Source organism: Aotus nancymaae, unplaced genomic scaffold, assembly GCF_030222135.1.
Source record: "Aotus nancymaae isolate 86718 unplaced genomic scaffold, 86718_ANA_hifiasm-v0.15.2.pri h1tg000007l, whole genome shotgun sequence".
Lineage (NCBI taxonomy): Eukaryota > Metazoa > Chordata > Mammalia > Primates > Aotidae > Aotus > Aotus nancymaae.
The window spans coordinates 54289044-54577401 of record NW_026988418.1 but is presented as its reverse complement, the minus strand read 5'-3'; the positions used below and the strand labels follow the sequence as shown (position 1 = coordinate 54577401).

Here is a 288358-nt window from a genome sequence, read left to right as displayed (position 1 = left end):
AATTTCAAATTACTCATTTATAAAAAATATACTCACCCTCAAAATACTTTTATAAAAAATATACTCACTCTCACACACTAACGGATCTTAGTCACTTTATTGTTTTTCCCGTAAAACACCATCCAAACACAGAGAGACTTAAGTAGACGCACACACACACACACAGAAATAAGGAAACCCGGACACATCCAACAGTTGTGGGCAGCTCCTGAGGCTACGGGGTTCCACTCTCTGCTGGGAAGCCCATCGTGGAGAGAGCAGCCCCACAAAACACAGACTGGCGGTACCTGGAAATCCCATCTGGGACAGTTATAAAGGAGACGCATCCTCCACAGCATCTCAGCAGGCCTGAAGCATCCTGGGGATCCTTCGGGATCACCCTGGGCATCCCCAAAGCTCCGCTTCAGCTTTTCTCAGCCTGGATCCGCCCTGCACAATTCTTGAAATCGGGGATCCTGGCAATGATCCCGGGAACGGGGGACCATCACCCAGTGCTGAGGCACAGCCACAGAGGGCCTCTGCTTTGCCAAGCCACTGAGACAGTCGTTTCCGCAGCCACGGGGCCGGTCACTGTGACGCGAGCCCCGGGTGGGCGCTCGCGCTTGTGCCTGCGCCGCTTGCGCATGTGCATTGGCATGCCAGGCTGGCCAGGGGCAAGGTGAGTGCTCTGCTGGCAGCAGCATCAGAAAGTGCTGGTGGTGGTGTCTGAGGTGGCCCTGGGAAAGGAGGCTATGTGCCACAGGCTGCATAGGAGTTCAACCGTCCTGACTTTCCTGTTCGGGGCGGTCAGATAGGGAGGGCGCTTGAGACCATGAGGTGGGGGCACTTGGGACTGCTCTGCCCAGTGGATTCCAGATCAGACTGCGTGGGCAGGAATTGGGTCCCACGGGGCTGGAGATTCAGTCTGGTGAGGTGTGGTGGGGGTCAGTGAACCCCAGAAAGAGGCCTGAGCACCTCAGGGAGGGTGTCAGCAGAATGTTCCCCGGCTCCATGAGCTCACTACCCTGCTTCCACCTGGGCCACCCAGCAAGGGGCCCTGCCTTGGTCTCCAAGACCTGGGACCACTGCTTCTCAGCACTGCTGTCCGGAGAAGGTGTGAAGAAAGACAAAGTGGCCAGCAAGCGCGGCCAGCGGCAGAGGCGGCCACACCAGAATCTGGCCTCCCCTGGGGGCAGATCGGGTGGAGAGAGCGTCTCAGAAGCTTTCTGGGGTGAAGCCAAATCCCGGGGCAGATGTCCAGGCATGCTGCTGAGGACCCCCAGGAAAGCCAAGCACAACATACTAATGGATCTTAGTCACCTTACTGTTTTTTTCAGAAAACATCATCATCTGGCTACAAAGCGTTGCCATCAAATTGCTTTGATGACCTACACATGGAGACCCGTTGTCAAATTGTCCTGTCGAGAGAAAACAATTCCTGGTGTTAGAAATGCAGATTCTCACTCTTATGGACACCTAAGTACAGAGTGTAACGGTGTGTGTGGGTTAATCAGTGGATGCAATCTGTTTCTGAAGGACTGTTTCCACTAAACCATATTTGAAGGAAGGTCCTACCCTGCCATGTGGTTTTCCATTTTTCCTGTGATGAGCAAATCAGAAACATGGAACCTTCATCCTCTCCAGACAAGCTTTTAGCATCCAACTTACCTGACACGATTTTCATTGTGTCCGGTTAACCTTCAAGTTGCACATTCAGTTCTCTAGTCTTCAGCCGAGGACTTCTTTGCAACACAGACCGTCTTTGTCTTTTCTCTCTAGGAACTCTTTCATGCCAGACAATGGCTGCAAATAGAAGAAAACAGGATAAGCAGATAAGGGAAATGATTGGAAGAAAGAAAACTTCTAAAGGTAAGGCTGTGGAAAGCTGCATAACTCCTTCCAACCTCATGTTCTTCTCCCTCAGCAACAAAGTTTTGTTTTCCTCCTCTGGTTCTCTGGGAAATCAACAACAATAACACCACCACCAACAACAAAATTCCAGACCATCCCCAGTGTGTTACTAAAGATAAAAGTAAGTTTCCTCGGTCAAACATGGTTGCTTTAGTTAGGCTCTTGAATAATTATCTATTTCTCTTTAACACTTAATGGGCCACTGTATTTTATGACCATTGATGCCATAGGAAATAAAAAGGAACAAATTCATTGTACTTTGTACGTACTTTCCTAAATGTCTGTGATGAGGTTTTACTCACAGTGTGTCAGATTTCCTACCTTGTCAGGTGTGACTTCTGTAGCTGAAATGCTCAATCTGGGATGGTCATACACACTATTTTCCCACATGTAGGCAAGTGCATTCATCTTTATGGAAAGAGATGAGTTTTCAGCAGCAAAAGAAGAGCAGAAGGAAAAGGTCTCACAGCTCCCAAGTCCTAGCTCATAACAAACCAGTTAGAATGCTGTAGAAAAGATCCTCGTCAACTAATTCAGCTAAAATTCAAGTCCTATAGTTCAGATTCCATTTGCCATTTCAAGGAAGGCATACAGATGATTAAAGGATCTGTACGTACCTGTGTATTTGTGGCCAAAATGTTAGAAATCTCCACCAAATCACTACATAGCCTCTGTGGGATGTTGCCATTCCCACATGCAGACTACTGTTCCTTAGACACTGGAAGATAAAGGAGGCATTGCTCCCCAGAATTACTGGGACAGCTGAGATCAAGGATCATTCCCAAGCTAGAGTAGGTACCAAATCATTCTCAACACAATGACATGACACAATAAATCCATTAATGTTTCCTCACATTACTGTGATTTCAATTCTTCATGCTACCAAACCCATTGTGGTGATATCCCAGGGATGCATGCAGACAGTTTAATCTGTCTCTACATAGGCAAAGAGTCCACTAAATGAGTCGTTCAAGAAAAGACAATTTAGGAACTATCTCTCTGTTTCCTTCTATATTGCCAATCAGTGTGCTTGAATTATCTGATGAAAGCAATTAGGAAGAAAATTGAAGACTGTATCCAGAATAGGCCTTTAAATGCAGACCCCACATCTACAATAATTACTTCCAAAGGACAATACTGAGACTTGCTCCTGGAAATATCATACATGACCCATAAGCACTGGTGTCCACTGAGTGCCTACTCAAAATAGATAATCTCAGGCTCACCCTGACATAGGAATGACAATTTTTTTTTTTTTTAACAAGAATCCTATGTAAGAAACCTCCACAACAGTGTAGTCCTCAAGGGGTCCTGAGGACAGTAGCAGCCCTACATGTGCCATAGGACCAAGGGCCAGTGGAAGAGTTTGGTTTTGGGTGTGCTGTGTTGGTCTTCTTTCTGGAGGATTGACCTTCTAGGGATGGGCAGGTGATTAGGAGGCCTGCGGGTGGGAGCCACACCCCCACTACACTAAGGTTTCTGAAACCGGGAGCAACACAAAGAAGGTGGGGCCCCAAAGCCCCTAAGCTGAGCCCAGGACAGATGGGCACCAGAAGTTAGAGCAACGACAGACAAACCACACTGGAGTATACTGGCCACACTCATGTCCAGCATACAGGGCTCCCACACACAAATGAACACACACAGGAAGATACACACATGGACACACACAGACAGACACACACAAATGCAAGTAGACACACACACACAGAAAGAAGGAAACACGGAGTCATCCAACAGTCACAGGCAGCTCCTGAGGCTATGGGGTTCCGCTCTCTGCCGGGAAACCCATCGTGGAGAGAGCAGTCCGAGACACACAGACTGGCGGTACCTGGAAATCCCATCGGGGACAGCTTTCAAGGAGATGCATCCCCAACAGCGTTTCAGCAAGTCTGAAGCATCCTGGGGATCCTTTGGAATTGCCCTGGACATCCCCGAAGCTCCATTGCAGCTTTTCTCAGCCTGGTTCCACCCTGCCCGATTCTTGAAATCGCAGGACCCTGGTGATGATCCCGGGAATGGGGGGCCATTGCCCAGCGCCGAGGCACAGCCACGGAGGGCCTCTGCTTTGCCAAGCTGCTGAGATGGTCATTTCCGTGGCCGTGGGGCTGGTCACTGTGACTCGAGCCCCAGGTGGGCGCTCGTGCTTGTGCCACACCACTTGTGCATGCGCATTGGCGTGCCCTGCTGGCCAGGGGAAAGGTCGGTGCTCTGCTGGCAGTGGCACTGGAAAGTGCTGGTGGTGGTGTCCGAGGTGGCCCTGGGAAATGAGACTACATGCCACAGGCTGCGCAGGAGCCTGACCGTCCTGACTTTCCTATTTGGGTCAGTCGGATTGGGAGGGCGCTTGAGACCCTGAGGTGTGGGCACTCGGGACTGCTCTGCCCAGTGGATTCCAGATCGGACAGCGTAGGCAGGGATCAGGTCTCACGGGGCTGGAGATTCAGTCTGGTGAGGTGTGGTGGGGGTCAGTGAACCCCAGAAAGAGGCCTGAGCCCCTCGAGGAGGGTGTCAGCAGAACGTTCCCCAGCTCCATGAGCTTGCTGCCCCACTTCCACCTAGGCCACCCAGCAAGGAACCCTGCCTTGGTCTCCAAGCCCAGGGACCCCTGCTTCTCAGCACTGCTGTCCGAAGAAGTTGTGAAGAAAGACAAAGTGGCCAGCAAGTGCGGCCAGCGGCAGAGGCAGCCACACCTGGAACTGGCCTCCCCTGGGGGCAGATCGGGTGGAGAGAGCATCTCAGAAGCTTTCTGGGGTGAAGCCAAATCCCGGGGCAGATGTCCATGCATGCCGCTGAGGACCCGAAGGAAAGCCAAGCACAACACACTAACGGATCTTAGTCACTTTATTGTTTTTCCCGGAAAGCATCATCCAGACACACACAGATGCAAGTAGACGCACACACACACACAGAAATAAGGAAACATGGACACATCCAACAGTCGCAGGCATCTCCTGAGGCTACAGGGTTATGCTCTCTGCCAGGAAACCCATCACGGAGAAGCCCCAGAACGCACAGACTGGCGGTACCTGGAAATCCCATCGGGGTCAGCTTTCAAGGAGACGGATCCCCCACAGCATCTCAGCAGGCCTGAAGCATCCTGGGGATCCTTCCGGATCACCCTGGGCATCCCCAAAGCTCTGCTTCAGCTTTTCTTAGCCTGGATATGCCCTGCTCAATTCTTGAAATCCAGGGACCCTGGCAATGATCCTGGGAATGGGGGGCCGTTGCCCAGCACCGAGGCACAGCCAGGGAGGGCCGCTGCTTTGCCAAGCCACTCAGATGGTCGTTTCTGAGGCCACGGGGCCGGTCACTGTGACGTGAGCCCCGGGTGGCCACTCGTGCTTGAGCCGCACCAGTTGCACATGTGCATTGGCGTGCCCACCTTGCCAGGGGCAAGACCGGTGCTCTGCTGGCAGGGGCACCAGAAAGTGCTGGCGGCGGTATCTGAGGCAGCCCTGGGAAAGGAGGCTACGTGCCACAGACTGCACAGGAGCCCGACTGTCCTGACTTTCCTGTTCTGGTCAGTCGGATTGGGAGGGCGCTTCAGACCCTGATGTGGGGGCACTCGGGACTGCTCTGCCCATTGGATTCTGGATCAGATGTCGTGGGCAGGGATCGGGTCCCACAGGGCTGGAGATTCAGTCTGGTGAGGTGTGGTGGGGATTGGTGGTCCCCAGAAATTTGTCTGAGCCCCTCTGGGAGGGTGTCAGCAGAACGTTCCCCAGCTCCATGAGCTCGCTGCCCCACTTCCACCTGGGCCACACAGCAAGGGGCCCTGCCTTGGTCTCCAAGCCCAGGGACCCCTGCTTCTCAGCACTGCTGTCAGAGAAGATGTGAGGAAAAACAAAGTGGCCAGCAAGCGAGGCCAGAGGCAGAGGCGGCCACAACCGGAACTGGCTTCCCCTGGGGGCAGATCGGGTGGAGAGAGCGTCTCAGAAGCTTTCTGGGGTGAAGCCAAATCCCGAGGTGGATGTCCAGGCATGCCACTGAGGACCCCAAGGAAAGCCAAGCACAATATACTAACGGATCTTAGTCACTTTATTTTTTTTCCCGGAAAACATCATCCAGACACACAGAGACGCAAGTAGATGCACACACACACACAGAACGAAGGAAACACGGAGACATCCAACAGTCGCAGGCAGCTCCTGAGGCTATGGGGTTCCACTCTCTGCCGGGAAGCCCATCGTGGAGAGAGCAGCCCCACAAAACACAGACTGGCGGTACCTGGAAATCCCATCGGGGACAGCCTTCAAGGAGAAGCATCCCCCACAGCGTCTGACCAGGCCTGAAGCATCCTCGGGATCCTTCGGGAGTGCCTTGGGCATCCCCGAAGCTCTGCTGCAGCTTTTCTCAGCCTGGTTCCACCCTGTCTGACTCCTGAAATCGCAGGACCGTGCCGACAATCCTGGGAAGGGATGGCCATCGCCCAGCACCGAGGCACAGCCACGGAAGGCCTCTGCTTTGCCAAGCCCCTAAGACAGTTGTTTCCGTGCCCACGGGGCCGGTCACTGTGACGCGAGCCCCGGGTGGGCTCTTGTGCTTGTGCTGTGCCACTTGTGCAAGTGCATTGGCATGCCTGGCTGGCCAGGGGTAATGTCGGGGCTCTGCTGCCCACCGGCCGGCAGTGGCAACGGAGCATGCTGGCGGCGGTGTCCAAGGCGGCCCTGGGAAAGGAGGCTATGTGCCACAGGCTGTGCAGTAGCCCAACCGTCCTAACTTTCCTGTTCCAGTCGGTCAGATCGGGAGGGCACTTGAGATTGTGAGGTGGGCACTCGGGACTGCTCTGCCCAGTGGATTCTGGATCGGATGGCGTGGGTAGGGATTGGGTCCCACGGGGCTGGAGATTCAGTCTGATGAGGTGTGGTGGGGGTCGTTGGGTCCTAGAATGATTCCTGAAACCCTCCATGAGGGTGTCAGCAGAACGTTCCCGGCTCCATGAGCTCCATGATAAAAAAATCTCAGTGGCTGCTTTAACTCCAATGACTTAGAAAATTGACTGCTAATGCAAATGTTCAGAGTTTAATAGTCTGGTGACATTACTGTGACTTACACAGGGGTTTAAAAGATATTATCCATCACATGGCAAGTAGCTGTCATTTAGTAGAACATAGGGATAAATATCAAATCAAGAATGAACTCCCAGAACTGAGAATTAATAAAAACCTGAGCATTAGTCCCCAGTTTCCTTCCATTCATGGAACTGGGTGATATACAATCTTAGTGTCATTTGCACAAGGCTCAGCCACCCTTTCGTGCATATAAGGCCAATCCCTGACTCGGTACATGAATGGGGGCTCAAAATGCCCCCACTGTCTCATTTTGAATGCAGGGTGGGAAAAGTTACTGACAATCAACTAGGATAGAAGTCATCTATTTGCAAAATTGAGTCCATAGGGTGCCTTTGGCTATGGCTGTTTTGGACAAGAAAGAGAGGGGAGAGAGAGACAGGGGAGAGAAAGAGAGAAGGAGAGGAGAGAGGAGAGAGATCAACTGGAAAGTGCTCAAGAACCAGGCAAACTTGAAACCCCTGCTCCCCAGGCCTGGAATTCAGATGGGATGTGTGCTGTCCCAAAGAAGAGGCTCATTTCACCACCACCGAGTGGGTTGACACAAAGGCTCCTGTATCTGCCTCCGAGACATTTTGCAAAGAGCCTCTTTGTCCCTGGTCACGAACTGAGATCCCTTCTATTGTCCGGGGCTCACCTTGGTCAATTTCTCCTTCCCTCTGCACTGTTTTGGGCCCTTCTCGAGCAGGGTGGAGTGGTGTTATATTTGGGAAATTGTAGATTCTTAGCTCCCACTGCTAAAAGGAAAATTACTGCTCTAAGCAGTCCCTGGTCACATTCCAAAGGAGTCTTGTTGCATTATTTAAATACTGAATTGTGATATTATTGAAGTTGGTACCAAGTTGCTCTTGGCACAGCCCTCTGGCTGGCAGGTGCGGAGCATGAGGGCTGAGCTGCTTCAGCTCACTGCCTTGGCTCCACTGCTCCCAGGAGCGGGAGCTGCCACCCTGGCTGCTGCTGAGGCTGCTTTTTCGTTTTTTTTTTTCCCCTGCAAAATGTACCCAATTCAAACACCCACTCCCTCAGCACCGGCCTCCCCACTGCAGTGTCTCAGGGGCTCCTTAACCAGGATTTCTCCCTGGATTCCCTCCCTTCGCAGGGTGCTTTCCCTCCCCCAGCCCTCTCTCTGGGCTCTAAGCTGCTTTAAGCACAATAAAAAGAAAATATGCCTTTGTCCAAAAAGCTTCTCACTCCTACTTCATTTTTTCTTTTCTCTCTTTTCTTTTCCCTCTAAACCAGCTTGAGTTTGCACCTTCTGGCTACAGAGAGTGGCACCCAGGTATTGGCCTTTTCCTATTTCTTTTTTGAAATGGAAAGCATCTGTCCAGCAGCCTTTTCTGCTACCCTTTGGGGGGGTAATGTGAGTTTTCCAGAACTGTTTGGAATGTCTACGATTTAGTATGCAAATGGGCATCACCATTTTACAAAACTGGCATGGGAGTATTGTTTTCTTCAAAAAAAAAAAGTTTAAAGCAATAGTTTTATGTCTGCCCTTAATGGCTTTCACTGCGGTCTTCTGGGTGAGTTGGGGTGCTGGGAGCATGAGGGGTGCTCAACTGGAAAGAGAGACAGGCAGGCATCCAAGCCCAGGTTGGACTCAGTGCCTCTTTCTGCAGTCAGTTCTCAGTCCAGAAACTTCTGCCGTGTCACCCCAGAGACTCAATTCCACAGCGTGGATGACTTTTTTCCCCCAAGAGCTTTAGCCCACTTTTCTAGTCTCAGCTTGTTGCCACACCTGGGAAGTCTGGGGCCACTGAGTACTGCAGTGGCCCCAGACTGAAAGCGGTCGGCATTTCTGTGGGCATGAAGGAGAGAGTGAACACATCCCTGAGACTGAAACAGGCACACGGACCTCAGCATAGCCCTTAGTAATCTGTCAGCACTCAACTCACCCATGGTAGCGAGGTCGGAGGGAGAAGAGGGAAGAGGAGGTCTTGGGAGGGGGAGTTACTAGTTAAAGTCCACTTTCCCACTGGCTGCTTGACCTTGAGTAGCTCACAAAATGCTCAGTCTCATTTTTCACTCTGCTTTCTTCTCTTCACTGCCTCCTTCCCTCCTTTCTTCCTTTGATCTTCTTATCTTCCTCCTTCATCATCATCATCATTGTCATCATTACAAAAGTAATACTCAGCCAGGTGCTGTGGCTCATGCCTGTAATTCCAGCACTTTGGGAGGCTGAGGCAGGAAGATAACAAGTTCAGGAGTTCAAGACCAGCCTGATCAACAAGGTGAAACCCTGTCTCTACTAAAAATAAAAAATTAGCCAAGTGTGGTGGCATGCACCTGTAATCGCAGCTACTGAGGAGGCTGAGCCAGGAGAATCACTTCAACCTGGGAGACAGAGGTTGCAGTGAGCCGAGATCACGCCACTGCATTCCAATCTGGGTGACACAGTGAGATTCTGCCTCAAAAAAAAAAAGTAATACTTACTTTTTATACAAATTTAAAGAAAATAAATATTCAGAGTAAAACCTGACATTCCTCCATCATGAAACCAACTGTCCCTGTCTGCACAGAGTTTGGTGTGCATGCCTCCATCTTTCTATGCATAAACAACACAAAGGCACACATGTGCAACCCAGAACTAACTGTACTCACATCAAAGGGTCACTGTAAGCATTAAATAAGGATGTGGAGGTAGAAGGACATTAACATCTATCTTTTCTGGTGTCTGATTTTATCCAATTTTGCTGACCTGCACACACGCATTTCATGTGGCCTGGCTCAGTGCAAGCATCCCACACACTTCTCTCTCCATTGGCTTCTCTGTGATCACATACCCTGACTCCAAAATGGTTGTTTGCTCTTTTGTTTGAATTTCAACAAACCAGAGCAGAGAGATAGAAATTCTTTCCTTCTAGCTCTTATGGTCTAAGGCTTGTGTCCGATACCTGCACTGTCTCTGAAGGAAACATCTGTTACCAAGGTCAGGTAAACACAGCAATTATTCTGTAACCCAATGAGCCACTACCTTCATATCTAATCACAGGGTCTGTCTTCATGCCTGTCTCCCTTGGAAGATAACATGCCTTCCTTTATCTCTGCTTGCATCAGTGATAAGGGTATTTGATGATTCAGATTGTCTCAGCTACATATAAGACAGTCATCTTTGCAAGTTTACTTATTCTGCAACTGGGGAAGGGTCTGTTTTATGTTTGGCTGTTTGAACTCCAAAGTGACCTGAGACTATCGGTCTTAAGGCATCAGCTGCACAGTTTAGGATGATATGAGATGGGGAGGGTAGAGTGAGAAGTGGCATGCAGTTAAAAGCACGAGCTTAAAGTCAGAGAAATAGACTGGCCATACAGAGTCAAGCAACCTCAGGCACAGACTGAACTTTTGCACCTTGCTTTCTTCAGCTGCAGAGGGGAATGATAATACCCATCTCACAAGTGTGCCATGAAGACTGAATGCAATGGTTGGAAGTAATTAAGCCAGTGCTTGGTACACAGGCACTGCATAAGGGCTCAATAAATGAGCGCTAACAAAAAAAAGGGTGATGCCATAATACATACTATGATGATATTATAGTATATATTATACAAATTATGTTATAGAACTTTATCATAATAGATGCAAATTATGATCTCATAGTATATTGTGATGTTATAATGCATATTCATTATGATGTCATAATATATTGTGATGCAATAGTGCATACTAATTATGATTTCATAATATATTGTGATGTTATGCCACAATAGATGTTATGCCATAATATAGTGTGATCATTAATACATACAAGTTATGACATCATAATATATTGTGATGTCATAATACATACTATTATGATATTAAACTATATATTATACAAATTATGTAATAGAAATTTATCATAATACATGCCAATTATGATTCCATAATATATTGTAATATTATAAAGCATATACCTTATGATACCATAATATATTGTGATGCAGTAGTGCACACTAATTATGATTTCATAATATATCGTGATGTCATAACACACTAGTTATTATGCCAAAATATAGTGTGATCAGTAATACATACAAATTTTGTCGTCAAAATATAGTTTAACATCATAATACGTACAGGTTATGACAACATAATATATTGTGATGTCATTATACATACTATTATGATATTATAGTATATATTATACAAATTATGTAATGGAAATTTATCATAATTCATGCAAATTATGATCTCATAATATATTCTGATGTTTCAATGCTTATAAATTATGATGCCATAATATATTGTGATGAAATAGTGCTTAGTAATTATGATTTCATAATATATTGTGATGTCATAACACACTAGTTATTATGCTATAATATAGTGTGATCATGAATACATACAGGTTATGACATCAAAATACACTTTGACATCATACTATATACAAGTTATGACATCATAATATATTGTGATGTCATAATACATACTTTTACGAAATTATAGTATATATTATAAAAATTATGCAATAGAACTTTATCATAATGCATGCAAATTATGATCTCATAATATATAATGGTGTTATAATGCATATACATTATGATGTCATAATATATTGTGATGCAATAGTGTGTACTAATTATGATTTCATAATATACTGTGATGTCATAACACACTAGTTATTATGTCATAATATAGTGTGATCTTAAATACATACAAGATATGACGTCAAAACTTACTTTGACATCATAATACATACAAGTTATGACATCATTATATATTGTGATTGCATAATAAATACTATGATGATATTATAGTATGTATTTTACAAATTATGTTATAGAAATTTATCATAATACATGCAAATTATGATCTCATAATATATTGTGATGTTATAATGCGTATACTTTATGATGTCATTATATGTTGTGATGCAATAGTGCATACTAACTATGATTTCATAATATATTGTGATGTCATAATACAATAGTTATTATGCCATAGTATATTGTGATCATTAATTCATAAAAATTATGACCTCAAAATATACTTTGACATTATAATACATACAAGTTATGACATCATTATATACTGTGATGTCATAATAAATGCTATGATGATATTATTGTATATATTTTACAAATTATGTTATAGAAATTTATCATAATACATGCAAATTATGATCTCATACTATATTGTGATGTTATAATGCATATTCATTATGATGTCATAATATATTGTGATGCAATAATGCATACTAATTATGATTTCATAATATAGTGTGATGTCATAATATACTATTATTATGCCATAGTATGGTGTGATCATTAGTACATACAACTTATGACATCATAATATATTGTGATGTCATAATACGTACTATTATGATATTAAACTATATATTATACAAATTATGTAATAGAAATTTATCATAATACATGCCAATTATATTTCCATAATATATTGTGATGTTATAATGCATATACATTATGACACCATAATATATTGTGATGCAGTAGTGCACACTAATTAAGATTTCATAATATATTGTGATGTCATAACACACTAGTTATTATGCCAAAATATAGTGTGATCAGTAATACATACAAATTTTGTCATCAAAATATACTTTAACATCATAATACATACAAGTTATGACAACATAATATATTGTGATGTCATAATACATACTATTGTGATATTATAGTATACATTATACAAATTATGTAATGGAGATTTATCATAATACATGCAAATTATGATCTCATAATATATTCTGATGTTATAATGCATATACATTATGATGCCATAATATATTGTGATGCAATGGTGCTTACTAATTATGATTTCATAATATATTGTAATGTCATAACACACTAGTTATTATGCTATAATATAATGTGATCATTAATACATACATGTTATGACATTAAAATATACTTTGAAATCATAATACATTCAAGTTATGGCATCATAATATATTGTGATGTCATAATACATATTATTATGATATTATAGTATATATTATACAAATTATTTAATGTAAATTTATCGTATTACATGCAAATTATGATCTCATAATATATTGTGATGTTATAATGCATATTCAATATGATGTCATAATATATTGTGATGCAATAGTGCATACTAATTATGATTTCATAGTATATTGTGATGTTATACCACGCTAGATATTAGGCCATAATATATTGTGATCAATAATACATACAAGTTATGACATCAAAATATACTTTGACATCATAATACATACAAGTTATGACATCATAATATATTGTGATGTCATAATACATACTATTTTGATATTATTGTATATATTATACAAATTATGTAATAGAAATATACCATAATACATGCAAATTATGATCTCATAATATATTGTGATGTTATAATGCATATACATTATGATGTCATAATATATTGTAATGCAATACTGCATACTAATTATGATATCATAATATATTGTGGTCATAACTCACTAGTTATTATGCCATAATATAGTTTGATCATTAATACATACAAGTTATGACATCAAAATATACTTTCACTTCAGAATACATACAAGTTATGACATCATATCATATTGTGATGTCATAATTCATGCTATTATGATATTATACTATATATTATACAAATAATGTAATAGAAATTTATCATACTTGCAAATTATGATCTCATAATATATTGTGATGTTATCATTCATATACATTATGATGCCATAATATATTGTGATTCAATAGTGCATACTAATTATGATTTTGTAATGTATTTTGATGTCATAACACACTTGTTATTATGCTGTAATATAATGCGATCAATAATACATAGAAGTTATGACATCAAAATATATTGCGATGTCATAATACCTACTATTATATTATAGTATATATTATCAAAATTATGTAATAGAAATTTATCATAATTCATGCAAATTATGATTTCATAATATATTGTGATGTTATTATGCATATATATTATGACGTCATAAAATATTGTGATGCGATTCTGCATACTAATTATGATTTCATAATATATTGTGATGTCATAACACACTAGTTATTATGCCATAATATGGTGTGATCATTAATACATACAAGTCATGACATCAAAATATATTTTGACATCATAACACAAACAAGTTATGACATCATAATATATTGTGATGTCATAATATATACTATTATGATATTTTAGTATATATCATAAAAATTATGTAATAGAAATTTATCATAATACATGCAAATTATGATCTCATAATATATTGCGATGTTATAATGCATACACATTATGATGTCATAATATATTGTGATGCAAGTTTGTGTACTAATTATGATTTCATAATATATTGAGATGTCATAACACACTAGTAATTATGCCATAATATAGTGTGATCATTAATACATGCAAGTTATGGCATCAAAATATACTTTGACATCATAATACATACAAGTTATGATATCATAATATATTATGATGTTATAATACATGATATGATGTTATAGTATATATTATATGAATTATGCAATAGAAATTTATCATAATACATGCAAATTATGATCTCATAATATATTGTGATATTACAATTCATACACATTATGATACCATAATATATTGTGATGCAGTAGTACATACTAGTTATGATTTCATAATATATTCTGATGTCATAACACACTAGTTATTATGTCATGACATCAAAATATACTATGACATCATTATACATACAAGTTATGACATCATAATATATTGTGATGTCATAATATATACTCTTATGATATTATAGTATGTATTATACCAATCATGTAATAGAAATTTATCATAATACATGCAAATTATGATCTCATAATATATTGGGATGTTATAATGCATATACATTATGGTGTCTTAATATATTGTGATGCAAGTGCACGTACTAATTATCATTTCATAATATATTGAGATGTCATAAAACACTAGTAATTATGCCATAATATATTGTGATCATTATTACATGCAAGTCATGACATCAAAATATATTTTGACATCATAATACATACAAGTTATGACATCATAATATATTGTGATGTCATAATACATACTATTATGATATTATAGTATATATTGTACAAATTATGTAATAGAAATTTATCATAATACATGCAAATTATGGTCTCACAATATATTGTGATGTTATAATGCATATATATTATGATGCCATAATATATTGTGATGCAATAGTGTGTACTAATTATGATTTCATAATATATTGTGATGTCATAACACTAATTATGCCATAATATAGTGTGATCATTAATACATACAACTTATGACATCAAAATATACTTTGACATCATAATATATACAAGTTATGACATCATAATATATTGTGATGTCATAATACATACTATTATTATAGTATATATTATAGAAATTATGTAATAGAAAATTTTCATAATACATGCAAATTATGCTGTCATAATATATTGTGATGTTATATTGCACATATATTATAATAGAAATTTATCATAATACATGTAATTTATGCTCTCATAATGTATTGTGATATTATAATGCATATACATTATTATCTCATTATATATTGTGATGCAATAGGGTGTACTAATTATGATTTCATAATATATTATTGCGCCTCAATAATGAGTCGAAACCTATCGGCACTTGCTTCATGGCACAGAACAGATCGGCGCAATGCTGCACAGCACGACAGGACAGCACAGATCTGCATGGTCTAGCAAAAGTCAGCCCAGCGCTGCACTGCACAGCCCAGGTTGGCACAGGTCTGCTTGGCACAGCACAGATCAGCGCAGGACTGCACGCACAGCACAGGTCGGTGCAGGACTGCCCGGCACAGCCAGGTCGTCGCAGTACTGTCCGGCACAGCACAGTTCAGTGCAGGACTACACTGCACATCACAGTTTGGCACAGGACTGAAAGGCATAGCACAGTTCGGCGCTGGACTGCACAACACAGCACATTTTGGCGCAGGATTTCATGGCACAGCTCAGTTCGGCACAATGCTGCACAGCACAGCACAGGTCAGCACAGGGCTGCACCTCACAGCACAGGTCAGCACAGTGCTGCACGGCCCAGCACAGGTCAGTGCAGTGCTTCACGGCACAGCACAGTTCGGAGCAGGACTGAAAGTCACAGCACAGTTCGGCTCTGGACTGCACGGCACAGCACAGGTCGGCGCAGGACTGAACGACACAGCACAGGTCAGCACAGGACTGCACGACACAGCACAGGTTGTCAAGTACTGCAAGGCCCCACACAGGTTGGCATAGTACTGCCCAGCACAACACACATCGGCTCAGTACTGCCCATCACAGCACAGGTCAGCGCAGGACAGCATGGCACATCACAGTTTGTCACAGGACTGAAAGGCACAGTACAGTTAGGCGCCAGACTGCACAACACAGCACAGGTTGGCACAAGACTGCACGGCACAGCACAGGACGGTGCAGGTCTGCCTGGACCAGCACAGGTCGGCCCAGTGCTGGACGGCACAGCACATGTTGGTGCAGGTCTGCTCGGCACAGCACAGGTCAGCGCAGGACTGCATGGCACAGCACAGGTCGGTGCAGGACTGCAAGGCACAGCACAGGTCGGTGAATACTGCACGGCCCTGCACAGGTCGTCACAGTACTTCTCATCACAGCACAGGTCAGGGCAGTACAGCCCAGCACAGCACAGGGTGGCACAAGACTGAACGGCAGGTCACAGTTCGGCGCAGGACTGAAAGGCACAGCACAGTTTGGAGTCGAATTGCACAATACAGCACAGGTCTTCGCAGGACTGCACGGCACAGCACAGGTCGGCGCACTGCTGCACAGTCTAGCACAGGTCGGCATGGTGCTACGTGGCAGATCACAGGTTGGCACAGGACTGAAAGGCACAGCACAGGATGGCACGGGATTGAACGGAACAGAACAAGTCGGTGCAGGACTGCACGGCACAACACAGATAGGTGCAGGATTTCACGGGACACCACAGTTCAGTAAAGTGCTGTACAGCACAGCACAGGATGGCGCAGGACTGCACGGGACAGCACAGTTCAGTGCAGGACTGCATGGCACATCACAGTTAGGTACAGGACTGGAGGGCGCAACACAGTTCGGTACTGGACTGCACAACACAGCACTGATCAGCACAGGATTGCACGACACAGCACAGTTCGGTACAGTGCTGCATGGCCCAGCACAGGTCGGTGCAGGACTGCAAGGCACAGCACAGGTTGGCGAAGACTGCACGGCCCTGCACAAGTCGGCACAGTACTTCCCGTCACAGCACAGGTGAGCGCAGTACTGCCCAGCATCACAGTTCAGTGCAGGACTGAAAGACCTAGCACAGTTCGGAGCCGGACTGCACAACACAGCACAGGTCTTCGCAGGATTGCAAGGCAGAGCACAGTTTGGCACAGTGCTGCACAGCACAGCACAGGTCGGCACAGGACTGCATGGCACAGCACAGGTCAGCACAGTGCTGCACGGCCCAGCATAGGTCGGCGCAGTGCTGCACGGCACAGCAGAGGTCGGCACAGGGCTTCAGGGCACAGCACAGGTTGGCACAGGACTGAAAGGCACAGCACAGTTCGGCACAGTGCTGTATAGCACAGCACAGGTTGGCACAGTGCTGCACGGCCCAGCAGAGGGCGGTGCAGTGCTGCACAGCACAGCACAGGTCGTTGCAGAGCTGCATGGCACAGCACAGGTCAGCGCAGGACTCAAAGGCACAGCACAGTTCAGTACCGGACTGCACAACACAGCACACGTCAGCGCAGGATTGCATGGCACAGCACAGTTTGGCATAGTGCTGGATGGCACAGCACAGGTCGGCAGAGGACTGCACAGCACAGCACAGTTCGGCATAGTGCTGCATGGCACAGCACAGGATGGCACAGGTCTGCAAGGCACAGCACAGTTCGGCGCAGGACTGCAAGGCCCAGCACAGGTCAGCACAGGACTGCACGGCACAGCACAGGACGGCGAAGGTCTGCATGGCACAGCACAGGATAGCCCAGTGCTGCAAGGCACAGCACAAGCCAACACAGTACTGCTCGGCACATCACAGGTCAGCGCAGTACTGCCCGGCACAGCAAACTTTGGCGCAGTACTGCATGGCACCTCACATTTTGGCACAGGACTTAAAGGCACAGCACAGTTCAGCACTGGACTAGACAGCACAGCACAGGTCGGCACAGGAGTACATGGCATGGCACAGGAGTGCATGGCACAACACAGGCCAGCACAGAACTTCACGGCACAGCACAGGACGGCCCAGGTCTGCATGGCCCAGCACAGGTCGGTGCAGTGCTGCACAGCCCAGCACAGGTTGGTGCAGTGCTGCCCAGCACAGCACAGGTTGGTGGAGTACTGCCCAACAGAGCACAGTTAGGCACAGGACTGCACGGCACATCACAGGCGCAGGACAGAAAGACACAGAACAGTTCGGTGCAGGACTGTACAACACAGCACAGGCCTTCGCAGGGTTGCACTGCACAGCACAGTTCGGCACAGTGTTGCACGCCACAGAACAGGTTGGCACAGGACTGCACAGCACAGCACAGGTCGGCGTAGTGCTGCATGGCCCAGCAAAGGACGGTGCGGCGCTGCACGGCAGATCACAGGTTGGCGCAGGACTGAAAGGCACAGCACAGGTCGGCTCTGGACTGCAAGGCACAGCACAGGATGGCCCGGGACTGCACGGCACAGCACAGGTCGGCGAGTACTGAACAGCCCAGCACAGGTCAGGGCAGTACTGCCCTGCACGGCACAGGTCAGTGCAGGACTCCCTGGCACAGCACAGGTTGGCGCAGGACTGAAAGGCACAGCACAGGTCTGCGCTGGACTGCATGGCACAGCAAAGTTCGACGCAGGACTGAACATCACAGCACAGGTCGGCACTGGACTGCACAGCACAGCACAGGTTGGTGCAGGACTGCAAGGTACAGCACAGGTCAGCAAAGGACTGAATGGCACAGCACAGGTAGACAAAGTACTGCACAGCACATCACAGCACAGGTAGACAAAGTACTGCACAGCACATCACGGCATAGGACTGCATGGCACAGCACAGTAAGGCATATTGCTGCACAGCCCAGAACAGGTCAGCCCAGTGCTGCACGGCAGAGCATAGGTCAGCACAGGACTGAAAGGCACAGCACAGGTCGGCTCTGGACTGCACGGCAAAGCACAGGACAGAGCAAGACTGAATGGTACAGCACAGGTCGGCAGAGGACTGCACGGCACAGCATAGGTCGGCAAGTACTGCACGGTGCAGTACAGGTCAGTGCAGTACTGCCTGGCACAGCACAGGTAAACACGGGACTGCACAGCACAGTACAGGTCGGTGCAGGACTGACGGCCCAGGACACTTCGGCACTGTGCTTCATGGCACAGCACAGATTGGCACAATCCTGCATGGCATGACACAGGTCGATATAGGTCTGCACAGCCCAGTACAGGTCGGTGAGTACTTCATGGCCCAGCACAGTTCGGTGCAGTACTGCCCGTCACAGCACAGGTCGGCACAGGACTGCACGGCACAGCACAGGTGGGCGCAGGACTGAAAGACACAAAACAGTTTCGCACAGGACTGCAAAACACAGCACAGGCCTTCGCAGGCTTGCACGGCACAGCACAGTTCGGCACAGTGCTGCACGGCACAGCACAGGTCGGCACAGGACTGCACGGCACAGCACAGGTGGGCGCAGTGCTGCACAGCCCACCACGGGTCTGCGTGGTGCTGCATGGCAGATCACAGGTCGGTGCAGGACTGAAAGGCATAGCACAGGTCGGCGCAGTACTGCACGGCACATCACAGGACGGTGCAGGACTGAACGGCACAGAACAGATCGGCGAGTACTGCATGGCCCAGCACAGGTTGGCTTAGTACCGCCTGGCACAGCACAGGTGGGCGCAGGACTGCCCGACACATCACAGGTTGGCGAATGTCTGAAAGGCACAGCACAGGTCGGTGGAGGACTGCAAGGCACAGCACAGGTCTGCGCAGTACTGCCCGGCACATCACAGTTCAGCGCAGGACTGAAAGGCACAGCAGAGTTTGGTGCCAGACTGCAAAACACAGCACAGGTCGGTGCAGGATTGCACGGCACAGCACAGTTTGGCACAGTGCTGCATGACACAGCACAGGTTGGCACAGGACTGCACAGTACAGCACAAGTCGGCGCAGTGCTGCATGGAACAGCACAGGTCGGCCCTGTTCTGCATGGCACAGTACAGGGTGGCACAGGACTGAAAGGCACAGAACAGGTTGGCAAGTACTGCATGGCCCAGCACAGGTTGGTGCAGTACTGCCCGGCACATCATAGGTCGGCGCAGTACTGCCCAGCACAGCACACTTCGGCACAGGACTGCATGGCACATCACAGTTCGGCACAGGACTGAAAGGCACAGCACAGCTTGGCGCTGGACTACAGAGCACAGCACAGGTCAGCGCAGGAGTACCTGGCACAGCACAGGTGGGCACCCGGCTGCATGGCACAGCACAGGTCGGCTCAGGACTGCACAGTCCAGCACAGGTCGGCACAGTTCTGCATGGCCCAGCACATGTTGGTGCAGTTCTGCATGGCACAGCACACATCGGAGGGGAGTACTGCACGGCCCAGCACAGGTCAGCACAGTACTGCCTTTCACAGCACAGGTCAGTGCAGTACTTCCCGGCACAGCACAGGTGGGCGCAGGACTGCAAGGCACATCACAGTTCGGTGCAGGACTGGAAGGCACAGTACAGTTCGGCGCCAGACTACACAACACAGCACAGGTTGGCGCAGGATTGCACGGCACAGCACAGTTCAGCACAGTGCTGCACGGCACAGCACAGTTTGTCACAGGACTGCACAGCACAGAACAGGACGGAGCAGTGCTGCACGGCCCAGCAAAGGTCGGCGCAGTGCCGCACAGCACAGCAGAGCTCGGCGCAGGGCTGCACAGCACAGCACAAGTCGGTGCAGGACTGAAAGGTACAGTACAAGTCCGCGCTGGACTGCAAGGCACAGCACAGGTTGGGACAGGACTGCACGGGACAGCGCAGGTCGGCACAGTGCTGCACGGCAGAGCACAGGTTGGTGCAGGACTGCACGGCACAGCACAGGTCGACGAGTACTGAACGGCAGAGCACAGGTCAGCGCAGGACTGATGACACAGCACACGTCAGCACTGTGCTTCATGGTACATCACAGATCGGCTCAATGCTGCATGTCACAACACAGGTTGGTGCAGTGCTGCATGGCACAGCACACGATGGTGCAGGTCTGCCTGGCACAGCACAGGATGGCACAGGTCTGCACGGCCCAGTACAGGTCAGCCCAGTGCTGCACGGCACAGCACAGTTTGGCTCAGTTCTGCTTGGCACAGCACAGGTCGGCACAGGACTGCACAGCACAGCACAGGTAGGCACAGGACTGCACGGCACAGCACAGGATGGTGCAGGTCTGCACAGCCCAGTGCAGGTCAGCCCAGTGCTACATGGCACAGCACAGGTCGGCCCAGTTCATAGCACAGCACAGGTCAGCCCAGTTCTGCTCGGCACAGCACAGGTCAGCACAGGACTGCACGGCACAACACAGGTTGGCACAGTACTGCAAGACACAGCACAGTTTGGTGAGTACTGCACAACCCAGCACAGGTCGGCACAGTACTGCCTGACACAGCAGAGGTTGGTGCAGTACTGCCCAGCACAGCACAGGTCAGTGCAGGACTGCATGGCACATCACAGTTCGGCGCAGGACTGAAAGGCACAGCACAGTTTGACACCAGGCTGCACAACACAGCACAGGACGATGCAGGATTGCAAGGCACAGCACAGTTCGGCACAGTGCTGTATGGCACAGGACTGCACGGCACAGCACAGGTCAGCGAGTACTGCATGGCCCAGCACCGGTCGGCACACTACTGCCTGGCACAGCACAGGCTGGCGCAGAAATGCCTGGCACAGCACAGGTCAGCACAGGACTGAAAGGCACAGCACAGGTCATGCTGGACTGCACGGCCCAGCACATGTTGGTGCAGTACTGCCCGGCACAGCACAGGTCGGCACAGGATTTCACGGCACAGCACAGTTCGGTACATTGCTGCATGGCATAGCACAGGTTGGCATATGACTGCACGGCACAGCACAGGTCAGCACAGTGCTGCATGGCCCAGCACAGGTCAGCAAAGTGCTGCACGGCACAGCACACATTGGCACAGGGCTGCATGGCACAGCACAGCACAGGTCATCGCAGGGCTGCATGCCACATCACAGGTCAGCGCAGGACTGAAAGGCACAGCACAGTTTGGCGCTGGACCACACACCACAGCACGGGTCAGCACAGGAGTGCAAGGCACAGCACAGGTCGGTGAGTACTGCACGGCCCAGCACAGGTTGGCAGTACTGCATGGCACAGCACAAGTCGGCACAGGACTGCACGGCACATCATAGTTCGGTGCAGAACAGAAAGTCACAGCACAGTTTGGCGCCGGACTGCACAACACATCACAGGTCGGCGCAGGATTGCATGGCACAACACAGCTTGGCAAAGTGCTGCACAGCACAGCACAGGTCAGCACAGGACTGCATGGCACAGCAGAGGTCAGCGCAGTGCTGCATGGCGAAGCACAGGTCGGCACAGTGCTGCACAGCAGAGCACAGGTCAGTGCAAGACTGCCTGGCACAGCACTGGACGGCACAGGTCTTAATGGCACAGCACAGGTCGGCTCTAGACTGCACAGCACAGGGTGGCACAGAACTGAACGGCACAGCACAGGTTGGCACAGGACTTCATGGCACAGCACAGTTCAATGCAGTGCTGTACGGTATGACACAGGTCAGCCCAGTGCTTCACTGCACAGCACAGGTCAACACAGGACTGCACAAGACAGCAAGGGTCAGTGCAGTGCTGCATGGCACAGCACAGTTTGGGGCAGGTCTGCATAGCCCAGCACAGGTTGGCACAGGCTGCACGGCCCAGTACAGGTCAGCACAGGACTGCACGGCATAGCACAGAACGGCGCAGGTCTGCACGGCACAGCACATGTCGGCTCAGGTCTGCTCGGCACAGCACAGGTCGGTGCAGGACTGCATGGCACAGCACAGGTTGGCTCTGGACAGCATGGCACAGCACAGGATGGCGCAGGACGGAATGGCACAGCACAGGTCGGCTCTGGACTGCATGGCACAGCACAGGTCGGCTCTGGACTGCATGGGACAGCACAGGACGGCACAGGACTGAATAGCACAGCACAGGTCAGCACAGGACTGAATGGCACAGTGCAGTTCAGTGCAGTGCTGCATGGCACAGAACAGGTCAACACAGGACTGCACAACACAGCAAAGGTCGGCTCAGTGCTGCATGGCACAGCACATGTCGGCTCAGGTTTGCTCAGCATAGCACAGGTCAGCGCAGGACTGCATGGCACAGCACAGGTTGGCGTAGGACTGCAAGGCACAGCACAGGTCAGCTCTGGACTGCAAGGCACAGGACAGGACGGCGCAGGACTGCCCGGCACAGCACAGGTCAGCACAGTACTGCCCGGCACAGCACAGGTCGGCACAGGACTTCCCGGCACAGGACAGGTCGGCGCAGGAATGAAAGGCACAGCACAGGTCGGTGCTGGACTGCATGGCACAGCACAGGTCGGCACAGAACTGAACAGCACAGCACAGGTCGGCGATGTGCTTCACGGCACAGCACAAATTGGCGCAATGCTGCCCGGTACAACACAGGTCGGTGCAGTGCTACAAGACACAGCACAGGTCGGCGCAGGTCTGCATACCCCAGCACAGACTGGCAAATTGGATAAAAAGCCAAAACCTATCAGTGTGCTGTATCCAGGAAACCCATCTCACATGCAAGGATACACAAAGGCTCAAAATAAAGGGATGGAGGAAGATTTACCAAGCAAATGGAGAGCAAAAAGAAACAGGAGTTGCAATTCTCATCTCTGATAAAATAGACTTTAAAGCAACAAAGATCAAAAGAGACAAAGAAGGACATTACATAATGGTAAAAGGATCAATGCAACAAGATGGGTTCACAGCCAAATTCTACCAGACATACAAAGAGTAACTGGTACCATTCCTTCTGAAACTATTCCAAATAATCCAAAAAGAGGGAATCCTTCCCAAATCAATTTTTTTCTCCTTTTTTTTTTTATTGCATTTTAGGTTTTGGGGTACATGTGAAAAACATGCAAGATTTTTACATAGGTGCATAAGTGGCAGTGTGATTTGCTGCCTTCCTCCCCTTCACCTATATGTGGCATTTCTCCCCATGCTCTCTCTCCCATACTCCCCACCCCCACTGTCCCTCCCAACTTCCCCCCAACAGACCCCAGTGTATAGTGCTCCCCTCCCTGTGCCCATGTGTTCCCATGGTACAACACCCGTCTATGAGTGAGAACATGCGATGTTTGATTTTGTGTTCTTCTGTCAGTTTGCTGAGAATGATTGTTTCCAGGTTCATCCCTGTCCCTACAAAGGACGTGAACTGATCGTTTTTGATGACTGCATAATATTCCATGGTATATATGTGCCACATTTTTCCTGTCCAGTCTATCATCAATGGGCATTTGGGTTGGTTCCAGGTCTTTGCTATTGTAAACTGTGCTGCAATGAACATTCGTGTCCATGTGTCCTTATAGTAGAACGATTTATAATCCTTTGGATATATACTCAGTAATGGGATTACTGGGACCAATGGAATTTCTATTTCTAGGTCCTTGAGGAATCGCCACACTGTCTTCCACAATGGTTGAACTAATTTACACTCCCACCAACGGTGTAAAAGTGTTCCTATTTCTCCTCATCCTCTCCAGCATCTGTTGTCTCCAGATTTTTTAATGGTCACCATTCTAACTGGCGTGAGATGGTATCTCAATGTAGTTTTGATTTGCAATTCTCTAATGACCAGTGATGATGAGCATTTTTTCATATGCTTGTTGGCCTCATGTATGTCTTCTTTTGTAAAGTATCTGTTCATATCCTTCGCCCATTGTTGAATGGGCTTGTTTTTTTCTTGTAAATCTGTTTTAGTTAGTTGTAAGTTCTGGATATCAGCCCTTTGTCAGATGGGTAGGCTGCAAAAAATTTTTCCCACTCTGTTGGTTGCCAATTCACTCTATTGACTGTTTCTTTCACCGTGCAGAAGCTGTGGAGTTTGATTAGGTCCCATTTGTCTATTTTGGCTTTTGTTGCCAATGCTTTTGGTGTTTTGGTCATGAAGCCCTTGCCTACGCCTATGTCCTGAATGGTTTTGCCTGTGTTTTCTTCTAGGGTTTTTATGGTGTTAGGTCTTATGTTTAAGTCTTTAATCCATCTGGAGTTAATTTTAGTGTAAGGTGTCAGGAAGTGGTCCAGTTTCTGCTTTCTGCACATGGCTAGCCAGTTTTCCCAACGCCATTTATTAAACAGGGAATCCTTTCTCCATTGCTTGTTTTTATAAGGTTTGTCAAAGATCACATGGTTGTAGATATGTTGTGTTGCCTTCAATGCCTCTGTTCTGTTGCATTGGTCTATATCCCTGTTTTGGTACCAGTACCATGCTGTTTTGATTACTGTAGCCTTGTAGTATAGTTTGATGTCTGGTAGTGTGATGGCTCCCGCTTTGTTCTTTTGGCTTAGAATTGCCGTGGCTATGCGGGCTCTCTTTCGGTTCCATATGAAGTTAAAGGTGGTTTTTTCCAGTTCTGTGAAGAAGGTCATTGGTAGCTTGATGGGGATAGCGTTGACTCTGTAAATTACTTTGGGCAGTATGGCCATTTTCACGATATTGATTCTTCCTAACCATGAACATGGAATGTTTCTCCATCTGTTTGTGTCCTCTCTTATTTCGTTGAGCAGTGGTTTGTAATTCTCCTTGAAGAGGTCCTTTACATTCCTTGTTAGTTGTATTCCTAGGTATTTTATTCTCTTTGTAGTAATTGTGAATGGCAGTTCGTTCTTGATTTGGCTCTCTTTAAGTCTGTTATTGGTATATAGGAATGCTTGTGAATTTTGCACGTTGATTTTGTATCCTGAGACTTTGCTGAAGTTGTTTATCAGTTTCAGGAGATTTTGGGCTGAGATGATGGGGTCTTCTAGATATACAATCATGTCGTCTGCAAATAGAGACAATTTGACTTCCTCCTTTCCTAATTGAATACCCTTTATTTCTTTTTCTTGCCTGATTGCTCTGGCTAGAACTTCCAGAAGTATATTGAATAGGAGTGGTGAGAGAGGGCATCCTTGTCTAGTGCCAGATTTCAAAGGGAATGCTTCCAGTTTTTGCCCAATCAGTACGATATTGGCTGTTGGTTTGTCATAAATAGCTTTTATTATTTTGAGGTACGTTCCATTGATACCTAGTTTGTTGGGAGTTTTTAGCATAAAGGGCTGCTGAATTTTGTCGAATGCCTTCTCTGCATCAATTGGGATAATCATGTGGGTTTTGTCTTTGGTTCTGTTTATGTGGTGAATTACATTTATAGACTTGCGTATATTGAACCAGCCTTGCATCCCCGGGATGAATCCTACTTGATCATTGTGGATAAGCTTTTTGATGTGCTGTTGCAATTGGTGTGCCAGTATTTTATTGAAGATTTTTGCATCTATGTACATCATGGATATTGGCCTGTAGTTTTCTTTTCTTTTTGAGTCTCTGCCGGGTTTTGGTATTAGGATGATGTTGGTTTCAAAAAATGATTTGGGAAGGATTCCCTCTTTTTGGATTATTTGGAATAGTTTCAGAAGGAATGGTACCAGTTCCTCTTTGTATGTCTGGTAGAATTCGGCTGTGAACCCATCTGGACCTGGGCTTTTTTTGGGTGGTAGGCTCTTAATTGCTGCCTCGACTTCAGACCTTGTTGTGGGTCTATTCAGGGTTTCGACTTCTTCCTGGTTTAGGCTTGGGAGGAGGCAAGTGTCCAGGAATTTATCCATTTCTTCCAGGTTTTCTAGTTTATGTGCATAGAGTTGTTTGTAATAATCTCTGATGATGGTTTGAATTTCTGTGGAATCTGTGGTGATATCCCCTTTATCATTTTTTATTACATCTATTTGGTTATTCTCTCTTTTCTTTTTTATTAATCTGGCTAGTGGTCTGTCTATTTTGTTGATCTTTTCAAAAAACCAGCTCCTGGATTTATTGATTTTTTGAAGGGTTTTTCGTGTTTCTATCTCCTTCAATTCTGCTTTGATCTTACTTATTTCTTGTCTTCTGCTAGGTTTTGAGTTTTTTGGATCTTGCTCCTCTAGCTCTTTCAATTTTGATGATAGGGTGTCAATTTTAGATCTCTCCTTTCTTCTCATGTGGGCACTTATTGCTATATATTTTCCTCTAGGGACTGCTTTAACTGTGTCCCAGAGATTCTGGTATGTGGTGTCTTCGTTCTCATTGGTTTTGAAGAACATCTTTATTTCTGCCTTCATTTCATTTTTTATCTAGTCAACATTCAGGAGAAAGTTGTTCATTTTCCATGAATCTGTGCGGTTCTGGGTTGGTTTCTGAATTCTGAATTCTAACTTGATTGCACTGTGATCTGCGAGACTGTTTGTTATGGTTTCCGTTCTTTTGCATTTGCTGAGGAGTCATTTACTTCCAGTTATGTGGTCAATTTTAGAGTAGGTGTGAGATGGTGCTGAGAAGAATGTATATTCTGTGGATTTGGGTTGGAGAGTTCTGTAAATGTCTACTATGTTTACTTGTTCCAGGTCTGAGTTCAAGTCCTGGATATCCTTGTTAATTTTCTGTCTCGTTGATCTGTCTAATATTGACAATGGGGTGTTGAAGTCTCCCACTATTATTGTGTGGGAGTCTAAGTCTCTTTGTAAGTCTTCAAGAACTTGCCTTATGTATCTGGGTGCTCCTGTATTAGGTGCATATATATTTAGGATCGTTAGCTCTTCTTGTTGCATTGATCCTTTTACCATTATGTAATGTCCTTCTTTGTCTCTTTTGATCTTTGTTGCTTTAAAGTCTATTTTATCAGAGATGAGAATTGCAACTCCTGCTTCTTTTTGCTCTCCATTTGCTTGGTAAATCTTCCTCCATCCCTTTATTTTGAGCCTTTGTGTATCCTTGCATGTGAGATGGGTTTCCTGGATACAGCACATTGATGGGTTTTGGCTTTTTATCCAATTTGCCAATCTGTGTCTTTTGATTGGGGCATTTAGTCCATTTACGTTTAGGGTTAATATTGTTATGTGTGAATTTGATCCTGCCATTTTGATGCTAGCTGGCTGTTTTGCCCATCGGTTGATGCTGATTCTTCATTGTGTTGATGCTCTTTACCATTTGGTGTGTTTTTAAAGTGGCTGGTACCGGTTGTTCTTTTCTATGTGTAGTGCCTCTTTCAGGAGCTCTTGTAAAGCTGGTCTGGTGGTGATGAAATCTCTGAGTACTTGCTTGTTCACAAAGGATTTTATTTGTCCTTCACTTATGAAGCTTAGTTTGTCTGGATATGAAATTCTGGGTTGAAAGTTCTTTTCTTTAAGGATGCTGAATATCGGCCCTCACTCTCTTCTGTCTTGTAGGGTTTCTGCTGAGAGATCTGCTGTGAGTCTGATGGGCTTCCCTTTGTGGGTAACCCGACCTTTCTCTCTGGCTGCCCTTAGTATTTTCTCCTTCATTTCAACCCTGGTGTATCTGATGATTATGTGCCTTGGGGTTGCTCTTCTAGAAGAATATCTTTGTGGTGTTCTCTGTATTTCCTGGACTTTAATATTGGCCTGCCTTTCTATGTTGGGGAAGTTTTCCTGGATAATATCCTGAAGAGTATTTTCCAGCTTGGATGCATTCTCTTCGTCACATTTGGGTACACCTATCAAATGTAGATTAGGTCTTTTCACATAGTCCCATATTTCTTGTTGACTTTGTTCATTCCTTTTTACCCTGTTTTCTCTAATCTTGCCTTCTCGTTTTATTTCATTGAATTGATCTTTGACCTCTGATATCCTTTCTTCTGCTTGGTCAATTCGGCTGTTGAAACTTGTGCATGATTTGCAAAGTTCTCATGTTGTGTTTTTCAGCTCCATCAATTCAGTCATATTCCTCTCTAAGTTGTCCCTTCTCGTTAGCATTTCATAAAGTCTTTTTTCAAGGTTCTTAGTTTCTTTGCATTGGGTTAGAACATGTTCTTTTAGCTCATGGAAGTTTCCTATTATCCACTTTCTGAAGGCTGATTCTGTGATTTCATCACTCATTCTCCATCCAGTCTTGCTACCTTGCTGGTGAGGAGTTGTGATCCCTTGTAGGAGGAGAGATGTTCTGGTTTTGTGTGTTTTCATCCTTTTTGCACTGGTTTCTTCCCATCTTTGTGGATTTATCCACCTGTCGACTTTTTAGTTGCTGACTTTCTGATTTTGGTCAGTTTAAGTCTGCAGCAGCAGAACTCATAACCCCCACCACCACCCGTTCTGTCCCAGGGAGTTAGGGATTTATGAGTTTCTGCTGTGCTGCTGCTATTTTTCCTCCCACAAGGAGGCAGCCTAGTCACTCTCAGCCTGCAGAGGCTTTGCTGAGCTGCTGTGGACTCTGCCCAGCTGCCATGTGAACTTCCCTGCAGTCCTGTTTATATGGGTGTAGTTAGAATTGCTTCCGCTATGTTGGCCCACCTCTGTAGTGACACACGCTTTGTAATGGCGGCTTGCCTTGGCAATGGCAGGTTGCCTTGGGAACTGCAGGCTGCCTGCGTAATTGCGGACGCCCCTCCTCCACATAGCTGGACCATCCCAGGTTCAGTTTTGCTTGCTGTGAAAGTCTCAACCCAGAGCATTTCCAATTGCTGTTTTTTTGTTTTGGTTTTTGTGGGGTAGGACAAGCCGGGCCATGTCACTGGGCTCCCTGACTCAGAGCCTTTTATTTTTTAGTTGAACGGTCGGCTCTCTACCAGGTGACCTGGTCGCCTGTTGAATAGGTGCCGGGATCTGTTTGGTTTCCCGTGCAGCGACCCACTACACCAGCTGAAACTGTGGCTCTGAGATTCATGGTACTTCTTTGCCTGGGAATCTCCTGGCCTGGCTCCCTGCTTCAGCTCCCCTTGCTGGCTAAGAGGGGACACAGTCTTGTTTACTCTGCACTGGGAGCTGCTGCACCAGCTGAAACTGCGGCTCTGAGATTCATGGTGCTTTTTTGACTGGGAATCTCCTGGCCTGACTCTCTGTTTCAGCTCCCCTTGCTGGCTAAGAGGGGACACTGTCTCATTTAGTCTGCACCGGGAGCCACTGTGCTGGTTGAAACTGTGGCTCTGAGATTCATGGTACTTCTTTGCCTGGGAATCTCCTGGCCTGGCTCCCCGTTTCAGCTCCTCTTGCTGGCTAAGAGGGGACACAGTCTCTTGCACTCTGCACTGGGAACCAATGCACCAGGGTGCAGACCAACCAGCTGTGCCAGCCAAAACAGCCACACTGGTGACCCATGGGGCTCCTCCACCTGTGAATCTCCTGGTCTGTGGGCAGTAAAAATCCATCTGGAAATGTGGCGTTCACTCACCCTCTGCGCTTTCACTCGGACCTGCAATCCTGAGCTCCTCCTAACCGGCCATCTTGGATCTCTCCTCCCAAATCATTTTACGAGACCAACATCATCCTGATACCAAAACCCGGCAGAGACACAACAAGAAAAGGAAACTACAGGATAATATCCATGATGAACATAGACGCAAAAATCTTCAATAAAATACTGGCAGGCCAATTACAACAGCACATCAAAACACTTATCCACCATGATCAAGTAGAATTCATCCCAGGGATGCAAGGCTGGTTCAATATATGCAAGTCTATAAATGTAATTCACCACATAAACAGAACCAAAGACAAAAACCACATGATTATCTCAACTGATGTAGAGAAGGCATACGACAAAATTCAACAGCCATTTATGCTAAAAACCATCAATAAACTAGATATCGATGGAACGTATCTCAAAATAATAAAAGCTATTTACGACAAACCAACAGCCAATATACTGAATGGGCAAAAACTGGAAGCATTCCCTTTGAAATCTGGCACTAGACAAGGATGCCCTCTCTCACCACTCCTATTCAATATACTACTGGAAGTTCTAGCCAGAGCAATCAGGCAAGAAAAAGAAATAAAGGGTATTCAATTAGGAAAGGAGGAAGTCAAATTGTCTCTATTTGCAGACAACATGATTGTATATCTAGAAGACCCCATCATCTCAGCCCAAAATCTCCTGAAACTGATAAACAACTTCAGCAAAGTCTCAGGATACAAAATCAATGTGCAAAAATCACAAGCATTCCTGTACACCAATAACAGACTTAAAGAGAGCCAAATCAAGAACGAACTGCCATTCACAATTGCTACAAAGAGAATAAAATATCTAGGAATACAACTAACAAGGAATGTAAATGACCTCTTCAAGGAGAACTACAAACCACTGCTCAGTGAAATAAGAGAGGACACAAACAGATGGAGAAACATTCCATGTTCATGGTTAGGAAGAATCAATATCGTGAAAATGGCCATACTGCCCAAAGTAATTTACAGAGTCAATGCTATCCCCATCAAGCTACCAATGACCTTCTTCACAGAACTGGAAAAAACCACCTTTAACTTCATATGGAACCGAAAGAGAGCCTGCATAGCCACGTCAATTCTAAGCCAAAAGAACAAAGCGGGAGCCATCACACTACCAGACATCAAGCTATACTACAAGGCTACAGTAATCAAAACAGCATGGTACTGGTACCGAAACAGAGATATAGACTGATGGAACAGAACAGAGGCATCGAAGGCAACACAACATATCTACAACCATCTGATCTTTGACAAACTCGATGGGTTCTCTGTTTAATATGTGGTGTTGGGAAAACTGGCTAGCCATATGCAGAAAGCAGAAACTCGACCCCTTCCTGACACCTTACACTAAAATTAACTCCAGATGGATTAAAGACTTAAACATAAGACCTAACACCATAAAAACCCTAGACGAAAATCTAGGCAAAACCATTCAGGACATAGGCGTAGGCAAGGACTTCATGACCAAAACACCAAAAGCATTGGCAACAAAAGCCAAAATAGACAAATGGGACCTAATCAAACTCCACAGCTTCTGCATGATGAAAGAAACAGTCAATAGAGTGAATCGGCAACCAGCAGAGTGGGAAAAAATTTTTGCAGCCTACCCATCTGACACAGGGCTGATATCCAGAATTTACAACGAACTAAAACAGATTTACAAGAAAAAAACAAGGCCATTCAGAAATGGGCGAAAGATATGAACAGATACTTTACAAAAGAAGACATACATGAGGCCAACAAGCATATGAAAAAATGCTCATCATCACTGGTCATTACAGAAATGCAAATCAAAACTACATTGAGATACCATCTCACGCCAGTTAGAATGGCAATCATTAAAAAATCTGGAGACAACAGATGCTGGAGAGGATGTGGAGAAATAGGAACACTTTTACACTGTTGGTGGGAGTGTAAATTAGTTCAACCATTGTGGAAGACATTGTGGCGATTCCTCAAGGACCTAGAAATAGAAATCTCATTGGACCCAGCAATCCCATTACTGGGTATATATCCAAAGGATTATAAATCGTTCTACTATAAGGACATATGCACACGAATGTTCATTGCAGCACAGTTTACAATAGCAAAGACCTGAAACCAATCCACATGCCCATCGATGATAGACTGGACAGGAAAAATGTGGCACATATATACCATGGAATATTATGCAGCCATCAAAAACGATGAGTTTGCATCCTTTGTAGGGACATGGATGAACCTGGAAACAATCATTCTCAGCAAACTGACACAAGAACACAAAATCAAACATCACATGTTCTCTTCATAGACGGGTGTTGAACAATGGGAACACATGGACACAGGGAGGGGAGCACTATACACTGGGGTCTGTTGGGGAGGAGTGTGGGGGGACAGCGGGGGGTGGGGAGTTGGGGAGAGATAGCATGGGGAGAAATGCCACATATAGGTGAAGGGGAGGAAGGCAGGAAATCACACTGCCATGTGTGCACCTATGCAACAATCTTGCATGATTTTCACATGTACCCCAAAACCTCAAATGCAATAAAGAAAAAAGAATATACTCACTCTCAATGTACTCTTTTACTTAGAATGTACTCAATTGCAAAGTACAACTTTATAAAAAATATAATCATTCTTAAAGTACTCTTTTATAAAACTTATACTCATTCTCAAAGTAGTCTTTTATTTAGAATATACTCAATCTCAAATTATTATTTAATAAAAAATATACTCACTCTCAAAGTACTCTTTATTTAGAATATACTCACTATCAAAGTACTCGTTTATAAAAAACATATTCACTCTCAAAGTACTATGTTATAAAAAATATACTCACTCTCAATGTACTCTTTTGTTTAGAATATACACACTCTCCATTTAGAATATACTCACTCTCAAAGTACTCTTTTATAAAACATATACTCACTGTCAATTTGCTCCTTAGTTTAGAACATAATCATTATCAAAGTACTCTTCTATTTTGAATGTACTCCCTCACAAAGTACTCTTTTATAAAAAATGTACTCACACTCAAAGTACTCTTTTATTTAGAATATATTCACTCTCAGTGTACACTTTTATTTAGAATATACTGACTCTCAAATCACTCTTTTATAAAAAATATACTCACTCTCAAAATACTATTTTATAAAAATTAAACTCACTGTCAATGTACTCTTATTTAGAATATATTCATTCTCAATATACTCTTTTATTTAGAATATACTCACTTGCAAATTACTCTTTTATAAAAAATACACTAACTCTCAAAGTACTCTTTCATTTAGAATACACTCACTATCAAGGTACTGTTTTATAAAAACATACTCTCAAAGTACTCTGTTATAGTAAATATAATCACTCTCAAAGTACACTTTTATTTAAAATATACTCACTCTCACAGTACTCTCTTATAGAAATTATACTCACTCTAAAATACTTTTATTTAGAATATACTCACTCTCAAAATACTCTTTTATAAAACATATACTCACTCTCAATGTACTCTTTTATTTAGAATATACTCCCTCTCAAAGTACTCTTTTATTTAGAATATACTCAGTCTCAAAGCAATCTTTTATTTAGAATATACTCAATCACAAACTACTCTTTTATAAAAAATATACTCACTCTCAAAGGACTCCTTTATAAAAATTATACTCTCTCTCAAATCACTCTTTCATTTAGTATATACTCACTTTAAAATACTCTTTTGTTTAAAATATACTCAATCCCAATTTACTCTTTTATATAAAATATACTCATTCTCAAAGTACTCTATTATTAAAAAAATATACTCACTCTCAAAGTAGTCATTTATTTAGAATATACTCTCTCTCAAATTACTATTTTATTAAAAAAACTCACTCTCAAAGTACTCTTTTATTTAGAATATACTCAATGTTAATGTACTATTTTACAACAAATACACTCACCCTCAATGTACTCTTTTATTTATTATATACTCACTCTTAAAGTACTATTTTATTTAGAATATACTCACTCTCAAGGTACTCATAAAAAATATACTCACTCTCAAAGTACTCTTTTGTATAGAATATACTCACTCTCAAACTACTATTTTATATAAAATATACTCACTTTCAAAGTACTCTTTTATTTAGAAACTACTCACTCTCAAAATACTCTTTTATTTAGAATGTACTCCCTCATAAAATACTCTTTTATAAAAAATGTACTCACTATCAAGGTACTCTTTTATTTAGAATATAATCACTCTCAATTTTCTCTTTTATTTAGAATATACTCACTCTCAAATACTCTTTTATAAAAAATATACTCGCTCTCAAAATATTCATTTATTTAGAATATAATCACTCTCAACGTAGTTTTATTAAAAAAAATACTCAAAGAACTATTTTATTTAGAATACACTCACTTTCAAAATACTTTTACAAAAAATGTACTCACTTTCAAAATACTCTTTGTTTAGAATATACTCACTCTCAAATTACTCTTTTATAAAAAATATACTCATTCTCAAAGTACTCTTTTATTTAGAATATAATCCCTCTCAAACTACTCTTTTATTTAGAATATACTCATTCTCAAATTACTCATTATAAAAAATATACTCCCTCTCAAAGTACTCTTTTATTTAGAATATAATCATTCTCAAAGTACTCTTATTTAGGATATACTCACTTTCAAATTACACTTTTATAAAAAATATACTCACTTTCAAAATACTCTTTTATTTAGAATATATTCACTCTCAAAGTACTTTTTATTTAGAATATACTCACTCACAAAGTACTTTTTTATAAAAAAATATAATCACTCTCAAAATACTCTTTTATAAAAATTATACTCACTCTCAAAGTACTTTTTTATTTAGAATATACTCACTCTCAAAGTACTATCTTATAAAAAATATAGTCTCTCTCAATATACTCTTTTGATTACAATACACTCACTATCAAAGTACTCTTTTATAAAAAATATACTCGCTCTCAAACTACTCTGTTATAAAAAATATACTCACTCTCAAAGTACTCTTTTATTTAGAATATACTCACTCCCGCAATACTCTTTTATAAAAAATATACTCACTCTAAATATACTTTTATTTAGAATATACTCATGCTCAAATTACTCTTTTATATAACATCTACTCACTCTCAAATACTCTTTTATAAAAAATATACTCACTCTCAATGTACATCTTTGTTTAGAATATACTCACTCTCAAATTACTATTTCATAAAAAATGTACTCACTCTCAAATACTCTTTTATAAAAAATATACTCACTCTGATTGTACTCTTTTTTTAGGATATACTCACTAAGTACTCTTTTGTTTAGAATATACTTACTCTCAAATTACTGTTTTGTATAAAATATACTCACACTCAATGTACTCTTTAATTTAGAATATACTCACTCTGAAACTACCCTTTTGTTTAGAACATACTCTCTCTCAAATTACTCTTTTATAAAAATGCACTCTCAAAGTACTCTTTCATAAAATATATACTCACTCTCAATGTACTCTTTTATTTAGAATATATTCACTCTCAAAGTACTCTTTTATTTAGAATATACTCACTGTCATAGTACTCTTTTATTTAAAATATACTCATTCACAAAGTACTCTTTTATAAAAAATATACTCACTCTCAATGTACTCTTTTATTTAGAATATACTCACTCTCAAAGTACTCTTTTGTTTAGAATATACTCACTTTCAAATTACTCTTTTATATAAAATATACTCACTGAAAATGTACTGTTTAATAAAAAATATATTCTCTCTAAAACTACTCTTTTATTTAGAATACACTCACTCTCAATGTACTATTTTACAAAAAATATACTCACTCTCAAAGTACTCTTTCATTTAGAATACACTCACTCACAAAGTACTCTTTTATAAAACATATACTCACTCTCAATGTACTCTTTAATTTAGAGTTCACTCACTCCCAAAGTACTCTTTTGTTTAGAATATACTCATTCTCAAAGTACTCTTTTAAATAAAATGTAGTTACTCTAAAAGTACACTTTTATAAAGTCTATACTCAATCTCAAAATACTCATATTTAGAATATACTCACTCTCAAAGTACTATTTTACAAAAAATATACTCACTCACAAAGTACTCATTTATTTAGAATATACTCTCTCTCAATGTACTCTTTTATTTAGAATATACACACTCTCAAAATACTCTTTTATAAAAAACATACGCACTCTCAAAATACGCTTTTATAATAAATATACTCAAATACAATGTACTCTTTTATTTAGAATATACTCACTCTGAATATACTATTTTATGAAAAATATACTCACTCTCAAGGTACTCTTTTATAAAAATATACTCTCTGTCAAAGTACTCTTATTTATAATATACTAACTGTCAAAGTACTCTTTTATGTAGAATATACTCACTTTCAGTGTACTCTTTTATTTAGAAGATATTCACTCTCAAAGTACTCTTTTAATTAGAATGTACTTCCTCACAATGTACCCTTTTATAAAAAGTATAATCACTCTCAAAATACTCTTTTATTTACAATATAATCACTCTCAAAGTACTCTTTTATAAAAAAATATACTCTCTCATATACTCTTTTAATAAATATATACTCACTCTCAATGTACTCTTTTATTTATAATATATACACTCTCAATGTATTTTTTGTTTAGAATATACTCACTCTCAAATTACTCTTTTATATAAAATATACTCACTCTCAAAGTACTCTTTTATAAAAAATATACACACTCTCCAATTCCTCTTTAATAAATAATATACTCACTCTCAAACTACTCTTTTATTTAGAATATACTCACTCTCAAATTACTATTTTACAAAAAATATACTATCAAAGTACTCTTATATTTAGCATATATTCACTCTCAAATTACTCTTTTATAAAAAATATTCTCACTCTTAAATACTCTTTTATAAAAATATACTCACTATGAAAGTACTCTTATATTTAGAATATAATCACTCTCAAAGTACTCTTTTATGAAAAATATACTCACTCTCAATGTACTCTTTTATTTATAATATACTCACTCTCAAAGTACCCTTTTATTTAGAACATAATCAATCTCAAAGTACTCTTTTATTTAGAATATACTCACTCTCATAGTAGTAGTTTACAAAAACTATGCTCAGTCTCAATGTACTCTTTTATTTATAATATTCTCACTCTCATTCTACTCTTTTGTTTAACATATACTCACACAATTTACTGTTTTATATAAAATATGCTCACTCTCAAAGTACTATTTCATAAAAAATACTCTCACTCTCAAAGTACTCTTTTTTTAGAATATACTCACTCTCACAGTAGTGTTTTACAAAATTATCCTCACTCTCAAATTACTCTTTTATAAAAAATATACTCACTCTCAGAGTACTCTTTTATTTAGAATATACTCACACTCAAATTTCTATCTTATAAAAATTATACTCACTCTCAATTACTCTTTTATGAAAAATATACTCACACTAAATGTACGCTTCTATTTAGAATATACACACTCTCAAATTACTCTTTTATATAAACGAAACTCACTATCAAAGTACTCTTTTATAAAAAATATACTCACTCTCAAAGTACTCTTTTATTTAGAATATACTCACTCTCAAAACACTATTTTACAAAAAATATACTCACTCTCAGAATACTTTTTAATTTGGAATATACTCACTCTCATAGTACTCTTTTATAAAAATATGTACTTACTCTCCATGTACTCTTTTATAAAAAATATACTCACCCTCAATGTATTCTTTAATTAAGAATATACTCACTTTCGATGTACTCTTTCATTTAGAATGTACTAACACAAAATGTACTCTTTTATAAAATATATACCCACTTTCAATGTACTCTTTTATTTAGAATATAATCACTCTCAACGTACTCTTTTATGTAGAATATACTCACACTCATATTACTATTTTACAAGAAATATACTCACTCACCATGTACTCCTTTATAAAAAATATACTCACTCTCAAAGTACACTTTTATTTAGAATATACTCAATCTCAAAGCACTTTTTATTTAGAATACTCACTCGCAATGTAGTCCTTTATAAAAAATATACTCACTCTCAAAGTACTTGTTTATTTAGTATATACTCAGTCTCATAGTACTCTTTAATAAAAAAATACTCACTTTAAAACTACTGTTTTATTTAGAATACATTCACTCTAAAATACTCTTTTATAAATCATATACTCACTCTCAATGTACTCTTTTATTTAGAATATACTCATTCGCAATGTAGTCCTTTATAAAAAATATACTCACTCTCAAAGTACTCTTTTATTTAGAATATACTCACTAGCAAAGTACTCTTTTATAAAAAAAAAAAACACTTTCAATGTACTCTTCTATTTAGAATATACTCACTGTCAAAGTACTCTTTTGTTTAGAATACACTCACTCTCAAATTACTCTTTTATAATAACATATACTCACTCTCAATGTACTCTTTTATAAAAACTATACTCTCTCTCAAAGTACTCTTTTATTTAGAATACACTCACTCTCAATGTACTAGTTTACAAAAAATATACTCACTCTGAAAATACTCTTATTTAGAATATACTCACTCAAAAGTACTCTTTTATAAAACATATACTCACTCTCAATGTACTCTTTTATTTAGAGTATACTCATTCTCAAGGTACTCTTTTGTTTAGAATATACTCATATATTCACTCTCAAAGTACTCTTTTATATAAAATGTACTCACTTTCAAAGTACTATTTTATAAAGTCTATACTCACTCTCAAATACTCTTATATTTAGAATATACTCACTCTCAATGTACTTTTTTACAAAAAATATACTCACTCTCAAAGTACTCTTATTTAGAATATACACACTCACAACTTACTCATTGATTTAGAATGTACTCTCTCAAAATACTCTTTTATTTATTATATCCAAACTCTCAAATTACTCTTTTATAAAAAATATACACACTCTCAAAGTACTTTTTTGTAAAAAATATACTCAAACTAAATGTACTGTTTTATTTAGAATATTCTCAATCTGAATATACTATTTTACAAAAAGTATACTCACTCTCAAAGTACTTTTTATTTAGAATATACTCACTCTCAATGTCCTCTTATAAAAGATATACTCACTCTCAAAGTACTATTTTATAAAATATATACTCACTCTCAAATTATTCTTTTATTAAGAATATACTCACTCTTAAAGTACTCTTTTATAATAAACATACTCACTCTCAAAATACTCTTATTTAGAATGTACTCACTGTCAAAGTACTCTTTTATAAATAATATACTCCCTCTCAAATTACTCTTTTATTTAGAATATACTGTCTCTCAAAGTACTTTTTTACAAAAAATATACTTACTATGAAAGTACTCTTTTTTAGAATATACTCACTCTTAAATTACTATTTCATTAAAAATATACTCACTCTCAAAGTACTCTTTTATTTAAAATATACTCACTCTCAAAGTACTTTTTCTTAATAATATAATCACTCTAAAAGTACTCTTTTATTTAGAATATACTCACTCTCAATGTACTCTTTTATAAAAATATACTCACTCTCAAAGCACTCTTTTATAATAAATATACTCACTCTGAAAGTACTTTTTTATTTAGAATATACTCACTCTCAAAGTACTCTTTTATAAAAAATATACTCACTCTGAATGTACTCTTTTATTTAGAATATGATCACTCTCAAAATACTGTTTTATAAAAATATACTCACTCTCAAATTACTCTTTCATTAAAATATACTTACTCTCAAAATACTCTTTTATAAAAAATATACTCACTCTCAAAGTACTCTTTTATTTAGAATACATTCAATCTCAAAATACTCTTTTTAAAATAATATGCTCACTCTCAAAGTACAATTTTATTTAGAATATACTCACTCTCAAAGTACTGATTTATAAAAAATATAATCCCTCTCAAAATACTCTTTTATTTAGAATATACTCCCTATCAAAGTACTCTTTTATAAAAAAGTATACTCACTCTCATAGTACTCTTTGATTTAGAATTTATGCACTCTCAAAATACTCTTTCATAAAAAATATACTCACTCTAGAAATACTCTTTTATTTAGAATATACTCATTCTCAAAATACTCTTTTATAAAAAATATACTCACTCTCAAATGACACTTTCATAAAAATTATTCTCACTCTGAATGTACTCTTTTGTTTAGAATATACACACTCTCAAATTACTCTTTTATAAAAAACATACTTCCTCTCAAAATACTCTTTTATATTTAGTATAGTCACTCTCAAATTTCTCCTTTATTTAGAATATACTCACTCTCAAATTACTCTTTTATAAAAAGTATACTCACTGTGAAAATACTCTTTATTTACAATATACTCACTCTCAAAGTACTAGTTTATAAAAAATATGCTCACTCTCATATTACTTTTATTTAGAATATAGTCACTCTCAAAGTACTCTTTTATGAAAAATTTACTCACTCTCAAAGTACTCTTTTATTTAGAATATGCTCACTCTCAAAATTCTTTTATAAAAAATATACTCACTCTCAAATTATTCTTTTATTTAGAATGTACTCACTCTAGAATATACCAGCTTATTTCCCGTTCAAAACTGAGGCCATCTCATGTTTGCTGAAGAGGCTTCTTTGTTCTTCCTTTGTAGAAGGAATTCCTAAGTTAGTGAAGCCTTTTCAAGAGTTTCCGGCTGAAAGTCAAGATCTCTCATGTTAGACCCAATGTTAAAATTGTAACTGGGCAAATTCTCATTAGAGACAAGGGGCCAAAGTCTGTTCCGATTGAATCTAATGTTTTTAATGTTGACTTCAGTCCAGTAAACTCCTTGTTAAGCCATTTAACTGTAAAATTGGGCCTTGGGTAGGCAGGGCACCCGCTGAAATTAGAGGACAGGTGATTTAGATTTGATAACCAGCCTTCTGCCAGTTAATCAGAGGCTCTCTTTCAAGTGACAAGCCTTAGGCAAGTCACTTTCTGTCTCTGTTTTTCGATTTTTGCACAGTGATTCCTGTGGGCCTTAAGGCCCACTGGGAAACAATTCCTTTTTCAGCTCAGTGCCTGGTTTGTTGAGTATACTTGTCAATCTGGACTTCAATACACCTATGATTTGGATTAATTCTATTACCTCTGCTAGAAATTAACACAGAAAAGTCACAGTTGATTGACAAGAATGAGATTCCGTTCTAAAGAATTAAAATATAACCGAATCCTTTATTACTAAACGAATGCTCAATTCAAGTGGACACAGATCACTCCTTCTAACTTCATCAGCTATAGCACTTAGAGACAACTTTTTCAAAACCCACACCTAAAACTGTCCCTGCTTTAAGTGCTATAGCACTTAAAGGGATTTGATTTAGCTACTCTATGTGAACAGGTCTGACAATGGAAACGCCTTCCTCATGTCAGAACCTTTGGCTTCCAGGTGGAGATTCATTCATGCTGTTTATATCACATGTGTGCTCCCTGCCTGGACAAATTGGTCCCAATTTCCTCAGGTCAGATGTATTCTGCTGACTCCCAAGTCCTGGCCTGCATAACACCCAAAGTCTCACCCAAGCATAACACCCAAAACATCAATCTCTTTTTGAGCCCTAGAGGTGCATCTCTCTTCATGATTGTTGCAAAAGATCACTAATTCCCTCAATCTCTTAACTCATCTCTAGAATGAAGCCATCCCTTAATTTGATAATGTTTATTGAATACCTGTTAGATGCTGCCATTCTGCTGGGAGCTAGGAATATAGTGCTGATTAAGATAGCCATGGTTCCTGCCTTTGTGGTGCTTATACAGGGAGCCTGCTTTAAGGAGGGATCATTTCTTCACTAATGTGATCTGTACATAGATGGTACTGAAGGAGTGTTTGCATATGTGTTTGTTAGTGGGTGAGAGAGTGGGTTAGACAGGAAGTAAGGAGACCAGAACTATCAACATTGTTTAGGTTAGAGATCATGGTATTTTGACCAGGGTGGTAGCAGCAATGGAAATAGTGAGAAGTAATCATTTGAATGTAGAGTAAATAGGACTGACTGGCAGACTGGTTGTGGAGTTAGAGAGACAGAGATGAATCAATCATGACCCATATGTGTTTGACCTAAGCCACTGGGTGAACAGTAGGGCTATTTATGGAGATGAGGACAGTTTATGGAGATGAGGACAGAGAGAATGTGTGTGCAAGAATCAGGAGTTCTTTTTTTTTTTATCATTACATTTGATTTTCCAGTTGAATAAATCAACTGGAGATATTGAGAAGTCACAAATACATGACTTTGAAGTTCAAGGCTAGAGATAAAATTTTGAGAATCATCAATGTGTAATCTATTAAAAGAAATGGGTCTTGTATTAGTCCATTCTTGCATGGCAATAAAGAAATACATGAGATTGGCCAGGTGTGGTGGCGTGATGTTGTAATCCCAGCACTTTGGGAGGCCAAGATGGGAGGATTCATGAGGCCAGAAGTTTGAGACCAGTCTGGTCAATGTTGAGAGGCCCCCATCTCTCTAAACAAAAGAAAGAAAGAAAGATAGAAAGAAAGAAAGAAAAAAGAAAGAAAGAAAATGAGAGAGAGAGAGAAAGAATGAATGAAAAAGAAAGTTTAGAAAGATAGTTTAGAAAGAGAGAAAGAGAGAGAAATATCTGAGACTGGGCAATTTATAAAAAATATTTTCAGTTGGCTCATGGTTCTGTAGGCTGTATAGGAAGCATAAAGCTGGCATTTACTTCTGAGGGAGGCCTCAGGAAGCTGCCAATCACGGCAGAAGGTGAAGGAAGAACAGGTGTTTCACATGGTGGAAGCAGGAGCAAGAGAGCGAGGGGAGAGATGCTGTACCCTTTTGCATGATGAGATCTCTCAAGAATTCACTATCTCGAGGACAATACAAAAGGTATGGTACTAAATCATTCAGAGAATTTGCCCCCATTATCCAATCACCTCCCACTAGGCCCCACTTCCAACATTGGGGATTACAACTGAACAGTAAATTTGGGTGGGGATGCAGATTCAAGCTAGATCAGTCTGGATGATAACACTTAGAGAGTCTCAACAGAGAAGAGGACCAAGGATACTGTCTTGGGACAAGCCAACATTTAGATACTGGAAGCAGAAAGAAAAGCCAGCAAAGGTGACTTAGAAGGAACAGCAATCGGAGAAAAACCAGTTCGATGGGAGGGAAAACCATTAGTATATCTTTTTGCTGCAGCCAAATGCAGTGTCTCAAAGAGGACGGCATAATCTTTTGTGTAAACTAAGAGCAGTTAAGTAAGATAAAAACTGAGCATCAGCCACTGGTCTTGCCATAAGGTGACCTTGACAAAAGTGATCTGACTGGATCTGATTAAGGAGGAGCTGTGGGTTAAGAGGCATGGGCAACAAAGGAAGACATCTCTTTTGAGAGTTTCACTGCAAAGGAAGTAGAGGAAAAGGGGTTAGGTGGGCAGATGGGGTAAAGATTTTTAAAGACAAGAAATACTCTAGTATGTCTGTAAGTTGATGATCCAGGAAAGAGAAATCTAAGACTGCAATTGCAAGAGTGAATTACTACAGGATGAAAGTCCTTGAGTCATTGACGGAATGACTCCAGGGCACAGATGGAGGAAGCAAGGCCAATTCACCCAGGGTAACCAGAGAGAAAGCAGAGAAGAGAAGAAGCATAGATAAATTGGCAGATGTGGTGGGAAGAGAAAGATGCTTTCTTCTGAGGGCTCTGATATTCTCAGTTAATTAAGAAACAAGGTCATCAGCTGAGTTCAAAGAGGGAGAAGAAGGTATTGAAGAATTGAGAAGAGAAGAAATAAAATTTACCTATTGTAGAATGGCAGAGTGAGCTAATAAGGAAAATTTAGTAGGATGGCTAGGCAGCACTAAGGGCCCATTGAGGATTCTGGTGATCAATTTATTTTTTTTAATTAATGAATTTTTTTTTGTTTTTGAAATGCAGCCTTGCCCTGTCACCCAGGTTGGAGTGCAGTGGCGTGATCTCGGCTAACTGTAACCTCTGCCTCCCGGGTTCAAGCAATTCTCCTGCCTCAGCCTCCTGAGTAGCTGAGACTACAGGTGCATGACATCACACCTGGCTAATTTTTGTATTTTTAATAGAGATGAGATTTCAACATGTTGGCCAGGCTGATCTTGAAATCTGGACCTCATAATCCGCCTGCCTCAGACTCTCAAAGTGCTGGGATTACAGGTGTGAGTTATTGCGCCCAGCCGGAAGGCTTGGATTTCTTATGGAGACTGACATAAACAGGATTGTGATGGCCTTGTGATCTTGTAGGGGGAGGTGAAGAATTCATTCTATTCTAGCTTCCTTCTTAGAACTAGTCTCTCAGACACTCCTGTTGTAAAGACACAATATTCCTTGGAGGTTGTTCAGAATATTCTTTTCATTCTCTGCATCCCCTGAATCCTATGCTCACGTCTTACCTTGCTCTGATCCTCCTTTCAAGCCAAGGCATGTCTCAATTCCTCTAGGATTTATAGTCTTATACAACAGATGAGACTATTTTACACATAATGCTTTCCTGTTCCTTAGATATATTTTTTATTATATTTCCTGTTACCCCCATATGTACTTTTTTTTTTTTTTTTTGAGACACAGTTTTGCTCTGTGACCAGGCTGGAGTACAGTTGCAGGATCTTGGCTTACTGCAGTCTTCAACTCTTGGGTTCAAGCAATTCTTCTGCCTGAGTAGCTGGGATTACAGGTGCCTGCCACCATGCCCAGCTAATTTTTTTGTATTTTTAGTAGAGACAGGGTTTTACCATGTTGGTCAGGCTGATCTCAAACTCCTGACCTCAAATGATCCACCCACTTCAGCCTCCCAAAGTGCTGGGATTACAGGCATGAACCACTATGCTCAGTCCCCATATGTATTTTCACCTCTTAATATGGCTTAGCACATTTCAGTGAATATTGTTTGGTCTTTAGAACATGGAAGAAACTAACGTCTTCCAGAAAGCAGCACAAATTATATGAGTAAACTGGGGAAATTTTTAAATAAGTGGTTTTGTTTGTTTGTTTGTTTGTTTTAAAGAAGGGGTTTCACCATGTTGGTCAGGCTGGTCTTGAACTCCCCACCTCAGATGATCCGCCCACCTTGGCCTCCAAAGTGCTTGGATTACAGGCATGAGCCACCACGCCCGACCTAAAATAAGTTTTAATTAAACTTTTTTTAACCATTTTTTCTCAAATGTTTACAATGAATTGTAAACCAAAAATAAAATCCTAAATCCTCCAACCGACTTGAACCCTTTTTAAAGAGAAACATTCTTAGAAACTTTTGGGAAAAAATTTCCTGCTTTAAAAAACATGGACTATAAGCAACTAATGTCTTTTAATATGGGAAATTCTTTTGGTTCTATTTTTATTTAAAAATTTAAAAAATAATAATATAAATAATTTATATTAATTCCACCAGGCGCGGTGGCTCATGCCTGTAATCCCAGCACTTTGGGAGGCCGAGGTGGGTGGATCACGAAGTCAAGAGATCGAGACCATCCTGGTCAACATGGTGAAACCCCGTCTCTATTGAAAATACAAAAAATTAGCTGGGCATGGTGGCGCGTGCCTGTAATCCCAGCCACGTAGGAGGCTGAGGCAGGAGAATTGCCTGAACCCAGGAGGCGGAGTTTGCGGTGAGCCGAGATCGCGCCATTGCACTCCAAGCCTAGGTAACAAGAGCAAAACCCCGTCTCAAAATATATATATATATATTATATTAATTATTTGAAATATTCTCCTATCCAATTCTTTTGGTTCTTAATTATCCTTATCAGAAAAAAATCAAGATAAAACATTGCTTTTTAAGATTATCACTAAAGTAAAAAATACAAAATAAAAACAAATTTCTATTTAAGTCATCCCTGAATCTTAAAGAATATATTATAGCCGAGAGCGGTGGCTCACGCCTGTAATCCCAGCACTTTGGAAGGCCGAGGCGGGTGGATCACGAGGTCAAGAGATCGAGATCATCCTGGTCAACATGGTGAAACCCCATCTCGACTAAAAATACAAAAAATTAGGTGGGCTTGGTGGTGCGTGCATGTAATCCCAGCTACTCAGGAGGCTGAGGCAGGAGAATTGCCTGAACCCAGGAGGCGGAGGTTGTGGTGAGCCGAGATCGCGCCATTGCACTCCAGCCTGGGTAACAAAAGCGAAACTCCGTCTCAAAAAAAAAAAAAAAGAATATATTATAAGGGGTCAGGCTCAGTGGCTCACACCTGTAATCCCAGCACTTTGGGAAGCCAAGATGGGCAGATCACTTGAGGTCAGGAGTTCAAGATCAGCCTGGCCAACATGGTGAAACCCTGCTCTACAGAAAATACAACAATTAACTGGACATAGTGGCACACGCCTGTAATCCCAGCTACTTGGGAGGCTGAGGCACAAGAATCGCTTGAACCCGGGAGGAGGAGTTTGTAGTGAGCCAAGATCATACCACTGCACTCCAACCTGGGTGACAGAACCAGACCCTGTCTTTAAATAATAATAATAATAATAATAATAATAATAATAATAATAATAGTGGCCGGGCACGGTGGCTCACGCCTGTAATCTCAGCCCTTTGGGAGGCTGAGGCGGGTGGATGACCTGAGGTCAGGAGTTCAAGACTAGCCTGGCCAACATGGTGAAACCCTGTCTTTTAATAGAAAAAGAAAAAGAAAATAATAATAATAATAAATAAGAATATGTTACAAGTTAAGAAACTCTTCTCCTTAGATAATATGTTAAAAGAAATTCAGGAAATGTTACAGCAGGTAATTTTATAACAAACATGTAGATATGCCTATTTTCAAAATATGTTAGGAAATAAATTTTATAAAGCCAAACTTACAAAACGGCCTTCTACAGAGTAAGTGCTCAATAAAGAGTAATAATAATAATAGCAATAATAATAATAGAGAGCAAGTAATAACAGCAATAAAAATTTTAAAATTTAGATATTTTTAGAAGTAGACTTTCAACATTTCTTCTACTTGTTGAAATAAAGTCAATGAGGTTGTTTTCTTTAGAGTGTTAACTGAGTATCAAGCGCAGTAGGAAGGAAATGATTCATCAATTGGCTTTTGGAATAAAACATTTCCCTGAAGCTACCTTGGTTAATATTTGTAAGTATTGTGAACTTTTTGGATGAAATACCACACAGATGCAACTCAAAACCAATAGTAGTATGTAGTTCTTTCAGCTCTAAACTGGGATTACTTTCACATAAACTCTAAAATCATGGGAATAACCCATCTCATGGTTCTTGGTAAAAATGATACATGTTAATTATGAAACAATTAAGCACAGATAACATGATGAGCTGAGGTTGAGATGGTGCCATCCACTAATTTCTGCTCAATATTTAAGATATAACCCTGAACAGAGAGGGTTCAAGGAGACCCTCAGTTGTCTAAGGGACCCACAATGCAACTTTAGTTCAGTTTTAGAAAATAAGAAAGATATGTTTCTGGCACACTTTAGTTTTGGGCTGAGATTCAGAACATTTACAGACATTAATATATGTCCTGGGTGCCCCTTGTCCTTTTTTGTCTCCCTGAGCACAAAATAACCTTACATAATTCATGATTCTTTTTCTTTTTTCTTTTCTCTAGACCAAAACCCAATAAACAGAAAACAGATAAACAAAAGAGGTGGAGCTAGTTCTCTGAGAGTGTTGTGGGGGTGGGGCTGAGGACGGAGTTTTCCTTCAGGAATCCCAGCCCCTGCTGCTGGGAGAGCAAGGCCCTGCCACATCCCCTGTGAAGCTAAGACCACAGGGATCTCAGGGGGTTTTGCTGTGACTCTGAAATGGTGTGAGGTTTCCTGCTTCGTCAGAATCCCTGCTGAGGGGGAAACTGAAGGTGTATTGTGGAAACCTCCTTTCGGGGCTCCTGCACGGTCACAGGAAACATCGAGTTTGCAGGAACTTGCGGTTACTATGAGAAAATTTGCTTTGGATTTTTATGTCCAAAATCTCTGTGGAATTCCCCATGTCTGAAGCTTGGTGCCTTCTTTGGGCTCTGCTCTGCATGCAGGTTCATCTGATCGTATTTTTTCTCATTAATTGAAATTTGCCAGCTGCAATTTTATCAGTGAAAACCAAATTCTAATTTTGTAGATAAAGAAAATACGGCTTTAAGGCCAGGTGCAGTGGCTAATGCCCGTAATCCCAGCACTTCAGTAGGCCGAGTTGGGTGAATCACCTGAGGTCAGGAGTTTAAGACCAGCCTGACCAACATGGAGAAACCCCATCTCTACTAAAAATACAAAAATTAGCCGGGCGTGGTGGCAGGTGTCTGTAATCCAGCTACTCCAGAGGCTGAGGCAGGAGAATCGCTTGAACCTGGGAGGTGGGGGTTGCAGTGAGCCAAGATCATGTCATTGCACTCCAGCCTGGGCAACAAGAGCAAAACTATGTCTCAGAAAAAAAAAAAAAAAGAAAAGAAAAGAAAAAGAAAAAAAGAAGATGTGGCTTTAAATTATGGCCTTAGGTTAGGTTTTGATGACATAAAACATCAATGAGTATGAACTAGGTCTTTATGAGCGAATTTGAAAAATAAAGTAGCAAATCTGTCTGTGATAATAGGTTAACAGAGCAGAAAATGAGGGCAGATGTTGTAGTTCGTAGACCAGCATCCTGTCACAATTTTGAAACATTTGGTTCATGTTCTGTCACACATTCTTAAAAGTAGTTGTGCAATTGCCTCCAAGCTGTTGACTGTATTAGACAAACTTTAAATTAGTGAAAGGAATCTATTTTTATATGGTGGTGGTGGGGTAACAGTTCTTCTAAACAAACTTTCATTTTTATCTTTTGAAAGTTTTAAAGAATTGAGTTTTTTTCTTCGAGACAGGATCTGAGTTCTTTTGCCCAGGCTGGAGTACAGTGGCATGATCACAGCTCATTGCAGCCTGGACCTACCGGGTTCAAGTGATCCTTCTACCTCAGCCTACCAAGTAGCTGGGACTACAGGCACATACCACCACGTGGCTAATTTTTGTATTTTTTGTAGAGACTGGGTTTCACCACATTGCTCAGGCTGGTCTCAAATTCCTGGGCTCAAGTGATCCACCACGGCCTCCCAAAGTACTGGGATTACAGGCATGAGCCACTGCACCTGGCCTTAGAATTGAACTTAAAAAAAAGAAAAAAAAATGAAGCCAGGCATAGTGGCTCATGCCTATAAACCCAGCGCTTTGGGAGACAAGGCAGCAGGAGGATCACTATCAGGAGCTCCAGACCAGCCTGGCCAACATGGAGAAACCCCATCTCTACTAAAAATACAAAAATTAGCCAGGTGTGGTGGCAAGCACTTGTAGCCCCAGCTACTAGGGAGGCAGATGCAGGAGAATCACCTGAACTCAGGAGGCAGAGGTTGCAGTGAACCAAGATTGCACCACTGTACTCCAGCCTGGGTGACAGTGCAAGACTGTGTCTCAAAAAAAAAAAAAAAAAGAAAGAAAGAAAGAAAAAAACTGAGACTCTCTCTTTTTTTTTTTTTTAGAGATGGGGTTTCACCTTGTTGGTCAGGGTGATTTCGAACTCCTAACCTCAGGTGATCCACCCACCTCAGCCTCCCAAAGTGCTGGTATTACAGGCGTGAGCCATGGCAAGAGTCTCACCACACCCACTAAGACTCTCTTTTTGTGAGTGCAAGGTAGCTTTCAACTTTCACCTGTAGCACAAAGTGGAGGTTCAGAACATGAACAGACTCTGTAGCCAGGCCACCAGACTCTGCCACTTGCTGGTTGTGTGACCTTGGGCAAGTTACATAACCTCTCTGTGCATCATTTTCTAATCTGTAAAATGAGGATAACAGCTAGGCACGGTGGTTCATGCCTGTAATCCCAACATTTTGGAAGGCTGAGGCAGGCGGATCACAAGGTCAGGAGTTTGAGACCAGCCTGGCCAATATGGTGAAACTATCTCTACTAAAAATACAAAAATTAGCCTGGTGTGGTGGCGCCTGCCTGTTGTGCCAGCTACTCCAGAGGCCGAGGAGGAAGAATCACTTGAACTCAGGAGGCGGAGGTTGCAGTGAGCTGAGATCATACCACTGCACTCCTCTCTGGGTGACAGGGCAAGACTTCATCTCAAAAACAACAACCAAAAACAAACAAAAACAAATGATTTTTCTAATGATAAAGTATTTTAGAAAGTCGAGGTGTTTGCTTCCATAAGGAACCTGGGTATGGCATTAGTCACATAAGCAGGTTACTATGAACTTGCTCTGTTGTCTGCTAATCAACAGAATCTGGAGACATACCACTAAATCTGAGTCACTGTAAACATGTGAGTGTATACCTACAGGAGGGGTGGTTCCTTGTACGAAAAACAGCCTCAGTAAATCACTGAAACTCTGCTGGCAAACATTTTCAATGCAAGTAATGCACCTCTATTTCACCCCGGTGCTTACAATGCTTTCTGAAAAAATTCCAAATGACCAAGACACCATTTTGGACCAAAAGCAAGCTGGTATCTTCCAGTAACAAATACTGTAACTTGAACGCAGTCTTTAATAATGAGAAATTAGTGGAAGGGAGCATCCATTCCCTTAGAAATCAGTTAATATTGCCATTAATAAAAGGTAGGGCAACCGGGTGCCGTGGCTCATTTGGGAGGCAGAGGCAGGAATATCACTTGAGGTCAGGAGTTCGAGACCAGCCTGGCCAACATGGCGAAACCCCGTCTTTACTAAAAGTACAAAAATTTAGAGATTCTCGCGGCAGCGCCACTCAGGTATCAGGTGACGCTAGGTGAACAGACCGTCACGTGACACGGAAGTGGCTCTGAACAGGAAGAGGACGAAAAGAAGAACCATCCGCCACGCGGCCACGCAGAGAGGAACGGGACTCGCAGCCACCGTGATCAGCAAAGGTCAATATCCAACACAGCCAACCTACCCTGCGCAGCCTCCTGGGAATCCGGTATACCCCCAGATCTTGCATCTTCCTCAGGTTCCACCCTATACTGATAATCCACCTGCCTATTCGTCCGAGCTTTGTCCACCCAGGGGCTGCCGCAGTCCCCAACATGTCGGACGCATTTCCTGGAGCCTCTTTATATCTTTCCATGTGGCTATTGGGCCTTTAGGCTCCACAATCCCCGTGACTTACTATCCAGTTGGTCCCATGTGTCCACCTGGCCCCTCAGTGCTGGTGGAAGAAGGTACGAAGCAGGTGCCAGCTTTGGAACTGGGGCTACTGTTGGCAACATTCCTCCTCCACCTCCTGCATGCTCTCCCAATGCTGCTCAGCTTGCAGTCATGTAGGGAGCCAACGTCCTCGTAATTTAGGAACGGGATCTAATTCATGGGTGGTTCAGATGGTGGCTACACCATCTGGTGAGGAACCAAGGCCACCTTTGTGCCGGGAAAGACATCACATACCTTCAACATTTCTCACAATGTTGTAACTGCTTTAGTCATACTAACATGAACTTGCAGTTTAGACACATGCTGCTGGGGTGTCTTTCTGGTGCCCACACTTTCAGGCACTTTTCAAATTTAAAGACTATTTTGAAGATTTGAAAAAAAATACAAAAATTAGCTAGGCATGGTGGTGGGCGATTGTAATCCCAACTACTTGAGAGGCTGAGGCAGAAGAATCGCTTAAACCTGGGAGGCGGAAGTTGCAGTGAGCCGAGATGGCGCCATTTCACTCTAGTCTGGGCGACAAGAGCGAAACCTCATCTCAAAAAAAAAAAAAAAGAAAAGAAAAGAAAAGAATTAGGGGAAACTGTTTTTTTTTTTTTTTTTTTTTTGAGACGGAGTTTCACTCTTGTTACCCAGGCTGGAGTGAAATGGCGTGATCTCGGCTCACCGCAACCTCCGCTTCCTGGGTTCAGGCAATTCTCCTGCCTCAGCCTCCTGAGTAGCTGGGATTACAGGCGCGCGCCACCATGCCCAGCTAATTTTTTGTATTTGTAGTAGAGACGGGGTTTTACCATGTTGACCAGGATGGTCTCGATCTCTTGACCTCGTGATCCACCCGCCTCGGCCTCCCAAAGTGCTGAGATTACAGGCGTGAGCCACCGCGCCCGGCCTTTTTTTTTTTTTTTTTTTTTGAGACGGAGTCTCATTCTGTCGCCCAGGCTGGAATACAATGGCGCCATCTCGGCTCACTGCAACTTCTGCCTCCCAGGTTTAAGCGATTCTCGTGCCTCAGCCTCCTGAGTAGCTGGGATTACAGGGGCGCACCATCACGTCTGGCTAGACGGGGTTTCACCATGTTGGTCAGGTTGGTCTCAAATTCCTGACTTTGTGATCAGCCTTCCCCAGCCTCCCAAAGTGCTGAGATTACAGGCGTGAGCCGCCGCGCCAGGCCTAGGGGAACCCTTTTTTAGAGATTTGCTCGGGAACCAAAAATTCGCGTTTATTTTAAACCTTTGGTCTACGTTTGAGGTATCTGGATTTCTGCTTTTTTCTTTTTTTTTTTTGAGACGGAGTCTCGTTCTGTCGCCCAGGCTGGAGTGCAATGGCACGATCTCGGCTCACTGCAGCCTCCGCCTCCCGGATTCAAGCGATTCTCCTGCCTCAGCCTCCCGAGTAACTGAAATTACAGGCGCACGCTGCCATGCCTGGCTAATTTTTGTATTTTTTTAGTAGCGACAGGGTTTTGCCATGTTGGGCAGGCTTGTCTGGAACTCCTGACCTCAGGTGATCTGCCAGCCCCGGCCTCCCAAAGTGCTGAGATTGCAGGCGAACCACTGCTCCTGGCCTGGATTTCTGCTTTTAATATCACATTGTGAAGATTTAAAGAGAAAATATCTCTGTAGACATTGTTAATTTTGTAATACTGATATAATTTCTTGTATTTTTCCATATCATCTACTGAAACTAATAGCTCAGAATTTAAAAAAAAAAAACAAAAAACAAAAAAAAACGTTTATTTTCCCAATCTGTAACGCTTCTGGTGACAGAAGAACCTGCTGGTTAAGGACTTAGGTTTTGAGTTTGGTGGATGTGGGATTGAATCGTGGATAAGATCTCAGTTTGTATAGAGGCATGCATATAGGCCTCATTTAAACATATTCTTAGAGGGCTGTGGAAGTAATGTGTTTATATGCATAGAATTTAGTCTCCACGGCTGAGCACAGTGGCTCATACCTGTAATCTCAGCATTTTGGGAGGCTGAGGCATGTGGATCACTTGAGGTCAGGTGTTCCAGAGCAGTGTGGCCAACATGGTGAAATTCTGTCTCTACTAAAAATACAAAAATTAGCCAGGTGTGGTGGCGTGCGACTGTAATCCCAGCTATTTGGGAGGCTGAGGCAGGAGAATCACTTGAACCCTGGAGGCATAGGTTGCAGTGACCTGAGATTGCACCACTGCACTCCAGCCTGGGTAACACAATGAGACTCTGTTTCAAAAAAAAAAAAAGAATTTAGTACCCATGCTGGCTCAGATGTTGACAGCTACTGTTATGAATCTGGCTCTATGGGGAACAGTTGCTTCATCACTCTTTAAAGACAAGACACTCCTAAATTATCTACCATGCCATTTTATTTAGAAAGCCTCAACATGATTGATATATTTTTATTTTATTTTATTTTTTTGACACAGAGTTTTGCTCTTGTTGTCCAGGCTGGAGTGCAATAGTACAATCTCGGCTCACTGCAACCTCTGCCTCCTGGGTTCAAGCGATTCTCTTGTCTCAGCCTCCTGAGTAGCTGAGATTACAGGTGCCCGCCACCAAGCCCAGCTAATTTTTGTATTTTAGTAGAGACAGGATTTCACCACGTTGATGAGGCTGGTTTCAAACTCCTGATCTCAGGTGATCCACCCACCTCGGCTTCCCAAAGCGCTAGGATTACAGGCATGAGCCACCTTGCCTGACTGATAAATGTGGGATTAAATATTCACACTCACTTCAAGTGTTCATATCTGAATACTGAATTAGTCTGTTTTTATGCTGCTGATAAAGACATACCTGAGACTGGGCAATTTACAAAAGAAAGAGGTTTAATTGGACTTACAGTTCCACATGGCTGGGAGGCTTCACAGTCATGGAGGAACATAAGGAGGGTAAGCCACATATTACATGGATGGCAGCAGGCAAAGAGAGAGCTTGTGTGGGGAGACTCCCGATTTTAAAAGCATCAGATCTCGTGAGATTTATTCACTATCAGGAGAACAGCACAGGAAAGACTCATCTCCATGATTCAATTACCTCCCACTTGGTTTTCCCAGGACACATGGGGATTGTGAGATTTACAATTCAAGATGAGATTTGGGTGGAGACACAGCCAAACTATATCAAATACCATGTAATTTGAGTCTAGGAGAAATCTTAAGGCCTTAAACTTAGAGAGACTTTATAAAAGCAGAGGCTAGCTCCATCTGGACTGTTTATTCCTTCAGAATATTATGCCTACTTGTATTCCCAATGCCTGACTCAGGGCTCTCCCACAGTTCGTGCTCAATGAATATTGGTAAGAAAAAAATGGTTCATTGAGGAGATGTTTGCAGTAATTCAGGTGATCGATGACATTTGACTTTTGTGAATGAATCTCAATTGGGTGGATTCTCTACCTATAGGTACAAGAGGAAGAGGATGAGAAATATTTCCTGTTCTCTCAATAGCTTTTAAAATAATAACATGTCATAAAAAGCCTCCTCATTCCACTATCCAACATTTTAAAAGCCTAAGACTGGGCCAGGTGCAGTGGCTAACTCCTCTAATTCCAGCACTTTGGGAGGCCAAGGCAGGTGAATCTCTTGAGCTGAAGACTACGGGACCAGCCTGGCCAACAAAGTGAGACATCCCCCCTCCCCTGCATTTGTCAGTAATCCCAGCTACTCAGGAGGCTGAGGTGGGAGAATCACTTGAGCTTGGGAGGCGAAGGTTGCTGTGAGATTGGGGTTGTGCCACTGCACTCCAGCCTGGGCAACACTGTCTCAAAATAATAAGAATAATAATAAATGGCGTAAGTCCATAGCCCTTTAGAACTGGAAGAAGCCTACTAGGCCAACCCCTTCATTTGAATGGAGGTTTTTTTTTTGGTTTGGTTTTTTTTTTTTTTTTTTTTTGAGACAGAGTCTCCCTCTGTTGCCCAGGCTGGGGTGCAGTGGCGCGATCTCAACTCACTGCAACCTCCGCCTCCCAGGTTCAAGCAATTATCCTGCCTCAGCCTCCCGAGTAACTGGGATTACAGGCACACGCCACTATGCCCGGCTAATTTTTATTTTTTTTTTAGTAGAGACTGGGTTTCACCATGTTGGCCAGACTGGTCTCGAACTCCTGACCCTGTGATCCGCCCGTCTTGGCCTCCCAAAGTGCTAGGATTACAGGTGTGAGCCACTGCGCCCGGCTTGAACTGAGTCTTGATTAGTGTTAGCCAGTAGCCATTTGTGGAAGGTCGCACAGTAAGTAGTCAGGACTGGAAATCTGGTCTTTGAAACCTATCAGTCCATGGTCATTTGACCTGCCTGTTTGTAAAACAATGTCGTTACTTAAGTATACTTTTTAATAGAAAAACTGGGTGTAAGCAAGAGTATCAAAGTGGTGTTCTGATGCCTGCATTCAACTTTGGCAGCGTGCACTTGACAGGCACAGGTACTCAGGACGTTGCCCGCCGACCTGTCTGTCGTTCATATGGCGCCCACCTTAGAGTAACGCCGGTAATGCTGACCTTGCTCCATTATTTGTATTAATTTATTGAGCTAGCAGGGAAACGGCTTGGTAAAGCAGTCTCAGCTGCTAGAGAAGAGGCAAGAGTCCGCCGGCGCCCACCATCAGAGCTTGACAACAAGCAGGACCGGAGGTTGGGAAAAAAATACAGGGACAGAATGAATGTGTGCATAGCGCGGGGAGATGGGTATTGGGGAGAGGGCAAGAGACTGTGATCAGATTATCTGAGGTTTCAGAACTTCTATATCAAGACCAAGGAACCAAATGAAAACCCAACTCCTCCAGGGAGCCCTGGAAAGTTCGAAGGACATAGTTTGAGGGAGCGAGTCCTGCAGCTCCTCGCGCCCTCGTCTCCCCCGCGCTTGCCCCAGGACAGGGGCCGCCCCAACCCGGGTGCGCTGAGCCTGGCAGCGCCCCGAGCCCCTTCTTTCTTTGCCTCCTCGGTCCGAAGGGAAACAGGCTCGAGCAGCGTTCGGGGCTCACCCATCAGCCGCGGAGGAAAAGGGGGAGGAGAGAGGAGGCGGGAGGCGGGAGGCGGGAGGAGGAGTTTCTGGGCGGCCGAGAGCCCCCGGTGGGGCTGGCTGAGAAGCGCCCTTCCCCCCGCGCGCTGATTGCTGTGGCGTCCTGCCCGTCCCCGCCCGCGTGTGTACGAGGGAGGGCGAGTGCGCCCGGTCGGCCCGATGGGGGTAATCGAGGGTTTCGGGGACGGCAAGCGGCACTTTCCTCTTTCCAGAGAGTGAGGGAGGACAGTCGGCTGCCCTCGCGCCCGGCCACTTTCCCTGCGCGTTTCCCGGAGCTCCCTGCAGGAGGTGAGAGTCCCCGGCGGGTCCGGATGGCGTAGTTGTGCCGCGGCGCAGCAGCTGCCGGAGCTAGCCGCCGCCGAGCGCTGGGCGGGGAAACTTTCCGCCGCTTTCCTCCAACTTGCCGCGGGTGGATCTCCGCTGGACACACCGCCTCCGAGGTACGTGCCGGCCCAGCCCCGCGGCGCTGCAGGCTGCGCGGTGCCCGTCGGTGCGGCGCGGGGTGCCAGTACCTGCTTCCCGGCCGGGGTCACTCCAGCGGCAGGGACCTCCGGGCTTGAGAGGGCGGCGCTGGTGGGGCAGTGTTTACGCTCCGGGGAGCAGGGACTGGTGGCCAGCGGTGCGTGGGGAGCGGCCGCACGGGGCGGGCAGTGCTCCCAGCGATGCTCAGTGCTGGGGAGGAATTCTCCATGCCTGCCCTCACTCTTCCTCTCCGTGGTTCCTTCTGACCCCTGCGGGGTGCGGCGGCCACTTTCCTCCCGGCGCGTGACAGCGTCGGTGGGAATGGTTTGTTGTGGGTTCGCAGTCAATTGCCGTGGCCCAGACTGTGGCTCCCGGACTCAGGCACCAACGCGGTTTGCGCTCCCCGCTGGCCGCGCCCTCGCGGTGCTTCGCGGGCTGTGCAGCCAGCTGCAGCTCGGCCCCTCCCGCAGAGAACGCGCCCCGGTTTATTTTGAAGGCTCTCTTCGTGTATTCGTTTGGTTAGGACAAACTTGGAAATCTTGGACTGTCGCTAGAAGAATCTGCTTGCAGACTTGATCTTATTAGGGCATTTGCACCACTTTGCAGAATCGCGTAGTCAGGAGCGGACGTGTCAAGCATGAATTACCTTGGCAAAGTAGAACTTAGTGGATTTGATGTCCTCACAAAAAGCTGGAAGAAGAAAACCGTTCAATTTCCCTGGCTGTGAAGTGGGAATAGTAGTACTTGCCCCGTAAAGTTGCTGTGAGCATCGAATGATTCAGTGTGTGCAAGGTGCTACAACAGTGCCTGGCACCCAGTAAGCGCCGCACGGAGGTTAGCGCTGCTTGCCCCTAGCCCTGCGGTGGCGGGATAGGAGCGGCGAGGGCAGAGGATAGTAGGAATGACAGGCTGTGATGGGGAAACAGAAGTTACCTCCTCCCGAAGAAGTGAGCGGTTTTGGAGAAGTCTCCACAGGTAGTAAAAACACACCGTTTTCCTGAATGGTACTCAGACTGCAAACAGTTACTTCAATGTGGACTCAGCTGTTTCTTTTGGATAATAACAGCTAACGTTTACTAAGCCCATACTATGTGCACTTAATCCTCACAGCATCTCTATGGTGAAAGCACTATTAATAACCCTGTATTAACAGGGAAGACACTAGAGGTTAGGTTACTTGTCCAAGATCATACACAACTTTCTGTTAATTCTGACTCCAAAGCTGGCTTCTTCCCTCAGCGGAGAGCGGCAAGTGCAGGCTGATTTGTGTGTACATAGATTTGTGTGCATAGTCCATGAGTCTTCTCCCATCTTTCAGCTTCCTATTTGAGCTGGACGCGTATTTCTTTAAACATACATAAGGTATCTGTGATGAATTTAGGTGATTTTACATACTTACGAGGGTGCCGAATTAAAGTTCCTTTGAAACTGGCCCCAAATAATTATAAATAGATCTCTGACTTATATTACTTGACATAGATTTTTCTTTTTTCTTTTTCTTTTTTATGCATAGATAATTTTTGTATTTTTCGTAGAGATTTTTTCTTTTTTTGAGACGGAGTCTCGCTCTGTCGTAAGGCTGGAGTGCAGTGGCACGATCTCCTGTCACTGCAACCTCCGATCCCGGGTTCAAGCGATTCTCCTACCTCGGCCTCCCGAGTAGCTGGGACTACACTACAGGTGCCCTCCACCACGCCCAGCTAATTTTTGTATTTTTAGTAGAGACGGGGTTTCACCATATTGGCCAGGATGGTCTCGATCTTTTGACCTTGTGATCCATCTGCCTCCACCTCCCAAAGTGTTGGAATTACAGGTGTGAGCCACTGTGCCTGGCCAACATGGATCTTTATTCTTAATTTCTTTTATTAATTCTCCAGACATTGTTGATCACCATTATTTGGCTTCCTTAGGAAACAGCTTGAGGTTGGCACAGGAGGTAGGGAAATAATTCTTACCCCCTTAAGGGCTATTAACATGAAATTGATTTCATGCCATTGTGTCAGTTAAAGGATGTTGCTCTGTTTCTTGCTGTTCTTTGCTTTTGGCTTTATTTCTGCATTGTTTAGTGTTTCAAGGCTTCAGCACTTTTTTTTTTTTTTTTTTTTTTTTTTTGCTCTTCAGTTTGTCATTTGTCAACTTAAATTTTTCCTGTTTTGATGGAATCTGAGCATTATATGGCAGCTTTGCCTGACAACTGTTGATTGAGCTCATGTTTTTAAATATAAAAATCACCAACATATTTTTGAACCCCAGCACTTCAAAGGCAACCCCTGGGGAGTTCATTGTTATTTTGAATATTAGTCAATAGGGGGAGCATAACACATTATTGATATCTATAAGGCACATAAACCCGTTTTTAGAGTATTCAACATATATTTTGAAAGGGCAGAATGTGGCTTTATCTAGCAAAATAAAAGTTACTTTTGGAGTTTATAATGGAGGACTAGATTTAATTTGAACTGATTAAAATAAGAATGACCTGGAGGACAGGGCCTGTATGTTGAATACATGTCAAGAACTCCATGGTGGCTGCACAGATAATAGATAAACACACATATAATTTTCTTCAGTTTTTTCCTTAGGAGGTGTGTAGGCCAGGCACAGTGGCCCAAACCTGTAATCCCAGCATTTTGGGAGGCTGAGGTAGGAGCATCACTTGAGCCAAGGAATTGGAGACCACCCGGGCAATATAGTGAGACTCCCATCTCTTTAATAAATTAAGTTTGTATGTAAACTAATTTTGTGTAGTTTGAATAATATTTCAACTTATCTAGGAGAACTGGAAATCCAGAGGAATTTGTTGTGAATCCTTTTGTAATGATCCTCATTTGTCTTTTGTAGAAAACTGGATATAATGAATTTGTTCTCAGAGAGGTTGGTGTGTTCACAATCCTGTCATCATCTTTCATTAACATCTTTTAAGTGCAAGACAATAGGGGATCAGTAATCCTAAATAACAGCAGTTCTATTACTGTGCATTCCTCAGAGACTTGTGTTAACATTGAAGTATACTAATAGTTCAGATGTATCATATTTGATACTAGTATAGATATGATATGTCTATACTCATACCTGTAAATATAAACAATAATGATAAATATACTTGGAAAATCAAACTTGACTTTTAAAAAAAGGTTTTTGGCTGGGTGCAGTAGCTCATGTCTGTAATCCCAGCATGTTGGGAGACTGAGGCAGGTGGATCACTTGAGGTCAGGAGTTTGAGACCAGTCTGGCCAATATGGCAAAACACAGTCTTTACAGAAGATACAACATTGCCAAGCATGGTGGTGCACACCTGTAATCCCAGCTACTCCAGAGGCTGAGGTGGCAGGATCCCTGGAGCCCAGGAGGTGGCGGTTGCAGTGAGCTGAGATCATGCCACTGCACTCCAGCCTGGGAGACAGCAAAGCTCTGTCTGAAAAAAATGGCTTTCAATTCTTGTCGGTAGTTTTGTAGGCCAGTCTCCTTTCTTGCTTCTTGCGTATTATGTAGAATCTTTTTTTTTTTTTTTTTGAGACAGAGTCTCACTCTCTTTCCTAGCTGGAGTGCAGTGGCGTGATCTCAGCTCAGTGCAACCTCGACCTCCCAGATTCAAGTGATTCTCCTGCCTCGGCTTCCCGAGTAGCTGGGACTACAGGAGTGTGCCACCATGCCTGGCTAATATTTTGTATTTTTAGTAGTGACAGAGTTTCACCGTGTTAGCCTGAATGGTCTCCATCTCCTGACCTTGTGATCTGACCACCTCGGCCTCCCAAAGTGCTGAGATTACAGGTGTGAGCCACTGTGTCCAACCCCATATTATGTAGTATTCATTTACCTTTATTTCATTTACCATGTTAGAGTCCTATGGATCCTGTTTTAAAATAACTTTCAAACTTAGCCCAGTCCCTTCTTTTTAAATCTTAGCATTGCACAGAGTAGCATTTATTTAGTATCTCATTTAGTCTTCTGTGCTTTGCTCTAGTTTACTTGAGTAATTCAACAAACACTTATAACCTCCTACTCCTTAATAGGCTTATGGTTCCTGGTCTTGGAGGTTGGCAAATTAGTTGTCCTTATTCAGTGCTCTGATAGCTGGGGGCCAAGATGCCTTCAGGTTGCTTAGGACTTTCTTACAGAAACCCTTTATTGATAAATTGGTTTGCTTGAAGGAAAATATTGTTACATTCTTTTTAAGACTCAAAGGAATTAATTTTTCTCTCTTGCATGCAAACTTGGTTGTGACTTGTAAAAGTCAGGTGAGTGCTTGTTTTTCTGAGGGCAGAATCTGAGTCTAAGAGCCCAAGGAACTCAACCGTCCTTTGAGTTTTTTTTTTTTTAATTTAATTTAATTAATTTGTTTATTTTTAATTTTTTTTATTTTTAAAGACAGGGTTTCACCATGTTGGTCAGGCTGGTCTTGAACTCCCAACCTCAGGTGATCTGCCCGCCTTGGCCTCCAAAGTGCTTGGATTACAGGCATGAGCCACTACGCCCGGCCCGTCCTTTGAGTTTTAAGAAGGTGATTGCTGCTGACTTTTTTAGTACACAAGTGATGATCAGTTTCCTGGGTTCAAAAATCTGTGAAAGGCTCTCACTACATTTTAAACTTAACAGACAGAAGAGTTAGAATTTAGAGAGACCCACATGCTGCGCGCCCAGAGCTCTCAGCGCTACTCCCAGCCACAGCCTCCTGCACGCTTCGCTCAGCTCCAACATGGCAAAAATCTCCAGCCCTACAGAGACTGAGCGGTGCATCGAGTCCCTGATTGCTGTTTTCCAGAAGTATGCTGGAAAAGATGGTTATAACTACCTCTCTCCAAGATGAAGTTCCTGAGCTTCATGAATACAGAACTGGCTGCCTTCACAAAGAACCAGAAGGACCCCGGTGTCCTTGACCACATGATGAAGAAACTGGACACCAACAGGGATGGGCAGCTAGATTTCTCAGAATTTCTTAATTTGATTGGTGGCCTAGCTATGGCTTGCCATGACTCCTTCCTCAAGGCTGTCCCTTCCCAGAAGCGGACCTGAGGACCCCTTAGGCCTGGCCTTCAAATCCACCCCATTTCCTTCCAGCCTTTCTGTCATCATCTCCACAGCCCACACATTACCCCTTGAGCCCAGCACACCAGCCACTTGATGCAGGCCCCACCTGCAGATAAAACAATGTCACTTTTTTAAAACATAAAAAAAAAAAAAAGAATTTAGATAGTGGCTATGTAAGTAGTAATATTGCTGTAATATTTTGCCTGGATGATTCTGCCCTGTGGTCATTTCGAATTACCCCTGTTATTTTTGTTTTCAGACGGAGTCTCACTCTGTCACCAGGCTGAAGTGCAGTGGCATGATCTTGGCTCCCTGCAACCTCCACCTCCCAAGTTCACATGATTCTCCTGCCTCAGCCTCCCGAGTAGCTGGGACTACAGGCGTGTGCCACCATGCCCACCTAATTTTTGTATTTTTAGTAGAGATGAGGTTTCACCGTGTTGGCCAGGATGGTCTCGATCTCTTGACCTTATGATCAGCCTGCCTTGGCTTCCCAAAGTTCTGGGATTACAGGCGTGAGCCACCACGCTGGACCCTACCCCTGTCTTGATAATTCATTTTGAAATGTATTTTTGTGGTTCTTTCATTGCTGTTGGATAAAAATTGTAATTGTCAGATTTATTTTTTATTTATATACTTACTCATATAAAAATTTAAATATAAAAATATATGGCCGGGTGTGGTGGCTTATGCCTGTAATCCCAGCACTTTGGGAGGCTGAGTAGGGCAGATCACAAGGTCAGGAGATCGAGACCAGCTTGGCCAACATGGTGAAACCCCATCTCTACTACAAATACAAAAATTAGCCTGATGTGGTGGTGCACACCTGTAGTCCCAGCTACTCAGGAGGCTGAGGCAGGAGAATCGTTTAAACCTGGGAGGTGGAGGTTGCAGCGAGCCAAGATCACGCCATTGCACTCCAGCCTGGGCGACAGGGTGAGACTCTGTCTCAGAATAACAAAAAACAAAAAAAAGCCATATATATAAAATCTCACATATATTATCTAAAATATATATTTTATAATATAAAAATCATATATATTTTTTAAGACAGTCTCACTATGTTTCCCAGGCTGGTCTCAAATTCCTGAGTGATCCTCCCGCCTCATCTTCTCAAATTGTTGTGATTACAGGCATGAGCCACTGCACCTGGCTGTCAGATTTATTAGCTGCTGGAGGACAGTCTTCTTTTTCATTCTTAACAGTTATTTTAAAGTGATTTTATTGCCATTTTTTTTGTCAGTCTACTGGAGCATTTTTCTTATATTTTTAAATGTATTTAAAATAATAGTAAATTTTAAAAACATTAGCCTTTTAAATGTTTAGGCTGGGCGTGGTGGCTTATGCCTGTAATCCCAGCACTTTGGGAGCCTGAGGCCAGATCACCTGAGGTCGGGAGTTTGAGACCACCCTGACCAACATGGAGAAACCCCGTCTCTACTAAAAATTCAAAATTAGCCCAGCATGTAGTGCATGCCTGTAATCCCAGCTACTTGAGAGATGGAGGCAGGAGAATCACTAATCACTTGAGCCTGGGAGGCAGAGATTGAAGTGAGCCAAGATTGCGCCATTGCACTCCAGCTGGGCAACGAGAGTAAAACTCCGTATCAAAAAAAAAAAAAAAAAAGCAATTATGCATTGCCACTAGGAATATAAACAATTTGGAATTTAAGAGTGAATCTAAGTTATATGAAAGGCTAACGTTTAACACATAACAGTTAGCCTTCAACAGATTGAGTGAGGGCATTTCTGTAGGAAGAAAATTAAGTGTACCAAGATCTATAGCAGTAATTTCTCTGGTTCCACATCTTCAGAGTAACACTTGGAATGATATCATTGTTTCTTTGCAGCATTTCATAAAACACAAGCTGTTGCTAATTTGTTCAGTTTCTAGTCAAGCTGAAATAAATCAACACAGCTTGGAAGGGCCTTACAACAAGGATCTGGGTTCATTTCCTGGGCTCTGTCCATTTCTAGATTTCTTATTTTATATCTTTTGAAATAGCACATTTGTTTGTTAACTGACATTGAGCTTTATTTTTTCTGCTTGCAAAGTCCTTCCTTGATTAAGAATCAGCACAAATTTCCAAGCATTCTTCCTCCCCACTTAAAGACTAATGATTTTGATGGCTTGCTCTCTCAACCAAAATGTGTTTTTGAAACATTAATGTAAATGCTGCATGAGGCTACTCTCATTTGGAATTCAGTCTTCATTTTTTATTCTTCAGTTTTTCAGACCAAAGATGAAGAATTAATAGCCTGACAACTGTTTATGAGGAATGGAGACCATATTTAAAATGGAAGGTCTGGAACAAGAGCCCCAGAACCACGCCTTCAGGCCATCCTAATGTGTCCTGCTGAAGATAATTTTTTGGTGTGTGGGGGGAGGGAGTTTAATGTCTGGTTTTTGTGCCGTGTTTCTTTTATGTTGAAATCTTCTAGCCTGGGAAGAGGATTCAGTTATATGTAGAGCCTGGCAAAGTATCCGATCTAGATACCATGCTGGTTAGGGCTTTTGTTCATATTTGAATGGGAGATAACATAAAGCAGGATTTAAATGGGTAGGGAGACTAGAAAAAGGAGGGGAGTGTCTACTTTATTGGGAGAAATCCACTTTTGCATAAGTTGATTTTTAGACTTAGATTTTAATTTTTTTTTTTTTTTTTTGGAGATAGAGTCTTGCTTTGTCACTTAGGCTGGAGTGCAGTGATACAGTCTCTGCTCACTGCAACCTCTGCCTCCTGAGTTTAAAGTGATTCTCGTGCCTCAGCCTCCCGAGTAGCTGGGATTACACGGGTGGGCCACCACATGTCGCTCATTTTTGTATTTTTAGTAGAGACAGGGTTTCATCATGTTGTCCAGGCTGGTCTTAAACTCCTGGCCTCAAGTGATCCACCCACCTCAGCCTCCCAAAGTGCTGGGACTACAGGTGTGAGCCACCACACCCACAAGCTGACTTTAATGTTAAACTGTTGCCAGGATAATAATTTAGAATTAAGTCTGAAATGTTAGCTCTATCTTTACTTTAAAAAAAATGGTTATACAGAATTGTATACTCTCTGTACTGTCTTGGACACTGGACTCCTAGTGAAAGGGGCCTTTGGAGTTGGGTGCTGTTCGCAGGAGGATGAAACACCTGCTTTTCTGTCCTTCCAGGCACATAGTTCATTTCTCTGGTGTATGCCAAAGGTCAGTTTGTGTAAGACTGCTGATGGATCATTTGTAAAAACACATTTAAGTTGATTAGTCCTTGAAAAAATGATATTTAGAAAACAATCTTTGCAGATACTAGTCCTTGAGGATCACGTTGCCTTGAGGGAAGGTCTGCAGTTTCACTGGCATGACTCACTACCTTTGATAGGTGAGAACATCAAATGGGCCAGGTGAAGGGTCTAGTAGAACTTTGGATTTCTTTTTAAATTTGTATTGTATTATTTTGCTAATGGAAACTTGACGAATACTTAATTCCATCTGGCAACTGAAAAGAGTCCCTTTTGGGAGTATTGTTTTGTTAGCATTTTAAGTGATTTATTGTTTTGACAGTGTGATATTGGTCCTTGGATGCAAAAATACTCTGGTGGTTGTTTTGCAAATTTCATTTTGTAATTAACTAACTGTGTGATAATTGCTGGAGCAGAACGTGGCTTTTTTTTTTTTTTTTCATTCTTGGAAGGTTATTTGAGGCGAAAAACTTAGATTCTAATCACAAAGCCGTGTGTTCATGTGGTACCTACGTACTTTGTAAGATAGATGCTCACTGTGTTGTTGTGAGTTATCTCTTTTATGTTTTTTTTCTTTAAAACAAAACTCTTCTGAATCGCCACAAAAAATAAGTATCTCATTTTGTTGTATTAGATTTTGTGCAGTTGGCTGGCAAATTAAACTTTGAGGGAAAGCACCATTGACTCATTACATACATTTTGTATCATTGCAGTTTAAGGTCTTCCCTATGTGTGTGGGAGAAGTTTCTGATCTAAATGGGCATGTTTCCTATTGCTGGCCTATCTTCTCGCCAAAGCCTTTCTGAATAGACATTCCTATTCATTTTCTTATTTTCAAGACTTTAGACAGATTGTTACTTGTTACGTATTAGTGATAAATCATCTGAATCATGAAAAACATACTTAGGCCAACAACCCATTTTGTAAATACACTTGTCTTTAAGCTTTTAATCTGTCATACTCGTTATTTGTTACAGTAGCTATACATTGGATGTATCATGTTTCTGACACAGGAGCTAGGGGAAGGATGACCTACTTGTTGTATTTCATGTTTTTCCATATTTATATCCTTTCTAAATTTGTGGCATCTTTATTTCGTTGTTAGAGTGGTTACTCTGTAAGCTGTTCCAGGTTTTAATTTCGTCACTGTGTGGGCTAAATAAGGAGGTTTCCTGTAGAAAAAATTCTACTAAATTCCTGAAAATGTCAATTAAAAATTAGCCAGGGGTGGTGGTGTACGCTTGTAGACCCAGCTTCTCAGGAGGGCTGAGGCAGGGCGATTGCTTGAGCCAGGAGGTCGAGGCTGCAATGAACCATGATTGTACCACTGCGCTCCAGCCTGGGTGACTGGGTGACAGAATGAAACCTTATCCTTACCCCCACCACACAAAAAAAATGAAGAAAAAAGAAAATGTCTCCAAAAAGTATCCCATCTAGATACCATGCAGGTTAGGGCTTTTGGTCATGTTTGAATGGGAGATAGCTGAACATAAAGCAGGATTTAAATGGGTAGGGAGGCTAGGAAAAGGAGGGGAGTGTTTAATTTGTTGGGAGAAATCCACTTTTGCATAATAATAGGGGATTTAAGTGTTTTCTTTGGAGTTAATATATATTTCAAGTAGGTAGATAGGTAAGAGGTTTGCAAAAGAAGTTTTGCTAAGGTTAAGGTTCTGTAGTTGGCAACTCTTATAACCCTGAAGATCCTGTTCTCTAAAGCGAGGAAAAAGCAGTCTGTTTTCAATTATGTATCACAAAAAATAGTGAAATTAAGCCAAGAAAAATGATCATTTGGGAGTTGGGTTGCTTTTTTTGCAGAGGGTAAAGGAGAAAGGACTGTAGACACATTTTAAAGAATCTGCTAGTTTTTCTGTTGGCTTTCAGATTTTTCTCAAATGCTCTGTATTGGAAATTAAGAATAATTTTAGGATTAAAGGCTTTTTCTTCCTTCGTCTTCTTTTTGTTTCTCAGAGAGCAAATAGAAGAGCATTTAGGCAATTTTTGCTGACATGAATGGGTTTGGGTCCAGTGTTCCGGGACCTAGCATGTGTTTTTGGTAAAGCCTTTTCCTGCCTGAATGGTGCCAGGTTATGGGCTCACATCATACCTGGTAGTGGTACTATGGTTTTTGTTACATATACTTTTTACCATGCTTTAAACTGAAGTGTAATTCCTGCTGCCTAGCATTGTTCTGCTGGAGGAGAAAACTAGGGATGTTAGTGTGGGAAAGGTATGGAGGTTCGAAGCCTGGTATTTGGATGATGTGTGAGTGAATATACTGTCCTCAGCACATGTCAGAAGCAGCTAGCCTTTCGGGATGCCTGCTGCTAGTTTCAGGATTAGTGGTCCTGTGAGGTCTAGGTGTTAACTAAGAAATCTCCTTTCCACCACCAGAAGATCACCCGTGGCAGGTCTTAGTTCCTGTTTCTCACACCTTACACCTCCACAGAGCGTTGAATAAGACTTTCCTGATGCTACAGAATCTTTGATAATTCTTAGTCTTGTCACTGAGGCTAATGTGTTTTAGCTCTTGATGCTTTTCTTCTCACCTCCCATTTACTCTCCTGCCTGCTGCCGGCTCCCACGCCCACGACACCCCCATGCGGTGCTAGAAGAGGCGCAAAATGCGAGTGCAAAGTTCCATGCTTGCTTTTTGTAGGCATCTTTATTGTCTTCTCCCTGATGCATTTGCTGCTTTACTTCCCTTTTTCTCCCATTTTTTTCCCTTGGTTTTCCTGAAACTAGTTCTTGTGGTTTTCCTCATATGTTCTGGATGTCTCTTCAGTCTTCTGTTTCTTTTCTTTCTTTTTCTAAGAATTTTTTGAGACCGAGTCTCACTGGGTTGTCCAGGCTGGTGTGCAGTGGTGTGACCTAGGCTCACTGCTATCTCTGCTTCCCGGGTACAAGCAATTATCCTGCCTCAGCTGCATCCCCTCCCCTGCCCACCCTCAAGTAGCTGGGATTACAGGCATGTGCCACCAGCCCGGCTAATTTTTGTATTTTTAGTAGAGACGAGGTTTTGCCATGTTGGCCAGGATGGTCTTGAACTCCTGACCTCAGGTAATCCACCTGCCTCGGCCTCCCAAAATGCTGGGATTACAGATGTGAGCCACAGTGCCTGGCCCAGTCTTCCTTTTCAATGCTTGATCCCTATGGGTTGACATTTTCCAAGGTTCCGTTTTCTTTTTCTCCCCTCCCATGCCCTCTCTTCCCCTCCCCTCCCCTCTCCTTCCTCCACTCCTCTTTTCTCTCTCTTCTCTTTTCAGTCTACATTTAGTTACTCATATTTCTGTGCTTCAATTGCAGCAGCTCCCAGTTTTTAATTTCATACCCAGATTTCCAACAGCCTGTTGGACAGTGCCATCTGGTTGTTCTGTAGGTTTTTCTGTGAAGGTCGAAAAGCCACCGTATTACTTCTCTGTAGTCCACAGCCTCCACAGTGTCACCTTCTGTGTTTCCCATGTCCCTCCTCTGTGGGGGTTCCCGCTTACTCTTCCAGGCTCTCACTGCTGCCAGCTCCTTCGGTGGAGCTTCGTGTGGCTCCTCCTGGCTGGAGCTTCTCTTGCTGGCTCTTGAGAATGTTTTTTCTTCCTTCGGCAGATTGTGGATTTCCCCAGAGCAGGATCGAGACTTACCTTCTTGGTATTCTGGGTGTGTAGCATGGGCCTGGTTTGTAAATGTATTGTCAAATGGAATTCTTCAATTCAGCCCACTTCAGTTATGACTTTGGGGAGAGATCGGGCTTACAGTTGATATAAATTATAGCTATAGAAAAGACACAGGAAATCAACTCAGAATCAGAGTTTAGGGTTAGAGTGGGGCTTAGTTCTGCTTTAAGTTCCTCTGAAGATGAGAACGAGAGAACAGCATTTCCCTCCTTGCTCCTCTGTAGTCTAGTTCCCACCCAACAGCCAGAATGATTGTGATAAAACCTGTCAGATCCCTTCATTCCCTTGCTTAAAACACTCTTGGCTGGGCTAGGTGGCTCACGCCTGTAATCCCAGCACTTTGGGAGGCCGAGGTGGGTGGATCACGAGGTCAGGAGCTCGAGACCAGCCTGGCTAGCATGGTGAAACCCTATCTCTACTAAAAATACAAAAAAAGTAGCTGGGCATGGTGGCTCTCGCCTGTAATCCCAGCTACTCGGTAGGCTGAGGCAGGAGAATTGCTTGAACCCGGGAGGCAGAAGTTGTAGTGAGTCGAGATCGCGCTATCGCACTCCAGCCTGGGTGACAGAGCAAGAGTCCCGTCTCAGAAACAAACAAACAAAAACAACAAACAAAAACACACTCAACTGTTTCCTCTTGTCTTTCTCAGAATAAAAGCCAAAATTCTCACAGTGATCTGTAAAGCCCTGTACAACCAGCCTGCTATTCTCATGCTGATGACCCAGCTGGCTTCCCTCCTGTGCTCTCTGGCTTGCTGCTTACTCTGCTCCAGCACCTGCTTGTTGGTCACTTTGCATGCCAGATACGCTCTGTCTCAGGGCCTTTGCATGCCCTGTTTCCTTTGCTTGGAATGTTTTTTTCCCCAAATAACTACAGAATTCGCTTTTGTTAGGTCCTTACTCAAAACAGACAAACCAAACCAAAACCCCATGCACATCCTTTGTCTCTCCCTTTTCTGGTTTGTTTTCTTAGCATTGGTCTCTATATAATATATAATTATATATTTTTTAATAGTGTGTCTCTTCTGACTAGAATGAAAGTGCCATCAGGGCAGGGATTTTTATGCTTTGTTCCCTGTTGAGTACCCACACCTGGAACACTCCTGACATGAAGCAGGCACTCGATAAACATTATTAAATGAATAAATGAATGACAAACATAATTTTATAGATTTCTTTTTTTTTTTTTTTTTTTTTTTTGTGGCAGGGTCTCACTCTGTTGCCCAGGGTGGAGTGCAGTAGCACAACCTTGGCTCACTGCAACCTGCACCTTCCAGGTTCAAGCCATTCTCCTGCCTCAGCCTCCCAAGTAGCTGGGATTATAGGCATGCATCATACCCAGCTAATTTTTTTGTATTTTTGGTAGAGATGGCGTTTCACCATGTTGGCCAGGCTGGTCTCGAACTCCTGATCTCAAGTGATCCACCAGCTTTGGCCTCCCAAAGTGCTGGGATTACAGGCATGAACCACAGCGCCCAGCCCATTTTATGAATTTTTTATAGCCCCAGTTATTGGCGCACTCAGGGAAAGGGATTAGAAAGGGAAAATTGGGCCAGGAGTGGTGGCTCATGCCTGTAATCCCAGCACTTTTGGAGACTGAGGCAGGCAGATCACTTGAGGTCAGGAGTTCGAGACCAGTCTGGCCAACATGGTGAAACCCCGTCTTTACTAAAAAAAAATACAAAGATTAGCCGGGCTTGGTGGCAGGCACTGTTAATCCCAGCTACTCGGGAGGCAGAGGCAGAAGAATTGCTTGAACTTGGGAGGTGGAGGTTGCAGTAAGCTGAGATAGTGCCACTGCTCTGCAACCTGGGCAACAGAGCGAGACTCCATCTCAAAAAAAAAAAAAAAGGGAAAATTGGCCAGATGTGATGGCTTACCCCTATAATCCCAGTGCTTTGGGAGGCTGAGGCAGGAGGATTATATGAGGCCAGGAATTCAAGATTAGCCTGGGCAACATAGTGAGACCCCATCTCTATTAAAAAATTTTAAAAAGTCAGCCGGGCATGGTGGGACATACCTGTAGTCCCTGCTTACAGGGACTGTAGTTGAGGTTGGAGACTAGCTTGAGCCAAGGAGTTGGAGGCTACAGTGAGCTATGATCATGCCAATGCACACCAGCCTGAGTTACAGAGTAAAACCGTGTCTGCCCCATTATTACTCCCCACCAAAAAGGGAAAACCATCAGATTTGGAGGATGGAGAATCTGATTTTTTTTTTTGAGTGGAGTTTTGCTCTTTTTGCGCAGGCTGGAGTGCAGTGGGGTGATCTTGGCTCACTATAACCTCTGGCTCCCAGGTTCAAGAGATTCTCGTGCCTCAGCCTCCTGAGCAGCTGGGATTACAGGTGCGCACCACCAAGCCCTGCTAATTTTGTATTTTTAGTAGAGATGGGGTTTCACCATGTTGGCCGGGCTTGTCTTGAACTCCTGACCTCAGGTGATCTGCCCACCTTGGCCTCCCAAAGTGCTGGGATTACAGATGTGGGCTACCCAGCCCGGCCTATGAGAATCTGATTTATAAAAAGCCTCATTTAAGAATCGTTGGACTAGAACACTGATCTCTTTTTCATTGTCTGATTTGAAGTAGCACTGTGGCGCGCCCCCTCCCCCGCCGCCCCATCCTTACAAGTGGTTTGGGAAGACTCCCATTTTACCTCTAACAGGCATGGGCTTGTTGAGGTTTCTCTCTGCCTGTGGTTTGCCCTTTAACCCCACAGGCTACAAAGATGGAAAGCAAACACAACATTAAAGAAAAGAGCTAGGGAAGAGGGCAGGGGCAAACAGGGCAGAATTTCCTTGTGACCCTCATATCTTGCCTTGGTTCTGCGCCCATCCCCTTGTCTGCTCACACAGTCCCTTCCAGAGCTGCCTTGCTTGGGGGCAGTGCTCAGTCTTGAGACTTTTAGGCCAGATGACTCTTGAGTTTTGCTTTGATGTTCTAATTTCTTTGAAAAGAAACCTTAATTTTAGGCACAAAGGACATTGGAGAATGGATTCTTTAAAATTAAATTACCATCTTTTGAAGTGAAGTTTTTAACCCTTCTTAAGATAAGGGGTTGTCATTGAAATTTCTGCTTGCTTCTACTGGTGAAACTAGTGGGAAGTCAAGATTGGCAGGACCCCGTCTTGTGAAACCAATACCTTAAATCCATGGGGCAATAAATTCAGCTCTGAAGTAGTGTCAGTCTCTTGGGGTAGGGATTATGTGGAATGAAGTACATAATTTGTATTAGTGTAATAGTAAAGTTAGAGGAATTTGTTTCCTGTCTTATTGAGATAACAGCAGCATGGTTCCTACAGGGCCCTCCACAACAGGATAGGAAGCTCACCCAAGAAAGTCAAAAGCTTAGGAGGAAGCTACTGGGTATGTACAAAGCCTGCAATGTCATTCACTCTGGGATTCGAAGGTATCACATTGAAAATAAATTGTCTAGAATGGAGCTGAGTTATCAATGAGTAGTTAAAAATAATCATAGCTACCATTTCCTGAATTCTAACAACATACTAGGGAGTAAGTGCTTTATTTATTAATTTACTTAATCATCATAACAACCCCGTGAAGGAGATAGAATCATTATCTCTGCTTTACAGATCAAGTGTGGAGCTTTAAGTTAGTTGCCCAAAATTAGATTGTTCAGAAAAGGTAGGGCAGGGATTTGAACTCAGGTAGGCTGTGGGGACCCCCACACTTTCCACTATGCTATACTGTAGTCTACTTCTAAGACAAACCAAGCATGCTGTTACCTCAGGGCCCTTGCATTTGCTATTTCCATTGCCTGGGAACCCTTTCCTTTAGATAGTCTCATAGCTTTGTCTCTTACCTCTGTCCTTAAATGTTACCTTGTCTGGGAGGCCATCTCTGACCACCCTGTCTGAAATAGCATACGACCTGTCACCACTCTTTCTCGTTAACCTGCGTTATTTTTTTTCCTAGGTCTTTTCATGCCCTGACATATTATTTATTTGTTGTCTCTCTATCCCCACCTTTAGAAGGTAAGCTATGTGAAAAAAGGGGTGTGTTTAATTTGCTGCTGTGTGCCCACCTCCTTGAACAGTGCCCAGGAAAGGGTAGGTGCTAATAAATGTTTGTTGAGTGAAGGAATAAAGTCAAATAAAACTGCTGATCGAGGCCTGCCACCCTGGTTTCAGAACAAAATAATTTGTCACTTGGCCGGGCGCGGTGGCTCAAGCCTGTAATCCCAGCACTTTGGGAGGCCGAGGCGGGTGGATCACGAGGTCAAGAGATCGAGACCATCCTGGTCAACATGGTGAAACCCCGTCTCTACTAATACAAAAAATTAGCTGGGCATGGTGGCGCGTGCCTGTAATCCCAGCTACTCAGGAGGCTGAGGCAGGAGAATTGCCTGAACCCAGGAGGCAGAGGTTGCGGTGAGCCGAGATTGCGCCATTGCACTCCAGCCTGGGTAACAAGCAAAACTCCGTCTCAAAAAAAAATAAAAAATAAAAAATAATAATTTGTCACTTGTGCCAGATCTCATCAGACTACCCACCACTAGAAAGCGACTGTCCATGCAGGGCCTGGTTGATGTCTACAGTGGCTTAGTAATAGGCACAGTCCCTATCTTTTTTTTGGAAGTCAGCTGTTTCTGGAGGATGCCCTGTTTGTAGTGGTTAAGGGCGTGGGCATGGAATTAGACAGCCCTGAGCTTAAATCCTGGTGCTAGGATTTATAAGGAGGTGACATGGGGTTGCTTAGCATCTTTTTTTTTTTTTTTTGAGACAGAGCAGAGTCCCACTCTTTTGCCCAGTCTGGAGTACAGTGGTGCCATTGTAGCTTACTTGCAGCCTTGAACTTCTGGGCTCAAGTGATCCCCCTGCCTCAACCTTCCAAGTAGCTAGGATTATAGGTGTGTGCCACCATGCCTGGCTGATATTGGTATTTTATTTTTAATTTTTTTTTCAGAAACTCCTGATATTCAAATTGTTTTTACTTTTTCTATGTTTCCCAGGCTGGTTGTGAACTCCTGACTTCAAGTGAGCCTCTGGCCTCTGCCTCCCAAAGTGCTGGGACTATATGTGAGCCACTGCACCCAGCCTTGCTTAGCATCCTGAAGCCTCACTTTTCTCACTATAAAATGGAGTAAAGGGAACCCAGGAGGCGGAGGTTGCGGTGAGCCGTGATCGAGCCATTGCACTCCAGCCTGGGTAACAAGAGCGAAACTCCGTCTCAAAAAAAAAAAAAAAAAAATGGAGTAAAGGGCATCTATCTCCTTGGGTTGTTGAGAGGATTAAATAAGAAATTGTGATATACATGATAGGTGTTCAATAGATGGTAACTGAGACGTTTTGTGGGTTCAGAAGAAAGCAGGGATGTTGGCTTTTAACAGGAAGGGGAATGAGGTATAGGCCCTTGATCAACCACAGAATAATTACAAAGCAGCATGTGGACAAATCTTGGCTTTGCAACTAAGTAGCTGTGTAAAGCCGGGCCAGTCATTGAGCTTTTCTAATTTTTGGTTTGCTAATCTGTAAAATTAAAGGGTCAGAGTAGATATCTATTTCTAACATTCCAAGTTGGCTCTGACTAGAAAATAACATGGAACGAGCTATACACAAAATGTTAAGTAGACAGAATGTTCACAGTAGGATGGGATTAATCAGAAGTTTCTTTTGGAATAAGGTGAGAAGCATGAGCAGAGTACTTGGACTTTGAGGAATAGTATAAAAATGGCAAATTGTGATAAAATGGGCAGATCTGACAAAATTCAGGTTTTATGTGTGCTTATATTGGGAAGATACTGCATTTAAATAATTTTTGTTTACATAAGTTACATATTAAAATAGCTAATGTGGTATTAATATTTTATTTATTCTTAGGTTGTCAAGTTGAATATTTTTCTTGGATAATACTTTCCCGTTTTGTGAAGTTATTCCTGCTAGCCTTTACATAATTATGCATTTCAGATTTCCACAAGTATGTTTGAAGTCTCATTTTCTAGAAGGGATTCAGGATTATTAATCCATATAATGACAATTATGATATAGAATAAAAGATTTTCTTAGGTTGGATGTGATGGCTCATGCCTGTAATCCCAGCACTTTGGGAGGCCAAGGTGGGCAGATCACCTGAGGTTGGGAGTTTTGAGACCAGCCTGGCCAACCTGGAGAAACCTCATCTCTACTAAAAATACAACAAATTAGCCAGGCGTGGTGGTGCATGCCTGTAATCCCAGCTACTTGGGAGGCTGAGGTAGGAGAATTGCTTGAACCCAGGAGGTGGAGGTTGTGGTGAGCCAAGATTGCGCCATTGCACTCCAGCCTGGGCAACAAGAGTGAAACTCTGTCTCCAAAAAAAAAAGATTTTCTTTGTTTAATCCCTTTGTTTTAGAGACACAGGAAGTAGGATCCAGAAGGTCTGAGCTGGTAAAACACGCTGATGATCGCACTCCTGCCTCTTGTTCCTTTGAGGATGCCTGAGGTTCTTTTACACACCTCTTATCTGTTATTGAGAAGTGTTCTAATAACTTATCCTGCTGTACTATTTTTTTTTTTTTTTTGAGACAGAGTCTCGCTTTGTCACCCAGGCTGGAGTGCAATGGTGTGATCTCAGCTCACTGCAACCTCTGCCTCCCGAGTTCAAGTGGTTCTCCTACCTTAGCCTCCTGAGTAGCTGAGATTACAGGCATGTGCCACTATGCCCGGCTGATTTTCGTATTTCTCATAGAAATGGGGTTTCACCATGTTAGCCAGGGTGGTCTGGAACTTCTGACCTCAAGTGATTTGCCCACCTTGGCCTCCCTCAAGTGATTTGCCCACTGCGATTAGAGGTGTGAGCCACAACTCCTGCCTGTACTATTTTTATTGTAGTGTGCACAGTAATAGTTTGTACCTGTAGTCCACTGTGGTACCTTCATTAGATGCCCACTATCAGCCAAGTATAGGTAGACCGTGATCTACCTTGCTGGAATTAAGACAGTGGGAAAACCATACCTGCGAGGAAATAATTACATAATAATTACAACCTGAAGCATCGGATTGTACTGTGTTCTGGGTGTCCAAGTTTCACTTGGTCCAAGGGAATCCAGGAGGCTTTCTTAAAGAAGTAACGCTTATGCTGAGACCTGAAGATGTTAGAAAGTGACCATCCTAGGGGGACCATGGAGGAATGGTGAGTTCCGATATAGTAACATCACTTTTGGAAGATGAGGAGTTGGCCCTTTTGTGGGACTGAATTGATACTAGTGTGGCTGGAGTGTGCAGAAGATGAGCTTGGACTAACTAGATGATGGTTGGTGGCCACGTGAAGTTTTGCAGTTTATCCCCACAACAGTGGGCAATCATTGAAGAGTTTTAATTCTTAGTGTTTCACGTGCCTGGGCTGTAAGCCACCATACCCCATGAACTTTTAAATTTTTTGTAGAGACAGTGTTTCACTATGTGGTACAAGCTATTGAAAGATTTTTTCGGTGGCCAGGTGCTTGCTAGGGCCTGAGGGATGATGACTATTGTCCTGAGAATATTCCAGTGTGCTGGAGTTTGCTAGAATAATTATAGCTTTATGATTTAAAATGACGTTTTAATGACAGCTGATTCCTCATTCTAGGTAGCTTAGTTGGTTTTGTGGCAGTGCCAGACTGAGTTCTGCAGCCCCCAGCTAAACCCCTGCAGCTAATTGGGAATCATCAAACAGAATTGAGAAGGGTGCTGCAGCCAGATCCTTGTAATTTATAAGAAAGATTGAGGCAATGGCTTCACCACCATTTGAACAGTTTTACTACATTATGAGTATCTGTAGAACCCATACCTTGTATGGAATTTGGAATCATTATTTTTTTGGTGATGGAGGGAATTTTTAAAATTCTAGATGATAAAGTCTAATCTCAAAAATAATACAAAATTTTCTATAAATAACTATTTCTGTTGCCTTGCTATTAGTAGTTTGCTTATTTTCTTTTTGAAAGTCTAGGTATATTTTAACCATAAAGATACCAATGACTATTATTTATTTAAAATAGACTGTGTGGGGCCGGGTGTGGTGGCTCACACCTGTAATCCTAATACTCTGGGAGGCTGAGCTAGGTGGATCACCTGAGGTCAGGAGTTCGAGACAGCCTGGTCAACATGGCGAAACCCTGTCTCTACTAAAAATACAAAATTAGCCAGGCGTGGTGGTACACGCCTTTAATCCCAGCTACTTGGGAGGCTGAGGCTACTTGGGAGGCTGAGGATTATTGCTTGAACCCAAAGGCAGAGGTTGCAGTGAGCTGAGATCGCGCCATTGCACTCCAGCCTGGGTGACAGAGTGAGACTCCATCTCAAAAAAAAAAAAAAAGAATAAAATAAAATAGACTGTGTCTTTGTGGACCAAGTGGCCAGGTATTGTTTTAGGTACCATGTCTATATCCTGTCTCATATATTACAATAAAAATATTTGCTACCATTTTGCAGATGAGGGAGTGGTGGGGGCTAAATGACTTGTCCACTGTAACACAGCTGGGTAAGCCAGGTTTTGAACGTGCAAATACAGTTCTTAATTCTAGCTTAAAAGCAGGCACCCTCATAAATGAAAAGCGATAGAAACCTTTGGATGCAAAAATCTTAAATGTGAAAAGTTGATTCTTAGAGTATTGCAAGGGTGGGTGAAGAAGCCATCCTAGTTTGTGAGTTTGAATAACACATGGTCTTTTCCAACTTTGTGAAATGTGTCTATACCCACCATCCCTTTTTCCTTTATTTTGCTTGGGAGTGAGGTGTGTTGTGCTTGGAATAGATGGAAGGGTTTTTAAGGACAGACTGAAGTTTAGCCCCAAGGAAACCAAGGCTGCTGGGGCCAGATTTGTTGATCATGCTCTCAGCCAGGAATGAGGGTGGGCTGGCTCTGGAGGGACAGCCCACCTCACCTCTGAAGGCAGTGGCACAGCACAGGGAGAGTGGAGTCAGGCTTCCCTGCTCTCCTTAAACCTTCTGTGCTTGCTGCCTCTCTCATGACTACCAGTACAGGTGGTTCCAGAGTAATCTTCCTCCTTTCTTTTCCTGCCACTGGCAGCCACAGAATGTTGGGAGTTTAATTAATCTGACACCTTAGCATAATAAATCTCTTTGGTAGAAACAGCTTGCTAATGATAAATAATGATAGTTTTAATACTGTACATGCACAGTCTCATTTGATTCTTGCAACAACCCTGTGATGGAATTTCATCGGTTACTCTCTTTACAAAGGAGGAAACTGAGGCTCCATTCTGATCTAAACCTCCATCCTTTCTTGTCTGACATGCTGTGAGAATCTCAACTGATTGTTCAGGCACTCTGGCCTCCCTTCAGTCTGTTCTCTGTACAGTGTGAGGGAAATATTTAATAAGCCCATGTGATCACTCCATTCTCTGTTTAAACCCCTCATTGAACTTATTCCTCTTCTGTTTGCCTTTCAGCTCTGCAGCCCTCCTCCCTCCTGTAATTCTTCCTCTGCCTGCAGTGTCATTCCTCACCTGACTTTTAAAATCTTCGCTTATCCTCAGGTTGCAGATACTTTTCCTTTAGAGCTCTGATTATACCGTGTGATTACATATTTGTGATTATTGTCTGTTTATCTCACCAACTTTTTTTTTTTTTTTTTTTTGAGACGAAGTTTCACTCTTGTTACCCAGGCTGGAGTGCAATGGCGCAATCTCGGCTTACTGCAACCTCCGCCTCCTGGGTTCAGGCAATTCTCCTGCCTCAGCCTCCTGAGTAGCTGGGATTACAGGCACGCGCCACCATGCCCAGCTAATTTTTTGTATCTTTAGTAGAGACAGGGTTTCACCATGTTGACCAGGATGGTCTTGATCTCTTGACCTCGTGATCCACCCGCCTCGGCCTCCCAAAGTGCTGGGATTACAGGTGTGAGCCACCGCGCCCGGCCTATCTCACCAACTTTTAAGCCCACTAGGGCAAAAAACATGCCTCTTTGTTTAGCCATTGCCTAGCAGAGTAAGCAATAAAGATTTGTTGAAAGAAGAAACTCAGGAAATTAAGTGTTTTGCATGAAAGTAGATGATATTTTTACTAGGATATAAGCTCCCTGAGGGCAGGATTTTTGGCTTCTTTCTTCATTGCTATATCCCTGGCATCTTGCACAGTGCCTGGCATATAGTAGTAGTATTTATTGAATATCAATTGTGTTTGGATGTGATTCCAGATTCTTATCCAAATATAGGACTTTTTCTCTCTTTGTGCCAAATCTGTCTGAAGATGGGGATTAGTTTAGTTCTGGTTTGGAATCAACCCATGGATGTAGCCAAGCCATGTTAGCCATCTAAGGGGAAGCTACTAATTTTTTCTTATTGGCTCTAAGCCTATTGCCAGACATCCATTTTGCCACAGTTTTTCTCTTAGATAGAGCAAGATTTCTCTCCTCGCCTTAGGGAATATTGTACCTAACCAGTTCCTTTTGAATATTGGTTTAGACCACCATGGTTTTAAGGATTCATTTGGATGGGATTTTTTTCAGCTAACCTTGGTCTTTACTCAGGCACTCTGTTGGGTTATGAGGGCAGATGGGCCAGTATCCTTAGTATAATGGCCTCAGAAATAAACACAGGGGATCTGTGAAATTAGCAGAATTAGCAGCACATTTATCTGTTTTTTATTTTTTTAAAACCCATTAAGTTCTCACTCAGAATTTTCTTCTGTTCATTGATAAATACTAAATGTTCATTTATTCATCAAAGTTCACCTACCCTTTAAATGGAACATGCTGCTTTGAAATGTGGGCAAAATGACTATTACCCCAAATTGCTCTTTCACGATCTCAGAGTACCCTATTTATATTGGTACTTTTTTTTTTTTTAAGTGAAAACAAGTTTATTAAGAAACTAAAGGAATAAAGGAACGGCTACTCCATAGACAGAACCTATATTTCTTTCTTTCTTTCTTTTTTTTTTTTTTTTTTTTTTGACACAGAGTCTTGCTGTGTTGCCCAGGTTGGAGTGTAATGGCATGATCTTGGCTCACTGCAGTCTCTGTCTCCTGAGTTCAAGTGGGCTCACTGCAACATCTGTCTCCTGGGTTCAAGCAATTCTCCTGCCTCAGCCTCCTGGGTAGCTGGGATTACAGATGCATACCACCACGCCCAGCTAAATTTTATATTTTTAGTAGAGCTGGGGTTTCACCATGTTGACCAGGCTGGTCTTGAACTCCTGACCTCAGGTGATATGCCCAGCTTGGCCTCCCAAAGTGCTGGGATTACAGGCATGAGCCACTGTGCCCAGCCAGAACCCATATTTCTTTTTTCTTTTTTTTTTTTTTTTTTTGAGATGGAGTCTCTCACTGTTGCCTGGGTAGGAGTGCAGTGGAGCAATCTCGGCTCACTGCAACCTCTACCTCCCGGGTTCAAGCGATTCTCTTGCCTCAGCCTCTTGAGTAGCTGGGATTACAGGCACGTGCTACCACACCCAACTAATTTTTTGTATTAGTAGAACAGGGTTTCACCGTGTTGGCCAGTGTGGTCTCAAACTCCTGACCTCGTGATTCACCCACCTCAGCCTCCCAAAGTGCTGGGATTACAGGCGTGAGCCACCGCGCCTGACCTCAGAACCTGTATTTCTAAAGAAAGCATTTAGTTCATAAAGTCCAGAGATTCTTTGAGGTAAAAAAATCAGGATCGGGAGCCCCCAGTCTTTGCACTCAAGGTGGTAGAACCTCACAGAGGAAAGAGGGGTTTGTATTTCCTTAGTTTCATCAAAGCTACAACTTTTTGGAAGCCTTCAGTCCATCCAGCGTTCTAATTAGGGAACTGATTCCTAAGTTGGGTGTTAAGGCACTGAGGTGTACAAGTTGTGGCCAAATCTGGAGTTCAGCTGAATGAGAATGACACGCTTACCTTTTGCTTCTCCTCTGCCTTTGGAGGCTTTCACCACATTGGGAAGATTAGACAAAAACCTTCTGCAGTTTATTTTCTTTTTGAACAAGTTACATTATGGAGAGACTTTTAAGCTAAAAGAAGAAAAGCTCCCTTTTTGTTACAAACAGCAGTGTGTAGTTTCAACTTGTCCAGGACTTCCTCAGAGATGTTTTAAGATCCGGTGTAAACTTGCTGTGGTTTGCCTTTGGGCATCAAACTGTTTAGCTTGGCTCTATTATATCTGTAATTGCTGCATTTTAATAATTGCCCAATATTCTTGTCAGCAATTTGCAGCCTATATTTTTAATGGAACCATTTGCCTTTCTTTTCCATAGGTTCGTTCAGACCTAGCGTAAGCCCCTGGGTTAACGCAGCACAGACCCTCAGACCCTCTGCAGCTGTGGGCGGGGTGACGCAAGCTTATTAAATATTCCCACAAGCCTCGTGCCGCTTACAGTTTATGTGCTCCATAAAATCCTCTGGGAAGTCATCTTCTTCTGAGAACTCCTTACAGGGTTTTGCTTTATAAAAGTTGTCTTTAACATTTGCTGAAGTAGCATATTCTTTCAGAGAGGTTTCCCCTTATCAAAATTATTGTATAGGTAGGAGGCACTATAGTTCTAGTGAGCCAATTTGCTAATTTATGGATTCTAATATTTTGAAGGGAAAAAATATAGACAAATACTCTTTGTGGTTGTTGAATTTTTCAGTTAACAGAAGATTTCCACATGATCAGAGTTGATGTGGAATTATGGTGACAGAAATGTTGGACTTTGAGGGGTAATTAAGTCAGTTTAATGGCTCCCAAATTATCTCTATAATTTAGTCAGCTGTTGAGACAAGACCATTGTGCCATTGATGACTTGTGCCTCAACTTGACTGGAAATTTTGTTCTTTTAGTGATTCCCCTCTTTAGCTTATCTCCTTTTGTCTGTTGTAATGTTTATTTTTCAGTAAACAAAAGATTGAACTGGATTTACAGTGACTAAGAATTACATAAATAGCTATACCTTAATGTCTCCACTTTATTGGTATAAATACTCAAAGAGAATGGACGAGTAGTGATGCAGTAATCATTGCTATCGTTTATTGGTTGGTTATGTGCTAGGGACTGTTCTAAGCATTGTGTGTGTGTATATTAACTAATTGAATCATCACAACAGCCTACCATACATTTCCTACCACAAGAAATGTTCCTTCATGAAGAGTAAGCTGCCTAACATTACCATTTGATAGGGGGCAGAATGGATTCACACTCAGGCAGATTTTCAATCTTTATCATAATCCATATTCTATTCACACTAGGATTTTAATCACTATTGTATATCAATATTGAACCGGCTGGGTGCAGTGACTCATGCCTGTAATCCCAGCACTTAGGGAGGCCAAGGACGGGCAGATCACAAGGTCACAAGACCAGCCTGGCCAACATAGTGAAACCTGTCTCTACTAAAAATACAAAAATTAACTGGGCATGGTAGTGTGTGACTGTAGTCCCAGCTACTTGGGAGACTGAGGCAGAAGAATGGCTTGGACCCAGGAGGTGGAGGTTGCAGTGAGCTGAGATCATGAGACAACAGAGTGAGACTTTGTTAAAGAAAAAAAAAAAAAAAGATTGAACCATAGTGCCTCTTGCCTATATAATAATTTAGTTTTAAGACATATCTAAGAAATTCTTCTTGAAATTGGAACTTTATTGTTACTATTTCTAGATAGGTAATACTTGCACGTGGTATTAATACAAAACCCAGAAGAGAATTCAGTGAAATGGCTTCTGCTCCCTCTCATTTCTGTCCTGGAGTCACCCGATTTCCCACCGTCACCCTATTTCAAACCCTGTTCTCATAGGCAATGCTAAAATTGCAAAGAGCCATTTTAAATACCTTTCTCTTTGACACTTGATGCAGTAAACTAAGACCATTTAATTAAAAGCTCATTTAAAAAGGTTTTTTTTGTACTGTATCTACAAGTACCTACTTCTTTTAGAAGAAGGTAGTGGGCAGTTTCTATTGGGTAATATTTTCTGAGTGAGGGTAACAAGGCTACAAAACCCAGGTGTTTGAGATGGCTTCTGGAAACTCCACCATTCTGCCTTTTCCAGGGCTTAGATCAGGGAGGGTCTTTGCACTTTTACTCACAACTTTTATTCTTGATGAGAAGGAACCATGCTTGGAACATAGTAAATGCTCAGTAAATGTTTGTTAATTGAACAACTTCTGTAAGTTGTGCCAGGCTCAGGGATAGAGGGCTGGAAAAATATACTTTGGAGCATCTAAATCAGTAACCATTAGGGCAATGGGGGGAATATTCAAGTTAAGCAAACTCATTCAAAATTCTGGATAGGAAAAGGTTACAAAGAAGCTTCTAGATCCTCTAGTCCAGTAACCAGATAGTCTCAGATGGGCTGAGAGACAGGGAAGATTTTTCTTCTGTTAAAATGTTGGCAAACAGTTGAAATAAAAACCTTGCCTTTTTATGTTTCTTAATTTTTTCAGGTTGATTCTCAGTGCAACTTAATTTGATCCTTGTGATAACTCTGTCATTATAACATTAGCTTGAGTCTCTAATCAGAGCTAGTTTTGTTTTCTTGCTGGCAGTAGGGTTGCATATATCAAGTGTCATTGATTACTTGGTACTACAACTTAACTGGCAATGTTATATTTCAGGTGCACCTTGATTTTCTTCTGTAGTCCTGAAAATTCTCTATAGATCCAAATATTTAAAAGGTCAAAAACAAGCCTGTCATTTGCAAAAGTATTTGCTATAAAAATCTTTGTTAGGTTGGCACTGCCCTCAGTCTAGCATATTTGAGTGCTATTTGGCTTTTTTTTTTTTTTTTTTGAGGTGGAGACTTACTCTGTCGCCAGGGTGGAGTGCAGTGGCGCAATCTCAGCTCACTGCAACCTCCGCCTCCTGGTCAAACGATTCTTCTGCCTCAGCCTCCCAAGTAGCTGGGACCACAGGCGCGTGCCACCACACCCAGCTAATTTTTGTATTTTTAGTAGAGACGGGGTTTCACCATGTTGGCCAGGATGGTCTCGATCTCTTGACCTCATGATTCGCCCACTTCAGCCTCCCAAAGTGCTGGGATTATAGGCGTGAGCCACCATGCCCGGCCCTATTGGGCATCTTTTAGATAAATTTCTTATATTATGCTTTTCAGAAATTCTCCATTTAACTTTAGTGTCTGTTTGTTTATGAAGTTTCTACATTAAGTTTTCTTATTGAAATTTGTTTTACAGGCAATTTGAAAATTGCAAGGAGGGACTTTAAGACTACTTCTGATTTGCAAAGATTGAGCCTGCTCTGAGCAGGCTGAAGTGACTGGATGATAAGCACTGTTGGGGAAATAAAAATGACTCCCCATTATGTGATTGCCATCTTTGCCCTGATGAGCTCCTGTTTAGCTACTGCAGGTAAGTTGCATAATATAAATTGCATGTTTGTTATATATTTTTGGTTATATTTTGTCTCAGTCTCTTTAGTTTAGAAGAATTTAGGCCACGTGATGTTCATGCAGAACTTGAATATTTATGTTCTTTAGGGAAGTTAAATATTTGACTACTATATAGATATATAATACGTTGGTCTATGCTATATTTTACTAGGTTGGTGCTGGCATTGTCCTGTTAGTGACATAGATATCTAACTAACCTGGATGGAGGAAGGTAGAAAACAAATATGTTAATGAATAATCCCACTTAATTTTGTTACATACATGGATTATTTTTATATATATATACACTTTGAAATAAAGTCTCACTCTGATACCCAGGCTGGAGTGCAGAGGCGTAATCATGGCTTGCTGTAGGCTCAACCTCCTGGGCTTAAGGGATCCTTCCACCTCAGCCTCCTAACTAGTTGGGACCACAGGCATGTGCCACCATGCCCAACTAATTTTTTTTTTTTTTTTTTTTGTAGAGATAATGTCTCCTTGTGTTGCTCAGGCTGGTTTCAAACTCCTAAACTCAAGTGATCCTCTCTCTTTGTCCTCCCAATGTGCTAATATTGCAGGTATGTGCTACTGCGCCTGACCTGTATTTACATTTTTGTCCCTAAATAAGGTTTCAAGAAAGCATTTTTGTTCTTTTCTGTATTAGAAAATAAATAGATCTTCTAGATAGAGGTGACACTCTTGACATGGGCTGCTTGGGAGGTATTTAGTTTTGCCTATTTCACATATTTCAGTATGGAACTTTTTTTTTTTTTGAGATGGAGTCTTGTTCTGTTGCCCAGGCTGGAGTGCAGTGGCCAGATCTCGGCTCACTGCAACCTCCTCCTCCCATATTCAAGCAATTCTCATGCCTGGGCCTCCCAAGTAGCTGGTACTGCAGGCGCCCACCACCACACCCAGCTAATGTTTGTGTTTTTAGTAGAAGGGTTTCAGCATTTTGGCCAGGCTGGTCTTGAACTCCTGACCTCAGGTGATCTGCCTACCTTGGCCTCCCAAAGTGCTGGGATTACAGGTGTGAGCCACCATGCCAGCTGTAACTTTTTAGAAAATAGAGAAATACGCTGTGCTTCCTGGAGGCCATCTGAGTATGCGATTGGAGATGAAAAGATGCAAATGACTTGGGACGTTGTTGCTTAACTGAGAGTATCAGATCTCCCACACCACCGTCTTAGTGTGCTCACTGTCCGAGGTTACTTAATAAATTTGGGACCTTAATTTGCTCTATTTTATTATAATTTATGTTGTGTCTATTCTGTAATGAGCTACATAAAACTAATTTGTTGGACCAATTCTGGAAACTGGCAGGTCTCAACAAAAAAAGTACTGACGTGAAAAGTGATTAGCTGGTTGGTTTTGGCTATTGAATTGCCAAATTCGGATAAGAGTGATAGTAATAATTATCTATTGAGTGGGCACTATAACTAGGCACTGAGCTAAACAATTATAGAATATAAAAATGAATAAGGATATTCTTATTTAATGAGCTCACTTAATCACAACTCTTAGGTAGAATTATTTTTGTCATTTTATAGATGACGAAATTAGATATGGAGAGATTAGGTAGGTTGTACAGTGTCATGTAGCTGGAAAGTGGAAGAGCCGGATTTTACATCTATGCTCTTGACCTCTGTGTTATACTGAAGAAACCAGATCTCCCTTAAGACTCCAATAGACTCAGATCTGGGGTTGTGTGCAGACATAGACTAAGTGAGAGCCAGCTGGTGGACACTGGTTTATGTGATTGGAAAGTAGAATGTTCCTCTCATTGCAAGTTTTTTTTTTTGAGACAGAGTCTCACTCTGTTGCCCAGGTGGAGTGCAGTGTTGTGATCTCGGCTCACTGCAACCTCCACCTCCCAGGTTCAAGTGATTTTCCTGCCTCAGCCTCCCAAGTAGCTGGGACTTCAGGTGCGTGCCACCACACCCAGCTAATTTTTTGTATTTTTAGTAGAAACGGGGTTTCACCGTGTTAGCCAGGATGGTCTCCATCTCCTGACTTTGTGATCCGCCTGCCTAGGCCTCCCAGAGTGCTGGGATTACAGGCGTGAGCCACTATGCCCAGCCGCAGCCACAAATATCTTGAAAGAAAGTTGCTAGGCCTTTTTGTTGTTGTTTTTTGAATGCCAGTTTATGAATTTGAACTGCCCATTCTCTATGTTTGTCTATCAGCAGTTTCATTTTGTCTCATTATTGAAGTGTTAGTCTGTGTATTAAAATGGAATTGACTTAAAATCTCATTGAAAAGTAGTAGAACCTCCTCCACACCGCCAAAAAAAAAAAAGAAAAAAACAAGTGAGAAAGAGGGAGAGAAGCGACTTGATGGAAAATAGAAAATATGCTGTTTTGATGACAAGATGTCTAGTCTTTGGTGGGTTTGAGGCTGGGCTTTCTGCCTTCATTGATGCCTGGGTCAGACTGAGAAACACAACTGAAGAAGGTACTTCATGGGAAAGTAGTGAGTTCGATGGCACGGTCTAGCCTTGATTGATAGTGAATCAGTTTTGCTTCAGATCTTCCTTTCCTATTTCAAGCCTTTGGGGAAATATACACACATGTATATACATATACATTTGAGTTAAATACACACTCAAAATTTTGCTGAGGTGGAAAGGAGTTACAGATTTTTTTTTTTTTTTTTTTTTTTTGAAACAGAGTCTTGCTCTGTCATCCAGGCTGGAGTGCAGTGGCGCCGTCTCGGCTCATTGCAACTTCTACTTCCTGGTTCAAGCGATTCTCTTGGCTCAGCCTCCTGAGTAGCTGGGATTACAGGTGCACACCACCACACCCAGCTCATTTTTGTATTTTTAGTAGAGATGGGGTTTTGTCATGTTGGCCAGGCTGGTCTTGAACTCTTTTTTTTTTTCTTTTTTTTATGAGCCCTGCCTAAGCAGGGCATCAAAAAATTCAGTTTTAAACTTATAATTGTTCCTCTCCACGGAAATCTTTGGTAAAAGGCGAAAGATTTATTCGCTATGAAGAGAAACCAGAGCATAGTCAGTTTCTTTTTTTTCTTTTTTTTTTGTTTGAGATAGAGGCTCACTCTGTCACCCAGGCTGGAGTACAGTGGTGCAATCTCGGCTCACTACAACCTCCACCTCCCGGGCTCAAGTGATTCTCCTGCCTCAGCTTCCTGAGTAGCTAGTATTACAGACATCTGCCATCACGCCCAGCTAATTTTTGTATTTTTTTTTTTTTTTAGTAGAGATGGGGTTTCACCATGTTGGTCAGGCTGATCTCAAACTCCTGACCTGGTGATCCACCCGCCTCAGCCTCCTAAAGTGCTGGGATTACCACACCCGGTGAGTGTGGTAAGTGTGAGCCACCACACCCGGCCTTGGTCTTGAACACTTGACCTCAAGTAATCTGCCTCCCTCGGCCTCACAAAGTGCTAGGATTACAGGTGTGAGCCACCACCCCTGACTGAATTACAGGTTTTATAATAGCATGAGGCAACTGATAAATAGCACAAAGGTAGGGATGCCTTTTTTGGTGTCGAAGTTTATTGGTTGTTTCCCTTTTGTACAACGTAATAGGTCAAATGAATGAGGAAGAAGGGAGAAATTTTTTTAATGTGCTAATATCAGATATTTTTCTCTGTAGGCCCAGCATACTTTATAAAATGCTTTTTGGGGCATTCTGGATGAGCTGAATTTAGCTCATCTGGGTAATTATAATAATGATGAATATTTAGAATAATTACTGTGTGTCAGGCCCCATTCAAAATGGTTTACATTTATTATCTTATTTCATCCTCATAGATACCCTAAGAAGTGTAGATTCCTTGATTATCCACATTCGTAAGTGAGGAAATGGAAGCACAGAGCAATCAGATAACTTTCTTAAGGTCACACAGCTAATAAATGGCAAGTGGAACTATAAACCTCCTTAGTCTAGATCTGGAGATTGAGCCCTTAGGCCTCTATACTGTGACGGAGGATTGATTTGAAGGGCATTTGTTTGGAAAGAATGGTAATAGGTTTGTTTTGAGCCATTTATGTCCTCCCGAAACATTAAGTAAATCGCTTATTCACTGAGCCCTGCTAAGTACAAAGCACAGTACTAGTCACTTAGGGATATACAAACAAAGAAATGTAAGATTCATTCTCATCCTCGCTTTTTTTTTTGGTAGAGATGGAGTCTTGCTATGTTGTCCAGGTTGGCCTTGAACTCCTGACCTCAAGTGATCCTCCCACCTTGACCTCTCAAAGTGCTGGGAATACAGGCATGAGCCACCATGCCCAGCCATATTCATCCCTTCTTTTGAGTTGCTTGTACTTTAGTTAGACTTATATAACCATATAACCAAATAATGAATGGTGAAAGCCAAATAAAACCCAAAGACCTCAGAGGGATCATGAACAGAAGCCCTGTGGGTCAGAGCAGCCAGGGAAGGCTTTGTGGAAGCTCTAGATCTTGAGCTCTGTCTTAAAGACTGGGCAGAATCTAGGAAGAGTAAGGTGCTGAGTTGACCAGATGGGAGAACCAGGCCTAGCACAGAATGTGGCATTTAGGTGCTTGACTTTTTTTTAAATAAATGGATGACCTGGAGAGCTGCTGTGGAAATGTAGCAGGAGGTCTATTTGGAAAGAAGGATGGAGTAGATTATGAAAGATCTTAAATATCATAATGAGGCTTGTGGATTTTATTCTGAGGTTTGGATGCTCTCTTCTTCCATCCCTCGGAACCAAAAGCATGCACTGTTTAATCTTGGAAAACAAACAGTGGCCTCAAACAGTGAGGCTGAGAATGTAGCCTCATTAGCTTCAGACCCAGCAGTGCTCGGCATACAGGCTGACATTTATCACGGGCTTGATCTCTGCCAGCTAATTTATTTTGTCTTTATAAGACAACTCTACGAGATGAGTATTATCATTATCATCATCTCCATTTTACCAACAAGGAAATCGAGACTCAATTTGTAATTTGTACAAAGTCCCAGAACTAATAAGTGGCACAGTTGAGACGTGAACCTGGCAGTTTGGCTCTAGAATCCAGCCCATCAGCCACTTCACTAGATCCTCCTTAGGGAGGAAACCCTCTGTGTGGGATGAATAAGCCTCTTCTTGACTGATTAAATACCAGGCGAGTAGCGACCAGTGTGACATCCTGGAACCAGATTAAGTCCCTTTGGCCTCAGAAGAGACAGACGTAGATCATCAGAGCAGAAGGACCCTCAAGTAGTGGGCCTTCTTTATTTGTTTTCTGACTTCACTGAAGTGGCCTTGAAGCTGTAAATCAATGGGAAGGTGTGGAGGTCTGTAGCAGAGGGGTGAAAGTTGTCAAAGGCCTCCTTTTAGTTACGTGGCCAGAGGAGGGGCACAGAGCACAAGGGAGCACGTAAATTGAGCCCAAGTTAGAATAATAGGAGCCTGCTTGTTCCAGCCCCATGGGTTTGGCTGGGCCTTCAGTGAAAACCTTTCTTTCCTTCTCTGCCTGTGGTAGAGAGTGAATGAAGGAGTTGGGGGCCAGGTAGGTGTGGGGAGCAAGCCATGTCCCAGTGTTAGTGTTGCTTTGACAAAACTTGTGCTTTTCCTGCCCTCTCTTGTTCCTTTGTTACCATATAGCGCTGTGCAGAGGGTGGACTGTGCTCTTGGGGAGCATGAGCTCTGTAAGGACCATAATGCCTCCTGATTAGAAATTAACTTAAGCGATTTACTGGGGTTAAAAAAGAGAGAGAGAGAAAATAAATGCAAGAGATTTATTGGGGTTAAAAACAAAATAGAAAAAAAAGAAATTACCTTAGGTTATTTATTGGATTCTTATCTTAGATCCTGTAATCTACTCAATGTAAGAAAAGTGGGAAGTTTAAAAAATAACTGCTTGCTATTATGGGCTTAAGGCTAAGTTTTGCTTTAAAAACTCTTCTATACTTGTATTATAACATTAATATTATGGAAAGTATCTGCTTTCCAGTCTGAAGTGATTCATTTATTATTCTAGTCCTGCTTTTCCTCCTTTGTAATTTGTGATAATTGTGCTTTTCTTTTTAATAAAAAATAAAAATAAAAATAAAAACTTGAAAAGACAAAAAAAAAAAAAAACCAAACTACCAAAAACTAAAAAAACAACAAAAAAAACCCTCCCAAACTGTTCTACACATCTTTAAAAGATATCAGCTGCTGCCTCTGAGGCTTGCCAGCATTGGGCAGGGCTATGTTTCCAGGAGCTTTAGTAATGAGAAAAAGAGGCACGCACGGAGAATTCAGGGAAATCAGTTTGGTTGGAAGCGCTGGACTTATCACCGGCCCCTTGTGCCAGGTCAGAAGGGTGCTGCTGAGGTGAGCTCTGGAGCAGTGCTGCTGGCATTGATGCCAGCAGGCTATTGGTGAAATGGCTGACTTCTTCATTCCACTGTCTCAATTCAGTGCCCAGATGTATCCTTTTGGAAATTTGCCTGCAACCTGCACACAGATTTCTATTGAGAAACACATTTCTTTTCATCTCTACTGGATGTACCTGGAATTCCAGGTAGAGTCCACAGGAAAATCGAGATGCTTTTAGTCTGAGCTACTTTCCTGCTAAGAAAGCTCCGAACTCTTTGTGTCCACGGGAGAGTAAGCTGAGACACCAGCTGGTTAATACTTGATCTGGAATGGGACAAGCCGGCAGCCTTGGGGAGAGTCTAAACTAATAATATCATATTTGTAATCTTCAAAATGTTTTTATAACAAGTATTTCATTTGATCCTCACAGCAGCCTCTGGGGGTAGGCAGGCATTATTTTCGTCATTTCTAGAATGAGACTCATAGGGCTTAGAGAAAGTAAGTGATTTAGAAAGATGATTCAAGTCTTGGTTGAACCAGAACTTAAGCACACTTTTGCAGACAAACTGCACCAACAAATCTATGGTCTTTTTGCTATAGTGCACCCCTTAGGACCTCTTGACAAGTAAAAATTGTATATATTTATGTTGTATAACGTGATGTTTTGATACATGTATCCATTGTGGTGACTAAATCAAGCTTTTCAACATATGCATAACCTCACTTACCATTTTTTTGTGGTGAGAACACTCAAAATATACTCTCTTAGCAATTTCCATGTGTAAAATATATTATTTTTTTCACCTTTTTATAGGAGGCTATAAGGAGGGGGCCTCCTCACTGTCAAGTGAGGTGGTCACAGTTTCCTTGGCAGCTCTAAGCTGGGCACTGGAGGTCCTGGAGGTGGCTGTGCATGTCTGGCATTTTTCTACCACCTTGGAGGGGCACTAGATAGTTGCAGGGCATCGCCTGGTTGGTCAGGATGTTGTACTTGGTAGGGGCTCAGTATTGGCCCCCATGGTGAGGACATGACTGGCACCAGCTCCATGGCCCAGGCATTTTTGAGGAAGGCATGAGTCCTAGAGAGAGTAGGTGAGTGGGGTCAACCATGCAGGGGTCATGGCCATCTTGGGCTCAGTGGCGGCAGTGGCTACTATAATATCTTGTTATTAACTACAGTCACCATGATGTACAGTTGATCTGTTGAACTTATTTCTCCTGTCTAATTGACATTTTGTATATTTGACCAGCACATCCCCAGTCTTTCCACCCCAACTCCCCAGACTCTGGTAACCACCATTTTACTGTTTCTATGAGTTTGACTTTTTTTTGAGATGGAGTCTCGATGTGTTGCCCAGGCTGGAGTGCAGTGGCACGGTTTCAGCTCACTGCAACCTTGGCCTCCCAGGCTCAAGCGATTCTCCTGCTTCAGCCTCCCAAGTAGCTGGGACTACAGGCATGCGCTGCTACGCCTGGCTAATTTTTGTATTTTTAGTAGAGACAGGGTTTCACCATATGGCCAGGTTGGTCTTGAACTCCTGACCTCGTGATCCACCCACCTCGGCCTCCTAAAGTGCTGGGATTCCATGTGTAAGCCACTGCGCCCAGCCATGAGTTTGACTTTTTGAGATTCCGCATATAAGTGAGATCATATACGATATTTGTCATTCTGTGCCTGGCTTATTTCTCTTAGCATAATGTCCTTCATGTTCATCGTTTTGTTGCTAATGACGAGATTTCCTTCTTTTTTAAGGCTGAATAATATTCCATTGTGTATATATGCCACATTTTCCTTATTTAATTTATTCATTTATCCTATACTCAAAAGGGAAATCTTGGACTTGAGTTAATGGCCTGTGGACCTCTGAGGTGGTTCTGTGGTGGTTATCTCATGTTTGCCAATCAAATGATCAAAGGCTGTAAACTCATAAGGGTAGGAGGGCTGGAGGATGCCGGCAGGGGACTGCCACCAGGGAATGTAAGGATAGAAGATGGATAGCCTCAAAGTTTCAAAGCAAACTGAAAAAGTCCCCTTTTCTTTCTTTTTTCTTTTTTTTTTTTTTTTTTTTTTGCCAACCCTCAGGTCTTAGAACACAGCTAGCTATTTAGTCTGTATTATTGTTTTTAGCTTATTATTTTATCTTATTTTCATTTTATTTTATTTTTTGAGACAGTGTCTCACTGTTGCCTGGGCTGGAGTGCAGTGGCACAATCATGGCTCACTGCAGCCTTGACCTCCCAGGCTCAAGCCATTCTCCCTCCACAGCCCCTCAAGTAGCTGGGACTACCGGTGCACACCACCATGCCCAGCTAATTTTTGTGTTTTTTCTGTAGAGATGGAGTTTTACCATGTTGCCCAGGCTGGTCTGGAACTCTTGAGCTCAAGTGATCCACCCATGTTGGTCTCCCAAAGTACTAGGATTACAGGTGTGAGCCACCATGCCTGGCCTTTAGCTGGTTATTTTAACCAGTTTTGTGTTTAATTCTGCTTTTCGATACACAAGGAAACGATATTGTCAAATTTGATACCAGCTATCACCAGAGTGCCAAACTTTATTTTAAAGAGCAAAGAACTTTTCTTAAAAGACCCAGAGTAGATAGGGTGGCCTGCATTTTAGAGTGTATTCCCTTCGAGGATATTGTGCACAACCAAGTGTGCACCTCCCCACCACCTTCTCCTTTAGATTTTTCTACAGAAACAGCATGTGCATATGTGCACATACACACACTCACACACACACACACACTAATTGAGGCAGTAGTTGAGAGAAAGATGAGAAAGGCGAGTTCATTTCTCAAAGTTTCCCTTGCCCTGTATGGACCTTGTGTGTGTGGAGGTAAGGTGGATAGCCTAAGGCAAGGCCTTTTATTTTAGTTTAGTTTTTTTTGAGACAGGGGCTCACTCTGTTGCCCAGGCTGGAGTGCAGTGGCACAGTATCTCAGCTCACTGCAGCCTTGACCTCCAGGGCTCAAACAATCCTCTCACTTCAGCTGCTGGAGTAGCTGGAACTATGGGCACCCGACACCACACCTGGCTAATTTTTGTATTTTTTTTTTTCTTTTTCTTTTTCTTTTTTTTTGACATGGAGTCTCGCTCTGTCACCCAGGTTGGAGTACAGTGCAATCTTGGCTAACTGCAACGTCAGCCTCCCAGGTGCAATCAATTCTTTGCCTTAGCCTCCCAGGTAGCTGGGATTACAGGCACTCGCCGCCAAGCCCAGCTAATTTTTTGTATTTTTTTTTTTCTTTTAGGAGAGATGGGGTTTCACCATCTTGGCCAGGCTGGTTTTGAACTCCTGACCTTGTGATCCACACACCTCGGTCTCCCAAAGTGCTGTGATTACAGGCATGAGCTACCGTGCCTGGCCTAATTTTTGTATTTTTTGTAGAGATGAAGTTTCATCATGTTTTCCAGGCTGGTCTCAAACTACTGAGCTTAAGCAGTCCACCCGCCTTGGCCTCCCAAAGTGCTGGGATTACAGATGTGAGGCATCGCACCTGGCCCTTTTTTATCATTTTCAAAGAGACTTTACTAATCACTAGTTGGGCAACTGAATGTGCATGTAGTGTAGGGAGGGTGTTTACCAAGAATGAGTAAGATTAGTCCTAGATTTGATGGCAGCCAAGTCAAGAGAATCCCGGTTTCTCTTTGCTTAGCATCCTTATCCTAGGCTGTATAATTGCCACCCAACTTTCTGGATTTCTGATTGATTTGGATTATTTTAGGACAGCAGTGATGGTCTGTTTTACAGTGATCAGCACTTCCATCAAGACACAGCTGTCTATATATGTGCCTGCACAGCTGTTTAATTGCTAAAAGCTTATCCTTGCACACGGTTGTGTATATAGGAAATTAGACTTTCTCAGCTTGTTTGCTTTGATAATTAATACAACTCTGGGGGTATGTTTAATCACCCCATAGAGCTCCAAGCTCTGGGCACGCTGATTTTGGAAGTGATGTAGGAGCAGGGAGTGTTCTGGGAAGTGTTCCGGGAAGCGTGCCAGCCAGAGGCCTTCCTTTAGGACTGACCCTGCTCGGCACTGAGGCGCATGATTGGCCCATCCCGCACCACATCCCTGGAGCCACTGACTTTCATTTTCTTTAAAATGATCTCTGCCAGAGTGGCCTGAAAACATTTATCCTGAACTCCAAGCTAGTCATATTTTTGTTTTCTGAGAGGGCACTCTCAAACAGGTGGAATTCTAGAGGGCTGAAAAATGCCCTTGCTCTTCAAATGTTCCTTCCAAGGAGTAGGCAGCAGGTGCTCTGGGGACTGAAGCCCAGCTTTTCCCCTGCCCTCCCTTGCCAGCTCTTAAAAACTTTTTAAAAAAAATCTACAGTGGAATGTGGAAAATTTTACTACCTTCAAAGGAAAATGTTGATTTAAAAAAATTACTTTAAAGTTATTCTCTTTGTTGGCAATGAGGCAAACCATATATGGCAAAAGGAAAAAGTCTTGATAAAATTGCTCTGTGTTCTTTGTTTTGCTCTGCTTTGTCCTCACACGCCTGAGTAACTGAGTCCTAGTCCAGATGATTGACCAGGACCATCGGGAGTAACCCTTCCCTTCCTTCCTGCTCTACTACCCTGCCCACAAGGATACCCAGGTAGCCCAGGCTTCAAGGGAGGGCAGAGCTTCAGCTTCTGGAGTCAGACCCTACTCTGCTTTTTTTTTTATTTTGATACAGGGTCTTGCTCTGTCACCCAGGCTGAAGTGCAATAGTACAATCTTGGCTCACTGCAACCTCAACCTCCTGGACTCAAGAGATCTTTCTTCCTCAGCCTCCCTTGTAGCTGGGACTATAGGCATGTGCCACTACCCCTGGCTAATTTTGTAATCTTTTGTAGAAATGACATCTCACTGTGTTGCCTAGGCTGGTTTCAAACTCCTGGCCTCAAGTGATCTGCCTGCCTTGATCTCCCAGAGTGCTGGGATTACAGGTGTGTGCCACTGCACCCTACCTCCCTGCTCTGTTGTTTTCATCATTGACCCCACTGGGCTGCTGCAGCATTTTCCTGTGACGAGCTTTTCCAGTGGGATGCATTGGTGCATGACAATTATGTTGTTTCATTGCTGAAAATTAAAGTTATAATTCTACATGGTGAAGCAAAATGCCGTATAGCTCCTGCCCACCCTTATCTTTTGAGTTAGAGGACAGAACCATGTATTTTGCCTTTAAACTTTTAAATAACTACTGTGTTTTAGATGAAGACTTGTAGTCTGCTCAACTTTGAGTACCTCCTAAGATTAAGGTACTTTGCTTGCTTCTGAGGCACAGAAAGCGGGGAGCCTTTGGAGTTCGTGCAAATAATGAGTTTTTAAAAATTGTTTTCTAGTACAGTTAAATTTCCTAAAGTGTTAATTGATTGATTGATTTACTGAGTACCTATTGTATTTCAGACATTATTTCAGGTGTTGGAGAGATAACAGTAAACAAAACATAAAAATCGTTGTCCTCATGAAGCATGTCTCTAGTGGGGAGAGACCAGAAACAAACAAACAAAATGTATATTTCAGCAGGTTAGAGGAATAAAAAGCAAAGGGGGTTAGGGATTGTTACCGGGAATTGCAATTTGAAGTAAGGTGATTAGGAAGGCCTTACTAGGAAAATGACATTTGAACAAAGGTTTGAAGGAGGTGAGCTAAGTGGATATCTGGGGGAAAAAGCATTCTAGGCAGCAGGAAAAGCAAGTGCAAAGGCCCTGTGGTGGAAGTTTGCTTGAAGTGCTCAGGCAGTAGTAGGTGGGCCAGGTGGCTGCTGAAGTGGAAAGTCAGAGAGTTAACTGAGGGGTGGGAGAGGGCGAGGGTGTGTATAGCACAGGGCTCTGTAGGCCATCATAAGGTTCTCACGCTGAATGACTCGGAGCCTTTGGAGAGTTTGAGCAGAGGAATGATATGATCTGAAGGATGTCTTAACAGGACCACTCTGGCTGTTGGGTTGGGCAGAGGTGGATTTGGAGATACTGGCAGGAGATAATGGTGACCAGGACTCCTTATTAGAAAGAAGGACCCTTGGGAGTCATATGCTTAGGAAATTCAGGATGATGTTTTTGTAATTTTTTCCCCAACCTATTCCTTCTGAGGAGGAAAGTGGATAAAGATGTATTTTTCTCACATCAGTGAAATACTGTGCCATAACCTAATAATAAAGATAATTACATCTATAGAACAGGAAAAACAGAATCTTAAAACACAAAACAATTCCCCCAAACCATCTAAAGAAAATCTCTTTGTGTTGTGGATGAATGTCCTTGAAAAATCATCTTCTTAATAGCCTGAATCCTCTTTTCCTTGCTTACCTACCCTCCTGATTTCCAAGTCTTGTTCTTTTCATTTCTCAAGGGGTCTGTTTTTCATGATCATGAGTTTTGAGAGTCTTACCACCTTTTGCAGAAATGCTTCTTACAGTGTTGTAAACTAGTTTCAAAGAAGTACAGTTGCATCCAGCTTTACATATTAAATGTTTCTGAGTTGTGTGCCAACCTACTTTTATAAAGTAAACTGCATATTAAATGTGAGCAAGGAGCTTGATACAACAAATTTTTTTCTGTAAAGAAAATAATCACTTTTAAATATATTTTATTATATGGATATTTATTCATAGTGGTTTTGCCAGAGGTGGAATATACCATCTTGTTTACGGAATAGGAAGTTTTGCTTTTCGAGTTAGAAATTATAAACAAATATTAGGCTAGGGCTTTCTTAAACTTAATGTGCATGAGAGTCACCCAGGGATCTTGTTAAAATGGAGATTCTATTTTAGGAGGTCTTGATGGGTCAAAGACTGTACATTTTTAACAGGCTCATAAGATGCAGATGCCACTAGTCTGAGGATCACATTTGGCAGCATGGGTCATCTGTTTTCTCAATGCACAAATTGTAACACAGAAACTGCAGACACCTAGACAATTTCTTAGTGCCATAAAAGGGAGCTTGATTTTAGCATGTCTTTGCAACAGCTACCTTGAACACCTTTGGTAAACTTGTTTGGGTCAGAGGGATCCATGTGCTGGAAAGGAAATTGGTTTGAGGCAGCAAGTTCCACAGATGCATTTAGCTTTCTGGCTGTAAGTATGGTGCACTTGCAGAAACCAGGTCCATCTTTATTAGCTGGGGCTACACCTTGATATAATCCCAACAGTTGTTAAAGAAGGAATTTCCCTTCCATTTCTTCCTTTTATGTACCTCTTTTGCCCTGTCCCATTTCTATTTTTTTTTTTTTTTTTTTTTTGAGATGAAGTCTGTCTCTGTCGTCCAGGCTGGAGTGCAGTGGCATGATCTCGGCTCACTGCAACCTCCATCTCCTGGGTTCAAATGCTTCTCCTGCCTCAGCCTCCCGAGTAGCTGGGACTATAGGCGCACGCCATCATGCCCGGCTAATTTTTGTATTTTTAGTAGAGACGGGGTTTCACCATGTTAGCCAGGATGGTCTCAATCTCCTGACCTCATGATCCACCCGCCTTGGCCTCCCAAAGTGCTGGGATTACAGGCGTGACCCACTGCGCCCGGCACCTTGTCTCATTTCTTGCCTTGTGACTTAGACCAAGGTAGGAGATTCGTATTGACTCAGTGAGGGTGGGGTCATTGGTCCAGGCAGCTATGGCTGAGGGACTCTTAGGTAATACGAAGTGATATGCTGCCTAGATAAAAGGGGGACTCTAGGTGGGTTAGCGAAGGTGGCTCTGGAGTTAGGGACTAAAAGTTAAAAGTTGGGTGTACCTCATTTCTGCGAGAAGGGCTCTAATTTTCCAACTTGTGTTTCCCCACTGATATCCTACTTTACTCTTACAATCAGACTCCAAGCTAGAGCTTTTAAAAAAATTAACATTTTTTAGAAGGGAAAAAAATTTCTGTAAGTTGTAATCGATGTTTATTAAGCACCCTGACACCATATTTATTCTAAATGGGGATAAGACTGAGAAGATTTAAGCTCTGTGCCTGAAAAGTTGTGTTTTAAAATAACTTTTATTTACATTGCCACTGAGAAGTTTATAAAATTTTCTGATTTGCTTTCTCGGGCTTCATCACTGTTGTTGGAGGGGCAGCAGCGTACAACCTAAGTACAGCTCTGGAGCTCGCCGCAAACCTCAGGTGGTGGTCATTCTGCTTTTGAAAGTGAACCAGAAAAGTCCCTAGGAATGTAACAATATTTTTTCTTTCTGCCCCCCTGCTAGCTTTTTTCTAGGCCTCCCAAAAATGTGTTTATCTTGCTGGTTATGCATGTGGAGCAGTCTGGAATTCTGTGTGGCATTAGATAGTGAAAAAAATAGATTTCCCACATGACTGAGGTTATGGGAGTGAGAAATCTTGGATTATGCAAGGACTCTTTGATTGGAAGAAGGACATTTTGAGATTAGATTTATTTTAAGATATATTTTATAAAAACTAGTATACATCTTTTTATTTTTTCTAAACTAGTCTTTTTGGGGGGTGGCAGGATTGGGTGTGGGCTAGAAGCAATACCAAACTTTTAAGTATCAAATCAAGTTTCTACTCATTAGAAGGAAAAATATCTTCAGGGAAAAAGAAGAGCTTGAATGTGAAAAGCCTGAGAGTTAAATAATTTGAGAGTAGGGTCTGGCGTATTATAGAGGACCCCGAGAGCCTGATCCAAGCAGCTTGCCACTTTCATCACCCCAGGATTATCTGTAAGGACAACTTCACTGTTTGTCACCTGCCAGGTATCAGCCTGGCCCTTGTGAGTGCCAGCAAGTTTGTGTCTTCTGTTTTGCCAAGCTTAATTAGCTCTAGAATACCCTATCAAAGGCTGTCTGGCAGTGTTCCATTAATGGTATGGGGTGAATTCAAAAGGACTAATTAATTGTTAGATTATTTGCAAAGCCCATGCTGAAAAACCTAATGCCTGAAGGAGAAAGTTGGCAGAGAGGCCGTTCAGAGATTAGCCTGGACCTTACCCAGCTCAATTGCCTTTTGGAGTTGGGCCAAGATGGGAGTTGCTTTTCTTTTTAGAGAAGTGCTTGTGGCCATATTGTTTTCTAAATTGCCAGGGTACTGCTCTAGGCTCTCAGAGAGGGAGCACTTATGGACCCTTGCAGACCTAGAGAATCCAAAGAGCATCAAGAGGTTTTGTTTATTTTAGTTTTGTGAGAGAAACACAATTTCTTAACATTCACTAACTAAATAAATACTTCCCAAGGGCCTCTTCTTAAATAGAGGAAAAGGAGCTCTAGTTTGTTATGAAAGAGTTCAGGTTTTAAGTGTTAAATGTTCAAAGGATCCAGGATCAGGCCTTTAAATAGTTTTTTCTTCTGAAAATAAAGGAAGTCAGGTTCCTCATGTCGTCTGTTTAGGTGGCCCAGGTCAGCAAAAAGTGACTTTTCCAACTGCTACTGCAGTTGGAAAATGCTGTTTTAAAAAATCTCAATTTGCAATCAGGTGCATGCCAATTTAAGGTCAGGGTATACTGTACGTAGGAAGGGAAGAAACAGGTAAACAGGTTTGCATTATTTTGCTACATTTGACATATAGAATAATAACATAGCTAAGCTTGACAAATTTTAGAAAAATAATAGAAGTCCCTGCCCTTTACAGATGAGAGAGATTTGAGGCTTTTGGAGCCAAGTGCCAGTTTCTGTTGACTCAGAGGGCATTGGAGACAGCTGAAGATGAAAGTATAGAAGGATATTTCAGACTTATCTAAAAGCCAATTGAGTGTTATGTAAGGGAGCTGTGTGTAGCTGTTTGAAAACATCATCCAGAAATCTTCCAGTTCCTAGGCCTGGCCCTGCCTCCTATTGACAGGCCTCAGTGTCTTTTTCTTGTCCTTTTGGGCTTGAGCAACATGCGAGTAAGTACTTATGTATGAATCCCAGACCAAATCTTACTTTATTAACATGATTCAGAAGAAAAGAATTCTAATGAAAAATTTCAGAGGACTGTGCTGAACCATTTCGTGATATTGTCAGATCTTCCTGAACTCAGGAAAGCCCCCCTAAAAAATCTATTATTTCTGTTTATTACCCAACTTGGAAAAAGCTTACAAGAATGCCTCAGGAGAGTATGCACTGGTTGAGGAATTTATTCCTGAGTGTACAGCAGCCCCTACATTTTCTCTGTGTGAGGCTGGCTATGCTGATACGCTGGACAACCTGCCTCCTCCTCAGCCAGCAGGCCTAGAGTAGCAGCTTAGTATTTTTAACCCTTTCTGTCAGGTGATTCCCAGCCAACTTCATAAGTTGATAGAAGGAAACACAATCTCAGAGCTATGAGGAATTATGAAAGCCTTTGAACTGGCAAAAGACTATGATTTTTCTCTGATGCTTTATTATAGTTTAAAAAGCCTCATTATGCTTTTATTTTTGAGAGGTAATTCTGTATAGCAATGTCCTATATATATATAGACCTACCTGTATATCCCAGTTAAGTTGTGAGATATCATGAATAGTGTTACATCTAATAGTTAAATTGAAGACTTTAAATGATTTTCCTTAAAAAGATAAAATTCAGGGTTATTCTAAAATAACCATGATTACTTGCATTTAAAAATATTTCAAAGGGAGAAAGAGGGGTTAGGATTATAAGTGATAGAATGAAAAGTGCTCATAATTTATTGCCTGTGGTATCTGTTTTGCTATTCATGAACGTGGTACACCCATCCATTTCTTTAGGTTTCCCTTAATTTCTTTCAGCACTGCTTTTGTTATATTATAGTGTGTCTAAATGTGAACAAGATTCATCTCGTTTGTTTTATTAGAATTATGTTTGAGAACCTCTGTTTTAGAGCTGTAGTTCTATCCTCTTCAATCTACTCTTCATTAATGATGATGAAAACTGATATTCCCTCTGATGTTCCTGGAGAGTAAGCTCAAGGATATGTAACTAAGGCCACTTTCTAAAGTGAGTTATTGACCTGGCTACCTTTGCTCTAAGTTGTAGGAACTCAAAGCTCAGTGTGTACTGTAAGAAATATGTTCTTATCTGAGTCACGGCACCAGAAAAAAAAAATAAAAGAAATATGTTCTTGCCTGGGCATGGTGGCCCACGCCTGTAATCCCAGCACTTTGGGAGGCTGATGTGGGCAGATCACGAAGTCAGGAGATTGAGACCAACCCGGCCAACATAGTGAAACCCCATCTCTACTAAAAATACAAAAATTAGCCGTGTATAGTTACACATGCCTGTAGTCCCAGCTACTCGGAAGTCTGAGGCAGGAGAATCACCCGAACCTGGGAGGTGGAGGTGAGCCAAGATCGTGGCACGGCACCCCAGCCTGGCAACAGAGTGAAACACCATCTCAAAAAATAAAATAAAATAAATATGTTCTTTCTCTAAGGCTCAAGGCTAGTGTTGCTGAGCAAGAGATGTAGTAAAATGAATACCCTTCTTCCTTAGGACTAAATGTCAGAGTTACAGGCAGTCTCAGAACCCAAAGATTGGGTGTTGTGCTTTTCATTAGGCTGTTGGGCTTTCCCAGCAGAGTTTCACTGGAGCAGAGTCACTCCAGTGAACTTTTGTGTTGGACTTATAATGAAAGGATTTTGTAGAGATTTTACGTTCTGAATGTGGGTAAATACCTGAGGGATTTATCAAGATGAACAGTAACTTTGTTGGACTGCTGCACCTTTATTTAGGAAAAGTAATTCTGCACCACAATGTCACGAGTGGTCTTGACAAAGATATATGAAAAGTCAGAGAGTCGGGATCATGCAGTAGTTGTGACCTTGGATTTTGGATTCAGGCACACAGGTTCAGGTCCAGATGATAGGCTGCGTGACCACAGGCTCAGTGTCCTCATCTGTAAAATTCAAGTACCAGTAGTTCCTGTCTCAGCTGTGTTCTTGTGAGGATTATAAACGAGATAATGCATATAAACCAGAGGATCATGTTTATTCTAGATGAAACTATTGGAAATAATATTCTTTGAAATGTTAGCATAGTACTTACTTAGTCTGGGCTGCTATAACAAAGTCACATATAAGTCACCCATAGATTGGATGTCTTATAAACAACAGAAATGTATTTTTCTCACAGGCTATATGTCTGATCAAGATGCCAGCATGGTTAGGTTCTGGTGAGGGCCTCTTCCAGATTGCAGACTGATGACTTTTCATTGTATCCTTACATGGAAATCTCAAAAAGACAAACTAGAGAGTTCGCTGGAGTCTCTTTTATTAAGGCAGTAATCCCATTCATGAGATCTCTGTCCTCATGATCTAATTGCTTTACCTGTTAGCATGCCCCATCTCCTAATATCATCACACTAGAGTTCGGATTTTAACATACAAATTTTAGGGGGATACACATTCAGTCTGTAACTCATGGTGAACGTATTTAATCAGTCTTTCAAGTTGCAGTTCTATTATTCAGGCATATTTTTGGTACAAAAATTAGATCTGATCCTGAAATATAATGTTGCTGATAAGACAGACTTTACTGATGCCTGGTTTCTTTATTTTCCATATGTTTTCCTTAGAGCGGTATAGTGGGAGTACCACAGTGGTACGATGGGAGTGATGAAGTTGGGAGAGGTTGTGAATAAGAAGCTCTCTCTCTCACTCTCTTTTTTTTGAAGATTTGAGTCCCAGTTTTGTGGTTTGCAGAGCTTTTGTTGCCTTATCTATACAATACTGCTAATTATACCTATTCCTTTGATTTGATGAGAATAAAATACATGTAAAGCAGCCAGAAGTTTATGGTACATAGTAGTAGGTCTTCAAAAAGTTAACCTTTATTTAGAGAATTTATATATTTAGGAAAAGAGGGAGAGAGAAGGCTAGAACAGCCTTATGGTAGGCAGAATGCATTTGCTTTTTAGCTTTGTGCTCTCCATGGAGAAAAGGTAGGTCAGGGAATTTCCTTGGGAGGTGGCTGAGGAGCTGTTGGCTGAGCCAGGTGGATTTGAACTGAGCACCTGGATGAAAAATACCTTGTTTTCTTTTGAGGCAGTGACTTGGTCTTTAACCGGAAATTATAGGGTAAAGATAAATTCTCAAGAACGGTGGTGGTGCCGAGGATCAGGGCCAGTGGTGGACAGGAGAACCCATATGCAGTGGATTGAGGCTGTGTATTGGTAGTTTTCCTCATCTATATGGTACCTCGAGGCTCGGTCCCAGTCGAACCACCCTATTTAAAATTGTAATCCCTCTCTAACCCCAGAAACTCCCATTCTTTCTTTTCTTGTTCTGTTTTTCCTCATAGCACTTATCACCTCACCTCAAAACTTGTTTGTAATTTACTTATGTTTATTATTTATCTTCCCCCACTAAAATGTAAGCTTCATGAGAGTCAAGTTCATTTTGCTTTTGCTCTGGTGCAGCTTTTTCTTTCTTTCCTTTCTTTCTTTCTTTCGACAGAGTCTCTGTAGCCCAGGCTGGAGTGCAGGGGCACATTCTTGGCTCACTGCAACCTCTGCCTCCCAGTGTCAAATGATCCTCTCATCTTAGCCTGTCAAGTAGCTGGGGCCACAGGTGCACACCACTATGGTTAATTTTTTTGTATTTTCTGGTAGACACGGGTTTTGCTGTGTTGCCCAGGCTGGTCTTGAACTCCTGAACTCAAGCAATCCACCTGCCTTGCCCTCTCAAAGTGTTAAAATTACAAGAGTGAGCCACCCCACCTGGCCTAAAACTATTTTTTTTTTTTTTGAGACAGAGTCTTGCTCTATTGCCCAGGCTAGAGTTCAGTGGCACAATCTTGGCTTACTGCAACCTCTACCTCCTAAGTTCAAGTGATTCTCCTGCCTCAGCCTCCTGAGTAGCTGGGACTACCGGCACGTGCCACCATGCCTGGCTAATTTTTGTACTTTTAGTAGAGACGGGGTTTCACCATGTTGGTCAGGTTGGTCTCGAACTCCTCACCTCGTGATTCGCCCACCTCGGCCTCCCAAAGTGCTGGGATTACAGGTGTGAGCCACCACGCCCAGCCAACTATTTTTATAATAATTCTTAAGATGTTATCTTTTTCACTGGGTTAACACTGCTCTAATTGTATAAGAGCAATATTGGATAAAACTGCTGGTGCCTTAGCAGGAATCAAGGCAGTCTTTCACTGGCACATTCTTGTAGTAAAACATCTGCCAGTTTCCTTTAAGAGTGTTCTTACCCTCAGATACATGTCTTTTCCTTATTCTAAATGGTAAAATGGGAAGTATAAATGTTACATTTCTACATTCCAAAGTATGATGATTTTCTTGAGGAAAAGCATTGTGCAGTTGTTTGAGTTGTGAACTGATGTGGTCGTTTTTCATGGAACACCATTTTACTTGAAAGAATGACTGACAGATGATTATCTAGACCTCAGTATTTGGCAGGCATTTTTGAAAATGAACAAAGTGGGCCTGGTGTGGTGGGTCAAGTAATCCCAGCACTTTGGGAGGTTGAGGCGGGCGGATCATCTGAGGTCAGGAGTTCAAGACCAACCTGGACGATATGGTGAAACCCTGTCTCTACTAAAAATACAAAAATTAGCTGGGAGGTTGCAGTGAGCCGAGATCGCGCCATTGCACTCCAGCCTGGGCAACAAGAACGAAACTCTGTCTCAAAAAAAAACAAAAAAAAAATGAACAAAGTGAACCTGTTATTTCAAGGAAAACAACTGAAAGTATTTGTTGCCAATGCTAAAATTTCATTTTTTACACAAAAGTTAAAATTTTGGAAAACTTACATCCATCACCATGATTGTGACAGTTTCTCAGTGGTTAAATACTCTTCTGATGAGATCAATGACGATATTAACAAATGTGACTTTTAAAGTATTATATAATGAAATGTGTTTCATTTGGCAGTAAACCATTATTTTCCAGATGACCAATGCATGATATTACAAAATCATGCATGATATAACAAAATCATACATGATATTACAAAATTATGCCTTGGTAAAATATTTAGTCTGCATCTTGAGAGTACGAGAGAGCAATTGATTTTTTTTTTTTTTTGATGGGGTCTTGCTCTGTTGCCCAGGCTGAACTGCAGTGGCACGTCTCAGCTCACTGTAACCTCTGCCTCTTGGGCTCAAGTGATTCTCCTGCGTCAGGCTCCCTAGAAGCTGGGACTTCGGGCATGTGTCACCACGCCCAGCTAATTTTTTTTTTTTCATTAGTAGAAATGGGGTTTCACCATGTTGGTCGAAGTGGTCTCAAACTCCTGACCTCAGGTGATCCACCTGCCTCACCCTCCCAAGTGCTGGGATTACAGGCGTGAGCCACCATGCCTAGCCAACAAGTGATTTTTAAAAACTTTTTATTTTGAGATAATTTTTGACTAACAGAAGAGTTGCATAAGTAGTACAGAGTTTCTTTATACTTACCACTCAGCTTTACCTTATGAGAACATCTTATATAACCAAAGTACGATGATCAAAACTAAGAAATTAATCTTGTTACAATATTATTAACTAAAATATAATATTTATTAAGATTTCACCAATTTTTCTACTGGTTCGTTTTCTGTTCCAGGATCCAACCCAGGATCTTACATTGCATTTAGTTGCTGTGTCTCCTTAGTCTCCTCCAGGCTGACAGTTCCCTGGTCTTTCAATGACCTTGACACTGGAGAATGACTACTGGAGAATGTCCCTTAATTTATTTTTTTCCTGACATTCTGTCAGGATTATATTGAGGTTATGTGTCATTTGGGAGATTACCACAGAGGCGATGTCCTCTTTTCAGGGCATCAAATCGGGTGTATGTTATGTAGATAGTACTTAGTGATGTTACCTTGACCACTTGGCTAGAGTGGTGTCTGCCAGAATTCTCTGGTGTAAAGGTACTATTTTTCACTTTGAAATTACTCAGTATTTTGGAGAAAGCAAAGTTACGGAGTATAAAAGTTCATTATGTAATTCAGATGCTACATTGCAACTAAAGAAATGATTATTTGTTGAGTTTAGGTATAATAGCAAAGAAGAAATAGTCACAAGTATATGAGAAAACTTAAGATTTGGCTGGTGTGGTGGCTCACACCTGTAATCACAGTACTTTGAGAGGCTGAAGTGGGAAGATTTCTTGAGCCCAGGAGTTTGAGACCAGGCTGATCCACACAGTGAGACCACCTCTCTACAAAAAATTAAAAAATTAGCCAGGAATGTTGGTGTGTGCCTGTGGTCCCAATTACTCGGGAGGCTGAGACAGGAGGATCTCTTGAGCCTGGGAGGTCAGGGTTGCAGTGAGCCATGTTCACACCACTGCACTCTGGCCTGGGTGACAGAGTGAGACCCTGTCTCAAAAAAACCAAAAAACAAAAAACTTAAGATTTGAAACTTCCAACTGCATATACTATATCTGTGTGAGGCCAGATTTCTTCATATCCTTTGACCAGAACAATGTATTGCAAAAAATTGAGTGAAAAAGTACATGGGAAAACCCAGCTGTCTTTTATTAAGCCAGGCATTAAAGAGATTTACTGTGCATCCATCTTTGAAATTTCACAACAAAAAAACAGATTTGCAAAAAATGTAAAGCAATGCTGCTCATCTCATCTTACCTTTTGTTTCAGAAAATAGTTGTTTATGTTACAGTTTATTATGGTTGGTTTTTAATGGATTAATAAATATTTCAAAATGTTCTCAGTCTTAATTTCTATTGCAGAGAATGTTAATAGACACAGCTCCTGTTAACAAAGTATCTTTGGAATTCTCAGTAATTTTAAAGCGTAAAGGGATCCTAACACAAAAGGTTTCAGAACTGTTTTTTTTCTGAATAATAGAGAAGATATATCTTAGTAGGGGGATCTTTTCTTCTGGACCAAATAAAGATTTAATGAAGGACTCTACCAAGGAGTCTTGGCCCTTGCAGGGAAGTCGCTCAATTATCAGTGTACTCAGTTGGCAGATGAGGGGGATTGCCTTGTACTATCTCCAAGTTTCTTTCAACCCCAAACTATATGATTTCAAATCACTATCATTGTCAGCATGGGCATTATGCAGTCATAATCTCCCGATAATGGTATTTGGTAGGTGAAAGATGAAGGTTATATGTAAGGATATAACACAGTAGTATTTGTGAAGCAGGGACTCCAGGGACTTTACTTTTTGGGGCTGTGAAATTATTTCTTTTACTGCTCCCTTAAAAGAACAGAAGTTTTCATGATTATTTGATTTTACTGTAATGAACAAGGGAAAGATTTTTAATTGTTGTTGAATATTTTTATCATCTTATGTATATCACATATTTACAAATGCATAATTTCTGAGAATTTTTCTGCTATAATGTGTGTGTGTAAACGTGAATATTTGTAAGTATTTACATAAATCATTTAAATTTGTTAATGGGTTCTAAATATACCACTGATGTCTCTGTTGAAGTAACTCAGGTTGCATATCCATTATATCCTTACAGGCCAGGTGTGGTGGCTCACTCCTGTAATCCCAGCACTTTGGGAGGCTGAGGCGGATCATGAGGTCAGGAGTTTGAGACCAGCCTGGCCAACACGGTGAAACCTCATCTCTACTAAAAATACGAAAATTAGCCAGGGGTGGTGGTGCATGCCTGTAATCCTAGCTACTCGGGAGGCTGAGGCAGGAGAATTGCTTGAACCCACAGGTGGAGACTGCAGTGAGCTGAGAACACGGCACTGCACTCCAGCCTGGGCAACAAAGCAAGACTCTGTGGAAAAAACCAATCGATAAAATCCTTATAGTCTTCATGAAGTTAATTAGTTATTTTGGTTCTTTGGTTTTTTTAAAAAAATTGTTAGGTCTATATTTACAAATATAGACTTAAAAATGTACCAGCTAGCATATATTAAGAATCCCCATCCTTGGAACTAATATTTTTGTTTTTTAGTTTAAATGAAAGGAGACTTGATGGCTTAGGTTTTTTTAAAATGGGGAAACAAGGGCGGGGAAGCCAGTAGTATCTTGTTGTGTTAAGTATCAGTCTAAATCAAATGTTAAACAGGATCCTGCATTCTTGTAAAGTGGATTTTGTAATGGAAACTGCCACAGTTGAGGGCCAGCTCTGTCATAATCACCAATTTGAGCATCTTTGATATTTAGCAGAAATATAAATATCTAATGCAGTGTGTGTGTGTTATACTGTCATAGCAAAATACTGTAACTGATTTTGAGCCAGATCCTTCCAGTGTTTTTAAACTACTGTTTGGAAATAAGATTTAGAAGCTGAACTAACTTTGTGAGAGCTTCTACAATTTGGTAAACTATAGTAAAGTTAACTTAGCATGTATTATAAATACAATAGAAATGTATAATTATGTATAAAAAAGTTTCATCCAATTTTAAAGGTTTCTTTAAGTAAGTACTATTTTAAGATACTCATAGAACCCAATCTAAGAGGAAAATGCCCCTTACTCCCAGCAGGAGAGCTTAATGGAGCACAACGCTTTAGAGCAGAGACATGAGAGCCAGCTGCCTGGGTCCAAATCCCAGGGCCGCCGCTGAGTCACTGTGTAACCTCTGCTTCAGTGTACTCGTCAGTAAACTGGAGATAATATCCATCTCCCTGGGTTGTTTTGAAGATCTAATGAGATACTATGCTTCAAGTGCTTTGTTCCAATTATTGTTTAGTTAGCAATTGTTAAGTTTTAGGGTATTTCATGACATCTGAATTTTTATCTCATTAACATTATCCTCAAGTAATGTTTTAGGGAAAGTTACATCTGGGAAGATTTGGTAATTGTAGGGCATGGTAGAGTTCTAGTAGTATGTTGGCATTTTAAGAATCCTTGGATATTATTTGGTCTAACTCAGCCTGATATGTAAATTACCTTTCTAATATCCTGTTGACTGAGCCCCCAACCTTTACTTAAAGTTAAAACATCTCTGACTCTTGGGAAATTCTTCCTTATGTTGTGTTACAGTTCACCTGGCTATAACGTCTCTTTCAGCCCTTACTGCTTTGTTGTAGAGCTACATAGAATTTTTGTCTAACAAATAACCCGTCTGAATGGTTACAGTGAAGCAAATGGGTTCTGGACAATTACATGTTGTATAAAAGTGTCCTGAGGGTGTGTGTCAGAGTTGAGGGAGCTCAGAGGACTTTACTCCCCATTGGTAAATAAGGCTCAGATTTGTAGTTAGAGCTATCCTGAATTAGTTGGGAACACTTTTGTCCCATTGAGCCTGTGATGGACCTGTGAGCCAGACAGGGAATAGGCAGTGACTGGGTCTCTGGGCCCCCCACTTGCACAAAGCACCCCCATGCATTGCTATACTTGTCCTATTCTGGAGGAGGAGCTTCTTTGTACCTTAAAAACTCGATCTTATGGCCAGGTGCAGTGGCTCATGCCTGTAATCCCAGCACTTTGGGAAGCTGAGGTGGGTGGATCACCTGAGGTCAAGAGTTTGAGACCAGCCTGGCCAACGTGGCAAAACCCCATCTCTACTAAAAATACAAAAAATTAGCTGGGTTTGGTGGCGGGCACCTGTAATCTTGGCTACTTGGGAGACTGAGGCAGGAGAATTGCTTGAACCCAGGAGACAGAGGTTGCAGTGAGCTGAGATCGAGCCACTGCACTCCAGCTTGGGCAACAGAGTGAGACTCTGTCTCAAAAAACAAACAAACAAACAAAAAAACTGCATCTCCACATACTTGTTCCTTGTCTGTTTCTCCTCCTACATAGAATGGAAGCTCCATGAAAACAGAGGAGAAACTGCTTATCTTGTTTGCTGCTGTTCTCTAGTAGCCACAGAACTTGGCACATTAGTTAGTAGGTGTTCAGTATTCAAATGATGGAATTAAAGATTGACTCTGAACTACAAATGTAAATAAATTTTCAATTTAGTGCAGGAAAGTCAACACTTGTATGTCATGCTCATTCTTCAGGCCTGAACCGAAGGGGAACCTGTAAGAGGACAGGAAATTAGATCTCAGAAGTGTCTGTTACTATTTGTAACTTTCAAATACATCCAGAGAAAAGTATCTTTTGTCTTTTTGATACTTGAGGATTTTCTAGAAAGGAAAAGTTTCAACTCTTATTGGAGGCAGGAGTATATATCAGAATTGGATTTTAAAATCAGCCCAGCTGGATAGTAGCTTCAAACTGCAGCCAGGGGGATGTGTTATGTGAGTTTAGGTTTACTTTGAGTGTTAATAGAACAAGTTTGCCAAAAACATGAATTGTTAAAAAACCATCAAAACATTACAATGCAGGAGAAAAATGTAGTGAAAGTTCCAATATACAATGTCCAAATAGTTCCATTTTCTGGAGGCTTTAAACATTTTCTTAGGTAATTTACAAAGATGATTGGACAGTGTAGAAAATATGTGTAAAGTTAGAATGATATTAGTTAGGAATTATGAGTAGATGATTAAGGAAATCTGGACCCCCTTTTTTCTTTGTGTCTTTCTTTAATATGCTACTAGCTGAGTTTTCCATAGAATTGGGACATCTATTTAGGTCAGATCTCATTGGCATATTCCTTGGGATATCTTGATTCAGGGTTTTCTTTTTCTTTCTTTCTTTTTTTTTATTTTTTTTTTTGAGACAAAGTCTTGCTCTGTCACCCAGACTGGAGTGCAGTGACACAACCTTGGCTCACTGCAACCTCTGACTTCCAGGCTCAAGCAATTTTCCTGCCTCAGCCTCCCAAGTAGCTGGGATTACAGGCGTGTGCCACCACACCCATCTAATTTTTTTGTATTTTTAGTAGAGACGGAGTTTTACCATATTGGCCAGGCTGGTCTTGAACTCCTGATTTCAAGTGATCCACCTATCTCGGCCTCCCAAAGTGCTGGGATTACAGGCATGAGGCACTGCACCTGGCCTTTTTTTTTTTTTTTTTTTTTTTTTTGAGACAGAGTCTCGCTTTGTCACCCATCGTGGATATGATCTTGGTTCACTATAACCTCCACCTCACAGGTTCAAGTGATTCTCCTGCCTCAGTCTCCCGAGTACCTGGAATTACCGGTGTGTGCCGCTATACCTGGCTAATTTTTGTGTTTTTAATAGAGACAGGGTTTTGCTATGTTGGCCAGGCTGATCTTGAACTCCTGGCCTCATGTAATCCACCTGCCTCAGCCTCCCAAATTCCTGGGATTACAGATGTGAGCCACCGTGCCTGGCCCCGATTCAGAGTTTTCTCTGAGAAGAAACTCCCTTTGATTTTGGAACTCAGGAGGCTGGCCTGTCTTCTAGTCTAGGTTCTACAGAACTTTTCCCTGCTCTCTGGCTTGGCTTAATCACTTGATTCAATAATTTTATATCTTTGAGTGAGTTACTTAATATCATTCTACCTTAGTTCTTTCTTCTGTAAAGTGAGACCAGTAATAGTGTATCTCAAGGTTGTTGTGAGGAATAAACAAGTTAATACATGCCAAATGTTTAGAATAGACCCTGGCACAATAGTAAACACTCCATAATGTAATTATTAGCCAAATGTGGTATTTTGTGTGTCATATAATCGAAAAAAATAGATAAAAGAACTTTGCAAATTTAAAATTCCTATACAAATTCAAAAAGGAATATTGATTGTCTCTGTGTATCAAGTGTGACCTTAGTATTTGCAAGCTCTCTCTCAGGGCCACTAGCTGTTCTTCCATTTACACTTCCCTATACAGGATATGGAGTTAATTTCTAGGAAATTAGCCATTAATTACCCATTAATCATGAACTAGGAATGTTCTCAGGAGAACCAACTAGTTGGAACATGAAATAACTTTGAATCATCTAAGCTTTAACTTTACTTGGAATTTTAACTTTGTTGAATTTCTGAGTAAAGGGATAAAAAAGTTACTCTGCTCTGTTATTAGATTCACCGTGTTCATAGGCAAGATGGAAAAAATAATTAGATAATACAGAAAGAAAAACGACAATTTTTAGGAGAAAGTTTTTGTTTTTAAATAATTTTCTATGTTAATTAAATTCCATGGATGTTTTCTTATTGCTTTGTCTCTACAGAGAATGCAGCAGGTTTTGAACATGCTTTTTCCCCTCTGCTTAAAATGTATTGGCTATTATATTTCACAGGACTTACGTCGTTTTCAAAAATAGAGGTAATTAATTGTGAAGTATTTTGATGTTCAGCAGGCAAAGGAAACATATTACTTTGTGTAAACAGAGGTTAATACGGAGTCTTTGAAGTCTAAATTATTGAACTATTTGCCTAAGGACAAACTTCTTAACTGTTTAGGTTTCCTCTGGCCTGTAATAAACTATAGTGGTGGGAATAACACAAAAAGTCCTGTATATAAAACATTTGGGTCCTGCTTGCAAGCATGTTTGACCCAAATCTGCAGGTTTACCTTTGAGCTACGCTGCAAATTAGGGACCTTTATTTCCATTTTCCTCTCCTTGTATTGGTTTAGTTGGTTCATGGTTGATAAAGACAGAGCATATGTTTCTGGGAATGGTAAATCTTAATTTTGTTTAAGTTTTAAATGATCACTTATTTCTGGAACTGGCACTGGGGCCAAAGAATGTTTATTATTTTCATGTTAACATGGGAATGAGTCTAAAGACTAAGTGACGTTTATGCTTACTTATATTTTACAGCTTCCTTGGGCTCTAGCCAAGGTGACTTGGTTTTGCAAGAGTGAAGAGGACCTGCCCTATAGTGCAATCTTTTTTTTTTTTAATTGTTTATGTCTGAAATGATCTACCTTAAGGACATTTGCAGAGTAAAAGACAAACTATTACTGGTTTAACAAATGGACAACCCAGGCAGGTGGGCATGGTGCAGGTTGTGCCCCGGCTTGTAAGGTCTAGCAGATCTTGTGGACTTTGGACAGGCTTGCCTTGGGGAGGTGAAAGCACAATAGTGATGGTTTCTAACTTGAAGAGACCTTTGGGACTCCAGTCCAGAGGTGTTTACTGTGTGTACTGGGTGGGAGGTGTGTTGTGCTTCCTGGCATGGGGGTGGTGAGAGCTGTTTCCCACCTAAGTAGACAGGGAGAAAGCATCTGATTGGCACACAGGGTGCAGAAGTGGCACTGGCCCAACTCCACACTCACTTTTTCAGGATCATTCCCTTTGCACCAAGTTCCGACCCTGCGCCCTCTCACTGCTCTGGGGACTGTTGAAGCCACAAGGAGGAAGTTTCTACTCCTTATGCCCGTCACTCTTCCTGTGTCCCAGACCAAGATCTGTCAGGGGGGAACGGGGTCTTGGACTCCACCTGAAATCACTTGTGTATCTGGTAGCTTTCTTGGTAGTTTCTCCTCAGGGGACAGACTCCCATATAAAGTACTGGCTGGTATGACTGCAGCTCCCGTTGACCCACTCACTGTTCACAGAAGCCTAGGAACAGACTGTAGAACCCAGAGAAAGCTCTGGGTGACCTCTGTTATTTAGCAGCTGCTCACAGCACCAGTCACTGTGGCAACTGGGCTTTGTTTATGAAAATGAATGAGGACCTCAGGCCTGGGGCATCCATACCGTGGACAGAGCTCCCCCTGGAAATAGACAGGCTGCCAGATTGCCAGGGCTAAACCAAAACAAAGACACACCAAACACAAGTAGCCAGGATGTATTCTGTCCTTTGGGGACAAGCACCAAGTCCTGATTGCCTGTATCCCTCTTCACCAAGCAGAACCCTGCCAGAGTGAACTGATCTTGGTTATGCCGGAGAAAGACAAAGACAAAAAACGTAGTACTAGTGTTGGCAGTTTTTGAAACACAGCCTTGCATTGCTCAGGTCTTGCCTCTAGTTCTGATTTTAGATGGAAAGAGTGTTTAGTACCAAAGATCTGGCTTTTTGAAAATTTTATTTCAGGCCCTGCCTTTATGTAAACTGTAATGATCATTTGCGTCTGTACTCCAGAGGATTAGGCAGTAGGATCACTTGAGCCCAGGAGTTCTGGGCTGTAGTGTACTATGCCAATTAGGTGTCTGCCCTAAGTTCAGCATCGCTGTGGTGCTTCCCTGGGGACTCTCAGGGGACTGCCAGATTGCTTAAGGAGAGATAAACTAGCCCAGATCAGAAACGTATCAGGTCAAAACTCCCATACTAGGCTGGGTGTGGTGGCTAATGCCTGTAATCCCAGCACTTTGGGAGACTGAGGTGGGTGGATCAAGAGGTCAGGAGATCGAGACCATGGCCAACATGGTGAAACCCCATCTCTATGAAAATACAAAAAATTAGCTGGGCCAGGTGGCACGTGCCTATAGTTCCAGCTACTCAGGAGGCTGAGGCAGGGGAATCACTTGAACCCAGGAGGTGGAGGTTGCAGTGAGCAGAGATTGTGCCACTGAACTCCAGCCAGGTGACAGAGCAAGACTGTCTCAAGAAAAAAAAAGAAAAAAAAAAAAACCTCCCATTTTGATCAGTAGTGGGATTGTGCCTATGAATTGATGCTGTACTCCAGCCTGGGCAATATAGCAAGATCCTGTCTCTAAAAAAAAAAAGGAAAGACCCCTTCCCCTTGTCTGGAACAACTGAGTTTGGAGTTTGTTGTCCTCTTAGAGTCCTTGCTTTCATAGTGATTGTCTTCTGTGTCCAAAGCATCTTTGGTAGTTTTAACTCCTCGTGGGAATTGGTGAGCCATGGACATCATCTTGGAACACATGTTGAAGCCCAGAGCTTCCTTTGAGGGAACTGCTATGTTCTGGGTGTTTCTGGTATTCAAAGGTTTTATGATTCTATGGCTGGACCCTTCTAGCATCTGTGCCCTTTGGCTTCACTTTATCAGAACCACAGCCAGTGCATGGGGTCTTCTGATGCCATCCTGTGGCTCTCTTCCCTACAGCATGCCTTGTTATTGTTTTGTTTTTTTTAAGACAGTCTTGCTCTATCACCCAGGCTAGAGTGCAGTGGGGCGATCTCAGCTCACTGCAACCTCCGCCTCCTGGGTTCAAGTGATTCTTGTGCCTCAGCCTCCTGAGTAGCTGGGATTACAGGTGCACACCACTGCACCCAGCTAACTTTTGTATTTTTAATAGAGACGAGGTTTCACCATGTTGTCCAGGATGGTCTTGAACTCTTGACCTCAACTGATCTGCCCACCTCACCCTCCCACAGTGCTAGATTACAGGTGTGAGCCACTGTGCCCAGACACAGTGTGCCTTGTTACTGCATGTCTGCAGTAACAAGGGTTGGGTCATGGGCCAGGTATTGTGGTAGAGGGGGCGGGGTTGGGAGATAGAGAGTGCTGGGATTGGTGATTTGCCAGCAGAACACATGCCCAGGAAGATGGCCAGAAAAAGAGGGACTCCTTCACATATATGTAAGTCAGCCTTAGCCTTACAGCTTAAAACACCCACTCACTGCATTGAGGAGTCTTGAGTTCCCTCCTTGCCTGCTCTTCCTGGTCTGACTAGATGCCAGGGAATTGGGAGAGAGGGACCTGCAGTGGGAGGTCCTGGAACTGCAGTGACAGTAATACAGACTTAGGTAGAATTCCTTCCTGGAAGAATTCTGGTCTTCCTCTACCCCAGCAGCCTTTCACTGCTTAACTTTAGTAGTGTGCCTTGGGGCCTGAGCAGCTGCTGCTCCTGTGGAGGTGACCATCCAGAGGGACGCTTTCACAGCTAATGCTTAATGCTCCTTCATTTCTACTTAAGGCCAATACAGTTACAGGGGTGGCTGCCCCTGTTTGTTCATGATAATTCCTTATGAGCTCTTCTGTTGATAAACTGAACTGGATCAGCTTGAGTTTCCCTTTAACTAAGGATTTAAGTTAAAGCATAACCACAAGTGTCCTGTTGGTTTTCATTCATTTCAGTTCTGAACATTTGTACACTGGGCTATGGATTTGATGTTTCCTTCCTGTCTTGGCTGAGATACCTGTGTGAAATGTGAGTTTGCCATTTGGCAAACTCTTTTTCCTTTAGCTAGTTAATGAAGCTGAAATATTGATGGGGGTGTGAAGTTAGGGGAAGAGGAGGTGTGAATGGTGATATTTGAAATTTCTCCATGGTGCAGGAGAATCCAGTGCTTCACCCTGAGTCATTGTAATTAGGATAGGAAGTAAACCCTTTCAGGTTTATTCTATAGTGATCATGACAAGTTATCTTGGAGAAGGGATAAAGAAGACTGTGAAAGGTTGTACTATCCTGATGCTGTCAGGTTTTGAGCAGGAGACCTCAGTGTGATCTGAAGAGCTGGTGTACCTGAGAGTAGATGAAGCCGTTAACCAAGATGACGTTCCGGACAGTCGGCAGCTGAACTGAACTGGTGTCTCTGCATCCATTCACAGTTACCCAGTGTGCTTAATAACAAGTCCGTTGGGAGTTCTGCCTGTACTGGCCATAACTACCTTGCATTCTGGATAGGGGTCAGAAAAACTGAATGGATCGATTCATTCACTGAGCAGTGAGTGACTGCAGCTTTACTGAAATGAGCTCCTTTCCAGCTTTTTGATGACATGCACTATTGTTGTTGTTAACAGGTTTTGCTAAAAAAGTGAACCTGGGAGAGTCAAGGCTTTGTTCCTCTGTCCAGCACTCAGATATTTCCTGTGGTCATTCAGTAAACATTTATCAAGTGCTTACTGTGTGCCAGGGACTGTGTTATCATAACCAGTAACTTATTCTTCGTTAATGAATTATCTCACACGGCATGAATACAAAGAAGACTTAAGAAGGGGAGGATAATGGGGGCCTTTATGTCTCTCCCTGCTCATCCTTTGGTGCCGTCACATCACGGAAAGGAAGTAATAGTCAACTTAAATCAGTTTACTTTGGTAATAACAGTTTTTGAAAAGGTTTGGAGCAGGAAATTGAAACTATTGAGAAATAGGAAGTGTGGGGATTTACTGCTGGATTTTTCTTGTTCCTGCTGTCCCAGGGACTTGATCCCAGTTACCACTGATAATGGACCCCTTTTATGTTTAACTGTCTTGTCAGTAAGTCAGTGACACATGCTAAGAATAGAAACCAGTACCATTCCGTGTTGTAACCGCCAGCCCGTACATGCCCCGCTGGTTCTGTTGTTGCGATTGTTGCTACAGTGCTTAATATCAAATGCCAGCCTCATGCCTGACACTTTACATCACACCTACAGGGTCCTCACTCCGGGAGCTTACCTCCCCTAGAAGTCCAGGACCTTTTCTATGCTGGCACCACAGGAATAGGTGGAGGGCAAGGGATATGAAGTTTTCCGCGGCAAAATGTGGTCTTTGCTTGAATCAATAAAGGCAACTATGTTCATCTGTTTTAATAGGCAAGGCCTGTAGGTAATTTTTTTTCTCCGTTAAATTCTGCTTTTAAAATTGTTTAGGGTTGAGTGTAACAGGAACAGTTTGATTACTCTCTGTTCTTCGCTTTTGTTCTTTTAAAATATGTGACTTGCAGTGGTTGACTAAGTGCTAGACTCTGAGGGGAGGAAATAAGACCCCTGGAACTCCTAGTCCCCTGCCCGGTTGGTGCCTCCTGACCAGTGTGGAAGACAGGCATCAGGAGGCATGTCCAGGACTTTTTTTAAAATTTTTAACTTAATAGTGAATGGGAGAAAGTAGAAACATGACTAATTTTATTCCATACTTAGGTTGTTTTGTCTGTCTGCTTTACTGGCCATAGGGTCATCTTCAGCTGAAGAAGGATGTGCTGGTGCTTAGGAATGGCTGTCAGGGGCCATCGGTGCGCTCCTTCACATAGGAAGGGCAGTACTGGCTTCAGCTAAGAGTGAGAGAGCTTCTTTTTCCCAATACTCAGTATGCCTCTCATTGGCTGAGTTGACTCAGCTTTTCCCCATCCCCCACCCTTGAATCAGTCCTTGACAGAGTAATGGAGTTACAGTGATTGGCTTAGGACAGTCAGCTGGAGAATCAATCACAAACTGCTCACCACAGGGGCCTCCCACCAAATATCAGTGTGAGTGGTACTTAAAATAGAAGAAATGCACTTGTAACAGAACCATGACTTAGGGATAAGGTACTGGACAAGGTAGTGGAGAGGCGGTCATGGCCCTTGTTTGTGTTTCCTCAGTTTCCTCAGCAGCCTTCGAGGGGACCCTGTAATGTGCTACCTCACTGTGTACCTGCCTCTTTCTCCCAACTCTGGGAATATAGCTGCTTAAGGCCAAGGCACTCTGTCTTACTCACTATTTGTGGCCACTGTAGCTGGCACTTAGTGGGGACTTAATATGGGTTTCAGCAAATCAAGCAAAAAGGATACTTCATATTCCTTTGTGTTTAACTTTTTTTTTTTTTGAGATGCAGTTTCGATCATGTTACCCAGGCTGGAGTGCAATGGTGCGATCTCAGCTCACCGCAACCTCTGCCTCCCAGGTTCAAGCAATTCTCCTGCCTCTGCCTCCTGAGTAACTTGGATTACAGGCATGTACCACCACACCTGGCTAATTTTGTATTTTTAGTAGAGATGGAGTTTCTCCATGTTGGTCAGGCTGGTCTCGAACTCCCGACCTCAGGTGATCTGCCCGCCTCGACCCCCCAAAGTTATGGGATTACAGGTGTGAGCCACCGCAGCTGGCCCCTTTGTGTTTAACTTTTATCAAACATTGCTTGAAACAAGTGGACTTTTTTTTTTTTTTGAGACAGGGTCTCACTTTGTCACCCAGGTTGGAGTGCAATGATGCGATCTGGGCTTGTTGCAAACTCTGCCTCCTGGGTTCAAGCAATTCTCCTGCCTCAGCCTCCTGAGAAGCTGGGACTACAGGCATCCGCCACCACCCCCAGCTAATTTTTGTATTTTTGGTTTTGCCATGTTGGCCAGGCTGGTGTCAAACTCCTGACCTCAGGTATCCACCCACCATGGCCCTCCAAAGTGTTGGGATTACAGGCGTGAGCCACTGTACCTGGACACAAGTGGACTGTTGATAATCTATTCATTGCATATTTTACAACAACTTTATTGAGCTATAATTCACACACCATACAATTCACCTTAAAGTGTACAATTCAGTCATTTTAAATATGTTATCAGAGTCGTATAACATTCCCACCTCAGCCTTCCAAGTAGCTGGGACTACAGGCATGTGCCACCACCCTGGCCAATTTTTGTATTTTTTTTTTTGTAGAGATGGGGTTTTGCCATGTTTCCAGGCTGGTTTCCAACCTGAGGTGGGAGGATCGCTTGAGCCCAGGAGCCAGAGGTTGCAGTGAGCCAAGATCACACCACTGTACTCCAGCCTGGGTGACAGAGCTAGATAGACCCTATCTCAAAAATAAAATACAAATAAAGGGGAATAATGTCCTACTTGGCATTCACAAGCACTTATTGAGCACCTATCTAGATGGTAAATAGAAATAATCCTGGCGATATAGAAATAATAACATGTTTTTCTTCTTCAAGGAGCTCACATTCTAATGGAAAAGATAGGCCAGTGAACACTCAATCATCAAGGTGTTATGGGAGCATGGAGGAGCAGCCTCTTTAATTCATCTCAAAGAAGGGGAAGATAAGAAGGGTCAAAATAGGCTTCCTAGGGCAGGTGATATCTGAAGTGATTCTTAAGAATTAGTATAATCTACCTAAGCAACAAGGATAGGAAATGACGAATCTGTATTAAAACCAATATAGGTACACACACTTTGGAGAACTGCATGGCAGTTTCTTATAAAGTTACATACAACCCAGCCATTACAGTCCGAGGTATTTACTCAAGAAAACTGAGAACATATGTTCACAAAAAGACATGTTTATAGATGTCCATAGCTACTTAACTGCATAATACTCAAAGGACACAACCTAAACATCTATCAACAGGAGAATGAATAAACAAATTGAGGTTTAACCATATTATGGAAAATATTCAGCATCAAAAAGGAACAAATTACTTATACATGCAACAACCTGGCTCTTGACTCTCAAAAACATTTTGCTGAGCAAATAGAAGTCAGACACAAAAGAGCACATGAAATTCTAGAACAGGCAAAATTATAGCAACAGAAAGCAGATTAGTAATTGCCTGGGACTGGGGATATGAACTAGAGGGAGGCTGAAGAGGATGGAAGGGGTGGAGACGGATAATAGAAAAATTCTCTGTATCTTGATTGCAGTGGTGATTACACAGACATATGTATTCATTAAGATTCATCAAAATGTACTTTAAATGTGTGCATTTTGCTGGGTGCAGTGGCTCACACCTGTAATCCCAAAACTTTGGGAGACCAAGATAGGAGGGTCGCTTGAGCCCAGGAGTTTGAGACCAGCCTAGGCAACATAGCAAGACATTGTCTCTACAAAAAATACAGGAATTAGCCAAGCTTGGTGGTATACCAGTGACTCAGGAGGCTGAGGTGGGAGGATCACCTGAGCCCGGGAAGTCGAGTCTGCAATGAGTCGAGATTGTACCGCTGCACTCCAGGCTGGGTGACAGAGCAAGACCCTGTCTCAAAAATAAATAAATAAATGAAGTGTGTGTTTTAATCTATATAAATTATACTTTAATATAAAGTTGATTTTAAAAGAAAAAAGAGTATGTAGCACAGAACACAGATTCTGAACCAGACTGCCAGCTCTATAATTTATTGGCTGTTTAAGAGTTAACTAGTGGCCGGGCATGGTGGCTCACACCTATAATCCCAGCACTTTGGGAGTCCAAGGCGGGTGGATCACGAGATCAAGAGATCAAGACCATCCTGGTCAACATGGTGAAACCCCATCTCTACTAAAAATACAAAAATTAGCTGGGCATGGTGGCGTGTGCCTGTAGTCCTCGCTACTCGGGAGGCTGAAGCAGGAGAATTGCTTGAACCCAGGAGGCGGAGGTTGCGGTGAGCTGAGATCGTGTCATTGCACTCCAGCCTGGGTAACAAGAGCGAAACTCCGTCTCAAAAAAAAAGAGTTAACTAATAATGGCATTAGTATTCACATTGCATTAGTATTTATATTATAGGCAAAGATCTAGAAGTAAGAAATGACATGGTAGTATGAGGACTACAAACAGTTTGGTGTTTGGAGAATGTAAGTGAGGAGGAAAGATGTGAAAACAGATGAGGCTGGAGAGGCAGAGGGAGCTGAAGGCTGCACATCTCTATGCTCCTGCAGCTAGAAAAGAGCATCTGACATGCTATGGGTGCCCATTCAAATGTTTATTTATTTTCATTGATGAAAATCTAATGAGATACCATTATACATCCACTAGGATGACTAAGTCAAAATGACAGATAATAACAAGGTTGGCAAACATGTGAAGAAACTGTCTCCCAGGGTCAAGCGATTCTCATGCCTTAGCCTCCTAAGTAGCTGGGATTACAGTCATCTGCCACTATACCTGGCTAATTTTGTATTTTTAGTAGAGGCAGGGTTTCACCAGGTTGGCCAGGTTGCTCTCGAACTCCTGACCTCAGGTGATCTGCTCACCTCAGCCTCCCAAAGTGCTGAGATTACAGGTGTGAGTCACCCTGTCCAGCCATCATTACTTTTAATGGCAAAAACCACAATTACTTTTGCACCAACCTCATAGATGGTTGGAGAACAAAGTCAGAGTTCCCCTCATCTCTCCAACCCCTCTCTAGCATCACCCCTACCTTAGGTGAGAACTATTTACAGTTAGAGTTATCAATTCAATCCTTTTCTATGCATGTATGTGCATGCATATGCACAAATATACATAGTTTTAGAGGGTTAATAAATTGTCTCATTCTTTACATGTTCGTCTGCAATTAAAAAAGAACATGTCATGAAGATATTTCTGTCTGTACAAATAATTTTAAATGCAGCATATGTATTTCATGCTATAGATATATCATTATTGATGAACATTTAGGTTATTTAAAAATATTTCTTTTCACATTTAGAAATATTCCTTGTGTATTTTTTCTACAGGGGATTTTCTCTGATTTTATTTTCTTTGTTTCTGACTCTAATAAATAATGATCTTTGGGAGGCCGAGGCGGGTGGATCACGAGGTCAAGAGATCGAGACCATCTTGGTCAACATGGTGAAACCCCGTCTCTACTAATACAAAAAATTAGCTGGGCACGGTGGCGCGTGCCTGTAATCCCAGCTACTCAGGAGGCTGAGGCAGGAGAATTGCCTGAACCCAGGAGGCGGAGATTGCAGTGAGCCGAGATCGCGCCATTGCGCTCCAGCCTGAGTATCAAGAGCGAAACTCCGTCTCAAAAAAAAAAAAAAAAAAAAAAAAAAAAAAAAATAATGATTAGTTGGAAACTCATCTAAAATGAGCTTTCCTAAATTAAAAACTATTTTAAATAAAGATTATTACTATTAAAAAAATAATAAATAAAAATATTTCTTTATTATAAATACTGTGGCAGTTAACACCTATGCCTGTAATACTGTATAATACCATAGCAGTGATGTTGTAAAGTTATGGTGTAGTACAGTTGGTGTATTTACATTGATAGCAGTTACAGCCTGGTGTAATTACAGTTATGATGTAATGCCTTTCAGAGAGGTTGGACAGTTCAGTTGCTGCCCAAACCTGGCTGAGAAGATTGTGAAAGATTTAAACTATTCCTACTGGTCTTTATTATTGGATGACTGCATCCTCTGAAAAGTATGAACTGAGCATTATGATTGCTCATAGGTAAAGGTTAGTAAGCATTTAACAGGTGCCAGGTATTGTGTATTCTCTCATCTGAGTCTTATAATAATCTCGTGAAGAATGTGCTGCTATTCACTATTTTTGTGGAACTAAGACTGAGAAAGATTGTGGCTTGCATAAAGTAACACAGCTTCTAAGAAGCCAGTTCAGGATTTGAACCCTCGTCTTCTGAGGATCAATCTGAGTTTTCTTTCCCCATTTTCTGAAGCTGGTTCATTCTCTTAAGAACTTTAAGGAGAAAAATAATAGACAGCAGAATGTCTTTGAAATAATGAAATCATGGCATGAGTAGAGAAGCAAAGAGTGGGCATCCTGTGGATTTAGGGGAGGGAGGTGGTGGTAAAGCCTCTGACCTTGTCACTGGGCTTGGAGGTGTGATTCATGACTTCAGGATAGTGGCAACGCTGGGAGACCTTGGTGTTTAACTGCAACGTCCTGCTATTGTAAGCTATGGACATGCTGAGAAATAAATCATGACCAGGAAAGGCTGTATGTTTAGATGCTGCTGACTACTGTAGGCTCTCTCCAAACAGGAGAATGGCTTTCAGTGGATGAATTGTCTCAGCTTCCTCTGAATTTTAATTTCTGTGTAGGTCAAAGGGTTATTTTTAGCCTGTGGGATGGCTTAGCTCTTTGAGGAGTGAGTGGCCTTGCTTACAAGGTCAGTGGAGTGAAATGATGGTCAGGATGTAAGGGTTGTTTCTGAGCTCTTCCTGGACCCTGTGTTTTAGGTCTCCCCAAGGAGGTGTCTTATAATAATCTTGTGAAGAATGTGCTGCTCATGAAGAATGAGCAGCCTTTTGGAATCTGTTCTACTCTGGCAAAATATCTGTGTCCATGGATTGTAGGAGGTATAATGCTGTTGGTGGTATAATAATAATCTCACATTTAAAAATAAGTCATCAAATGTATTTGAGGAAGAAAACTAAGAAAATCTGGAAAAAAAACCCACCATCAATAAAAAACACACAAAGCTCTAAAACTCATAATGGGGTAAATGATGTTCTTGTAATGAATGTGTCAGCATTTTAGCACATGTGTACTCAAGTGTGTGGTGATGCAGGATGTGTATAACAGAAAGCACAAACGTAGTCAGTGTTTACATTAAATCTCCCACCTCCAAGACACATACACAAAAGGTCCCACTTGAGTATGTGTAATTACATCTCTGAATACTCCCTTGATCCTATTTTTTTTCCTTTCCCCAAACACATATTTTGGTTGCTTCCACAAAGATACACGATATATATTAGCCTCACTCAGAACCACAGGGAACATACTCAATTGAATCACACCTCTCTGAGTAGTGTATGAAGTGTAACATTTTAAAACACCAGGGACCAGGGCTGGCAAAGTCCACGGGGAATCCTGAAGGCTGGTTTCCAGCCACAACTGTGCTGGAATGAAAATCAAAAGCAATGAGGCATGTGCAGAGTCAGCTTTTCTTTGTGTCACAGCTCAGCAGTTTTCCTACTGTCCTAAACTTTACTTAAAAAAAAAGAAAGAAAGAAACAAAACCGGGGGCTAAGGGGAAATGATGTAGTTGCAGTTGAAATTTTTTTTTTAATAGTAAAGACTGAAAATATAAACTAGCAGCTGGTGCTGTGGGAACATGTGAAATGGAGAGTGAGTTAATGGTGAGAAATCTCACTGCTCTGCGCTTGGCTGTGAGGACACATGTGTGCACATACAAGCACAGAGCACACCTTACCACACACACGATACAGATGCAGCCCTGGATTTTCATTATGGTGTGCTACTGTGGTCATCGCAAAACATGGGCTTTATTTTTTGCTTTTGCTGCTCACTTACTGTGGAGCCTTGGAAATATTACTTTATTCATTAATCAGATAATTTCACTTAACAAACAATTATTGAATGCTTAGTGTGTGCAAAGCCAAGCTAGGTGCTGTGGAGGTGGCTCACGCCTGTAATCCTAGCACTTTGGGAGGCCGCGGTGGGAGGATCACTTGAGGTCAGGAGTTCAAAACCAGCTTAGCCAACATGGTGAAACTCCGTCTCTACCAAAAATATAAAAAATTTAGCTGGGCATGGTGGTGGGCGCCTGTAATCCCAGCTACTTGGGAGGCTGAGACAGAATTGCTTGAACCTGGGACACGGAGGTTACAGTGAGCTGAGATCACACCCCTTTGTCTCAAAAAAGAAAGTTAATACTCAGCTTTGCAGCTGTGTTATTGTGAGAACCAGCCTGCTGCAAGAATTCACAGGAAAGAGCGAGGTGGTGCCCATGGAGGTGGTGAAGACCACTGAGCATGGTAAAGAGGAGGAGTTAAGATGAGGAACTCACAGGTGGAGCTGGGGCAGCATGAGGCCTTTCTGGATGGCAAGGCTCGGGAAGGAGATGGGGCCCTACAATGGTAGTTGCTGACTGCCGAGCTAAACGGCCCCTTATTTTGTCTGGGCCCCGCTCTCCTCATTTGTAGAAAAGACAGTTGAGATTTTTTTGTTTCAATGTGCCAAAGAAAGAAAGAGAACAATATGTTTGTAATATAGGCATGCAGATTGCTGCTATGTCGTGTGCCTTAGTGCTTGAGAACAATTAGGTGTTTAGCCCTTTATGAAAAGTAGACTCCAAAAGCTTCCTCTTTTTTTTCTTTTCTTATTTTTTCCTTTTAAGCACCATTATCACTAGGAAACTATTTGCTGTAGGAATGACATGTGGAAACTTGTTTGGTAAAATAGAAAAAAAAAAAACAAAGAGAAAAAGCTAAATAACTGTCAAGTCTTTTTCAGGAGTGGGACAGAAATCCAAATTTACGTACTCTAAACTTAAAGCTTTATTAATGATCATTATTTTAAATATCTTTAGATGCATCTGTAAAAAACTACAGCCAAGACAGAGGGAGATATAAATTATCAAATACATTGACAGTTTTCTTTTTTTTCTGGTTATCAGTTGCATCCTTCAGAAAGTACTGATTATAAAGGAAGGCCATTCCCAGTTCTTGGTTTACTTGCCTCATAGCACACCAAGTCAAGGTTGAGCTGGGGCCTTGTTCCAGAAAGCACAGGCTTCCTTTCTGATTGGAAATAATACGTATTTTGTTTGACCTTCAGAATACTCATGGCCTTACTGGAATACATGGGCCAACATTTGTCCTGGCAAGGCCAGGGCAGTTTAAGATTGGTGTCCATAGAGATTGCTTTATAGAGCAATTAAAAGCAGTGAAAGGGAGGTGACTGTAGGAATTCAGACATTTGCATCATTTTCTGGCTTAAAAATAAAGTGAATAGTTTCAAAAGGCAGTATTTGAAAACAAACAAGCACTTCTAGAAGTTTCTATCTGAACACTTGAGAATTTTGCCAAAGTCATAGTGTTCTTTATTTTTTTCTTTTTCCTTACATATTATTTTCTGAAATGTGATCAAAATGTTCTTTTGCAACTGACCTTGGTATGAAGAGGGGGTTATATCTTGTATATTATACTGTGCTAGTATCTGTAATATTAACATTTTTTTTCAAAAGATTGTCAAATATGGACTGTGGAAAACAGTTTCCGTGCCATTTGAATGTTATGTTCTTTGTGATGCTTTGTTTATAAAAATATTGTTAGATAGCTAGGGATGTTCACTACTGCCACCTGGAGTTAGGCCTCATGGTAGTTTTTTAATGTCAGGCTAGAGGTGAGTCCAAAGCCTAAGACAGAGTTTAAAGTTATTGTTCTTATTTGAAGTAAATGCATAATTGGAGACTGTATTCTGACTTCTTGAATTCTTAGCTACGCCAGTAGTTCTTATTTCTTAGGGCCACAGTTTGGTTCTGTCAAATGTCTAGTTGTAGAGATGATAAGTGATAAAGTACTCAGAGATTAGATGAATTAATGTATGTGAAATTAAGATGTTTTCTTTAGTAAGAATACCTGTTATATGGGTGTAATTGAAAATAATCATGTCTTAATGTAGTTGAAATCCTGTATTCATTTAGGGGGGAAAAATGTAAGTAGTTTTTATTCTGCTTATGTAAAGGGATATGAAAGAATGTATATAATTAAATTTCTTAATGCTTCATTTTGCTTTTGACATGAAAAATATAACTTTATTGCTAGGTAAAATTATACTTGAATATGAACACATTGCATGAGTTTAAAGTTTCAGTTGAGCCCAATATATGGGAACTGCACAGTTTCTAGTGATTTTTCAAAATACAGTCCCATAAAGATGGAAGAGACTGCATAGCTGAAATAGGTGATACACTTGATTTAGGTGAACAGTTGCTAACCCAGAAGAATCAGGAGCCATTCCGACACTGTAGCTGTGTGCCAGCCCATTTTGCTGGCTGTTAGTTGCATGTATGTTTGCTCTTCTCTCATAATTACAAAAGGAAAATATCCAATAAAAAGAAGAATAGATGTAATATGTTATCCAACTTAGTATGTATTTGCTTACTGCAGTTGAGAAAGCAGGAGTGGTCAGTGAAGTGTAGGGGTAAGGGAAAAATAATTGAAAAAAATGAGCAGAAAGAAACAAAAATAGATGTTTTGATAATCTTTGTCAAATGTTTTCTCAAAGACCAGGCTCAGATTTAAAGTATTATGCGGATGTAGTCTTTGGCCTCTGGTAGCTTTCTGATAGGAATTCAGCCTTGAGTTGAACTTTGAGATGGATTGTTTTCTTTTTGTTTTTTTCTTTTTTAATTACTAAGTGACCAATCTGTTGTAGTTTGTTGATCTATTTTCTTCTCTTGCCATCCTTCTGTAGCTTTCTCCATGAGCTGCTGTTTATTCTGGAATGTTGGGCGTCCACATTTAGAATTAGTATTTGTATGGCTCTATCTTAACCAGGAATGGAGAAAATCCAACCCAGTATTTCAATTCACGGGTTTAAGTGGATTCGGGGGGTTCTGATCCACAGTGACAGGTTCAGAATTCCTATTTCGAAAGCCCCTGTTTCATTAGGTAATGAATGTACAAGCTGAGTCCTTCCAGGTTCACACTGTGGAGGCTTCTCCAGTCCTCTGTCTTGGTTGGCTTTCTTCTTTGGGGTGTTTGAGAAGAGTCTGATTACAGCCAACTTCTTTCCTTGTCAGTCGATTTTATAACACAAACCATTAAAGTGCAAACTTTTTGTTCAGCAGATTGAATTCGTTTCTCTCTTCTATAGGGATCACACTATAAAGTTTATAGAATTCTTTGCTATCTTTTACTTTAATTCATTTTAGCAAGGTATGTAATGTTAGCTCCAGGTGAGGCAACCAAGAAAGGGACCCTAAGTCAAGGAGCTTGTTAATGGCAAAGATGAGCCTGGAACCCAGGCCTTCTAGGTCCAAGTGTAGTGTTCTTTCTTCTGTGTTCCCACAGTTCTCATTGTGTGCCATGGGCTTCTTTTCTCTAAAGCAAGCAGGGGTAGTGAGGAGATAGGAGGTTCTTTTCTATTGATTTTTCATATATTTATTGGTGTTATCTTTATATTTTTATAAAACTTCCCGATCTAATTAGAAAACTTCTCAAATGCATGATCTCATTTGTTTTCATGATGACCCTGAGGATTAACTAGGACAAGATTATCCCTATTTTATTTATTTATTTTTGATATGGAGACTCGCTTTGTCACCCAGGCTGGAGTGCAGTGGTACGATTTCAGCTCACCACAACCTCTGCCTCCCAGGTTCAAGCAATTCTGCCTCAGCCTCCTGAATACCTGGGATGTCTTACTATAGGTAAGCTGGGTAGTCTTGCTATGACTACAGTGAATGAGAATTCAGTGTGGGCTTTTTCTTTCTGTAACATTTATGGAACCCCCTACTATGTGTCAGTTACTGTGTTAGATGCCGTGTGTTCAAAAATACCTGTTTTTAGTTTTAATTAATTAATTAATTTGAGACAGAGTGTCCCTCTGTGGCTCAGGCTGGAGTGCAAAGGTGTGATCTTGGCTCACTGCAACCTCCGCCTCCTGGGTTCAAGTGATTCTCCTGCCTCAGCCTCCCAAGCAGCTGGGATTGCAGGCGCCCACCACACCCAGCTATTTTTTGTAATTTTAGTAGAGTTGGGCTTTCACCACGTTGGCCACGCTGGTCTTGAATGCCTGGCCTCAAGTGATCCACCTGCCTTGGCCTCCCTAAGTGTTGGGATTACAGGCGTGAGCCACCATGCCTGGCCTCAAAAATGCCACTTTTAAATTGCTCACAGTATAGTAGAGGTTTTCACAGTTTGGAAGGTGTTGGAGGTTAATTTTGTTTAAGGAAATAATTTCTGTAATGTGGAGGAGGTGGTAATTTAGAAGACTATGTTGTAAAACTGCAGCCAGGTGTATGTTTACTTTTGTGAGAGGCTGCTTTATTTGCCCGTTTATTCATTCCTATGCATTTGTATGGAAAAATAAATATAGTTCTGTTTTGCCTCCCTGAAATAGTTTTTATATTTTCTGGAATTTCCTCGCTTATTGTCTTTAATATTCCAAAGTTTTATTATGACTCATTTTGGTCATACAATAATAGAAGTAGGTGTAGGCCTGTTTGAAGGGGTTTGTTAAGTAATTTGGGAAATTATACTTTTGAAGCCTATAAATAATAATTTTTTCCTGGTGTCAAGATTTGTCTTGTGGTTGTCAGTTCTTATACGTTTTGGATAGGGGAGGATAAAAAGGGGTTGAGCATACTTTATTTTTTTCTTTGGCTCAAGTATGTCATTTTACCATAAACCACTGAAAGTTTCCTGTTCTTGTTTGATTAAAAAAAGTACACTTCCATTCATTGTTTCCATGTAACTTCCTATACTTTTTACTAAAAAAGGTTGAAATCTAGGATAAATTATGAATTATCTCTTGGGGCAAAGAAACGATTTCATTTCAGGAAGGAGCTTAGAAAGTGAACCTTCTTGAGTCTGAAAAACAGAAACAGCCTTTGGCATGTATGCGGGTGTACATACATATACGTTTGCCTTTCCTTACATAATAATGGTTTGCAAAAAGTGAATTTGGACCCCTACTTCTAATTAACATGGAAAGGCAGGAAATATTCCACATCATGGTTGAATTTTAGAAAGCTGCAAAAGGTATTGCTGTACCATAGAGCAGGGGTGCCCGGTGCGCAGGCCACGGACCTGTTAGGAACCGGGGCTACACAGCAGGAGGTGAGCAGCAGGCAAACGAGCATTACTGCTTAAGCTCCACCTCCTATCAGATCAGCGGTGGCATTAGATTTTCATAGGAGTGTGAACCCTATTGTGAACTGCGCATACGAAGGATCTAGGTTGCCTGCTCTTTATGAGAATTTCACTAATATCCAATGACCTGAGGTGGAACAGTTTCATCCCGAAACCGTCCCCTTCTCCCTGGTCCTTGGAAAAACTGTCTTCCATGAAACTAGTCCCTATTGATGAAAAGGTTGGGGACTGCTGCCATAGAGGGGCCTTTGAGTGGCCTGTTATGTGTTTTCTTTGAGAGGTGGTGCTTTCAAGCTGGCCCTGGACTATGTGGTTCATGGTAGATCATTCGTACTGACCTAGACCAGGGAGCACTGGTAGGAGTATCTATTTCTCAACAGTGCTTGCTGGCACTGACTCAAGAATGAAGATAGGGAGGAATGGTGAATATAACTTCCATTGAGAAACTAGAGTGGAAAAATTTGCAAATTATGCTAAAATTATAATTAATTTGGGCTGTACAGGTTAAATATCTCTTCATCCTGAAAGAAAAGGGGAGGTCTCCATGAGAAAATAGGATTGAGGGACCATACGAACTTTGTCAGACCTAGTTATACATTTGGTTTTTTTCTCTTAGAACTTCTAAAATCCTTGAAGCCCCAGAAGCAATAGGAGAGTAGAGCTTTTAGCATGGTTTTGGTGTAAACTAAATTCCCAACAGTTCACCTCTAGTGCATAAGTTTCACTTTCTTTGATGGTGTGGCATTTAAATTAGATTACTATGGACAGTGTCCCTAATGTTGTCACTAATATTATTATACAGTATCAATTTTACAGCAGGTTTGTGTGTCATGAAGGAGGCTAAAACGTTTTAGTGAGTTTCAAGGAAAATAGCCGTCAAAGTCCATATAGGTTATTCTGTGGATGGGATAGGGAGCCACCTTCTGGTCTTCATCCAGACTTGGTTGACTTAAAATTGAGTGTATGAGTGTGTAAAAGATGGTAAGTAATAGGCTTGAGGCAGAGACACTTTCTGCAGTCAGAGTTGGAAAAAACTCCAGAATTATAAAAAGTATAAGCAAAACTATACAGCAGCCAGGTGTGGTAGCCCACGCCTGTAATCCCAGCACTTTGGGAGGCAGAGGTGAGTGGATCTCCTGAGATCGGAGTTAGAGACCAACCTGGCCAACATGGCGAAACCCTATCTCTACCAAAGCTATAAAAATTAGCCAGGCTTGGTGGTGAGTACCAATAATCCCAGCTACTTGGGAGGCTGAGGCAGGGAGAATTGAACCTGGGAGGTGGAGGTTGCAGTGAGCTGAGATTGCACCATTGCATTCCAGCCTGGGTGACAGAGCAAGACTCCATCTCAAAAACAAAAACAAAACTATAAAGCACAGAAATATGGGACCATTTGATAGAGATAGTAACTGAAATCATACCAAGCTTAATAAACTAATTAGTGTTCATAATGGTAGCCCTACATCTTTAAGAAAAAAAAAATACAATAAGTGAGTTTCAGGATGCTCAAAACATTTAAGATGACCAGGCAGAAATTATGCATGTAGTGCATTTTAGGTAGATTTCCCTTCAAAATGACTAAAGTCACTTTCTTTTTTTGAAACAAGTGTAGACTTAGTTATTTGGAAAATTTACTTATGTGGAATATCTCATTGTCAGTCAATGTTGAATAAGTGAGGCATTTACTGTGTGGTGGGAAGGTGGTTCTTTGGGCCAGATGAAGTAAGGTGGGAAGAAAGGAGTGTGATATGAAACACTAAGAAGGAATTACTGCTTCAAGCAATAGATGTAGCTTTGATATGTTTTTCTGTGCAAATCTTGAAACAAAGCCCTTTTTGTTGGAGGAAATGGCATGCAAAGGATTTTATTTTCAGTTTGACCATTTGCAAGTATTAGGGCTGTCTCCATGGGAGAAAGGTGAGTTCCCTCTGGCAGTGTGGTTTAGGAAGGTTTGCTTGGGAGGAAAAGGAGCTAGTTGATCCAGAATGGAAAATCACCAAAGCAAAGTTTTCTCCAAAATAACACACACAGATTTCAGAAAAACAGATTGCTTTCACTGAATGTGACAAACTTAAAAAAAAAAAAAGGCCGGGCGCGGTGGCTCACGCCTGTAATCCCAGCACTTTGGGAGGCTGAGGCAGGCGGATCACGAGGTCAAGAGATCGAGACCATCCTGGTCAACATGGTGAAACCCCGTCTCTACTAAAAATACAAAAAATTAGCTGGGCATGGTGGTGCGTGCCTGTAATCCCAGCTACTCAGGAGGCTGAGGCAGGAGAATTGCCTGAACCCAGGAGGCGGAGGTTGCGGTGAGCCAAGATCGCGCCATTGCACTCCAGCCTGGGTAACAAGAGCGAAACTCCGTCTCCAAAAAAAAAAAAAAAAAAAAAAGATTCAGCTTTGAAACATCATATGACACATCTGTTTTGAAAGGTTGCTTTGTCGGATACAGATGTATGTTTTACAGTATGTTACTGTGCTACAGTATGTTTTCTCGTGAGCATGCTCAATAATTCTTTTTCTGAATAGGTATCTCATTTATCCCAGTTTTAATCTTTTTGAGGAGAGTTTATTAAACAATAGTATAGTAATTTATCTTTTATTTTTAGGTTAAATACAATTTGATTGAATTACACCCTTCTCAACCTTTTATTGAACTGATATCTCTGCTTAGATTTTATCCTTTCAAAAATTGCTTGTTGACTCAAACACAGCAGAATCCAAAATTTTTGATATATATCATGGCATATTTTTAAAAACCGAGATTATAAACTCCCCCACATGCTTTTAGCAAACAAACGCCAGTTTGCTTCTTGCTTTCATACCCACATTAATGCATATTATTGGTTTAAAAAGTTAAAAATCATTGATCCTTGCTTTATTGTAGGCCTCTTAAATCGAGACCTAGGAAAATCATTTTCTTGCAAGAGTTGATGTTTCCTATTATTATTTTTAAAGACAAGATCTCGCTGTGTCACCAGACTGGAGTGCAGTGGCACTATCTTGGCTCAGTGCAGTCCTGACTTCCCTGGGCTTAAGGGATTCTCCCACTTCAGCCTCCTAGGTAGCTGGGACTACAGGTGAGCACCACCATGCCTGGCTAATTTTTTAATTTTTTGTAGAGACAAGGTCTCACTCTGTTGCCCAGGCTGGTCTCAAACTTATGGGCTCAAACAGTCCTCCCACCGTGGCCTCCCAAAGTGCTGGGATTACAAGTGTTGACCCCGTACCCACCTGTGATTTGTTCCCTTTTTATGATATCTATGTGAGCATCATATTTTCTCTTTATCCTGCCTGCTAGAAAGCGCAGAGCTAGGGTTGGCACTGAAACGATGTAGTTTCCTTTAGCTAAGTTCTTTGATAAAGTTTCTTTTTTGCATTTTTTTTTTTTTTTTTTGCCAGAACACATCTCATAGTTGAAGAGATGGTAATAATAGTTGCAGTAATACAATAATAAAAATGAGTTGATCCTAAGAACAGTCTTATGGGGCAGATCCTATTGTTATCCCCATTGTATAGATAAAGAAACAGAGACAGGGAAATAAATGGCTAAGTAACTGCTCCAGGTTACAAAGAAGGCTAAAATGTGGTGACGCTGGGATAAACCTAGGAGACTGGCTCCATAGTCCTTAGAGAATTAGCAGCTTGGGAGTTGGGTTGTTTGGCACATGAATTCATCACTCAGCAAATGTTTATGCACACATGCCGCATGCCAGGCATTGTGTCAAGCACTGGAAGAGAGGCAGTAAAAACAGCAAAGTCCTGCTGGGAATGGTGGCTCACGCTTGTAATCCCAGCACTTTGGGAGGCTGAGGTGGGCAGCTCACCAGGTCAGGAGTTCGAGACCAGCCTGACCAACATGGTGAAACCTCATCCCTACTAAAAATACAAAAATTAGCCGGATGTGGTGGTGCGCACCTGTAATCCCAGCTCCTCAGAAGGCTGAGACAGGAGAATCACTTGAACCCAGGAGGCGGAGGTTGCAGTGAGCCAAGACTGCACCACCACACTCCAGCCTGGGTGACAGAGCGAGACTGTCTCAAAAAAATAAATAAAAAAAAAGAAGCACAGTCTTTGCCCTCATAGAATTTCTGGTAAGTAAAGGACACACAAACATGTGCCCAAATAAATGAAGCAATGGATTTATAAAAGCTTATATTCGCTATAAAGGAAAAGTATAATATCAAACAGGTATAACAGTTTAAGGGACCTCTGAATTTTATCAGCTACAATACAAAAGTGTAGTTCTGGGCCAGGCACGGTGGCTCATGCCTGTAATCTCAGCACTTTGGGAGGCCAAGGTGGGTAGATTGCTTGAGCTCATGAGTTTAAAACCAGCCTGGGCAACATGACAAATCCTCGTCTCTACAAAAAATAGAAGACATGAGCTGGTGTGGTGGTGCACACCTGTAGCCTTAGCTATTCAGGAGGCTGAGGTGGGAGGATGGCTTGAACCTGGAAGGCAGAGGTTGCAGTGAGACCAGATGCACCACTGTACGCCAGCCTGCACGACAGAGCCAGACCTTTCTCCACTCCATCCCCTACCACCAAAAAACAAAAACAAACAACAAACGAACAAACAAACTGTGGTCTGAGCCACAGCACCTGAGCCGGGCACAATCCCGTCTCTCTAAGGCCCAGTCTACACTGAGTAGTTCTGTTGATGGGCCCATAACTGCTATGAGCTCTGGAAAAACCAGCTTCACAGCTTCTCAGAGACTTTTGGCTTCACTGTGAAAGGAGCAAGAGCACACCAGTGACCAGGTGTTCATAGATTTCTCTGCAAACTGTCAGCTCTGTTTCCCTCCTAACAGAAGCACCTGAAGTAGCAGGCTAGCTGACCTGAAGAGGAAGGAATCAAGTTTAATTATTAATTAAACTTAATTGGGGTTGGCCTATATATTAAGCTGAGTAATTTGGCAGTGTTAAGCATTTGACTCATTCCTTTAACCAATTGTGAGTACCCTGATTATGTATAAATTCCTTAAAATAAACGTGTTTTAGTTCATGGCCCGGTGTGTACACATGGCTGTAATTAATAATATTTTGCACAGCCAAACCAAAAGTTTGCAGATTTTCCTTTTTTAATCTATGGTCTTCTATTTGCAATGAGGATCAGGGGTTATAGGCAGTGATTCAACTCTGCAGCAGTTGTGGTTTCCTCCTTCACCCTTTCTGACCAACCCCCTCTTACAGTTTCTCATCTTGCCACTTCTCTCTGCTTCAGACTCTGCACCCTAGACCGTGCCCACCAGCCCTAACAGAATACTCATGCTCCAGGCCTGAGCATGCCACATGCAATGTGTGTTATTCCCCCATGATTTTACACACATTCTTACCTCTCTTTCTCCTATTTTTTTCTTTCTTGCTAGACACCAGTTTGCCAAAGGTAAAAAAGAGAAACTCAGTTTGGTGATCATCTTAGGTACAAGTCAAGGTCTGAGAGATGAACAGATTTGGTATTGTCATCCCTCAGGGTTAATGAGGAGCAGCTTTGTAGCTCTGCACGTCTTACTTTGCCATCAGATATTGCATTAGTAGGAATTAAGTTGTAATTTTTTTGATATAAAGTTCAGTTTAATATTTCGAATCTAAGTTGATAAAGCATTTGCATTTTAATAAAGAAGTGTACTATCCTTCAGTTATTTTGTATCTGCCAAATTCGTAGGGTAGGAGAAAAAAAGATTCTATTTTCTCCCATCCTTCAAACCTTTGGATTTGTTCTCGGTCTCTGTGCTGAGCCATTTAGGCAGTAATTTGTGGAGATAAGAGGAGATTCGTATCTCCTCAAAAATGAATTGTTGTAGCCAGTGTCTCCTTCTAAGTTTCCTTATTTGTCAGAAGAACAGGAACAGGTACACCATCTTATAGATCAAAAGTAAATCAGGGCTGGGTGTGGTGGCTCATGCCTGTAATTCCAGCACTGGGAGGCCAAGGCAGGAGGATCACCTGAGACCAGGAGTTTGAGACCAGCCTGGCCAACATGGTGAAACCGGTCTCTACTAAAAATACAAAAATTAGCTGGGTGTGGTGGTGCACGCCTGTAATCCCAGCTTCTCGGGAGGCTGAGCAGGAGAATCTCTGAAACCCAGGAGGTGGAGTTTACAGTGAGCTGAGATTGCACCACTACACTCCAGCCTGGGCGACAGAGTGAGACTGTGTCTCCAAAAAAACCAAACCAAACCAACCAAAAAAACTCCAACACAGTAAATCAGAACAGTTGGCCAAGATGTTGCCAAATGACTGTCTTTACAGATTGCTAGAATTCTCTGGAGGCAGAAACAGGGACTGTTCTCACCTTTGGGAGTTGTACTTCCAGAATGTGCTCAGAGAACAACATTTTTTACTGTAATACTATGCATAGTTTAATTAAAAAACTTTTTTTAAAAAAAACTTTTTTAACTTTTTTTTAAAGAGATGGGGGTCTGGCTATTTTGCCCAGGCTGGTCTTGAACTCCTGGCCTCAAGCAGTCCTGCCTTGGCCTCCCATGGTGCTGGGATCACAGGCGTGATTACAGGAAGTACATACTAAGCCATAGTTTTATTTTAAGTCTTCCCAGTGCCATTCATAGAAATAATTTCTGGAGAGTCATGCTAGGGAGTAGTATAAGAACATCTTATCTTAGATATTTTATTAATCGTTCTAAAAGTTTTTAAAGAAAACAGTTTTCGATTGGAGAAAATGTTCTCATTCATTTCTCTTTCCCCCAAGGGACTTTATGTGTCTAATAGTACTTGAAGTTTGTAAAGCATTTTCGCATATAGTGCCTCATTTGATCTGTAAGTCAAGCCTGTCGTAGATAAAGAGATCATGGAATGCTTAAAACCCAGCTTCCATATCTCCTGGTTCAGTATTTCCCGGTGTTTCTGTAATACAAGGACACCTCTTGCTATGTCCAGTGATGACTTCTGAGACATGCCCTTGCTTCACTTCGGGTTATAAAAACCACGAACATACCAGCACCACTTCCTCACAGAGCTGCAGAAGTCCCCCTCTGTTGGCACTTCCAGGTTGTACAGTGGTATCTTGCTTAGATGGAAGAGTACATACCCTTTATAGCTTGGCACTTCCCAACACTTTGAGAATTTGGATTCCTAAAGAAGCTGTGCCCTTTGTTTCTTTTTGAACATTTGAAAACATAGTTGAACACAGGAAATTCTCCAACTTGGTTACTTCATGATTTCAACACAACAATACACAAATATGCACTGGCTTTTGGCCTAACAAGCTGGTGGTTGACTTCTTGGAAGAGGGTTAGTTTGTTAGGAGGAAGGTCTGGATTTAGATTTTGCTTGGAGGATGAAAGAAACTATGATAAGATACACCTAAGAGCTGTGCTATAGAAACATCTAGGTTTTTTTTTCCCCCTGAGAAATCCAAATTACAAGTTTTAGGACGTGTCTACCTTTTTCCTACTAGGGATAAGCTTCAGCCTGAAGCCAGGTTTTCTTGTTGAAAAACCCAGGTGGTAGAAAGGCCCTCTTTGGAGTTTAATGGTGGTACATTCCACAGCTCCATCCCCAAGGGGCTGTAGTCGCAGTGAGTTGTAATTTGAGATGGTGCAAACACGAGCATATGTTATGTACACGCCAGGCGTGTTTTTGAGCTCAGGGCCTTCCAGGTGTCTTTTTCTTGGAGCTTTGTTTTTGCATCATATCCTGGTGTTGTTAACATTCCTTCTCATGAAGCTCGATTAAAGTGAGGCTGTGCTATTGGCTGAGAAATCATCCTGGGTGCCCTTTCTTACAGATTCTTGCATCCCATGGGGGCAGAAAGGATTTTCAGCCCAAGGGCAGAATAGACCCTGCAGTACCCAGTCCCACAATCTGTGGGAGTTTGTCCCTCTCTGCAGCTGACAGCATTTCAGAATTCCCTGTGGGACAATAACAGAAACCTTATTAGCCAATGGCGTTTTTAGAATAAAATCTCCCTACTGCGATGTCTTGGTCCCAGGCTATAATGTTACCCCTTAATTCCCTCTGCATCTTTACCACTTTTATTACAGCTGAACACACGCTCTTCATTAGTACCCTGGGTGATATGGGGAATCCGAGTGCTGAAAATTATGTGGAATAGGTACCAGATGTTTGTGTCAACTTGGTGTGCATTTGTATTTAGAGTGCTTGAGGATCACATTTATTAAATGTGAAAATTACTTACTATACCTTCTCCAAAACATTACCCCCCTCCATCAGTATTTTTGTCCATGTTGCATGAGGTGTGATATTAGTAATTTCTTTTGGCACAGATTAAATTTAAAGTGTGTGCAGCAAATGCATCTGTTCCCAAATGCTTTGTCTGCATTCTGTCAAGTTTTGGAGCTGGCCTGCAGCCAGCAGGGATGTGGGGGTTCTGCAACTGAGATTGGAATGCTGTGTTGCAGCTAAAGGACATAATGAAAGGCTGAGTCCATTTGATTTTTTTATTTAAGTGGAACTGGGAATTTAGACATTGATGTTATAGCGAGATCTTAGGGACATTTCCCATATGTCCAGATAAGCAAGCATTAGTGAAAAGGATGGAGGAGGGCATTTGGTAAAATGAGAAAGGAGTTTCATTAAGTTTATGAAGTCTTTTAAGTCAACTAAACGTGATAAGTATGAACCAAGCAATTTATTTTATTTTAGTAGACATGAATGAATGTTTACATTTGGCCTATGCATCTGTTCACACAGTCCCAAGGCGAGGAACTGGGAAGTGCAACGTAGAGGCAGGTGGTGCTCTGCCAGAGGAAGAGCCTGGAGCAGGAGTCTCAGAGACCCAGGTTCAAATACGCCATTGCCACTTCCTGCTGATGTGTGACCTTTGTCAAGTTTCTTAGCCTCTCTTGAGCTCCAGTTTTCCATCACTCTAAAACGGGGGCATTAACAGTCTTCACAGTGGCATTGTGAGGATCAGAAACAACATGGGCAAGACGTCTGGCCCCTAGTGGTATGGCAACCATACATATGAAGAGTTAACTCTCAGCTTTTCACATGAGGCGGTGGCCCCGGGAGCCACCACGTGCTATGCAGTGTGGCCTCAGGTGGCCCAGCTGCCGAGCATCCAAGTGGTGGGGGCCTGCTTTGCGAAGGAGGCTGGTTTGGCAGTGGCCTTGGCAGTGTGGCCCTGGTCTGGGCCACCTGTGGAGTTTCTCACCACAGAGTTGATTTGAATCTGTGCTGTCTTCAGGTCAGTAACTGTTTTTGTCAGTAGAAGAAGCATCTTGTGGGCAAAGGGGGCTGGGTCGCTTTGCTGGTGGCTGAGGAGAATATACCAAACGGAAGAGCAGAGCCTGACTTCAGTTCAAACAAAACACAACACCCAGCAAGATTTTGAGGAGATCAGATTTCTCGGGTAGCCAGTAGAGGAGTATTAAACTCAGCTCACCCTTTGAGTCCAGTGAAAAGTTAGATTTCTTTGTGAGTTACCCTTAAGGAGTCCTGGACTCAGCACATACCAGATGCCCAGAATAAACTGAAATATCCAGATTTGGAGGCACCAGTGAGGAACATCTCTGGAGGTGAACTGTATGTGCATTACTGCCAGGAAGCACTTTTCTGAAATACGTACCCACCTCTGTGACTCACAACAGTTTACTTGTAGTGGGTTACAGAGTTTCTGTGAGGCTTCAGATGAAGTATCTGCCATGCCTTTTCATGGTAAAGTATGGTGCGAAGTGAGCAGGTGTGTGTGCTTATGAGCATTGTTGCTTTCAGACGTGTTCATTCCTCATCGTCCATGCTCTGGCTGATCCTTACGTGGTAATGCAGTTTTTGCTGTGCTGATAAGGAGCATCATCAGAGCACGTTGCTCACTTGGCTCTTGACTGCAGGGAAGAGATTGTGTAGGGAAGACAGGATGTGGGTTTTCAGCTGTGGCCACAGGAGACACTCCCAGCCTTCTGAGCTGCCAGTGAGGGCCTACAGTAGCAGCTCCAGAGCTCACAGGTCACCACAAAAGTGAGCAGATGAGTCAGATGGGGTTTTGGAGCATGTTTTCCTGCTTTCCGAGCCTTTGTGGCTGGGAGGTGCTGCACTCAGGCTGCATGGTGGTCAAGTGAGGATCCGAGCTGCTGTGTTAACTCAGGCACGTGTGCTAGAGCCTGTGGGGTAATCATGCTGTTCCGAGGTAGAAGCCTTCCTGAATGGAGCTGGCCCTGGCCTTGTTCGGACAGATTGCGGAAGGAACCACAATGAGGCCAAGGGGGAAGGATGGGAGACAAATTCATGAGCGGACTGTGGCAGAGGGAGAGGGAAAGGAAGGCTCAGGCCTGACCCAGAAGTGGCAGGATGAGGCTGGGGCATGGTGTGCTGACAGAGAGAGAGAGAGGATTGTCCTGACACCTGGAGAGAAGGGCTTGGCCAGAAGAGTGTTCGGGAAGAGAAGACAAACAGATTTGTGTTTCCTGCTTTCTGTGACAGTTGAAGGTGGGGAAGCACCAACTGGGACTTGATTCTTAGCAGCTAAAAATGCCACCTCTCTCATTTCATGGTTGGTGTTCCCCGCGCCTCTTCCCGCTTTTAGTATGATGAGGCTTTGGCTCTCAGGTAAAGAGTGAAAGCAGGAAGTCTGGGAAGCCCATGCAGCATGCATCATCCCACGGTTCTTCCCTGACCCCTCACCTTTTTTTTTTTTTTAGACAGAGTCTCGCTCTGTTGCCAGGCTGGAGTGCAATGGTATGATCTTGGCTCACTGCAACCTTCACCTTCTGGGTTCAAGTGATTCCCTTGCCTCAGCCTCCCGAGTAACTGGGACTACAGGCGTGTGCCACCTCACCCAGCTAATTTTTGTATTATTAATAGAGACAGGGTTTCGCTATGCTGGCCAGGATGGTCTCGATTTCTTGACCTCGTGATCCACCCGCTTCAGCCTCCCAAAGTGCTGGGATTACAGGCATGAACCACCACGCCCAGCCTCTTCCCCTTTTCTCAGCAATAATTGAGTGCCTACTGTGTGCCAGACACTGTGCCAGAGTGGAGCAGTCAACAGTAGACAGAATGGTTGGGTTCTGTTCTTTTGTGGTGTTTGCAGTCTTTGAGAGCATGTAGATGCGAAACCAATAATTGCACAAATAATTATGTACATCTAATCACAGGAAGTGATGTGGAGAGAAGCTGAGAGTACCATGAGCGTATGAAAAAATATAGATCTAACACAGCAAGGGAGGTTTGGGGAGCTTGCTTGAGAGATCAGTAGAATGAGCAGGAGTTTGTCATGCCACGGTGGAGGGAAGGAACAGAAGCGGCGGGGAAGGTGTTCCTGGAGGAAACCTTACTATGCAGAGGCTCACATGGGACAAAGGTTGGCACTTCTGATGAAATAAAAGAAGACAAGTACATTAATTAGGATAGGTTAAGCTACAAATGTCAGAAACCCCAAATAACATTGGCTTAAATAAGAAAAAAAATTACATGTATTTCCTGTTTTTAAAAAAGCAGTTCAGAGCTGGTCTGGTGGCACCATGTTCATCAAATATCCAGGCAGCTTATCAGTGGCTTTGCCCTCCTCAGCATGCTGCTTCTGTCTCATGGCCCCAAAGGCTTGCTCTGGTGCCACCCGTCACATCCACCTTCCAGCCAGCAGGCAGCAGGAAATGGCAGAAGAACTGATCTGCTTCCCTTCATGCGGGAAGCTGCCAGCTGCTAGCAGGATTGGGAAACATAGCTTTTGTTCTGGGTGGCTGTGTGACCAGCTGGCACTTGGAGAAAGGAGAACAATAGCTGTAGGCAGACAGTGAGTGCTTCTGTGCCTCACCAGAATGGCCAAAACACAGGGAGCAAGTGCCCGGGGAATGAGAGATGGGCCATGGTAGGAAGCAGGGCCAGATCTTGGAGGGCTTTGTAAGTCATGGTGAGGTTTTGGGGCTTCATCTGGACAGCAGAGATAGAGTGGTAAGTCTTTTAAAGCAGAGAGAAGCAGGATCAGACTTGGGTTTTTCTGAAGATCAATTTGGCTGCTCTGTAGAAGACATTTTGGTGGAGATAAGAATTATGAGTGTCTTGCAGTAGTCAGGTCAAGAGAGATTATGATGCCTGTGGAGATGGAGAGGAGGGGACAGTTGAGTTGTCAGGGAGAGAATCCACTGGGTGAGGAAGGGGAAGGGGTGGTGTTGGGGCAACCCCCACCACCCCCAGTTGGTGCCAGGTATATATAGGTGGAGGTTGGTGCCATTTACTGAGGGAGGGAATGAAGGAGGAAAAACAGGCACAGGGGATAAAGATCCTGAGTTCTGCATGTTGAGATTGGGTATCCATGAGACAAAAGTAGATGATGAAGGAGCTGTTGAATATTCAAGCCTGGAGCTTAGAGAAAGAAGTCTGGCTTGGGTGCAGTGGCTCACGCCTGTAATCCCAGCACTTCAGGAGGCCAAGGCAGGCAGATCACATGAGGCTTGGAGTTCAAGACCAGCCTGGCCAATATGATGAAACTCCGTCTCTACTAAAAATACAAAAATTAGCTGGGCATGGTGGTGGGCGCCTGTAATTCCAGTTACTCGGGAAGCTGAGGCATGAGAATCGCTTGAACCTGGGGAGCGGATGTTGCAGTGAGCCAAGATCGTGCCACTGCACTCCCACCTGGGTGACAGAGCAAGACTGTCTCAAAAAAACAAAGAAAGAAAGAAAAAAAAAAGTCAGTCTGAGATGGCCTGGAATTGTTTCTGTAAAGAGATGGGAATTGAACCCATGGATGTGTTTGAGAAAGTCTATGGAAAAAGAGTAGAGTGCTCCAAGAAGGCCTGGCGGGCATTTTACCTGGAAGGCAGTGATGGAACAGCTGGCGGCAGAAGAGCATTTCTGCAAGATATTCGGAGGAAAACTTCATACAATCACACTGGCTCTTTCCTTTGTAGGCCAGAGAGGCTTTCTTTTTCCCCAAAGGAAATCCTCTCCCCCTACTCCTCCACTGTGTCTGTTCTCTGAGGATAGGATGGGTCTACACCATATTTAAGCGGTTAACCTATATCCTTTAGCCTGGTCATTTCCACAGGGACTTTTCGTTCCCTCTTTTAAGTCTTAATTTTTTCACTTGTACATTCTGTACCCTTTGCAAACTTATCTAGTTATTTTTTTCAGGATAAAATCCTAGCAGGAAGTTGCTGGGTCAAAGGATATGTACCTTTTGTGGGGCCTTGGATACCACTGAAAAATTATACCAGTTTGCTCTCCCAAGCAGCAGTGTGATGCTAGTGTACCATTTGAGGAAGGTTTCTTAAGGCATTTCTGGCCTTAATTTTTTATAAACATTGCCCCCCTCTCCCAGCTTTTCTTTAATGAAGAATTTCAACATAGAGAGATGTTGAAACCATTGTACAGAGAACATCTAGATTCCACAATTATCCTTTTGCAATAGTTGCTTTATCAAATATTTCTCCATCTGTCAATCCATCTTAGTTTTTTGGATGTATTTCAAAGTAAGTTACAGAACAGTAGCTCTTGCCCCTAAATCTATGACCACATTTTGATTCTCACAGGAAGTGTTGGCTGGCTACGGTGGCTCATGCCTGTAATCCCAACTCTTTGGGGAGCCAAGGTAGGCGGGTCATGAGGTCAAGAGATTGAGACCATCCTGACTAACATCGTGAAACTCCATCTCTACTAAAAATACAAAAAAGTTGCTGGGCGTGGTGACGTGCACCTGTCATCCCAGCCTCTCGGGAGGCTGAGGTAGGAGAATCGCTTGAACTGGGAAGGTGGTGGTTGTAGTGAGCTGAGATCGTGCCATTGCGCTCCAGCCTGGGTGACAGAGTGAGACTCCATCTTAAAAAAAAAAAAAAAAAAGTGTTGGCACAGTAGCCCAGGCATTGGGCTGGATGTTCACTATAGAGTGGTTGGTCACCCCTTCCCTCTCCTCACCCGGTGGATTCTCTCCCTGGCCACTCAACCCTGTCTCCTTCTCTCCATCTCCATGGGCACCATCTTCTCTCTTGCCCTCGTTACTGCAACACCCAACACTGCAGGACCCTGCCTCATGAGAGAAAGAGCCCCAGCGAGGGCCAAGTCTAAAGCTTTGGGTGACTGGGGCAACCTTGAAACAGTTACTTAAGCACATTGAGCTTACTTTCCTTTGTTTAAAGTGAGGCTAGTGCCACTTCCTTGCGATGTGTCGGAAGGATGTGCAGCACCTAGCATTTCATAGCGGGCACTTAATAAATGGAACAGCGCCTCTCTCTCTCTCTCTCTCTCTCTCAATTTTTTGAGACAGAGTTTTGCTCTTATTGCCCAGGCTGGAGTGCTATGGTGCGATCTTGGCTCACTGCAGACTCCACCTCCCAGATTCAAGTGATTCTCCTGCCTCAGCCTCCCGAGTAGCTGGGATTACAGGTGCACGCCACCATGCCCAGCTAAATTTTGTATTTTTAGTAGAGACAGGGCTTCACTACGTTGGCCAGGCTGCTCTTGAACTCCTGACCTCAGGTGATTGGCCCACCTCGGCCTCCCAAAGTGCTGGGATTACAGGCATGAGCCACCACACCTGGCCAAAGATACCATCTCTTATATGTCCTTGGGGATGATTTTAGATAATTCCTGATTTTTTTTTTTTTTTTTGGTCTTTTTTTGTTGTAAGGACAGTTTAATCATATGTTGTAGCTTTTTTTCTTTTTCAATCTTAGAGGGAAGAAGATTCTATGAGGAACTTCAAAAACCAACTACTACTGTAATATCAGATGGTCACGAACCCTCTATTGAGTGTATTTAAACATTGAGCCAAGTGTGTCTCTGTATTTTCATTTTTTATTTTTATTTTCTGATACAGGGTCTCACTCTGTCACCCAGGCTGGAGTGCAGTAGTGTGTCACGACTCACTGCAGCCTCAACTTCCCTGGGCTTAGGTGATTCTCCCACCTTAGCCTTCCGAGTAGCTAGGAGTAGAGGTGTATACTGCCACAACTGCTAATACATATATATATATATCTATATATATATATAGATATATTTTCCCCCCCATCATATTGCCCAGATTGGTTTTGAACTCCCGGGTTCAAGTGATCCACCTGCCTTGGCCTTCCAAAGTGCTGGTATTACAGGCATGAGCCATTGCACCTGGCCTCTAGTGGGTCTCTGTAAAGAGTCACTGTCCCGGCACTTGATCAGAGTGTACTTTCTCTTTTCTTTGACCTTGGACTGACTCATATAACCCATGGCTGGAGCTCCAGCCCTTAAAGAGAGTGTTTACCCTGTTCTAGACTCTGGCAAAACAGAGAACATAGACTCTAAGGCAAGAAATGTGTGTCCTCAGTATTGAAGACTTCCCAGCACTGGTTCCCTTCCTCTTAGCATAGTACCTTATCATTTGATTTCTTTCCACTGAGGTTTTGTCCCTGCCCCAGTGGAGGTGAGCAGTGTGGTGATTTAAGGAAGATCTTAATGAGTGATGGTGGCCTCATGTGAAGGAGGGCAGATCAAATAGATTGCAGGCCTTTTTGCAGATGTGTTTTTAGCCTGTTTAGAGCTTTGCACACATACAAGAATAGAACTGAAAGGCAATTTATTTGTGCTTAATTTGTAATAATTGTAAATTCATGGTAGGAGGCTCTGCAACCTGTTCAGAAGGGTTTACCAGTATGGGTAGCTGTAGCCAGTGTGTGTCCCCAGAATTGAGTAGGAGTGGGAGAACTTCTTGGAGCTCTGGGTGTGAAATGTACCAGACATCCCACTGTGGCTGGGAGAGCAGGAGGCCAGGCAGGCAGGACGAGGGCAGCAGGGGCAGTGCCTGCCCATACGGTTTCCCTGCACCCCACCAGGGGCTCCAGGGAATGTACAGTCAGTACCTCCTGTTGTTGCTGTCGGGACATCTTCCTTCACCACCTTATACTTTCTCAGAAAGCAGCTGGCCACTGTCCAACCATACAGAGAGTGGGAGTGATTATTTGAGAAGGCACATACTTCATTTCAGACCAGATAGCTATTATCAGCCTAGATAATTTCTGTGAGTCCTGAAATAGACTTGGCCCACCAGGCAGGGTGTCTCCTTCTGGTTGCAGACTGGCTGGTTCTGAACTGTGTTTGCAAACCTGGAGAGTACCTTTATTATTTAGAAGTCAGGAAGAACAAACTGGAGCACATTCAGGCCTTTTACCTGGGTTCTACCTGGAAGGTTGTGGTGTAGTAGGCCTGGGTGATCGAATGGAGACAGTAGCACCAAGCTCACAGAAGTGTGTGAGGAGTAAGCATCCCATATCCCGTTCCTTCTTCCCCTGGGTGTGTCTCTATCAATACAGCCAATGTGAAAGGCGGCTGCAGTGATGTCAGGGCTATAGCAGCCTATTTCTCATATGCCCTACAGCCAAATCCAAGTCTCTGGAATGGTGCCCTACTCACTAATCTGAGAGAGGACTTTTTTTTTAAGCTTAATGATTCATTTCTTCATTTAACAAACATTTTCTGAGCCTCTCATATATGCCAGGCACCTAGTTGAATGCTGAGGATACAAAGATGAGTACCCATAACCCTCAGAGAGGTCGCATTCAACCAACGCAGATGAATGTGTATACCAGTGGCTATCATGTCAATGCAGCAGTGGAGACAGGCAGGGAAATTGCGGGAGTGCAGAGAAAGAGCCTTCCTCAGCTTGGAATGTTTGTTGTGGAAGTGGAGTGAGAGTGGAAGAGGAATTTGGGTAAAGGAAGCAGGCTTGAATGAGGACATGGAGTTGAGAAACATCCTGGTGTGTCTGGAGACCTTTAAATAAGTTGATGTGGAGTGGGAAGGGATGAGAGATAGGAAGGGGCTAGATCAAGAACGGCCTCCTGTGCTCTGTGACAGAGCTCAGGCTTTATTCGGTAGGGCAGCTGTTCTGAAGGGACAGGAACTGGCCACAGAGATGCCAGCAGCAGGCATTTGCTTTGGGAACACCCATACCATTGAGGCGCCTCTAGGTGAGGTGGACTGTGCCTGGGTGGAAGGTGGCATGCAGAGTTTGAGCCCTCAGACTCCATTCCGGAAGATTAGTAATTTTCTAGGGTCAGTGAAGAGGTAGAGATGGAGAGGAGTGGATGGATTTAGGATTTAAAGCTTGGTTGATTAGAGGAAGAGGGAATGAAGAAGCCGGAATCAAGTATGACCAGGATTCTACTTTTTCTATTTCAGGCTCTGCTAAGAGCCTACTACTTCTGGGAGAATTTTTCTGACTTCTGGCCCAAATTCTGCTGCATACCTCTGGCCCCGATCACCTCTGCATGTTACATCTTGCTCTGTATTGTTCTTGTTTTGCTTTCCCTAATAAAGGGAAGCTCTGTAAAGATAGGATCTGTATCTTATACTTTTGTTGAGTTCAATATTACGTATTTAATATTATTTATGTATGGTATTATTGGGACTTTAAAAATTTTATTTTATTTATCTCTGATTTTCTACCAAGAGGGAAGAATGAATTAAACACAAATGTTAAATGGAGAGTGTCCTCTACCCAGAGGAATGCTTTCATGACTTGTGAGTCCAAAAGGGAATTACAAAAATCAAATATGTATCAAAATTATCCAAAAGAAGTTTAAGAGATTGGGATTTTAGAAGGTAGGCTTGCTTTTTGGCCACTTAGTCTGGAAACAGTTTACCTGGAAAAGCATCTCTGGTGGGTTGGCAGGGTCTCGATCACCCTTGCCCCTTTGAGGCAGAAGGAATCACTGTTTCTGAGTGGTTTGTGTTTGTGATTCCCTTGGCAGGTCCTGAGCCCAGTGCACTGTGTGAACTGTCACCTGTCAGTGCCTCCCATCCTGTCCAGGCCTTGATGGAGAGCTTCACTGTGTTGTCAGGCTGTGCCAGCAGAGGCACGACTGGGCTGCCACAGGAGGTGCATGTCCTGAATCTCCGCACCACGGACCAGGGGCCTGGCCAGCTGCAGAGAGAGGTAGGTGCAGGTGTCAGCTGTCAGCCCACTCCCACTGCGTCTGCAGAGAGGATTTTCTGGACAGAAGTCCTATTCTTCTCTTCTGGGGTTCAACAGAGAAGCTCATGTATGAACATAAGACAGCAGGATTTAAAATACCAACTGCTATCCGGATAGGGCAGCTTTAGGATTTCTCTGTCTACAGATTGGTTGGCTCTCCCACTTTCCTGGCCCTTCATATTGGAAAAAAACGTTTATAAGAATTTCATCTTTTAGGCCAGGCATGGTGGTGGTGCATACCTGTAATCCCAGCACTTTGAGAGGCCAAGGTGGGAGGATCGCTTGAGCTCAGGAGTTTAGGACCAGCTTGGGCAACATAGCAAGACCTCATCTCTACTAAAAAGAAAAAAAAATTAGCAAGGTGTGGTGGTGAGCACCTGTAGTCCTAGCTACTTGGGAGGGTGAGGCAAGAGGATTGCTTGAGCCTGGGGGATTGAAACTAGAGTGAGCCATGCTTGCCATCGCACTCCAGCCTGGGAGATAGAGCGGGACCCTGTTTTAAAAATAATAATAATAATAATTTCATCTTTTAAACATGATTGTGAGAAACCAAATAAGGTACCATTTCTCTGTCATTGTGAAATGTCTTTCCCATTTCCTCCTGTGTCCTCTCTTTCTTCTTTCCTTTGTTGTATGAACTTATTGCTTCTGCAGGATGAGTGACGGGAAATGGGAACACTCTGGAATAAAGATGGCAGTACTTTGTACTTGCCTGAAAATCTCTGAGCATAGCTCCTTAGCACTATCTAGGCAGCTTCCCCAAAGCGGGTAACATTAGCGGAGGTGGTGATGATAAAGATACACGCTCATAGTTACTCACATTTACTCTGCCCGGTACGGTTCGAAGCACTTGAACACTAACCCCATGAGTCCTACAGTTATACTCATTTTACAGGTGACAAAACGGGTGCAGAAAACTTACTTGTGCAAGATCATCAACCTTAGAGAAAAATGGCCCCCTCTTTTCCATGGCTCGAAAATGGCCTAGATTGTGGGTGAAAGGTCATCATTTAAGAGGACAGATTTCCCAACAAGCTAACACAGAGTGGTCTTTCCTCTTGTTTTTAAGTTTCTGTGTGTCAGAAATGTTATCACTCAGGTATTTCTCTCCTGGGAGAGAGAAGCCACAAAAAGTCCTGATCATAGTGAAGTATAGGAAAACTCATGCAGAATGGAATTCATTTTCGAGCTTTCTTCTGGGCAGGAGAGTTAATTTCCAAAGCCACTTGTTTATGTGTCTCAGTCACCCCATCTTTTTGGGGTAGTAGGAATAGGAGAAGCACGAGTTATTAAGAAGGAAAAGCAAGCTGATTTTAATCTCATGAACGTGTGCAGAGTTGGCTCATTTCAGAGACAGATCATCTAACCTTTCCAGCAACGTTGGAAATTATTGTTAATACTCCTGGTGGCTTGCCATTGTTGCTGCAACTCATATTTCAGGTCACATTTCTTTATCCTAGTAATGTGTGTTTAATTCTGAACTTACGGGGGAGCGTTTGTGGTGAGAGGGAAAGAAGGAGAGGAGAAAATGCAGCTCCTATGAAGCATTGCTGACTCCAGCAATTCTTTAGCAGCGATAATTACTCATTTTATATATGCTTCTCTCAGAGGCACTCAGAGCGAAAAGAAAGTCCAAGCTCTTACAGAAGCAGCAGCAGCAGCAGAAAATTCTTGACATTAAGTTGTGCGGTATTGTTGACTCTGAAAACAGATTCAAATAATCCTACTGAAACAAAAGAAAAATACCCCAAGGAGTGACAGCAGGGCTCTCCTACACTTGCATTTACTATGTTATCCAAAATGGAATTCATTTTAGGACATGGCAGTACTGAGGATACATAACATTAGCTGGCATCAGGGACATAGTGTGTTCAGTGAGGAAGAAAAGAAAGAGGGCCTGCAAAGGATAGTCTCAAACTTATTTAAAAACCTGAACATTATTCTCCTTCAATATTTGTATAGTATATGCATGATTTTGGGCCAGTGATTTGAAGATGTTCCTGAGCATAGACAACTGAGGGACCTTTAGGAATTACATGGTTATAGTTCAATACTGTTTGAAAACAAGATTTTGGGATAACCGATTTTCAGACATTCCATCTGGCTCTGCATTCACATATGGCAGACCTCAGAGTAGTTTGCATATACAAAGTGAGCATAGAGGATGACATCAGAATGAGGGTCAGGACAACGAGAGAATGAAAGAGAGATTATTTATGGGTAAGATGGGTGTGGAGAGTATTAAATATCGCCCACCCTCTTGACATATGACTGCGGAGAACATTACCACAGCTGTGCAAACAGTTTTTAAAAATCATTTGAATCACATGACCCAGCAATTCCACTCTTAGGTATATACCCAAGAGAAATGAAAACACATGTCCACACAAAGACTCGTCTGTGACTGTACGTGGCAGCATTAGTCCAAAAATGGAAAGACCCAAATGTTCATCTTCTGACGAATGGATAAAATGTGGTATATCCATACAGTGGAATGTTACTGAGCAATAAAAAGGGTGACATACTGATATATGCTACAGCATGGATGAACCTTAAAAGTCTGCTAAATGACAGAAGACAGACACAAGGACCACATATGATTCCATGTATGTGAAATGTTCAGAATGCAGAAATTTATAGAGACAAAGTAAAGTAGTCATTGCTTACGGATACAGGGGAAAGAAGGAAATGAGGGTTGGCTGCTAATGGTTACAGGCTTTTTAAAAAAAGTGGAGGATGGGGTGGGCGCGGTGGCTCACGCCTGTAATCCCAGCACTTTGGGAGGCCAAGGCGGGTGGATCACGAGGTCAGGAGTTTGAGACCAGCCTGGCCAACATGATGAAATCCAATCTCTCCTAAAAATACAAAAATTAGCTGGGTGTGGTGGCGGGCACTTGTAATCCCAACTACTCGAGAGGCTGAGGCAGGAGAATCATTTGAACCTGGGAGGCAGAGGTTTCAGTGAGCTCAGATTGCGCCATTGTACTCCAGCCTGGGTGATAGGGCGAGATTCCATCTCAAAAAAGAAAAAAAAGTGGAGGCTGGGCATGGTGGCTCACACCTGTAATCCTAGCACTTTGGGAGGCCAAGGCGGGTGGATCACCTGAGGTCAGGAGTTTGAGACTAGCCTAACCAACATGACAAAACCCCATCTCTACTAAAAATACAGAAATTAGCCGGCTGCGTTGGTGGGCGCTGGTAGTCTCAGCTACTTGGGAGGCTGAGGCAGGAGAATTGCTTAAACCTAGGAGGTAGAGGTGGCAGTGAGCTGAGATCACGTCACTATATTCCATCCTGGGTGACAGAGCAAGACTCCGTCTCAAAAAAATTAAAAGAAAAAAAAGTGAAGAAGAGACAAAAATGTTCTACAACTCTGTGAATGTACTAAAAACTTGAATTGTAATTTAATTGGGTGAATTTTATGGTATGGGAATTGTATCTCAACAAAACTATTTTAAAAAACCATTTGACCTGCTGACATGCTAATTAGTCTATAAAGTTTACCTTGGCTCAGTTGACTTTTACCAGTTGCTTCCTCTTTCAGCTTAAACTCACCTAATGCTTTTTGTTATTTTCAAATAATAGATATGCCATGATATGGTCTATGCTAAAAATAACAGCTGATCTGTTTTGGGGGTAATATTAGGAGGACCAGAGGCAGCCTTTGTTCAGTCTCTACCAAATTTTTTTTTTTTTTTTGAGATGGAGTCTCACTCTGTTGCTCAGGCTGGAGTGCGGTGGCGCCATCTCAGCTCACTGCAACCTCTGCCTCCTGGGTTCAAGTGATTGTCCTGCCTCAGCCTCCTGAGTAACTGGGACTATAGGTGCATGCCACCATGCCCAGCTAATTTTTGTGTTTTTAGTAGAGACGGGGTTTCACCGTGTTGGCCAGGAGGGTCTCGATCTCTTGACCTTGTGATACGGCCTCGTTGGCCTCCCAAAGTGCTGGGTTTACAAGCATGAGCCACCGCGTCCGGCCTTTTTTTTTTTTTTTTTCTTGAGACAGAATCTCGCTCTGTCACCCAGGTTGGAGTTCAGTTGCGTGATCTTGGCTTACTTCAACCTCTGCCTTCTGGGTTCAAGCAATTCTCATGCCTCAGCCACCTGAGTAGCTGGGATTACAAGCGTGTGCCACCGTGCCCGGCTAATTTTTTATATTTTTAGTAGAGATGGAGTTTCATCATGTTGGCCAGGCTGGTCTCAAACTCCTGGCCTCAAGTGATCTGCCTGCCTTGGCCTCCCAAAGTGCTGGGATTATAGAGGTGAGCCACCATGCCTGTCCTGTACCAAATATTGAAGGCAAATATTTTTTAAAATGAAATGATAAGTGCCGTTACTTACAAATTAGGAAAACAATTACCGTGCTGGCTCCAAGCCCTAATTGACTATTACTCTAAAAACTGTAGTAGTTGGTTTTCTTGATGTCATCCTTAAATGTGAGGGAATTACTAAATCAGCCCCCATTTCCTCTTGGCTTGTTATTGGTACAGGATCAGTATCAAGATCTATTACAAATCACCCCATCTCTAATATTTTACTATTAATAAATTCCTACCTCCCAGGTGCCTTAATGTTCTTCAGCTGTGGAGAGATTTTTAATTTTCCTGTATAGAGGCAGTGACAGAGCCTATACCTAGAAATAGTAACTGCAGCAGATTGACAAGATTTAGGGAGACAGTTATGCTTAAGTTGGATGAACAGTTTTACAGGCCAGGAGAGAATTTGTATCAGAAACATGCTTGCTACAGCAGTACATGAAAAGCCCTTGGTACCAAAGCACTCTTTTGTCATTGGCCTCCCTGCTGGGCTCTCCTTGAGACAGTAGACCTATGGTTGTATTTTTCATCTGAGAACACACCTCTCATTTGTAATCATTGGTTTCAGAAACAACAGCCTGGAAGTGAACAGGAAGCTGGAAAATGACTTTCTGGTAGCAGAGGAGAGCAGAAGAGCATAAACAATGCTGAGAGCTCAGATTTATCTTTAAGAGTAACTGAGGACCAGTGTTATGGTTTCCATCCCCATGAAAACCAGCTCCTGGTGCCCTCTGACTTTGAAGTAAAATGCAGCCACCCACTTCTGTTGGACTCCAGAGTTTAATTGCTCAGGGCGTTTCCTGATTCTTGAGAAGGGTTACAGCACCATCAGAGGCTTGTTTACAGTAACATACTTTCATTAGTTGCTGGAATGGCAACAATTTTGTTTCCTATCATCTAATTTTTACTTGTGACCTGCTTTTATGTGGTGGTGTGTCTTTTCTATTTCCGACCTATCTAATTGCTTGCTTATTATGAAAAGCTGCCGAGGATAAGCCCTTAGTTAGCCATTACATATGTGTAGGAAAGATATGGACATTTAAATTTATGTATTTGTTTTGACATTAAAGGAGCAATGGGCGTGCCACTGCCTGGCTGTAGGGGTGGAGTGGGAATCGGGAGGCTCCATTACCATGGGAAAGGGGCCAGGTTTAATAACTTCACCCGTCAAAAAGCTCATAACCCTCTGAGCTTCTCTGCGTCATTCCAGAAGAGGATTTGGGATGAGCTTCCAGCAACAGGCATACCAACAATGTAAGCAGAAATACAGAATGAGGACGAAGGGAAAAAGAAGAGTGCAGTTTGTTAGCCATGTGGGTTAATGTGGTTGGTATGATTGTTTGAAATTTGACTCCAGGCTTTTTGGCAGGCACAGCCAAATGGGATGTGTGGTTAATCACACGTGTGCCTCCAAATCACTTTTACTTTGTGCCTTCTCTGAGGACTCTAGCATAAAGCTGCCCCTTTCTTGGTTCTTTTTGAGGGCAGGAAAGACCACAGTTGGGAGAAAGAGAAGGAAGTGAACACTGTCAAATGCTAATTGCTCTACTTGTCTCTTTACAGCTCTCACATCCGCCAAATAACAATACCAGCAGCCATAGCAGTGGAGACTTCATGTCTCCTGAGGGCCAGCCACCTGCCAGGCACTTGTTTGGTTCTGCCAGTCTTGTCGTCAGCCTGCAAGGGAGGCTTGGTGGTCACTGTTTTTGCAGAAGAGGATGCTTGTGCTTAGGGAGGTTACACAATCAGATGGTGAGCTGTGGAGCCAGGCCAGAGTTGTGTCTGTTGGATTCTACAGTGCACGCTGCAAGCTTTCCCCACACTCTACACAGTTGTCCTTTTCCTTTTAGCTTTTACTTGGTTCTGGGCTACAGAACCTGCTAGTCTGCTTTGTTAGATAGCCAGCAAGTAAGTCTGTTAGTGAGGGTTTGGGTTCTGTGCATAGGTGTGTAATAACTCTTTCCAGTCCTTGGGGTCCTTTTCGATTCCCTTCCTTGCAGCTTTGGGGCAGTATCAAGTTGGTCTGTGTTGGCAGTGTCTCTTTTTTCCCTTTCATGGTTTAGGATTATCACACCAAATGTCAGTAATTATAAAATGCAGGGCTGAGCTCAGGAGCTGTTGTGCTCTATGTGGCTGCTAATCCCCGTGCTAAATGGCACCGCCAAGGGGCCTTTTATGTTCTTGTCTGTTTTTATAGTTAAACATTCCCCCCACCTGCCACCCCCAGGCCTTCAGCTGCCTTCACAAAAGTAGCTCACCTGTCCTCTGCTTCTAATTTACTGTATCCTGTATCCAAACTTGCTTTAACTGTGTGATAAGAGAGAACTAGCACATTAACTGACTCTTTTTGCTAAGAATGAAATGCAAGAGCTTCAGTATTCAGACTTTGCCATCTGATTTGACATCTTTTTGCTTACATTGAGGAATTTGGCAATTCAAAGGTTGACCATTTTGGAGATTTTTATCTACCTACCTACCCCATTTCTGCAATATTAATACATGAACACCTTTTCTCTTTTTCCCCCTCAGTTATCAGGATTCAGATAAAACAGTGCTTGGTGAGGAATGGGTGTGCCTTGCCCATCACCACTGAAAGAATTGATAGAAAATCTCAAGGCTGGGTTTTGGGAGAATACATATGTGAGAGCAAAAACATTAAACTAGCTACATTCTTTTCTTTATCTGGAGCATTTTTTACCCTGCTGCTATTCATAAATGACTTCCTAATGCTAGTCCTGCGCATATGTAGAAAAGGCAAAAAACCCAGGGCTATTTATGTTTGAGATATCTTATATGTGGTACGTACTAAGCAGGTGTCAAAGTAAACCCCTCACACACAGACACTGTATATTGGAATGTATTCTAAACAAATACATTCCACATATAAGCACTGCCTGGCGTTGGTTTAAAAGGAGGCAGTTGTGGAAATCACCCCAGCCTGACTGGGAAGATTACCTCTGAAATGGTTATTTTGTTTCCCACCAGACCTGTAACAGGTATGGTCATGCACTGCTTCATGACAGAGACACGTTCAGAGAAATGTGTCATTAGGGGATTGTGTTGTGCAGACATCATAGTATAAGTACACAAACCTAGATGGTATGTGCTACTATGCACCTAGGCCATGTGGTATACATAGCCCATGGCTCCTAAGCTGCAAACGTGCACAGCATGTTACTATGCTGAATATTGTAGGCGATTGTAACACAATGGTAAGAATTTGTGTACCTAAACATATCTGAATATCGAAAAGGTACAGGAAAATTATTTATGGGACCACTGTCGTATATGTGGTCCCTGTTTATTGCAACATTGTTATGTGGCCCATGGCTGTACTCTTTCCCTCTCTCTCCCTCTCTCTCCCTCTCTCTCCCTCTCTCCGTCTCTCCCCACCTGCCCATTTCCTCTCTCCTTCCCTCCCTCCCCCATTTATTTGAGTATTGTTTCATTACCTACGAAGGCAACTGAATCTATCTGTCCACATAGGATGGGAGGGCCCGAATGAACAGGACACTCATATCATTTAAAAAGAGTTGCTCCTTTACTTGAATACACGCAATGCAATTTGAATGATGACATCTGCTGGGCAGTGTGAAGGTGCTGGTCCAGGCATGGAAAGGGGAGCAGAGTCAGGGACAGCAAGGCAATGCATCTGCCAGCTGTCACAACAGAGGACAATGCAAGCGGGAGTTGACACTGGTCACATTAGTCAGTGATGATTTGTAACACTTTGGGGCAAGATGTTCAATCTAAAATTCCAGCTAACTCTCAAATAGGAATTCTCCAAAAATGCAGTCTTGGACTTTTAGAAAAAATGAAAGCAGAAATCAGAGAGGTAATAGTAAACACCAGGGTTTAGTAAACAAACCAGGACACAAGGATAAGCTAAGAAGTTAAAGTGTTCCTACCAAGATGCAGGCTGGTCACACCACTGAAATTCTGCCATTCATCACAGTAATATCCAGATGCTGTAACATTGCCCTAGGAAAGCAGAGCCCCTGCCCCAGCACAGAGACTGAGCCTGGTTGGACTCTGCCATTTTGGAATGAGGTAATGCCGGTTTATATTCTATGCTGGCTGGACAAATTGCAAAAACCTCCCTTATTATTGCCTCTTTCTCTGAATAGAGAAGAGACTACCTTGAGCTACCCGCCTACCCTGCCTTTTTTTGTTTTGAGATGGAATCTCGCTCTGTCGCCCAGGCTGGAGTGCAGTGGCGTGATCTTGGCTCACGGCAACCTCTGCCTTCCGGGTTCAAGTGATTCTCCTGCCTCAGCCTCTGAGTATCTGGGACTACGGGGTGCACCACCACGCCCAGCTAATTTTTGTACTTTTAGTAGAGTTTCAGTAGAGATGAGATTTCACCATTTTGGCCAGAATGGTCTTGATCTCTTGACCTCGTGATCCGCCCGCCTCTGTCTTTCAAAGTGCTTGGATTACTGGCATGAGCCACTGCTCCTGGTCAACCCCTTTCAGAATTTGTCCAGCGGCAGCATTTTCCAACCAGTATGGTGTTTTGTCTTTGTGGAGGTTAGGGCTAGAACCCTGACCTGTACTACTGTTGCCATGGTAACTGCCCTTGATTTTTTAAAAAATTATATAATTTCCTGAAAATGTTGTTAGACAATGTTTTTACAAGAGCACCCTCCACAGTTAAAAATGTGACATTTTGCTCTTAGAACTTTTGGGAGAGTATTAAAAAAAGCAGCAGACCCAAGTCAGGAGCAAGGTCTGCAAATCTGAGACGCAGATGTGCCGATTGGGCAAAGGCCCAGTGCGTGCGTGTGCAGCGGCTCCAGTTTTCCAGCTTGGGCCTTCTTGCCATTGCTTATCTGCTTCTTGACATTCTGTTTGAGAGTAAAAGGAAACTTACTGCTAATCGCTGATTTAAATACTTAAATTCTGCAGAAGTGTTTGTTGTATTGCCTTCAATCACTCCTTCCTCAGTGTTTTCTAAATATTTCTGTGTAAATTTAGACACGTGTTTAATTATTTCACTTTTCTTCCATGATGTTGAGGCCATGAATGACTTGGCCCCTCTGATGCCTCAGGTCAGTTTATTTCTCTTTTCCTTCCCCTGCCCCACTTGAATGAGTGAACACCTATATGTCCTTCTTTCCCTTCTTCCCTCTTTGTGGCCTGAGCTCTTTCTTGGGGAGACCCTGATGATGCCCCTTTGACCAACTCAAGGGCTGCTAGGACTAGAGGGTCCCTGGAGTCCACCTAGCCCTAACACCTTAGGGGGACCAGACCAGAGGGTGTAGCGGTGACATGTTCACTCTTAACCATGAACTTGGTGCTGGCACTGGAGTAGCCCCTGGGGACACCAACTCCTGTTGCAGAGCTGCTTCTACACATCTCCCTGCCCCGCCTTTTCTCCTCCCCAGCTTACGAAGCCTCCAGTGCTGTCAAGCACTCCCTTTCTGGCACCTTCCTCTTGGTTTTCTGGTTCTCATTCTACCATTCCATCTACTTTTCTGTTTCTTTCTCAGCTGCTCACTCTTCCTTCTTAGGTTTTTGTTTTTTTTTTTTTTTGAGACAGGGTGTGGCTGTCGCCCAGGCTGGAGTGTAGGGGTGCGGTCTTAGCTCACTGCAGCTTCAAGCCATTCCCCCACCTCAACCTCTTGAGTAGCTGGGACTGTGCTTTCTTTGCCCGGCTAATTTTTGTATTTTTTGTAGAGACGGGGTCTCACCATGTTGCCCAGGCTGGTCTTGAACTCCTGAGCTCAAGTAATCTGCCCGCCTCGAACTCCCGAAGTGCTGGGCTTATAGGCATAAACCAGTGTGCTTGGCCTCAGGGGTTCTTGAATGAGGCACAGCCCTTGGCCCTCTGTTTTTCTCTGTCTTCTCTCCCTGAGGTGGCTCATCTGTTAGGATTTTGCTTGTCACTTCCTTGCTTACAACTCCCAAAACTCTGCCTGGGCTTCTCCAGTGGAGCTCCAGTCAGGTGGCTGAAGCACCCCAGCTCTTGGGTCCCACCTTGAGCTGCCAGGTGCCTAAGATGTGAACTGGAGGAGTGACTGTCACTGTGGTTCACTCCCATGTTAGATACAGGGCTAATCTCAGCTCTGCTACTCCCAATGTGTGACCCTGGGCAAGTTACTTAATTCCCTAAGCCCTGTTTCCTCATCTGTAAAATGGAGATGATAGTAGCACTTCTATTATTATTATAATTATTATTTTGAGACAGAGTCTGGCTCTGTCACCAGGCTGGAGTGCAGTGGCTCAATCTCAGCTCACTGCAGCCTCGCCTCCCAGGTTCAAGTGATTCTCCTGCCTCAGCCTCCAGAGTAGCTGGGACTACAGGTGCATGCTACCACTCCCAGCTAATTTTTGTATTTGTAGTAGAGACAGGGTTTTACCATGTTGGCCAGGCTGGTCTCAATCTCTTGACCTCGTGATCCACCTGCCTTGGACTCCCATAGTGCTGGGATTACAGGCGTGAGCCACCGTGCCCAGCCAGTAGCACTTCTTTAGATGGTTAACCAACCATTGAGAAATGTCTCTGTGGCACTTAGGGCCGATATAGGTACAGTCAATTGCTAGCTAACAGTAATTTTTATTCTCTCTAAAATAGAATTTAAGAACCATCCTAGGCCACTTCTCCTGAACCCAGTGCTGGTTTTTCAGTCTGGCTTCCCTGTCCCATCAATGTCACTAGTACCCTCCATCTTGGAACTTTTGAACCATCTTGGATTTGCCCATTCTCTTTTTTTTTGAGATAGTCTCACTCTGTTGCCCAGGCTGGAGTGCAGTGGTGCAATCTTGGCTCACTGTAACCTCCGCCTCCCAGGTTCAAGCAATTCTTCTGCCTCAGCCTCCCAAGTAGCTGGGATTACAGGTGCCTGTCACCACGCCCAGCTAATTTTTGTATTTTTAGTAGAGATGGGGTTTCACCATGTTGGCCAGACCGGTCTCGAACTCCTGGCTTCAAGTGATCTATCCTCCTCAGCCTTCCAAAGTACTGGAATTACAGGTGTGAGCCACTGTGCCTGGCCTACCCATTCTCTTTAAACCCTATGTTTGGCCAATCACCATGTTTTATTGACATTGCCTCTGCAATTGCCCTTGAAGTTCTCTGTTTCTCTCCACTTACCCTGAAGCCTCCTTAACTGGTCTCTTGGGTGTGGCCTCTTCGGCTTTAGATGCTGATTCTTTCTGTCTAGCTTGTGAACCTCTTCATAAAACCAAACTTCTCTAAATAATGTTCTCATAATGAATATGTTTATTCATTCACAAGCGTGTTCAATGAATCACTATTAAGAACCCACTGTGTGCTAGGTAGCTGCTCTGCCAGAGTCTTACTCATTTTTATGTCTTTAGCACCTATTAGAGTTAAAAGAGAATTTAATGAAACATGACAACTAATAGGACTAATGTATTTTAAAATTTGCAGAAGGCCAGGTGTGGTGGCTTATGTCTATAATCTCAGCACTTTGGGAGGCTGAGGCAGGCAGATTGTTTGGGCTCAAGAGTTCAAGTCCAGTCTGGGCAATATGGCAAAACCCTGTCTCTATCAAAAATACAAACATTAGCTGGCAGGTGGATTGCTTGAGCTCAGAAAGTTGAGGCTGCAGTGAGCCATGATCACTGCACTCCAGCCTGGGCGACAGAGCAAGACAGCATCTCAAAAAAAGAAACAGAAGAAAAAAAAACAGAAGCCCAACAAAGGGAGTGTTTATTCTATCTGGAAGTGAGGGAAGGATTCCCAGAAGAAGGAGCATTTGATGGAAGGCTTAAAAGTCAAATCGATATTGCTGGGCCAAGGGATGAGAGGACGTGATATCCACAGAGGGAAGAGCGGACACCACGTGTGGAGGAACGTTCTTCACCTACATGGTGTGGCTGGTGGAGAGATCGGGGGTGCCAGGCAGGACCAAACTCTGCCTGCTGCCTGTTTTTGTTTTTAAAATAGCTTTAATAAGATATAATTTATGAACCATAAAGTTTACCTGTTTAAAGTGTACAAGTCGGTGGTCTTTAGTATATTTATAGAAGTGTGCAACCAGTGGCCCATAATCTAATTTTACAACATTTTCATCACCCTAAGAAGAAATCTTGTATCTGTTAACAGTTGCTCTCCCATTCCCTTTGTGTGCCCCATCCCCAACCCTGCACCAGCCCAAAGAAGCCACCAGTCTACTTTCTAGATTTATCTATTCTGCATATTCATATGAATGGGATCATGCAATATGTGATCTCTCGTGTGTAGCTTCTTTCACTTATCATAAAGCACTATCAAAAATGATAGTTGATAGTTCATCGATGTTGTAGCATGTATCAGTTGTTTCATTCCCTTTTATTCCTGGGTAGTTTTCATTATATGGCTTTACCATGTTTTGTTTATGCATTCCTCAGTCCGATGCCTGTTTTTAAAGTTTTATTAGGACAGAGCCACACCTATTTGATAATATGTTGTCTCTGGCTGCCTTCTTACTACTGTGGCAGAGTTGAGTATTGTGTCAGAGACGTGCATGGCCTGCAAAGCCCTAAATAGTTACTATTTGGCCCTTTGCAAGAAGAGTTTGCCAATTCCTGGAATAGAGTATGGAGATAATGGAGTGGAAGATGAGACTGGAAAGGCCACATGAGTAAGGATTTGGACTTAATCCTGTGGATTGGTATTTCTCAAAGTGTGTGTGATGTGTGTAGCCCCTGCATCGGAATCCTTTGGCGTGTAGATTCCTGAGCCTCACCCTGGGTTTATCAGCTAAAACCCTTGCCCCACGCCTTTATTCTTAATTCCAGCTGGACTTCATTCTTCAGTCTCTCAGTTCTTGCCGTGTTGAAAGCCCATGCTTAGGTCTTCACTCTTCACCAAACCCTTGCCTGATTCCTTTACCCTCCTTCATTTCCTTCTTTTATAAATATTGCCCTGAATCTTCTTCCCCCTACCACAACCTGTGCCTTCCCACAGTATAGAGTTAGATGAATGATGTGTGTTAATTCTGCACGCTCAGCTGGTGAGTGGAGTTCTTTAGGGCAGGAATTAGGTCTTGGGCCTTTTTTTGCAAATTGGGTTATTGCATGGCACCAAGGATGTTATTTAAAGTATAACTGAAAATCTTAAGTGACTCTTGTTTTGCATAGTGCCTCTTTATTTGATATGCATTCTACTAGTGGACTTAGTGTTTGCTTCCCCAAGTCCCTCTTAACACTGGAGGTAAGCAGGCGTCCTTCATTTTGTATGACCACTTTGATTTATTTTTTAATTAAATTTCTTTTAATTAATCTTATTTTTTACTGTAAACTCTGCAGATCTTTGTTTCAGTCTTTACCTAGCCCATTTCTAAATCTTTGTTACATTCTTCTTTACTCTGAGGGGTTTTAGTCATCTGCTAGTAAACTAGTTAGTCCTTTCCGTCAGCTGGGTAAAAAGCCATAAATGGTTTTCAACTCTATGCAGCTCCCTTGGGCAGCTCATTTGATCTGAGCCAGGTTTGAAGTTGGGCCATTGAGAATGATCTGTCCTCATGATGTAGGGGGTGACTCCAGCCAATTCTTAATATTGCTGGAATTAATTAACTTTGATTCCTCTAACTGAAAGAAGGCATTTTACTCTACCGTGTATTATTAAATACCTTATAACTTGATTTTTTTTCATTTTGTTTTCTTGCTCAGTGAGTACTTAAAATATCCCTGCCTATATAGTAATTTGTTCCCTGTTTAATATGGCTTTTTCCTTTGTTTACTCTGGACTCAAGTCTTCGTAGCTTGTTTTCTAAGTCAGCTCAAAAGTTGCTGGTCATTGGATTTGGCAGCCTTTGCAAGCTTTACCCACCAGAACCCTACAGGAAGTTGTGTGTCGGCCAGAAGAGTCTGTTTATTTAGAGCGTGATGTCCAGCAGAAGCAATCCATTTATGAGGGTCTGGTCTTAAAGACACAGGCATCTGAGTCTGTATTTTGAAGACCTGCTGCTTTGGCTTTCATTGCAGTCATGCTCTCTGCTTTCCTGCCTGGGCACCTCAAGTGGTACTGTTGGCTAATTAAAGGAGTCCTTTTCCCTGAGCTCCTTGGCCTTGTCTGAAAGCCTAAAATATCAAGGCCCAGATATTAGACAGATAGGGTTCTAGTCCAAGACACCTTACACTAATGCTTTATATTTATGGCTTTTTTTCACCTGAACCAGAGTCCTTCAGCTGAATCTGAAATTTGTACATCACTTGGAGGAAGAGGGGCAAATTACAAGCATGACTTGGGTACTTTTGAAGATAAGAGAGGTGATGAGATGGGGTGTTACTGGTCCGCACTGTGAGGCAAGGACAGAACCAGCTTTAGGATCCAAGATCGCTGCCATAGACTAACTCTTGCCCGGAGCCCAGCCATCACCTTGTGCCCATTAGAGCTTCATTTCTACTTGTTGATACACGTGTACACACATCTGATCCTTTTTGAATTTGCTACAGCAAGTCGGTGATGCAACTGTAGGTTCTCTGTGCCTAGCATGGGGCTTGCCGCAGGTTAGGGACTCCATGCCTGTGGACCAATATACATGGAAGCTGCATAAAGGTGAGTCCTCCTCACATGGTGACATGTGGCCTCTCTACCAGTGATGTGAGCACATACCAAGGTGCCTTGTGGGAGACAAACAAGGAGGTATAGCAACTGCTGAGAAGCCTGAGTAACAAAAGGTAGAAAGTATGCTATCATATCTCTCAGCCCTCGCCAGGCCCCTGGGTTGTTTTTTTTTTTGTTTTTTTTTTGTTTTTTTTTTGAGATGGAGTCTCACTCTGTCGCCCAGGCTGGAGTGTAGTGGTGTGATCTCAGCTCACTGCAACCTCCACCTTCCCGGGTTCAACCGATTCTCCTGCCTCAGCCTCCTGAGTAGCTAGGACTACAGGTGCTCGCCTCCACACCCAGCTACTTTTTTTATTGTATTTTTGGTAGAGATGGGGTTTCACCATGTTGGCCAGGCTGGTCTCAAACTCCTGACCTTGTGATCCACCTGCCTCGGCCTCCCAGAGTGCTGGGATTACAGGCGTGAGCCACCGCACCTGGTGCCCCTGGGGTCTTTTATCTACAGTTGGATTTTTTTTGTGAGGTGGAAGTTATATTGAAATTTCTGCCCCAGAATAGTTCCTGAAGAGCATTGACTTTCTTGGAGTCTTAGATAAATTTAACACTTACTAAAGGTAAAAACAGTCCTTTCCACATTCCTCTGCTTCCCCTCTCAACCTCAGGTCAGTCGATGTGCAAGCAGTGCTTTCCTTGGGAGGCAGCAGTTTCTGAAAGTAAAAGAGAAAGCTCTGGTCTAAGGGCACCAAGGAGCTGTCAGGACACACATGATTCCGTGTTGGGCACATGGGCATGTAAGTGTCTCCCTGGCTTGCCATGCGGTCTTAAATTTGGGCGTTGTCCAAAATCAAAGGCAACCAAAGAGCTTAATTTCCAGTGATGATACATTTTGCCTCAGTCATCTGACCCCAAAAGACTTCTGGGGGCTGATCACCCTCCCTTCTATTCTGAATGCCCCCCAGAGTGTCACTTGGTGCTTTTGGCCAGGGGGCTTTGCCTCTTCCCTGCTGTGAGTTCTTCCTGCTGAGCCCAGCATCCCCACCAGGGCTTTCACTCAGGCCCTTGATGGCTCTCGGTATATTGTCAACGTGTGTGTTGCTGTTTATTTTTGATTCCTACTTTCATAAGGTTTGAAGATTCCATTCGTTTTTCTGTCACCACTGGTTGTTAAGATACAATCGAGATGAAATGGTAATATTACCATTGTGAACAATTATTTTTCTTAAAGAATCTTTCTTGTTCATTTTTAATGCTGTTAAGATCTAATTCTCGGTATTTTAGTTGGAAGCTGTTCAAATTTCCCAAATCATAAAATCTTTCAAAGCCTACTCCAAGTTACTTTTTCTTGATTCAGTTCTCCTCCTATTTGCATTTTTTTTAAAAAGGCCAGCCTATTGCCAAATATGGAAATGATCTATGTTTATTAGAGACCAACAAAGTGATATGGGCCCTTGACTTGCTGTGAGTTGTTTTTTTAATGTGTTTTAGAGCAATGTACAAGGGCAATTTTCTGTCCTGTTTTGTTATGAGTTCTTAAATACATTTCCTAAACACTTTCTCTGGCTTGGTACTATTACCGTGTATACATCCTACATGTGTTTCCTATTTTTTATGACTCATGCTTTCGGTACTCATAAAGATTTATCCTTTATCTTGGCTCTGAGTAATGAGCCCACTTGCACGTTTCCAGCAGAATTGTGGGTTAGGGATTTTGCATTTAATTCTGCTGGAGAGGCCTCTGGAAGGCATGGCACAGGCAGCGCGGCATGTTCCTCATAGGCAGTACTCCTCCCTGAAGGAACAGTTAGGCTCAGTTTTTGTGAATTTACTAATTTTTGTTCTCTAGCTTCTCCTTTCCCTTTGCCTCTTTTAGCCATTTTGCTGTTTGTGAGTGAGGCCACACAAGAGCGTGAATAGATGAAACAAATGCTCTATTCCTTTTTGCTGCTGGTCACTGTAGTGGAGGAAGAAATGGAAATAATGAACTGAAACAATATTATTACATACGGGAACAAACTCAGGCAGGGAGTCTTCTTGGGTTCAAATAAACATTCAGACCCATGAGACTATCATAGGCCATAGGTGGCTTCATTCTACTTAAAAGGATGTAGGACAAGGACCACAGCTTACGGGATGGCAGCAAGGCGTTCCTCCTTGTTGTGTGCCTTGTGACTGTCCACACATCAGTTCATCAGTTCCTATAGCCACCCGGAGCTCTCCAGCTGATGGCTCAAATGCCAGGAGATGAGATTTTGTGTGTGTGTGTGTGTGTGTGTGTGTGTGTGTGTGTGTGTGTGATGTGTGTGTAGTTCTCTAGTTTAAAAGCCTTAGGTAGGTGGGGTGTGGTGGCTCATGCCTGTAATCCCAGCACTTTGGGAGGCCGAGGTGGGCGGATCACCTGAGGTCAGGAGTTTGAGACCAGCCTAACCAACATGGTGAAACCTTGTCTCTACTGAAAATACAAAATTCGCCGGGTGTGGTGATGCATGCCTATAATCCCAGCTACCTTGGGAGGCTGAGGCTCCAGAACCGCTTGAGCCTGGGAGGCAGAGTTTGCAGTCAGCTGAGATTGTGCCATTGCACTCCAGCCTGGGTGACGGAGGGAAACTCCATCTCAAAAAAAAAAAAAAAAAAAAAAAAAGGCCTTAGACTCTTGCAGAGCTAGTAGGCAACTATACTCTGTAGGGATAGTTTCCATGGTGTTCTCTCTTGTAAATATGCCCAGTTTACAAGAATTACTGCTCTCAGGGAAGTCCCCAGATGTCACTTCTTATCAGATATCTTAAAATTTTCCAGTCCCAATAGCAAGTTGCCTTGTATTACAGTTGGCATATTTTCTTACCAGATTACCAGGGTTATAGAATCGAAAGAGTTAACAGAAGATCAAATTCTCACGGCAAAGAGGGAAAAGCTTTGCTCACTGTTTATTCACACCTTTACATTTTATTGTTTTTATTTGTGGTATTCCTGTGATAGGCTAAATAATGGTCCCCAAAGATATGCCCATGTTCTAACCCCCAAAACCTGGAAATGTTGCCATATGTAGAAAAAGCCTTAGCAGGTGTGATTAAATTAAGAATCTTGAGATGGAGGATTATCCTCGATTATCTGGTGGCCCCTAAATGCAGTCACATGTGTCCTTATAAGACAGGGATTTGATGATGCAGATTGAAGGGAAGACAGTGTGGCCATGTAGGCTAAGATTGGGGATCTGGAAACACAAGAGTGCCAGCAGCCGCGAGAACCTGGGAGAGGCCGGAACAGGTTCTCTCCTGGAGCCTCTGGAGGGAGTGTGGCTCTGTGGACACCTTGGTTTTGGCCCCGAAATACTGATTTTGGACTTCTGGCCTTAGAACTGTGAGAGCATAGCCTTCTGTTGTTCTGAGCCACCCGTTTATGGTAATTGGTTACAGCAGCATGGGAAACCAGCACACTCTCACAGGAGTTTGAGTCCCCTGCTCCCCCTTGTCCCCAGTTTGTTTACTCCTGTGTTCCCCAGCTCTGTAAAGGACACTACCACACAGTTGCCAGGGCCACAGTCCATGGCATTATTATCCATGACTTCCTGTTTTTGCCCAGATGCCATATCCAATTCTATTTCTTCTACCCTAAAACTATATTCTGAATCTGCACACCTCTGACCACCACCTTCGGTCTGACCCACTGTCACATTTTTACTTGAGAGGAAGTGGGCCCCTGGCCCATCTCTCTTAGGAGTGCAGGATTGGGGGCAGAGTGCCCGTGTTGGAAGCCTGGCTACACTGCATATGAGCTGTTGGGCTTTGGGCAAGTTAGTTAACTTCTTTATGCCTCATTTTCCTCATGTGGGCATAATCATAGTATCTACTTCGTAGGGTTGCTGTGACTATTAAGTAATTAAAGCATGACTGGTGCTTAGAACCGTGCGTGGAATATAATCAGCACTCCATAAATGTCAGCTGCTATCATTGTTAGCAAAATCTATTCTTTATGTGGCAGCCAGAATGATCTTTTAAAATGAACTTTCTCATCACAAAGTTTACCCGTTCAGCTTCCTGCCATGGTTTCCCATTACATTGAAACGAAAATCCCCAATTCCCACCAGAGCCCTGAATGATCTTTCCCCCTTCTCCCAGCACTCTCACCATTGCTCACTGTGCTGCAGTTGGCTCTGACATCTTGCCTCTTGTCCTTTGCATGGGTGCTTTGTTTGGCCTGAAACACTTCTCCCAGTCATTCATATGGCTGCCTTCACCCAGTCCCTGCTTTGCCATTACCTCCACAGAAAGGCCTTCATTGACCACCTCATTTTAAATAGCCATAGCACACCCCTACACACACCCATACACACCCACACAACACACTCTCTCTCTCCTACTGTTTTACTTTAAAAAATAACATATCACCACCTGATATTCATTTATTTTTAAATATGTTCACTGTCTCTTCCACTAGTATATCCGTCAGGATAGATGTTTTATTTTGTTAGTTGATATTGCCAGCAATTGGAATAGTGCCCACTGCATAGTAAGCACTCAAGAAATATTTGTGAAATAAATATTTGCATGAACAAATGAGTACATTGATGTAACAGTTTAGCTTTAGCAAATAGCTTAAGTCTAGAAATTCTGTATATGGAAATTTCTCATTAATTATATTATTTGAAGATCTTGTTATTAATATTGGTAGTATGGCTTGGGCATAAAGTAATGTTTCTTAAACCAAGGCTTGAAGGTGTAGAAGACAACACTGAATTCACTCTTAACAAAGGACTTGGTCTTCCCTTATGTTGTGATCTCTTTTGTTTAAACTTGAGAGCAAGTGTATAGACCCATTGGGGTCTCAGTTTTTTTCTTTTTTCTTTTTGTTACTATAAAGACATTGAGAAAATTAATATTTCAAAATATCAACTGAAAATTAGAGTCAAAAGCATTTCTGGAGTTGTTAAACTACAAAATATTCTTAAAGAAACCCTTAGCATCCAGTGGGTAAGGAACCACCTAAGAGCTGAAATGTAAACTAAGGGTGTCTGATGTCTTCTTATGTTTTTTTTTTTTAACCTAGATTAAGTAGGATTTACAGATCTGGGGGCAGATCTGGCCTCTGAATACTTGGAAAAATGCTAGTGAGTTTCATTGGTTATATCTTACTGCCTTGCACAGTAAAAATTTCATGATTTTCCAAAGAGCTCTACTGTTTCATCAGGACACAATACACATGGATCTTTCTTCATCTTTCTTTTATTGAAATACAGAAGATGAGAAGAACTAATTATTTCAGTTTGCTGAGCAGAGGCCTCTCTCTATGTAAATTAGAACCAGGCAGTTGGACAGTCAGCTGCAGCTGCCTTTGTGAACTGGGCACCCGTGCAGAGCATTGCGGGAGTGAGGAAGGAGGTGGCCCTCGGAGCTCACAGTCACAGTGCATCCAGGGGCAAAGAGCAGCACCTGTAAACAGAAGGGACGGAGACGTAGAAACATCTCATTGCCCTAAATACACGAGATAGAAACCTAACCAAATAGATTTAATCAACTACAGCTGGGCTGAGATAAACACGTAAGTGCTAAGTAATCAGGCATGCTAGAAGGATGTGGGGCTGGGGCTGGGGCTGGGGCTGCTGCTGGGGCTGCGGCTGGGGCTGCGGCTAGGGCTGCGGCTGGGGCTGCGGCTAGGGCAAAGCATTGATGGAGTAATTGGAGCCAGGTGTGCTTGCCTGGCACTGCTTTTTGGAGGTGAGAATTTGGAAAGGTTTGAGATAGGGATGTGGTTTGGCAGAAGGCTGAAAGGAGAATTTTCCAAGACTAGGGGAGGAGACTGGTAAATAAAATAGAGCTGAGCTGTGTATGAAATATGTCGAGGACAGCAAGTACCTTGGCATCTGTGAAAGCTTCGTCTGATGGTTTTGCCTGTTGGTGTTGATGCTGAGAGAATGGTCTTCAGCTGAACCACAGCAAGTCTTTAAAGCCAGGTGAATTGTGACAGCCTGTAACACTGGAAGAGGCAGTGTAGATAGGCCTCTGAAGATAAATGTTTGTTCCCAAAGTTCCCACCTACAGATTGGGAGAAACCCCTAGCTTTACCTCACAGTCCGGTGATGTCAGCTGCCTTGGAAGCAGTTTCTTGCTTTGGGACTTCCTATGTTCTTATTTTTTTGGAAGGCATCTGCCAGGGAGGAAAGGCAGCCAGCACGGGTGATTGAGTTTTTGCTCAGAGATTTGGGGTAACCTCAGAGCAGAAGTGGTGTTGGGGTTAGGTGTGGAATGAATGTGGCCTTCTCAGGACCTTTCTTTATTAGATTCAGAAGTCTCCAGAACTACTGTGACATTTGGGGAGCAAGACCTGAGCCTGTCCAGGTTAGTGGTGCCTGAGCAGGAATAACCAGAGAAAATGAAGACGTATGTGCTGCCTTTTGGCCCTCTTCTTTAATGAGCTCCAAATCCCAAAGGTGAAGGAGAAGCAGACAAATGGCAGAACAATCTTTGGTTCCTCGTGAGGAAGCCAGGTGTTTGGAGGGTCATGTATGCAGCTGTCCCTAATTTGTCACCCTGCTTGAAATTCCAGGGACCTGTAGGCAGGCGGTAATGGCACCACGCTGATCAGACCCAAAGTCAAACACTGGTAGGCATCTTTCCAGAGAACTACAAAACCTGGCATTTCATTTGGTTTTCTCAACACCCCTGGAAGGGAGATTCTGTTAGCTCTGTTTTCCAGGTGTGGAAATTGAGGCTGAGAGAGGTTAAATATTCTACCCAAGGTCATGGGCTGGGAAGTAATTGGTAGAACCTAACCTTGAATTTACAACACGCTTCCTATAGATGGAGTTGACGTGGCACTGTGAGTGGCTCTGGGCAAGGTGGGCTTTCCCAAGGCTTAGGCGTTTATTCAATTTAAATCATTATTTACTAAGCACCTGTTTGTAATGTGTCAGGCACAGTGCCAGGCACTGGCAATTCTGACCTCCTACCCTTGAGAATTTGCCAAAAATAACAAGGACACAGCAGATAGTGAGTTCTCCATTGCTCCTGCTCCCATTTAGATGATCTCAAGCTCTTTGCTTTGCCTAAATGTGGGCTTAGATGTTAAACTCAATGTTGCATGTTGACTCAATCATATTGCAGGTAAGTCTTTGAGCTGCAATAAAACAGCCATCTGGTAAGAATTAAATGTGACTAGCTGGGCCGCCATCTATAGGTGAAGAGCTTGGAAAGAGGGGGAGGTTGGGGCGCCCTGTTATTAACACCAGCTCTGTTCTATACAAACAATTCTCTTACCAGATTACCTGTGCCAAAATGTTGCTGAATAGCTTGGAAACAGATTAGTATTTTGCCCTTTAGCAAAAAACAAAAACAAACAAACGAAAAGACCATGGAGTTGAATTTGGAAAGGAATCTTGGAAAATGAATGTTTCAATAAAACAATATATCATTCACATCCCCAGAAATTCAGCACTGCAGGGCTTCTGCTGGCAGAATCAGGTGAACTCTGGGATGCATTCAGATTTGGTCTTGAATTCTTACATGTCTTGAGGAGGCTGAAAGTTGGTTATTTTTGTTTTGCTGGCAGTGGCCTTTACTTAGAAGTACCCAGGAGATATTCTTGGGATAGATGCCAACAGGCTTTCTGTCTTTTCCCTTCAATTTTATAAAAATGTAAATGAAAGGAGCACCAAGTTGTGGAGCCACCTGGGCATTCAAGTGACAGGAAGAGTTGGTTGTTATGGTGGTTAGAAAGGGCTTCTTAGAGGAAGTGTACTTGAACAGAGACCTGAATGATGAAAAGGCGTGAACTATGGCGAGACCAGGGGGAAGAAGAGGCCAAATAAAGGATCTGCTGGTGTCCAGGCCCTCAGCCTGGAAGCAACTTGTTGGATATGAGAGAGGGGCCGGTGTGACTGGAGTGGAATTAGCAAGGGGGAGAGTGGTGGGTGGTGTGATTGGTTATTCAGGGGTCAGATCATGTGGGGCCCTGTGGAGTGAGAAGGTTCTTGGCATTTCTTTACATTTCTGTGTTCTTATCCAGTGATTAAAAGAGCTGACCCTGAATTCTGAAGACCTGGGGAGTCCCTGTTTCCTAACAACAGAGAATTGGTTCTCTAAGAAAAAATGCAAATAGTTTCACTGGCAAGAGAAGTAGAAACTAGATTACTAGAGTGGATATTTGGGCTCTAATCCCAACCATGCCATCACCAGCTGCAGAACTTGGGCGACTCATGACCTCTTTGAGCTTCCATTTCCTTATCTATAACAAACATTTGGAGAAGAACGTCTGTAAAATCTCCTTTTCCACTAGAAGTCAATGATTTTATTATTATATAAATTTCATTTTTGTTTTTATCCCTTTGTTTCTTTCAGATTTTATCAGTGATCTTATAGTAACCAAGGGTCCACTTACTAGTTCTGATTTCACTCTTTTCTCTATTCCTTTACTTCTTGAGTAACCAGTGAAGTACTTGGAAAAACGTGTCAGGAGGGAATGAGAGAATTTCCTAACTTTGCACAGTGTGCTCAGCAGTGCCCATTTAATACATTGCCTGTTGCCCTGAAAGAATTCCCAATCACCACATGAATCGATTGTGATGACTGACTGAGCCTTGTTCTCGGGCTAGTGATATACAGTTTAACCGAGGAGGATTTATCCTATCAAAACAGCGTTTTAGAATCTGACAGTGGGATAATGTTTGCATTTACTCTTTTATTTTTTAAAATCATATTTTGATTTATTGGAAGCTTATAGTTCAATAAAAAAATCTGCCCATCTTCCGGAAATTTAGTATCAATTATACAACTCTCTCATTGAAAAGTATATCTAGGTTAGGTGCAGTGGCTCATGCCTATAATCCCAGCACTTTGAAAGGCCGAAGCAGGCGGATCGTTTGAGACCAGCCTGGCCAACATGGTGAAACCCCGTCTCTACTAAAAATACGAAAATTAGCCGGGCTGGTGGTGCGCATCTGTACTCCCAGCTCGAATCTAGGAGGCAGAGGTTGCAGTGAGCCAAGATCACGCCACTGCACTCCAGTCTGGGTGACAGAGTGAGACTCTCAAAAAAAAAAAAAAAAAGATAAGTGTATCTAAAAGAAATTAGCAAGGCCAAGTATATTAACTTGTTTTTAAGACTATTACTATGTCAACACTTCGTATTTTAAAATGCACTGTAAATCATAATTTACCCTTAGGGTTAGCTTTGAGTATTTTATATTTGTTTTGCTTCTGCCAAACGTAAAAGACTAAGTGGGCACATGCTGACCCTGAATTAAAGTTAAGAAAAGCAGAGAAACTCTCTAAAACAAACATTTAATTTTTCAAACCAGTGTTGCAAGACATTTTCACTTGTTGAAAGAAGAAATCACGTCTGTTTTGTTCTCTTATATTCACTTTGGCAGGCTAAACTAAACTTTTTAAAATTGCTCCTTTTAATTGAGTACACAAATTATTTTAGTGTGTCATGGCATTTATGAAATTGATAATTCAGTCACATCAACCCATTTATTGAGGTACATTTATTTCTAGAGATCTGTCTTTTTTGTTTTGTTTTGTTTTTGAGACAGAGTCTTGCGCTGTTGCCCAAACTGGAGTGCAGTGGTGTGATCTCAGCTCACTGCAACCTCCACCTCCTGGGTTCAAGCAATTCTCCCTGCCTCAGCCTCCCAAGTAGCTGGGATTACAGGCACCTGCTACCATGCCTGGCTAATTTTTGTATTTTTCAGTAGAGATGGAGTTTTTGCCATGTTGACCAGGCTGGTCTTGACTCCTGACCTCAGGTGATCTGCCTGCCTCAGTATTCCAAAGTGCTGGGATTACAGGTGTGAGCCACCGTGCCTAGCCTAGAGATCTGTCTTGAAGACATTTACTAACTCTATCAGTTGCTCAAAGAACCATAGGCTTTAGAGTTATAGGTGGCCATAGAGCTAGTGGGGAGACTGAAACCCAAAGTAAGATACTTCAGCAAAAAATCATTTATTTATGTTTATTATTTTTAGAGATGGGGTTTCACGATGTTGGCCAGGCTGGTCTCAAACTCCTGTCCTCAGGTGATCCACCTGCCTCAGCCTCCCAAAGTGCTGGGATTACAGACCTGAGCCACCTTGCCTGGCCCCCTTTTTAAAATGAATGATACGTCGGGATCTTACTTGAGGAGGAAGGCAAAACTGGGGAGCACCAGGGTTTGTGATTTATAGTGAAAGTTAATTTCATCTGTCTCTCAGGCAAGGACAATTAACTTTTTTCTCCTTGACGGCAAACAACAAATGATTGTTTTCTAGAAATCAGACAATCCTGTTTTCTAAAATTTCATGCTAACAGTTTGCTTCCTTTCTTCTTTGAAAAGAATGAGAGAGCTTCTGACCTAAAATTGTCTCGAGTGTGTACTGAAGATTCTAATATTTTATTGGTAGGTCTTGCCAAGATTTAGAAGGGCATCTCAGGAAGACATTGTAGAGTGGAGATTGGTGACTTATTTTCACCTTAGGGATGATAAAGTAGAGGGATAGACAAAAGGCTTAATTCAGCTCATTTCTTACACAGTAGAGAATTACGGATAGGACTTACAGACTTTGCATAAAATAACCCGGATCAGAATTCCCAGGCCCTATAAGTTGTTCCTTGTAGAAATGCTCAAGACTCCTAGCTCACTTGCTTGATTCATGGATTGTTTATGGTTGTACCCCAAACTCAACAAGTATTTATTGACAGACTGTGACCTGGGAACAAAGCCAGGGAACAAACTTCTCAAGTTTAGGAGATTTAGGGTTGAGGGGTAAAGTTTGATTTTTCTCACCATGCAAGATATTCCTTGGTAATTCAGCAACAATCTAAAGATACCCTATAGAAGACTTGGAATGGGATCCTAAACAAAAATGGGATTTAAAATTGTTATTACATCTATGAATGATATATATTCTTTTGGGCGAGTAAGTCAGGCAATTGAAGTTTATTTAGTGAATCGGTGCAGTAATGTGGTTAACTAAGTGACACTAAGCCAGAAGCGAATGACTCATTATTTATCAGGAAGCAAATCATGGTCCATATCTCTGAAAAGCAAATGATCATCTTCATTAACTGGTTAAGCTTGGCTTTCAAAGCTCATTGTGATCTGGCTCCAGTACCCTTTCCATGATATTCCTCTATTCATTTTTATATTTCCTTAGCTCCATCTGAATTAAGTATTCCTGAGACCCACCCATGCTGTCTCCACTGCCCTCCTCCTTGCCTGAACCCCTCAGATGGGCCTTTCTCCATTCACCCTCTGGCCCAGCTGAAGTTCTCCCTTCCTGCTGCCCACAGATGTGTTTGTATCTTTAAGTCCCTCTGCCCTCATCAAACTGTGAACTTCTTGAGGGCAGGTATTGTGTCTGACTCACATCTGGTGATCTGCCTGCCTCGACCTTCCAAAGTGAAGAAATTTCTGTTCATTACTTAGTGGTACTTCTCAAATAGAAGTTTATATGTACTATGAGTCTCACAGTTTGTGCAGTATTCATATATTATTTGCATTTTTTAATGTTTTTCTTAAATCTACTCACTTAAAAATGACTTTACCTTCATCCTCAACTTCCTAAACACGAAATCATGTTTTTAATTCCTGTAAAAATGTATATGTAAAGTATATCTTAAAACATTCTTAGGTATCTCCACACATTGGGAAAGATTGACTGAGTAAAGTGCTTCACACATAGTGGCTATTCTGTTTCTGAGGAATGAATGGTAAATGCACAAAACACAAAATGGGCACCTCTTTTCCCTGTTAGCTTAGTAACTTCACACTTATTAACCTAGAGATAAAATGAGGAAGGTGTGGCTAGAAAAGACGGAGCAAGCCGGGTAAGCCAAGCCATTCATTCCTGTCTGTGAAGCATTCAAGTGTTAGAGATTACTAATTTCCTCCTAGGCATTGCAAACTGCTGGGCTAGAGGGGTCTATGGAACAATAAATTCTGTGGATAGCAGAGTCTCTGCTGACTCACTGAGCATCGACTGAAACTCCAGAAATTGTGCAAGTGGACCCCTTCCCCACAAAAGACTCAGAAAGCAGCGCACTGTACATGGGACGCATCCTAGAGGAAAGGGGTATAATAAGTATGTGTACACATCATATAGTTGTATTTGTAAGTGTTCCTGTTCGGGACAGTTTAAGTTACAGGTTTCTCACAAACACGAAGTGTTTTTTAGGAATGTATTGTGTACTGCCAACATAACAGAGGTCTGAGGGATTTTTCCATAAATTTTGCTATTGGGAATTGTATATTTTTTTAACTTAATTTTTGAGGATATTGTAAGATTACTCAGGTAGACCAATTTGAGTTTCTTTAAAAAGAACAAGTTCTATATATTCAAGGTCTAGTTAACATAGTTAATAATTAAATTAATTATATTAATAAATATTGAGGGCTTTTATAAATCTATGAAGAAATTTCTGTTTTGGTTACTACACTCTATAGCTGCTGCTTCTATGTAGTGTAGACATAGTGTGCTGTAGTTTCTTATTTACTGTTTCAACTACAGTATAGATTTAAGTTAGCAGATCAGAGACTAGAACAGGCGATCTTTTTCATTTAGTGTTTAATAAAGTGTAGAGAATTTTTTCTTAAATCTGTAGGAATCAGTCTATGTAAGTTCAGCATAGGATAAAGTCTATTTAGGGTTTTATGAGAAAAATCACCCACTCTCTTTTTTGTTAATCCAGAGTTGGTATCAACAGTTGTTCTAGCATGAGCAGGGTAACTTGATATAATGGCATACATTTTTACCCTGGTCTGCTCCTAGAGCAAATTTGAAATGGTTGTTTTGGAAAATGTACTGTGAATTTCTCTCCAGACCTTCGCACCAGGGCAGGCAGTCCAGCCTAGCAAATCCTTGGCACTTGATGCGCATCTTTCATAACAGAACTTTGATGCTGAGACTCAGTGTCTTGAAATCAGCACAACAAAATGGTGCCTGAGGAGCAGTGTTTACTTTGATCATTCTTCAACTTCTGTGCCCCAGCCTTTCACAGAGCACAAATTGCTTTACCAGAGTTATGGTGCTGAAGTCCAGGACTGTTTTTGTAGTCTGGTTGCTGTGGTGATTCTTAGCCTTCCATGAAACTCCCATCTCTAGGGAAATAGAAACCTTTGCAACTGTCTCGGCCTTTTTGGTTTTGTATCTGGTGGAGGTCTTCACCAAGCTTGTTCAAGCCTGAGAATGATCGGTTTGTGTCAGAGTAAAATACACACATGGAAAAGGGGCATCCCCTTCAGGATGTGTTGTGTTAAAAACAAACAGCTCCCTTATCCTTCTCTCCAATCGTATGGGGCCTTTGAAGTATCTCCAAGTCTGACTGGAGTGAAGTGAGCCTTGGAGATGTCGGTCATGATAGTGCTATGAGTAAGCTTTGGGAGCGTGACTCAGGAAGTTTGTGGGGTTGCCAGGTGGGGAAGAAAGAGTAGGGGCAAAGGAGAAGCTTAACAGGGCCTGTGTGTGCCCAGAGAGGAGTTGGTTTAGGAAGAGGATATGGGCCAAGTCCAAGGATGCCAGCAGCTTGATGTTTAGAAGACTATAAGGAAACCCATTTTGACTTGAAGCCTCAATGGAGGATGGTATAGACAAGAGCTTCTTGCCGTAGGAACCAAGGGAATGGAGAATAGCTGTGGTTTTAGTGGGTAGAAGTAATAATAGCTAACACTTAGATAGTGCTTACCAGATGCCAGTCTCTGCTCTAAGTGCTTTAGGCAAATGACAGATTTAACCCTTTGACATCTGATGGAATAGATGCAATTATTATCCCTATGTTACAATTGATGAAACTGATGCAGGTAGAGTCTTAACATCCTCAAGGCCCTAGGGTGGGTAGGTGGAGAGCTGAGTTTCCAATCTAATGCCTGGCTCTGAGTCACTGTTCTTAACTACTGGGTCAAACTGCCTATAATTTAGAAAGGAAGGTAGAGTGACCCAAATGATTGGATTACAGGAGATGTGGCCAACTTGGAAGAAAATGTAGATCTTGGAAGAGATTAAATTATGCTTTAAGATGTGTGTGTTGATTCATGTATTAGTCTGTTCTCGCATTGCCATAAAGAAATACCCGAGACTGGGTAATTTATAAAGAAAAGAGGTTTAATTGGCTCACGGTTCTGCAGGCTGTACAGGAAACATAGCAGCTTCTGGAGAGGCCTCAGGAAACTTTCATTTATGGCAGAAGGTGAAGGGGAACCAGGCACATCTTACATGGATGGAGCAGAAGGAAGAGAGAGTGAAGGGCAAGGTGCTACACACTTTTAAACAACCAGATCTGAGAACTCTATCATGAGAATAGCACTAGGGGGATGGTGCTAAACCATCATGAGAAACCACCCCCATGATCCAGTCACCTCCCATCAGGCCCCACCTCCAACATTGGGGATTACAGTTTGACATGAGATTTGGGCAGAAACATAGATCCAAAACATACCAGTTCCTTCATTCAAAGCGAATATTTATATAATTCCTGTAAGTGCCAGATATTGGACTAGGTTCTAAGGTGATAAAAATACGAGTCCCACCCCATCCTCTGAGATAGTCTATGTGTACAAAGTTAATTCAAGGCAGCAGATTCTAGATGCTGTAAGAGATGGGTCAACAGGACATAGGTCAGTAGCATCCTCTGGAAAGAGCTTCCTTCTGGGGACACTGATGACACAAAGTCTTCTTAAAGAGCATGGTTTTTTTTTTTTTCTGTGATCCAATGTGAAAATACAAAACAGTAATTATGTTAATGCAGTTCTCCCTCCTTCCAGAAAAAATTGAGAAATCTACTTTGCTGCGTTTGTATATAGTTTGACTCTGAAATTTCCAAACCACAGTAGAGCAGTATATCTGATATGGACAAGAGTCAAGGAACTACTAGGTAGAAAAGGGTAAGGTCCCTGGCAAAGCCCCACCCTCAAGCTTGGACCTATGACCCAAAGTGAGAACATGCATTCCTGTTTTCCCACTAGAAATATTGCCTTTTCCAAAGCCACCCTAGCCTGCCCTACTCCCCATCCTGTACCCATAAATACCCTAGGCTCCACTGGCAGAGAAGTGGAACAGCAGAGGAGAGAAGAGAAAAAGCAGCCAGACCTCAGAGAGGAGCAACTTGACTTCAGAGGGATGGCTTGACAGTGGGACTTCAGAGAAGAGTTTGGTGGGGGTGGCTGAATTTCAGGCGAAGACCACTTTCCCACTCTGTTCCCTGTCCAGCTCCCCATCCGGCTGAGAGCCACTTTTATCGACAATAAAATCCTCCACATTTACTATCTTCAAGTCATTTGTGTGACCTGATTCTTCCTGGACACTGAACAAGAGCTCGGGATACAGAGGGCTTTCACACTGAGCTGTTTAACACTTAAGCCATCCATGGATGGTAAAGCTAAAAGAGTACACTGTAACACATGGCCTCTGTGTCTCTGGGAGTGAATACCAACCTTGACCCTGCTACAGGGCTGCTCAGAGTTCTACTCCTGTCACTGCCTGGAAGCACTCATCCTGGCTCTTAACACCCACTTACCTGTGTGCTCCCCCTCCCATGAGGGATTGAGAGCTTCTGGCTGAGTAATGAGCCAACCCCTTTGTGAATCCCGCAAAGGAGTCAAGGGAACTATCTTGTTTCATATTTACTTAATAAACAGCTCTGGTATGAGTGGGTTCCAGGGTATTGCATGGGGAATACTTCACAAGAAGGTAAGGCCCAGGCTATCGATCTTGGTAGGATAAATTTGAGGGCCTGCCTACAGCTAGCACATGATTTTCAACTATGGGACAAGCATGTTATGAGTGCTTTACACATATTATTTATTCCTCATAATGACTCAAGATGGGTACTTTTAGCCTGTTTTTTAGATGAAGAAACAATGGCACAGGGAGGTCAAGCAAGTTGCCGAAGATTGCACAGCTAAGGAACTAAAGGAGTCTGGTGCCAGTGTCCATGCTTTCAAGCCTTATGCTACATTGATAACCATATTTCACTTTATGGGTCTTATTTTAAGCAATAAAGTATTAACCAAAAGGCAATCTATTAGATCTAAGACATTCTTAGAGTAGCTTGAAGCTAATGTAAGATCATCACCACCCTCATCCCCTCTTTAAACATCTGGCCATTCACTGTCCTGAGAGGGTGATACCCGTTTTGCCCATCATTCATGCTTTATTTCTCCATGCTGATTGGGTAGAAACTTTCCATAGTAAGTGGAAAGTTAATAGAATGGAGAAAAAAAATCATATAGTTTTTCAACTTGATAATTCTTGTTAGAAAATTTGTTTGCTAAAGGATGTGGGAACTGATGGCTAGATTGTATAGGTTACTTAGACTTTATCAGGTTTCTCTTTCTAAAAAAGAGTATTTTAGAATCTCCTTCCTCTGTAATGGTTTGGAAAATGTAACTTTTTATCATTTTGCTTAGAGAGAATAATAAAATTTTCCTCTTACCTTGAAGTTTCCAGAGAATTGTATTTATAATGTAAATTATTTAACCTTCTCAACAATCCTGTATGATTGATCTCTTTTAAGGTTAGGAGGTATTTAAGTCAATATTTTATGAAGGATTATGGCTTGCTCAAAGATAGTTCTAATTTTGGAATCTGGACTTGTAAGCAAGAGGCAACATGCTCCAGACTCGTCTTCCAAGACACGGACAGGTGTGACCTAAACCTCCCAAGAGAGTATCTGAACTCTATGAAATGTCAAAGAACTGTCATTGCTCCCCTGATAGATTTCTATCATTTTCTTTTGATGTAATTTATTGTTGAGAAACACTCTCAAGGACTTGACTGCAGTGCTTACTAAATATGTGGATTTTTAAAGACAAATTTAGGAAACTTCTTTAGACAAGAAATAGGAAGTAGATAAAGAGATTCTGAAAATCTTAAGGAAAGTATTCAATAATGAAGGCATGGAATTACTAGACTCTGGAGTCAGAAGGGGTCTTGACAAGTAGTCATTCAGCCAATCCAAGTAGTTCAGAAAATTGGGAAGGAGTGGGAGAAACAAGAAAATTGATCATAGTGACAGATTTTTCCTGTTCCCTAACAGAAGTTTGGGTCCAATTTGTCCTATCTGGGAGGCCCATGACAGCACAAGCCACTGTTGCCTCCTCCTGACATCCTCTCCTCTCCCCATATACCCTGAGCACGTCTCAGTCATGGTGTTATATTATCATCATCTCTTCCCTCTGGACTGTGAACAAATTGGGGAAACATAAGTAGCATCTCACTCATCTTTCTATTGCCAGTAATTGCATTGGTACCCGGCACATAATAGGTATTTAACTAATGCTTTTCGAATGGATGAGAAAACATGCATAAGAAACACAAGTCATGTCTGTGGCTTGACTTTGGCTGCCTTGGATCTGAGGTCCTGAGGATTGAAGTGACCTTTCAACTTTTTAAGATAAACTAATTCTTTATAGTAAGTATCATATGAATGTCTTTTCCAGATGAGATTTTAAACTCCAAACTTGGTCTGGTCCATTCCATATGAAAGTTCAAACCGTGTGTGTGTGTGTGTGTGTGTGTGTGTGTGTGTGGGGTAAAATACAAACAACATGAAATTTACTATTGTGATAGTTTTAGGTGTCAGCTTGACTGGATTAAGGGATACTCAGCTAGCTGGTGAAGCATAAATTCTTAGTGTATCTGTGAGGGTGTTTCTGGAAGAGATTGGCATTTGAATCCGTGGACTGAGCAAGGAATATTCATCCTCACCTAGTGTTGAGTAGGCACCATCCAATCCATTGAGGGCCCACATTAAATAAAAGGCAGAGGAGCCAGGCATGGTGGCTCATACCTGTAATCCCAGCACTTTGGGAGGCTAAGGCAGATGAATGACTTGAGGTCAGGAGTTTGAGACCAGCCTGACCCACATGGTGAAACCCCGTATCTACTAAAAATACAAAAAATTAGTCTGGCATGGTGGTGGGCACCTGTAATCCCAGCTACTGGGGAGGCTGAGGCAGGAAAATCTCTTGAACCTGGGAGGTGGAGGTTGCAGTGAGCGGAAATCATGCCATTACACTCTAGCCTGAGCAGCAGGAGAGAAACTTCATCTCAAAAATAAAAATAAAAAGGCAGACGAAAGGTGAATTCACTTTCTCTTCTGGAGCTCTGGAGCTGGGACACCCATCTTCTGCCCTTGGACATCAGAACTCGAGATTCTCAGGCCTTCAGACTCCAGTGACTTGCACCAGGGGCTTCCCAGTTCTCAGGCCTTAGTTCTCAGGCCTTAGCCTTGTCCTGGAGCTGAGAATTATGCCCTCAGCTCCCCTGGCCTCAGGCCTGCAGGTACAGTCTGAATTATGCCAGAGGCTTCTCAGGTTCTCCTGTTTGCAGAGGACATATTGTCTGACTTCTCAGCATTCATAATCTCATAAGCCACTTCCCGTAATAAATCCCCCTTTTTCTATCTACATATAAGATCTCTGGAGAACCCTGACTGACACAGCAGTTGCAGCCATTTTAAAGTGTGTGGTTCAGTGACATTCGTATACTCACAGTATTTTGCGACTATAACTGCTGTCTCGTTCCAGAATATTTTCATTACCCCAAAAAGGAACTTGATACCAGTTAGTGGTAACTCCCCCTTCCTCCTCACTCCCAGACCCTGCAACTTCTACTCTGTTTTATTTTATAAATTTACTAATTCTGAACATTTCATGTAAGTACAATCATACATGTTTTCAAGGTTCATCACTGTATCATGTATCAGTATGTCATTTCTTTTTAAGGCCAAATAATATTCCATTGTATGGATAATACCATATTTTGTTTATGTCACATCACATTTTTATGGAGAGATTTGTCATATTATGTGTCAAATTTCTTTTTTTTTTTTTTTGCTCTAAACATCACAAATTTGATGATCCTGGTAACTTTTCAATATTTAAATTTATAATCAAGGCCTGAATACAAAATTGATTTCTATCCCATGCCCACTTTTCCCATTTGGCTGTAATTATTGTTTATTGGTGGTATTTTCAAAGTATGGAGCAGAGGCAGAATGGCAGACTATAGTATTAGGTTGGTGCAAAAGTAATTACAGTTTTGAACCCTGAATTTTAAATCAGAACTAGGCTCAGACACATCTTTATTAATCAAAATAGGAACCATTACCATCAACACATTTTTACCAATGAGAAATAAGTTTGCTTATGCCTGTAGTGTACAAAACCCATGCTTCAGGATTCAACAAACTCTTGGAAAGCATTTTCTGCATCCCGCTGGTTGTGGAAGCATTTTCCTTGTAAAAAGTTGAGTTGCTTGAAGAAGTTGTAGTCGGTTGGTGAGAAGTCAGGTGAATGTGGGGGGTGAGGCAAAATTTTGTAGCCCAATTTGTTCAACTTTTGAAGCGTTGGTGGTACAACATGCGGTTGGGTGTTGCTGTGGAGAAGAACTGGGCCCTTTCTGTTGACCAGTGCCGGTGTGAATATTGCAGTTTGGGGTGCATCTCACTGATTTGCTGAGCATACTTCAGATGTAATGGTTTTGCCAGGATTCGGAAAGCTGTAATGGATCAGATCTGGCAGCAGAACACCAAACAGTGACCATAACGTGTTTTGAGGTCAAGTTTGGCTTTGGGAAGTGCTTTGGAGCTTCTTCTCGGTCCAGCCACTGAGCTGGTCATTACCGGTTGTGTATAAAATCCACTTTTCGTCACAAATAGAGAAGTTGTTTGTTGTTGCACAGAATAAGAGAAGGTGACACTTAAAATGATGATTTTTCTATTTTTGTTCAGCTCATGAGGGACCCAATTATCAAGCTTTTTCGCCTTTCCAATTTGCTTCAAATGCCACACATCTGTAGAATGGTTGACACTGAGTTCTTCGGCAACTCCTCAGGTAGTTGTAAGAGGATCAGCTTTGATTATTGTTCTCAATTGGTCGTTGTCAACGTCCGATGGCCAGCCAGTATGCTCCTCATCTTCAAGGCTCTCGTCTCCTTTGCAAAACTCGAACCACCACTGCATGTTCGCTGGCAGCCCCTGGGACAAATGCATTGTTGATGGTGCAAGCAGTCTCTGCTGCTTTATGACCCATTTTGAACTGCAATAAGAAAATTGCTCAAATTTGCTTTTTGTCTAACATCAGACCAAGTAATAAGTCATTAGCAAAAAAACATAAAGTGAGAAATGCCTGTTAAAATGCTGTATAACATAACCACATTTATTTAAGAATGTATTCCCATGTCAAACAGTAAGTTCAAACAATGTAAAAACCGCAATTACTTTTGCACTCACCAGTAGTTTTGCTGAAAATGAAAGTAGACTAACGACTGTCAGGTTAATAAGCATTTGCGACTTGACTGAATTGTAAAATAGAGCTTAAGTATATGGCCTTGATATCTTTTAGGTCCTTCTAGACTTCAGTCAGGATTAGAAAATTCCTTAGAGGTATGTTATGAAACAGTAGCTTGGACCTTCTCCATTTCCTTGGGAAACCAAGCCTTCACAATACTGTTAAACTCTCTAAATACAGGTATCCCAGTTTTGTTTAACAACTAGTCAAATATTTGAGTGCCTTACGTGTTCAATGCACTGAGTAGAATTCAGATATTAGAAGTTCATTTTTAGTATAAAAAGTAAGAACATGTATACAAATAAAAGTTAGGACATATTTCCATATGTTAAAGCAGAACTTTATATTTCCCAGTGTCAAATATGAGAAACAAAAATTGTAATTATTCTCTTGGATGATAATTGACCTCTTTTTTCTCTCTCTTTTTCTGTATCACTCACAAATTCCCAGTTATATGAATTGATTTGCCAAGGTTTGAATTTATTGACTATATCTAGAGCTTTGAGAAGTAAATTATAGTATCTTTGTTGCTGAGAGATGAATGACTGGTCTGGTATTACTTATATAATTTGAAAATCAAACAGTTTCTGTTAGAATTTGCACTTATTTCATTCAGAGGTGAATCTGTTTCTCGCCCGTGCCCTGCCTCTCACTTCTGATTTACCAGTAAATATTGATATATGTTCACAGATCATTGTTCAGACTTCCCACAATTTAGCTCTTTTGCTTGCTTCTTTCTTCTCTTTTTTTTCAGGTTATTAATAAGTAGTTTTAGAATTTTTAAGGATATAGAGTAACTATAACAAATTTTGTGACCAGGTGCCCTACTCTTTATTGTGGCTTTTCTTCTTTCCAATTAGAACAAATGTATTGAACTGCTTTTAATGCTGCCTCAAGAAAATATGAAACTTAAACCCATGAATATTGGCTTTAGGAAGATACTACTCCATCTTATCCACTTATGACCTCCAACATGCCACATTCTGTGTGCATATTTTGGGAACTTTCTCTCTGCTTTCTGTGATGATAGGTTTCACCCCGAAAACTCATTGCAGGGCTCACTGGAAACTGATTCTGTGGAGGAAACAGCGCTAAACTGTCATGGATATTGCAGACTGCATTTGCTGGATGGTGCATGAGGTTGTTCTGACCCTGTTTATTGCCTGAGTTAAAACCATTTAAAATTCCATGTCTCCGGAAGATAGTGGAACATTTCGTCAAAGAAAATAATACATTTTCAGAAAAAATACTTCCCAGACACAGTTGTCCCACCCTTAACTTCTGGGTTACTTCACTCTCACACAAGATAGGTGATGTAACATTAAAATTAAAGTTCTTCTTAAAACATTTCCTTAAAATCATAACCTGGCTGGATGAGGCCGGGATACCTTTAGGGAGCTGGTATGGTGAACTTCAGGAGCTTTTTTTGATACAGCTTTCAGAGAAAACTAGACTTCACAGAATTCCCAAGGTTTTACTCCCATGAGCAGAATTTAGTTTTCTTAGAGAATAATTTAGTCTAATCCTCATACCAAGTGGGAGCTGCTGGAGCTCAAGGAATTTGGTTTGCACCTCTGTTAATTCCATGTCTTGCAGAAATCCAGAGAAGAGTATATTTCTGCAGCTTGCCAGAGCCATATGTTCTTGTGGTTCTCTGCTTCCTGGGTTTATAATTCTACTTGTGATGTGTCTGAGATACCCTTGAATCACTTGGATTTGAAACACAATAAACATCTCTTTGAGTTCCATGGCACATCTTTTCATGACAACAATGAGCATTATTAAAGCTTTTGTAGAGGAGCTGGAGGAGAATTTACAATAAAGCAACTCTAGCTGCTTTAAACAGTGCTGTAGTTGACCCATCCTCACTGACCCTATTCACTGGCCTCTAGCTTGTGCTAGCTTTCTGGCATTTTGCTTACAATTCAGTTCCCTTTCTTTCTTCCTTATCTTTGCTTCTTTTCCAGTAGTAAAATAGTTCCTGCCTCTTAAAACTGTAGAGCAGCTTCCCATTCTCCTTTATGCCCTAAGGCTAACACCCAAGATTAAAGATGGGGGTAGGTAAGCAGCGGGAGAGAGAGACCGACAGACAGACAGAGACATTATTCATTCTACCTCCAGCACTGTCATTTTCTAGCCATATGACTTTGGCAAGAACACCAATTTCTTTACCTTTAAAATGGGAATAATTAGATAATTATGCAAAGCACTTCCTTTTGATGAGGACAGCAAATCTCAACCCAGCAGGAGCCATGGATCTACCTGTTGTCTTTCCTTGGAAGATGATGATGATTTTCACTATGCTGCCGCCACTATTTTTAACAATAATCCAAGTGTGGTGTTTTTGAATGTTCATATCTTAGTAATTACTCCACTCTAGATTTCTGTTTTCTGCTAGCAAGGTAACACTGTACTGCTATTCAGAATTCCTTACCAGCTTCAGATTAATATACTTTCTGAGATTGTACTTTAGTCCAGGGGAATCCAAATGCCATCCTTTGATGTTGGGAGCATCTTAAATCGCTACCTGAATACCATTGCATTTTGTGTTTTTTTTTTTTTTCTATTACAAATTAACTTTAAGATGGTGCTAAAACAGAAATGCTCATTGAGATCTTATGAACATAATCAGTTTGTTGTCCGATGTGTGCAGCAGGTCAATACACTGAGACACCAGGTTTCAGCAGAGAAAGAGGTTTAGTTGTACAGCTGCTGAACTGGAGGAAAACTCAAATCTGTCTCCCACAGGAGTTTGGGATTGAAGTTTTTAAGGGTTTTGGAGTGGACTGAAGTGTGGAGACTGTTGATTGGTCAAAGAGTGCAGGGTAAAGTCATGGGACAGGGAGATGAAGAAACTGTGTTCTCAGGCTGATTTGGTGGTTCCTTTGTGGGGGTCTTTAAACTGGTTGGTGTATGTTGTCCTGTTGGAATTCATGCAACTTTCAAACAAAACCCTTAGGATTCTAACATCAGACATCCTATCTATCTTATAGGAGCAATGGGATGTGAATAGTGAGAATCTAGTGCTATGTGGCTTTTGGTTACAAGAAAGTAGGTCAAAGAGCAGCATGATTAATGCTTAATTATAACTATATTTTCTGTCCAGAATTCTTGTTAACCCAGTGAGGACAGCTTCAATCTATGACTGCACGTAGCAGATGGAATGATTACTCCAGTACCCAGATTATGTAGGAATTGGGTTCTTGCTATGCTTAGTTTGTAAATCAGCTTCTAATAATCACTGCAGTGATTCTTTTTATTATGCAGTTTGATATACCACAGTACTGACACACAGTCCATTCTAACATTCTGTTATTGGTAAAGACATACATGTCAGAGTACTGGCTTACTAAACAGGTAAGTAGCAAAACCAATTTCAAGCCCATTATAAAAAGTAGAAATTAAGCCAGGTACTGTGTGACTCATGCCTGTAATCCCAGCACTTTGAGAGGCTGAGGTTGGAGGATTGCTTGAGACCAGGATTTGAGATCAGCTTGGGCAACATAACAAGACCCTATCTCTACCGGAAAAATAAAAAAGAAAAAAAAATTACCTGGGCACGGTGGTTTGTGCCTGTGGCCATAGCTACCTGGGAGGCCAAGACAGGAGATTGCTTGAGGAGTTGAAGGTTATGGTGAGCTCTGATTGTGCAACTGCACTCCAGCCTGGGCAACAGAGTGAGATCTTATCTCAAAAAAAGAACTTGAGAGGAAATACATTTGTACAGCACATAGTTAAATGGGGCTTTGGTTACATATTAGTGTTGGAAACAAAAATAAAGTGATTGTAATGGGCGTATTTATTAAATGTGACGGAATATATTAAAGCAAATTTTTCCCTCCATTTTAATCAATATGCAAATACTGAGTTTCTTCAGTTTGCCTGGATTTTTAGTTTCTAACTGTTCTAACACACTTAATTGACTACGTGAAAACCCTTGTAAAATTCTATGCCTCTAAAAGATAGTGGAACATTTGCTCAAAATATTTTACCTTTGTTATCTATCCCTAAGGAGGAAAACATGCTTTAAAGGTTTTTCACATTTTACGTGTTTTTATTTGCATAACTGTTTAAGATAACAAACATTTTCCCCTTTCTTTTCTTTGCCTTATATGGTTCCCATGGATGGCCTGAGTGCCATTCTGCCCTGTCTTATACACAGAGAGGATGATGAGCAGGGTGGCTTACCCCACAAAGCCTGGGTATGGCCTTGGCGTTCTGTCCAGCATACCTGCCAGGAAGCCCCTGCCGTCATTTGTTTCAGTAGTTGGAATCTGCTTTTCTTGACTGTTTTAAAGTTCAAATTGAACTTGATAATGAAGTTAATGTTCTGTTTACTATGTACACCCTTGCCTCCTTTTTCTGGCCAGAAAAAACAGGTCAGTATGACTCTGTAATCATTATTCAAGTCATATCTCATTAGTAACTTTTAGTGTTTCCTTCTTTTATTCCTTCTTTCAGAGAACTTATTGACTGCCTAATAGATGTCTGGCCCGTGCTAGGCCCAAGGATGCAGAAATGAGTGTGACTCGATTTCTGCTCTTGAAGAATGTCCTGAGGAATTTACATTGTGTCAGGGGAGACAAACATCAAAACCAGGGTGTCCGATCTTTAGGCTTCCCTGGGCCTCATTGGAAGAATAATTGTCTCAGGCCATACATAAAGTACACAAACACTAATGATAACTCATGAAGGAAGAAGAAAAAAATCACAAAAGAATCTCATAATGTTTTAACAAAGTTTACCAATTTGTGTTGAGCCTCATTCAAAGCCATCCTGGGCAGCATGTGGCCCATGGATTGGACAAGCTTGATCTAAACAGATCATTATAGTGCCAGGCAGAGGCAGAGGGAGAAACACCAGTGCTGTTTGAGAGTGCTCTGGCCCTGTCTGAAAGAGGGGGAAAGATTTTACTGGAGAAGGCATTGTGAGCTGGAGCCGCAAGTCCGTCCAGGAGCATTACAGTGCGCTTTAGGCCAGAATCCTGCAAGGCTGAGGTGTGTTAGTGATGTACACAGTCCGCTATTCACACAACCTGTCTTAACGCCAAAGAATGATAAAAAAGTGCCTGTCTGTGTCCTCAGACTTGCATCAGTAGTGGCCTGCTGAGGTCACTAGCCCCGTTCCTCCTCTACAACCACCCACACATAAGGGTCTCCACTCTGCCGGTCTCTCTTCCCGTAGCCAGGGGAGCTGTGGTTGCTCTGGGAAGGAAGGGCCTGGGTCTCTGGAATCTCCTTGCAGTGGCTCCCAGGACCCCTTTAAAGGGTCATGACCTGTAGTTTCATAAATACTCTTCTGTTTATATGAGCTCTTGCCCCTCAACCCCCAACCCAAATTTAGTTCCCAGTATTTTTCCAGGGCATACAAAATGTGGAGCAGAGCTTATTTCTGCATCAAATTTGAGACTTTTATTTTAGTTTTTTTTTTTTTGTCTCTTTTGTAGTTATATTAGATTATTTTCAGAGGCTCCCAGGGAATCCTGAATCATGTCCTTTTTGTGGGGAGGGGTGATTAGTGTTGAAATAGTCCGGACTGACTGTGTCCCTCGTACCATATTAAATAGTTTCAAGACAAAACCATTGGGAAAGAGCTTGCTATCATTTGACCAAGGAGAATGGTCAGTTGAGTGCCCCAGGTCAGGATGGGGACCCTGGGTGTGTGTGTGTGTGTGTGTGTGTGTGTGTGTGTTTGTGTGTGTGTGTGTGAAGATTTCTTGAATTCAGCACCAATTGATTATATTCCTCTAGAAATTCAGATAAATATAAAAACAAAAAGTAGGGAAAAATATAAAAGCTCCAAATCCAGTTCTCTAAAAATATTTTGAGGGAATCTTTTTATACCAATTCCCAAATGGTGAAAGACAAGCAATGGCGAATAAAATATCAGCTATAGGGGTTCCTTAAACCAGAATATACTTTAAACTCTGCAGCAGCAACTAAATTAATGCTGTTCCCATCCCTAGCAATCAGTTGCACATTTTAGATCCATCTGGGGTCAGTTTTGAGTTCCTAAAAGTCATATTGCCCAAATGTCAGTGAAATTTGAGTTCAGCGGTGGGACCCTAGTGTCCTGAAATAGGTTTGTGCCTTTCCATTTGTGTGTGTAAATTGTGGGTGCTGGGAGACCCAGAGTCAGGATTTTTCATTTACTACCAACATCGTTGCCAAGTGGATGTCTCCTTATCCCTAAAGAGGGGACAGATAATGGCTATATACAGACCAGCATGTGATTTTATGGGTCTTGGTTGTAGGCATGCTGTTGGAGTTCTTTTCTTATCTTAGTGTAAACTGATTATTGAACCATCCATTTCAGAGAATTATTTGGTCTGGTTTTAGATAATAGGAGTCTCCCTGGTAGTGTTTTGGATGACTTCATTGCTTCACAGGTCCACAGGGGCTGTTCTAAGAATCAGAAATGTTGAAATGGACCTCACTGACACGTTAGCAAAATTGGACAGCTGTTAGACTTGAATATCAGCTGCTTTGCTCACTTTGCTTTTTCGTTTGTTTTAATGAGCCCCTGAAGTAGGGGTCTAACTAATATATATTCTGAAATCTCTATGGTAGAAATGCCTTGTGTCTATATTATGAATCCTGGGAAATTCAAAACAATTTTCACAAGGAATCTTTCCATAAAGCAAGTAGGGTGTCCCCCTCTTCCTGTAATTCATTTTCATAAAGTAATTTACAGAGTTTGAGACAATAGATAGTTTTTGCTTATCAAAGATAATCTTTGGAGAACTGCGAAGACTTCACTGTAACAAGGTCCAGAGAAGATTGTCCTTGTGACTTTCTGCTGATAATGTGAGCAAGGACGTGCTTCCCGAGTGGTAGATAGGGATGTGGTCTTTCCACTCAGAGGCTTTGTGCTCTTTAGAGTTGTCCTTGACTTTGATCAAAGTTGTGTTCAGATTCCCCAGAAAAACACTCCAAAGATCTGCTTTGAATTTCTTTATAAAATTATGTGTTTGTTGCATTGCACAGATAACTGCAGAAGACTGCGTATGAATAGATGTTGTAGAACAGGTTAGACCAATTAGCTCTTTTCCATTTAGGGGAGGAATCAGCAATGTATGAGGGATGGTGTTTACGTAAGGAATGTGGCAGATCAGATTTGCTTGCATTTTCTCACACCATCAGGAACACCAAGTATCCAGCACTGTTTGAGACCAGCATATTAGGCTTCACAGACCAGAATGTGGTCAAAGTATGGGATTCACCAGAAACTACATGTGAAAGTTTTTTTAGTTTTGAGTCATCCTTTATGAAGTTCTCCTCCTGAAAGGATGACATCTTAAGACCAGAAATGTAATTTCTGGCTAAATTAGATGGAGCCCTTTTGTTACCATTGTTGCTGTTAGAACTTCCTTACTCTTTTACAATGGGGTTCTTAGCCTGGGTTAATGGGTGCTTAACCTGAGTTCATGGGCCCTGCAATGAACGTAGTTCCCTGACAATGTCTGCAAAAGTTTGTGTGATATGGATGTGTTTTGTTTGGTTTGGTAGAGAGAGGGTTTATACATGCACTAAGTTCTCAAATGCTCCATGACTACCAAAGACTTACAAAGAAGCCAGTGATTTGAGACTGGTCATTGCTCCTCCCATTGAGCTGTATCCTCTTTAGCTCTACCAATCTTCACAGCTCACATGGTCTCAGCATCGATTCCCTATCGCTTATGAGCCCATAGACAAAACTGTTAACCTGCATTTTTATGTGTAAATTTGACATAGGATTGATGGTCAACTCTTTAAACTACTGTTTGGATTTCCAAGCTGGAGCTTGCTGGGTAGTCTTTGTGTCATTTCTTCATGGGACGTTTATTTGCTGTAGTCTGCCTCAGCATAGCCTTTAGACCATGCGCACTGGACAGTCTAACCACAAAAAGCTTCAAGATGTTCTTATATTTGTAACTGCAGTCTATCCTGAGCTATAATTGATCTTTTCTTTTCTCTTTCTTTTTTTTTTGTTTTTCCAGCCTGGGAGAAATTGGGCAACTTAGCCAGGAATTCTTTGAGATACTGCGGTGTGTTCTCTCCACGTTCCTGGAAGCTTTTTGCGTCGTTCTTTTGTTAGTTGTTTTGGTTGTCCTCTATCTTCCCTACAGCAAGATTTACTCAAGCGGAGGAAGCACAGAAAAGACAGGTTGCTGAGGGATTAGGTGAGCGAGTGCTTGCAGGACTCTTTGTCCCCGCCAAATGATCTTTTAAAGAAACTATTGGGTATTTTTCTTTGAATTTCCCAATTGTAGTGTGAATTCTTCTTTGCCAAATGGCTTTTGGGGCTTTGCCTGGACCCCGTGTGCCAGAGTCAGAGATTCATCTTGGCCAGACACTGCCACATATTGAAGAGGGAGCTGTTTCCAGGAAAGCTCAGAGAGCTGTGGCTCCTAGAAATCTTTCCTTCATTGTATGAGCCAGGCCTCAGCACTTTTGACCATCTGGAAAATTTTGGACCTGAGCACCAATATCTGTCTCATAGATCTTTTTATTCTTATTTCATGAGCTTTTATTTTAAAAATCTTGTTCATTTGAGATACATACTTATTAGTATTTTGTAGTATATATTTTGACCAAAACTTCTGCTTATCTATGAGTTCTAAGAATTGTATGCCTGTGGACTACAAAGAAAATCTTCAAAGGAAGGGTTGATGCAACACCTGCCGATATACATTACTATTCTTTGTGCCATTATGGTACTCAGTAAATAGTCTTGGAATAAATAAATAAGGAAACCTTTTACTGACACATGCTGTTAGTGAAAGTCAGAGTGTTGCTTTGCAGTTTTCAGGTACTCTTGAAAAATGATGGTTTCATCCCTCCTTCATTCTCCATAGTGTGTGTGTGTCTGTCTGTTCAGTACAGTTTGAATCTTTGCCTCTGCTGTTTCTACAGTGTCTCTTCTTCTCAGTGGCTATCAATCTGTTTATTTCTAGATGCAGACAGCATCTCCAAACTGTGCTGTGCGGTAGAGTCTTTACAACCGAGGAGCACATTATTTTGCTCTAGCTGTACTTGACATCACTATTCATTTAGTGGTTTGATTTAGCACTATGCTTATGGCAAATATAAAACTGATTCTACCTATGTCCAGAAATAGCTCGTGACAGTTGGAATGTTGCTTGTTTTTGTATTTTTTTTTTGCAAATTAGCCAGCCAAATTTCTTTGAACCTTTTTTTTCCCTTTAGGTAACATATATATTCATTTGCTGTGATAAATCAATATTTATTATTATTATGTATGATTACTTCCTGTCCTTTTGGCTAAGATCAAGTGTATTATTGTGTATATGTTAAGCACAGTTTTTAAATTGTTTTAAACAAAGTCTCTGTAGCCCAGGCTGGAGTGCAGTGCCATAGTCTGGGCTCACTGCTCACTGCAATCTCCACTTCCTGGGTTCAAGTGATTCTTGTGTCTCATCCATCTGAATATCTGGGATTACAGGCACCTGCTACCACACCCGGCTAATTCTTGTGTGTGTTTTTAGTAGAGACGGGGTTTTTCCGTGCTGGCCAGGCTAGTCTCAAACTCCTGGACTACAGTCCGTTTTGGAAATTGAGACATGCATACTCAAGTTAGTGAACAGATGATACAGGTTATTCATAGAATACTTTTGTGGCACTGAAAAGCAGAGAATTATTGGTCGTAAGCGGTCCCTACAAAAAAAGATAGCGGTACGTTGAGATCACAGTGGGCTAGCAGCCATTGGGAAAATGTGAAGTATTCCAGCATTGAGTGCTGTGTCCCTGAAGGTTGTATAGACTCAGATCGTGGATCTAGACCATACCATCCTCATGAGGATTCTAGCTGAGATGTACTGTCATTCCCAGTGCATCACTCAGTCCGTGTCTTTCTAGCTAAGTTCTTTTTTGTCCTGTCCCTCCGTTATTACTTTATGGTTATCTTTGATGAGTTCACTCTGTTTACATGTGTGATTCTTGGGTCTTGCCTTACCCCTCTGTATGGAAAGCCAGTGTGAGACAGACTGTATGAAAGTATCTAGTCAGTATTTTCTCACATATCCTTTTGTTCTCCTACGTTCATGTTGCCCTGGGCTCACATTTGCCAAGAGGACTTTGTTGAGTCCACGCTTTGCGGCTCTGCTCACAGGTGCTTTTTGGTGATGTTAATGACAACAGTGGTGACCTGCAAAAGTCCCTGATCTGCTGTCAAAATTGGCTACAGTTTTCATGTCCAGTCCATGGTTTCCATCTCTGTTTTTGTTGTTGTTGTTGTTTGACAGGGCTGTATACAATCACTTTTTGCCCTTTGTGTCCTCTGTGCTTCATTTCTTTGGAAAGGTCCTTCAAGCTAATAGCTGAGACGACAGAAGCCCTCGCAGCCTCCTTTGGCAGCCCCTTTCTCTCAGCTTTCAGCACTTTTTCTTGGCAGAACCCATTTTACTTTATAGAGGTTGGAGCTTACCTGGAGGAGAAGAAAGGTCATTTCTCTGGAGATCTAGAGGGATGATCCCACCCCCAGGGGATTTTGTTTTCCAATTTTCACCTTAGTCAGGTGACCTAAGGCTTAAAGCAGGCTTGAGGGAAGGTAACTTTATTATTCCACCTTTGCTGATTTTGGAAAGAAAAAAATGTGTTCTCTTTATTTGTTCCTTGACAAGGAGCTAAATCATGCTTTGGTTGAGATTAGTGTGGTTGAACCATATGAAATAGCCATTTTGTAGTAAAAAATGATCAAATATTGGCAATATCATCTGGTTCAACTTAATGTATCTTATTCATAGAATGTGAGCTTGCTTGTAGCTTGTTTCTATTGGTAGTGAGTTGTGAAATAGTATTCCAGAGGCTGCTCTAAGTGATTTTCATGGAAAGCCAGGGCTAAGATTTCTACCCTCTTTCTGTTGCTTCCTAGGTCACGCTTCACCTGAATCCTATCTCCTCAGTCCACATCCACCACAAGCCTGTCGTGTTCCTGCTCAACTCCCCACATCCCCTGGTGTGGCATCTGAAGACAGAGAGACTTGCCACTGGGGTCTCCAGACTGTTTTTGGTAAGTGCTTAGCACCCTCCCAAACTAATCCTTAGCACAAGGATATAGCGATCATTAAACTTTGCCCGACTTTTAAAAGAGGCTTATTTTACTGAAATAATACCAGAGTCCAAAGAGTGTTCGAGTTGGAGGATGCGCTTAGTGATATTTGGATGCATAGATATGCATTCACAGAAAGCAGACACACCCACCCGTCTTCTATGGACGGAGGGTCGGCTCTAGTGCTCACGTTAGAGCAGGACCTGTCATCATACTCTGTGTGGCCTGAGCTTTGGTTTCAGCTCTGAAACCCGCCTTGTACCATCAGGAGCGCTGTAAATATTGTAACTGGCCACCGGGTGTGTGGTCCCAGACCACAAAATAAATATGCACGGACCCATACTATTTGTATATAATGCGGGCCTAATTCCTGACATGAGGATCTGTTTTTTGAGAAAGTGACACAGTGAGCTCCAAAATGAAGTCATTTGTATTTTATTAAAAATACAAGTTGGAACCCAGCTCTTGTGGAAGATCCAAATATTACCTACTATTTGTAAATCATGTCCCTTTGAGTTTGCCAGAACATTCAAGTTTGCTAGTTGTGGAGAAATAGATGTGTTGTTTGGATGGAATTTTTTTGGTATGATATCATGTCTGATGATGAGCAACACTGCAACTTGGTAGTGGTAACTCACATTGTCTGTTGCGAGAACTGCAGGCTAATGTCCTAACTGCAGTGCGTGAGGCCCTAAACCTCTCTTGCTCACAAGGATCCAAAACAAGTGGAGCCCCCAGTTAATAGTTTTCCTCTTGCCTCATGAATAAACTTTGCCAGTTAATGACTCTCAGTCCCGATCTGTAGTTTCTGTCCCCTGTATTTGAAGACGTTTCTAAGAACTCAAAGGTTCTTGTTGAATAATGTAAGAACCTATAGTCAATACAATTATTATAGTAAGTATGCAAATGAGTAAAAGGGAGAAAAGGAAAAGCTCATCTTTGTAGTAAAATGCCAACTCATAAATATAGAAGGAACAAAGGAGTTTAAAATGATCATTTTGCAACCATCATAGTAAAAGTTGACAAGGCAAGAATTATCAACAGATGCTAAACCAGCGGAAGTGGAGGGAGTTCGGGAAATAGCATATTTAGATATTCTTAAAATATCTTTTACACAAATTACTTATTAATGACACATAAAAAATAGCGACTGTAATCCTTGGGGATACCCAATGATACCTTAACCAAGTGATGAAAATTCATGTCAGCCACGTGGGGCAGATGGATGTTGTGGGCCTATAAATGAGAGGGAACACAGCATCACTTTTGTAGTATTTTTGCCAGAAATGTGTATAACCTGAATCTAATCATGAAGAAATGCTGACAAAACCAAATTGAATGACATTCTGTAAGATAACTGGCCTGTACTCTTCAAAAGCGTCAGTCATGAAAGACAGAGAAAGGCTGGGGAGCCATTCCAGATGAAAGGAGGCAAAAAGACACACGTGATCCTGAACTGGATGGTGTTGGGGAGGGAGTGGGGCAGCTGCTATAAAAGACATTATGGGGACAGTGGATGAAATTATAATTGAGCCTATAGATTAAAATACTGTTATCATTGTTACATTTCTTGAATTTGGTAATTATGTTTTTTATGTAAGAGAGTATCCTTCTTAGGAACCATACTTAATACTCTTAAAGGTTAAGGGATCAAAGGTCAGATCATTCAGTGAAGAACATGTTGTATAGAGAGGAGAAAAAAGCAAATATGGCAAGATTTTAAAAACTGGTGAATCTAGTTAAAGGGCATACTAGAGTCCTTTGTACTAGCAGCTTTCTGTAAATTTAAATTAATTTCAAAATAAAACTTTTAAACTCAAAAGGTACATTTATAAGGTGAGTATTATTGATAACTTTATTGTAGCCTTTTCTGGGAATTGTAACTCTTATTACTTACTTCTATATTAAAAAAGGCCAAAAATCAGTAATTATTTAGTTGTTATTACTAGTACATTTATTTAGCACTTAGGACATTTCAGGTCACTAAATGCTCTAATACTTTATCTCATTTAATTCTCACAATAACCTTCTACAGTATGATAGTGTAGGTTCCTTCTTGTAGATGAAGAACTAAGATTTAGAGAGGTTAAGTACTAGCCCAAATCACATGGCTAGTTACTTGCAGAGTTGGTACTCAAACCCAGACAGGACCTATTCTACAAGATCTTATGCTAAACTATCTGCCTTCATACTCATAATCACTGTCAGTCTCCTCTAATTAAAGTTAGTTGTGGTAGTAAGACCAATGGCTCTGATCATAAAGTCATATGCACATTTAGCCCTTGTACTGTAGAGCTGTACTGTCCAAATACTGTAGGAAATAGCTGTGCATGGCTACTTAAGTTAATGAAAATAAAAAATGCAGTTCTTCAGTCCTGCTTAGCCATATTTCAGGTGCTCAGTAGTTACATGAGGCTAGTGGCTACCACAGTGGGCAAGTTATGGAGACATTATGAGCAAAGGCAGTGCATGTCCTGGTTTCGATCCAAATGGTGACCTTGGGCAAATTAATTTCTCTAAGCCGGATTTTTCTCAGGCCCTCTGTCATAGGGTTGTTATCTTGAGTAAATGAGATTACGTATAAAATGTTTGTAGACATTACCTGCCGTTGCTACTCTTATTTATTTCTAGTCATAGTAAAAAAGTATGTGGGATGGGTGTTGAATTTGCATCTGTAACTATTATGAAATATCTAGCTTGTCTGGCCCCAGATTGAAAGGAGTTCTGTTTCTCTGGGCTATAGGTCCAGATGAAAGTGTGGGCCACGTATGTCATAGCTGTACTTACCACTGTCTGGATTCTTTCTTCAGTCTGCCAGTCCATGGGTTTTGAGGGAAAGTGTCTTACTCTTAGTTATTAATTTGCTTTAATTTTGTTTAAAATCTATAAAAACTGCTTCTTGGCCATCAGTTTAGACTAGCAATGAAAGAAGGCGGCAGCTTTAGTAAACAATTTTAACTGCAACCCCATTTGAACAATGGCATGTAAGGAGATTGCAGATCAAGTAATGAGCCTAAAATTACCAACACGTGGGAGGCAGCATCAGGCGAAGTCAAGGATTTAAATTCCAGGACACCTGAACTCTGCTTTGTTGTCCAGCAGGCTTCCTTTAGGGAAAATGGTTTTTTTTCCCATCTGCACATTTGTTCATGGCCTGGAAGAGACGATGGAACATCTGTTGTTCATTCACGTTCTCACATCAGCAGACAACAAGCGATGCAAGTCCTCTCACAAGCTGGGCCGGTCTCCCTGGGCAGGCTCTTCCCTTCCTCTCTGACCTGAAATGGATTTTAGTGTCTGTTCATCTCCTTGACAGCCTTTGCCACAGAGGGTCTGGTGATCAGTAGAAATCCAGTAGTGTGTTATCTTTATCCATTTATATAGTTAAAGTTTGGGGATAAGATAACTAAATTGTTTTACATAAAATGTTCATCAAACACTTGAGCAGGCCCATGGGCTCTCTAGAAACTGGGGCTTCGCTGTTTTCATCACTGTCTTCTCCAAGGTTACCCAGGGAGCTTAGAGGAGCTGTGGAGAGAGAATGGGTCTCCTGACTCTCAGTCCAAGTTGCATGTGTCCTGGACTCCTTCCTGATATGCTGCTGGAGGGTTTGCATTTCTGTCTCAGAGCTGTCTACTGTGTATGTAGAGTTACAATACTTTTAACTTTTTTTTAATAGGATGATGAGAAAAGTTTTTGTAATAGGGTGGTTAGAAAAGTTCAAGTAATAGCATCTACTTATTTATCAGGGTGTGACCTTTTTATTTAAATGGACATGTCTGTGTTGTTATGACTGCCCAAATTAAAAAAGGAAAACTTTCATAATTAGTTAGGAGGGTTACCCAGAACATCGCAGCCACCCATGAGGGTGACTAAAAACATACTTTAATACTGCTAATAAAGGCAGCTGTCTTTTTCTGTCAAATCATTTCAGTCCTTCTCCTCTTCACAGCACAGGCAAGAAGAGGGCATGTCAGGCAGGGAGAAAGTGGGATTTAGTTTGCTCTGCAGGTGCACCTCCTTTATCTGGTTATTCTGGTTACCTAGGAAATATGAGTGGGATGAAGAGTGATGCTTTCAGGCTGAGTTTCAAGTAGTGAATCTTTGAGTGTGACTCACACGCACACACATGATGAAGTTGTCATAGTCTTATAGTTTTCCTTTTGCAGGGTGTATGAGTGGCTCAGACAACAATCAGAAATAAAAATCATCTTACCCTCTCAGTGTGTCATGTTGAAACAAGTAATTTCTTAGAAGTATCACATAAGCCCGTTTCTATTTATGCATTCATTTCCACACTGAAAAAAAAAAGTAGGAGAACTTAACGGGGTGATAGATGCTCTAATCTTCACCTGAGTTTGCTAAAAAAGATTGAGAAGAGTCACAATCTGAAATTGTTGTCTCTAAGGCCATACTACAATTTAAATACACAATTTCTAGAGGAGAGACACAAGTGGCCAAAAAACACATGAAACGATGCTCAATATCATGAGTCATTAGGGATACACTAATGAAAACCACAGTGAGATGCCACTTCACACTCACTAGGATGACTATAATAAAAAAGATAATAACAAGGGTGTGAAGGCTGTTGGGAAATTGGAACATGCTTACATTGCTGTTGGGAATGTAAAATGGTTTTGTGGCAAACAATTCAGCAAAACACATGTCCACAAGAACTTGTCCACAAATGTCCAAAGCAGTATTATTCATAGTAGCCAAAAAGTGGAAACAACCCAAATGTCCATCAACAGATGAGTGGATGAAAAAAGTGCTATATCCATACAATGGAATATTATTTAGCCATAAAAAGGACTGAAGTTCTGATACATACCACAACACAGATGGGTGTTGAAAACATTGTACTAAGTGAAAGAAACCAGACACTAATGGTCACAAATTGTGTGATTCCAGTTTATATAAAATGTCCAGAATGGCCAAATCTGTAGATACAGAAAGGAAATTAGTAATTGCCAGGAGCTAATGGGAGGGGAAAACGGGGAATGACTACTAATGATATGAGATTTCTTTTGGGAGGTGATAAAAATGTTCTGGAATTACATAGTGGTGAATATATCACACTTTATGAATATACACAGAAATACTGAATTGTACAGTTTGAAAGGCTGAATATTATGGTATGTGAACTATATTTAATAAAACTAGTGAGAACCTTGCTGCAGCACTTTTTTTGGGTGTATGAGGAGGACAGGGTCTCACTTCATCACTCAGGCTGGAGTGCAGTGGTGCAAACATGCCTCACTGTAGCCTCAAGCCTCTGGGCTGAAGCAATCCTCCTGCCTCACCCTCCCAAGTAACTGAGACTACAGGTGCATGCCAACATGACTGGCTAATTTTTTTTTTTTTTTTTTTTTTTTTGTATTTTGTGTAGAGACAGGGCTTTGCCTTGTTGTCCAGGCTAATCTCAAACTCCGGTTTGGCCTCTCAAAGTGCTGTGTTTATAGGCATGAGACACAGTGCTGGGAATGAACTAGATTTGTAAACGTATCTTTTTACTTTATTCCATGTACCTACCTGATTTTTTCTTTTTCTTTTTTTTTTTTTTTTTTTGAGACACAGTCTGGCTCTGTAGCAGTGGTGTGATCTCGGCTCACTGCAACCTTTGCTGCCTGGGCTCAAGCCAGCCTCCCACCTCAGCTTCCTGAGTAGCTAGAAGTACAGGCATGCGCCCCTATGCCCAGCTAATTTTTGATTTTTTGTAGAGATGCGATCTCACTTTGTTGCCCAGCTGGTCTTGAACTCTTGGGGTCAAGCAATCCTCCCCTCAGCCTCCTGAGTAGCCAGGACTACAGACATGCGCCCCCATGCTCAGCTAATTTTATTTTTTTGTAGAGATGTGGTCTCCCTTTGTTACCTAGGGTGGTCTCAAACTCTTGGGCAAAGCCATCCACCTGCCTTAGCCTCCCAAAGTACTGGGAGATTACAGGTGTGAGCCACCACACCTGGCCTCTGATTTTTTTTTTTTAATCTTGCTTTAATTGTATCCAAAACTTGAGCATTCTCTCCTGCAAAGTCTGTAGACCTGGAGCCCTAGTGCAAGCAAAGTTTTCAAGATGAGACCCTAGTGCCTGGCTTTTAACCTAAAATGCCTAGTTCATAGGCCATGGCCAGCCTCCTGATGTCAGGCTTAGTCACTTCACATGCTCATAAGGAAAAAAGGGTATCTAAGATTAGAGAAGTGACAAGAAATAATCAGCTTCTTCCAGCCTCATTCACTCTTGATATTGCTGTGCTGTGATCTGTGTTTTCTACCATTTATCATTAAAATCAGAGAACAAATGTATGTGAATATGTGTATATTTGAGTGGGGGATGGTGCATGGAAGGGGATTTTGGTCTTTGAGGTACCATTGCTGGAGCTGGCAAATACAAATAGAGGATGCCCAGTTAAAGTTGAATTTCAGATAAACAACAAGTAATTTTGTTGGTGTATATGCAATATTTGGGACATAACATATACTAAAAAGTATTCATTGTTTATCTGAAATTCAGGTTTTTGTTTCCAGATAACACCCTGGTCTGGGTATTAAGACGCCTGAGTACTAGTGTTGGCTCTGCCACTAACTAGTTATAAATCTTGGGAAAAACAATCACTTAACTACTTAGGCCTCAGTTTTTCTCATTTCTAAAATGAGGGGATTGTATTAGCTCATCTCTAAAGTTCCTCCCAGCTTTTAAACTCTGTGAATCTTTAATAGTATGACTGCTAGATATTATATCCCAATTTAATTTGGAACAGAAACTGGCAAATTGAGCATTGCCTCTTCAGCAAATCCAAGTAAATATCAAGGCAGGGCAGTTGAAATAAATGACAGAAATCAAACTCTCTGCTATTAGCTTTGGATTAAAAACAAATGAAAACTTAATCTTAATGAAAAATGTAAATTGATACATTTAAAACCAGTTTTGTATTTTCAAGAATCAGGGAGAGATGGGTAAAGAAGCTGGAGTTGCCAACATCTAGTTTTTTCCTTTTATTTAAACTGGAGGCATTAAAAAAAAAAGGTCCAAATATTTTGGGCCTATGCCACCAAACCACAGGCAGTTCTCTGGTCCGCGCTGCAGTTTGGATGACTGACAAGACTCAGTGAAAAACAAGTGCTATTTGTTTTCCTGTGCCTAGTATTTAACTGGAAATCAGAAGGCTAGATTTCCAATCAGTTGCTAAATAGGCCCAGATGTGTGCTCAGCGCGGCACTAGGAAGGGACATGCACAGCCTACACCATCGCGCATGTCCAGCTGTTACCTTTTCGTGAAGCCAAGTGATGTGTAACTGAGGGTTGTAGTGTCCAAAAATGCCCTAAGAATAACTCAGACATTCAAGTTTTCTTGTGGAGGAGGGAACTTTTTTTTTTTTTAATTCTGTATTCTATTGTGTTGCATTAAAAAATCTGGAAATAATTTTTTTCTTTTCCAATTTCCTCCTTTCCCTTCTTTGGCAGTTCCCCCACCCCCATGTTTATAAAAAACATGGAATTAGCATACCTGGTATGATGATTTACGTATCTACTGGTCATTTATCCAACATCCAGTTTTCTTGTTCATTTATCCAACACCCAGCCTGACTGGGAACTGTGCTAGCTGTGGAGGATCCAGGGAAAACGGGGGTAAATTCCCTGTCCTCAGGGAGCTTCCCATTTTGTGGGAGAGCTGGTTGAAAAATTGGAAATTGCAGTTTAGTGTGATAAGTACTATTACACTAAATAATAGTGTAAATTGGAGAGAATAGTAGAAATTGGAGAAAATGATAATTCTCTTCTTCCAAATGCAATAAAGGCAGCTTCCTGCGTATGGTTGGCTCTGGAGAACAATGTGGCAAATGGGTCAGGGTTGCAGACACAAACATAGCTCTTGGCTTGGCCAGAAGTGTTGCTCCTGTATTCCAGGGTCCTGGATGTACCAGTTTGGGTTTTCCAGTGAGGTCTTTCCCCAGATAAATTCTCTCTTGAAGGAAGATTAAATAACAAAATGTTTCAAGATTGGTGGTGGTTCTTCTTTTTTTAAATGTCTCTTGTGGAATGACTCATTGTGTCCTGTGGGATATTCCAAGTGGTTGTGTACCATGCATTTTTATTTTGGAGTCTGCTCCTCTGTTGGTTTTGTGGCTTGTCCTTAAGAGCCTTAATTATATGGGTCTTGATCCTCTCATGAACTAGGGTCAGTCAACTACCTTGTTTCCTAGGAATGTGTTTTTGGCCCCATTGTGGTCATTGAGCTCTTCCTGAATGTCACTATGGCAATTAGAACATTGGAAAGAGCCCAGTTTCAACTGGTAAACCTGGTCCAGAAGGGGTTTTTGAAAGACTCCCTGGGATTTATTGTCACTTGCTGGGTGAAGGCTGGTGAATGGGAGTGACTGAATGGCCCATGGCCCTTGGGAGATTTGCCTGGGTGTATTCTTCCTGAGGAAGACATCCTGTCTGGGAGGGTTCATGCAAGTGTAGACTTTTCCTGGCTCTGGCTGGACTTGTGTCATGTCTGTGTGCAGGCATGGGTCGCAGCCCTGTGAAGGCTTTGCTTTCATTCAACAAATTGAGGTCAAATAAACTCGCTTTCACTGAGGAGGCAAGGTTGGTGTTTCTCTGTGTGGAGTCCCATGATGTCCTTTAAGGCGTTATTGTCTAAGACTAATCTGGTAAGCAGATGCATCTGCCCTTCCCAAGTGTTGGGCAATTGATTGTATCAAATATCACATCTCTGGTGCCCTTTGTTGACGTGGTGGCCAGCCTCCAAAGAGCTGTTTGGTAGAAAAGTGACTGTTTTGTTAAAGGAGGTTGCAGAATATTTTATTTCCATGTAATAGGAGAGGGGGAAAAAAACCAGCTGTCTACCAAGGGATGTTAGGAGACTGACTTGAAGGCTGTGGTGGTGCCTTGGTCCTCTCATAAATTATAGACAGTGATGCCCTTGTTAAGGGTTCTTCACAGGTGGCTCACACTCCCCATCTCAGAAAGCAACTGCAGGATGGTCCACCTCCTTCCTGGGCACAGGTTGTTGGGTTTATTTGAGGCAACTTGGTTTTTGCACCTCAAGTCCACATTATCTAACTAGCATGGAAGCTGCTTCTGATTTCTGCAGGGGAAGAAGGAATCCCTTTAGCCTTTCTAATTTCTGTGTCTAGGACAGAATTTGCATCTCAAGATCTGCTTTTGCCCTTTGTTCCTAACACTTTATCCTTAGATGGCCCAGGGTCTTTGTTGCAACCAACTGTGGGTCCTTAATGCCACTGTGCTAGGGAGTGACCATTGGTTTGCCTCTGCTTTGTCCCATTGAGGTGGTGAATGACACAGTATATACCTGGAAGTCGGGGGCTCATCCATCTGTCACCTCTGGCAAAAGTCTCACAGTTCATTTGCTCTCTGGCCTTTCCATCTTTATCACCGAGAGCCTGTAATTAAGATTCTATTGGTTCTAGGTGATGCAGACTGCACGGTGATATTCAGAGCTGCTGTTTGGAGCCAAGGCTGCCCCAATCCATTAAAACAGCGTTTTTATATCCTTTTCTAGCAGTTTGGATAAGACGGCTGTGGTCTTGCCATAGTGAGGAATAACTTGTGGCCTGTCAACCTCAGCATCTGCCAGACAAATCTCATGGCCCGACATGAGGATACATATGCACATATGTGTATGTTTAACAAACACTTCTGATGTGTGTCATGTGTGAGGCACTCTTCTGAGTACTTACATGTATGACCTTATTTAGTCTTTATAATAAGCCTGTGAAGTAGGTGTTATTGTTGTCTTTAAGATGAGGAAACTGAGACAAAGAGGTTAACATGTACCTGGTCCCATAGCTAGTAAGTGAGGGCTCTAATCTATGGACAGTGCCTAGTAAGTACTCAGTAAATGTTAGCAAGAATAATAATACTTTCCAGAATGGTCAATGGGGACCTCATTGGGAACAATCACACTGCTGACTCGAGGGCATGACTGTGATTTTATCTGTAACTCTGGCCTCCAGTCTGGAGCCACTCGTGACTGTCCCAAGAACAGGGCTTCAGAACTGAACCCATAGAGCCAAATCAGGGCATCGGGTCAGGTGAGCAAAGTTCTTGTTTCAGCAAAGTGTATTGTGAATGACTTATCAGTACTGGGATCTAGATCATGTTAGTATTTCACTTGGATAAGGATTTTAAAACTGTTTCTTGACCCCTTTCCCAAGAGCACTTTCCCTCTGGGGTCCCAGTTGGAGCATTTCTGGATCAGCTCCACCACAATGCCATGCTTAATATCTGCATCTATCCTCAACCCTTTGGGAGCCGTTTGTTAGTTGATGCTAAATATTATCAGTTCAACCCTTCTTGGCTTTGACTAGGAGACCACCTTGATCATCTTCAAAGACTTTTCAGTGTAGACTGGAAAATGGGTGTGGCCTGCTTAGGAGGGCTCTGCCTTTGCTTCAGGGCTGATATTAGGAAGCTCAAACAAGGCTCTTACACAGTTGTTTTGGGCTAAAGGCCCTACCCACTGCTGTTCCTCCCCTATTTCCCCACAACGGACCCCAGTGTGTGATGCTCCCCTCCCTGGGTCCACGTGTTCTCATTGTTCAACACCCACCTATGAGTGAGAACATGCGGTGTTTTTCTGTTCTTGTGACAGTTTGCTGAGAATGACTGTCACAGAAATTTTTAAGATTCTTTGGCAATTTGTTGTTTACTCTAAGTTGACTTCTAGTCAAGTAATTATTTTGTTTCTGTAACAGTCATTCCTATTTCTGTCTGTCCCTTCCATTCAATTCTCTTCCACTTTGACCAGCGCAGTTCCTGAGATTGCTGGGGAAGTAGGGGACAGTGGGAAACAGCCCACCAGGAGAATCTCTGCAAGCAGCAGCTAAGGGTGGGAACCCTCTGCTTTGCCTTACTGCTTTTCCTTTCACTCTCCTCAAAGCCTGGAGACTGTTCCTTTGTATTTGCCTATCCAGTTTTGGTAGAAAGCCTGCCCTAAGACACCCAAGTCTTTGCTTACCTGAGAGCCAGTCAGTTCTCTCACCAAAGGGAGATGACCTTTCCAGTCAGAGTGTCTACCTTCCCACAGTGGAAAGAGCATCATTTTTGAAGTCCAGCAGACAGTTAGAATCTGCACTCATTCTTTGCTAAAGGTATGTAATCTGGCCCTTTATCTGATTGCTTAGAGCCCCAGTTTTTCCATCATCAGATATGAGGATTCAGAATCCATGTGACTTAGGAGTGTGCAGCATGAGTTTTTGTGATTAGTATCATATTTCCCAGTGTTTTGTTCACATGAGGCTGAGGGAGTGCATGTCTACCCCACACTACTAATTTTGAGCTTGATAGCTGACTGCTCTACGGTGATGGACTAGAAAGAGCTCTAGAATGAGAAACCAGGTCTTTGGTTCTATTGTCGATCCTGTTATCTGCCAGCTGTGCACCTTGGGTAGATCCTTTAGCTTCTGTGAGCCTCAATTTCCTTGTCTGTAAAATGGATTTGAGATTATCAGCCTTGATGAAGAAGAACTCTTTTATAAAGAGAATTCTAGGAACATATCTGGAGCCAGGCATTTGTAAAATTCAGTCGTGCTCTTGAACTTGGCTTGGCAGATTGGATGTAACTTAAAAGAAAAAAAAAGAGAGAGAGTCTTCCCTCCTGTGGGGTTCTCCAGGAGCACATTTGTAGGACAAAATTAGAGGAATGTGGCAAGTAATAGTAATGAAACGAACATTTTATTTTTTTCCTGAAAAACATCATTTAGATAGACATGCCCTTTGAATTTGGGGGTAAGCTCTTCCATCAGTCTAACTTGGCAGATGAGGAAGGGTAAAGCTAGGAATCTGAAGATTTTTTTGTAAAGTTGGACAGGATTCCTGCATGGCCTGGGGCTCTACTTTGGAAAACTGTATTAGAAAGCAGCTTGTGCTTCATCAGTTTGGTAACTTGTGAGGACTTAGTTTGTTTTTCAGATGGAATGATATCTTTTGCTTCTCTTTGTATATATATCCACACTCACATGTACTGTCGGTTTGATAATGTTCCCATGAGAGATTAAAGTATTGCTTTTGTACTGGCTCAAGTTCAAGTTTGCCCATGTTTGTGTTTGGAGGGCTGCATCTCAGAGCTTTCTTCTTGGACATGTGTAAACATGCAGGGTGTTAAGAACACAGGACATTTTCAATTCTTTAGTTTTTTTTATATTTCAGCAAAAATTAAGAACAGGATGATCATCATGAATGTTTTGAGAAAAATTAATAGTCAAGTATGTTTTTAAGTCATTTTATTGGAAGAAAGTAATCTGGTTTTGGGTACTACATAAAAGCACCCAAGAATTTTTAAATAGTTGCATGGATTTATGTTTCATGAATTCATGATTGGCAGATACCATCATCCCATGGCTCATGAATATGTAGCTTTGCAAATTAAGAATGTAGGTTCAGAGGCATGGAAGTTATTATTTCTTTGAAACGAATCTTTTTAAAAAAGCATTGAGTCATGATATATGTTAATAGAAAACATGTTTCAGATTGCATTTCACATCACATGGCTTCAGAGGAAATAGGCAAGTGGGGTCCTCCCAGGAACTGGGTAGGGAGAACGTGTGATTTTCTTCTTTCAGAATGCAGGGTTCCGTCTTCATTTGGAAGGTAAATATTTCAATACTGTTCCACTGAGTTTGTTTTTGCTGTACTTCATGTGCTCAAAATACATAAAAGCATAATCTTTATACTGCCTTTCTGTGTGGGGGCTGTGATGCATTCTAGGGCCAATCTGTAGATCCCACTTAAACCTAAACTGAGATTCTGTAGGAATACCTATTCTCCTTTAACATGTATCTTTTCCCGCTGGAATTGAACCAGCAAGTTCTTGGCATGGCAGATGTTTCTGAAATATCAGTATGTTTTTCTTTGCTTTATTTGTTTTCCTTGTTTTGTGCTCTCTATTTTCCTAAGCAGGGAACTCCAAAAAGAGATTTGTTTGTGCAGGAATCAGGAAAAGGGAAGAGGAATACTGAAAGTTGGGAGTAGAGCAGGACAGAAAGGGGGAGGAGTGGATTTTCATTGTGTAAGTGTTGAACTTCCACCAATGCCAAAGTCATGGACATGTGTGCAGTTGGGTGTATGAGTTACGGCAGCCCCAAGGGTCTGTAACCTGAGTAGCAGGCACTCGCTCAGCTGATAACTCAAGTTCCAGATGGACCACAGCTGAGTTGTAGGGGATGTGTGTGTGTGTATGTGTGCACACACACGTGCATGCACGCGTGCTTTTGAGATTCCTGGAACAGATTTCCTCTGAGATCTCAATAGGCCTTTTCATTATCATTGGGGAGCTATGGTTTCTCTTATTTCACAAAGCCCATTTCTTCCTTTCGAGATGTGCAAGGAGATGACTCCATCCATGACTTTACGCTCTCCCTCTTGGCTTTTTATCATCAGTGCAGAAGAGAGATTCTTGCTTGTTCTTCAAACAATCTCATTCAAGTTTTATAAAGATTATTTGGAGTTTAAATAACATTCCTATCTATGGCCTAGAACAATGTTCCTCGAGGATGCATCGGAATCATGAGTGGTGGAGGGAGAATTATAATGTAGTTTCCTACATTCCCACCTCCCACTGCCCTGGAGTCTGCATTTTAACGTACTTCTGTCTGAGGATCACACTTTGGGAAACATTGGGCTTGAGATGTTTTCTTGACATTGATTTATGTTGAGACCAGACCAGATGGATGCATGGACATGACCAGTTCATAAACATGTTCCTTCTTTAGGGTCATATTGGAGGAGGCTCTAGAGCAGTGCTATCCAATAGAAATATAATGCAAACAACATATGTAATTTTAAGTCTTCTATTGGTGCATTTAAAAAGTAAAAGAAGGCCAGGTGTGGTGGCTCACACCTGTAATCCCAGCACTTTGGGAGGCCAAGGTGGGCGGATCACTTGAGGTCAGGAGTTCGAGACCAGCCTGCCCCCACAACATGGCAAAACCCCGTCTCTACTACAAATACAAAAAATTAGCAGGGCATGGTGGTGGGTGCCTGTAATCCCAGCTACTCGAGAAACTGAGGCAGGAGAATTGCTTGAACCCAGGAGGCGGAGGTTGCAGTGAGCCAGGGTCTTGCCTCGCCACTACCCTCCAGCCTGGGCAGCAGGAGCGAAACTCCATCTCAAAAAAAAAAATGTAAAAGGAGTAAATAAAATTAATATTAATGACACTTTATTTAACCCAATAGATCCAAAATAATATCACTTAAACATGTAATCAATTAATAAAAATTAATGAAATAGTTCACTTTTTTCTTGTGCTAAGTGGTCTGCATTTTACATTTATAACACTGGTCAATTGAACTAGAAACATTTTAGGTGCTTAATGGTGCCATGTGGCCAGTGGACACTATGTTGAATAATGTAGCTGTAGAGAAATGATGCTTGCGCTAACTACCCAGCAGACACGTGGTTGCTCATTGCACTCGCTCCCATTTCTCTGCTACTCCAGAATATGACCTCAGAATCCTCCTCGGCACGGAACCTGAGGCAGGCACTGCCAGTTAATTGGGCATCATGATTCATTCTATTTATCAAACAAATATTTAACAAGTATCTTTTTTTGTACCCAACATTTGGGATATACCCACAGACAATGCACACTAAGATCTCGGCCTCTGAAGGAACTTTATAGTGGAAGGAGACGGGCAGTAAGCATATTATATGGCATTTTAGAAGGTGACAAGTACTATAGAAATAAAATGTAAAGTGGGTTTGGGAGAATCAGAATTCTTAGAGTGGGGCTGAGTGGTGGGGTTGTAAATCAAAATGGGCCCATTGAGAAGGTAATATTTGAATAGACTTGAAGGAGGTTGAGGTGAAACTTGAGATGAGACTTAATATCCACTTTTGATCTAGGGTGGCCTGGATTTCCCTCAGGACTTCATCTGGGAGCATTCTTTTTGGGGTGCGGGTCAAGGAGGCAGCATGGCACTATCCACAGCAAAACTCCTCTCCTCGCCACTGAAGACTAAACCAACATGGGGAGGCCCAGAGAGAGACTGCAGTGCAACCTGCCAGGCGATGAGTCAGCTGATGTGCTAAGCACTGAAGCCAAGAAGCTCAGTGCCAGGAAAATGGTGTCTGTGCCCATTAGCTGGGACTTGTGCACCTCACTCAGGCTTGGGAGATCAACCTTGAGGCTTCTGCGGATCTGCTGAGGACTTTAAGAGTTAAAGCTTAAAGACAGGTGTGGAAACAAAGGGCTGGTTGCCTCTTTGGTTTTTTTCATGTACTTTTGGATGAGGCTGTTGAATCTGATCCAGAAAAAATAATAAACTTGGCTGTGGTTGCGTAGCCGTAAGTTCTTGTAATAAAACTCGCAGCAATTGGCAGATAGAGTAATGTTCTGCTCTTTAAAAAAGTCTGGTAGCATAACCTGAATTTAAAATACAAATGTTGTGCATGGTTCAAGTAGGGAGGAGCATTCAGGAGAGTCCGGGGTGCATCTCAGCATCCTAGGATTTGTTAGACTGTAAAGTGCTTCACGGTTGCCCCTTCAACAGACCTTTACTAGGAATTGGGACCCTTGGATCCTAGTGCTCTGTTCATTCCCACAGGAAGACATTTGTCATGTCAGGGAATGTTAAAGAGGATTGGGTTCTAATTAGCAAGCAGGAGGAGAGTTCAGTGGGTTGTAGGGAAGGCATGGAATTACCAAATATGCTTTAATAATTGGTATTTAGGTGGAGTTATTAGGTGAAAAATCAAATCATTAGCTTTAAAGCCTGGCCAAAAGCTCATTTCCTGGGCAGTAAGGGAAGCAAGGAGTTTGGGTAACGGGAATGAATAAATTATGGCATATCCTTTCCTGTAGGTAACAACATTGAGCTTTCATTCAACAAGCAATTAATGGGTCCTCGCTTCATGCCCAGCACTATGCCAGGCCCACAGGATTCAGAATGAACCGAGTTTTTCCTTGGCCCTCGAGGTGTTGCTCTTTATCAAGTGAGGGTGGCAGGTATGCTGACAAACAGTCACAGTCCATGTGAGAGAGGGATGGACAAAGGTCTGTACAAGTCATGTGTGGGCAGCTCACTGTGAGGAGAGCAGGGAGACTGGGAGGCTTCACAGAGCAGGTGATACTCCCGGGAGGACACAGAATGGTTTGCCATGGGAGCGAGTAGGATAGAGGGGTTCATGTGGGATGCAGGATGTAAAAAGACCCAGGAGCATGTGCAGCATGACATGTTCTGCAACTGTGAGTAGTTCTTGGGTATGCGGGAGAGTGGCGTGAGATGAGGGTGGGCAGAGGCCCTCTTTAGTCATGCACCATGTTAAGATGCTTAGATGCTATTCTGCTTTATCATGTATTTACTTTTTAGAAGGATTGTCCGGGTGACAGCGTGGAGGAGGGGTAGAAGGAACAGGAATGGAGGCTGGGAGGGTGGGAAGTTGCTGTAACAGTTTGGTTGAGATTGTAAGGACGAGAAATGGGGCAGTGTTGCAGCAAGCATCCAGGGATAAGGTGGAAGATGAGGCGTGGAATAGTCTCCTCCTTCTCTTGCACACAGCTCCTCTAACCCTCGTAGTAATCTCTGAAGATGCTAGTAAGATGACTGGTGGCTGGAGCTCCTGGATAGCCTCTGGATGGGGGCTGGTTGCCAGGAAAACCAACCATGTGATTAGAAGTTGGAACTTCCAGCCCACCCCTCTGAAGGAAGGGAGAAGGGCTGGAGATTGACTTAGTCATCAGTGGTCAATGGTTTTATCAGTCATACCTATGAAATGAAGGCTCTCTAGAAATCCCTGATCTGTGGGGGAGGGTTTGGAGAGCTGCTGGTTGGTGAGCATGTGGAGGTGCCGGGGCATGGGGGAGTGGCACTCTCAGAGCGGGCACGGAAGCTCCTCACCCCTTCCCCGTACCTTGCCCTCTGCATCTCTTCCATCTGGCTGTTGTTCCTGAGTTGTACGCTTTATCATAAATAGATAAACATAAAGTGTTTCCTTGAGTTCTGTGAGCCATTCTAGAAAATAATTGAACCTCGAGGTCATGGGAACTTATGATTTATAGCCCCTCTGTCAGGAGCATCTGAAGAGGGCCAGTCTTGTGGGACTGAGCCCTTAATGTGTGCAATCTGACCTATGTCCAAGTAGATGGTATCAGAATTACATCGAAATACACAGCATCAGTTGGTGTCCTGAGTTGGAGAATTGGTTGGTGGTTGGGGTGGTAAAAATACCCAGACACCTGATGTCAGAAGTGAGCTATTAAAGTGGTGTGAGTATTTAGAAAAATAGGGTTGTCTCTTAGACACTCTTGCAGTTATTTTCCTTGCAATGATGATTGCAACTCTTTCTCATATGAGACAAAATTATTTTCCCTACATTTCTGATGTGTTTTGCTCTTCTCCTTATATCCTGTCTCTTCCACAAGCCAGACTCTGTTTAAGGGTACTATGCCATTAAAATTAATGCAGGGTCTGGAGCATGGACTGGTAGAGTAGAATGACGTGGAAATGTCTTCTCTTCATTTCAGCAAATGATATGATTTGGGTCTGTGAAAGAGAATCACTTGAACACATGAGGAGGAGGTTGCAGTGAGCCAAGATCACACCATTGCACTTCAGCCTGGGCAACAGAGCGAGACTCTGTCTCAACAAAAATAAATAAATTTGTAATCCCGGCCAGGCTCAGTGGCTCACTCCTATAATCCCAGCACTTTGGGAGACGAGGCAGGTGGATCACCTGAGGTCTAGAGTTCGAGACCAGCCTGGCTGACATGGTGAAACCCTGTCTTTACTAATAATACAGAAATTACCTGGGTGTGGTGGCCCATGCCTGTAATCCCAGCTACTTGAGAGACTGAGGCAGAAGAGTCTCTTGAACCCAGGAGGTGGAGGTTACAGTGAGCTGAGATTGGGCCATTGCACTCCAGCCTGGGTGACAAGAGTGAAACTCTGTCAAATAAATAAATACATACATACATACATACATACATAACATTGTAGTCCGTAGTGTTGCAGGGGGTGCCTGGTAGGAGGCGATTAGATTATGGAGGTGGGAGGATTTCCCTTTTTGTGCAGTTCTCGTGATAGTGTGTTATCATGAGATTTGATTATTTAAAAGTGTGTAGCACCTACCCACTCCCTCTCCTCCTCCTGCTCCTGCCATATAAGTCATGCCTGCTTCCCCTTCACCTTCCACCATGATTGTAAGTTTCCTGAGGCCTCCCCAGCCATGCTTCCTGTACAGCCTGTGGAACCATGAACCAATTAAACCTCTTTTCTTCACTATGTCTGACCTTACACTTGGTGCATCTCAACTGTGAATGCTCCTTGCCCTGCTATTTGCGTGGTTTGTTCTTTCATCTCCTTTAGGTCTTTAACTTCTCAGTGACCTTATTTTGCTCTGTTTGCTGCCTTATTAGACTTTAATCTCCATAAGGGCAGGGAATTTTGTCTGTCATGTTCTCTACTGTGTCTACAGCACCGAGAACAATGGAGTAGGCAGGCGCTCCATAAATCTTTGTTGGCTGTATGTTTAAAGTATAGGTTAGTGTATTAGGCTGTTCTTGCATTGCTAAAAAGAAATAGAGACTGAGCAATTTATAAGAAAAGAGGTTTAATTGGCTTATGGTTCTGCAGGCTGTACAGGAAGCATAGCACCGTCTGCTTCTGGGGAGATCTCAGAGGAAGCAGATGTTGATGCTTTCGGAGGAAGATGAAGCGGGAGCAGGCACTTACACATGGCGAAAGCAGGAGCAAGAAGAAACTAAAAGTGTGTGGGGGGAGGTGCCACACACTTTTAAATGAGCAGATCTCACATGAACTCAAAACAAGTGTTCACTTATTACCAAGGGGATGGCCCAAGCCATTCATGAGGGATCTGCCCCCGTGATCCAAACACCTCCCACCAGGCCTTATGTGAAACATTGGGGATTGCAATTCACCATGAGATTTAGGTGGGGACAAATGTGTAAACTATATCAATTAGTAAATATGAGATCCTAGCAGGGTTCAGCTGATGCCAAAGCTAATGTGGATGCTTAATGTAGTGTCCACATATATAGAGAAAGAAATTTATTATAGGGATTGGCTCATGCAACTATGGAGGCTAACAAGTCCAAAATCTGCAGAGCCAATGCCCCAGTTCCAGTTTGAAGGCCTGCAGGCTGCTGTAGCACTGGGAAGAGCTAATGTCCGGTTTGAAAGCCATCAGGTGGAATGCTTGGGAGAGGGTCGGCTTTTTGTTCTATTTAGACCTTCAGCTGATTGCATGAGCCCATACACGTCAGGGAAAGAAATCTGCTTTACCCAGTGTAACTAACATTTAAATCTCATCCAAATACATCCTCACCAGAATACCCAGAATAATGTTTGGCCTAATATCTGGTCACCTTGTGGCCCAGTCAAGTTGACCCATAAAATGAACCATCACAGTATGCTTCTCAGTCCACACCTAGAGACCTTGAATCTTGTCCCAACACCATCTTTCAGAGACTATCCTATTGACACTGTGACAACCAGGGTGTCTGGGACAGAGTTGAAGAAGCTGGGGGTGTTGTCCTGAAGAAGCAAACACGTGATTGAGGTCAGGTGACACCTTCAAACACTCGAAGTCTTCTCTCATGGAAGAAAGATGAGGGAATTCTTTGGTCTGGTAGCTTGGCTCAGACTAGTGTTTAAAAAGTGAATCTAACAGAACAGAAATCTTCGGTCTTGGGAGCTAGTGAGGTCTTCTTTCTGGAAGGGGGCAGGCAGAGGACAGCTGTGACCAGAAGTCAGAAGTCTTAGGTTCTGGTCTGGTCCTGGTACTGACTTTTGGCCTTGGGTAGGCCATTAGCCTCTCTGAGGTTTCCTCCTCTCTGCTGTAGAGATCACAGTAGCCTGCCTCACAGTTCTGCAGATCAGATGGAAATAGCATCTGAACAATACCTTCTAAAACAACACCTTCTAAAACAGCTCTAGCCTTGTCAGGGTCAGGAGAGCTGGCAGTCAGAAGGAGAGTGCTGACTCACTTGTTGCTGAAGCTGAAAATTTCCACTGACCTGCAGTTGGGGATACCTCACTGCAGCTTTGCTTTCTTCTTCTTGGAATGTGCCTGAGGAGTGGCAATTAACTCCAGTTCCAAATTCCTCAGCCCTGAGTGTATGAACCTTATTGCTGCTGGCCCGGTGAGGAAGATGATGCCTGGAGGGAGCGGAGGGAGTTATTCCTTCTCCAGGAATCAGCCCTATCACCAGCTTCATCACGGCATCGCCCTTTAATTACTTCAGGACACATTCCAGAGTTGCCATTGTTATCTTCTGTATTTGTGTTGTTTGCTTTCTTGCCTCTGGAATGCACCAGTGTGATATATCCTGCTTTCCGCTCTGAAAAAATGTACTCTGTATGTCATGTATTTAAAGCCCAATTGCTGTAGTTTATGGCCACAACATGAATGAGAACCAAGAAGCAGAACATCCAGGGTTTCTCGTCTAAACATTCAGAACTGTGCTGGCAGCGGGACAAAGGCCTCTGGACTGTTGTGGGTTTTGGTGACAGACTTGATAAAAGTGCCTTTTTAGTACAAACGAAAAGAAGATTTTACTACAGTGCAAAAGTCAAAAAATTAGATAAACATTGTGGAAGTTCAATGATGATGAGTAGCTAAGCCTCAGAGAAGTTACACTTAGGTGGGCATGGTTATTTTTTTTTTGGCAGGAAAATGGCTCAGGAGTTTTTTTCTTATTTGGGCGACATCAAAACAAGGTCAGAGCTACATGTTCCACACTGGTTTTGTTTATAACTTATAACTGGCATCAGGACATTCAGAAGATATTGTGACTACACTTGGCAGCACTGATACGTAGTAAGCATACAGTCAGTGGTAGCTGTTGTGAGTAGCTATGGTTTACACCCAGTTTATTAATGAGTAATTCAGGTCTTCTCAAGCCAATACAACCCAGAAAGGCAAGACACTCTTACTAAATCCTAAACAGACTAATTTCTAGCATAGAAAGGGCTATCAATTTGGGGATTCAAACTGAGAATCCAGTAGATGTTTCAGTGGCAGTGATCATCAGTCTAAAGGGTAGAGCAGGATTTCTCAGTCTCTATACTGCTTATATTTTGGATAATTCTTTTTTTTTTTTTTTTTTTGAGATGGACATTGGCACAATCTCTGGCTCCCAGGTTCAAACGATTCTCCAGACTCAGCCTCCTGAGTAGTTGGGATTACAGGCATGTGCCACCATGCCTGGCTAATTTTTGTATTTTTAGTAGAGGCAGGGGTTTCACCATGTTGGTCAGGCTGGTCTTGAACTCCTGACCTCATGATCCACCTGCCTCAACCTCCCAAAGTGGTGGGATTACAGGCGTAAGCCACTGTGCCCGGCCCTTGGGTGATTGTTTATTGTGGGATGCTTCCCTGTGTATTGTAGGATGTTTAGCAGTATCTCTGGCCTCTACTCTGTAGATGCTAGTAGCACCTCCCTCCCAGCTCTGACAAGCAAAAATGTTACTAGAACATTGGAATCACCTTGGGTGCTTTAAAAAAAATTCTAATGCCTAGAACCCACCTGAAAGATTCTTATTGGCTTGGAGTGTGGTCTGGGCATCAGAAGATCTAGAAACTCTCCAGGTGATTCCAGTTTTCAGCTTGCAGCATTAGTAGGTCATGGAATCAATTAAATGAAGTACTTTTTTTGCCAGCATTTTCAGAAGATACCTTTATATAATTGTATAGAAAATATTAATGCCTAGCACAGTCACTGGGTAAATATAATTTTGTGCATGTTAAAGTTGAAAATATTGCTGTAAGTGATAGAACCACTAATAAAATCCCTGCCCTTGAGTTGCTTCTTAGTCTTCAGAAACTGCTTGCTTTTCGTTATAAATAAATGGTTCATGTGAAATTTAATACAAGACATTTATAGTTCTTTGACTTGGGAATTTGTGAGCCTTTTTGCCCACATTTTGAGGTTTCACCATGACATTGATAAAATCAGTTATTTTATAAATGCTAAAATGGCATGCATATTTTCACGAGCAACTAAATTTGATTGTAGCACAGTGACAAGATGACGATTTCCCTTCTTTGTATGTGTTAATTATATACACACCATGATATGCTAGGTCAGCAGTGGTCCTAAATACGTCCAGCAAGAATGAGGCACTTGCATAAATCATCCTGAAAGTTTTATTAGATCAGTTTAATAGCCTCTTGACTTCATTATCTGTGGGAATTTGGGGGTCTTACAAAATAAACTGTAACAAACATTCATCTCACTGCTATGAGATGGAGTAATGTGATAGAAGGCTGGCAACCTTTGGCCATTCTTATCTCAGTACTCAGGAGAACATAAACCAAGAGGATTCTCACTGTGTCCCTATTGTGATGATCTGTTGGCAGATGCCGCAGCTGTGGAAGACCTGAAAGCGTGTTCAGTTGCTAGAAGGACTTTGGGATCACTTGTCTTTTTTTTTTTTTTTTTTTTTTTTTGAGACAAAGTCTCACTCTGTCGCCTAGGCGGGAGTGCAATGGCCCTATCTTGGCTCACTGCAACCTCCGCCTCCTGGGTTCAAGCGATTCTCTTGTCTCAACCTCCTGAGTAGCTGGGACTACAGGTGCATGCCACCACACCTGGCTAATTTTTTGTAATTTTTAGTAGAGATGGGGTTTCCTTGTGTTAGCCAGAATGGTCTCGATCTCCTGACCTCATGATCTGCCCGCCTAGGCCTCCCAAAGTGCTGGGATTACAGGTGTGAGCAACCGCGTCCAGCATGGGATCACTTGTCTTGATCCTGAAGCTTGTTTTAAGCCCATAAGAACATTCATCAAGGCTTCCCACTTGACTTGAAATACATTCATTGGAAAATTTGGTCTTCAATTAGATTTCTTGGAAATAGCAGTGATAATTCTTATGATTACTCAATGCACAATACAGTCCATCATCACAAGGTTCTTTCAAGTTTCAGAGGGACATCCTGCACTGATAGTTTTGCCATTGACTGGGAGGACTAGGCTTGGGATTATTTCTTGAATCAGCTGCTTTAAAAAGCTGATCTGCCTGTGTAACAAAGGAAAGAGGTTTGATTGACAAATACCCATTAGTTGTCTGAGAAGTGCTTTCTCTAATTATGATTCAGCTCTGGTGACTCTACCATGTTAAATATGCAATTCTGTTTCCTCTAGGTGTCTGAGGGTTCTGTGGTCCAGTTTTCATCAGGAAACTTCTCCTTGACAGCAGAAACAGAAGAAAGGAACTTCCCCCATGGAAATGAACATCTGTTAAATTGGGCCCAAAAGGAGTATGGAGCAGTTACTTCATTCACTGAACTCAAGATAGCAAGAAACATTTATATTAAAGTGGGGGAAGGTAAAGTTTATGTGGCTTCAGTTAATGACTGATTTATGACAGGCAATTGCTTTCTTTTCTGAAACCAGGTGGTTAGGGGAAGGAATCACAGAATGACAGAATGTTGGAATTGGCAGGGACCTGAGGGGTCATTTGGCCCCAGGCTCCGCCACCCTCCCATGTTCCTTCCCTTCTTTTTTCCTCCTAGGGAAGCAGGCCTGCTTATGGCCAAGTGAAAAATAGTGAGGAGCATGGGGAGAAAGGAGGAGGTTGTTGTGTGGGATTTAGAAGACACCTACGCACAGAAGTCAAAAAAAGCAAATGCAGGCTAGAAACTGAGGGTGTGGGAAGGAGCTGATGACGGATGGAGTGGAGGAGTTGGCAGAATGGGTCAGCAGGTGGTTTCCTCTTACCTGTGTTCTGCAAATGTTTGAAGTCAGTGTTAGTCTGTGGTGCTGAGACACAGGTTACATTTCGGACAAAGCAGAGGAAAAGTGTTTAAATATATTTTTAGTACAAATGACTATTACACGGACAAATTATTGGAGAAAAGAAGTGTATAGTCTTGATAAGAGATTGCCTCATCAATTTAAATTTCCTTGCATTGCAGAGGGATAGAAATATCCAGAAACTCAATTTTGAAAGCCTTTTATTTTGGAGACAGTCTCGCCCTGTCACCCAGGCTGGAGTGCAGTGGCATGATCTCAGCTCACTGCAGCCTCTGCCTCCTGGGTTCAAGCAATTCTCCTGCCTCAGCCTCCTGAGTAGCTGGGATTACAGGCACCTGCCACCATGCCTGGCTAATTTTTGTAATTTTTTTTTAGTAGAGACAGGGTTTCACCATGTTGGGCAGGCTGGTCTCGAACTCCAGACCTCAGGTGATCCACCTGCCTCAGCCTCCCAAAGTGCTGGAATTACAGGTGTGAGCCACCACGCCTGGCCTGAAAGCCTTTTTAAAAAGAAAAAAGAAAAGAAACTTTCTCTTTCCCTTCCTCCCTCTCTCCCCTCCCTTCTTTCTCTTTTCTTTTTCTTTTGTCAGGGTCTCGCTCTGTCGCCCAGGCTGGAGTGCAGTGGTACAGTCACTGCTCACTGCAGCCTCAACCTCCAGGGCTCAGGTGCTTCTCCTGCCTCAGTCTCCTGAGAAGCTGGTACTACAGGCATATGCCATCACACCTGGCTAATTTTTATATTTTTTTGTAGACACAGGTCTTGCTATGTTGCCCAGGCTGGTTTTGAACTGCTGGCTAAGAGATCCTCCTCACTGGGCCTCTTAAAGTTCTGGGATTATAGACGTGAGCTACCGCACCTGGCCAGACCTGTTTTTTTTTAAATCATTATTTTCAATTGCGTATATTTGGAACCCCCCCCCCCAAATAAGTTACTAGGGAATAACTCTTGTGAATGGGTCCTTGTTACAGCCAGGTGATTGTGTGAACACCGCGTTTCAGGTCTTCAGCATCCAGCTGCTTTCTGTTAAATTCTACAGCAGCTGTCACCTCCTCCACAGACAAGACAGGGAAAGGTGGGCTCATGAACACTTGATCCCAACTCTTGTTTGGATCTGGGCTGTTTTCAAGTGTGTGAGTGACAGAGGCAGGAAAGGTGAACACTGACATTGGAGAGGATGCTATGTGCAAAGGCCATTTCAGGGGCCTTCACATGCACCCCACTTAACCCACAGTAATCCCAGGAGGAAGATGTCATTTCCACCATTTTACAGAGGGCTTAGTAGAGGGTTAAGTGAACCTGCTCACATCCAAGTTACTAACAAGTGGCAGAGCCAGAACACAAACCCAGGCTTCCTGACTCTTGAGGTTAATGCTTGTTGCCTGAGCTGCACTAAGTCTTAGCCAAATAAGCGTAACTCAGAAAGGAAAGTGGTCCACCTGGATGAGTGTCCTTGTTTAGTTGAGGCGGGTTTAGATGGTCTTCTTGCAAGAGAGCATCTTGCAAGAAGACCATCTAAAGACCAAGACGAGGGGGTTTAGATGAGGATTGGGCTCAAAAAGTCTAAGTTTGTTTCTGTACTCTCATGATAGTAGCTATTAACAGAGGTCAAATCCCATTGAGACAAAACGAAAAATCCCTTTTAATAAAGACTCTAAGCCCTGGCCAGTGGGCTGCGTTTCTGAAGCAGAATTCTAGTAGCATGAAAGAATGTTGATTACCCCTTGGAATTTGTTAGAATAAGAAAATTGGTTATAACAACATTTAGAATGTTGGACTGTGTTCTCTCGGCTGTGCAGGAGCTTCTTTCTATGCACAGCAGTCATTTGAGAGCCAGGAGTTGTCACTTAACTGGTTAAGCCTGTATACACTGGGTAGGAGAAGCCAACATAAAGGACCTGGTGTCTGGTGCAGTAAAAACTGGTTAACTCCTTGGTAACACCTTCGGAACCCCTGAAACTTGACTCCAGCCACCAGTTGGGTATAAGTCACTGGGCCATGCCATGGAGAGAGAAACAGTAGGGAAATGAGGTTCCTTGGTGAGGTCAGTGGACCATAAAGTGATACTGTTTATCACCACAGCTCAGACTCCACTGAGCAAGCCTCATCAACCCCTTCCTAGAATCTGACCTGGCTGTACCTTCTTTTCAATCAGGGATCGCAGGCCACGAGGCCTAGCTGCTCTAACCCCAGCGGTTCTCAGAGTGTGGTTTCTGCCCTAGCAGCATCTGCATCGCTTGGGGACTTGATAGAAATGCCAGTTCTCAGGCCCAACCCAGACCAACTGAATCAGAAACTCTGGTGGTGGGACCCAGCAGTCAGTGTTTCAGTCAGCCCTCCAGGCGAGCTGATGCTTGCTGACATTTAGGAACTGCTCTCATCTATATACCCAGAATGGAAGGATATAAGAGTTTACTCTTATCCCAGCTGGTCTCGCTGTGAGGCTTCAAGCAACACTTGACTTACCACCAGAGCCTCGGTTTCCACAGCAGGAAAGTGAGGTGTTTGCATTACCCCCCAGCTTCATTCCTGCTCTCAGAGTGTTTCCTTCTGGGTCTCAAAGTCATTTGTCAGTCTTTTCCTAAAATACAAATAAGCATGTGACTCCCCCCGCCCCCAAACTTGCCAGGTTTCTGCCCAGGAATTCCCTTTTGTGGTTTCCTTTCTACTTGGCTCTCGGTGTCAGTTTTGATGCCAGGCATTCGGAAAGTCATTGGGGAGCAGGAGAGAAACCACGCACAACAAAAGTAATCAGCTTACTCAGTTTAGTGACAATGGCATCTGGGACTAGAGCCCTGAACATCCGCCTTTGAACAATTAGACCTTTTGTCTTGGCTTCACATGGGTACTTTGTTACTTGTCTCGAATCTCACATCATTGTTTCTTAATTCAGGAAACCTATACCATACGCCCACTATGTGCCAGATACAAGCCAGGCACACCTAGGAACTGGATATGCCGGCCACGATCCCAGGAGGGGCCTAGTCTCTTGAGTTCCAGACTGGCCTGTCCATGGCCCATACACACTCTTACTTAATTAAATTTCAGCCCTGCCATTCCAATATCATTTTCCATCCTGTGATGTGGGGGAGGCATCCGCAGGGCTGCAGCTGCTCAGTGTGCATACCTCATCTGCTCATCTGGCAAAACCCTCAGCAGATGTGGAGGGAGGCTGCTCTAACGGCCTGAGTCAGTGGAGCCTTGAGCTTTTCTCTCTGAGGGGGAGGGGAACTAGAGGAGACTGCAGAGTGCAAACCCAGTGCTCTCTTGCAAGGAGCCCACAAGCGGAGGCTTGTGAACTGCTCTGGCCCTTTTTGTTCTGGGGTAGTGCCAGGGGTGCTATGGTGGCCAGAACCATGATGCCCCAGTGTGTGCTGCAGACCTCAGCACAAGGGAAATTGCACAAGTTGGGGAGAGGGAGGGACAGTATCAACCCAGCCTTGGGACCCCCTGATTTGATTCCTTACTCCCAAGTGAGACTTTCATGTGGATTTGAACCCTGGCATCCTGTCCTCAAAATGAAAAAGGCAGAAGTCTGTTTTATAATAGTGCCAGGCCTCCGATTAATTATCCCTTCTGAAAGAGCATGCTACACCTAGAACTTCCTTGACACTGGTCCCAGCTGTCACACTGCCAGCAGTTTCTTTCAAGTTCTGTTGAAACATTTAAGTCCATGGATGGAAATCCCATCAGCCGCCGTGCCGTGTAAATGGCATGTGCTGTTGGGGGAGTGTCCTCAGACTCTGGTACTTGCATCACTTTCCTGAGTGGAGGTGGTGAGCAACTCAGCACAGTGAGATGTTTGTGAAAGCACTGTGTAAACTGTAAAGTGCCGTATAAACCTTAGTTGTCTGTATTCAGATTGTGAGAAAGAGTGAAGCTCTGCCTTCCTTGTTTCCCCCAAACTCCTACCTTTCATCTTCAGAGTAGAAAGTGCTGTGAGGAATAAATATAAGGGAAAGATTAATTCTACAGGGGGCGTCGGAGAATTAGTTAGGTGGTTGATTCTCCTGATATTTGAAATAACAAATACACAAGGAAGGGTGTATTTGGGGATAGAATGGATTGAATGTTAAATACGCTGAGCATGAAATATTTCAGTATTGAATTTTTAGGTAGGAGATGCTTAGTAGACAGGTGACAGTATAAGTCTACAGCTCAGAAAAGGAGTCATGATCTAGGTGCAGGTTGAAACCATGGGAGTGATTGATATCACCGAGGAAAAGAATAGGAAGAAAGAGGATTGAGGAAGGAGCTGAGAAGTTCTTAGCCTTGGTTTATATTGGAATCAACTACAGAGCTTTTCAAAACAGAAAGCTGCCTAGGCCCCGCCTGGGTGTTCTGAATCAGATTCTCTGGGATGGAGTCTAAACAGATTCTGAGCAGAGGAGGTGCCAGTGGGAGAGATGTGAAAGATAGGTCAGAGGAAATGGATGAGGACAGGAAGTATCACAGAGAACAAGCAAGGAGAGGACTTAGCCAAAAGACGCCCCTAGCTGGGGGCTAGTCAATAGGAGGTCACTGGTGACCGTAACAGGATGCATTTCAGGGCAGTGGTTGAGGAATTCACAGATGAAGGCCCATCCTTTGAGCTCATGGTTTCCTGTGTCCTCCATTTGCTCTGTTTCACTGTCACCCTCCTTCCTTTGAATCTGGTCACCAAGTAGCTCAGTGGTTTGACAGATTGACCTGTGCCTCTTTCAGATCAAGTGTTCCCTCCCAAGTGCAACATAGGGAAGAATTTTCTCTCGCTCAATTATCTTGCTGAGTATCTTCAGCCGAAACCAGCAGAAGGGTGTGTGATGTCCAGCCAGCCCCAGGATGAAGAAGTACACATCATCGAGCTAATCACCCCCAACTCTAACCCCTACAGGTAAGCCAGTCTAAGTGCGCGAGTGAGAAGAGATGAGAGTAAAGATCTTCCTTGACTTGAGGCAGGGAGAGTTGCAGCCCATCCTACGTAGGAGGGAAGGGAGTCATTGATGCGTCAGGTGTATTTCACAGAAGCTTCGAAGAAGAGAGTAAAGGCACCAGTGGTATATTTTATATTTTGCATCTGTCTCTAGATCCCAGCTATTCCAGAGGAATTCCTGAAGCCTGTTCTGAACATCTGAGTGTTAATTACAGGACACAATTACTCTTGCTCCATCTTTATCACCTCTGACTAAGGTTATTTCTGATAGGAAAATTGTAAAATATGCCCTATTAATGTAATTATGATCTTAGTAACATTCTGGGTTGCTGTTGTTGTTTGTTTGTTTTTCTCGAGACAGAGTCTTCTCTGTCGCCCAGGCTGGAGTGCAATGGTACGATCTTGGCTCACTGCAACCTCTGCCCCTTGGTTCAAGGGATTCTTCTGCCTCAGCTTCCCGAGTAACTGGTATTAGAGGTGCATGCCACCATGCCCAGCTAATTTTTTGTATTTTTAGTAGAGATAGGGTTTCACCATGTTAGCCAGGCTGGTCTCAAACTCCTGACCTCATGATCTGCCCACCTGAGCCTCCCAAAGTGCTGGGATTACAGGTGTGAGCCACTGTGCCCAGCCCTACATTCTGTTTTTAATAAAGCTCTGTTTATGGTGTCCCCAGAGCACTTAGGCACTCAGAGCTGTTTGCTTTAAATCTGTTGTGTGTGTGTGTGTGTGTGTGTGTGTGTGTGCCCTCATGCTGGAGTGGCCCTTCACGGTGACATGTCAAAGAGCCATTCGTTGCCTCTCCCTTGTGTGCTTGTTCTCCCTCTCAGCTTCCTATCCCTGGACTGGAAATCTGACCCTCCCTATCAAGAATAATTAGCAAATTAAAAAAAAGAAAAAGTAGGTTCTTTTCCCACTTTAGTCTGCATTTCATCCTCATTCCTTTGAATCTGGACTAGTGACTTAAAAATTTAAATTTATATTGTAGAGGAATTTTGAGGTTAAAATTCTAATCACGGTTTGACTTTAAAGGTGTATAAGCTACAGATCAGTTTTGGTAAGATTCCACTCTGTCCACTTGAAGAATTTTGTGGAAAGCGAAAAGGGAATGGGAATAGGAGCAGTCTGGCGAATGCGCTTCGATGTCAGGCGTGGGGCTTCATTGCAATATACCATGTGTTGTATGCTTTACAAGTGTGTAAAGCTGAGATGGAAATAAAGACTATTCCCTTAAATTCAGAATGATGGATGTTATTGTTTAGTAAAAAAAAGTCTGTATTATACGAATTCTTAGAACTTTAGGTTGTGTTCATCAATTTTCCAGTAATCACTTGGTTGACCATCTGTTTTCTTTATTTTAATAACCTTATATCCAGAAGTTTAGGAAAGTAAATGCAGATATGATTCTGTAGCAGTTGTTAATGGCTTAAGCAAACCTTATATAAATCAAGAAATTCTTTAGCCTTTTGTCTCTTATTTTATTCTGAAGTTTCCTAATTTTTTTTACCACCATGTTTCCCTTCTCCCCATCCCCCCACCAACTCACCAAACTGCCACCTACTTCAGTTTTGAAGGAATCTGGACATGTAGCCAAATTGTAAACCTGTGCATCAACGGTGTTTAAAGGTTGAAAAAGCAACAATACTGTTTCAAAAGTAAACTTTACTGGTTTGTTCAAGTCCACTTCACACAGTGGCTGCATTAAGTAACCACCATTTTTTTCCCCCAAAGAAGAGAAAAACTTTAGTGACTAATTATCAGCAAGCATATGTTTCTATTGTTATGTAAAACAGTTTCGTTATGTGTGCAATAACAATCTGTTTTGCACATGTCATTGGCCTGGGATCAACTCCAGCTTTTTAATCAACTGGCCAGACACTAGAAACATGAAGACTTGGAAGACGGGAGATAGTTGCAACTTTCTGGCATTTAGGTCTTAACTTTGCCTTTGTTTTCCATTCATAGTGCTTTCCAGGTGGATATAACAATTGATATAAGACCTTCTCAAGAGGATCTTGAGGTGGTCAAAAATCTCATCCTGATCTTGAAGTGCAAAAAGTCTGTCAACTGGGTGATCAAATCTTTTGATGTTAAGGGAAGCCTGAAAATTATCGTAAGTTGATTGAGCATGTCTTTTGTTTAGATGAATAACAATTTAAGATTTGCTTATATGTGTTATTTTAAAAGTTTCTGCCTATTTGGACTCTCTAAGCTCTCTCAATTATTTTTCAATTTGCAAAATAGGATGCTCCTATAAAATAGGTGTGGTGGTTAAAACAGGGCCTCAGATTAAGAAAAACCCATGTTTGAGTCCGGGTAATCCCATTGTGACCTCTGGCAAGTCCCCTAACCTCTCTGAACCCCAGCTCCCTCATTTGTGAAATTCCTGAAATATATTAGTATGCTTTCCACTAATACTAAGTGTAAAGTGAGGAACACAATTAAATTCATATTGAGCATCCTACCAGGACCTCAGTTTCACAGTTCTGAATATCACCTTTTATTTTAGGGTTAGGTACTTAGAGAAAGTATGGGAAATTAGGCTGAGACCAGCTCACAGCATTGGCTTTTCTTTTTGAGTTAAATGCAAAATGTTGGCCTGTCTTTTTGCTTGCTTCCAACTTCTAAGTGTGAAACACTGATAGAAGAATCACAGTAACTGTGAGGTCAGTGAAATGATGCTGGACAAGTCTACTCCACCTCGTTCCCAAGGCCCTCTCTTTAATAGAGATGTACATATGAGGCTTAGTCCATTGGCATAATGGGCAAACAGCAGCTGGTTTCTTCAAAAGTTGAATGTTGAAACTTGGTAAAGTAAATCTTATCTTAAATATGCTTAGTGAATAACTATTTGACTGAATTATATTGAAAGTTAAAGAAAAATCCTCCCTATTTTTTCAGAAGATGATTTATCTCTTTAGTGTCTCTTTTGTGGGCTCAAATTTTAATGCATTGTCTTTAAAATTTTTTTGGCCAATTTCTCTTTTAGTACCTGCACTGAATCAGTTGAAGTGGGTGTTATGTTTTCAGTATTTTGGGAGAGGGATCCCTTTGGTTTTGGTATTATTAGTTCATTCATGGCACCTTCCATGTGACACCACAGTGAGCAAAGCCACAGTTCCCTAGGCAACGCCATGTAAAAGCACTCACCAGAGGCAGCAGGCAAAACCACTAGCACACATATTTTAATTTTAAAGTAATCATTTCTGCTTCCCGTGGGTTTTTTTTTAAACTTTGCTAGGATCACAATGAGCCATCATATGTAACAGTGATACATTAATTTGTTGTCAAGCCAAAAGCCCAGCCATGATCTGAAGTCAGAGATGTTTTGATTGCTTTCTCTGGCATGGCATGAGGGGTGTCGGTGACCTGGGCTGTCTGCTGCTTTTGCTGCCTGGCACACCGGCCAAATGTTTTTAATTTCAGAATAACAAAAACAGGAAAGGGAATCATGCTTTGAAAGGCAAAAACATACGGTACATTTTAATTCCCTGCTGGAGTTCTTGTGTAAATATTCTTCCAGCCTTGACCCTTCAATAGCTCTTTCTCTCCCTGAGTATGTGTGCCTGGTCCATGGCAGTCCTGGATTTCACTTTGAATGTCCCCATCTCTCATATGAATCAGAAAGGCCAGAAATGAGATTGCTCATCCCAGTACAGGATCTGTTTATATTCCTCTCGTTGGCTGTACTCCTGTTCCAGGCCAATTTTGGACAATGCATGACAACATTACTAAACAATTAGGTAATGTTTCATGATGTTCTTTTTTATTCTCCCAACCAGTTTATGCTTTGTGATTTTCTAATTCCCTGTTTCAGATGTGAATTCTGACTGCATACTGTGAGAGAAAGTTACCTGCTCCTACAAAAGTTTAAATTAGTGTTTAGAAAGGGGACAGTGGTTTATAGAAACCTTGTTTCTGGTGTTTCCTTTAGAGACAGTGTAGTGGAATGGAAAGAATCTTGACTATGTGCCAGACAGGCTAGATTTGAATCCTATCTCCAATTATTATTACTCCTGGTAGATATTGTGCAGTCTAACTGATGAACACTGAGTCTGTTTGGTCATCTGTGAAATGGGTATGATGACAGTATTCACCTTGAGTTTGTGGTTCATTAGCTGAGTTCATTTGTTTGTTCATTCATTTGCCAGGTTCTTGTTAGGGGCCTACGGGGTATTTCACCTCAAGCCTGCACGTGTAAGTTCTCAGCTACATGTGTTGCTTCTGTGAGTCTTAGGTTCTCTTTCTCTTAACGGGAATAGTAATTCCTATCCCCTTATATTTTGGAAGAGAATTAAATAAGATAATATATGCCTAGCAGAGTGCCTGGCATAAAAAGGGGGTTCATCTTCCTTCTATAAATAACTCAGAGTGTCTATAGGAACAATTAGGGTACTTCTCTAAACAAGGTAAAAAGAAGGAAAAATGTCTACTAAGGGATTGGTAAGGAGCACCATTAAATATGAATGTCTTATGCATGTGTGTGTTGGGGGTGGGGCATGGGCAGAATGTGCCCTCCAGATGACAAATGGTCAAAAGAGGTGCAAAGAGCCATGCAGTGGGCAAGAATGGAAACATTGGAGGTGTCTCTATTGCCTTGTTCAGCTCTGGCTCTTTTCTTAGGTCCTCTGTGAACTATGCATAATCAGTTTTTTGATAGGAAGAACTCTAAAACATAAAAGAATAGACAGAGGAAACTTGTTAGAGGTTTCTGCTTATACTATTTCATGTGACCTCAGGAATTCAGGGTTGATGATGGGCAGCTTGTTCCTAGAGAAGACATCCTTTAAAATCCCAGTGGAAATACAAACTCTGCTGTCTGGCCAATCCCTTTCCCAATGACTCTCTCCCCTCCACTATCAGTTAAGATGCAAATACGGAGGAGTGTGGAGGCACTTAGACTTCACTCATCATCTTTCATGGAGATACGGCTGAGAAAGATGGTGGTAGTTTTTGGAGACCCCCTTGGTATACCTGTATTTGGAGTAGCTTCACTAAAGCTGGAAAAAGCCTAGTGACTTCCAGAAGTACAGTGTGAGAATTTGCTCAATGCTGGGAACCAACTTGTCTGCCATTGACCCAAGCCTTGCAGCTTTACAAATGTGTAGATAGATGTTGAGTCTTTTAAGTTCCCAGACATAATCAAAATGAGATGTACTGACAGCTCCTAGATTTAATGTGGAAAGGTGCAAACAGCTCATTCCACATTGGTGCAAAAGGACAGGTGGCAGTTATGATGATAGTTTTCTGGAAATATGATATTTTCTCAGCTGTCCAACAACATGAAAGACTAGGGCAGATGAGGGCAAGTGGTATTGTTTAGCCTAATTGTTGTGATTCCAACCAATCAAAATGACATGTAGCTCTGAAAGGCTGGAAGAAGCTGTACCTAAGAAACTACCTCATTTGTTTCCCATTCTGTTTGCCCCTAACATGACTAAATATTAATCCTTTCCCACTGTAAAACTCTAAAATATTCACAGGCTCAGTGTAACTGTTGACTAAATGAATAAAAAGTTCTAAGAATAAATTGGATCTTCCATTATCTCATTTTAGCCTTCTTCCTTCTTTCCTTCCTTTCTTGTTTCTTTCCTCCATAGCCCTTCTTTCCTCTAAGGAGTTTTTTTCTGTATTGGAGTAAGAGCTAAAATATTCTGAATCTATTTAACTGAGTTTACAAATGGCTACAGAAGTTGGTTAAAGTTCTGTCTGGTTCCTTTGCGTATAGTATTTGTGACTGGTGAGTCTGGCAGTATTCCACAGATAAGCGCTTTAGGTAATAGAAAAATATACTGAATGAGATCCTTTAAGCTTTGAGTTGAAATACATGTGGCCTCAGCCAATATCCCACAACCACATAGGCCAAGAGAACTTAGAGCCTGTGAATCTTTTAGAGTTTTACAGTGGGAAAGGATTAATATTTAGTCATGTTAGGGGCAAACAGAATGGGAAACAAATGAGGAATTTAGGAAAAATGCTGCATGCATGCAGGAGAAAATCATTGGGCATGGAAATTAAAGTGATTTTTATACAGCATGAAAATGGCATAATCTGCATACTGGAAGGGCTTTCCAGCCCTGCTGGTGCAGTTGTTGAAAACATGATGCCTTCCCTTTGGGGGCCCCTCTGCAGCATTCAGCTCTCTCACTCTCTGACAAGAGCACTGCCACCGGAGTCAGTAGTTGATGTAGAAATTTACCTTCCCTGTTCTGGTTGAATAACCTGGTTGAGTAGAGTTCATTTATATCCTTTCCCAAAAATATTTCTATCATTTTTATTTTGTAATTGATTACCCAGTGAAAGCTAATCTTTTTTTTTTATTTTAAGGCAGGGTCTCACTCTGTCACCCAGGCTAGAGGGCAGTGGCATGATCATAGCTTACTGCAACCTCTAACTCGTGGGCTCAGGTGATCCTCCCACCTCAGCCTCCTGAGTAGCTGGGACTGCAGGCACATGCCACCATGCCTGGCTAATTTAAAATTTTTTGTAGAGATGGGATCTTCCTGTGTTATCCAGGCTGGTTTCAAACTCTTGAGCTCAAGCAATCCTCCTGCTTCAGCCTCCCCATATGCTAAGATTATAGACGTGAGCCATTGCACCCATCCCTGAAAGCTAATCTGAAGACCTGCTTGTATTACTGGATAAAATAGTGATACTTAAAGGCAGAGTAACCTAAATTAATTAATTGTTAGAATAGAAGATGTTAAGTATAATCTGTTACTAGAATTGGCAAATGAATACAATTATAGAATTGCTAATTGATCATACATTTTAGATGCAATATAAACATTGGTTGTTTTACCATGTAGAATTTAATAGATTACATAGATGGGATAGTCTCCACACTGAAGTACAGTCTTGCACATATAATGATGTTTCAGTCAATGAGGGATTACATATACAACAGTGGTCTCATCAGATTGTAATACCATATTTTTACTGTACATTTTCTATGTTTAGATGCACAAGTACTGACCATTGTGTTACTACTGCCTACAGTATTCAATACAGTGACATGCTGTGCAGGTTTGTAACCTAGGAGCAACAGGCTGTACCATCTAGCTGAGGAGTGTAGCAGGCTCTACCATGTAGGTTTGTGTAAGTGCACTCTATGATGGTCACACAAGGACAGAATCACCTAATGATTTATTTCTCAGAACATATCTCCATTGTTAAGTGGATATGACTAATTGTGCTGTCTTTCATTGAAATCTAGGGGAAGAGGAAGTGGAAGCATGGGAATTTGGTATATAAAGTATACAGACAGAACATATATACTTTATATGTCATTTTAAGTAAAAATAGGAGAAAGTTTATTATACATATTTACTATGTGTGCTAATAATTTAAACATTAGACTATATAGTTATAGACTAGGTTTACTTAGTATTTAACTACTTACATGTGATGGGATGATTTTTTTTTCAGCATGGGCAATACAAATAGTATGATCAAGCAGCATGTGTAGATGTCTTTTAATCTACTATTAAAGGTTTTTTACATCATCGTTCTTAGCCCAAAGAAAATAGGGATCAAAAGAATAAATAATTCCCTCATACACAATATAGAATCTACTTATTTAAGATATTTAACTTTTATTATCTAAAGTACTGTTTAATTTTAGACTCATAAGTTAATTTTTGCTATTATCTTCAGGCTCCTAACAGTATTGGCTTTGGAAAAGAGAGTGAAAGATCTATGACAATGACCAAATCAGTAAGAGATGACATTCCTTCAACCCAAGGGAATCTGGTGAAGTGGGCTTTGGACAATGGCTATAGTCCAATAACTTCGTACACAATGGCCCCTGTGGCTAATAGATTTCATCTTCGGCTTGAAAACAATGGTAAGTTAGAGCTTTTTTTAAGTTGTATAAAAAATATCCCCAAATGAAGCTTTTCCAGTGATGAATGCTCATTTCAGCTTATATGTTACTGTTTTTCTCTTACACATTTTAGTAAATTGTTTGACTACCTTTTATCAGGAGGCTTAAAATTGCCTAGAAAGAGATTTTGAGGAAACTAATACAGATGTTCAGTGGCATAGTTGAATGCATATTCAGAGAACTGTGTTACAGATTGTCTTCAGTGTGATTACATTAGGTTCTTCTCTCCGAAGCACCTAATGACCACTTATGGCTGAGAATACAGCAGAGTTCAGACTGCAGGAAAGAAGTTCATGGTCAAAGGCTGTATCTTTTAACAAAACAGCCACGAGGACTCATACTTGGGCATTCATACCCAGAGGGAAGGTGAGATGAAGTGGAAAGCAGAGGCTCAACAAATTCTTGAGGCTTTCCAGAGTCTTATAGCTAGCGTGACTTCACACTCTAGTTTTCTGATCTCCAGACTTGTTCTTCAGCTCATGGCACTGCCACTGAGTGAAATGCCAATGGAATAAAGATCAGGAGTACAGGTTCAAGCCCCAGCTCTGCCATTTAGTCACTGTTTGGGGAGAAGTCACTTCACCTCTGAGCCATAGATTCTTCTTCAGTAATAAGGGGAAAATAATAGGACTGACCTTACAGGGTTGTTGTGAAGGTTTTTGTTAAAGTACAAATTAAAAACCCTACAAAGCCCTGACTTCTTTTGGACCCATACAGCTGTAGCATCTTTTCCAAAGAATACTATTAAAGGAGAGGTAATGTCCAACTGTCATCTTCACTTCCAGCTTCCACTGAGATAGATTTGCTCTCAAGTATACATCAGTTGGCCTTAGATAGTAGATACAAAGAATACTGGGGAAATTATCATTATTTTTAATTGTTGGAAATATGACAAAATACTGAGCATTGATTGTATGGAAATACATCTCTACCTTTGAAGGAGTAAATTTGTCTATGAGGTTCTTTCTTATCTTTCAAGGGACGAGGTTCTAAAAGGCCAGAGTGCCCAGACACCTGTTAGAATTTAGCTGTCAAAAAGATGACAAAGCAGTTTTAACATACCAATATTGTTTCAAGACACCCTTAGAGAAACTAATCAAAAGAATCTCTTGATTCAAGGAAAGTATTTTAGTGGCATTTGAATGGAATAATATTGCCCCATATAACTTATTCAAATCACAGATTTTTCTAGCCTGGACAGCCTTAGAAACTGTCTACTCCATTGGCTCTCAGCCTTAGGTGCTCATTGCAGTTACACATGGGGAGCTTAAAACATATTAATGATTGAATACCACCCCAGAGAGTCTGAGTTTCAATTATTTGGGGTACAACCCAGGCATAGGAATATTTTTTAAAGCTCCCAAGTGATTTTCATGTGTAGCCAAAGTTGAGAACCACTGATCATTTCCAACTCCTTAATTTAAAAAACTGAAAAGCAAATTTGAGGCACAGAGAAGCAAGCCACCTGTCCAAAGCCACTGAGCTAGTTAGAGAGAACACCAGGACTAGAATTCTGGCTTCAAGGCTTCTAATGGCTTTTATACATTGCTTATTAAGAGTCATTTTACACCTGCCCATTCTATGCTAATTCCTCCTGTTCTGCCTCTACCCATGTTGGTGGAGGCCTGGCATCAAACACTGATGATGTTTTGCCTTCTTCTGTCACCAGCAGAGGAGATGGGAGATGAAGAAGTCCACACTATCCCTCCTGAGCTACGTATCCTGCTGGGCCCTGGCGCCCTGCCTGCCTTGCAGAACCCGCCCATTCGGGGAGCGGGAGGCCATAATGGAGACCTCCCCTTTCCTTTCCCGGATATTGCCAGGAGAGGCTGGAATGAAGAGGGAGAAGATGGGCTCCCTCGGCCAAGGGACCCTGTCATTCCCAGCATACAGCTGTTTCCTGGTCTCAGAGAGCCCCAAGAGGTGCAAGGGAGTGTGGATATTGCCCTGTCTGTCAAATGTGACAGTGAGAAGATGATCGTGGCTGTAGAAAAAGATTCTTTTCAGGTCAGTGCAGCTGATTACAGGAGGGAAGAGAGACCACCTCCTTTCCCATCTGGCCCCAGTCTGTGTCTGTAATTTCTCCCTATCTCTTTCACTTTTGAACTCTGGAGGCGTGATACTGTTTTTGCAGTTGGATGGGTCTACTTCCCCTTGGCTGCGATTCTTACTGGGTTCCTGTTGTTCTCAGTGACAGGGGGGTCCCAGATCCTTGTGTGTCAATATTTTGCTATTGAATTTCCAAGGCCAACAGCTACTATCCTTGGGAGTTGAGAGGTGAGCAGCTGGGAAGAGATATGTGGGGAAGGAGCATGATGCAGGCCTCTCACCACCTGTCCTTGGAAGACCAGGCAATTGTCGTTTGTGTCAGTTGTGCAGCAGAACTGCCTGTGGGCCCCCAACTGTGTCTTTGGTGATGGTTGTTTCAGGCCAGTGGCTACTCGGGGATGGACGTCACCCTGTTAGATCCTACCTGCAAGGCCAAGATGAATGGCACACACTTTGTTCTGGAGTCTCCCCTGAATGGCTGCGGTACTCGGCCCCGGTGGTCAGCCCTTGATGGTGTGGTCTACTATAACTCCGTGAGTATTTTCCAGAACAAAGCTTTGCCCTTTGCCAGAGCCTGGCTGTGTGCTGTCTTAAAATTAGTCTTAACGTTTCTTTGAAGATGAAGAGAGTACCCCAGGCCAGAACAAAGTCAAGTGTCAGTTCTCAACCAAATGGATATACTTTAACCCAGAACTCTTTGGTTTTATTTGTTTTATTGGTGAGTCTTGGGGAGTTGGAAGGCCTGTTTTCTCAGCCTTGCTTCCGTCTCCTGATGACAAAGGCTGCACTGGCAAGGTGATTATGACCTCTCAGTGGCCAGGCTCTACTGGTCCTGATGGGGATAAAATCCAAGGCCCTGGGCTGTATGAATGAGAACATCTACAGAGCTGGGGTAACCAGATGTGAAGTCTCTCTGGACTCATTTGAGTCTTGTCCAAAAATAGGAGAACTTCTCCTTCCTTCATGAATAAAAATCCAAAAAGAGAATTTAAAACCGGAAAAGGACCTTTAAGAAATTATTAAGTTTCTCTCTATCTCTAAGAAAGACCCTAAACTGAAGAAAATCTCCTACCTTTGAAGTTACTTGGAGAACGATTTAGATTTCCCCCAATGATAATCCATTGCAATAGCTAACCTGCGCTTTCCAGAAATGTTTCTTCTCAGTTGATCTAAATCTTTTCAGATTAAATTCATTTTCTTGGAGATAGAGACTAGGCAGTGAATATTAAAAGAATTTAAAATGTGAAATTTCAAAAGAACTTTAAAGTGCTGATTTTGCAGTTTAGGTTTTACTTTTAATGGTAAAAATAAGGCTCAGAGATCCCATCTTTGACACAGGGTGGGTTGGGGTGGGGAGGTGTCTTCTTAGCGCCTTCTCCAGGTTTGACATGGGATGCTGAGCTGAGGCTGCTAGTTTGACCCATTGCAGACAAGTGAGACTCGCCATCAGGCGCTCTGGTCAGTGTGGTTCCAGTGGGAAGTGGCTTTCCCATGAGCCCAAGTGTATTGTTCCTCAGAGAATCTTAGAATGTTGGAGCAGCAAAGAATCCTAAGATGAGCTTATTCAGCTTCTTCATTTCACAGGTGAGGAAACTGAACTCTAGGAAGCTAAAAAGACTTGCTTTTTGAAGCTCCAGCGGTAGGCTAATGGCAGAGCTAGGACAACTGAATCCAGCTTCCTGACCTCTCATCCACTAATCTTTCCTCTAGACTAGGCTAGGCCCTGCTAATCTCCTTTTGTTACTCAAATAATTAATTTATTAACCTTTGACTTCCTGATCATTACAGCGTGAATTTTCTTTCAGTTATCCAGTTTCTGCAGATATAATGAGTGTCATATATTGCTGAAATACTTGATTATGGCATTTTAAAACTGGGGTCCAAAATACTACCAACAAGTGGCTACAGTAATATGTCTGTTAAGTTAAAAAAAAAAAAAGTTTCATTTGCTTCAGGAGAGAAAGGCATGTAATGACCCCTTAAAGTTCCTTCTTCTTTTCTTTATTATGTTCACATAATTTTCTTTTCTTTATTATGATGTTCAAGTTTAGCAGTATCCTAGATGCTTCCTTTAATCGGCGTCAGTAGTTTGTTTGGAGGGCCTGGTACCGAGAGAAAGGAAGTTTTTTTTGTAAATTTTCATTCCATCCTACTCCCTTCAGGGACTATTTTAGCTGTTCACACCAATTATAATTGTTTGTAGTAATTTTCAGACTTACTATATATTTCTGTTTTATATCATGTTCAGAATCCAAGCACATGAAGCAAGAGAAATTAGGATTTTGTTTATGGAGTCACGACCCTTGGGTGAATTTTCTCATCCTATTTAGTACCAATCCAGGAATCATAATTTCAACCTATGTCAAGATAGATTCCTGGAATATATCTTTAGATGGATATTGAAAAAGGCAGAAAAAAAAGATTCCCAGAATAAAACATGATATTCTTTTCCACATCCATGCAGCATACAGAAAGATTTCTTAGGGAAGAAATAAGCAAAAGTTAGAGGGGTTCAAGGAAAGCAATGAAGAGAAGATGAGCTCCATAGTAAGCATTAGGTCCTTCGCTGCTGACTCAGAACTTCCTACAACTCTTAAAGGATATATATAACAAAAGCTCCTTGTATTAGCCAAGTCTTAGTACTTCTTAGAGTTTTTAATATGAAGACTCTTAAGGAGAAGCCCCTTCTCACAGTATAGGCAAGCCTCTTGACACCTCCATTCAACTTTGTTCCAGTATCTAGTGTTTTCCCACCATTTGAAATCATTTGTAATTATTCAATATAGTTATATCATAAATATTTCTTTTTCACAAGGAAAGATACAAGTATTAGTTTAGCTTTTAACTTGAACTTGCATTGGGCTTCTCCTTATTCTTCATCACTTTGAAGATAAAATTTGAAAAAGCTTGGAGATTAGTTTATTTTTTTGTCTTAAAGTCAGATTTTCAGTTTGCATCTGAATGATTACATGGGTGTCTGTGTGAGGCAGAAGCAAATGCATTTGGTGTTTTCGTAACATTGGCCGTGCTTTCTTTGCCTTTTAGATTGTGATCCAGGTTCCAGCCCTTGGAGACAGTAGTGGTTGGCCAGATGGTTATGAAGATCTGGAGTCAGGTGATAATGGATTTCCGGGAGACATGGATGAAGATCATGCTTCCCTGTTCACCCGACCTGGAATTGTGATGGTATGTGTTTGTTATCAGTAGGTGGTTTGTGGAAAATGCTGTCGATATTGTTGGCTTTCGTTAGGGACTCTCCGAAAAGAAAATCAAATGTTAAAGGCCAAAGCTCACAAAGCTACAGGGCCTTCATCCTTCATGTGACTGTCATTAATCTTCCTCTGGGTTGTTTTTTCCAGTTTAATTGCAGCCTGCAGCAGGTGAGGAACCCCAGCAGCTTCCAGGAACAGCCCCATGGAAACATCACCTTCAACATGGAGCTATACAACACTGACCTCTTTTTGGTGCCGTCCCAGGGGGTCTTCTCTGTGATGGAGAATGGACACATTTATGTTGAGGTGAGACCTGAAAGTTTGCCTTGGGCTTTTAGGTTAGCACTGAGCTGTAGTTACTTAGACATCAGCTAAAACACCCTGTACAGACCTCTTCCTGTCACACCTCACAGACCTTCACCAGGTCTGATGAGGGCTTGGCTCAGAGAACGCTTCCAGGTTGATTTCTGACCAAAGAAGGAAATTTCAGGATTTAATACATTATGTTAAGTGAAGACAATGTTTTATAGATGAATGTTAAAAACAAAAATGGCAAGTGTGAATTCTACTGGTAAAGCCCTGTCCTTGGTTTGTCTTTAGCATTTTTGGAACAGTAGTTCTGTAGTTGCAGTGTCAGAGTTAACCATGGAATATTTCAAAGCCACCTCATATGTTATCTTTTATTTCTCTTGTTTTTTCCCTGCACAGTCCCCCAGCCCCCAGCATGGCAGCCAAATCACTGTGGGTCCCTGCCACCACCAAAACCGACTTGTTATCTTTTAAATTGCACTCACTTTTTTTTTTTTTTTGAGACAGAGTTTCTCTCTTGTTACCCAGGCTGGAGTGCAATGGCGCGATCTCGGCTCACCGCAACCTCCGCCTCCTGGGTTCAGGCAATTCTCCTGCCTCAGCCTCCTGAGTAGCTGGGATTACAGGCACGCACCACCATGCCCAGCTAATTTTTTGTATTTTTAGTAGAGACGGGGTTTCACCATGTTGACCAGGATGATCTCGATCTCTTGACCTCGTGATCCACCCGCCTCAGCCTCCCAAAGTGCTGGGATTACAGGCTTGAGCCACCGCACCCAGCCCTGCACTCACTTTTAAGTGAAATGCTGTGTGCTACTAATAACGCATGAAAAATTTTTTCTAGATCATTATCTAAGTGTCTATATCAACTTATTAAAACTCTTTCCTATATATAATGGTAATAATCACGCATAGCCTAAATCTGGATTGACTACAAAATATGAGGCAGTGGTAGTAACAATGAAATAACAACATCTAACATTTACTGCAGATTTATTATGTGCCACACATAGTTGTAAGTATTGCAGCAGTTAATTAACACTTCAGAGCAATCTTATGAGGGAGGCTAGTAATATCCTCATTTTATGGATGAGAAAATTGAAGCACAAATTTGTCTGAGGCCACACAGCTGGTACTAGTCGAGTTCAGATTCAGTGTCCTGGCTCCAGAGCTCTTGACTGTTCTTCACTGGATACAACTATCATTTATCTTCAAAGTGCCATTTGAAAGGGGAGAAAACATAACATCTTATCAACGCAAACATCCAGGCTCAGAGATTGGATTCTAGAAAAGATAAATGTCCTTATGGCACCAGGAAGTCTGTTGTTTCTTGTGCCCTGGGTACAACCTTTAATGTTTCAACCTTAGTGTTTCAAGTGGGCATATCATCTTTTGGTCTTATGGAAAGGTTCTCATCTAATGAGCTGGTTTTGGTGCTGAGCTGCAAGCTCAGCTTCATAGTGGGAGGGGTGAGAAGCTTCAAGGGTCAAAGTGGGATACTTCCATATGTTAAAAGTGACTTTGGTGCACATGTTTTTATTTTGGAAAGACAAATAACTCTCACATTTGCACTGACTCTGGGACAGAGCCTGCCGGCGCTATGGATTCTGCCCCTTCTCCGTTTTCAGAGTTCTCTTTCTTTGGGTACACCTTCTTTCTTCATTGGAGAAAATATACTGCTTTCTACATGCTTTTCCTAAGCCAAGACTGCTTTTTTTCTTTTGCTTTTCTGGCTGTACAGTTCACATGGGCAGTTGTCAACAGCTCCCTATTGCACTGTGGGTTTCAGGGGTGCTGCCTAACTGCAGATTGTTCTTTTCCAAATCTATGCCTGGCTTTGCTGATTTATGCTAATCAGTGGTCAATCTTCCTCCTATACCTTACCCTGGATATTTTGGGGTTTTTCCCCCATCCTTCAAACTCTGGCTTACTGGAAACGTGTTATTGGTAGGTTTTTTTCCTCCGTTCTTGTTTTCCCATTCATATCTTTTCATATATCACCTATATTTCTCATAGTTTATCCTCTATACCCTCTACACCATACAGTCTCTTTCATAATCCAAGTTAACAGTGTAACCACCTGTTTTTTGGTCATCTCCAGGTGACTGTCACATAATGGCAATTTTTCTTTTGGTTCATTTGTCTGGGGGAATTTACAAACCCAATTGCTAAAAACCAAAAATTTTAAATCTGGAATACTACTACTACTACTAGGTAGCATTTATTGACTCTCTGGAAACTGTGTTGTTTGCATGTAACTGTTACTTTCCTAATTTTCACAATTATGATGTCTTGTGGGTATTCATATTCTCATTCTATAGGTGAGGAAACTGAGTCTTAGTGCCCAACACGTGAGCAGGAGAGCATGTGGTTTTCATGAGCTCATCTCACTTCAAAGCCTGTAGTTCTTTTCCTACCCATTTCTGGCCTAAAAGTAAAACCTTTTACTAATAGTAAAAGATTTGCTGATAATATATATTTTTTTCCTCTGTTACAAAGGTATCCCTTTTTGGGATACCGTAGACATTCTGCCACTACATACTTTCTTTTGAGATTAAAGAATAGATTTGCAGTCCCTCTGTTACACATTTTGGCATTGTGGGTTCGGAGTTCATGTTACAGGGCACTTTTTAGTAATAGCACATATGTAATTTGCCACCTTTTCAAGATAGAATATCTTGTTTTTCAGAAATATTGCAAAAATACTGAAGTGTTAGTATTTATAGAATGTCAGCACAGGGTGACATTATCAGAATCCTCTTCATTAGCTTCTTCATTGTTGAGTGTCCTACAGTTCACCACCATGTAGGAATCTTTTGCCACAGTGCTGTGGATTCAAAGCCCCATGTGATGTCAGGGGTTTACCCCTGGGTATCTCAGTGTGGAAAGTCTGTTTCTATCTCCATGTCTTTTGAAAGGATTCTGGGACTGTTGGTCTGTGGGTAAGGACTAACTGTTTCTGCAAGTGTTTAAGTTTATTTTGATCCTAATTTAGTCAAAGAATGAAGCATAGCAGGGAGGGGCAGTTCATGTAGTGATCCACGTGTCACCAAATGGAGAATCCAGTCTTGTCTGGGGATTTTAGCTAAGTTCAGGATAGTTGAGGTTTGAATTCTGTTTACACTTGGCTAAACATTACTTCCTGTTTCTAAAGAAAAGAACCTTAACAAAATTTGGACTTAGCCCATACAATGTTTTCTAAAGGGGAAGTATAAATGAGTCGGAAACGTTTCCAGATTAGATTTCCCCTAAGCTACCCCTGGGCTTATAGAGTGAAGGGGGAATACTTGGCAAGACTGATTTGAATCTGTGAGCAGCTGGGACACTTTACCAGGACCATGATGCCTCCAGTTGCACTGTTGCTAACACTCACTGCCAGAGCCAGCTCTGTTCTCGCTGATGAAGCAGGACTCTCATCAGAGTTACTCTGACTTGTAGTTTAGAAGCTCACTCTTCTGCCTAGGTTAAATAGATTTTGCCACTGAACTCTATTTTTTGATCAATTTTTAAAAAGAGCTTGGCTTATAAGTGTTATACTATTAAAACATTAGGAACTTTGCCTATTGGTGTTTTATTTACTTTGGAAAATCCACTTTAAATGCAAAATTTTTTTACTTTTATCTCTCAGAGGACTTATGAAAGGTGGAAGAGACTTACTCACCTTGTATTTGAATCTACTGGACTAACAGTTGAATGAAATAATTCACCGTCACCATCCATATCAAATTTAAATGGAAAATATCTTTTTCTTTCAATGAGTGTGTGTTACTTTTGTAATTACAAAGAAGGCTATGTTATGAAAATAAAGCAGCATCTCCTCTCAAGGGCTGTGTTGGCCTATGGTCCTTGTGCATAAAGTGAAAGTGAGATGCTGACTCATTTCCTGATTCATCTTTCTATTCTTTCGTAGGTGTCTGTTACTAAGGCTGAAAAAGAACTGGGATTTGCCATCCAAACATGCTTTATCTCTCCATATTCAAACCCTGATAGGATGTCTCATTACACCATTATTGAGAATATTTGTCCTAAAGATGAATCTGTGAAATTCTACAGTCCCAAGAGAGTGCACTTTCCTATTCCGCAAGCCGACATGGATAAGAAGCGATTCAGCTTTGTCTTCAAGCGCGTCTTCAACACCTCACTGCTTTTTCTACAGTGTGAGCTGACGCTGTGTACCAGGACAGAGAAGCACCCCCAGAAGTTGCCTAAGGTTTGTGGGCCTTCATTCATTTGAACTGTTATTTTGGCATTTTTAGGTGAGGCAGAAAAGTTTAATCCCAAGGTCTTACAGGTTGAGGTTTTTGGTTTTGGAACTGCCCAACTGAAGTATTAAAGTCAGTATTAGCAGGCACCCGTGAGTTTTATGGAGTCTTAGAGAATAAATCCTGACAGCATGATTTTCTTTTTTCCATGCGTGCTACTTAGTAGTACCTACGAGTGATAAATCAAGACTGTTTTCCATGGAGGAAGAGGTCTGGCTTTATCTTTGCTTTTCAGATAATTTGGAGTGCCAAAAATACAGCAAGCCGAAAGTACAGATTCATTGCGAGAATTAATTTTTCCAGGTCCTGCTGAGACTGGCATTGTAATTGTTCTTTAACCTTTTCTGTGTGAATTATAAGGGTGTCTTGTCTCAGGGTGACTTCTAGGGAAAACTAACAAATATTTTAGCTTTTCTCACTTTCATATCTGTTCATCATGTTTGCCTTCTGTCACTCCCCAGTTTAAATGTTCTTTTGCCATAACAAAAAGCAGAACCATTTGACCTTGGCGGAATGCCTACAATAGGGGAGACCTGCAAGGTTAATTATGATACTCATTAGGTTGGCCTTGTATATGAAAAGTATCTTCTGCCTGTAGTTTTGTTTCCGTGATCTGCCATAATTATGTACAATTTCATATGTGCATTTATTCCGTGGCTATCTCACACAGTGTAAACTGATTTCCAATTCTTTCATAGTCACATATCAACCAATGTCTAAAAGGCTAAGAATCAAGCAGTATTATTAGTAATATATGTATGGAATTTTCTTATTTAATTCACAGGTTGTAAGTCTTAGGTATGGAGGTGGGAGGAAAAGCTATCATTTCCAAATAGATTATGATTGATCTGAATCCCTTGCATCATTATATTCCCTGGGCATCCATTTCTCTGATAACACCCAAGAGAATTTTGTTTGCAAATGAAAATACAGCAGATATGATAATCATTAGGGAACATATATACAGTGATTTAGACTGTATTCCTCAGTTTGCTTTTGGCAGTATGAATGCGTTCGCCTTGTGGGCATTCACCATCAAGGTTGGGACTTAGTGGACAGTGGTAAAGAGCTGTGGGGAACTTCATGTGTGGCTGTGGGACCAGCTGCTTCCTCTGGGCAGAAGGGTAACGTTTAAAGGTTAGAGGTCTTGGAAGGGAGGCCTAGCAGTTACCAGGGATCTTTGATGTGGCTTTGGCTGTTACTTCTCTCTGAGCCTGGCCTGGAACACATGAGCCCAGCTTCACGTGTGTTAATCTGGGGAAATTAATCCTAAAATTTTCTTCCAGAACACTCTTAAGGAGAGTTCTAAGCCTCAGGGGACGGCATGATGGGATATAACCCTAAACCTTAAGTCGTCCTTTACCCCCAAGGTGCGATACCACGGAAAGAACCTGGGACTGAGAAGGAAGGTATCCCCTCAGAACCTGTGCTTCCTCATTTATAAAACCCTGATAATAATACCTGGCTTCCCTCTTGGGTAGAGGAGCAAACAGGACAGCAGATAAAATGACAGCCCCCGCTGTATCCAGCAGAGGCTTGGATGAGCTTTTACCACTGTCTTCCTGCTTGCTGCTTTTAGGTACTATTTCCACATTTCTATTCTGAGTGCTTTCTGTGACAACGGAGCCAAAGTGTCTTCTAGGAAGAGGTCTCGGAGATTGTTGAGACCAACCCTGTCCTTTGCTGATGAAACCGAGACCCAGAGAGTAGAGTGTCTTACCCAGGGTCACCCACCACTGAATTAAATGTAGAATCATCGACTCTTGCTTAACTGAAGAGCTAATGGGAAAGTAACAGTAAACTGAAACAGGAAAGCAAAATGCAAATCTTTTCAATCATCATGCCTCTCCACAGAAAATTTGTTGTTTTTCTTTACAAGAGGGCTCTTGTTAAAGGCTTTTCTCTTTTTGAGAGGGTAGGGGTGGGATGGTGAGGGTTGTCTTATAGTAAGTGTCTGACTGGCATGTTGCTCAGAACAGCAATGATGGTAAAGTCTTTGCTCTTTTGTGTTTGGAAAAGATGGAACTCAATTAGCTTTTTGGCCTGCTACAGACTTTTGAAATGAATGATGGATTAATATGTCTTCTTACCACGGAAGCTGTCATTCACATTAGAGTTATACCTATTAGGCCGGGTGTGGGTGGCTCATGCCTGTCATCCTAGCACTTTGGGAGGCCAAGGTGGGCAGATCGCTTGAGCCTGGGAGTTCAAGACCAGCCTGGTCAACTTAGTGAGACCCCTATCTGTTTATATATATATTAGCTGGGTGTAGTGGCGCACACCTGTAGTCCCAGCTACTGGGGAAGCTGACAGAGGAGTATGACTTGAGCCCATGAGACCAAGGCTGCAGTGAGCCATGATTGTACCACTGCACTCCAGCCTGGGTGACACAGCAAGACCTTGTCTCAAGAAAAATAAGAATTATACCGATTGATAAGTATAGACAAGAAACCAAAGTTATTTTAAAGAAAAAAAGTGTGGAGTGTGATCATATTTTTTCAAAACAGATGTCATGGGCCTGGGTATGCTCATTAATAGGTTTGAGGCCTTGAAATAGAATTAGAAGCAGCTGATCTCATGGCCTCCACAACCTGGGCACAACTTCCCAGGACCTGCATTTTGAAACATTAAAAGCAGATGACCCTGGAAAGTTCAGTTTTACAAGAGTCTATACCAGGATTAAAAATGAAACAACATGATTATCTTTTTGGGCAAAAATGTAAAATCTGTAACCTTTATAAAGTATTATAGACAGTCCCCATACAACCATTCTGTTTTCCACTCTAAGTATTCAGTAAATTATGTGAGCTGTTCAACACTGTGTTATGAAATAGGAGGCTTTGTGTTACATGATTTTATCCAACTGTAGGTTACTGTAAGTGTTCTGAACATGTTTAAAGTAGGCTGGGCTAAGCTATTTTGCTCAGTAGTTTAGGTATATTAAATGCATTTTCAACTTAGTGTTATTTTTAGTTTACAATGGGTTTGTCAAGATGTAATTTCATCATAAGTGGAGGAGCATCTTTACAGGGAGTTTCCCACAATCACAAATCACAAACCTGAACCATGTGAATGAAGCCAGCTTGGTGAGGACCAACACTAAGTATATAATTTCTCCATTTTTCAAAGTAAATAACAGTAAAATGTTTAGTTTTGTGGGAAGAAGAGGAGGGGGAGGACAATATTAAGAAACTATCCAGTGATATTTGCATTTTCAGGTACAACCAAAAATCCACTGGGCCTTCTATGATATCTCCCAGGTAATTTGGTGTTCTCTGAAAAACACCCACCTCTCTTGCTTTTCTGTAGTGAATGGCCGTGTGCTGTCTGATAAAAGGCCACAGGACAGCTGTGCAGGTTGAGCTGGTGAAGGCACTTTTGAGCGGCCCCTGACTCTGTGCTTTGCTCTGCCTCCCTGCAGTGCGTGCCTCCTGAGGAAGCCTGCACCTCGCTGGATGCCTCGATAATCTGGGCCATGATGCAGAATAAGAAGACGTTCACCAAGCCCCTTGCTGTGATCCACCACGAAGTAGGACCTAAAGGTGAGCTTCGGGAGGCACGATCAGAGCATGGGGCCTAAGTGCTGCTCGTTAAGAAGACCTAATACTGTAAATCAAAGTCCAGTTTTATTTACAAGATAACTAAAGGGCCAGTTAGTTACTTTAGAAGATGATTCTTTGCCCAAAGAGTCTTTTCTTCAGCTGGTTGTCTTACAGCCATTATGGCTTAGTTGTAAGTAATATATTTGAAAATTATTTCCTCTGTAAAAAATCAGGTCTAGGTTGTCCCTGTCATAAGGTCACTCCCCCTTGCTTTCAAATATGCTTCCTTGAGTGTGAAAAAAGAGTTCGCGTTAGTCCCATGTCCTGGGAATTGCACACAATCCACAGTTGATCTTTCTGTGATATACTACTAAAGGTTATGCTGGCTATAACCTATTGTATTGCTTTATCAAAATTACAGATGCCTTTGAGAATATGTGAACATTATTCATCGTAGGTTTAACAAATGAGAACCACTGCCCAAATGCATCTTATAATTCAGTTTTCAGGATTTTGCACAATCACATTTGTTGCTGGAAGCCAAGCACGCCTCTTTCTCCATGTGCAGGAACATTCAGCAATCTGTACTTCTGGGGAAAAAGGAAGGATGTGCCCTAAGGGGTGTGGCATCAGTACCTGAGAGGACAGGCAGGGCAGAGCCAGGCCTGGCATGGACCAGGCCAGCCAGAGCAGCAGAGAGGCAGAGCTGGGCCCTAACAAATGTTAGGAGTGGATATGAGGTCCTGTGGGTAGTGAGAAGAGCATCTGACAAGGACCCGCATCGCAGCTCCAAAGGGTATGAACAAGCAAGGACACACCAGGCAGCTGTCAACGTCTGAGAGGTGGAACCAAATGTCACATAGGGATATCTAGGCAGTTACAGTTGTCACCATCTAGAAACATTGCTATCTAAGGGTGTCAAACCGAAAGAAGGCTGGGAGAGCGAAAGCGGATTCCCAGCAAGGTTGGATATTTCCGAGTTAGAGCTACAGGCTGCCTCTCACCACTCTGAGGGGCACAGAGGAGCCTGGGCACCAAGGGCCTTGACAAAAGCCAGTACTCTTATTGGCTGCAGTTGCTGTGCATTAGCTGGAAGATCTGCTGGGTGGTGCTGATACCAGATCCAGGGTTTGTGGTGGCCCTGGGATGGCATTCCTGATCTGAACTTGTTGGATTGAAATTTGGCAAGACTAGGCAGCAGGGGTGACCCTGGAGTGGGTGGGACCTACCAGAATAGAGGCCTGCGGGTACTGTCTAGTGTCTTATGTGGTTCACTAACCTTTGTGAAAACAGCCGTGCCATTCCAATTGTGATATCTGGTGGTGGCGTCATGAATGAATGTGCTCTCCCTCAAAACGGCAGAAGAGTGTAGGTGGCGGGCACACTGGATTGGAGCTGGGAGCCTAAGGCACTGCGTTTAGCTTTCTCTGCTAACTGGCTGTGGGACCTTGGAGAACTCTCCCTACCATCACCTCTTTGGGTTTCATTTTCTTTATCTGGAAAGGAGAGGTTTGGACCAGGTGACTTCAAAAAGGTCCTTTCAGTTGAAATGCTCAAACTACGCTGTTTGAAGAAGCAAAATAACCTTTAATTCACTTTCCTGGCTGTACTAAAGTTGGTGTGGAATGTACATGAGATGTTCCTCAGCAACATTTTTGTTGTTGTTTGTTTTACTTTTACTGATTGGTTTTCAACCATTTGAAAGTATAACAGACCCAGTCTTTATATAAATGGATTGTCCAAGGAGTTCCTTTTTATTGGGTTCGGGAGAAAGAAATAAGAATAAGTTGTGTTGCAGAATAATCATGATTGGGCAGCAGCTGGCTCTGTTTTGTACTACGAAACTGGTTTTGTTACCAGAAAGGGGTCCCAATTCAGACCCCAAGAGAGGGTTACTGGATTTCACCCAAGAAAGAATGACAAGTCCACAGAGTAAAGTGGAAGCAAGTTTATTAGAGAAGTAACAAAACAAAAGGATGGCTGTTTCATAGAGCAGCCCCAGAGGCTGCTGGTTGGCTATTTTTATGCTTATTTCTTGATCATATGCTAAACAAGGGGTGGATAATTCATGAGTTTTCCTGGAAAGGGGCAGGCAATTCTTGGAACTAGTGTTCCTCCCCTTTTTAGACCATATAGGGTAACCTCTAGGCTTTGCTATAGCATTTGTAAACTGTCATGGTGCTGGTGGGAGTGTCTTTTAGCATGCTCATATATTATAATTAGTATTTAATGGGCAGTGAGGACGACCAGAGATCACTGTCATTGCCATCTTGGTTTTGATGGGTTTTGGCCAGCTTCAGCCGGCTTCTTTACTGCAACCTGCTTTATCAGCAGGGTCTTTATGACCTGTATCTTATGACCTCCTCTCTCATCCTGTGACTGAGAATGCCTAACGTCCTAGGAATGCAGCCCAGTAGGTCTCAGCCTTATTTTACCCAGCCCTATTCAAGGTAGAGTCGCTCTGGTTCAAACATCTCTGGCAATTTAACAATAAGAGCAGCTACCGCGGATTCCATCTGTTACTCGTAACTATTTTGAGAAAGGTAATTCTGCTAGTAATTGAAGGCAGCAGCTTGCTTTTTCCCATGCCAGACAATAATTAGGCATTAATATTGCAGCAGTATAACTTCCAGCAATTCATCCATTCTTCTTTTGAGCCTGTGGTATTTTTCTAAGTAATTTCTCTTGCAAATTAGGTAATTACTTTTATTTAAACTTAGTATAATTATACTGAAAGTTCAATGTTTTCTTAGGTAAAAGTTCAAGAGGAAAATTTTACCAAATATCAAAGCAATTTTATGAGATTTTTCTAATTGAGACTGGATTTTAGTTGAGAAGCAGATGGGTGAAGAAAGTTTATTACTTAGGTTTGTTAAACAAATTGAGGAGGTTAAACTGTAGGCCAGCTTCCTAGGGGCTGTATGCAAATTCGCTTTCTAACTTTGCACTGACTGGGGTAAGTTTTCTGGCAGTTTTCAGCTGTGTCTGACTCCTCTCACCGTTTATATTTATTTTCTTTTGACTCTAAAATCATTTCTCCTCAGTGCAGACCATTGGAGTCTGTGCCTTCTGCCTCACAGTGAATTGGAATAGTCATTTGAAAAGAGACTGGGACCGTTTGCCTAATCCCATTGGTTTATTTGAATAATAACAGGTCATGAGTGTTCTTCCTGCCAGACAGCTCTGTGTCCTTTTATTGTAGAATCTGTGGGAGCGAGCAGATCACTTACTGGAATTTACTTTTGGGGTAAAAATTTCCCAACCAATGGACACTTCACTGTGTTTTTTACTACATAGGTGCTCTTTGAAGGCCATGCCAAAGCTCCAACTATCCCTTGTCATTTGGTTCATCTTATTTTTCAACACCTGGATTTTCTGGGACAGCAGTTAAAGGCTCTGGTTGTCAACTTCATAGCCAGAGAACTGCTCTGTGGCCACCACTGCCAGTAGCACTGACATACTTCAGTGTTTCTTCTTTGGACAGGAAGTAGGCAATCAAGACTAGAAAAATAATTCTGGATTCCTTCTCTTTTTAATGCAACCTCCCTGGGCACATCTTTGCCACTTTTGATCTCTAAGTCCCTTGGGAATCAGTGTTAGGTTAGTATTCTTTTACTATTTAAATTTTTAACAACAGATGAAAGTTTAAAGCTGGTGGTGGTGATAGTGATGGAGATGAGGATGATGATCTAACATTTGTTGAGTATTTACTTTGTGCAGGGCTCTGTGCTAAATGCTTTATATGGATTATTATATTTCATCCTCATAGCACCTCCGTATAGAGGTAACTTGGCCAAGGGCATACAACGTATAAATTGTTGATCTGGGATTCAAATTCAGGCACTTTGATTCCAGAGCCTGTGCTCTTAAATCCTATGCCTTATTCCAGATGGGGGTTGATGCATCTATCTTCACACCCCTCTTCCTGTCCCACTTCTCTGTTTTTATACCATATCGTATTAGTATTCAAGGTAACACCCCAAATACCCTAATGATTGTGAACTGAAAGGAAGATGAAGAATTTTAGGAAAAAAGTCTGTTGACCCATGTAACCCATCACGTTACTTGTTGGGAAATGTGTAACCTGTTTAATAGAGTATTAAATTTGAGGAGAAGTTCTGTGATTTTCAGTAGTAACTCACAGAAAAAAGCCCAGAAAACCTAAATGGTTTATGCATATTATGGTTTGTGACAAAACATTTAAAATAGTTGAGATAGTTCCATCCTACCCAATTTTCTGAAATTTTGAAGTATAGGCATATTAGTGCTGTTTGCCTTGGATTCTGTGACCACTTTTTACAACATTTGAGAGCACTTGGGCTTATGCAGTAAAAATGATTACACCACACCAGAGATGATATTTTTTTAAATGGTGAAAGGGAGGAGTAACCATTTCTCTGAAACGGTGCACATACACAGAAAAGCATGAACTTGGATGGAAGGAGCAATAAATACCATTCCAAAATTTGCCATGATTTATATACCTATAGATGTATTTAATTCTTAGCAAGTTAAATATTTGAGATACTGAAATTTCTCCATATTTTCACTACCAAACTTTAAAAAATAAAAATGCCTGCATATCTTGGATACTCAGTAACTGTTAATTTCCTCTCCTTCCTCTCAACGTCTCAGCCAAACTAGAGGTTTTTTGGGAAGGGAGGGTTGAGGAAGGGAAAGTTGTGAACGTCGGTTGGAAGCTGATCCAAGAGAGGCATTGCTTTTTTGGAACACATTTGTTCTTTCCAGAATAAAAATACTCTAAAGGACCAGCCAGGTTTTGTCCTCAAGCTGAGGTCGAGGTGAGGGAAACTGAGTGGAAAGATGGAGAAATGCTTAATTGATAGACTAGGGCATTCAGTCTCTATCCAAGAAGGGAAGGAGGTATATCATAGGGATTTCTTTTAACACCGTGTATTTTACATTTTATTTATTTAGTTAGTTTGAGATGCAGTTTTACTCTGTCACCCAGGCTAGAGTGCAGTGGTGCAATCTTGCTTCATTGGAACCTTCGCCTCCTGGGTTCAAGTGATTCTCCTGCCTCGGCCTCCCAAGTAGCTGGGATTACAGGCGCCTGCCACCATACCCAGCTAATTTTTGTACTTGTAATAGAGACAGGGTTTCACTGTGTTGGCCAGGCTTGTCTCAAACTCATAACCTCAGGTGATCTGCCCGCCTCTGCCTCCCAAAGTGCTGGGATTACAGGTGTGAACCACCACACCTGGCCTGTGTTTTACATTTTAAAAACCTTTTTATTTTGAAAAATTTCAAATATATACAAAAATAGAATAGGCTTCAACAATTGCCAATTTATGGTGAATCTGGTTTTATAACTTTGTCATCCACTGAATTGTTTTGAAGGAAATTCAAACATTTAATTTCATCCATAAATATTCCAGTATGTTAAGACCCATCAGAAGATCTCAAGTAGGAAACTGATGATTAGGTCATTTAGGAAGATACTCTGAAAATGGTGTGAAGGTTGCATTGCTGGGGAAAGCACCCAAGAATAAAATATACATGATATGTATGGTTATTTATTCCAAAAACTGTTTATCGAGTACATAATATATGGTAGGTATATAGTGGGCAACTTATCCTGTCTTTAAGGCCTTTACAGCCTAGTGTAGAGTTTCTCAATCCCGGTACAATCAGTGTTTGGACTGGAATGCCCTTTGAGTTGGGGGCTGCCTGTGTGTTTTTGGATATTGAGCAGCACCCCTCGTCTCTACCCACCACATGCTAGTAGCAACACCCTCCCACCACCAGCCCAGTTGTAACCATCCAAAATGTCTCTAGATGTTTCCAAATGTCCCCTGGAATAAAAATCACCCACCACGTGAGACACACTGGTCTAGTGGCAGGATACAGATAAGTGAACAGGTAGTTGCAATGAATCCCATAAATATTGAAAAAACACAGAGAAAGGGTTCAGTTACAGTGACATCAAGTTAGTAAAAACTGTATCTTAAATGGTGCCTGCACAAAGACCTCCCGAGTCTCCAGGAGGAATCTTCCTCTCCCCATTCTTCCCTTTGCCAAATGCCAGTAGATGTGGGTACCAGTTGGATGCCTTGTTTCATTGCAGGCTCACTTTGTTCTATGGCATCTAGTACCAAATGGAACACTAAAGGCCAAAAGCTGTGGTCAATTACTCATGCATAACCCCAAAAATATCCCGTTTATGAAAACCATGCCGAACAATCTGAGGAGGGAAATTTTGGTTCTAGAGGTAAACCCAAAATTGGCTCAGGGTATAGGAAAAGATTTAATTCAGAACATTGATTACGGTTTGTCCTTTCTGTAAAGAAATCTTTATTGTTATAGTTTTCTTTACAGCAATAGCTAAGATTCCTTTCTTACAATCTTATCCTTAAACCAAAAGTAAATATTGTTACATCCACTCTTTTCCTCTCAGCATGCCAGCTCGATGATAGGGTTCCGGTGGAGATCAAGCCATTTTAATTGTACTCAGGGGTTCTTAGGGATTTGGGAAGAGAAAAGTTTGAGGATAGAATCCTTTAACCTTAGTTCTGCAGCCTGTGCTTGTTATTGCTTGTGCACAGAAATCACAAAGGGACTCCACCCAGGGGAAATGAACAACAACTGTTTCTGTTTAGCTCCGTGAGAAGGCCCCTATTTGGGGTGGGGGTAAAGGATTAGATCATAACAGAAATCCATTAAGAATTTTAAAACAATGCCATCCATCACACAGGCCTTGCTATAAAACCTAAACTCTTACATGTGAGTCTCCTTGGAAGAGAACCATAATTTTTCAACCACTGGGGGATTCTGAGTGAGAAAGTTTAACCAGGGGTGGTTGATTGGATGGAATTATTCCCAGAAGTGTGTATATTTCTTACATGATGCATACTGTAGCAACCTTTAAATGCCTTTGGACTTAGTTCAGGGAATCAAATACTACTTCTTGAAAGTAGGAGAAGTCTGTGGCTAGATACTCTTCCTTCATAGAGTTCTTGGGAGTTTAAAATGAGACAATATAAGTGAAGGCTTTTTATCTACTGCAAAACACCATACAAATGTACAAATGTAAGGCATCACTGTTGTTATTACTGCCAGTGTGGCTGATGGGACCCAGCTCCCAGGAGAGTGCATTCTGTAGTTAGCATAATTAGTGTGTTTTCTGCATATTGAATTAGATTTTCTTAAAAACATACAATCATTTTTATTTTCTCAGTAATTGCATATATCCTCATCCTAGGGCCACTATGTTGCACAACTCCAGGGGGCACCATTTAATTGTGGTGTCTCTGATTCATCTGGTAAGATTCCTTCCCCTAGAGCCGGACATTGATAACTCACGTGGCCAGAATGTTGACCCACCCATCGGAGATGGTTAATCCTGAGAATTTACAATTCTGTTTTATTTGACCCTGTCTAGCTTCTATAGACATCAGTTCAAATGCCGCTTGTTTGGGTCAAATTTTCCCAAGTTCTTTTTGTTTCACTGTGAATTCAGACACAAGATGTGTGTGCCTTCTGTAGTGAATGAAAATGAAGATGGAAAGAGAGGTGCTAAACCTGTATCACTTTTAAACTCCAAAGAGTAAGGTCAAGGTCTGTACCAGGACTCAGCACACTTTTTCTATAAGGGACCAGATAGTGATTACTTTTTATTTGTGGCTCATATACTTCCTGTCTCAGCAACTCAACGCTGCTGTTATAGCATGAAAGCAGCCATAGACAGTATGTAAATGAATGAGCATGGCTGCATCCATATAAAACTTCATTTATGGAGTCAATTTGGATTTCATATAATTTTCATATGTCATAAAATATCCTTTTTGGATTTTTTTTTTTTTTTTTTTGAGATGGAGTCTCGCTCTGTCGCCAGGCTGGAGTGCAGTGGTGCATCTTGGCTCACTGCAACCTCCACCTCCCGGTTCAAGAGATTTTCCTGCCTCAGTCTCCCAAGGAGGTGGGACTACAGGCGCACACCACCATGCCCAGCTAATTTTTGTATTTTTAGTACAGACGGGGTGTCACCATGTTGGCCAGGATGGTCTTGATCTCTTAACCTTGTGATCTGCCCGCCTCAGCCTCCCAAAGTGCTAGGATTACAGGCATGAGCCACCATGCCCAGCCCTTTTTTGATTTTTAAAAAATCTTTTCAAAATATAAAATTCATTCTTAGCTCATGGGACAAAATACAAATATAAGCAGTGGATTATAATATCCCAACTGCTGGTCTCAGCCTCACTGCTAAAGATAATGGGTAGCTGTGCACAAATAGTTATTTCATCAGTGCTTCCCCAGCTAATGACAGAGCTACGCTCACCAGTCGTTTAGCCTGCTAGGCAGAACTTTGGAATTCTGGTTCAACCTCTGCCCTGATGCTTTCCAGCTGTGACCTTGGGCTCTGGTCACATGATATCAGAGTCTCAGGCTGCTCATTTCCAAAACAGTGATACAAAATTTTTTTCTGCCTTCCTCATAGCACTGGTGTGAACCACATATGAGCATATTCATTGTCTAATTCCTGGTTTCCTCTGTGGCCTCCATTTGAAAAAAGTACACCAACATTTTAATCATCCTTCACCAAACATTTCTGGAAGACCTATTCTATGCCAGTCTGAGTCCTTGGGGATATACAGATGACTGAGAACTAGACCTTGCCCTCAGAGGAAAATTTAAAAAGAGAAAGGGAACTAAAACTAGGAGGCATTGTGGCACATGTGTAACAAAGGAGGGATGGAATGAGCAAGGATGGAAGAGACTAGCTCTGCTGGGATGGATATGGAACAGTGGGAGACTCAGGCAAAGGTCCCTCAGTGAAAATGCCAGCAAAGCAGGTCTGGGGAGGAGGCTGTCTCGGGATAGCTTGCAAAGCATGATGGCACGGAGCAGCGAAGAGAATTTGGGGAACTTAAATTACCAAGTTCGGGGAGCCCATCATGGGTGAAGGACCCCATCAGGAAAGGAGGCTGGAGAGAGAGGGTAGAGGAAGGAGGGAAAACTTTGTGTGCCATGTTAAAGAGTTTGGATTTTTTTCCCCTATAAAGGAAGGAGAGTCGTCAAGGGGGTTAATCAGGGTTATAAAATGATCAGCTCTGGGCTCTGGAATTTTCACTCTGGGGCAAATGTGGAGGAGGAAATAATTAGGGGGAGGGTAGTGGTGGAGACAAGGGGGCCTCTGTGATAATCCTGATGAGCAATGAAGGGGAGTTAAACTATAGGATAATAGCATTAAGGATAGAAGAACCAAGATACTTTTACAAAATGTGTATATTTAAAGAATATTTTGAATGCTGGGCACAGTGGCTCATGCCTATAATCCCAGCATTTTGGGAGGTCAAGGCAGGTGGATTGTTTGAGCCCAGGAGTTAGAGACCAGCCAGGGCAACAGGGCGAAATCCTGTCTTTACAAAAAATATAAAAATCAGCTGGTGTGGTGCGTAAGGTTGTAGCTCCAGCTACTCAGGAGGCTAAAGTGGAAGGATCGCTTGAGCCTGGGAGGCGGAGACTGCAGTGAGCTGAGGGCCCCGTGTCCTCCAGCCTGAGCAACTAAGTGAGACCCTCAAAAAAAAAAAGAATATTTTGAAAGCAGAATAATATTATAGAGTACACTGGAAAAGCATGGTATTTAAAGGTATAGAATTTTTATGTAAGTAAATAAAAAGATACACAAACACATACACAAATCGTCAGACCCAAATTCCCTAAGTTTAGGTGTTTGCCTTCAAATTTTCTTCAAATCGGAGAGCTTATATAATTGATTGTTAACAAAGTACAACACTTAAAATTTTCGGGTAACTCATGTAGTTTTGATATCTGAAGAGAATCGTTGATAGAGCTTTCTCAAAGTCTTTATTAACAAATGGAAAAGTGTCAGTTTCTGCTGAGATTTTGATGACCCTTTGCTTAAATCTTGTTTCTCCATGGAATACACTGTGATTTATGTTTTTGTTTCAGAAAAAGGTCCAAGTGTGAAGGAACCAAATCCAATTTCTCCACGTAAGTCTTTATGCAATTATTTCGAAATAAAACCTCCTGGGCTTTCCTAAGAATGAGTTGGTTAGTGAACATTTGCCAAACTTTGAGTTTTGATAAGGAGACTTCTGCTCTCATTCTCCCTTCCCCTTTCCTCTTTTGCTCATATTTTTCTCCTTTCCTCTGTCCTTTTTTTATCCCTGCTTTCTTTTTCCCTTTCCACCTTTATTATTTTAGAATATTAATTTGTTGATCCATTGGCATGTATGGATTAAATGGGAAGGTAGTAACTTATTTAAAGAGATAAGTTAATGACTTGCATGTTTATATCTGTTCTGACCTGAAGGTATTCACAAACAGCCGTGGGAGTGGTTTGCTTTAAGTCTTATCAACAACATTTATTTGCTCAGAGAAGTAACGCTAAGGGAACTCATTGCTATACTTTCAAGACAATCTGTAGTGCAAGAGCCAGGGGCACCAGGGAGAGCATGTAAGAATGAAAGAGAAAGCAACACCAATTACTACAGAATGAGAACTTGGAAATTGTCTAAAACAATTTCATTGTTTTATGTGGAAGAAAATGCTGACCCCAAAATATTCCTGCCTCATTGGCATTGAGGCAGGATTTGAACCTGGACTTCCAAGCTGTCCACCCAGAGCTCATCTACATAATATTGTTTCATGAGGAGAATTTGTGTATCTGTGCTTTTTTTTTCCTTTCCTAAGACTCTCCCAGGGTTAGTCTCTATGGCTGACTCTTCACTACATGTAACAATCAGTCTGGAAAGTTCTTTTACAAAGTGCTTCATAAACCATTCTCTTAAGTGGATTATTGTTATTTTTTCATTATGGAACAGTATGAACTCAGAGACATATATCGACACATATCCGTCTTTGGAAATTTAGATTAGTTTCACTAAAAACTTGTAATCATGTTTGACTTTTGCATCCATGGGTATAAAAAGGCAATCATTTTCATTTTTAGGACTAGATTAAATAGGTTGACGGCTCGGTGCAACTTCCCCTCCAGAGAGCTCTTCCCACCTCTCCCTCCATCTATTAGATCTTCATCCATTTTACAAACTCAGGTGTTGACCCTCTGGCTTCAGCAGGTGACTAAGCTATCTGCATTTTTCAGAAGTTAAATGAACACACCAAAGAGCACGGGGCTAGAAGAGCGGGGACCAGAACTTGGGAGTTTGGATCCCTCCAGACTCGTTTCCACCATGGCATACTTTCCCCGAGCCTTTGGAGTGCTGGCCTGCTCAAACGTCGCAGGAGTGTACGGCAGTCTTCAGTGTAAAAAAAATAGCTTTCTTTACACTGAAGTGAGTTGAAAGGCAAGGGGATTTAGTTTATATAGAGATCACTGGAGCTGCTTCTGATTGGAGCGGAAAGTAGAACTAGTATGAAAAATAGTGGGGAGATCCTGTATCTCCCACTTGTATCAAAACCCAGAGACCTTAGAAATTGTATTCTACCAAAAACCCCTCTCCCTTGGAAACCAATTTTAACTTTTTATAAGTGACTCAAAGAAGGTAGTTCTCTTAAATGAAAGGAAATGTTCTATTTCTGGGGCCTGGAATTAATTTCAGATATAAAAATCTTTGCCAAATGGAGAAACAATTGGTTCTATTTATATGTTTTGCTGACCATAAAACTGACATCACTCCCCACTGGGAAGTATTTCCATTCCCCTCATAGAAAGATCACGGTTGGAAAAGTGTTAAAAAGTAGGTTGTTTTAAATGACACAATATGAAGCTGTTAAGATTAAGAGTTTAATATGAGGAGATCGGTGAAATGTTATAACCCACAGGACTAGTTTATTTTTGTCCTATATTTTCTTCTCCTTTCTGTTATCTTTCGTACTTGTAAATGTTCATGAAAATATGTGTATAAAGTATTCTAAAGTGTGTGTTTTCTGTTCAGTGTCTCATTTTTGAAGGTGTTCAATGAATAAGCAGCAATAAGTGAGATTTTGATCATGGAAGTTCACTTTATTTTTCAAAGCATCTTAACCTGTGAATTTTCAAGCCACCCTCCATTCAAATAGCAGGTCCTCAGAGCGAGACAATGAAATGACAGGCTTAAGATTTTACAGCGTTTGTAAATCTGATTTTTTACTTTGTTCATCAAAATAAATTGCAAACTGAGAATACCTCCATTGAAAAAAATTTGCAACTTACAAAATACAGTGTATTTTATTGGCATTCTCATTGCATTCTCAGATTTTATTAGTGCTCACCCTTTATGACAGTGCTTGTGAAACATGCAGACTAACCGAAAAGTTGCGTGTATTGGTTTCTCTCCTTTATAGCAATTTTCCATGGTCTGGACACCCTGACCGTGATGGGCATCGCGTTTGCAGCCTTTGTGATCGGAGCACTCCTGACGGGGGCCTTGTGGTACATCTATTCTCACACAGGTTAGTGTGACTGTTGAGTATGAGTTGCCAAACAACTTGTGTTCCTGCCACACACTAGACACTCAGTGTTTTGTTGGACAAAATAACAAATGAAAGTTCATTCCTACTATTTTTATATTTACATCCTTGGCATAAATTGGGTTTTACAAAAGTATAATTTGCCATAAACAGTAGATAGAAAAGGAATGTTTAAACTGTTTGTGCCAATTGCAATTGTGATGTTGGTGAAATTTAGCTGCAAATAAAGCTACTTGGTCGTTAGGGTTTAGTTAAAGTTAAAGTAGACAATGTATAGAAATGTAAACCATTCCATCAAAACCAAAGACTTAAGGACAGGCGTATAAATGACAGGAAGTGAAAAAGGAAGCCATGTTTTTACCACACCTGTCAAGGTATTGAGCACTGTCCATCAGAGTCCCTAATCAATGACTTTAACTAGATTTTCTCAACCCTTTTTTAACCCATGCTGTGTCTTCTCTGATAAAACATACAATTTTCATGTTTTTCTATAAAGTTAAATTTTTAACATAGATTTCCATGAACTGTAAAAAAAAGTGATGAAACAGAGCACTTCATTTTCAAGCTATTATCCCTCAATCTTCAAATTTGGATGTGCCCCTCTCTACCAATCCCAAGTTGAAACATACTAGCCTGATGAGAGAACCCTTTCTGCCCCCAGTACAGAATGCAGGCCAGCAAAGGGAGTCTTTAGTAAGATGGAGAAAGAACAAATGGATTGCCCTGAGATTGCTTCTTTCTCAGTTTCCTTACAACTATAGGAAGGAGTGACATACATTTTGAGGCATTCCAGAGAGCTAGTTGGTCTTGTTCTTGTTTGTTCTTGGATCCTTGTAGTTTTACACTGTGAACCTAGGTCAGCTGTGCTAGATTGATCCATCAGAGGCAAGTGGCAGGGCCAGCCTCTCTGTTTAGAATTTCATTAATTGTCCACTGAACCAGTGGATGTCATGGTCTTTGGCTAACCCTTGGGCCAAGCTGAAAGAATGACTGATTTAAAGGGGAAAGAAGTACTGAAGGGTATTTTAGAGTCATATCTTGACCCTCTTGATTGCTAGACAAAACCTCAAGCTGTTGAGAATAAAAGCATGACACAGTGATCTTCTGATAGTTAAAAATGGCAGATTCTTTTTGATCAGAATTTTCACTTTAAATATGACACCTCCTGACTGAGGTATTTTAGATTATGCCAGAAGGAGAGGAATGGACTCTTTCATGCCTAGCATGGGTCATTCACCCAAAAGTCAGCCCCTTGGCAAAAATTTAGAAGACTTCAGTAGAAGGTCTTTGAGTCCTCAAATGCTTGTTCCTAGTCAGCATACTTTTAGTGAGGTATGTTTACGTGAAAGAGAAAAAAATGACTCCTCATAATCCTAGCATTTTGGGAGGCTGGGGCAGGAGGATCGCTTGAGCCCAGTAGTTCAAGACCAGCCTGGGCAACATGGCCAAACCCTGTCTCTACAAAAGAACACAAAAACTAGCATGGCGTGGTGGTGTGCACCTCTCAGCCCAGTGGGCTGAGGTGGGAGGATCGCTGGAGCCTGAGAGGTTGAGGCTGTAGTGACCTGTGGTGGTGCCACTGCACTCCAGCCTGGGTGACAGAGCAAGAACCTGTCTCAAAATAAATAAGACTCCAGTGTCATGATTCCGAGTATTAAGTAACCATCTGTGAATCAGTTTAGGTGCATTCTCCCTCATGAACAGTTTATAAAAGGACCAGAAAGACAGAATTTAGCAGAGCAGCATTTTAAAGTAAGTGATTTTGTCACAGGAATACTGACACGTTCAGCTCTCAAGCTAACAGATCTTTGCAACTTTTCCAATCTTCTGCCTGGCTAAGAGGTTGTAGGGCTGTTGGCAGCCTATGTTGTCTGTTGGGAACGAGTTTGAAAGTACTCCAAGAAGACTGGGTTGCCCACAGATGTTTACCATGTGCCTTCTCAGCCACTGACTGGCCTTGGTCATACAGCTGCACTCTCAAAGCTAATCTTGGGCCAGGAAGCCAGGTCCAGGCAGAATATAGGACAACCAGATTACCCTCACTACTGAAACATGCCCCACTAAAATCCCCCCCAATAATCCAGACCCTTACCCACAGCCAAGCACACAAACCCGATAAAAAGCAAAGCTTGGTTATATGGCATATATCGATGCTCATTTTATTTGGAAGTCTGTTGTTACTGATCCTTTTTTCCCCAAGCTGGAGACTTCAGGAGGGCCTTTAAAGTACTGTTAATGTAGAAATAGGTTTGTAAGTAAATTTAAGAAAAATGAAACCAAAAACCTCCCTCCTGTGATGCTTTCTAGCAAAATGAATTATACTGATTCAGAAGGTAAAAGGTTTATAGACACTGCCATTTGGGCTTAAAATCCATTGGCATCACTTATGAGACAACTTCAAAAATACTTTTTGTTAAAAACTGTAGCCTCTAGTTTACTTTATGGATTGCTTTCGAGGAATACCAGTGTCATACAAGCATGAGGAAGACTCACTTTAGGACCAAATGATAGTTCTTGTCCAGAACCCCTCAGTTTCTTACCTGGCTCAGCTAGCAGCAATTTAAATTAATAGGGAAGATTATAATGCAGTGGGCATGGGGACAGCTAGGATACAAACACTGGCTCAGTCCTTTCAATTTCTACAATAATTGAAGCTGTGGAACTCATAGATCGTATATGCTATACTTGGGGGTTTAGACAGCATCTGCCGCTATGTTAATTTGGATGACTTTCCCTTTGTTTACGCTTTCTATTCCATGTGCAGCACAGAGCACAAAACCGTCACATATTTGGATTGTGGATATCTACTTACATACCTGGAATGTGTGTTAATCTACAAAGGCTGGGTTCCCACTTTATCATATGACAACTCTGGGCACCATAGGAGATATTGTTCCCTTAAGGCTGTATTAATTCTCTTGGGAAAATTCCATTTCTAAAACTTACATTCTCTCCTAAGATGCTGAAGAGGGGTGCTTGGGGGCTGAAACCATAGAATCTTCATGCTCTTAGGGACCCTACCTGGTTCAGGGGTTTCTAACTTCCAGTCTATGAAGATCCCTCAAGTCATATGCAAAATCATACCTGTTTTTTTCTTGAGGGGAGAAACAAATGCTTTCATTTTTATTTTCTAGTGAAACTTTTTAGCTTTATCAAAGTAGTACATGCAAATAGTTTAAAGGTTGAAATAATTCTACAAGACTTATTATGAAAAAAAAAAAAAAAAAACCCCTACTGCCCCTACTTTCTTTTCTCACTCCCCAGAGCATTATTTTTGACGCTTAGCTTATCGTTTTGGACATTAATCCATACTTCTAAGTAACATGAGTGTATTGCTGCTTCTTGACTTTGCAGGTTTAGATCTTTTCTCTAGACTTCATGTTAAGGAAAATGTCCCCTTCTCCCACCATCCTCTTAATAGAAATATACTGACATTTTGGTTAGATCAGTGTTTACTGTTTACATTATTATGACTACCTAAACGCTAATCACAATTAAGTCATGTAGTATAATATCCAGTATGACTTTTAATTTTCCCTGTAATTCATTATCTTTCCCCACCCTACCCCATTAGCTTAATTTTCTATATATTTATCATTAATTCATCTGCTGACTCTGCCAGTTGTCTCAGTCTCCTCTTAATACATTGAGACATATGGAATGTTGTACTGATTCATTTTCTTCAGTAACTCTTTCCTGGACCCTCTGACCTGCTTCTGTCTGAACTGGTTCCATTTCTGGACGCTGCCGTCTTCCTGTGTTCTTCATTGCTACCATTCTGTGCATTCCCTTCATTTCTCTTTTGAGTCGTGGATGTCCTGTGTCATGTATCTCCTGCCTTTCTTCTTTCTGATTTAAAGCATACATAGAAGGCAAATGTTTTTCACACTTTGCATGTCTGAAAATACCCTCATTTAACAGAAACACCTGTTAGATAGTTTGGCAAGATACAGAATGTTAGATTATACTTTTTCCTTCAGAGTTTTGGAAGCCCTCCTTGTTGTCTTCTAGCTGTGAGGATTGCTGTTGAGAAGTTCAGAGCTATGCAGATTCCTGATCCCTTTTGTATGTGACCTGCTTTTTCTTTCTGGAAGAAATTTTGCAATCATATCTCTTGAGTTAGGTGTATCTTTATACATTATGCTGGGCATTAATTGGGCCCTTTCAGTTTAGAAACTCGTATCTTTCGGTACTGAAATTTTTAAGAATGATTCATTTTCTGATCCCCTTTTTCTGTTTTCTCTCATTTTAGAAATAGTTTTATTTGAAAGTTGAACCTCTTGTCCTTTAATGTTTCTTTCTTTCCTGTTACTCATCTTTCTGCTTTATTTTCTGGGAGATTTTCTCATCTTATCTTTCAGTTATCTACTGAGTTTTTAATACTGGCTTCAAATTTTTTAATTCCAAGAACTTTTTTCCCCTGTGAATTTCTTTTCTTTAAAAAAAAAAGTCCTATTTTTGTTTCATGGATGCAATATCATCTGAGAATACTAATACAGGATTATTTAGGAATAAGAACATTCTCAACTTGTGGGTGGGACGTATTGATTGTGAACTCCCTTAGAGTAATCTGCCTGGACCATTTTATTGATGAACCCCTGTTATCTCATCATTGGATCTTTCCTCTTTAGCTCATCAGGCTTTCATAAAATATGTTTTCCTGTTTCCTACTTGCAAGGTATAGGACTGGCTGTTGAAAGACCTTTCTAATGGGCATTGATTAAAATAAACTGACATGGCAACAAATTATATTTGGCAGATAGACACTAGAAAGCAAATATTCAGACTTCTGGGCAGGGTATAGTCCTAGCACTTTTCCCAAATGCAAATAATCAAGCACATGGCAAATTCTGGAGGAGATAAACTTGTTACATAGTTACAGTCAGGACTGGAACCCTACTTTCTTGATTCAAAGTTTCACTGTTGCTAAATGAGGCAAGGCCATCTTGCTTTAGCTCCTTTTAGGCTGAGCCAAAGAAGCCCAGGTGAGCCAAAATATTTGTATGTTTGCTGAATTATCCCCTTTTGAATGTGGTACTCTTGCCCTCAAGTGTGCCTGGTGTTGATCATTCCTGGAACCGTCAGTTTCATGAGTAAACTTCCCGTCTTCTTCCTGGATTAGGAAGGGCAGATCTCAGCCCAGTGGAGTGAGGGAGGAAATTGAGAGAACTATTCTGCTTCTCATATAGAAGTTCAACCAGCACCTCTTGCTTATAGGCCTGTGCTCGAGAGAGGTTTCCAGAGAGGCCTGATGCCACCATTCCCTGAGTTTTTAAGGGTTCGGTGACATAAATTTTCTCAGTTTTTCCCTCTGTTGGTTTAGGCTTCAGCTCTCTTGAGTCTGCCAACTCAGTTACCATTCACTCATTTCCTCACCAACTTCCAATATTTTACTGTTGTTATCTTTACTTTTGTTATCTTTGTTCTCATGCGTTTATGCCTTTAAAAATCCATTTACTGTCATTCTGGTGAGATTTGGGGAAGGAATGCAAGTCAGTGCCTTGAAATGCACTATCTCTATGCAGTCGAACCCTTGCCTTTTTTTTTTTTTTTTTAAATCAGTTTCTTAAAGAGAGTCCTTGGAAAATTACTAGTCTGCATCAGTATTTTCTTTTTACATAGTGAGAAATCTGAGCCCAGAGAACTGATGTGACTAGCTGAAAGTTACATAGGCATGGCAGTCAGAACTGGGCCTTGCTTTCTTGATTCAGAGTTCACTCTTCTCTTCCTATCCTGTTATTACAAATTCAAAGGGCAGATAGCCATAATCCTTTTATCTTCCTTCTACTTATCAGATAATATTAATTAACATGTATTTTGATTTTTCTTTTTGCCTCTGTTTAGCATAAGCTAAATATTTTTGTTCCCTCATTTATTCTTTGTTTCATTCACTTAGTCAATGGATTTTTTGAGCTATTATTAAATGCCAGCACTATTCTAGGCACTGGTAAAATAGCCATGAGCAACACAAAGTCCTTGCTGTCATGGAGTTCCCAGAGCTTAAGAGGAAGAGAATAACCAAACAGACTGATTAGAAGCAGATTGGCTCAGGCAGAAGCCCAGCTACAGGCACACATGCCAACCTTTAGGAAAGCAATGACCTGGTGAACTGTGTCAGAAAACTAGAGAACTGGCAAGGGAAGTCTCAGTGGAGAATGAAGAAATTTTTTTTTTTTTTGAGATGGAGTCTCACTCTATCCTCCAGGCTGGAGTGCAGTGGCGTGATCTTGGCTCACCACAACCTCTGCCGCCTGGGTTCAAGCGATTCTCGTGCCTCAGACGCCCAAGTAGCAGGTGCACACCACCACGCCCGGCTAATTTTTTTTTTTTTTTTTTTGTATTTTTAGTAGAGACGAGGTGTCACCATCTTGGCCAGGCTGTTCTTGAACTCCTGACCTCGTGATCCACCTGCCTCAGCCTCCCAAAGTGCTGGGATTACAGGCATGAGCCACAATGCCCGGCCGGAAGAACCGTTTCTAATCTGAAGAATTAAGTTTCCTATAGACCTCTCATGGAAACTGAGGGGAAGTTGAGAAGAAGGGGGAAGGATATGAATGGCCAGATGCTCTGGGAGATGCTTTGTTTTTTGAGAGGAAAAAGTCACACCGACAGACACCATGAAAGCAGAAGGCACTCATCTTAACCTCTGTGTTTAATGGTTTTGTAAAATAATGATATGGGCATTTGAGTGAAAAGAGAGTGGATCCTTCCTTCTTTATAGTCACATTGGGGTTCTCATCTGTTCCAGCTGCATCTTTCTGATCCCTGGGACTTGTTCTCTTGGTTCCTACCTTATCACACCTTAGCCTGTCTCCTTACTGTTTCTCTTTTCATCCGGGCTAGGCTTGGGAACCTGGAGAAACCTCAGGCCTCTGAACACATTGGCACCTCCAGAGATGCTTCTAATGAAAACCTCTTACCCGACTCAGGTGGACTTTTGGGTATGCGCTTGACTTTTGCTTTAAGAACACATGGTGTGTTCCACGGAGGGCTGTTGAAACTGCCTGACAGGTTGGGACAGGCACACCTAATTCAAAACTTCAGCATTTTATTATGCTCTGTGAAACAGTGTTCCTTATACTCCTAGTTGCTTTTCTACTTATATGTCGGAGTAGCCTTAAAGTTTGAAAAGCTTTTTACACATTGCTTGTTTTAAGTACCCTCACCCTAACAACCTGAGAAGTTGGGATTGTCTCTGTGTTTACTAAAGGGAAACACAATTCATACACCTACTCAGGTAGCAAGTCTAGCCATTGAACAAACTAGAGCTTCAAGTCCAATTTCTGACTAGGGGTTGTAGCGATAGCTGGGGAGGACAGCCTTCCTCCTCCTCCCGATTTCTCTTTCCCTCTTGCTTTTCTTCTTCTTCTTAGTTATTATCAGACTTTGCATCCTATTCAGGGGCCACAAAGGCAAGGAAGATAAACACAGAAAACCAAAGTACAGATACAAACAGGTCGGCCACAGTGCAGAAATACAGAAAGAAAGTAGCAGGCAGGACATTGTGAAAAACTTCAGTTCTAGGCATAACCTTTTCCCCGTGACTTCTAACAGCATCTAATTCACCCCTCCTGAAGAATTTTGCTGTAAAAGAAGAGTCTTTTGCTTGGAGGCTGGGGAGGAATGAATTTTGAAAATGATAAAAAGTGGTTGAAGGCTTATCAAATTAAAGGTACTACCATTCACTCTGCTTAAAGAGTGAGCTTGTGAATTAATTAGGATATCAAGAAACTAGCCATTAATTGGTACAAAACTGCATACAACACATAGACCTAGAAGAAAATATCTTTGTTTTCTTTCTGGCATCAAGGAATATTAAGTATAAAGTATCCCCATGTATATGGTTTTCAATCCTATGCTTAAGTATCTTCTGAGAAGGAGATTCCATAAATTCCCTCTATAACTAACCAATCCTCATAATCAGCAAGTTCTTTTCTATCTGACCTAAATCCCCTATTCCTGCCATTTAAACTCATTTCCTCATGTTCTGCCCTCCAGGGAGATAAAGAGCAGCTGTCTGCTCCTCTTCGTAATAATCGTCATGGACAGTGTTTGCAAATAGTGTCCTTTGGCCTGAACACTGAGATTCCCCTCACCTTTCTTTTTAACTCTTCTGTTGTTTCCCCAGAGTCCTCCCATGTTATTCATATCTTTATTGAATAGTTTCTTCCCCAGGACCTGCCATGGTGAAAGACTTAGAGATAAGAATCCAGTTATAATATAGACGCCAAAGAGGTAGCAAGAAGTCAGATCTGGACAACTCCATGCCAAGCGAAAGAAAACATTTTTCATTAAGAAATGGGGTGGGTTTTTGGTTTTGTTTTTTTTTGTTTTTTTGTTTTGCTTCTTTTTGTCGTCTCCTCCCCGACTCCCCCCCCGCCCCACCATAGAGACAGGATCTCTCTATGTTGCCCAGGTTGGAGTGCAGAGGCTCTTCACAGGCGAGATCATAGCTCACTGAAGCCTCTAACTCCTGGCCTCAGGAGATCCTCCCCCTTCAGCCTCCTGAGTAGCTGGCACTATAAATGACAGCACCTGGCTTTGTTTTTCTATTTCTTAAGGCATCCCTGGCAGTATCTAGGCCCAGCCATAAGCCAATTGTGAGATGGGTGGAATTAATCCTTAGTGTCCTTATCCTCAGTGTACCCTCCTCCTCCAGAGTATGTCAGGCACCAGATTCCTCTCTCCCCTACTCATTCTCCCTCCTCTCAAATCTCTGTTCCCTCAATGTGGTTTGAGATTTTAGGAGGAAAGCATAAAGACTGAATACATTTCCTCTGCTGACCAAGTTTGATATTTATTTACGAGCAAGGCACCCTCCTTGAATTTCTTTTATATGTTAATTGGGCCTACTCTGCTTAGCCACAAGGTCTTCCCTGCCCATCTCCTTTAGGAGCAGCCTGGTTATATTTGTCACCCAAGGGATGTTTTAGAGAAAGCTGGTGCTCCACGAAATCAGAGGCCACTGCAATGGAGAGCAGACAGCCGAAGGACCCATCTCAGATAACCCAGGGGTCTCTGTTGGCCTGTTAAGTAGAAGCATCTGCACATTCAACTTTCTTCCTCATAGTGAGTTTTTCGGTAGCATCACTTCCGTCTGAGAGTGAAAAAACATTTTCTTAATTCTGTCAAAAGGTAGGAGGTTTTTTTTGTGTGTTTTGTTTTGAGACGGAGTTTCGTTCTTGTTACCCAGGCTGGAGTGCAATGGTGCGATCTCGGCTAACAGCAACCTCCGCCTCCTGGGTTCAGGCAATTCTTCTGCCTCAGCCTCCTGAGTAGCTGGGATTACAGACACGCGCCACCATACCCAGCTAATTTTTTGTATTTTTAGTAGAGACGGGGTTTCACCATGTTGACCGGGATGGTCTCGATCTCTTGACCTCGTGATCCACCCGCCTCGACCTCCCAAAGTGCTGGGATTACAGGCGTGAGCCACCGCGCCCGGCCCAGGAGTTTTTTTTAAATGTGATTATAGTGAAAATCTTGCGTCTGACATGTGAAAATAGCCACAGAAGTGGAAAGGATGGTCTGAAGAGGGGACTTTCAGTATTTCCCAGCAGGTTCTCAGACAGGGAGTCACCTTGGCCCATTATTGGATGAAAGTCAATATAATATTAGGTTAACTTATTCACCTGGTGAGATGCATCCTGCAGTCTTGAGTGCAGAGGCTTCTTTGTTTTGTTTGGGGTTTTATTTTGAAGTGTTTTGCATTACCAGGACAAGAGTTTCCAAAACTCAGGAAGGTGAAGGGTCTCCTTAATGGGCACTGATGAAAATAAACTGACATGGCAACAAATTATATTTGGCAAATAGACATCGGAAAGCAGATATTCAGGCTTCCTGGGCAGGGCATAGTGCTGGTACTTTTCCTGAATGTGAATAATCAAGCACAGGGCAAATCCTGAAGGAGCAAACTTGCTCCCTGGTGCTAGATGAAGCAAGGCCTTTTACTTTTTTAGCTGCTGTGGGCTGAGCAAACAAAGCCCAGGTGAGCCAAAAAAGAAAAAGATGGACTTGCCTCCCGCTTTTCAGATGTATTCTTATTCAGATAGGAAAATGTATATTTAAAATGTGGTGCATGCATAGCCACATTAGTCCTTCTCATTGATAATGTGAGGATCCAGCCAGGTATGCACCAACCTGTGGTTTATAAGGGAGCCGAATTCTTAAAGGATATCTAGAGTTGTTTGGGTCTCTGGAGGTTTTTTGTTTTTGTTTTGACATCAGAATTGTTAAGATATTTTATTCCCTTCTAGAAATAAAGCTCCTACTCTGGGGAAAGTGAATTTTTGGCAGCAAGTTATTGCCATGGAGGCACATTTCCCCACCCCTTCTTATATACGCACACATTAAGAGTAGAGGTCAGTGCTGGGGAGGGTCCAAAATACAGGTTTTCAAAAAAGAGCCAAAAACAGTGTTTCTCTGCTTCTTGGGAATATTGACCCTAGTCCCCATCCATCCCACCAATCTCAGAAGAAAAGATAGAGGAAGTACAAGGGCCAAACTTCCAACAAGCACTTGAATACTTTGAGGTTGATGCAAAAGCGTGTATAGCTGTGTGGTTCGTGAAATGGGTGACAGGAAAAGCTGTAAGCAGACCCAGGGACATGAGCCAGTTCTACATTTTGCAGAACTGCTTTTTTCAGAGGCTTTTGAGGGGCCCCAAAAAGGGAATGGAAGTAATAGGGCCAAGTTCCTGCACTGGAGGGCAGGGCCTCTGCTCGAGTGTTTTGTTTTAATGAAGCAGCCGGGAGGGTTGCTTATCTCCGGCTGATAGATGTGTGTTTCAGCATGACAGGAAAGAGGAGGCTCATTCATAAACAGACCTGGCCCTCTGGGGCTTCCCACATGGAAGGGGGGCATGCTGCTTACAAGAAGTTTATGAAGTTTATGCTCTGACTTTTCAAAGTAAATGCGGTGTTTTTTATTGGAGAGCCCTGATCACTTTTCCCTACCTAGAGCCATTTTTTGAGGGTTGCACTGAGGCCAGTTTTGCCAAAGAGAAGACTAACTCTAGGGCCTTTCGCACTGTTAAATACAAACCATGTGTGTGACTTGAGCTTTCCTTCCTCTCCAAAGCACTGCACATTTGGCACGATGAATGGCTTTAGCTAAAATGCAGTGGGGTGTGTAATGAAAAGTAGGATGCTTAAAGTGTTAGGAGATACTCACGCTGCACTCCACGGGGAACCTCAGCAGGGAAGGGAGGCCATTCGCTGGCAACTGCAGTCCCCAGCAAACAGCTAACCCCCTTCCCCAAAGGTTTTTCCAATAGCAGCTTTCCCCTGCCCCCTTTTCTCAAGTAATTTATATGTTTGGCACACAAGGCTCTCTCTGCTGTAGCTAGAACAAAGTCTAGATTTCACTCCTTTTTTTTGTTTGTTTTCAAGACAGAGTTCCACTTTGTCACCCCAGCTGGAGTGCAGAGGCACAATCTCTGCTCACTACAACCCCTGCCTCCCGGGTTCAAGCGATTCTCTTGCCTCAGCCTCCTTAGTAGCTGGGACTACAGGCACACACCACCATGCCCGGCTAATTTTTTTGTATTTTTAGTAGAGACGGGGTTTCACTGTGTTAGCCAGGGTGGTCTTGATCTCCTGACCTTGTGATCCACCTGCCTTGGCCTCCCAAAGTGCTGGGATTATAGGCGTGAGCCACCACGCCCGGCCTTCATTCCTGTTTTTAACAAGTGCATTCAGAACAAGGCTTCCAAACTTCCGAAGTTCTGTTACTGCAATTTAAAGGTTACACCCTCCAAGCCCTATAATATCTTTATGAGAGAAGATGGACAGCGCTTCCTGAATACAGGTGCTGATCAGTTGCCAGCTCATACAGTTCAAGTAAGTGGTGGTGATTTCTTCAAAGGTTGTAGACCCTGAAATCCAGGGACTTTGTCAACAACTGTCAGAGGTCTTAGCCACCATAGCTGCCTGTCAGTCAGCTGTCTTCTTTTTCCCATGCATGATGCTTTAAAAATAAAAGAACAAATAGAAAAACCTTATTTTAGAAGGTATTCCAGCCCTCTAGGATCTAGTCTAGTTGCTTCTGCCCCTGGTTGAGAAAAACATCAGTTAAAATGGCAAATGCAGAATAAATTATCTTTTCAGGAATGCACATAAGTAACTTGTGTCTTTCTCTGACCCTGCCTTTTCTTTATTAAATGCAGGGGAGACAGCAAGAAGGCAGCAAGTCCCCACCTCCCCACCAGCCTCGGAAAACAGCAGTGCCGCTCACAGCATCGGCAGCACACAGAGCACGCCTTGCTCCAGCAGCAGCACGGCCTAGCCCAGCCCAGCCCAGCCCAGCTACTGCCAAGGGCGGGACCAGTGGCTGAACCTCATGTCCAGACTTGGATGGCTGGATTTTGTTTCCCTTCTAAAGACAGAGTGAATTTCGGTATAAAGATCACCCATTGTATTCACCCCTCACCCAGCTAATATAAACATGACCCTGGACTTCTGTACCACACTAGAATTCATGTGAGAAAGCTAAAATGGTGGTCTTCACCAGCCCCTCACAGGCTTGGGGGTTTTCAATGTGAAACACATGCCAGTTTTTAAAATGCTGCTTTGTCCAGGTGAGAACATCCGTAATTTGGGGCCCTGAATTTGACCCAGACTCAAGGAGTTGGTAAAGGGATAATAGCCAAATAGTAGAACTAGTGAGGCGATGCGGCCAAATAAATATTCTTTATATCTGAACCAAGATGTAAAACATAAGAAATGCTTTGAGGCTTTCAAAGCGTTCCTCCTAATTTGCACCTTCATCTGGATGCACACTTCTGACTTTGCTGCCACACCCTGTGGGGTCTGATGTGTCCCTTGATGGGTGCTGCCCTCAGGGACTGTACCCTGACAAGTGTAAAGGCAACATTCCTTTCTTGTGCCCTGGGCCAAAACCAATGCTGATGACCTTATTAGCTTCCTGTTTCTTCTCATATTTGCATATGCCACTGCAAAATGTCTTAATGCAAACTTTGTATTTCTTACAGGCCTATAGAAATTGAAAATGACCAAAATCAGGAACCACAGATATGTGCCCATTCTTAATATTTTCTTCTGATAAAATAACATATAAATTAAGGTGAAATTCAGTTATAAAGTCAAGGAGGAATTTGCACAATTATATATTTGTATGTGTATGCAAGTACAAGTATATAATATGTCATCTGGCACATTCATTTGCTCAGTTGAAGAAGAGAAAATTCATTCCCCTTTTGAAAATGTCCTTATGCTTTTAGAGTTGCAACTTATTCTTAACTATATTTGGTAGGGTGACTGTTCCACTCAAAACACGTCAGCTAAAAAGAAAATTGGCCTTTTTATAAAAACCAAACTCTAGCGAGATGCAAAAGCATGGCAGATGCTGTTGCTCTCCAGTTGGTTATCTGAATAGTGTCGCCAGTTCTCCCCAAAGACAGTGCTGAGACTGGAAAAGGGCACTCATTTGGATTGCCTGACTTCTCTTGCCTTAAATGTATCCCAAAATCAAAAAATGCTTGAGGTGAATTTAATTAAATGGAATAATACGATGCCACTTTGCAGCTAAAATAAGCTCAATGATACCTTTATGTTTAAAAGAAAAATGCCAGAAAGGAATTTTCATGCTAAATTATTTTACTGCTGAAGATAGCTTCATTGCAAATTATTTTTTGTCCAGAATTCCCCCAAACAACTTAGAATTCCATAAGTAGAACAAGTTAGATTCTACCCCCAAAATATTCATAAGCAAATCCCACTGCCCTTAAAATAAGGAAGTTGTTATGCCTGGTTGTCTGTGAATGGAACCTCAGTAGGAAATGTTGATGAAGCTCAAAACCTTAGGGCAGTGTCTCCATGGCAAACAAATAGGTGGAAATTGACCATCGTTTTTACCAAATCGTTGAGTAATAATCTGACTAACTTGATAGATGGAGACATTCAATAAGGAAAATTTTAACCAAAACAGATTAGGGCTGAGATTTCCCGGCTATCTACATTGATCTACTGAAAAATTTCCAGATTTCCACATACAAACAAAGACATGAGTTTAGAGAATTTTTTTTTCTTTTTTTTTTTTTTTTTGAACATAAGGGTATCAGAGTAGAGGACCTAGATTATGCTACCTGTGTTTGAAAATAATGTGCTTTGCCTAACCTGCAGCAGAATGTATTGTTTTAGCATATTCTATGTATAAAAAACTTTAAAGATGTCTTCAAAGAAGACTAGAGTCTTTAAGTCACATATAGCTATATTTTACTACAAAATTTGTGTATAAAGATATATTTAAGTGTTTCAGATAAATTTAAGTTACTCCGTATGAAATGTTTAATTTCAGCTACTGTGAATTCTTTTGATCAGTCCTTTGCTTTTTTTAAAAAACCCTTTCCATCTTGTTAAAAAGGAAATTAACTATTAGGAGATATTAAAAGATTGATGTCTTAGAAGGACAAGGTTAAAACCTTCTGTAATATATTTAAATATATATTTTCAAAAGAGATGCTGCATTGCCAATGATTTTATAAATAATTTAAAATTAATTTACAAATTTATAGATGCAAACCAAAAGATTTTTTTTAAAGAGAGAGGAAAAAAAATCACCTTTTATTTGTTTGGGTCTCATTGTCAGAAGTATTATTCAGATCAAGAAATCTGTGTCGATAAAACCTAATCTCATATTGGAGAGTGAATGTCATCAAGTATTTCTGAAATGTTTCTTAAAAATGAACATTTAAAAATAAGGTATTTTCTCCCTAGCTTCTCATTACGGTATATCTAATTACTTCACACTTTACAGGTTTAATACAAAGTACAAGCTCTACTTTTATAACATGTTTCACAGTTTCTTTAATAGTATTGTTTATTTCAGCTGAACTCTTCCATCTGCAGTCTTTGTTATTTCTGCAGGCTACACCCTTAATTTGCAGAGGCCATTTTGTTTCGTTTGATGCTGAAGCTATTGCTGAAATGCCCTAAGCTCCAAGGCCAACTGTCTGTATACTGTGCTATGGCTCTTCACCATGTGGTGTTTACCAGCTATTACTCTATATTTTAAAAAGCCAGAGATTTCTTCTGTCTAAATTGTTTCTATAGCATTTTCTAAACAAACAAACAAAAAATATTTTCCTTGTCTTGTAATAAGATTGTAAATCAATTTTCTGCGTGTGTTCTTAGTGGGTATGGTTGTGTGTGTGGGTGCGCACACGCGTGCGTCTTTTTGTACTGTAACTACCTCATGGTTTGAATGGTGATTGTACTGCTGGTTGTGTTAACAGAGCACATTTTGTTGGGTGAGCCCTATGTGATTTTTTCATGTTTGTTTTATCTGGGGGTTGTTCATGAAACTGACAGATGTTTTTCTAAAACTACTATTATCAGTTTCCAAATACAATACTTCTCTCTTCTGGTTTTTCCTGAATGAGCCTGATTTTGTTGCTGGTTTTCATCGTCTATGAGGGTAAAAAGAGTACCCTTAAAATCCCTGTGGCCAGTTTGAACACCCCTGTTGTTGTATTCTTTTCTCTGTTCATTGTGTCAGCTATTTTGTGAACATGCTTAGATGTATAGTTTTGATAACCACAGTTTTAAGTATTTTATCTGTGCATAATAAAAAGATATATATCAATTATTAATATGTGTCTTGTTCGGTCATTAAATTCTACCCGCAAGCTGATGTAACTTTTTTCGCTGTAACTTTCTCCTAAATGTATCATCTGTTCCAACTGTGTTGATGAAGAAGAGAGAGGAGAAAGGCTAAGAGGTCCAGAGCAGAGGGAAGGATGGACAGACCAGTAGAAGAGTGCAGCATGAGCTGTCACTCTTCTCAGAAAAACATGGTAGGAGACTTGGAAGTGGGTGTCTCGCCCTGGAATCCATTCCTGGGCCTTCTGTCAATCTTCCAGAATCAAAGAAAGAAAAATAATACATATTTAGGGTCTACTATTTTCATCTTCAAATATCCCAGTGCTGCTTCCAGCATTCCGTATCTCCATATGGTACCACCGTCTTCCATTCACCCAAGCCAGAAACCTGGGAATCTAACTAGAGTCTCTTTGGCTCCCCTCTCCCCAAATCAATAAGCCCAAGTGCTATTCTACCTCTAGAATGTCTCTTTCTTCAAACCACTGACATTCCTACTCCGACTGTTGTACACTACTCAAGAGCCATTATCTCCAGTCACTCCAGCAGTCTCCTAACTAGTATGCCAACTTCCCATTTGCTTCCTTCAATTCCTTCTCTACCATGCAGCCAAAGTATTGTAAAAAGATTCAGTTTTGAGGCCTTTAAGTAATTTTCCCAGTTGCCTTCAGCATGAAGTTGAGATTCCTAAGCATGGTTCCGAGGAGGCTAATCTGCCTGCCTTCCCAGCTACTTCTCTCACCTCTCCAGGGCTCAGTTCTATTTGGCATCCTTACCCCAAATTTGTAATGAAAACAGTTCTCATTCAGTATCAAATATTACATTATAACATTGAATATGCATTTACAAATTGCATTCCCCTTTTGAAATTTTTAGTGGCTTAAATGATTCGGCATCAAGGCCAGCAGCCCATCCCTCACATTTTACACAGGTGGGTACCCACAGAGCAGGAACAGTCTATGGTGCCCCCTGCAACCAGCTCCTCTTAGGATATGTGGGAGGAATTGGCAGGTCAATAACTTGTTTTTTGCCATTAAACTCTCCTTGTATCTACTGGAGCAAAAACCTAGGTGATTAATGGCTTCAGAGAGTCTATGAAGTGGCTGGAATTGTATGCAGGATTTTATTGCAGATGTGTCTCGGCTGTTGTTTTTGGTGAGAGTCCATAGATTTTTTTGTAAGAAAAAAATTATCTTTCTTGTTCACACAATATATATGTATAAAATGAATGCAAAGAATACAGACATGTAGCAATGAAAAGGCCTCCATAATCCTCCAACTTGAATATAAGAATACCGATTTAGTGTATGTGTCCCCAGATGTTTCCTTAATTCATATCAACATGTCCATGACATTAAAATAAGATTGGATTATGGCCAGGTGCAGTGGCTCATGCCTGTAATCACTTTGGGAGGCTGAGGTGGGCGGATCATGAGATCAGGAGTTCCAGCCAGCCTGGCCAACATAGTGAAACTCTGTCTCCACTAAAAATACACAAATTATGGGTGTGGGGTGGCACACACCTGTAATCCCAGCTACTCAGAAGGCTGAGGCAGGAGAATCTTTGAATCCAGGAGGTGGAGTTTGCAGTGAGCTGAGATTGTGCCATTGCACTCCAGTCTGGAAGACAGAGCAAGGCCCTGTTTAAAAAAAAAAAAAAAAATTGGATTATAACAGTTGTGATTCCTTCCTTTCTTTCTCTCTCTCTCTCCTCTCTCTCTCTCTCTCTCCCCCTTCCCCCTTCCCTTCTTTCTTTCTTTCTTTCTTTCTTTCTTTCTTTCTTTCTTTCTTTCTTTCTTTCTTTCTTCAGGGTCTCATTCTGTCACCCAAGGCTAATATTTATATTTTTAGTAGAGATGTGGTTTCACCATGTTAGCCAGGCTGATCTCAAACTCCTGACCTCAAGTGATTCACCCACCTTGGCATCCCAAAGTGCTGGGATTACAGGCGTCAACCACCGCACCCAGCCCGAGACTGGCTTTTTTCATATGACATATCTATCTCAGGCCTCCTGAGATAAGTGCTAATCATCACTTTCTTAATAGGCTTAGCTTAAATTGCCCAAATAAAAACATGGTTCTTATAGAAAGTGAAATACAAAGATATTTGTTAAACACTACCATTCCTACATGCTCCAGGCACTCACCTGGAGGAGCTGATGCTAACAGCCTTTTTTCAAACTCAAACGTATTGAAACATATTCATGAATATAGAAGTTTTTGTTTCGTTTACTAAAAATGGGACCGCAATATACATACATACACTGCACTCCAGCCTGGGCGACAGAGCGAGACTGTCTCAAATAAAAACAAACAAACAGAAAAAGACAAGAAAAAGAAAATTGGAAGATTAGACTTGAAAAATAATAAAAATACTACATTCAGACATGCAGCTAAAGTAGGTAATTTATGAGAAAATTAAATTGCTCTAAGTTGTAAATTAGAAAAACGTTGAAAATGTAAGAGTATCCAACATGGCAAGTTAATTATTACTTTAAAAGACTATTAGAGATAGGCAAAAATTAAGTAAAAGTAAACATATGCATTAGAAATGAAAAAAAGACACCACAGATAGAGAAGAAATTTTAATGAATAAGGGAACATTATCAACATTTATTTTAATAAATCAGAAACCAGACAATGTGTGTGATGTGTCAGGGACAGTCAGAGTTCTGCTGGGTAAACAAAAACCACTCTGAGCATTTCAACAGAGAGAAATTAACATGAGGATTTGGTTTACCAGATGTTGAAGGGCTGAAAAGGTGAACAAAGATGTCTGAGGGCCTGGGGCAGGGATTATCAGAACACAAAGTTGAGCGTGGCTTGCACAGTCCCAGTGCCAGCATCCCCAGGCAGATAGGGAACAGGGAGACTAACACTTAGTGGAGGGCACTGATGACTTCCTAGATAAAATGTAATTTTGCAAAACTATTTCAAGAAGCAGTAAAAACAAAATAAATCTTTAGTAAGTCTTTTCTCTAAATTTAAGAAAAGTAAGATCTAAGAGTACAAGAGACTTATGGGAAAAACAAAAAACAAAGAGTAAAACCTAAATTAAAATCTACTCACAACAAAATAGAATACAAAATTTAAAACAAACAAAAAAACCACTGCCAAACTCAACTGGTTTTACAGGTAAATTCTACCAAGTACTCAAAGAACATGAGGAGGATCCAAGATGGCCTAATAGGAACAGCTCCAGAGTGCAGTTCCCAGCAAGAAAAATGCAGAGGGTGAGTGCCCACCTCATTTCCAAACAAATTTTCACTGCCCACAGACCAGGAGATTCCCAGGCCAAAAAGTGCCATGAGTTTTCAGCACAGCGGTTTCAGCTGGTGCCAGGTTGGTGCACAGAAACTCACACAAATCCAGGTGGCCGTTTCAACTGGCACCTGGAATGCCTAGGAGACAGAGCCGCCCATTCAACTGAAAGGGAGGGGGCAGAGTCAGGGAGCCAGATGATCTGGCTCGGTGGGTACCACTCACATAAAACAAGCAATCTGAAACGCTCTGGATTGAGAGTTTCGCAGCAAGCAGAGCTGGACCCAGGATTGTTCAACTCAGTTGGGGGAAGGGTGATCACCACTACTGAGGCAGTCTGCCACTACCGAAGCAGTTCACATAGCAGCTGGGCAGAGCCTGCAGCAGCTCACCAACACCTCTGCTGGCAGACTGTGACTAGACTATTCCATGCAGGACAGGGCATCTATGGAAAAAGGCAGCAGCATGACAGGAACTTATAAATAAAGCCCGCCTTCCTAGGACAGAGCACCTGGGAAAAGAGGCAGTTTTGAGTGCTGCTACAGCAGACTTAAAAGTACCTGCCCACCAGCTCTGCACAGAACAACAGAGCTCCAAGCATAACACTTGAGCCCCTATAAGGGACAGACTATCTCAAGCAGGTCCCTGACCCCCGTATACCCAGAGAAACCTCATAAAAGAGAGCTCAGGCTGATATCTGGCAGGTACCATTCTGGGACAAAGATAACAGAAGAAACTGGCAGCAACCCTTACTGTTCTGCAGCCCCCACGGGTGTTCCCCAGGCAAGCAGGGTCTGGAGAGGACCTCCAGCAGTCCTGCAGCAGAGTGGCCTAACTGTTAGAAGGAAAACTAAGAAACAGAAAGAAATAACTTCATCATCAAAAACAATGTCCACTCAGAGACCCCATCTGAAAGTCACCAACTACAAAGACCACAGGTAGATAAAGCAACAAAGATGGGAAGAAACCAGTGTGAAATGGACAAAAACACCCAAAACCAGAATGCTTCTCCTCCTCCAAATGATCACAACTTCTCACCAGCTAGAGATCAAAGATGGATGGAGAATGAATCTGATGAATTGACAGAAACAGGCTTCAGAAGGTGGGTAATAACAAACTTCTCTGAGCTCAAAGAACATGTGCTAACCCAATGTAAAGAAACTAAGAACCTTGAAAAAAGATTAGATGAGATGCTAACTAGAATAAACAGCTTAGAGAAGAATATAAACAACTTGATGGAGCTGAAAAACACAGCACGAGAACTTCACGAAGCATACAAGTTTCAATAGCCACATCGACCAAGCACAAGAAAGGATATCAGAGATTGAAGATCAACTCAATGAAATAAAACAAGAAGGCAAGAATAGAGAAAAAAGAGTGAAAAGAAATGAACAAAGCCTCCAACAAATATGGGATTATGTGAAAAGATCTAATCTACGTTTTATAGGTGTACCTAAATGTGACGGAGAGAATGAATCCAAGCTGGAAAACACTCTTCAGGATATTATCCAGGAGAACCTTCCCCAACCTAGCAAGCCAGGCCACCATTCAAGTCCAGGAAATACAGAGAACACCACAAAGATATTCCTCAAGAAGAGCAACCCCAAGACACATAATCATCAGATTCACCAGGGTGGAAATGAAGGAAAAAATGCTAAGGGCAGCCAAAGAGAAAGGTTGGGTTACCCACAAAGAGAAGCCCATCAGACTCACAGCAGATCTCTCCACAGAAACCCTACAAGCCAGAAGAGAGTGGGGGCCAATATTCAACATCCTTAAAGAAAATAGCTTTCAACCTAGAATTTCAAATCCAGCCAAACTAAGCTTCATAAGTGAAGAAGAAGGAAAATCCTTTATGAACAAGCAATTGCTGAGAGATTTTGTCACCACCAGGCCTGCCTTACAAGAGGTCCTGAAAGAAGAACTAAACAAGGAAAGGAACAACCAGTACCAGACACTCCAAAAACATGCCAAATGGTAAAGAGCATCTACACAATGAAGAAACTGCGTCAACTAATGGGCAAAACATCCAGCTAGCATCAAAATGGCAGGGTACAAATTCACACATAACAGTATTAATGTAAATGGGTTAAATGCGCCAATCAAAAGACACAGACTAGCAAATTGGATAAAAAGTCAAAACCCGTCGGTGTGCTGTATCCAGGAAACCCATCTCACATGCAAAGATACGCACAGGCTCAAAATAAAGGGATGGAAGATTTACCAAGCAAATGGAGAGCAAAAAGAAGCAGGAGTTGCAATCTGAGTCTCCGATAAAATGGACTTTAAGATCAAAAGAGACAAAGAAGGGAATTGCATAATGGTAAAAGGATCAATGCATCAAGAAGACCTAAAGATCCTAAATATATACACACCCAATAAAGGAGCACCCAGATACACAAAGCAAGTTCTTAACAACCAACAAAGAGACTTAGACTCCCACAGAATGATAGTGGGAAACTTTAACACTCCACTGTCAATATTAGACAGATCAACAAGACAGAAAATTAACAAGGATATTAAGGACTTGAACTCAGATCTGGAACAAGCAAACCTAATAGACATTTACAGAACTCTCCACCCCAAATCTACAGAATATATATTCTTCTCAGCACCACATCATACCTACTCTAAAGTTGGCCACATAATTGGAAGTAAATCACTCCTCAGCAAATGCAAAAGAACGGAAATCATAACAGTCTCTCAGAGCACAGGGCAATCAAATTAAAACTCACAGCTTCATCGAAACTGAACAACTGGCTCTTGAATGTTGACTGGATAAACAATGAAATGAAGGCAGAAATAAAGATGTTCTTCAAAACCAATGAGAACAAAGGCAAGACATGCCAGAATATCTGGGACACATTTAAAGCAGTGTCTACAGGAAAATTTATAGCAATAAATGCCCATATGAGAAGCAAGGAAAAATCTAAAATCAACACCCTATCGTCAAAATTGAAAGAGCTAGAGAAGCAAGGTCAAAAAAACTCAAAAGCTAGCAGAAGACAAGAAATAACTAAGATCAGAGCAGAAATGAAGGAGATAGAGACACAAAAAAAAACCTTCAAAAAATTAATAAATCCAGGAGATGGTTTTTTGAAAATATCAACAAAATAGACAGACCACTAGCCAGATTAATAAAAAAGAAAAGAGAGAAAAATCAAATAGATGCAATAAAAAATGGTAAAGGGGATATTACCACAGATTCCACAGAAATGCAAACTACGATCAGAGATTACTACAAACAACTCTATGCACATAAACTGGTAAACCTGAAAGAAATGGATAAATTCCTGGACACTTGCACCCTCCCAAGCCTAAACAAGGAAGAAGTCAAAACCCTGAATAGACCAATAACAAGGGCCAAAGTTGAGGCATCAATTAATAGCCTACCAACCAAAAAAAGCACAGGTCCACATGGGTTCACAGCCAAATTCTACTAGACATACAAAGAGGAGCTGATACCACTCCTTCTGAAACTATTACAAACAATCCAAAAAGAGGGAATCCTTCGCAAATCATTTTATGAGACCAACATCATCCTGATGCCAAAACCCAGCAGAGACTCAACAAAAAAAGAAAACTTCAGGCCAATATCCATGATGAACATAGATAAAAATCTTCAATAAAATACTGGCAAACCGATTGCAACAGCACATCAAAAAAGCTTATCCATCACAATCAGGTAGGCTTCATCCTGGGAATGCAAGGCTGGTTCAACATACAAAAGTCTATAAATGTAATTCACCACATAAACAGAACCAAGGACAAAAACCACATGATTATCTCAATAGATGCAGAGAAGGCCTTCAACAAAATTCAACAGCCCATTATGCTAAAAACTCTCAATAAACTAGGTATCGAAGGAACCTATCTCAAAACAATAAAAGCTATTTATGACAAACCTACAGCCAATATCATACTGAATAGGCAAAAACTGGAAGCATTCCCTTTGAAATCTGGCACTAGACAAGGATGCCCTCTCTCACCACTCCTATTCAATATAGTATTGAATGTTCTAACCAGAGCAATCAGGCAAGAAAAAGAAATAAAGTGTATTTGATTAGGAAACGAAGAAGTCAAATTGTCTCTATTCGCAGATGACATGATTGTATATTTAAAAGACCCCATCATCTCAGCCCAAAATCTCCTGAAACTGATAAGCAACTTCAGCAAAGTCTCAGGATACAAAATCAATGTGCAGAAATCACAAGCATTCCTATACACCAATAGCAGACTTAAAAAGAGCCAAATCAAGAATGAACTGCCATTCACAATTGCTACAAAGAAAATAAAATACGTAGGAATATGACTAACAAAAAATGTAAAGGACCTCTTCAAGGAGAACTACAAACCACTGCTCAAGGAAATAAGAGAGGAAACAGACAGAGAAACATTCCATGCTCATGGTTAGGAAGAATCAATATTGTGAAAATGGCCATACTGCCCAAAGTAATTTATAGATTCAATGCTATCCCCATCTAGTTACCTATGACCCTCTTCGCAGAACTGTAAAAAACCACCTTAAACTTCATATGGAACCAAAAGAGAGCCCACATAGCCAAATCAGTTCTAAGCAAAAAGAACAAAGCAGGAGGCATCATGCTACCTGACTTCAATCTACACTACAAGGCTACAGTAATCAAAACAGCATGGTACTGGTACCAAAACAGAGATATAGACCAATGGAACAGAACAGAGGCCCTGGAGTCAACACCACACATCTACAATCATCTGATCTTTGACAAACATGACAAAAACAAACAATGGGGAAAGGATTCCCTGTTTAATAAATGGTGTTGGGAAAACTGGCTAGCAGTGTGCGGAAAGCAGAAACTGGACCCCTTCCTGACACCTTACACTAAAATTAACTCCAGATGGATTAAAGACTTAAACATAAGACCTAACACCATAAAAATCCTACAAGAAAACCTAGGCAAAACCATTCAGGACATAGGCATAGGCAAGGGCTTCATGACTAAAACACCAAAAGCATTGGCAACAAAAGCCAAAATCGACAAATGGGATCTAATTAAACTCCAGAGTCTGTACAGCAAAAGAAAGCATCATTAGAATGAACCAGCAACCAACAGAATGGGAAAAAATTTTTGCAATCTACCCATGTGACAAAGAGCTAATATCCAGAATCTACAAAGAACTAAAACAGATTCACAACAAAAAAACAAACAAACCCATCCAAATGTAAGAGAAGGATATGGACAGACACTTTTCAAAAGAAGACATATATGAGGCCAACAAACATATGAAAAAATGCTTATCATCACTAGAGAAATGCAAATCAAAACCACGTTGAGATACACCTCACGTCAGTTAGAATGGCGATCATTAAAAAAATCTGGGGGGCTGGGCATGGTGGCTCACGCCTGTAATCCCAGCACTTTGGGAGGCCAAGGCAGGTGGATCACAAGGTCAAGAGATCGAGACCATCCTGGTCAACATGGTGAAACCCTGTCTCTACTAAAAATACAAAAATTTAGCTGGGCATGGTGCCACATGCCTGTAATCCCAGCTACTCAGGAGGCTGAGGCAGGAGAATTGCCTGAACCCAGGAGGCGGAGGTTGCAGTGAGCCAAGATCACACCATTGCACTCCAGCCTGGGTAACAAGAGCGAAACTCCGTCTAAAAAAAAAAAAAAAAAATCCGGAGACAACAGATGCTGGAGAGGATGTGGAGAAATAGGAACACTTTTACACTGTTGGTGTATGTGTAAACTAGTTCAACCATTGTGGAAGACAGTGTGGCACTTCCTCAAGGACCTAGACATAGAAATTCCATTTGACCCAGCAATCCCATTACTGGGATACAAATCATTCTATTATAAAGACACATGCACACGTATGTTCATGGGGCACTGTTTACAATAGCAAAGACCTGAAACAACCCAAATGCCCATCAATGATAGACTGGACAAGGAAAACGTGGCACATATACACCATGGAATACTATGCAGCCATAAAAAATGATGAGTTCGTGTCCTTTGTAGGGACATGGATGAATCTGGAAACCGTAATTCTCAGCAAACTGACACAAGAACAGAAAATCAAACACAGCATGTTCTCACTTATAGGTGGGTGTTGAACAATGAGAACACATGGACATAGGGAGGGGAACATCACACACTGGGGTCTGTTGTTGGGGGGCCAAGGAAGGGACAGCAGCGAGGTGGGGAGGTCAGGGGGAGGGATAACATGGGGAGAAGAGAGAGAAGATCCAAGATGGCCAATTAGACACAACTCCAGTGCACAACACGTGGTGAGAGAGATGCAGAAATCCAGAGATCTCCTAGCTCCAACCGAGGTACCAGGTGCATTTCAATGGATCTGGTCCGATGGTGAGCAAAGCCCACTCAGGGCAGACCAAGGCGGGGAGGGGTGCTACTTCACCCAGAAAGTGCATCTGACCTGCGAGTCGGAGGCTCCCCCTCTGCCACTCTGGTCCAGATACAGCGCTTCCCCAAAAGCATCAGCAATACACAGAACAGGGGATCCTTGCCAGTCAAGTGCCAGGAATTACAAGCATGGAGTTGAATAAGAGCCTGCGGACTGCGCTATCACACCACCCAGAGAGAGAGGGAGCTGTAAGTGGAAGCAGCTGAGCAGGCCCCTACCCCATGACTGGGGAGAGAAGTTGAAAGGGGGAGATGGCCGGGTGTGGCTGGGCAGGTCCCTACCCTCCCCTACAAAACTCAGAGGGCTGAAGCTCTGACTCTAGTGGCTTGTGCAGCCAGTGCCACAGTCTGAGATGAACCCTGAATGATCCAGCCCAGTGGAGGAAGGCACAACCCACCACTAGAGGGGTGGGACTGGGCTGCATGTTTTAACAAAAAACACAGGAAGTCTACATAGCAACGGGACTGGACGGTGTTCTTGACAACCCAGAAGCACCTACAGGTCAGCGGAAGAGGTGGGCCTAATCTCACAGCATAAACAAAAAAGACAGGAAGCTTCCGTAGTAACCTGAAGGAGTCCCTAGAAACCCAGTAGCGCCTCCACAGGCAGACAAATGACCTCATCAAGCAGCTCCCTGATACCACAGCCAGGTAAATCCACAAAGATGGGAAAAAAACAGTGCAAAAAAGATGAAATCATCAAAGACCAGAACACTTCTTCTCCTTCAAGAGATCACAACTCAACACAGGATCACAACTTGACCAAGGAGTGCGACGAATTGGCAGAAACAGGCTTCAGAAGGTGAATAATAACAAACTTTTCTGAGCTAAAGGAACACATTCTAACTCAATGTAAAGAAACCAAAAAGGTTAGACTAAATGCTAACTAGAATAACCAGCTTAGAGAAGAACATAAACGACTTGATAGAGTTGAAAAACACAGCAAGAGAACTACGTGAAGCAAACACAAGTTTTAATAGCTGAATCGATCAAGCAGAAGAAAGGATATCAGAGATTGAAGATCAACACAATGAAATAAAAAGAGAAGGCAAGACAAGAGAAAAAAGTGTGAAAAGAAATGAAAAAGCCTCCAAGAAATATGGGATTATATGAAAAGACCTAATCTACACTTGATCAGTGTACCTGAATATGATGGGAAGAATGAATCCAAGCTGGAAAACACACTCCAGGATATTATCCAGGAGAACTTCCCAAGCCTAGCAAGGCAGTCCAAATTTCAAATTCAAGAAATACAGAGAACTCTACAAAGATATTCCTCAAGAAGAGCAACCCCAAGGCACATAATTGTCAGATTCACCAGGGTCGAAATGAAGTTAAAAATGCTAAGGGCAGTCAGAGAGAAAGGTCAGGCCACCCACAGAGGGAAGTCAATCAGACTCACAGCAGATCTCTTGGCAGAAACCCTACGAGCCAGAAGAGAGTGGGGGCCAATATTCAACATCCTTAAAGAAAAGAACTTTCAACCAAGAATCTCATATCTAGCCAAACTAAGCTTTGTAAGTGAAGGAGAAATAAAATCCATTATGGACAAGCAATTACTGAGAGATTTTGTCACCACCATACCTGCCCTACAAGAGCTCCTGAAAGAAATGCTAAGCACGGAAAGGAACAAGTACCAGTCACTGCAAAAGCAAACCAGTTGGCAAAGACCAAAAATACAATGAAGTAAATGAGTCAATTAATGGGAAAGAAAACCAGCCAGTAACAAAATGGCAGGATCAAATTCACACATAACAATATTAACATTGAATGTAAATGGCCTAAATGCCCCAATCAAAAGACACAGACTGGCAAACTGGATAAAAAGTCAGAACCCATCAGTGTGCTGTATTCAGGAAACCCATCTCACATACAAAGACACACATAAACTCAAAATAAAGGGATGGAAGAAGATTTACCAAGCAAATGGAGAACAAAAAAAAGCAGGGGTTGCAATCCTAGTCTCTGATAAAATGGACTTCAAACCAACAAAGATCAAAAGAGACAAAGAAGAACACTACATAATAGTAAAAGGATCAATCCAACAGGAAGAGCTAACTATCCTAAATATATACGCCCCCCAACACAGGAGCACCCAGATACATAAAGCAAGTTCTTAATGACCTAAAACAAGATATACACTCCCACATAATAATAGTGGGAGACTTCAACACTCCACTGTCAATATTAGACAGATCAACGAGACAGAAAATTAAGAAGGATATTCAGGACTTGGATGCAGAGCTGGACCAAGCAGACCTAATAGACATATACAGAATGCTCCACCCCAAATCCAAAGAATATACATTTTTCTCAGCACCACATTGCACTTACTCTAAAATTGACCACATCATTGGAAGCAAATCACTCCTCAGCAAATGCAAAAGAACAGAAATCATAACAAACAGTGTATCAGACAGCATAATCATACTAGAACTCAGGATCAAGAAACACACTCAAACCCACACAACCACTTGGAAACTGAACAACTTGCTTCTGAGTGTCAACTGGATAAACAATGAAACGAAGGCAGAAATAAAGATGTTCTTTGAAACCAACCAGAATGAAGACACAACTTACCAGAATCTCTGGGACACCTTTAAAGCAGTGTCAAGAGGGAAATTTATAGCAATAAATGCCCACCAAAGAAGAGAGGAAATATCTAAAATCGACACCTATCGTCAAAATTGAAAAGAGCTAGAGGAGCAAGGTCAAGAAACTCAAAAGCTAGCAGAAGACAAGAAATAATTAAGATCAGAGCAGAACTGAAGGAGATAGAGACACAAAAAACCCTTCAAAAAATCAATAAATCCAGGAGATGGTTTTTTGAAAAGATCAACAAAATAGACAGACTGATAGTTAGATTAATAAAAAAGAAAAGGGAGAAGAATCGAATACATGCAATAAAAAATGATAAAGGGGATATCACCACTGATCCCACAGAAATACAAACTACCATCAGAGATTACTACAAACAGCTCTACTCACATAAACCAGTAAACCAGGAAGAAATGGATAAATTCCTAGGCACTTGTACTCTACCAAGACTAAACCAGGAGGAAGTTGAAACCCTGAACAGACCGTTAACAAGGGCTGAAGTAGAGGCAGAAATCAATAGCCTACCAACCAAAAAAAGTCCAGGTCCAGACGGGTTCACAGCTGAATTCTATCAGACATGCAAAGAGGAGCTGGTTGCTTTCCTTCTGAAACTGTATCAAACAATGCAAAAGGAGGGAATCCTCCCTAACTCATTTTATGAGACCAACATCATCCTGATACCAAAACCAGGCAGAGACTCAACTAAAAAAGAAAACTTCAGGCCAATATCCATGATGAATATTGATGCAAAAATCTTCAATAAAATACTGGCAAACAGATTGCAATGGCAATCAAGAAGATTATCCATCATGACTAAGTAGGCTTCATCCCGGGGATGCAAGCCTGGTTCAACATATGCAAATCCATAAAAAGACAAAAACCACGATTATCTCAATAGATGCAGAGAAGGCCTTCAATAAAATTCAACAGCCCTTCATGCTCAAAAACTCTCAATAAACTAGGTATAGATGGAACGTATCATAAAATGATAAAAGCTATATGTGACAAACCTACAGCCAATATCATACTGAACAGGCAAAAGTCGGAAGAATTCCCTTTGAAATGAGGCACTAGACAAGGATGCCCTCTCTCACCACTCCTATTCAATATACTACTGGAAGTTCTAGCCAGAGCAATCAGTCAAGAAAAAGAAAGTGTATTCAGTTAGGAAAGGAGGAAGTCAAACTCTCTCTATTTGCAGATAACATGATTGTATATCTAGAAAACCCCATCGTCTCAGCCCAAAATCTCCTGAAACTGATAAGCAACTTCAGCAAAGTCTCAGGATAGAAAATCAATGTGCAGAAATCACAAGCATTCCTATATACCAATAACAGAGAGCCAAATCAAGAGCAAACTCCCATCCACAATTGCTACAAAGAGAATAAAATACCTAGGAATACAACTAACAAAGGATGTAAAGGACCTCTTCAAGGAGAACTACAAACCACTGCTCAATGAAATAAGAGAGGACACAAACAGATGGAGAAACATTCCATGTTCATGGTTAGGAAGAATCAATATTGTGAAAATGGCCATACTGCCCAAAGTAATCTATAGATTCAATGCTATCCCCATCAAGCTACCAATGACCTTCTTCACAGAACTGGAAAAAACCACTTTAAACTTCATATGGAATCACAAGAGACCCCACATAGCCAAGACAATCCTAAGCAAAAAGAACAAAGCTGGAGGCATCACACTGCCAGACTTCAAACTATACTACAAGGCTACAGTAATCAAAACAACACGATACTGGTACCAAAACAGAGACATAGACCAATGGAACAGAACAGAGACTCCAGAAGAAACACCACACATCTACAACCATCTGATCTTGGACAAACCCAGCAAAAACAAGCAATGGGGAAAGGACTCCACATTTAATAAACGGTGTTGGGAAAACTGGCTAGCAATGTGCAGAAAGCAGAAACTGGACCTCTACCTGTCACCTTACACTAAAATTAACTCCAGATGGATCAAACATTTAAACATAAAACCTAACACCATAAAAACACTAGAAGAAAATATAGGCAAAACCACTTGCGACATAGGCATAGGCAAGGACTTCATGACTAAAACACCAAAAGCAATGGCAATAAAAGCCAAGATAGACAAATGGGATCTAATTAAACTCCAGAGCTTCTGTACAGCAAAAGAAACCATCATTAGAGCAAATCAGAAACCAACAGAATGGGAAAAAATTTTTGCAATCTATCCATGTGACAAAGGGCTAATATCCAGAATCTACAAAAAACTAAAACAGATATATAAGAAAAAAACAACCCCATTCAAAAGTGGGAGAAGGATATGAACAAACACTTTTCAAAAGAAAACATATATGAGGCCAAAAAACATATGAAAAAATGCTCATCATCACTAGTCATTAGAGAAATGCAAATCAAAACCACACTGAGATATCATCTCATGCCAGTTAGAATGGTGATCACTAAAAAATCTGGAGACAACAGATGCTGGAGAGGATGTGGAGAAATAGGAACACTCTTACACAGTTGGCGGGAGTGTAAATTAGTTCAACCATTGTGGAAGACAGTGTGGCGATTTCTCAAGGATCTAGAAATAGAAATTCCATTTGACCCAGCAATCCCATTACTGGGTATATACCCAAAGAACTATAAATCATTCTACTATAAAGACACATGTACATGTATGTTCACTGCAGTCCTGTGTACAATAGCAAAGACTTGGAACCAACCCAAATGCCCATCAATGATAGACTGGACAAAGAAAACGTGGTACATATACACCATGGAATACTACGCAGCCATAAAAAACGATGAGTTCGTGTCCTTTGTAGGGACTTGGATGAATCTGGAAACCATCATTCTCAGCAAAATGACACAAGAACAGAGAACCAAACACCGCATGTTCTCACTCACAGGCAGGTGTTGAACAACGAGAACACGTGGACTCAGGGAAAGGAGCATCACACACTGGGGGCAGTGAGGGCAGTAGAGGAGAGACAGCAGGGGGTGGGGAAGGAGGGGAGGGTGGAGAGGGATAACATGGGGAGAAATGCCAGATATAGTATGCATCTAAAGTAAAATAAATAAATTTTTAAAATAAAAAAATGAATAAATGACAAAAAATAAATAAATGAAAAATAAATAAAAAACATGGGGAGAAATGCCAGATATAGGTGATGGGGGGATGGAGACAGCAAACCACATTGCCACGTGTGCACCTATGCAACAATCCTGCATGATCTGCACATGTATGTACCCTAGAACCTAAAGTACAATTTAAAAAAAAACAACAACAAAAAACAAAGAACAGAAAATTGCCAAGATCCTGGTGGTTCTTTTATTCCTGGGATGGCAGGTGATAGAGAATGAGTTTTTTATATTAATCTTAGTATTTATTGCACATTACTTTCTCTAAAGGATTTTGAAAATCACGCCACCACTACAGGCCATGTATGAGAGTGCCCGTTGCCTGGCATCCTCATCAACATTGCCTACGTTGAAACAGAAGTTTGGGCTCTAGGCATCGGATTCAAATCTTGGTGCTACCATTTGCTAGCAGAACTGTTTCCTTGATTTTTAAAAAAATCTACATTTTAGCATTGTGGTGAATATTAAATGAGCTAGTCCACATAAAGCTCTTAGCTTATATGAATCACTTAATAAATATTACCTACTATCATTGTTACCAACGTTACATGTTTTAAATTTTGCCTATCTGATGGTTGAAAATTGTATCTCATTTGGATTTGTGTTATCTGCAATAAAAGTAAGTTTTAAATTATCATATTATTATTTTCCAGGTTCTCCTGTAAATTTCTATTTTCTTTGCCCATTTTTTCTAATGAATTGACTTTTTCTTAATAATTTGTACATTAGTGAAATTATGTGTCACATGTCATGTATGGGAAATATTTTCCCAGTCTATCATGGTCTTTTCATTTTGTTTCTAATTGATATTGCCAAGATGAAATTTTTAATTCTTATATAATTGAAGATACTTATCTTTTCCTTTTGGCCTTTGGGCTCCCTGTATTGCTTAGGGATTCTCTGACTCTAGCTGTATACTAATGCTTTACAAATTTTATTTTTAAAATGTACGTCTTTGTCCATACTTCTGTATATGATATAAAGGTAGGGGTCTATTTTTGTTTCTTTCCAGATGATTATTTAATTCTACTGGAAGCATTTATTAAAAAGTTTATTCACTTCCCACTGAATAAATACTTTAAAAAAG

The 288358-nt window shown here is 41.9% G+C and overlaps 1 protein-coding gene, 1 non-coding gene and 2 pseudogenes across 5 annotated transcripts; 3 read left to right on the top strand and 1 right to left on the bottom strand.

The window, feature by feature from the left end:
* The first annotated feature begins 30227 nt into the window (after positions 1-30227).
* Positions 30228-51758, top strand: LOC105704801 (DAZ-associated protein 2-like; annotated as a pseudogene).
* A 4996-nt stretch (positions 51759-56754) lies between these two features.
* On the top strand, positions 56755-271862 carry TGFBR3 (transforming growth factor beta receptor 3). 4 transcript variants are annotated; one of them, XM_064372623.1, is made up of 18 exons: positions 56755-56851; positions 84021-84194; positions 84700-84792; positions 147585-147769; positions 193769-193906; positions 217076-217259; positions 222390-222558; positions 224563-224710; positions 230254-230443; positions 232152-232489; positions 232912-233064; positions 235577-235717; positions 235891-236049; positions 239963-240262; positions 243736-243856; positions 253790-253831; positions 256127-256234; positions 268419-271862. In XM_064372623.1, the coding sequence occupies exons 2-18, from the start codon at positions 84107-84109 to the stop codon at positions 268535-268537; spliced, it is 2676 nt and encodes an 891-aa protein (XP_064228693.1). In that variant the 5' UTR covers positions 56755-56851; positions 84021-84106; the 3' UTR covers positions 268538-271862. The 4 variants fall into 4 exon arrangements, with proteins under 4 accessions (XP_064228693.1, XP_064228694.1, XP_064228692.1 ...); XM_064372624.1 differs by lacking the exon at positions 56755-56851 and adding an exon at positions 56888-57003 and having other exon boundaries at positions 232155-232489; XM_064372622.1 differs by lacking the exon at positions 56755-56851 and adding an exon at positions 56889-57003.
* Positions 61617-62127, top strand: LOC110567793 (protein S100-A11-like; annotated as a pseudogene).
* On the bottom strand, positions 87107-87223 carry LOC135273565 (U5 spliceosomal RNA). Its single transcript, XR_010341341.1, has one exon. It is a non-coding gene; the product is annotated as a U5 spliceosomal RNA (small nuclear RNA).
* Positions 271863-288358: the final 16496 nt, after the last annotated feature.

Coding starts and splice junctions, on each gene's coding strand:
- TGFBR3 (XM_064372623.1), top strand. CDS start 84,107: ATGATAAGCACTGTTGGGGAAATAAAAATGACTCCCCATTATGTGATT. Junction 235,718..235,890: donor CCCGACCTGGAATTGTGATG/GTATGTGTTTGT, acceptor TGTTTTTTCCAG/TTTAATTGCAGCCTGCAGCA. Junction 253,832..256,126: donor ACCAAATCCAATTTCTCCAC/GTAAGTCTTTAT, acceptor TCTCCTTTATAG/CAATTTTCCATGGTCTGGAC.